The sequence below is a fragment of the Pithys albifrons genome, chromosome 1 (genome assembly GCF_047495875.1).
Source record: "Pithys albifrons albifrons isolate INPA30051 chromosome 1, PitAlb_v1, whole genome shotgun sequence".
NCBI lineage: Eukaryota > Metazoa > Chordata > Aves > Passeriformes > Thamnophilidae > Pithys > Pithys albifrons.
This window is the reverse complement of record NC_092458.1, coordinates 120095867-120354858: the sequence shown is the minus strand read 5'-3', so window position 1 is coordinate 120354858 and position 258992 is coordinate 120095867. Positions and strand designations below refer to the sequence as shown.

General features: G+C 41.4%; 3 protein-coding genes across 19 annotated transcripts in view; 2 read left to right on the top strand and 1 right to left on the bottom strand.

Moving 5' to 3' along the window:
• Positions 1-6598, top strand: part of DIPK2B (divergent protein kinase domain 2B) — a 16997-nt gene extending 10399 nt beyond the window's left edge. The window contains exons 3-5 of one of the 2 annotated variants that reach the window (XM_071565951.1): positions 2376-2549; positions 4288-4576; positions 5652-6598. In XM_071565951.1, the coding sequence (XP_071422052.1) occupies positions 2376-2549; positions 4288-4576; positions 5652-5992 (804 nt within the window). In that variant the 3' untranslated portion in view covers positions 5993-6598. Of the gene's footprint in view, positions 1-2375; positions 2550-4287; positions 4577-5648 lie in introns of both variants that reach the window. The other variant, XM_071565942.1, reaches the window with a different exon arrangement.
• Positions 6599-22980: 16382 nt separating this feature from the next.
• Positions 22981-181370, bottom strand: KDM6A (lysine demethylase 6A). Of its 16 annotated transcripts, XM_071565841.1 has the most exons (32): positions 180716-181370; positions 180429-180492; positions 143805-143913; positions 130777-130826; positions 101572-101630; positions 93821-93941; positions 83620-83674; positions 81003-81037; positions 78749-78814; positions 77531-77624; positions 72264-72390; positions 69587-69685; positions 68882-69101; positions 68187-68321; positions 67589-67744; positions 66861-66956; positions 64849-64953; positions 63888-64283; positions 60271-61046; positions 45397-45526; positions 44015-44120; positions 43107-43312; positions 40653-40717; positions 40476-40550; positions 39013-39161; positions 37958-38072; positions 36060-36247; positions 34489-34630; positions 29074-29200; positions 27830-28000; positions 27489-27567; positions 22981-25579 (listed from the first exon to the last, which is right to left on the bottom strand). In XM_071565841.1, the coding sequence occupies exons 1-31, from the start codon at positions 180871-180873 to the stop codon at positions 27511-27513; spliced, it is 4452 nt and encodes a 1483-aa protein (XP_071421942.1). In that variant the 5' UTR covers positions 180874-181370; the 3' UTR covers positions 22981-25579; positions 27489-27510. The 16 variants fall into 16 exon arrangements, with proteins under 16 accessions (XP_071421942.1, XP_071421934.1, XP_071421951.1 ...); XM_071565833.1 differs by having other exon boundaries at positions 22981-27567; XM_071565850.1 differs by lacking the exon at positions 27489-27567 and having other exon boundaries at positions 180716-181369.
• A 35086-nt stretch (positions 181371-216456) lies between these two features.
• FUNDC1 (FUN14 domain containing 1) lies at positions 216457-232703 on the top strand. Its single transcript, XM_071565804.1, has 5 exons — positions 216457-216523; positions 219165-219321; positions 221769-221844; positions 229121-229249; positions 232061-232703. Exons 1-5 carry the CDS (start codon positions 216493-216495, stop codon positions 232136-232138), a joined length of 471 nt encoding a protein of 156 aa, XP_071421905.1. The 5' UTR covers positions 216457-216492; the 3' UTR covers positions 232139-232703.
• The last annotated feature ends 26289 nt before the right edge of the window (positions 232704-258992 follow it).

The following is a 258992-nucleotide window of genomic DNA, read 5'->3' as shown; positions in this document are numbered from 1 at the left end:
CTGAGTTGCAGGCAGGCTTTGCAGAAACGACTCATTATCAGGTACAAAAGTGTGGGTATTTAATCAAAGTAAATAAGACGTTTTCCACATCAATCACAAACAATACATCAGGCTGTCTGTCAGGTCTTATTCTCTGGGGTGATAAGACACTGCAAAGGACTGAAGATAATCTCAGATAAATCAGTATCTCCAGTGTTTTCTGTATGTGTTCTTCACATTTTTATTCCACTGAGAATTTTTTTCTGCCAGTTTTACAATTCCAGCTCCTTTTCTGCCATAGGAAGGTTTCCATCCATCTGCAGGAAGGGGAGATCTCACTCCACTGAAACCATCAAGCAGGTGCTGAGCTTTACACTGGTGACTATCTATGCCAAAATCAAAAGGTTCCACTGACTAGTTTTTGTGAATCAAGGCTTCATTAAATGGAGAAAGCTGCACCAATGGTTGATACAAAGGTGGCAGCACCCAGCCTTGCTCCTCTGCTCCCACACTGATGCTGGTGTGCCTGAAATGATTCCTTAGGAAACCAGCAGCCATGAGCACCACATGCAGTGTATGTCCACCTCTGTTAGGAGGATGAGCTCTGACCCTGGAGAAATCCTAATTACACCTTTCATGCCTTCTCTGCCGCTGGGATTTCTGTTCCTACTATGTACTCTTCAGGGTCTCAGCTTTAGCATTGCGGACTCCTGGAGGCAGCAAGGCTTTCTAACTTTGGCTGCAAATATTTGCACACATACAGAGCTGTAAGAGACTTCCCCCACCATTTATCTCTTACTTAACACAGTTCTGTTCTGCTCAGTTTTTCTCACTTCTTGTCCAAAAGGGAAGTGACAGAGTCAACCATAACGTTCCTGCAAGTGCTGGAACACAGAAACCCATAACCAACCCACCCACAACCCTTATATGGTTTTAGACAATTAATTGAGAAAATATTTCATTCATAAGACCACACCAGAGGAGAGGAGAGTATGAAGCCTTGGAACTAGAACTGGGGAAAATTATTTTTGAAAAATGATTTATTCTTTTTTTGGGGGGAAAAGGGTTCTTTGGTTGACATGAAACAACATTTCAGTTGGGGTTGTGTTTCTCAGGTAGTTTGTTTCAGCTAATGGCATTCAGGGCTTGTTCTGTGCAACTGATGGCCAAGGAAGGTGTAGTTGAGACCTCACTGAGGCCAGCAGGGATACAGAGGAAGAAACATGGGACATCCAGCCCCCCCTTTCCACCTCAAACTGGGAAAATGTCACACTCTTTCTATCCATTATTCTTTATTCTTTGTTGTGGCTAGATAATAAAGTGTTTTATGCCAAATGAACAGCTCGCACAGGAAGGGCTGAGAGGGACCTACCTCAGAGATACCAAATGACTCCAGGAGATGCTGAGTCAAATCTTTGCTCTCAGCATGAAGAATGGCAGGGAGCAACCTGAGCTCCAGTGCCCTTTCCTCTGAAAAAAATCTCCCAGCCACCAAATCATAAAGAAAACCCAAAAGTGTTTATTTGGCTACTGGGATAATTTTTAATAAAAAGGCTTGAAAAAACCTGATTCCCTTCCCCAGCAGAAGCATGGAAAGGCAGTGCTTTTGTGCTGCTGTGGGCAACTCTCCATACATCCACCCTCCTGGGTCATTAAGGAAGATCAACTGGAAAAAAAAAAGTAATTTTTTACTATGAAAGTACAAATTTCTATGCTACTTATGCCAGCCATTGATTGCTTGTGCAAGTTTACAAGCCAAACCTCCAAATCTGAACAGTGAAATACTCCATTAGTCCAACGGTTCTCTATTTGTTACTATTTGTTACAAAAAATACACACAGGCTATTCAAAATTGGTGTGCTAGTTAATGCATGAGTTTATCAGAGAGAGAATATATCCTGTGCTTGTACTCACACAGTGTTTATTTACTCTTTTAAGGCATGTTTACTGACTTTAGCAAATAGTATTTACAAGAAAGCTGCTCACAGGTTAAGTAAACACTGAGGCGATCTGAAGATTATTTAATGAGGGAAGTGACTCACTGTTTTAACAACAGGAGGGCCTCCCCCAGTGAGCTGGGATGCCAGGGCTGGAAACCCAGGAGGAGGGAGGAGGCCTATGGTGTGGACACACATGGTGCCCTGCAGTGCGGGAGAATATGAGGTTTGGAGAGTCCATGGCTGTCCCCTGAAGACTGGGAGCCATTCTGGAAACCTGAGCTGTGAACAGGCATTTTTGGATGGCATGGATCTTTTCCTAGGCAGGCTTTGCTGTTGAAATCCCCCCGTGTGCCCATTCCCTTTGGAGCTGTGCTGCAGCCCCAGCATGGTCCAAGCACGTTGCAACATCTCAGGTGGGAAAACAGACATCTCTGCCATGTTTTCCCCTCTCTCCAGGGCCTGCCCAGCCCACTGCTGCGCTGCCCATCCCAGCGTCTCCTGGACAGGATAGTGCGGCGCTATGCCGAGGTGCCAGATGCCGGCAGCATCTACATGGACCATCTCACCGACCGGGACAAGCTGCGCCTGCTCTACACCCTGTCTGTGAATCCACACCCCATCTTGTTACAGGTATGTTCCCCTCTGCCCCAGCTTGAAACACCACCCTGCAACCCCCCAAAAGCAAATCTTTCCATGAGATGTGCACTGGCCCCCAGCAGCAGGAGTACCAGCCCCAGCCTTTGGCACATGCCCTGGTCTTCATCAAGCATGTTTCTTCTATGTGTTTGGGTGGTTGAAGCCAGGTAGGCTCCTGCAGTCTTCCTTGCATTAGCCCATGAAGCTGTGGAGAGGTAGGAATGCCCAGATCCTTAACTAAATCAGAGTCCAGGCTGGGTATTGCAGTAGTGACTGAAAGCCAAGGTTTTACACATCCCCAGTGCTTCATAGTGTTAAGTTTGCATTGCTAATGTATTGCTTAAAATGACAGTCTGTTTATGAAAGAGAAGAAGCCTGCTTTAGAGTGGGAGGACCAAAATGCAGCATGGATGTTGAACATGGACTTGGGGAGCACTGATTTCTCATGTTCCATGTGTCAGAGCTGTGTTTTCCATTTGCATGACACAGGGAACTAACTCCGTGACAAAGTACAACTTTGCAAGAAGTGTTTGGTGGAATCCCAAATACAACTGAACTCTGGATTTTAAGACAGTGATCTGGGAGACCTCACCCACCTCCCCTGGTTCCTGGCTGACAAGGCTGGCATGCAGCTTCTGTCTTTCCTTATGTCTCTGAGGAACTATCCTCACCTTTTCCCAAACCAGCACACCTTGCAAGAAACCTTGGTGTTTCTTGCAACCCTTTACAATTCCATGAGGAACAGAGGCAGTGGTGGCAGCATCTATATCTGGCCCCAGGTCATTGCTGCCCTCAACAGTGCGCAGCATCCGGCCCTATCCCAGGGAGAGGGAATGGTGCTCATGCTCCAGAAGGCTCCTGGGGATCATTCAGTCACCCCAGCCATGGCTCACCGTGACATGAGGACATGAGCGCTCTAAAGGTACAGGAATGCAGCTTAAAGAGGCAAGAAAAATATGATGAAATGTCTTGATTGCCCAAAATGCCTTCACAGCAGAGGGGAAAAGCAACCTTAAACATGAAACTGGACAAGTTCACAATGTCTCGGCAGAGTCTGGGCCACTGGGGAGACAGATGAGTTAAAATGTAAACAAGTTATAATGTAAATGACAGAAAGCTTTGTGTTGACATAACTCAGCACTCATATGGTTTAGTTTCCACCTGGGATAACTGCATGAGCCAGCCCAGGTGTCCCCACCATAGCAAACACACAGCATTTCTGTTTCTGAGACTGCAAAGTCTCTCACAAAAAAGCCAGGCAGTTCTCACAAATTAGCAAAAACTTCTTTAGCCCCACCTCACCTCCGAGACGTGACTTCAGCTACACAGTGTTCATGAGGGACCCATCAAAGACACCTAAAATTAGATGTTCTGTGGCTAAAATTTTCATGAATTTGAAACCCATTATTATCTCAGACTTTCCAGTTAGTCTCCCTCATAGAATAAGTCTTGAAATATCAGATTCTTCCTTCCTTACAAAAAAAGGACAAAAAAATTAAGGAAATAAAACCATCATAATTACTGCAAGATGGAGCAGTGCCTTTCCCAGCTGCTGGGGCAGGATGAGGGGAGAAAGGATTACAGGATGATTTGGGAGCCAAAACAACACTGATATTGCTGCTTGAAGCCAGACAGGGCACTCCAAAATCCTCCAGGAGGGAGGTGGGTCCAGGGACAGAGCGCAGTGGCCGGAAGGCAGGAGTAATCCCTTCATTCCTTCTCTCCCTGGCAGATCTTCCCTGATGTGGAGGGATGGCCCTTCCCACGGTACCTGGGCTCCTGTGGGAGGCTGGTGGTCAGCGCCAGCACCCAACCCCTGCGTGACTTCTACAGTGCGGCCCCCGAGGTGGCCGCCGACCTGGCGCTGCAGCTGCTCGCCGTGCTCCGCTCCATGGGCACCAACGACCTCAACTACTTCTTCTACTTCACCCACGTGGATGCTGGCACCTTCGGCGTGTTCAGCAATGGGCATCTGTTCATCCGGGATGCCAGCACGCTGGGCATCATCGACAAGGAGGAAGGTACTCAGCAGGCTCCGCGTCTGTCGCGGGAGGGCTCAGCGCGGCAGGGCAAACAAATCTGTCACCTGCTGTGCTCAACTCTACTGCCTTGTTTGGGTTTTTTTTAATAAACCAAACATGCTAAATTAAATAATGAAAAGTTCACAGAGAGATTTACCAACAGCAGCTCCTGCCATAGTTTGTGCAGTCAGGGATTTGGTGACCAGCCCCCTCCATAGCTTTCAGTGCACACAGTGCTCAACACTTTCATTTGAAGTTTTCCTAAATCACCCCTTTTAAAAGTTTTGCCACACAAATGTCAGCATTTGCAGGTAGAAATTTCATAGTTTCATTTGTTTTAAGTATTGGGTCAAATTGGACCCTTTTTACATGCATTTATCACATTAACTAATAATGGTTATTATTATTATAACAACAAAATCCCCCTTTGTATTTTTACATAAAATCAAGGGTCAATATTCACTGTTCACAGGCTATGTTGGTCTAACCCAGGGAGTAGAGCTAGTCAAAGACAATTCTTCCAATAATTTAATAGTTTAATTTTGAATGTTCAAATTTTCAAAAGGCCCTTCCTCCACTCGCACATTCAGCTGAGTAGGTCTCAAATATTCAGAAGCAGCTGTCAGAAAACTTTCCACTGGGCTTCTTTTTCTTGTCCCAACAGCTATTACTGTTAACTTGACTCCAGCTAAATGAGCTGTTGTTGCGAGTTAATGATTTGGTAACATGGAAAAAATTACAGCTCTGCTTATTTGTGTTAGTTTTTGTAGGAACTCCACATTTAAGGTTTGTACTCCAGTTCTCATTTTTTCTGCATCAGTTTGACTTGACAGACTCCTCTCCAATTCCTCTGTCAGGCAGTTCTGCAGAGCTCTGCCATTCAGAAAAATATACATAATTCAGAAGTGAGAAAACTGGCCCATATATAGCCACAGCACAGAGCAATTTGTGGTGAAAGGTGCCCACATCCTTTAGATAGCAACAAACCCCGTGTTAACACAGGGTTAGAGACATCTGGGATTATCCAAGAGCTCACTGCCGTGTTTCTAACAACTGGTTTAATTGCCCCCAGCAGGGAGCCAGCTGATCGATGGCCAGCAGGAGCACAGAGATATATTTAGCTGTTTGACTGCAGACTGCCAGTCTGCCTTTGTGTCCTGTGACTCCATCAGGGAGAAGCACAGCCTCGTCATGGTGTGTCAAGAGCTTTTGCCTAAGCTCCTGAAGGAGAAGTTCGTGCAACCCGTGCAGGAGAAGATAGACAGCTTCCTCCAGCTCTGTGCCAGTGGCTTTACTGATGACCAGGGTGTCAACGAGGCCATTGCCACGCTGGCAGAGATCCTGAAGCCTCTGCGGTCCTGCGATTCCCGTTTCGCCTACCGCTACCCTGACTGCAAATACAGTGACAAGTACTGATGGAGGAGGAGCCCCTGGGGAGGAGTGGGGCAGTGTCAGCCCCCGGCCAGTGCAGGAAGCAAGAAGGAACCAGAGGAGCTGGAAAGAACTGCACCAAATCTGGGGCTTTCTCCTCCAGATGGAGGAGGAGGGAGCAGAGTGAGCTCGGGATTTATTGTTCATCTCCCAGAGATGCATTTGTTACATGGAATATGAGGCATGATGTACAGTTTATGGATTATTAGCATTATCAAGAGTGACAGGAGCTATGGGATTAATAAATCTCATTCACATTATTTTGGCCTTGGAAGAGTTTTCCATGCCATTTATTGAAAAGAAACCCTCTGAAGGCAGGATGCTCACAACTAGGTAGATAGAGGAGCTCTATTACCAAGAAAGTCTTTCTGACTGGAATGATTTATACATAATGTGGGATGGATGGAAGAATTTAAGACTTTCCCTATGGCTAATTTTAATGTGCTAAAAATCATAGATAAATTGAACCACCAGATCTGTTCTGTACCATCACCCATCACAGATCAGTTTCATAAACTTTTTAAATTTTATTTCTTTTATGGCACACAGAACAGAAAGATGCAATCAACAGCATTAAAAAGCTGAAAGGTCCTCCCTTGTCTCTTGAGACTTAATTTCTCTAAACCCCAATTATAATTACTTCAAGTCTTTCCTAATTTGATGGGATGTAATTGAAGATGAATAAGGTGGTTTGGTTTAAGATCTGAAAAAAAAATCAGCTCTGGGATGTGATTGTTCAGCAGATACTTTCACAATTTTCTCTCCAAAGAAAAGTGGAGGAACCATTTTCATGAAACCATTCCAATGGGAAAATTGCCTTAAGAGGAGAAACAACACAGGCAGAGGATGAGACATTAGTTTACACTGAGTCTGAAAAGACTTGCTGAACACTCAGTACTCCAGTGTGGGTGCTGGGGCACCACCAAGAGCTCAGGAGGTCTAAGTTTTGATCACCAAGTCCAGCCGTCCTCGTTCATTTGCCTTTCAAAGGAGAAACTGGTAAACCAGTCACCAAAGGATGACTGGGGCACTTAAAATTTGGGGTGCTGGACTTCTTTCACAGCTGTGGTCAACCCAGGGCTAGAAATAGAGGCCTCATTTTGTGGTAGTTGCAAAACACAACTTTCTCACCCAGAATCTGTCAGTCCCCCTCATGTGAGCTCCCTGATGTACTTCTATGATGTCTAGGGGTCTGACAGACCTCACCTGGGTTTGGGGCTTTCTCCTGGGATCCTGGCATGCAGGAGTCACCCAGCAAATTTGACTGAGCTGGGTCAGAAACTGGGATTTCTGGACCACCAGTATTTTCATGGTGAAAAGAGTCTTCCTCTAGTTATGGTTTGAGAAAGGAATCAGTGACAGCATAAAGGCAGAAAAAGATGTGAGTCATTTGCATTGCCAGTCCTTGCACTGAGCTGTGTTACACAGAGCTAGAATGCAAATCAAGATTTTGTGTTGACTCTGGAGAGGCTCTGTGTGCCCAAACCATCCAGCCTGGTGTTCAAGTCAGGTGTGGTTGAAGATTGACAAGACAGGTTGGACACCCTAAATGACCAGCACAGGTCTGATACTGGGGAAGTCTGTCCCAGGACATTTATTTTGCCTTTCCTCCTGGCATAAAGTATCAAGTGCACCTTTAACCTCTCAAGATGTAGAAACACTGAAAATAATTTGTAGGTAAATTTAGCTACAGGCCCAGATGGTCAGACAGCAAAAATGTTTAAATATACAGCCTCAGCTACGGCTGCAGCCCTCTTTCTTGGTTCCAGTCTATTTCTGCACCATGGCTCTCTTCCAGAAGGAAAAACATGTCCTTCACTGAGATCCATAAGGCTGTCTAACAATCTGTTTTCATCAGTTGTTCTTGAATCCATCTGCATCTCCAATCTCTTGGTGTGTGGTTTTAACTGAGAGCTGGGTGTTAGCCCTGGACCTTTCTCCTGCAAACAGCATCCTGCACTGTGCTGGGTGCTGGATGCTGGATGTTGGATGCAGACTGGCCCCTGATTCAATGCTCTCAATTGCCCTGGGAGGAGGAGAAGCCCTTTCAACAGGGCACTGCTCTGGCTCCACTGCTCTCCCATGTGCTCTGGGGATCTTTCTTTTCACCACACACATTTTCCTTTTAGAAACGGGCTGTTCAGCTCCTGCATGGCTCTGTGCAAAGTGTCTCCTGGGCAGCAGAGCACCTCTCTGCCATCAAAGCAGCCCAGGGAAACACAGAGGGGATGTGTGTGCTCAGCACCTCCCAGAATGGCAGGAGCAGGCTCAGATCCCTCAGGGTTAGTACAGCACTGGGCAAAAGGACTAAAAGGTGTCTCAAGGGCTTTGTCTGGGCCCTGATAACTTGTGATCCAAAAGAGCTGGGGGTAAGAAACCAGAGAGTGGTGGTTTTACTTTGGAGCTTGGACTCAGTTGGCAAGGCTGCAGCAGAAGCCTTGAGGCACATCGCAACTGTTTTTGTAGGGCTTGATTCAAAGTTGTTAAAGCTGAGAGGAGTCTCCCCACTGCTTTTAATAGATCTTGATATGAATTTAAATTTAAAAAATCCATGATTAAAAATAACAATATCATGAATTTACAAATTATTAAAGCATTGGGAGCTGTGTTCTCCACCAGTTTCTCTTCAGACTGATTGCAAAGGCCAGGCTCATGTAAGACTGTGACTAATAAGCCAGCCATAAAATCAGTCCATGGCTCAGAGAACAATAATTTTCCTAAACTAAAGCTCATTTCCCTGTATTTCCCTGGCCTTTCTATTTTTCTTTTTCCGCATTGCCAATTTTTACTCTTAATATTTTCCTTTTTCTTGGCAGTCAGGCCCTGAAATCAATGCCCACCCTGTCTGCCAGCCCCAGTCAAGCCTTCAAATCCTAGTAGGCCAAGCTCCAAGAGGATGTGAAATTAACTTATAAATGGCAATTATTTAAAACTTAATCCTTCCCAAAAGAACTCTCGAGCAATTTTTTCCTCTCCGCGTTTGAGTTATTTCTGACAGTGGCTTTGTGTGAGGCTCTGCAAACTGTTCCTGGTACAACTTAAGCCATTTCCACAGCAGAGGAAAGGCAGGAGAAGTCTTCCAGCAGTCTCAGTCAGCCTCAGCACCTCCTTTATCTGTGCGTAGTTTGCCTTTATGCCCAACTGTTTATCAGGTTTCTCCTCTTACTGTTTCATATCCCACATATTTTAAAGTTCTCATGTCCAGAGGTTGGTAAAACTGTATTTTCTGCCATACTTTAACACAGTCATTTCTCAGGGAGTGGGGGCGATGTATGGGCAGCCCATGGCAAGTGGCAGTGCCAGTTTCACCCAGCATAGTCCACTGCTCCTCTCAGTCAGCACCTTTGCAGTCTGTGGTGCTCTCACTGCAGCACAACTCCTTGGGAAGGAATGGCAAGCCAATGATTCATCCCTATCCATGGCAGGGGACTGGAACTAGATGTCTTTAAGACCCCTTCCAACCTATGCCTTTCCATGATTCTATGATTTTTCATGCACTCCTCCCACCGAAGAGGGAGAAGCAGCACTGACTGAAACAGGTCCTCATCACAGGAACTGGAAAATTGGTAAACTCTGGTTTCCTTCCATGAGCAATGCACCTGGTGCCTGTTCACTCTGCACCCCCAGTCTTTCCTCAGCCACCAGCTCGCTCAGATGTGGCTGATGCACAGGGGAAAGGGCATCAAGACAGAGCCTCTGAAGTGGCCTCATGCTCTCAAACTTCACAGGAGTGTTTGTGCCCCTTGAATCTGGGTTGTTCTGAGGCCTCCTGGCCCCTCCCAACCACTGCATGTCCAAAGAGACAGGGGTGTGCTCTGTATTGCTGGGAAAACCCACACAGGTATTTGAAGCTGAAGTATCTGGTGACACGCAGAGCACCTCAAAACTCTTTAGCAGAGGGAACTTTCATTACAACCCATCCTGTGGTGTTGGAAATTCAGATTTCCCACTCCATAGCTTTTGTGGGTGCCTCACAAGAGTTCAAGAAGCACTTGGACAATGCTCTCAGGCACAGGGTGTGACTGTTGGGGATGTTCCTGTGCGGGGCTAAGTGTTGGAGTCAAGGATCCTTGTGTGTCCATTCCAGCTCACCATATTCAGTGAATTTGGGATAATTTCTTGCCCCATTTTGCATCCACCCCCACCCCACCTCACCCTACCAGCTCCCTGCTTCCCACAGGGAGCTACCCAGAAAACATTGTGGCATTTTGGAGTACCTGAGATCTGCACTCAACAGCTCCTGACCACAGGAGCAGCCAGTCAAATACATTTCATGCATCTTTCCAGCAAGCTCAGCCAACAACAGTTGTTTGCAGGTGCTTTTTATTTGCCTTCTGGTTTTCTGAGTCTTTAGGATGCACTTGGGTCCCATTTGCCAATTACTCTCTACAGCCAGGTGCTCCTAGATATTTTATTGCTAATTCTTCCTCAGCTTCTCCCGTCATCACATCAGTCTGGAAAGCAGAGCTTTAACAAAAATATTGAATGTCATGAGATGTTAGGAAATCATAACAGCCAGAACCACGGTGTTCTGAAGTGATTCACCAAGGCATATTAATTTGATTAATAGGTGAGCTTAGCTGCTACTGTATCCTCTGTTTCCCTAATTCAGCACTGAAAGGAGCTTGGTAGCCATCCTGAAAGTAAACACAAACAGGTGAAATTCAGGGAAAAGAAAACTAAATGTGAACAGCTACCCGTGGCAAGGTCACTGGGGACTTGGGGGAGTTTCTACCTTACAGATTAGAAAATATGGCCAGAACCACCTGTTTTCCTCCTCAGGGGGATGGTCTCAGACAGAGGGACATTGGTGGGGTTTCAAAGATGACCTAAACAACTGGGAAGAGAATCCCAGGGAAGTATGAGGATGATCCAAAAGTCCATAAAAATGAAGAGAAAAGAGAAGACAGATGGAAAACTAGGGCAGGACATGTGATAAAGATCTTCAAACATTATTAAAACAATCAATTAAAGGATGGGGATAAGGTGGGGTTACCCACCTGTGCATAGGCCACCAGAATGAAGTGAAGCAGCAGCAACAAACTAAGTTTCTCATTGAAAAAAACCAACCCTATGTTTCTGGCATAACTTTATTTGTAGCACTCTACCTTTTTGCTCTTCTGGAGAAGCAACAAGTGTGTCTTTTTCCACAGGTCTCCAGATGGTACTGAAAGAAGCTGCCTGCATGATAAAATAACCCCAGCTGCTGTTGACACTCCTCAGTCCTGACCAAAGTGCCATCAAGACCCACTGAGTTGCTCACCTCTCTCTATCAGAAGGCTGGGATGGGACTATCTACAAGACTCCCAGCCTTCTCCTAATTTTCCAGGGGAAACAGCAGGCAAACATTTCCTCAATGGGAAAAGGGCAATGAGAGATGGTGAGAGCCAGAGCTGCACTTCCTTCACCTCTATGAGCTTCCACCATAGCACTTCTTCCACCCTGAGCCCTTCACTTCCTTAGGCATCAACTGCCTGGGCTTAACATTAAAAGAAACCCCCAAACCCCCAAGATCTATTCCTTGCAATATAAATGATAAATGGCAATAGTTAGTCTAGAACAAACTTTGCAGGTGTTTGAAGAAGAATACACAACCTTTTGCCTGGGGACATGGAGCTTTGAAAGAACAAGCTTGTCAGGTTCTACAATCCTATAGTACTACTCAGCAAGGATGTTTATAGCTCCAGCCCTTGCCTTGCACAGTTCATGTGCTACATTGCATGTAAAGATAGCTCTTTAGACTAACACCCACAGAAATGTCATGCAAGGTTCAGCATACTATGTGCTTTAAAAGGACCTTGTCAGTCACACTGGATATTTTTCCCCCTTTCAAAATTTAAACATTCATTTGAATAAAGCTTTGTCAAATACATTCCTTTAGTGATGCCTTAAGATAGTGGTTTTTCTTGCTTGGAAAAAAATAATCAAGACACTTGGAAATAGTCAGAGACTTTTCACAGGGATTGAAACCTCCCTCTGTTCATATTCTTGGTACAGAAAGAGTAAGAGAGGAGATCACCTCTGGGTTTTCCCTCTGCTCTGGCTGGAGCAGCTGTAAACATTTACTCATTTTTCCCCCATCATCTCAAGATGAAGATGGAGAAAAGAAAGAGCCCTGATGTGTTTGCATTATTTCTACAAGCAAAACAAAGCAGGGATTTGTGTTCAGTTCAGGTACTGCTGAAGGACAAGAGGAGAAAGGTGTTGGAACAATGGTGCTGCTGGGCACAAGTGCTGGGATTAAACATCCCTGTTCCCACCCAGGGCACTTGTCACCCTTTCAGGTGTTCCTGAAGGGAGTTGCTGTATCACTGCTGGTGTTTCAAAATGGAAAACCCTTCAGCAGTTGGACAAGGGATAGGAACAATTATCCAGGTTTTAGGAAATTCATTATTTATGCCCTACCATTTCCACTCATGGCACTGCTTGCTCTGCCTGTCCCTTTCCAGCACAGAGAGGACCCCACAGTGTGTCTCTGCTCTGTAAAGGCTGCACAGGAACAAACCTCCCAGGTGCCAAAGGACCACAGCAACTCCTCATGAGCAAGGCCAAGGGTGATACCCAGTGTCCAAGGGCTTCCCATCTAATGGCTGTGTTGCCTGGGGATGAATCTTTATAGGTGTTTCGCTCTGTGTTTACAAGTCTGTGAAAGAAAAAAAAGCCACGTAGGAAGTGGCTTTGGTGAATTCTGTGAGAAAAATCAAACAAACAGCTACTGACTTGTTTTGTCAATGTGATTAGGGAAAGGCTCTCCAAAGTTAAGCTGTTTGACTTTCATTCCAGCAGCAGTTCTGGGGTTACCACCCATCCAAGTATTTTGCTTAATGAGAGGGAACACTCCTCCAGCTGCAGGGAGAGCAGGGAAGGGCTGGCCAAGAACTGGTGAACTTTATGGTTGCACGTCCCTAGGTAGGAGCCAAGCAGAGCTTTCTAAAAATACAGCTTTTGCATGACTGAAGGACTGCGTGTACAGCAATATAAAGTTACCAGGGAAAGGAGGCAGAAAAGAGGAGCTTCTGAATGGAGGACCATGAGGATGAATATGACCGTGAGTTTCCATCAAAAATATATATATATTTATCAAAAACAAGTCTAATCCCTCAGCACTGGCAGAGCAAAGAGAAATATAAAAGGCTATGAGTCGTGGAATCAACCAGGACTTCTCTAACTGGACCAGAGTCTTCCAAAGATTATTGTTTCCCAGGGATGTCTGTGTTTGTGGGATTTTGTCAGAGGGGTTGTTCATAAATTGGACAGAAACACAGACTGAACAAAAGGACAGAGGACTCTCTGTACTACAGAGGTAAAAATTAAGAATTACTTGAAAAGTTGTGACTACAAATTCCCTCTTTTCCCTGCTGCAGATCCAGATCTGGGAGCACACCCATTCCTGCTCTGAGATGGGCCAACTGCTGGAGCAGGTGGGAGAAAAGGCTCTCAATGCAATCCCTTAAATTGCCTCCTGCTCCTGGACAAGGATGGAGAGATGTTACATGGCAGAGCAGTGAACTCCTCCAGAGGGAAATTTTGGAGGCTGGATTTGCAGGTTGCAGGAACAGTTGTGAGCTGTTCCTTGAGTTTTAAAAGCCATATATGGAGCCCAACAGGAAAGTGGGATCTGCTCCGAGGTCTGCCTAAGCTTTCCTTGAAGAGCCCAACAATAGTGGGATCTGTTTAAAGGCACCACATTAGAGTTCAGAGTAAATGTGTACCCACAATAAATAAAAAATATACACTCCAGGTGGCTAAACAGCAGCACAAGGGAGCAATTCAAACCAAACAGGCACTCTTCAAAAAGTAGAAATCAGATGCAAGAATTAGGCAAATTAGATGCAAGACTACAGTAAGGCAGCCCCAGAAGAGAAATCCAAGAAGTGAGTTGCTAACAGCACCGAGGCTGACAATAAACCCTTTCTCAAACACATCAGAGGTAGAAAGGCTGCCAGAAGAGCTGCTGTGGCCAGCAGGAAAGCTCAGGGCAAGGCAGCCCAGGGAATGAAGAAATCAGTATTTTGCAATGATACTCACAGGCAGTGTCTTGAAGAAGAAATAGGAATGATCACTTAAGACTAAAATCAGGTAAAACTCTCCCCACCCTCCCCATCTGTCAGGGTGGGGAGCACAGGAGGGAGGGTGAGGGTTGTGCAACTCATCTCCACCACGACTCTGATGCTGCTCTGTAGGAAAGTTGGTGAATGATGGGTCTGATGGAAACAGAACCCAGTGGGTGTGAGTGAGGAGCTGCTCAGGGCGTGTGTGGCTCTGCTAATGGCAGATGCTCATCAACCCGGGAGCAGGGAAGGAACTCTGGGGAGTTCATCCTGCCAAGGGAGTCCGGGAAGAGTTGGGGTTTCAGCACAGCAGAGGAAAACAGGACAACCAGACAGGCACAGACGTGGGAGGGTTTTCTCGGGGGAGGTGGTCTTGCAAGATGTCATGAACCTGAAGAGAGGGGACTGTGAAGGAAATCTCCATGTCAGGGATTGTAGGGTAGGGGGAGGGCACAAGAGGAGAAGGATCCAACTTTGTCTTGTTCTTTACATTCCTCCACAAACAGAAAACAGATTTGCACAATGTGCCAGCCCAAGTGAATTTCAAGTGTCTCAAGAATGGCCAGAACAAGGGCTGGGGCTCCCAGGGTGACATCCCTGCTCAGGAGATGCCCACTTCTGATGAGCAAGGAAATGTCTTTCTTAGTGGAAAAGAAGTTTTTTGCTTTGCAATGTCTATGAAATTAAAGATGGGAATAATTTTACAATATTTATGAATAAAGTTATTGCAACACAGCTACTAATGAGTCACTGTCTTCTCAAGGAAACACCCTAATTTCTCACTAATACCTCCTTTTTCAAAAAAAGAAACAAACCCAACAAACAAACCCGACTTGAAGGAAATAAGCTTATCCTGATCCAGAGAAACCATCTTGACATCAGAGTTGTGAGTAGGAGGGAGAGAGCTCTTTGTAATGGCACGTGGGAGCTTTGAGATCCCAGGTCTATTAAAGCCCTGGATTGCCAGATTAGCCACTTTGCACATCTGGAAATGTTCATTCAGAACAAACCTTCATCATAATCAAAAGCAAGTTATCAGGCAAAAAGGCACCTGGTTTAATTTTCGAGGGCAGGTACCCTTGAAAGACTTTTTATTTCAACATCTGAAACAAGTTTCAGTGGCTGTACATGGACTAATACAAGTTACTCTTTTCATAGAGACAAATTGTCCAAAAGAGTTGGTCTGACCTTTGTTTGCTTTTTAGAGTCTGGAAACCTTGGGCTCAGAGAATTTGCTTTCCTTCCAGGTCAAAACTGGTAAAACATGTCCCTCCTCACATCTCCTCATGTGCTTGAGTTTTTTAATAGATTAACTACCATGATGAAGCTCTCTTGATATCTTACCCAAAACAGCTTTGTCTGTGCCTGCAAGGCTGTTTTTCCTTCTAATCATCCTCACTCCCTTTTATTTACTGAAGTTGAGACATTTCTCTCAAAGGACTGAAAAAACCCCAGACTCCTTCCTGAGGGTCAATTACTCCTTCCAGAATGGAGACTGTTGTGTTTTCTGAACTGAGATGAAAGAGGGCTCTGGTGAGCACCCAATGGTGGTTTGGCTGCTGGGAGAGGGGAGAGAAACTATTTCCTGGAAGTCACCACAGCTGGAGAGGCACCAGGGGAAAAACTTCCTCCTGTTACACAGCAGGGAAGATAAAAGTGGATTGCAAAGAGAAGATTTAGGGAAAGGTCTTTATGATCCCAAACCACCACCAGGTCCTCCAATTCCAGCTTAATTAAGAGAACATGGCAGAGGACCCTATGGCACGACATGCTGTGCTTCTGCCTATGCTGCCCCAGGTCACAGGAGATGAATTCTGCTTGGGGGATCCTGCCATCCAAACAGGTACATAAATACATTAAGGAAAACAGAAATTGTGAGGGAGGTTTCACTGAGAAAAATGTAAATGCAGCTTTTCCTAATCTGTTTCTTATTAATTGGGGAAAGATATGGTCCCTGTGGCAGGGAAGCAACGACTCCAGTCAAGGCATTTTAGCATGGCAAGAGGCAAATGTGAAAAAAACAAAGATCCACAAAGTAAATCAAGTTAAACCAACATTTAAACCAACATTTCAGTAATGAGGACTAAGGTGGAGAAGCGTTGGAGGGACATTTCGCCTTCACAGTTTTTAAAACTTTTTAAGTTATTTAATGCTTTCTCAGACAGCCCAAACAAATGAATCACCTTGCAACAAGACAAATAAAAGCCTCCTGTATAAAGATTGTTTTTCTTGTATCTCAGTGGATTTGCCATTATCAGTGACAGGCACAGATCCATGTACAGTGTTGAGCTAATTGCTTTATGATATCCTCTGGTCTGGATGTTTCTCCTGTTGCCAACCTGCTCTTCAAAGCCAAAATCTTCCTCCCCTTTGAGCATTAGATGCATCCAGATAAGGTGATGAGTGTGGGTGAGACACAAGGAGTGTGTCAATACATAGAAAGGCTACACTAAGGATGTTTGGTAGGGACAGCAGAGACATAAATGTTCAGAAAAAGTGAAGGTATTTTGAGAAGGAGAGATGAGCACAAGCACTGAAAAGCACCAAAATGAGCACATAAAGCATACAAGACATTAGAGAAGGGAAGAGATTTGCCAGAATAGAGAGAAAGAGTGTTTCTTCTCTGGCAGATCTCAAGCAAGATAGCTTGCCAAAGTAATTTGAAGAGGAAGGAAGTGCAAGAAAAAAAAGACAGAGCAATGAGCAGCTCTTCCTCCCTAAGTGAGATTTTTTTTCTGTGTTTTCAAGTTTTTGAAAGCAGACCCAACACCCAGCTTCTGGAAGATGAGAAGAAATGCACGTCCCTTCTCCTCAGCTGCAGAAAACCCCACTTTCTTAACTCTATATCCACTGCTGCCCTGCATCCATCCCTGCAGCCAGGAGCTCCCCGGGGGTTTGCTCTAAAGCAGAAATGCCAAATGTGGGGAATCACTGGCAGAGAGGAAAGGAAACACTGAAGCAAGACACTCCACCCCTCTATCCTCTTTCCAGGTACAAAAACCTGCCAGCACAAACCTCCTCATTCTTTCCCAAGGCCCTTTCTCAGCAGAACTTGGAAGGTTGTGAGGGGAAACACCACGTTCCTTGTTTGCCTGGCAGCACCCACCAACCTGGTGAGCAGCAAGGGGAGAAGGTGCTGAGCTGCCCCAGCACCGTCCCTAAGCAGCCTGCACCTCTGCTATGCCTGCCCCTGCTGCCCCCAGCACCCCCAGGGTGAATTTCAGAGGGAGAGAGGCGGGTGGTGGGGAGGGGACCGACCTTCCCGCGAGCTCAGGGACTGGGAACATTTCCAAGCTGAAGGCCAAATGGATTTTTATAGTGCAGTTTCCACATTAATGCACAGCTTAGGACTGTCCAGCATCACACCCCAAACATCCCATGGCTACGACCAGGAGGGAGGGAAGCTACAGGATGTGCTGGCAGGTCCTCAGGCTCTTACCCAGCAGGCGCCAGAGGGACCAGAGGATGAAGAAACTCCAGGCAGGGCTGAAAAAGCCAACTCCTGGCACATACAGGGCAATCAAGGACTTATTCAAACACAGCAGCACTTCAGTCATACGCTGTCTTATGTTCTCCCATCTCATGGATGTGTAAATAAGCCATGGAGAGCATTAGCCATGGTATTCTTCACAACACAGCCATAATTGCTAAAGGCTCCATCGAGCTCTGTAAACAGCATTTTGCACTGATTTTGAAAATTAGAAACTGAAGTTGCACTTATGGTAATTGCCAACTCATTTTGTTCAGTGCTGGAAAACTCATTCCACTCCTGCATTTCACTTTGTAGCTGCTGAAGTGGCTTTTCAAAGGTATCATCAACTACCAACACATGTATTGTTTCTCTGTTAACCAAAACTGAGGGTGGATCACTGAGCTCTCAGTTAAACAATTTTTTGTCTGCTCACACTTTTACCCTGCCAGATTTGCTCCTTTTCTTCATCATTTGCTACCTTTAAAACATTGTACACTTGCACCTTTAAAACACTTCTCTTAAAAACAGTGACTGTCCCCCTGCCACCCCATCTTCTAATTTTTCTTTTACAAGGGGAATATTTTCTACTCTATCTATAACCCTGTAGAACTTCTGACTGGAGCACACAGGTGAAAGCTGAGAGATCATACAATCATCAAATGATTTAGGTTGGAAAAGACCTCCAAAATTGAGTCCAACTTGTGACTGATCACCACCTTGTCAACTAAACCATAGCACTAAATGCTATGTCCAGTCTTGAACAATTCCAGGGATGGTGACTCCACCCCTCCCTGGGCAGCCCATTCCAACAACCCCTTCAGGGAAGAAAGTCTTCCTGAGAATGAAGATGCTGATGTAGGATTTAAATGTGAGGCTGCTTATAATGACATGGTTACAACACACAGTTCAGTGCACACAGACACAGCAACCTCCCTCACCCAAGTTCAGTAATAGCAAAATCTGTTGTTGTATCTGGGTGCAGAGATGGTTAATGATGAAGGAAACCTAATCCATGTGGTAATGAGGTCTTCTTCTCCAATTCTGCTGCAAAACACCTCAGCATCATGCCACACAAGTGCTTGGGACAGCATCTTGTGGGGCACCACTGGGCTGAGCCCACACTGCTATTTCACAGTAACATTATACTCAGCCAAACCATCACTGAAACCAAGTTTTTATTTTTAAATCTCCCAGCCAGGTATCTGGTATCCTTGCCCTTATCTGATACTGCATATCAGCATCCCTGAACTGCCCAGACACTGCTGCCTCCCTGAGCACAATTATGACCACTTGGCCACCTAAAATCACACCTTCCTGGGTGCTCCCACAAGCCTTTCAGGGTTGCACAGACTGGGAAACATTAAGGCAAAAGGCTGGGCAGAGTACTAAGGACCAGCAGCCTTAAATCCCCTCCAACACATTCCCAGCTCCTCTGTCTGCCCAGGTAGATCTATTCCCAGGATATGTGGGTGAGCACACAACCCTGTCCTGGACTCTCCTCCAACAGGACTCAGGGAGAACTTTTTGTGCTATTGTGTTCATACACTCCAGGGGACATGAGCAGCTGCTGTGCCGTGGCAGGGTTGGTGTAATTTGCTCTCCCCTACCGAGCAGAGCCAGCTCCTCCCTGCTCCTCCTTCCTCCTGATACCCAACACAGGAGCTGGCAGAGCCACCCTGTTGGCAATGAATATGTCCCTAAATCATTAGCATTTAATCCAGGACAGCACAGATAACACTGGCACCTCAAGTAAGACAACGTCCTGCACATAAACAGAGCTGTCAGTCTGGCCTGAGCCTGCTTGCAGTTCCTGAGCCCCTGGAATACATTTCCAGATCTTCAGCTATGAAGGTATTTGCCCTTTGAGGAGGCCTTTGAGTACTGGAACTGAACCACAGCAGATGCTCTTATTGCATTGCACTGCACACCCTGTCCAGTGCCATTACCCTCAAAAAAACCTCCACATTACCACCCCAACAAAAAGCTCCAACCCTATGGCAAGTGTGACTGGCTGCTAGTTATTGTCCTTGGATTTTCTTTCCCACATAAATGAGGCTATTCCTGGTGGGTCACTTATCCTCCAGTAGCCAATGTTCACTCCTAAGGTCCACTTTGGTTCTTAAACAGGTAATTTTTGCACCCACCTGAAACTTGCTTGCAGGCTGGTGACCAAACCCAGTTTGTATCCATTGTCCACCTCTCATCCTTCTCCAAGAGCTGGAAAAGTCCCTCCAGTTACTGCTGTAAAGGTCATCCAGCCTGTGGCACAGCCCACTGGCAATGATGTTCTGGGGAGAAAAAAACACCTCAAACCCCTAAATTTTATATATCTTAAAACTGAACAGATTAATGCTCCAGCAGCACCCACGACATGAACTGCACGTTGCACTCAGCACATGGCACTGACAGCTACAGATGACTGACCACTGCCATGAGAAAAAACAGTTTCCTCAAAGGACTATGCAGTTTCTCACTGTTTTGGTGCTGGAAAATGCAGAAGAGGAAAGGGATGAAAATATTCTTTATTCCTGTTCCTCTTTCTCTGTGCTGGAAGGCTGAATAAATGACAGCCCAGCCATGTGTCACTGGACACATCGTACACTACCTCTTCTCTCAGTCTTCTTTGACCCTTCCTGACCCTTCCAATGATTTAAAGTTTTTGCACGTATTTCACAGCCAGCTCTCTCATACAACATGTCAGTGCTCCTATGGACTCTGGCACTGGCTGAGTTTTACACTTCGGCTTCAGGTGTCTCTTTCAAGAATCTCCCAGCTTTGTGAACTAAAGAGTTAGTGCTTTAGCTCATTTGTTTAACCATTAGTCCATTCATTGCCTAGCCCATTCATTGCCTGGGTTTTGCTACTTTTAAATTCATCTCTCCTACAACGATTCTGGCTTCATTTCCCTTTTCCCCAGCTTTAATCCCAAACCATTTGTCACTCCCTGTATCATGGGCAGCAGCAGATATTTAAATCAGACCTGAAAATGCCTTCTGTCAGGAAAGGTCATGTCATTTGAGTGGTGCTCCATCCTGCTAGAAACTGGGGCATGGTGACCTCTGCAAGAGAGGAACCTTCACCCATCAGGAGCTCTGACAGGACAGGAGCGAGGGCAGTGGGCTCTAAAGATAAATCCACTTCCATCCCAGCTCCACATGTGCATTCCAACGGCTGCATATATCCACTGTCCCACTGTTCCCCAGGCAGGGACAGCAGGAATTGCTGTTTTGCATTTTAATGCTCGAACAAGGCCCAGGGCAGCACGGGGTGAGTGAGCTCTGCAAACCCTGACACTGCTGCCCCAGAGGTGGGGATTGAAGCTGAGCACTCCCTGCTTCTGCCACTGCGAGGTGTCTCTTCCTGTATTCCAAACCTTCAGTATGTTTTTACGGCTTTCTGCACTGAATAAGGAAACATGCACCTCACCTCATACGTATCTTTTGAATCTTTTAATGGGTGCTCCCCTTCACAACCCAGCCCTGCTCCCTCATCCCCAGCACTGCTGGTGGAAGCAGTGGGAGAGCCCAGCACCATCCCCAGGCACAGCAGTGGCACTCCAGTTCTTCCCAGCTGTGGTGACAGGGTGACAGCTCCTGTGGGGCTCAGGGACTGTCCATCCTCCCAGTCCAGCCCCCAGGAATGCTGTCCCCACCCCACAGAAACTGTCACCACAGGGGCTCTGCCCAGAGGCTGCTCTCCTTCTCCTTCTCCTCCTCTGGATGTTCCTTCAGCTTTGCATGGCGTTTCTGGCACCAATAAGGAAATGTCATGTTCCACCTACCCCAAATGTCCTGCAGTCCCCTCTTCTTGGAGGAATGCCAGTTTTCCTGGAATGAGGCTGCCCTAAGATCTGGCAGGTCCCATGGGCAGGGACATCTCCCACTAAACCAGGTTGCTCCAAGACCCATCCAACCTGGCCTTGAACACTTTCAGGGATGGGGCAGCCACAACCTCCCTGGCCAACCTGTTCCAGTGTCTCACCACCCTCACAGTGAAGAATTTCTAATATCTAATCTAAATATCCCCTCTTCAATTCTTATCCATTACTCCTTGGCCTGTCACTACAGTTCCTGATGAACAGTCCCTCTCCAGCTGCCTCGCAGACCCCTTCAGATACTGGAAAGGGCTGTGAGGTCTCCACACAACCTTCTCTCCTTCAGGCTGAACAGTCCCAACTTTCTCAGGCTGTCTTCAAAGGCAAGTTGCTCCAGTCCTCTTACCAACTTTGTGGCTGCCTCTGGACCTACTCCAACAGTTCCATGTCCTTCTTATGGACATGAAGCTTTCCTACAACCTTATCTCCTGGCCCCACTGTGGCCCTGGACTATGGATCCAGGTTCTGATCTAGGGAAGGTCAAGCTTAAACACTCTCCTCCTAAACCCCTGCACCAAGTAACATGTTTTACTTGAGTCTCTTCCCAGGATCATGGCAGCAACCAAGGATGGGCAACCTCTTCCCTACTTCAGTTGAATCCTTGCAACTTCCTTCACCTAATCAATAATGTATTTGTGACCAGGTTATCACCAGCTATGGGTTGCCTGAGTCTTGCCCATGACTGATTCAAACTGAGCCAAGCTGTGCTCATTTAAGCAAAGCATCATCATTTTAATATTACTGTGAAAGTCCTTCTTCCAACTAGAGAGGAGCAAATTCATATACTTTGTCTTTAGGATCAACAAGTTGTCTGACACATAAATTCAGAAAGCTTTGAGAATTTTCTCTAAGTAGATTTCACTTTCTAGTGACTTTTATCTGAATACTTCTTATACAGATACCAACACTACTGCTTCTAAACTGTAACCACTGCCAGGACCTCTCAAAAAAAGCAAAGAAGCTCCCAAGTAATGTACCTGAAGGAAAGCTTAAAAGTCAAATGCTCTGTTGAATATATTTATGGAAGAACTTAATTAATCTCAGAGGCACATGATTATTCCTTTTCCACTTTGTTGTCAAGCTCCTCCAGGACAGTTCTCAGATCCACAGTTCTGTAGCAAATGTTCCTATTTATTTCTAATTCCCTCTTATCTTTAATTCAACTTTTTAATATCTTTTTTTAAAACGCCCATTTCTGTCTGGTTTGATCCATCCCCTAATAATATCCTTTTTGTACAAGCCTGTAACCTTTGAAAATTCTTGCAACAAATGCCACAACTTTGGGCATTTTCATCCTTTAACATTTTGATCTTTAATTTGCCTGCTCCTATGATCTGTAGCCACAAGCAATCAGAATCACTTGCAGTTCAGCTCAGCAGTGGAGCTCAAGGGCCCCAGGACTGAGATTCCTTGGAAAAAAGGCCATTCCCTCCATTCAGCCTTGGACTGACCTCCCCCCACCCTGACCAACTCCTAAGGCTTGGAATTGCCCAGAGATCACAATGTTTCACTTGCATCATGAGCTTTGTAACTGAGGAAGCAGAAGCGCTTCTTAATAAGTACAACTGATAAAATATGAACTCGTGCTTTTTTAATAAAACGAAACAAAAGCATTCTAAATCATAGCAGCTTATAGATCCGGACTGTCCACGGCTTGGGAGCATAGTGTGATTAAGAAGTATGAAAACTGCAAAATATTAAAGCCCTGCAGCAATTCAGATTCGTGACACCTTCCGACAGAACGAGTAATAATGCCAATGCTCTGCTGGTTTGGTCTACTTGTCCATTGGCAAAATATGGATTTTCTTCCTTGGTAATGCCAAATCCTCTTTTCCAAAGGGGAGGAAAGGTACAAAGCCCTTTTGATTAGTGCACAGGAGCTCTTTCCCTAATTAGCAATGTTCTTTTACAGCACTGAGAAATGAGAACTTTTTGTTTACCATTAGTTGAGGTAAGTGTATCTTGCTTTTATTTGGGTTTAAGACTACTGTAAAGGAGTAGCTTTTCAGTTGCAGCATGGTTTGTCAAGATTACAATATTTATGACTGCATGAAATACATAAGTAAAAAAAAATATGATTTGTAGAGTTTGTTATCAAGAGCTGAGACTTACATTTTTACAGAACTGCAAATACTGGCTTCCTAACTGCTAGTTGATAATTTCTCTGGCAAGAGCATTGTTAACGCTTTTCTTTAATCTCTACACCCTTTTGTCCAACTGCTGTAAAAGTAGCAAGAAAGTCAGTAAGAACTATGGTTCAACTGTTGTAACAGCATTAGTTGAGCTGTGCTGATTCTTCTTGAAACACCCTTCGTTTGAAGCTACAACATAAGAGGCGATTCTTTTTGTTCAAAAGAAACTACTCGCATGCTCTGTGCCTTGAACACTTCACATTGATTACAAAAAATTTAACAATGCAATCACTAACAGACCCCACTAATGAGAAATTATGAGAAATTGTTCGATGCAGAACCTTCTGCATCAGTCAACTCTGATCGATAAGAAAGCTATCAATTTTGAAATTTAGATTTAATGCATTTCCAAGAAGCTAATGAGAAAGGAGCAACTTAAAATAAATACCATCATTAAAACTGCAAACAGTTACAATGATATATTATAAACTTGTCCTAAATAAACCTAGTGCTTCAAAAATTTACCAGTGAATTCGTATTACAAAATATGTGAAAATACAATAGAATACCACAAAACAACGTCCTTTTTTTGGGGTCAACAATGACACCAAGATGATTCAGTCTTAACTTTTAAAATCGTTAATAGAACATATTGTAATATATAAGTTGCAATTTGGTTGAAATCTAGAGAACATCCCCACCAATTCACCTTCTTCATTCCTCCTCTAAAACTAGTGCCAAACTTCCTGTCAACGCCGGTATTTTCTTGAAGAGCTTTAAAATTTAGCTGTTACTTATTTTCTACTACTACATTTTGGCAGCAACTATTTATTGGTCTGTTATTGCAAAAAGTGCAATTTAACAATAAACCAGTCTGAAGGTCATTCTATGTCTTGAGGATACATACCATATATTTCTTTAAAAATAATCATACTTTTGTAAGCAATACTTTACAGTAGACACCTCAAATCTACCATAGATGTAAAACTTAAAACGAGAAAAATTTAGTCTCTAAATCTTTATACACATATTTATATTCGAGTTTCTATATATATTATATATATACACAAGCACAAGAGTATATATAAAATATATATAATCAGATTCAAAAAAGAACAAAAACTGGGCACTGTACATAAAATCTTTTTAAAACTCAAACAATAGAAAAACTTTAAACATTAAACAATTTTAATAAAAGTTTCTGTACAATGCTAAGCAGTTTTATTTACATATAGAAAATGTAATAGGAGTAGTGTTTGAAATTACAGAACTCCTTAAAATTTCAATGGCAGGTAATCTGGAAAAAATAACAGCATTCCATTCACAAATATTTTCAAGCAATAAATATGTATTTATAAATAGTGTAAATTTACATCAAGATTAGAAACAAAAATCACAAATCTGAAGTTTATTCCTTAGTCTATGTGCAACCCATTTATCTTTGTGACTTGGCTGTTAATTGTTTTAAATTTTATTTAGGAACCAAAAGTGTAACCGTCATGGTTTCAAAACAAGACAGAAAAACATAAAAGCAGTAAAAAATTTTTATCACCTAACTCTTCACATTAAAAAAAAAAAAAGTTGCCCAAAGAAAGACTTAAAATTTCTAACTACCTTACAAAGAAATGACCAGCTAAGCTAGTACTTTTTCCAAGGGAAATTCTGAAGGGGGAAAAATGGATGAAACCAACTCATCAGCCCAGAAACAGAGAAATACAAAAGAGGTGGTCTTCAAGTCAGTAGTCTGTATAATGTTGCCAGTTTTGTCAGATATATACAAAACATGGAATTATTTTTTTGAAGTACAGCTGGATGAGCTTTATTTGTTTTGAGTTCTGGAGTAGGAGGCAGTGCTCTCTCCTGTCCAGTTGGTTGACACTCCGCACTTGGAAGGTTGCATAGACACAGCTTTCAGCCAGCAGCCTTACGGGATAGCTACAAAAATCAGTGGTGCAGAACTGGGTCACTTCCTGAATATCAGAAAAGTTTTCATTTAATGTCCATGAAAAAATGTCAAGATGAGGAGGATGGCAATGGAGGAGCCTGAAAGAGAAAACATTAAATTACCTTTTCTACAAGGGTGCAAAACTCCATGTTTAACCAAGACCTGCACGAACTGTAACCATGAGAATTTAAAGTTACATACACTGCTCTTTTTACACTTCAGGACTCTTTCAAGAGGCTACTGGCATTTTTTTCCAACTTACTCAAATACAATGTGTATTTTACGAATATTTTGGATTAGGATTTTGCCTATACTGCAGACTGGAGTATCCCGTGGGGTATCTGAGTTAACAAGATATGAGCTGCCAAAATGAGTCCCATTGTGGCAGCAAAGAGCTCCACGTGGGCCCCATACAGATATAACTTCATATATTATAAAACAGGGATTCTCAACCTGTTTACAGTGGGGGGGATGGTCCATTTGCGGCTCTCCACATGCCCTGTGGACTTCCATTTTTTCCTGTCCTCCACCTGGCCAATAACCTACACGCCTGTAGTTAGGGGATCTGTGGAAAGGGTTTCAGATTCTATGACATGGGGACAAAGTGCCTCAAGAGTGAAGCCACATGTCTTCTTCCTGCCTGTTTTCAGGAGACAAGCTCTAGAAGATACCTGACTACTCCCCAGGACTGCACTTTGTGGCATTCCATCAAAATACTGGGTCTTTGATGGCTTTTTCTTCTCTCTTCCTGCTCATCAGTGGAATCCCTTCAAGAAGCTCCTCATAGTCTTTAAGGACACACCACAGTACCCACCTATGAAACACTAACTCTGGCTGATCCCCATGTTTGCTTTACCAGCACTTTACCCCAGAGTGTCTCTCTGGCCTATTGCACCTTTGCCCTCTGGGAGTATCTTCATCCCAGGACTTGCAACAAACCTTAACTCTCCTCCTACATCTGAGAGGTGTGACTTTTAGGCCATGACTCTTTCCTATCAAGACTGCAGCTCCTTTAAAAGAAATGAATGTGCACACCAATGTCACATGAGAACAATCACTAATGTCCCCTTTGAGGCCACAGCCTCAAGCTTTGGTGGGAAAGGAGCTACTCACAGGTTGAGAACCCTTGTTCTAGAAACAGTATCACTGCTGTACCTGTATAGTGTTATACACACAGACAACAAAATACTCCTCCCTCCCCCTCTCTTCTCCATACACAAACACTCTTCCCCATTTCCACTCAACTGCATGAAGTATCTGAGAACAGGTGTTTATTTATATGTGTTTCTTTAACAGATCATCACTTTGAAATTGCAGTTATTTCACAAACTACAATGACAGTGACCTCCTAGAAGTATGAATTGAAGTTCAACCACCTCAGGCTGTGCAGGACTAATGAACAGAATTAAATTCAGAGGACATGGTCCCACACTCTCACCAGCCTCTATTGCTGAGCTTTGAGGCCTTAACTCAAAAGGTCACAACTTGGCATGCTGGCAAATACATGAATAACTAAACACACATTTTCTGCAGCACCTGGAAATGAACCAAAAGGCACAGCCCTTTCTGGGCTGTTGTATTAAATTCAACATGAGATTCTCATAACACTTGGTCCAATGTTTGTCTCCTCAGACAGAAAGGCAAGCCTTATAAATACATCCAGCACCGCTTTCCTCGTGGTTACAAAAAAGCCATCTTTGCCTGAAACAATGAAACCTGGGTGAAATGTTAGGACAGTTTTGCTGACACAGTTCAAAGCAGGAGGCTGCCATATATAGCACAAAGCCACAATGGCAAAGAGGCTTTTTGCTTTAAATTGAAATGCAAAGGAGGCCCCAAGCCAAAAGACAGAACTGTTTGAGAGCATCCACTTGCTAAGCAGAAGGACAGAGCCGATTTGGGAGCAGGGATGGGTGGGGAAGGGGGAGAAGGGGTCTGAGTGCATAGGATGCTCTGCTGCTATACTGACTTCATACCACAACCAATGTATTAGAGATGCTCTTGAACCTGGTGCTAGTTTCTCCAAGCTTCACTGTCCTGATTCTTCCCATCTCCATCTGATCCAGTTATGGTCTTCAGGTGATCTCTATTGGATTTTTAAAGCCACAACTTTATGAATTGTAACATGATACTTTTCCTGAAAACTCAGTGGTTACGTTCTGCAGTAAGTTACTGAAGCATTTCACACAATTCTGACTCTTCAGTGTTTTGTTCTGTACATATCACACACAACCCATACCTCCATTTGAGTCAGAAAGTCCACGGTACTCGTACAGTGGAGTACCCAGACAGTCTACAACCGCTTTACAAATAATGTATTTATGCACCCACTTATTAATTTGACTTACTAATGTAAATTGATCATAGACTTGCATCAAGTCCTCCATTTTGTACTGTTCTAGCACCACAAAGTTTTCCAGGTTCGTGCTTATCTTTCGTGCACAGTCTTGGCAATGTACAACATAGGTCTTTCGAGAGTTGCTCTCACTAGTGACAAAAAGCAGATCAAAGACTTCCACCTATTAGACAGGAAACAGAAAGTCAAGCGTTACGATTTCATTTTTTAAAAAGCTACACCATGAAAACTGTATTTTCTTCAAGATTTACAACCTTACCCTGTGTATGCAAAGAGAAAAATTAGATTTGTTCAGGGAAAATCTATTCTCCCAAGGCTGAGGTGGAGAGGTGAAATATTGTAAAACCAATAATATTGCACTTAGGGTGTCTGCATGAACAGTGCTGTGGGAAAGCTTTGGGTCAATATTGACAAAGCAGGATTCATATGCTGAATAGGGCTTACTCAGTAAGGTGGGGATTTATAACAATTATACCTAATTTTCCTTTTTAAAATTTGTCTGCAAAAGAAGTTCGTGATTTATTTCCTTAGTACTGAGTCATGTGCTCAAAAGGCTCAGTCAGAAGATAACCAGAAACTGATTTCCAGAGGGTTCGAAAATTTTATTTTCTTTTAAGCTTCATGGAAACTATTACCCAATATTTTAAAGCAACTATTAATAGACAGTAGAATAAGGTCTTTCAGCAAAAAAAAAGTGAAAAAAGAATGTACTTAAATTCTCTCTGTTCTGGGGGTGTTGTTCACTTCTGAAATTAAGACAGATACACCTTTAAAATGAAGCCCAGCAGATCAAATCACAGACTCACAGACTATTCTGAGTTGGAAGGGACCCACAAGGATCATCGAGTCCAACTCTTAAGTCAAGGGCCCACACAGGGGATTGAACCCATGACCTTGGCATTATTACAACCAAGTTTTAACCAACTGAGCTAATCTCAGGGTCAATCATATGCAGGAAGGGATAACAACATTTTATAGTAACTGAGAATTGAAAATCGACCTAGTGAAAAACAATGTTGTGGAAGTACTGTGGGAGAGACTGCAGCAAAACACAGCCTGTGTCCAGAAAAACTTCTGGATAAGCTCTTCCAGGACAGTTCTGCATCCCATGTATGTGCTCACAGCACGGAGATGCTGCAGCTTAATAGCAAAATTTCAACAGCAACAACAAAAGACAAGGTAAAATTAAGATCAATGTGGCAGTAGTGCCCAAGCCCAACAGGCACTTTCACTGACCTCACAAATGCTACAGTAATGAGCTGGCTCGTCCTTTGCTCGCCCATGCCAGACAATCTCCTTCCCTGCAGCAATCAGAGCTTCCCGCAGGGTCTGACACTGCTTGAGAGTTCTTAACAGGCAGTACCTGCAAACAAAACCAGTTGTGTGTTCAGTTCCACATTCAACTTTATAGCAAGACTCAGGTAGGCTTCAATTTCTTTCCCTGTACATGGAGCTTGTTCTGCCTCTGGGATTTCAGAAGTAGCTGCCTGGGAAGAATCCTTGGACTCACGACTTAGGGAGAAGTCAGGGCATGTGCTGCTGGACCTCTGTGAAGTTTTGTTCCACTTCAGTACTGCCCTTTGCCCTGCAAACAGGCTGTACCTTTCTTTTTTGTACCATTCTTTTCTGATTGAAACACTCGAATGCTCTTCTAAGCACAATAAAACAATGTGTTTTCAAAAGCAATACATACCTTTTATTTTCAGCCATACATTTATCAGCACAAAGTCAGTTTGAACTGCCAAGTTCAACACAACTGTTTACATTTCGTGTGACTACAGCCTAATCCAAAGAACTGTTTTAACATCCTAAACACCTTGTTACTTCCTAAGCACTACTAATTTCAATAATTCCAAATCTGAACCCCCGAGTTCTGCCCAGAATCACTCTGTACACAATGGAAACAGAATCCATCAACATGAATCTTCTTCCATGCAAAAAGAAAAAAGAAAAGACGTGTTGGTATAAAAAAAGTAAGTCCTTTCACAGAAAAAAATCAACATAAAAGAATAATTCTAACACTTCTCTTATGAATGAAGAACACCTTAAATGTCAAACGAAAATCCACAATTCCCTGCCATACTTCTGTAAAAGCTAAAAAAAAAGAAAATGAAAAAGAAAAATAATTTTATTGACACAATTCTCTACAGTTCTCTTCTGTACAAGAAAATGTAACTTGTTTTCTAGCATTTTATGAGCTGCAAATGTTCTCTAAAAAAAAGAGCTGGCAAAATAGGTCACCAGATTTCTAAATTACATTGTTATTTACAGTAATTTTAGCTCTCAGCCATCCTATTTATTTGAGCTGCAGCCTTTGCAGCCTTTAATTTTCTCCTCCACAGGGTGGTTACGTTACATGCTCATTAGATGCAGAACGAAGATAGAAAAATATTAAGGGGAAAAACAAACATTGGACAGAAAACAAAGTGCTCAAGAGTTCTATCAAATGTTTTCAATTTCATCCTCCCATTTTAAAGCCTTAAACATGTAATATATTCATTCTCTGTTTTTTCAAAAGAAGTTTCTTTCATGTGTTTCCAAGTAGTTCATAGAATCTTGGGCTTACTTTTGAGATACCCTCCTCTTGTTTTACACTCATACTGTTCATCTTCAGTAGAAACCAATCCATGGCTTCATTAACACCCTCACTGTAAAAGGGTACCACAAAATGGGAAGTGTGTTTCTCTGTTAAACATCTGATTTTCCATTTGCCAAATTTCAAGAAAATTATACAGCTCATTAAGCTGTAACTCCTTCAACACTTAGGAAGTTTGATGTGAGTGGGGCTTATGGTATTAAGGCCAACCATTCTGTGACAGATGATGTATTAAATCATATTAGCATTGGGCTATCCTGCTCCTGACAAGCTCAGTAACTTTGGAAAAACATTTTTATATAATACAGCCCTATGTCAAACAAACTTAAAAGCTACCATTCTTCTCTTCTCTTATCTGGGAAAGTCTTTGGGGATGCCAAAGAGCAACTGGAAGCACACCTGCACACTTGCCACCATTGCACTCCACTCCTGACTTCCAGGAATTTTCAGAGCGTTATTTTGAAAGAGTTTTCTGGTTTTACTGATGTGAAAAAAGAAGTGCCCAAAATGTAAGGCACTTATAACACCACTGCAATGTTTGCCAATTTGCAACCAAAGCAAAAAACAATAGCTAAAAGATGAATTCCCCTTCCTTGGATAAAATTCAGGTCCTAGTAATGGCACCTGAAAATATAAATGTTAAATTATTTTATGGTATCGAGGGTGGGAGAAAGCATACAAACTATCCCTTTGAAAGTTCTGAAGTTTGGGAAGCCTAAAGAAAAGCCAAGAAGGTGCTCAGCAGAGTCACAATGTGCAAGTTAAATGGGGTCAGCTTTTAGTCCTGTAGACCTGCTTTTATTCTTGTACAGTGAGAATTCAGTTAAGAGAAAATCTGCAACCACCTCTCTCAAATTCTTTACAGGTATGGTATGAAGATAAGAGTAAATCATGTCCAGTCAAATTCAAATATTTAACAGAAGATTTAAAAATGGACATCACCCTGATTAATTTTAGAAGGCCAATGAGATACCTGTTTAATATTTAAATATTCAGTAAAGCTTTTTAAAGCGTGGGCACCATCCCAATGGCAACACAGAACCAACCTCCATGTACCTTTCAGTAATACATCTTCCCTGATACTTAAATGTATTTTGTCTATCTTCATGATTTTGTGCAAAATAATTTCTCCCATGTCATGGTCTTTTATGTTTCTGAAACTATTTTTGCAAAAGAACTTAGTATTTCGGTTACTTTGGAATTAATTTTTTAAGCCCTTATGACTATGTTCGCGCTACCTCTAGAATTCTTCTCTTCCTCAGATGCATTTGTAAAAGTCCTTCTGGCTTCCATCTAAGAGGTCTGCAGTTCATTTTTCTTTCCTTGAGGGTTGTCCTCCCTCAGCCAAGTTTTTAATCATTTTGTCTGCTGTGTTCCTGCTCGTGATTCTACTGTTAAAATCAAATCTTTCAAAAACATCTCATGAGAAAGTTTCAGGTTTTGCTCTTTGCCTTTTATCTATCAAGACAGCACTGAATTGCACATTAACTAAAAATACAGCGAGGTTTCAGATTTCTTCCAAAAGCCAAGTTTCCTTCTATGACTTTTTCCCTTTGCTATTCTGTTCCTTTCCATTGCTAATCTATTTCTCAATATTTATATGTATGCTCCAATTTTAGTTTATTGCCTCTGCGGTGGTTACTCTCACATAATCCACTAAGATATATTTGTATTTATCTTTCAAATCAAATTACAAACTACTTTTTATCACTCTCCAAGAGCTATTCTTTTGTACTATTCTGATACCTAAGAAGCCCCAGAGACAGGAGTCAAAGCTACCTAAACACTGTACGTGATGTGCAATTTTTGCCAGACCTGTGCTTGGCAAAAAGGCAACAGCTGTTGCTGTCACTGATTTTTATTTCCTGATGACAAATGAAGTCAGCAATCCAAGATCATCAACAATCACTATTTTTCACTGTTTTTAAGCACAGGCACACACATTCACATATGTATAACACACATATATCTTGTACATAAGAAAGTCCAGGAGCAGTGGACAAAAGTGATTTGCCAGCTGGTGCTGTTTCCCTGCAGACAAGCAGTTTGTAGGAAAATTAGCCAACTTTTCTCCTATCTTAAGGGAATTCATGGAGGTCTCTGCATTTCCAGTAGGATTACAAAGCCAAGACCAGACACCAGAGTGTGGTGATGCCCATTTCTAGTAACAGCTACACCATCACCACAGGAGTGACCACAAACCACTCCTTGCCCTCTGCACACACAGCATGGAACTTGGGATGTGGCCGAGAGCTCACCTGGATGGAGGGCTCAGTCCAAGCAAAGTGGAAAGGGGTTCAGTGGTCCGGAAAAAGCAAATGCAAGCTCGACCAAAGTTTCTATCTGCTCCTCAGCATCTCTGTTTGTTTGTAATGCACACCTAAAAATTTAGGTCTCTTGCTAGAAAGAGCTGAGGTGCTGTCAGACAAACAGGAAACTACCATTTTGTCCTCTTTCTTCACAACATTTTAAGAGATTCTCTCAGAGAAGGATGCTGAGCACAGCCATGTGTTTCTCCTTTGAAGTCTAAAGTGTGGCAAAACCCACCAAAACTGTGCAAATGCAAAATACAGGTGGCAAAAATATCAAAATCATATTTTGCCAACAATGTTGCAGAACTGCTTTGAGCTTTACAATAGATGCCTGCTGGGCTTGGAAGGATACAGATACATATAAAGATAAAAGTGAAGTAAGCTTGTGGATTTGGTTTTTTTTAATGGACTTTTTAGCTTCCTCCCTCCCACACTCTGCTTCTTTTCCTCCTCTTTCTCATTTCTAACTACTGAATTTTTATCCTCCTGTTTAAGACAGCTGAGAATATGGGCACTAATTGCTAATTAATTGCTAATTGCTTAATTGAAGGGGCAGCACTGTCAGGCCTTCAGCAAATATTTTCTTTACCCTAGATATCAGTTACTTGATTTTAAGCAAGAATTCACACATAAATGCTACCCAATTAATCAAGCTTTGAAGCGACTACAATCCTCCCTGGCTTCAACTTCCAACATTCTGAGTCCTTACAAATTTAACATTTCACCAGTTCCACCATTCTGCAACAGATGTTCAAGCCTAAATTAAATTCCTGCTCTAAAAAGGTGTTTCACCAATAAATCCTACTGGGGGAAAAAATAGAAATTATCTTCCTTTGCCCTTTTTTTGCAAGTTAACTCACCTACTTTTTTTAAAGATCCATTTCAAGACAAATAACGAAAAGGACTTAATGCTTGTGAATCCAGTATGTTGGTAAGACTAAGTGCTCAGAAGTGCTTTGGTACTTCAGCAAAATAGAGAGTGCTCCTACCAGAGGCTTCTCATGATGAGTAATTTGCTTTGGAATTCATCCCCCCACTCCCCTTAGGACAAACCTACGTTATGTGCTGAAAAGTTCATTCATTCCTCAGCCTAGGAATGGTGCTGAAATATGATTTACATTGCTTGAAGTTGCACTCTTCAAAGAAAATCACTAAATATGCTTAAAGCCTGGAAATATTCCTGCATTTTGGAATATGCGTATGAGAAATGTCACTAAACTCAGTTATCATTTTACACATCAATCAATTCATTGTTCAGAAGAAAGAGCAAAGGGAAGGAGGCTTTCAAATTCCTACTTGCCTCTATTTAAAAGATTTTTATTGGATCTTCAAGTGACAGTGTGAGAGCACTAACTACATGATCTAGAAATGTAAAACTAAGTTTAAGTTTGCTGTAAAAAAGAAACAATATTCTAATATTTGGGCTGATGACCTAATTTTTGTATTTCTGATCATATGCACTATCAACAGCTGCCATGATCTAAGGCAAATGTTTCTGTAAATTGCTGAATTCAGTCTATGGCACATTTAACTACAAAGTTACTAAAGCTGTGCCACAGTAACATCACATAAAACATAATAAAATGCAGGATATCTATAAATGGTGTGCTTGAAAAACAGAATCTAAAATAGTTTTGGTTTGGTTCTCAGGAATGGGAAAGTCTTACACAGAATTATTCACAAATCAACTGCTGCTTTATGTATGAAAAGGATACAATAAACATTCAAATAAATAAAACTTACTTTATCATTTCAAAAAGCTTTGGATCTGAGACCTTGATATTTCGAGCCATATTCCATGAAAGATGGACCATGGGCACAATGGACTTCACGCTCTGCAGCTTGTTCCACTCGTACCGTTCCACTGCCAATTTGTACTGACAGGCTGTGCATAAACAACAGGAGACAAGCAATTAGTCAAGCTAAGTAACAATGATCAACCAAGATAATTTGGTTATAATAACAAATTGCACCTTTTATAGCTGAACTGCCATTTGCAATGACCCACTCCTTCCAATCACACATTAATTCTATTAAATGTCTTTCAAAAAGTGTATTTAAGGAACAAACCCCACAGTATCATCAAACACTTATGAAAACAAGCTACTGACCAGTGTTCCTAAGGTGAATAAAAGTGCAGTATGCTAAAAATGGTTAATTAATAAATTTTCATATATTCCAAAATGTAAAAAAAAATAATCTAGACTTGAAACATCTACACCTCCCTCTATTCACTCTTTATCGTAATTTTACACTGCTATGGTATAGAATCTCTCCTTGAAAGATTTTGTTGCAATGAGTCAGACTTTTCATTAAGCAGCCTACTCACCCCACCCTTCTTTTAAAAACTTTTTACAAAATTCACTGTGACTGAACATATGAGCTCTCTGTCAGTCAATCACACAATCCTAGAAATATACTATTATTGCATGATAGAAAGACACGCTTTAAACTACCTAAAAACCCAGAAGTTTTTCTGAAGTACATTCTCTTCAAATGCTTGACAGAATCTCATTTTAAGTGAAATTCCTTTCCATGCTCATATCTAAAAACCTTTCAAGACTACGCTTCAAAACGAAAGACGACCAGGGCAGTAGGCCTAAAAAAGCTAAAGTTCTTTTATGAACAAAATTTTACAACTGTTTGCATTTCCTGATGCTTTCACCAAACTATTATCAGGTAACTACACCAAAGTTTAGAGGAGGAACAGTCCTTAAACTCATATACAAGCTATAGTGGAGTTTGCTGGGTAGAAAAATTTTGGGAGAGAAAGTTAAGATATTGCCTAACAAGACAGTGGATCAATTAATAAAAACATTATATTTTTACAAGCCCATTCAAAGCACAACTGCCAAGACTGCATTCTTGCTGCTTCTTCTTCCTCTCACAATGGAATTATTTAAAGCTTCACAGAATCATAGAATTGATTGGGTTGGAAAAGACCTCTGAGATCATCAAGTCCAACCCTTGGTTCAACTCCAGTCCCTTTACCAGATCATGGCACTCAGTGCCACGGCCAGTCTCAGCTGAAAAACCTCCAGGGATGGTGAATCCACCCCCTCTCTGGGCAGGCCATTCCAATGCCTGATTACTCTCTCTGGAAAGAATTTTTTCCTGACATCCAACTTAAATTTCCCCTGGCAGAGCTTGAGCCTGTGCCCCCCGTCCTACACATCATGTTTTAAAAATGCAGTACATTAATTATTTTTTAATCTACTAAAGCATGATAAATTAGTAAGAAATGGCATTTGTGGGGCACATGCAGTATAATGCCACCTGATTAAGTAGCTGAGCAGGGCTCTGCTCAAACACACCTGTCAGAGGGCCAACGTTCCACGCGATGTTGTTGCACCAGCCGATAGCCTGAACCCAGTGCACAGTGCCAGCATTTATCCACACCAAATCCCCTGGTCTCTGAATGAATCTATAAACTGGGACATTGGCTTCATACAGATCTTCCAAGTTTGGCCACCAAGATCCCATCAGGAAATTCATATTGTTCCTGAAACAACAGGGAAAACAGACTTCAGCACGTACCAACAGACCCATCAGTGGCAGATACTTCAATGAAATTAACTGCAAAAACTCATCATCACCATAAATGCTTTCTGCAGCTAATCAGTGACCCAGGAATACCAGTTAAAAGGGCAAGTTTCATGTATAAAATTCCTGATCATAATTCTACATTTCACATCCTGCAATACATTAGAACACTGAACCATCTAACTGTCCCCATAAACTTGGTTTATGGCTTCTAGTTATGATCTATTTTCCTTTACGTTTCCCAGGATTTCATTAATGCTGAGGCAGAGAAACCCTTGGTCAGATTTAGTGTGACACTGGTGCAGAGTGCTGCTTTTTTTTACCCAGTGCCTGATTTTCCATCCTAGGGGTGTTTGGTTTTGAGTATGTGCTCACACTGTCTGTGTATGAGTGTGAAGCTTGTCCACACAACAAGCAACCTCTTGGCAAAATTACAGCTGTGATCCACAGGTCTGTGCCATATTCATCCAAGGAATGCTGGCCCTCCTCAGAATCACAGAGAAAGACTCCCTATTGATTTCCTACATATGGACTTTTCCACTATGGTTATGCAAAATACAGTAATTTTACTGTGCACCATCAGAGATTCTTTGCAATGCAGTTTCCAAAGACAGTTCAATGACTCTTTCCAGGCACTGTAGACCTTCTGTGAGGTTACCAAGGTCTCAATTTCTCTGTCACCCTCAGAAGGACAGAATAATGAGAGTAAAAGGCATATTGTGTCAGAGACACTGCAACTGCATCAGTGGAATTACATTTTTGAGATGGCCAATCTTTGGAAATGTGGATGAAATAAGAACAGTTGTCAGTAGACAGGCAGAAAATACAGAGACACTGAGATGTATTTGCAGAGCTCTGGAAAAGTTCTGAAGTCAAGAGATTAATCCAGTTTGAACTGGGCAAGAAGAAAAAACGATTCTCCCCTAAAACCAACTTCAGAGGCTACTGCTTGAGTATGACTGTGATTAGGGGGACACAATTGCTGCTTCCCCCACCTTGTTGTTGGTGTGTGCATGAGCAAACATGTATTGTTTTGTTTGTTTTTCACACAACCACCCTGCACAAGGCACCAGATACAAACCTGAACCTCAGAGCTGGCTGAGCAGCTCCCCAGAGCTCAGGATATCTCACTTTTTCCAGTGAGTTACAACAGCAAAAGCAGAGTTCAGCTTTAACATGCAGGACAGTGCCTGGACAAACAGTAGGGTTATGATGGATTTTCTGATGTGGAAACATTACTACTATGAAAACTGGAATGATGCCATATAGTACATAATGGTGGCTGGCAGCCTGTGTTTATACTGAATTTCTGAGCCCCCTTTCTGTGGTATAAATTTGAATCTTAAATCTAGATGAGCATTTGCTACTACCAATCTCTCACTTCTTCTATTTTGTTCGTTCCTACTTTGAAAAAAACAAACAATGGACCTAATACTAATGTCTGAGAGCAAAGCTACCATTGGCAATCCAGGTTTCTGTACATTGTACAAATATCATATTTTGTATAAACTCTAGATTTTGCACTTTGACTTATAAAAGACTTTTCTGACTACATGGAAACCCCATAAAATAACATCCCCATGCAACACCCTTGGCAATTTCCCCACTCAGGTCTCAAAAAGGCACAGAGAATTTGATAAAAATAAGAAAAACAGCATGTCCAGCTTACTTTTCACAGAAGTCATTCATGACACCCCAATAGCTTTCAGGGACAACAAACCATTCACAGTCACCTGGACCAATATTTATATTTACTGAACAGAAGTTGTTATTTTCTTGATGACCTGAGAGAGAAAAATAAACGTATTTTATGTAAGGTTGTTCTATCAAAATCATGCCAAGAAAATGCAAAGATACAGTTACTAAAAAACCTCATACACCATTAGGTGCTTCACACAGTTAAACTACCAGTGACAAGAGAATTCTGCATTGTTAGTTTGTGGAAAATGAAAAGTTGGAACTATCAGTCTTGTGAAGCAGACCAATATTCCAGCAGTTCCCTTCCTGTAGAAATAAATGCTTCAAAAGCTCAGATTTTGTGTTTCATGATATCTCTTGACAGTCCCAGTCAGGTGCAGAACTTTATGACTTCAGGCACTGAATACAGAAGTACTAAGAAATCTTTCTAAAAGAGCTTTCAGAATCAATGTAGAAATGCCAGTATTTTATCTTCTTTTGACAGGTGGAAAAACGAGCCATAATCCCTAATGGAATTTTCTGAAGTTGCACTTTAGAAAAAAGAAATCCTGAAATTTTGTCCTGATTTCTCAAGTCTCAGTCCAGTGTCCTAACACAGCACTGGTCATCATGGGGGCTTTGAGTCCTGTTCTCAGACAAAAAAGAATATAAAAAAGTAAAAATAAACTAATTTCTATGATTGCACATGACCTACTCGGGAAGCCTATAAATACTTTCAAGGTATGCAGAATACAAATACTGTCCAAGTATATAAACCTATCCTATTTTTCTCCTTAAAGAATCCAACACTGCATTCAAGAGGCCAGTGTGGCAACTACCCAGCACTGCAGAAATCCAGAAATTTCCACTGTAAAGCACTTAGTGCTTTGTACACACAGAGTTCAGTTGAACAAGTAATAAAAGGAACACTCAGTATGTCCAATTTTATTATGTTTAGGCACACTGTAAGATACAGAATATCTGCAGGGCAGTTAGATCAGTACCTCAGCAGTAGAACCTGATTTTTCATGCAGAGATTCTACTCACCTGGTGTCCTGCTTCCTGGAACCTTCATGTACAGCTGCACTGTGTTCATGCCCAGGATGGTATGACCAACATGGCTTAGAAGATTTCCTGCTGATACCACACGTACAAAAGCAGGAAGTTTTGTCAGTTCATGGAGTTGCAATTTCCACCTGCAGCAAAATAGCAAAAATCGACAAACTGTGAATCCCTAAAACTCCTCAAAGAGTTTGGGAAACATAAACATTTTCGAAAAATTGTTAGCATAGGTATCCCTGTGTTACACTTTCCATTTTAAAGCATTTCCAAATACAACAACAAATCTGTAAAGCCAGTAGAGGGGAAAGAGAGCTGAGACCACAGATCAGAAGATGTGGCATCTACTGGGATCAACACAAGAACTAGTTAAAGTATCAAACTCCAACTCCCTATGAGCTTCAAGGCTAGTTATGCTTGGGTTAATGTAAAGTCCCTCTGCTTATGGTTTATTAAGTGATAGTTTATTAGCTACTATTTTGAATCTACAGATGGAACTTCCTTCAGAAAAACACAGCATTGACATCTGAAGTTTTATAACAACCTCTAATCACATATGTAGCTACACACACCAACCTTTCAGTGACCATACCACAAAAGTCCCCCTCATCTTAAGCAGCCCTTATTCCCCAAACTTTTCTGCTGTAATGATTTAAGCAGAATTTTCTACTGCAGCTGGCAGGACTGACAGCACAGACTCACTGGATCTTTCATGGGAATATATATTAACTGGAGACTGAACTAAAGAAATAATTATTACTGGACAAAAAACCCAAGTTTCTGAAGTATTTCTAGTATTTTCTGAGGTTTCTCTAAGCTACCTTCATCTACTCACAGAAGGATATATAAAGAATACTCAATTTATTCCTTATTTTTTTTAGGCTCTGGGAGAGGTGTCGTGGCTTATCCACAGGCAAGAGCTGGTCTGGTCTTTACTACATATTTTGATCTTGTTTATGGATAAAGAAGCAAGTTATGAAAAACTGGAAACAGAAAAGATGACAGCATGAATGAAAAGGGAAAAAAACCCCTGAACTATAAAAATTCAGACAAACAAAAAAGAAAAATAGTTTAAACTTACAATTTCTATGCAAAGACTAAAAACTGGTATTGTCAGAAGTAATTAGAAGTTGTAAGTAAACAATTTAAAGCCTCATATGGAAACAAAGGGAATGGATTAGAAAGGAGGACTAGAAAAAAACAGTTTCTGATGGATGTTTAAATTCATTTGTGTCAAAACAAAATTCCTGGAAAGAAAAGTCTGAAGAGATATTTTAGTGTGAGAAGGACTCAGAGCAGATTCAAGATCCATTTCATTGTGGAAATGGGCTGTGCAATTGGAACTGTTTTTATTAACAGACTGACTGATGCCTGAGAAGAATACACTGGATTTCCAGGAGTATCACACTGCAGGATACCACTGTCAGCTGGAGAAACTGTAATCAACTTACTTCTTGTCATCTGACAGGTCAATGTTGGTCCCAAACTTGATTGTTTTAAAAGGTCCTCTTCTCCTCCTCCCAGAGCTACAAATGTATAAAATATAAACAGGTGAATGTGAAAATGGAAATGATGTAAAATAGCACAGAAAACCAACTCCAGAATTAACAGGGTTAAACCACACTTACTTATCAGAAGATGTGGATTCATTATCTGAGTGGTCCTTGTGGTGACTCTTCTTCTCATTTTCCTCCTATGAAATGCAATTTTGAAATGTTTTTATATGTATATACAAAAATACACAAAAAGAACATGTGTAAAATATGTAAGTATAAAGTGATAACAAGTGCATAGATACAACTACATTTGTTTCAAGATGCTGAAACAATCTTTGAAATACCCATATCTAAGATTTTAAGTCAATGTTTCTGTCAAGAAAATAAAAAAAGTTAAGGCAAAAGCCAAAATAATTCTTCATGATTGTAGATTTTGAGACACTCAGGCTAGGACAGGAGAGAATGCCTACACTGTGAACCTTTCTGCTGGCCTGGCCTTCACTCCAACTGCAAATGAGGCTCCTGGTTTGCCTCATTATGCACGTGACTGGAATCCAATTTTAAGGAACACTGTTAATGTTTCCAGACTGGAACATCTACCCTGCTTCAAAGTCAAGCAGGTATCCTGATATGAAACCAGGATGAATAATATTTATAAAACTAATTTTATAAAACCCATTACATAAAATCTTTTGAATTTTTCATAGCCATATGCTATTTTAGCACTGCAGTAGCTGGGGCCATGACTAGTGGAAAAAATCCAACCGATATTAAATGATGCAATTTGATCTTTTTAGCAGAGAACACTCAAACCCCCATTCTAAAGACTTCTATTTTGGCAAGTATATGGACACAGAAGGAAAAAGAAAGAGACAAAAGGAGGAATGAACTGCCTGGAGTCTGTCCAAAGATCTCTGGCTTTGAATGGGATTGTTGTTAAACCTCAAAGTGCCCTATGTACCTGAGAAAGTCTTATTCATCCTTTGAATGAAGGACAAAGAGAAACAAAAAGGAACCTGGTGATGATGGATTTATCAAATACTGCAAGACATGTTAGGAAAGCAATGCAATAGTTGTTAGAGGAACAAAGAAAAAAAAGATCACTTAGGACAAGCCAAGAGGATTGTGGCTGTAGAAAGAAGAAATAAAGCTTTCATTTGAACACTGAAAAGTCACCTAAGGACAGGTCAAAGTAGTGTGAGACAAAGGACACACATACACTGTCTTACTAATTTACAGGCCAAACCAAAATCATTTTATGCATTACATTTTTACAACGAATTTGTGAAAGTGAGAAAAAAGAGTATCAGAAAATCCTGCAGTTCACATCTTGGTGCAGATCTGAAGGTGAGGCTCTCCATGTTATATGACCAAATATGTGTGTTTTTTTAACATGTATATGTATAATGTTCCAGTGATGTAACGTCCTCCAGCCCCTCTGGAATGATGTGCAAGAACACAATGCTGGTGCAACTGCTCGACCAGAAACAGTCAATATCCCACTGACATTTCTTAGCATTGCAGAGGACGGAAAATCCTATCTATGTCCCAAGCTCTTGATGACTTCCATGCCCTCCACTTCCCAATGGTTCCCTCTTTCTTTTCTTCATCCTGGATCAATCTTGCCCAAAACCTTCTGACTAGACACCCTTCTGTTCCCTTCAACTACCAATTAAGTTCTTTGTTTCTAATCCTTTCCTCTAAAGCACAAAGCTTAAATTTAGAATTTCTCTTTCCTTTCTTACTGGAATCATTGCTGTTTCTGTGTAACAGCAGTGAAAATTCCAACAGTCCAATTCCCCAAGTTGGTGTTTTCCCTCTCTTCTAACAAACAACTGGTCAAGAATATCTTCTTGTATTAGTTCCATCTTAAACTAATCTTTGTAACACCAGATAACATAATCCTCTGAGAAGTGCCCACAGTCAATGTCAAGAATGTATTCAATACTTCAGTAAAAATATTAAAAGGTAATACCAATAAAATCACATTTCACAGAGTCACAGAGAAACAGAACAGTCAGAGTTAAAAGGCACCTTTGGAGAGCATCAAGTCCAACCCTCCTGCCAAGGCAGGCAGAAGAAATACTACTTCTACAATTTCACTCTGTCATATAAATCTAAAATCTTCTAAACAGAAACTGCTGTGTTTGGAACCCAACAAAAGGCAAGTATTAGTGCAAACTACTAATAAGTCACATCGAAATTCAGGAGAGTATGAAATCTGATTTCAAATTATGTGTGAAATTAGAAGCAATCCAAATTTCAAAGAAAGTCTTTTAATTTCTAAATATTTTAATAGGAATTTTGACATTACTATATGAAAGCTTAAATTAACAAGCTTTGAAGGTATGCAATAGCTGTGAGTTTTACATTCTGAAACTTAATGTACACTAAGAATTTGGGAGGAACAATACCATGACCCTCTATTCAATACAGATTTTTCAAATTTACCTGTGCTTTTCATGCTTAAGGAAATGTCTCCTTTTGCTCAGCAGCTTCTGTTCACTTTCCATAGCCATTATTAACTGGTTCCAGAGTCAATGTACAGTTTGTGAATTGTAACTTCAGTAATAGCAATGACCTTACCCTTAAAGACTCCTGGAATGAGGAGGCCTGGTACTGTGCATATTTAGCAATTGTTGTGTGAGATCTGCTGCTTTCACACCGCCAGATTTTCTTTGTTCCAGTGGGGTCCCAGTTTTCATCTGCTGGCTGCAGTAGCTGTGTCCTCACTTCTACTATGTGTTCATTATTGGCTTCCACCAATGTCTTAGTAGAGAAGAGTCCCAGATCTAATCAACAGGAGCAAAATTAATAAATGACAGTTAACATAATAAAAAAGCTTCAAGAAAATACCTGCAGTTATCTAAAAGTTTACTCTAAAGCATTTTTCTCCTTCAGCTTTCACAATGCTGCCCACCTGTACATTAATTATTAACATTCAAAAAACTTTTCCCCACACAACAGTAAAAGTTTAGAAAAAACTTGGCAGCTACTCAATGGATCATATTCCAAGAAACACTTTATATGCCTTGGGTAAACAAATCTGTAAACAATGTTTAAATCTATTACTAAGAAAGTATTTTCAGACTGAAGTTTCATGAATGCATTTCCATTGTATAATACATTTTCTACCAGCAGTGATAGTTTATTTGTCTACAGACTCCAAAGTGCTGTACACAGTCAGATTAGAGATCATTAAATCTAAACACAAAGACATGCATCCAGTTTTTACAGGAAAAATGCCTCACTGTAAATTTCCATATCCACAGCTCAGCTCCTCTCTGTGCTCAACAAAATCCACTGGATTCATGGTAGGGATTTTTTGACCTTATCAAGATTGGAAACCACAGCAAACTGAGAAATGACACATTACCCTACTGACTGGGAATAAATAATACAGTAATACTGAAATAAAATATCCAACTGATAGACTTGGCTTTAAAAAAAACGTATTTTTTTCCCCAAAGTAAAAAAATATAAAGTAAATTTACCTAATTTAAGCGCTCCAGCAAGGCCACGTATTACAGTAACAGGGTTGTTTGGATTTGTACAAAATTGATGTAAAGGTGGAAAGAAAGCATCTCGTTTGTTTTCCAACTGCAAAATTATAATGGAATATTAGATGTCAAATCAATTTATTTATATAAGAAAGAATAATAATAAAAAGAGAGAAAAAACAGAAAGAAAACAAGAATTTTCTCCATTTCCCCTCACGGTGGGCAATGAACAGCTCAACAGACACATCATACAGTTCTTTCTATGGTAAATGCTGAGTTCACTCCTCAAACTAATTTGTTGCTGTAATTTGGTTTTTGGCATGAATTATTCCCAGGTTGCTTTGGCTTTCACAACTCAGGTTTCCTGCACTTAATTTCTTCATCTGACAGTAGCCTTGCACATTCCCTTAATCTAGAGAATCCTCTAAAGAGCAAGGCAATACAGTTTCTTTTCAGAAGTTAAACCCCCCTCACTCTACAGATAATGTATAGCAGTAACAGTATAACTGGATGACTACTCTCAGGGTATGCTTTGCATGTCCAGCTTTGGATGGACAAAGCTGTGACAGACTGTTATTAAGGCAGATGAATTCAGGTGCAGCAGCTGGAGAACAGCTGGAAGCACAATCCCATCCAACTCAACCTTGCTCTCAGGCAGGTTCCTTCTCCAGTACCAAACCAGAGCACCAACCTCTGCTGGTCCCCAAACTAAGCTTGCCCAAGTTAACTTGAGCTTTTCACACTGGCTGTATGGACACACTGCAATTTACTCTTCTGTTATCAAGGAAGTGGATAACCTATAATTTATTCTTCCATTACTAAGAAGTTAGCTCAATGAGGCTATTATGAAACTTTATTTTCAGAACAGAAGTTTTAGTGCTTGTCTCAGAAAATACTATCTGATCAAACCCTGCCTTTTGCTACTGGTATTTTGTTCTTAACATCACTTCGACTTTTGTTCATTTTTCTTCACTGTATTTTGGAGCAGACTGTTATGAGAGTTTAGCTGAATTACCTTCTCATTTATACATAAGCTGTCACTTGCAAGAAATTGTACATACATATTTGAAATGCTGTGCATTGTATCCAGTGAACTGTTCTGCTTATTTTGCTAACATTTTGAGTATAAAAAATAAATTTAAAAAAACAACCCAGAAGCATTTTTATCCTTGTTTACTGAAATTCCTAATTTGCAAGTACTTTAAGATTCAAACTAAGTGTCAAGATTTTCTCTAAGGTTAGCATTTTATATACCAGTTTGGAGAGCACTGTAATTAGATGAATAGCACTTCTTTAAAATAATGACATTACATAATTCAGATACTCAAACAATTAAAGACAGGCAGCAAAGTACTTCTGCCACTAGATTTACTTACATAAATACTAGGTGTAGGTGGATTCAGCTTGTCCTTTGGCAAGGGAGGGTATGGTGGAGGCGGTGGTCGTGGAGGTGGGCATTTATCCAATAGAATACTACTGTTAGATAAGCCATTTTTACCCAGATTCCTAAAAGGAAAGAAGAGCTGCCTCTGTCAATGCTTGACAAATAAAATAAATACCTATTAGTGTAATCTCCTATGTAAAATAATGTTGTATAAGGAGAAACTCGAATTTAAGATGCAAATAAATCCCATATATTTTAATCAAGAATTTTCAGCGTATAATTTGCTATTATTCAAAATTATTCCCACTTTAGCTGGCAAATCTACAACATGGTCACCATTAATTACAAATATAGCCATTCTAAATACAGGCAAGTGACAAAATGCAACAGAAAAAGCAGGTTTCAACTAGAAATGGAGAAGGACCTTATCAGGTGGGTGATCATTTCACGGGAGCTGAGCTGGTGCAGTTCGGTGCTGAGCACTGTGGCAGAGCAAAGGTCAGAAAATGACAATGTCTCAGCCAAAACAACCTGCTGAGTCACAAAACCCAACTACAACTACATACAGACACTGAACTGAACCACCACCTACCTCTCCCTGATTTATACATTTTGGGGGCAAGTGGAGCCATCTCTGCATTATCCATTTTTTTGGGCAACAGAGGAAAAGCCCCATCCCGAGGGAGCTGCTGTGTCAAGACCCCTGTGTGTAACTTCAGTGAGAACCTCGCTGCCTGTACCTGCAGCCTTTCCCTGGATGTGTCCAGGTGTGCATAACCCACTGTATGTGTAACTTTTCCTGTAACAGATGACCTGAAAAATCTCATTCTAAGCTCAGCCTACAGTCAACACCCATTTACCATCACCAGCAAAGTATTTATTGATAAAATCACCCCGTACATTTTGTTAAAAATGACTCAACTACTTCAAAATTCTTCCAACTAAACACTACTCAAATCTTTCTTCCAACCTCACTTGATTCACTAACTGTTGTTATAGCTCATAAAATGGGATGTTTCTAATGCATAAATGTGCCTTTATAAAACTCACTGGCTACAAAAAAAAAGTTTTTCTGGTAACAACAGTCTTCAGCAGAAAACACAGCTGACTTCTATTAGAGGAAACTCCCAGCAATAGAGCTTGTCTCTAAAACAGAATCTGTGATGCTGTGGTGTGTGAGAGCTCAAAATTAAGTTACCACAAACCACAAGTAATATGGACTTGGGGCTTGAGATCAGCTCAGACTGATTGTTATGACAAATACTTCAAAGAATGTGAGCAAACATCTTGTGCATCCCAGGCTGCAGCGAAGACAAGTATCCCCAAAAACTGGTGGTCATCCCAACAAACCATTCAGTTCAGAACATGTGCCAGCTTTGTAACTCTGACAGAAGGTCAGAGCAGTACAGAGACATATTTAATAACTCGGAGACATATTTAATAACTCCCCCAAAGCACATCTGCCAAAACACGACACCTCATTCCTTGTGCCAGGTGAGTCAAACACCAGGAGATTGTAACTGCAAAAGGAGTGAAAGAGCAGTGCAGAAGCTTTGATTAGGCACCATCCAACGTGGCAAAAAATCCCTGACCAATGCTGAATGTCTGATGGAGTTATTGCAAAGACCCTTTTGTTCTCACACACACAAATCCTCTCCAAAAACCAAACAAAAAAGAACTCCAAAATAACACAGCAATATAAAATCATCACCACAGAGAAATTTATGGACCACACTTCCAAGAACCTGAGATTCAGACAATCTATACAAAGTGAAACTATAACCCAAATAGTAGGTATTAGGAGTTGTTATAACCTCTGCATTACCACACTGAAAAACAAAACCAAGGAAAGCAAATGCATAGTATTAAAAATAAAGGAGAACTTCGACAAAATTCAGTTTGCATTGATAAACAGTTCACAGGCATTTTCTGAGGCAAGGAAAATGAGAAACACTGAACTTGAAGAAAAAGGAACATTGCTCAGAACTAGTGAGACTGAGGCTACTGAAGTCACAGCAAGGTAATCACCTCAGCAAAAGCTCAAAACGCCAAAGTGGGGTCTTCAGGGAAAGGGGGCAATAGAGAGAGGAGAAATTTTTGTATACTTAGAGAAACTACAGGTCTGAAAAGGCAAAGGAGTAGGAACAATATAGAGGAAAAGATCAGATGAAGAAAGGTATCTCATAAATCCAGCACTTGAAGCTGGTATTATCAATTACATGCTATAATTTCCTACTAAGTTACTAAAACCCTCTGTGGAAATTTTAAGAGAGTAAAGGGGACAAAGAAAAGCAAAGCTGAGATAGCAAAACATTCATAATTCAAATGATACAGGAAACAGATGGGCAGAATATTTAAAGTTGTCTTTAACAGACCAGCTTCACTCTATCACTTTTTTTTCTTAGTATGAATCAGTGTAACTTACTATTAATAACAATGCAAGAGAGCTATTAAAGAATAATTCTGTAATTGATAGTGTGCCAAACAGAGCAATAGAAATTACAAAAAACACTATAGAAGTACTAAAAATATTTGCTAACAGTGTCTGCAATGAAACAGTGTGAGTATCCACTGCCAGCCTTCACCTCTGGAAATACAGAACTATGGCCAGTGCAAGGAAAGTGAAAGACCCTTTCTGACCACAGCAATTGTGATGAAAATCTCACATATCTCAGTTTCAAGAATGCAATTTTTATAAGAGGATTTCTTACTGGCTGGAAGAGGCAACACATGCACTGCTCAAGACAAAACAAGCCTGATTTGTGGACCAAAAAGAAAGTGGATATCCAGTCACCTACATCATCATGATAGAGGAATGAAGAGAAGGACAGGCTTCTTCCATTTAAATTGACTTTCCAGAGGTAACTGGCCTGTCATGGGCTGTGCAGGCAGGAGAACACCCTTCATTCCCACAGTGGGAAGAGAGGGAAGGAGCAGCTGTCAGGCTCAGAAGTACTGCCTGTCTTGAGCCACAGCTGCAGCTCTCAGTCCATGGTGAGTTGCTCGATGGGTGAGATCAACAACTCATGCAAGTGCTTCACCCCAAGGACCTCAACCAAACTGCTGTGCTTCTCAGAAGCAACATGAACCACTATGCATGAAACAGGTACCTTGATTTCACAGAATCAATTAGGCTGGAAAAGACCTCAGAGACTGAGTCCAAGCTCTAATCAAACACCATCAAGTCAACCCAACCATGGCACTGAGAGCCACAGCCAGTCTGTCCCTAAACACCTCCAGAGATGGTGACTCCACCACCTCCCTGGGTAGTCTGATCCAATGTCTCATTGCCCTTTCTGTGAAGAAATTCTTACTAATGTCCAATAAACCTCCCCTGGCACAGCTTAAGACAATGTCCTCTTGTCCTGTTGCTGACTGCTTGGGATTATTTCATGTAATCACGGGATCTCTTGCATAAGCAATTATCACATTCATTAAAACACTCCTCGTTTTCCTATTCTATGGCTTTTTAGGATACATTCTCACACCTAGAAAGACTGAGGCCACACCTTGAGTGTTGTGTTCAGTTCTGGGCCCCTCCGTTCAGGAAAGAAATTGAGGGGCTGGAGTGGATCCAGAGAAGAGCAACAAGGCTGGAGAAGGGATTGGAGCACAAGTGCTGTGGGGAGGGTCTGAGGGAGCTGGGGGTGTTTAGCCTGGAGAAGAGGAGGCTCAGGGGAGACCTTATCACTCTCTACAACTACCTGAAAGGATGTTGTAGCCAGGTGGGGGTTGGTCTCCTCTCTCAGGCAACCAACAGTAGGACAAGAGGGCATGGGCTTAAGCTCTGCCAGGGGAGGTTTAGGCTGTCTATCAGGAAGTTCTTTACAGAGAGAGTGGTCAGGCATTGGAATGGCCTGCCCAGGGAGGTGGTGAATTCTCCGACCCTGAAGGTTTTTAAGGTGAGACTGGACATGGCACTGAGTGCCGTGATCTGGCAATCAATGGGGGGCAGATTAAGCATTGGACTTGATAACCTTGGAGGTCTCTTCCAACCCAACTGATTCTATGATTACAGCCTTCAGCTTCAGAGAAGAACTTCCCTCACACACAGCTGACCAGGAGCACAGGCGTGACACGGCTGGAAGGTGTCTCAGGAAGGTGCTCTCCAGCTCCAGCCTTGGAGACTCCCCTGCTGAAACCCTACATCAACTACTAAAAACTAAATAAAACAAAGACCAAAATCTGATCTCAAAGCAGTACCACTGAAACATTTACAATGACATGAAATTATCAGGCAGTCCCTAAACACTTCTGAGGTGCTCTATTGACTTTGCTTTGTCCCATCTGACTGAAAAATGATACAATGCAAGTTTTAGGCTATTTGTGTTACAAAGCTGAACCACTTTTAATCCTATTTTATTATTAAAACTCTAAAGTATATCAGGAATATTCAAGTTGACATGGTAAAACCTGTTTTCCAAGAACCAAGAATCATTATCACCAATTACCATCCTTAAAATTTATTAATCACCTCATTAGTTTTATTATTTCACTCAAGCCTAATGTCAGACTGAGAAAATTATGTCTGTTTCTCGGAAAGTAATTCCATAGTGCTCTTCATGTCCTCTGGAGCCTTTCCTGTTTTCCAAAAACTATATTAAAAAAAAATCAGTGTGAAGGATAAACAATTCTCTGGCCTGCCCCTTCAAGGCTCATGGATGTATGTTATCTGGACCTACGGCTTAAAAATGCCAAATTTAAGAATAATTACTGTTTAATCTTTTCCTTGAATATTGTGAAAATATGGGAATGTGTTATAGTACACCCTAGGATGTGAACATTGTATCTGTCTTTTTCCCAAGCACTGAACAAAAATATTTACTGAACTCTTTTGCCTCTACTGACAGTTCTAACAGTTCTGTGCAGTCATTAAGATTGGTGGTCTTTGTGTCTCCTCTCTTTTGTTCTTGACTACAGCTTCTCCTCTCCCAAAGGTCATCTCTGTCTTTGCTACAACTCAGCTTCAGTACTTCTGAAAATATTTCCCCTTTTTGTTTTCAATTGGAAGATTATGACTTTCTGATGATAATGACAAGTTCCTAAACAATTTCCAGTTATCCATACATTTGGATTTTAGGTACAATTTACAGGTCAAGACAGAGTAAGTTACAATCATTTGTGCTTAAGCAGTTATTTTTGTTGTGAAGGCAGTCTAAGAGAATGATTATTTGAGGATTAGCTTCATGAGAATTAACAAGGTTTTACTGCTCAAGAGATTATAGTTATTCTGAAGAACAAAATTAATACCCTCTCTTCCCCCAAGAAAAATCACATTTGAAATGAACACAAGGAACTGTGGATTTATTTGATACTTTATCTCAATTCTATCTGAATTAATTAGTCTACAAATAAGAACGAACAAGACATTTTTAAAATGTGTCTGCAGAAGGGATCAGCTGGAGCACTGGAATGCACTGCACTGACTTGACCCAGCCCTGCCTCAAAACAGGAGCACCCACCCTTCATAATTAGGAGATACAATCAGTTGCTTTCACACCATGAGTTATTAAAAAACCACAGAAAAACACCTGTCAATCCCCATCACCCTGGAAGGAGGTGGTTGCACACAACACCCAACTTTGGGCTCTCCAAGGCTCAACCTCCTCAAGCTCCTCCTGCAGCTATGAGAGAGAGGAGCTCTCAAGGGGGAATATAAAGAAGTCAAGTCACATTATGCTTAAATGCAAGTAATGCCAGATAATTAATTACACAACCTGTGTATCATGCAATTCTCCACCCCAGCCTTTCACAACCAGGTACTAAGCTGGCAATACTCCCAGAGATCTTTCATTTTAAACCTACAGAAAACCCTACAATAGAATCGTGGATTTTCTCATTATGCAAATGTATTTCTAATTGTTTTTGAATTCTGTTCTGGTTTTGACCTCAATAGTACAGATTGGCAGTGAATTTCATAGGTTAATTATATGTTATGTAAGAAGTAATGTTCCTTTTTTTCTTTTCTTAATGACTTTTACATCTTTCTATTTCATTTGCTAATCACCTTGCTCTTAGCCTGTAAGACAAACAGAACCACATTAATGAGTTATGTAAGAAAAGCATTATAGCAAGTGGCACCCCAAACATTTTCAAACACCTCCCTTCCCCACTGAACTACAAATATTTCCTATGGTTTTTAACTCTCAGATAATTCTTCTTCCATCTGTAGATTTCTGTATTTGCCTCTTGAACAAAATAGAATCTCTTATTCTAAGCAGGGTTTAGTTTGTGAAAAAACAGTGTTTCAATTTTTTTTCTTAAAATTTTTGCTATGGTACAGTTCACATGCCAGAATTAACACAACTTTAGAACAACTAAGTAATTCTGCCTTGAAAAAATTCTTTGCTTGTAAAGGAAATAAAGGAACTGTTTCCCTTGTTTTTAAGAATAAACCACAATCTTAATCCAGCTCCTTATCCACAAAGTACTTCCCCTCAAAAAGACTTTGGGTCTTTTCCTCTGGACCACAGAGTTCTCAAAACAGTGAGTCCCTGACTGACTTACCAGAGCTTATCTGACCCTTTTAATATACATTAGCATCAAGCCTCCACCTCTCATTTGCCTTCCCCAATTAAGCCAAATTAAAACTTTCAAGTTCCAAAATGCTTCAGAGTTTTCAAATTCCTCTTTCCATGTAACACCATAAAAACAACAGCAGCAACTTCCAGCTGACACGAAGTTGCCCTGCTGGGCTCTCAGAATTGGCTGAGGTTCTCCTTCCTCACAGACTAAAGTCATCAGCAACAAAAGTTCTGTTTGGGGCTTTGCCTGTTCTGTCAAGGACGTGAATGAGCTTTAATAAATAACGTGAAAAAAAGTAAAACAAAGATATTTCTTATGTCTTTTTTAAGAAATGAAACAACTAAACTTGGGAACTTCTCTATACTGACTAAAGAGCAGACTTGGCCTCAGGTTGGTTTTAGAAAGCACAACTGGTAGACCCTCCTCACTGAGCTGGATACTGGACTTTTACCCCTCCTCCAGGATGTTAATTAGATGCACCAGCTGAAACACTGAGCAAGAAATCAGCTGGTTTGACTTCAGCAGAAATAAACAGCTCGAGTATTAAATCTCAAGTCTTGTGATAACGTTTCATTAATTCTCCTTTCAGAAGGACTGCTCACAGGGAAAAGATACTTACATTTCTAGGAGCACAGAAAAGAGCTTTGGTAACAGCCTATTTAAGGAAACCTGATACACAACCAGACAAGGCAGCACATTCTTCTTCTCTTTCCCATGTATTAACAATCAGTTTTTCTAATAACAAACTCGAGCAATTATTCTTAGCATATTTTCTTATTTTAATCCCACTTATGCTCAAAAATTACTTGGGGTTGTGCTGGTTTGTCTTTTGCAATGACATCAACCAGAGATTTTCTCTAGGAATCTCAGGAAGGGTAAATCATTTAATAGTACACCCTTTTATCTGTTAATTTGCTCAGAGGCTTAAAGAAATTTAAGTTCATTATTTAAAAAGTTTACCAAACACAGTAATTTAGTTGTTCTATAACCACATTAAAATTTACTGTTGCAATCAGTTTTATTGGTAGGAAATGGACTGGAGTTGGACCAAGGGTTGGACTTGATGATCTCGGAGGTCTTTTCCAACCCAACTGATTCTATGATTCTATTCTATGAAAGACTAACCAAATTACACTTAACTTCCCAGAATCACCTCCTCAATTCCCCTTCATCCTTACACTCCAGGATTTTAACAAGATGAGCACATTCCCCACCCTACTGTTCTCCAAAACAGCATCATAATGAGATTTGCATATTTGATTCCATAGGTCAGCTCCTGCATTTCTCAATTCCTCGTGGCTTTTCAGTGACATTGTCTGGCCCTCCAAGGGAAGCTGTTTGTAGAAGTATCAATGGCTGTGCCAGCACCCCCTGCCTGACTCTTCTCAGCCTCTGAACAACCTCATTTCACCTCATGAAGAAAATACAGCTCTGTGAAATATTCCCTCAACATTCACACCGAGGAAGATGGATATACAGAAACTTTTCAGCCTCTGCAAATATCTTGCCCTACTTAAGTGCTCACTTTAGTCTTTGGTAAAACAAAACATTTACCAAGTGTGTTTCTACAGACCAGACAATCTATTCACACCTAATAAAGGAAGAATCAAATGGAGTTTTCTATTTGGCACGTGTTTTGCATTTGATCACAGAATCATAGAATTGATTGGGTTGGAAAAGACCTCCAAGATCATCAAGTCCAACCCTTGGTTCAACTCCAGTCCCTTTACCAGATCATGGCACTCAGTGCCACGGCCAATCTCAGTTGAAAAACCTCCAGGGATGGGGAATCCACCCCCTCTCTGGGCAGCCCATTCCAATGCCTGATTACTCTCTCTGCAAACAATTTTTTTCTGATCTCCAATTTCCCCTGGCAGAGCTTGAGCCCATCGTGCCCCCTTGTCCTATTGCTGAGTGCCTGGGAGAAGAGACCAACCCCCACCTGGCCAGAACTTCCCTTCAGGGAGTTCCAGACAGTGCTGAGGTCACCTCTGAGCCTCCTCTTCTCCAGACTAAACACCCCCAGCTCCCTCAGCCTCTCCCCACAGCACTTGTGCTCCAGTCCCTTCTCCAGCCTCGTTGCTCTACTCTGACCTGCTCCAGCCCCTCAAGATCTTTCCTGAACAGAGGGGATGATACAAAGCATCTCCCTTCACCTAATGGCTTCACTTGAGCAGCTTTTATTAAGACAACACTTGTTTACATGAACAAAAAACAGTCCCCAGCATTTCTTTTTGCCCAATTCCGATTTTTATTGCAATGCATGACTTCTGAACCCCTACAAATTGCTTCCACCTTAAAAATCCCCAAACTTCCATATCTCTGATGCTCCTCTGTTCTTAAGCAACACACAAAATCCAAGCACCATTAACAGGTCTGGTTTTGCTGCTTCCCAATAACATCTCTCCTGTGACACCAAGAACTTCACTATTCTGCACTTCACTATTCTGCAGTAGCTCAATTATAGTCAGTCAACTCTTGTGCATTCCTTAATCCCAAACTACTACTAATTCCAGGTCTTTGGTGCTCTAAGGACAAATAAACCTGAAGGGTCTGAAAGATGCAACAAATGCCTTCTCTTAAACAAGACTTTTTTTCAACCAGTAAGCATTTGATGGAGAAGATTATTTAACAAGGAGACTTCTGAGGAATTTCAAGGCGACTTAGTAACATAAACACTCTGGTTTTGAAGTAAGCACATAGTAAACAGAGCCAAATGCAGAATAATAATGAGGAAAATAAAAATGATTAATCTACTGCTCCAGCTATAAAAAAACCAAGTCACATCCACCTGTTCCCACCTGTCAACATGTCTATTTTCCCCAAGAGAATACAACAAGACAACAGGGCAACAGATTGTATCAACTAAGTATTGTCAGACAGCAAAAAGAATATGCCAGAAGATAACAGAATATAATTATCCACATTGGAGATGAAGCCAGAATTAACATATCAAATAAAACAAGGTATGTATGTAACAACTGACATATATGAATATATTTAAGGCAAATGCAGTGCAGCTCCAATATATAAAAACTAATACTACAGGAAAACTTCCTACTACCTGTATATAAAGTTTATTCTAGCACAGGTGTTTGGAATTTTGTCTGGTTTGGGGTTTTTTCCCTTTAAAGAAAAAAAAATCAAATAATTAGGTTCAAGTTTTCTATCACTGATAGCTTTCCTGCATTTTTTACAGTAATTCTAAACATCAACCCTTTTGGTCACAAATTCAGTTTTAAGCCTCAAGATACCACTTACAGAGATAAACCCAAATGTACCCAGTACATTTTCAATTCTTTGCTTTTGCATTACCTTACTCTGTGTTAAAGTAAGGGTTAACATGCTGTATTGAAGTTCATAGTATCTGATATATTAATATATGAACTTCTTCTGTTCTACTATGTATAAATGTTGACTTTCAGCAGGGCTTTCAGCAGATTATCCTTCAATACTCTCTGTCCCAGACATTTTTCCCTGTGTCAATCATGCACACAACACCTGTGACAATTCTGCTGCTCCAGAGCTGTCATGTGCCTGTACATCCTCAAACTACAAATATTAAAACAAAGCAAGGTCTAATCAGCTGCTCAGGACACAGCTGGGACAGCCTTATCCTCAAATTTATGTATATAAACTCTCAGGCATGTAAGAACGGCAGAGGAAAAAACCCACTATTAATAAATTATATAGTGTTTATAGAGTTTATATAGTGTTTACAGACAGAACCTTTTCCCCCACAGGTAACCAGCCCCGGCACAGGTGAGTTACAGGAATGATGAGCACAACTGAATTTTCCTATCTGGGAAACTGGCTGGCTGCCTTTACACTTCAGCCTTACCCTAAAAATTTACCTTGTTGTCAGTTCCCATACAATTTCTAACAGACATACAGAGTTTCCAGAAAGCATCATTTGACCAGGAGAGATCCTGTCTGTAAACCTGCAAAAGTACTCCCAGCCCAGACTATGCACTTTTTGATCTCGGAGTTGCTAAAAAAAAAAAAAAGGTCTCTCTCTCCTCCACTTCTACCACTGCTCATCTTTCCTTATTATGCAGCTTCTCAGTCCTCTGCTTTGCTGAATGAAGGTGCAGACAGGCTGAAGAGGGAGCTCTCAATCTCTGCTCAGGAAGAAAGAAAGGAAAAAAGGCACATCTAACACTTTCTGAGCTGTCTGCAAACTACATGGGGCAAAGTATTATCTTACCCACCTTGAAAAATTACAGTATGTGAGCCTGGAAAAAAATAAGAACTGTACAAACCCAAGTGAAACAGTTCTATGAGCTTTACTTTATCTTGGAAATGAAGTATCACTAGGAATACAACACCTCCATCAATGAGCACAAAAGCAAAGCCTTGTACTAAATGTTGGTTTTAAGATTTTTATAATAAAAATGCTTTGTGTCTTCCCACTTAGCACAAACTGCAGATCTCACCTATAAAAACCCTGAAAACTTGTGTACTAAACCATCAAAATGCAACATTGGAATAGAGGGATACACTTTCCATTACTCTCCCAAGAAAGCCACATGCCAGTTCTGGGGACAAATCAGCTAAACTTCAAGGAAGAACTTAAAAGTCTGTAATAGTTTATTTTATGCCTATTAGAAGTGCACTCATCCTTACATCAGACAGCAAAGCTATTTTTACACTTCTACCATTGAGGAAAAACACATGGTCCCAATTAAAAACAAACAAAAAAAAGCTGTTAAGCTGTTAATTTTTATGAATGTCTACGAGTGTCACTTGGAAATGAACATTGTAATAGGACTTAATATTTGAAAGATGACAAAATAAGCTCCCTATAGACTTTTTCTCTCTGTTAGGCAATTTATCTTTGTAACAGATAGCTACAGAATGCTATACCATGGATCACTATTAGTCATCAAATCCCACAGCATTAGAAACTATTACCTCTCAATCACAGTAACAGATGCAGTGTTTTGGGTAGGAGATAAACATGCTTTTATACCCTTTTTTAACATCAAAAAGAGTAATCCTCAAAACCACCACACTTGCTATATAAAATATAGCAAACATATATACATACATATAAATATACATACACCAAATTAAATATTTTGGGGTAAAATATACTGAGATGATAAAAATTCCAACAAGCATTCCAACATAGAAAAATACAGGTAACACTCCAACTAAAAGAACATTAAACACAGTTTAATATGGAAAACCCAAAACATTCAATAACCACATGCTCATGATTAAAGTGACCTCTGTGAACTTTAAAGGCATCTGAGGTAACATTTTCACAAACACTGACAACTGTAAAACGTGGCTACAGAAACTACAGTGCTCTAAAAGGTCATTTCAATTCCTCAGCTTGTTTGGATTTCAAATAATTTTTTTTTGAGAAAGGGGGTAAATCTCTCCAAAGACTATGTAGAAAATCTACGTTCTTTGAGATGGTTTACACAGAGAAGGCTGTGAGCAGAAAGCACTAAATGTGAATTTGGTAATTTAATTACTATCTCCCAGGCCCCCTGCCAGCACAGGCACCAGAGATGAACACTGGCAGATTTAGCTGCAGCATTTTTAGGTACCACCACCCTCCTCTGCCACAGGCCACTGGCTACTGCAGAGGTGGCTGAATTTAGGCATTTCCATACCACTGTAGCTTACAGAGGAGTCTCTTTGCCACAAGTCATTGCTAAGAAATATTATCTGAACTCCTACAATTATCTGAACTCCTACAACCCAGCCTTCCATGCTCTGTGCCATCCTGCACTTCCAGCAATGCAGACACCTGAGAAAACACTATGGAATGTGCACAACCACTGCCAAGTTGTGTAGTGCCCAGCCCCACAGTTTGCCCTTATCTGTTATGCAGCTGATCTAAAATGATTCAGGGTTACACTGACTGAAGACAAAAGACAACAGCAACGTACCTGCTACTCAACTGAAACATGAGATGGACCAACACTTACACCCCTGAGGAGTCAAAACTATCTGCACTGCCACGTGACAGACTCACAACTTGTGGCAGGACTGGCTGCATTTCCAAAGAGGAATCCACCATACAACGAGCTCCTGTGCTCAAGCTGCAGGTGCTGAAACCATCACTATCAAAAAAGCCATCTCTGGTACAGAATTGAGGGACAAGCTGATGCAGCAGATGGCCTTGTGACCACTCAGAGGGACACCAACAGGCAGGAGAAATGGGCCAGCAGGAATCTCGGGAATTTCAGACAATGGGAAATGCCAAGTTTGGACAATGCTCCGAGGCACATTGTGGGATTCTTGGGGTGTCCTGTGTAGGTCCAGCAGTTGGATTTGATGATCCTGATGGGTCCCTTCCAACTCAGTATATTTTATGATTCCAAGTCCTGCAGCAGGGCAAGGATAACCCCTTGCAGTGGGACACAGGAAAGCAAAGATTTTTTTAACTTGAGGGGTGACCCAATACTTGAACAGCTTGTCCAGGCAGGTTGTGGAGTCTCCATTCTTGAAATTATACAAAACCTGGCTTGACGTGGTCCTGAGCAACCTGCTCCAGCCCTGCTGTGAGATGGAAGCCTGGATGAGATGATCTCCAGACATCCCTTGCTGCATCTTCCACCAAAATGTTCTGTGATTATTTATCAGTATTGCAATGAGAACACTGATCTGTAAGGACAGACTAAATCTGCATGACTTAATTGTACCGAGAAAAAAGATTTTCAAGAGCTTAATACCAGCACTGAATTTGATTGATTATTTTTAACATTCATGATTTTAAACATCTACACTGTTGCTGTTCCTTATCTAAGGAGAATTGTTTGTATTGCACCTTAAACTACATCTACATAATAAGTAAAAGAAAAAAATCCAAACAATGTATTTTTCCTTTTGTATGAGCTGTATCCAAGCTCCTGTACAGAAATTATGCCGTAAATCCCATGAAAAAGCTACATGTTTTGAAGAAATAAATTTATCTGACATTTACTGATATCATGTCCCTATTTCAGAGATCTTCCTTCTGTAAGAAAACATTAGAAGTAATATCATATTGATGTAACCATTAGATGAAATGGTCAAACCTTCTTTTTGTTTAAAATAGACCTTTCAACTATATTCTCTATAGTAGCCAGAGTTTCAGGAAAAAAATCCAAAAGTTTTGAGAGGAAAACTGAACATTGTACAAACTGATGTTATAAAATATTTCAATATTCCACTTATTTTAAAACTCTTCTGCTTTTAGAAGTCTGATACGTTGCACTCCTTTTAACTCAAAAACATTTTTATTTAGAGAGAGAGAGAGAGAGAGAGAGAGAGAGAGAGAGAGAGAGAGAGAGAGAGAGAGAGAGAGATCCTCTGGCCATCTGTACAATAGATTCACATTATCTGGAATAAGATTCCACAACTTTTCCATTCTGTTTTCCCTACACTGAACTATCTTTCCCATAGAAATCTGCATTGACAAGCTTCTCAAATAAAAGTAGACCTGGAATAATTACCATGGAGGAAGGAAACACATCTGTGGGGAAGCAGGTACAAACAGAAAGAAAACACAAGGCCCGAAATAGGGTCATCCAGAAAACATAATTGTGGATACCAAAGCCAGGAGGGACTGGTAATCTAACACGGAGGAAAGGGAGTATTTGGACCAGCCTGACAAGAGGTTACAAGGACTGGCTGCAAGTGCATCACACTCTTCTGATAGGTTCATACCACCTTGCCCTCTAGTTATCCCAGGATCACCCAGAAATCTGTCATCCTAAACAGCAAACAACTTCACTTGAAAATTACCCTGGTTTATGTCAGGCAGCTACTGAACCAACTAGAGAAAAAAGCAGTCCCAGGTCTGTGTTTGAATTTTACCATCAACTCGAGTATGATGAAATACAGAAATTCCATTTAAGAAGAAATGACTGCACATGTCTAGCAAAGTAAATGCTACTACAGCCTTTCAATTAAAAAAGCAATCTCAACAAATGCAATTACAACACAGGTTTTTACAACATTCGAAACCTGAAAGAACACATGTGCCACCTGCACCAGTTACTGCTTTTGTCAACCAGATCCTCAGTAAACTCAAATGCAAAATTAACAGAACTAGTGATTTTTTTTCCTAAACAATATTCTAAAAGATGCTACACTTACCACAGTTCTACACCAAGCTTCCTTAAACCAGCCCAGCTTTATTTAAGGTATGAGCAGCAATGCCAAAGGGCGAGAAGCAAAGTCAGGGTTCAAAAAACACCAAGCTAAACCCAGTGTTTCACCAACAGGACTAGTTACTTGTGATGCAAGAATGAACAGAGCAATTTCAACAAGGCACATGCTCCCTGCACTGGAGGTTATACTGTATAAGCTCCCTGTATGTAAGATTTCCAGCACTTACCGACATGCTTTTAGAACTTCTGCTGAGCTGGGGTATATGGACACCGACATTGATGGTATGAGCTGAGGACTAGGTTTGTGGCTAATTGGAGGAGGATCTGCTTTCATGGGGCTCTGAGAGTCCTCCAACCCCTCTCCGTTAACTGTATGTCCACTGTGAGGGCTGTTAAGGCTGGTAACACTGTTTGTGGTAGTCTGTTCAGTAGATTTTGGAGAAGGTGTTGCTGTGGAAATGGCTGAAGATGGTGAGGAGGCAACAGAATTCTCAGTCTTTGTATGAACAGCTGGATGAATGTTATTGACTTTGTCACAGGTTCCAGTACTCACATTGTTATTGGCTTTTCCCATCAACAAGGCAGAGAGCTGAGGATTGTCTGAACTAAGTAAACCTGGTGACTTAGAATCTCCATGGCTAGGGCTAGAAACAGCATCTGCCGTCACCTGATGGACATGATTAGGAAGTCCCTCTACACTGGCAGTGCTGTTTGGTGTCTCTCCAGAATGCCTGCTTGTTTCAGGCACTGCTGATGTGTTTCCTGAAGGCTTGCTCTCTTTGGTTAAGGTAATGCCTTGTTGTCCACCTGAGGTAGCAGAGTGAGAGGAGAGGTGATTGAGAGCAGCCCCCTGTGTCACTGAATTGCTAGGCGTGGCAGGATGTCCATTCTGATTCTGAATACCAGTGCCAGCTGCCTGGAGATGCTGGGAAGGCCCAGTGGAAGAGAGAGGTCGTTCACCATTAGGACCTGCCAAATGTGAACTCTGACCTTTGTGAAGCCCCTATGAAGGAAGGAAGGAATGAAATTAGAATTTAATATCAACCCAAATGGTTACATACAGTAATTATCTGAATGTTAAAAAAGCCCTCCCTTGGCTTTACAAACCCTCAGACTTGAGCTATGTGGAAAAGCAGACACAGGTAAAGCAAGAGAGATGCAGCAACATTAAAATCCACACCAAAACAGCAACAGAAAACCCCCCACCAGACTTTGCCCCCAAATTCTAGAGAATTATAGCCATTATTCTAATGTGGCAAATGTTACAGGAACAGAGAATTTAAGTAATCACAAGAAATTCTCACCATGAACTCTGCAGTGTGTGATTAAATTACAACACTCAAATTTCACACAGAAAAATTTGCCAGAATACTATGGAAGAGGCCTGTTTAAAGTGTTACACTACCTATACAGTTAATAAAATCTGTACAGAAAGTACTAAAACTGACAATTAATGCAATGTGAATAAAAATTAACATAAGAATTGGCTATATATTAGTTTAAGTCTAACATGTAAAGTTCACGTGAACAAACACCCATTTCTCCATCCTAGAGAAAAAAACTTTTAAAGAGATGACTTTGGATTCTTAAGACATTTAAGAATCATCAAGGCACATCAGTTTTGATTTTAATACAAGTAGGCTCATGCTGCTCTTCCAAACAAGCCTTTCCAACTTTTCCCTTTCTTCTGTCATTTAAATCCAGTGATCTGCACTGTTATGTGCTCAAAAGATTTTATGCAGATTTAAGTAGTTTCTCTTTCAGGAATCAAATTTTAAACTGTTTTCTCACACACTTCTCTTTTGCTATTGAGCAGACAGATGGGCTCAGGTACCTGAGTTGATTTTAATGAAAAAGAACAGAGTATAAATCAAAGTAAGGCAATCAAACCATTCTGACTCCACTGATAACCACCCACTTTCTAAATAAGTAGCAGTCAGTGAATTTCATTCATTTGCAACTTTAGAAATCTATTGATACATAGCAATGAAAATATATAGTTTCTTGCTAGTATCTGACATGGATATTTTAAAGAAATGCTGCTATTGATCATTAACTGGACACAATTGAAATAACACCTCTTAGAAAGCCTAAGCCTTGACATTAACAGCACAAATCAATTGTACCATGCAAAGAGCTGTTTCCTAATAAATAGTATATATCAATGACTGTAAAGCTGATGCTTACATAGCTGATTTCTGGGTAACAACTACTATGTTAAACATTTCATTATAGATTTTCAAACCTACAATTACATTGTTAGATGTTTAAAAGATTCCTTAGCTTTGAGCCAATGTAAAAAACTTGGTGATTATTTGTAACTGAGATTTTTGGAAAGGATCCACTTTGCAGGGTCCCAGCTGTGATGGAAGTTTCCTTCTAGTCTGGTTTTCACTTGTCTTTCAGAAGTGTTGCTACATGTATTATAGGCAAAATGTTTTTGTTAATTACAAACTGCATTATGCATGTCACACCTGTACATGTAATTTCTTAATTCATCTATGTAGCTTAATTACTGATAAACAGTTCTTTTAAATCAAGAGTTCTTCTGGTACCTGTGGAGAATGTTACAGACTCAGAAACTCTGCTGAGACCTTGTTTTCTGAATAAATGCCAAAAAAAGATAAAATGGGTACAGGGAATGGCAGCACAAGCTTTCTCTGCAGCAGGTACCCAGCCTTTCCAACACCTTCATCTCCTGTTGGAAAGTGGCCAACTCCTATTGTGATTTATTGCTTGCCTACTTTCTGGAACAAGCACGACAGACACCCAGCACGAAGCAGATACTTCTCTAGCAACTGCAGAACTTCTTTTATACAGAGTAAACAGAGAGGTGAACTCTCTAATTAAAGCAAGAGGTGGTGAGGTGAACACAGTTCCACATCCCCCTGCCATGTTTATAAATCATGTAAACAGCACTACCTGTATAGTGGAAACTTACAAATCCTAATACTGTTTAGTTTTGAATATCCATGTTTTACATAAGATGTTTTACTTTCTTCTCAACCTTTGCAATGCATGTGCAGTTAAGCATCTGTGTATGTCTGTATCAAAGCCCACTCTCAATTCTTTAGCATTAAAGTAACATGCAATATTAATTGAACAAGACATGCATGAAGTTTTGAGGAAGAAAACAATACTGCATCAACTGTATAACCCATCTGGTAAAAGTGAATTGAACCATTAAAGTATCTTCCTACAGAGTTCCTGAATGTTACATCCATAAGGTGTGTCTTTGAAGAGAGACAATTAGGCTGGAATTTTAAAAAAAAGTTCCATCTTCAGTTCTAACACATGTACACAGAACACCCTCACTCACACAGTTCAATCCCTATGGATTTTAACTGGCATTACAGTATTTTTCTGCAAGTACCTCTATGTTACTGAGTGCTAGATATAATTTTGAAAGATCATATGGGAACAAAATATGGTAATGATTACATCATGGCAACAATGTAATGTCAAAAATAACGACAACATTCAGCTTCCCATGAAATATGCACATTCCTCCTACATGGAAATCAAAGTCATGACATTTCACATTAAAGAAGCAACAAAAAGACATACAAATATTCCTTTTCAGAAACATTTCTGCAAAGGTAGGTAGCTGAGCAGTACATGGAACTGCCCTCTTTGATTTATGATCATCTCCTTTATCCTGAAAGGAGCTGATGGAATACATAGATTTTTAACAATCAAAGTAATGTAAAACCCAGTGTTTTATTTGCATCTAGGTCACCAACTCTAGGGAACAGAAAATGTGAGTTTACAAATGAGTGACTTCAAGCAGTGCCTTGTCCCTGAAGCCTCCATAGTGTCCCCTAGGAGCAAACTGAAGCTGTACCTGAGTGGAGTTAGATAGTTGGTTTTTCCACGGCTCCTCTGCGCTGCTGGTCAGGTTTGTGCGGTTATGAGGTAGAGAGAGTGCGTTTTGCTGCAGGTAAGGCACGTTTCCATTACTTCCACTTTCTGTTATGTGATTATTGCCTATCAAAATAGTGTCTGTACTACCCAGCGTTCTTGCTGTGCTGCAGGGAATGGGGCCTGCTGGGAAGGGTCCATTAGCCAGAGGCTGCCCGGGGCAGGCGGGACGGATTCCACGCTGAGCGACGTTAGGCACTCTGGTCAGAGCAACCTGCGGCTGCTGACCAGAGACAGAGTTTGTAGGCAGTGATGAATCAGCTGTTGGCCCGTTAGGAATTCCAGTAGATCGTACCTGTGCAACTCCTGTTTGTCTCATCTAATGGAACATGAACAAAGCACAAGAACATTGGCTCCAGAACTTAGAAACTAAGGATCACACAATGTTTCTGTACTTCATTGCACCAGTCAATCCCAATTTTATACATCTCACAGCTGCTTTTGAGAACCAGGATGGCTGTTGTGCTCATACAAGTGCTGAGTAAATGTTTAAGGTAAAGCTATGAACACACTTTCCTTCTGGGCCCTTCAGTGTGAGTGTTTTACTGCAGAAGTTGGACACAGAGAGAAATGAACCACGACAGGAAGGAGATGCTGCAATTCTGCTTACTACAAGTATGTATTTTTCAAAACTGCTTTTAGATGTGTCCACTCACTTTAGTTTGAAAGTGTGGCTTGAAAACTTTTACATTACCTGGCAGCCCTATAATAAAACACAGCCAAACCCATTATGTTTCAACCACCAATCCACAATTATCCTTTATACAAAAAGAGATAAATTAACGTAATGCAGCTAAAGGGGTGAGAACTCTGCAAAAAAGAAATTCTTCAGAATTCAAGAAACACAACAGATACCATTGGAGAAAAAATATTTTTGTTCTCACCTGCTGGTGTTGCTGCATCAAGACAAACTGACTCTCCAGCTGTTCCAGCATAAGTTTCTGTGCTGGATTTAGATTATTTCGGTTTGCACGCAGCTGTTCCAAGTGCTAAAAAAACAGCAGTGTGATTCAGAATTGTTAATATTGCATGGGTTTTAAAATAACTTTCTTGCATACAATACTAGAAAGTACCCATGAAGACAACACTTGTAAAGCTGAAATCAACTTGAGGTTTCTGTTGCAGACTCAAACGTCTTTCCATACACTATTCTGCAATCAAACCTTAATAACAGTTACTAAAACTAAAGAGACTCCAAATTATTTGAGAGTATAATTATTACCACACTAAATGTGTTGGTACTGTAAAAGAAAACTACATTCAAGCATGATTATATGGATTTTTATCATAATTATGTGTATTTTAACACCTTTTTGTCCTGTGTTCTTTTTATTAATACTGTTCATCATGAATTAAACCTATAGTCACACATGAAAACTTCTCCAGAAAATATGAAAAACAAACTCAGAAAACTATGTAACTTAATTACAGAGAGCAGTATCCTAAGTGACAATACTGATCTTGTTTGCAGCTGATAAATTTAACTACCTATTACCAAAAATATGATCTCTGTGTTCATTTTAAACTACTCAGCACACCCCATCATTCCACCAGTGAGTCTGCTGCTGTTAAATGGTATGACTTAAAAAGAGGATAAAGATGATCCATGCCAAGCTTGCTGGATTATCAGTAACTTCCATTCTGAAGTCCCTCTGGAGGGGACTGCAATGAATAAGGCTTATATACATGTATGTATATATAACATGTCACATACATCCAGCCTCTGAGCTGCCACTTTTGGAAAAGTGACTTTGAAGATGTAACAAAGGTTTTCTTCACTCTCCTCTTTTATCATGTACTTTTGGTTCTCCTATTCATATATGCTGGAATTTTGTCAAGCTGTTGCCAGCAAGTTCAGTAACTGTACTTAGATAGAGAGGTCTGCTTTGAGGAGGAAGTTGGATCTGGAAAAAGGTGAAAGTAAATAGGGGAAAAAGTAGTAGGATACAAAATAAGCAGAGAGAATTAATGAGAATGCTTGGAGAGAAAGAGATCCAGAGGAATGACTGAGGAAGGACCAAAGCAGTGGGGAGGTGGGAGGAAAAGGGAGGGGAAAATTGTACAGTATAATAAAGCCAATAGTGTTCAGACAGAGAAACAGCTGAAGAACTATATTGGAATTGAGGAGAACACTGCTCAGTCAATCAGAATGTCTTAAGCCTCTGCATTGTGTTCCCTTCTATTTTTCTTTGCATCAAAAGCAGTATCAGCATTACATGGATAAAGGTTTCCAGCTAGGCCTGACTCTCAAAATATGGAATTCCTCCTGAAGCTCACAGCACTCCCTAATGAACTGGAGAGACAACAAAATACCACAACACAATAGACCTGAAATAAGATTTCCAAACTAAAATCTATCATTTCATATAATTGTATTAGATGACATGAAAGACAGAAAAGCAGCACCAGATTCCATTTGAGTAACTGCATTTTGTAGGATGTGCTTGTTTGTTTATGCAGTTTGATATGAGAAGCTACCTCAGAGAAAAAAGGATGGTATTGCAACACTTCTACACCTCTTTCAATATCCCCCACATTCCAGCAACTCACAAAACTCACTTGGCACACAAGTGTGACAATTTGCATATCTGTCTTTAAAACATCAGAGGAAAATAGAGCTTATGTATGTTCTTACTTTATAAATTATGGAATTCATACAATGTAAGTGTTCAGTTTCTGCTAAAGATCATTTATTTTACTACAGAACTAATCTCACCTAGAGAAACCATAAATGTTAAAACAACTTGAACTACATCCTGAGAATTATTTGGGAAGCATTTCACACTCAATTTCAGAAATGTGAAACTGAAACATGTCCTAGATTTATTTTTTTTTACAGGAAGAAGGAAAGGGACACAAGAATATATCAGAGTTTCTGAAGATCTTCCATACCTACCTGTAATTTCTGTGGTGTCAAGCACCAAGAATGAATTTGTTGCTGTACAGGAGGATGTGACACTGTATGGCCACTGCTCCAGACATCTGAAGTATTCTGAGAGAAAACATTACATTAAAATGTGTGACTACCAAAGGGTCACCCTAATTTCTTTTACTATCTAGATTTCATCTTACTTATGAGAGAACCAGTCATTGTTTCAAGGATAACAGTATAAACAAAGCATAAACTAACATACATCAATCTCATTCTACCATTCCCAACAGTATCTGAGGAAAAAGTTAATGATACCCAATATTATAATGAGAAACAAGCAAATCAAATTATGCAATTAGCTTAAATGTATGCTACTTTTATAACTGAATACTTTATCTACTGTAACACTATTACATGATGATGAAACACTTGAATTCTAAATATAAGCAAAGGCAATAGACAGGATGACATGATTGTCTCCCTCTCCATCATCAGACTACAACTGCACTTCTTCACTGACACAGCTATGACTGCAGTGCCCCTGATCTGCACTGCCCTTGGCACTTCCTCTCTGAACTGGAATCTTATTGAACACATCACTGAAAAATGTTTTTTAAAATTTCTAAAAACATTCCCCACCTTGATGCCAAAGGATTAAAATTTACAGGCACGAATTCTGTGCATGCTGCATCATTTGAATACATATTTCCATAAAATTTTGGTAGGGGGCTCCAGTTCATTGGAATATATACCTTTGTTGGACTAGATGTTCTTTTCCTCTTGGCAGGACTGGTCAGGTCATCTACTTGGCTAGAAGGAATCATGTGTAGTGGCAAGGATTGCTGTGAAATTGGTGTTTGAGTGAGGCCTAGTACAGGTTCAGTATTTGGATGATGAGGTTTACAAGCCTAAGAATCACAGAAGGAAGACAAAAATATGGTTCTATATATTCTTAATGCTTTCTTTAAAATTTTATAATTTTAACAGCCCCCATACATTAAAAGGGCCGAGTAGATTTTCTGAAGCTGATCTCAATAACTGAAAAATCAGTTTCCATATGGTCATCAATGGAGGAATGTGTACCTTTCACGGGATTATTAAACCACTGCAGCATTTCTATTTAAGATGAAATCTTTTAAAATCATGAAAATCCACAAAGGTTCTAAATTGGTACCCCCATATTTCTCCCACATTGTAGGGAGCTTCTTGATCTAATATCCCTCTGCAAATAAATCAAAGGCCTCTTTTAAATCAAAGCCAATCCTGTGCTCCATAAAATAAGCTTGACCACTACCGATTGTAAAGAACCCTTAAAGCTGGGCACCTGCAGAACATAACCCAACTTCTCACCTGCTGTGCTGTGTTCATGGCACCCTGCCTGGAGGTAAGCTCTGCGGGGATTGGTAGGCTCCATGCCTCCTCAATACTAGGAAGTAATTTAGTTTTATTCTGTAGACTACCTTGTGGAAGGTTACACAACTGAGCCTAGGAAAAATTATGTAAAAAGCAAATTTAACACAAGCCTACTTTAGTAAGAGCAAGTCCATGAAATCTTCCTAAATGCTGTAGCTAATTATGTCTTAAAGAGAGGATAGATTAAAATTTCGGGTTTTAGAAAGGTGCTAAGTATAGAGGGTAACCAGAATATAAACCTTTGTGAGAATCAGAACAAAGATGAGCTCTGGATTCAGAGGTCTCATAATTCCTTTTTTCTGAAATTGCAAACAAGAGTGAAAGAGAGTGTGTGCGAATTCTCACTGTATGTTATGAGAACTTAAAAATGTAGACAATACAAAGAAAAAAAGCAAAGTGATGTAAAACATTATGCTCTGATTAAATGTGCAAAATAGGGTTTATAAGGAATTAAGTTCCACTTAAAAATGAAGAAATAAAATATTACAGGCTATGATATGCTTACAGTACACATGAAAACAGGTTATTCACACCACAAACAACTGCAAGTTAAACTTGTGTGTCACTTCTCCCCTCCCCTCTGCTGTGTATTTGGAAGAGTATTTCCCCCTTCTTAAAAACATTAGTTTTACCTGTAAATACTTTATCCGTGCTGCAAGTGCAGAGGTATTACTACAATTTTTGCTCCTAGTTGCATTTAAGTAGCATTTAATGGCATCCTGAGGCTGGTTGCAGGACTCATAGAGTGTGCCTAGGTCCATCCAGGCTGCAGCATGGCCATGGTCCAATTGTACAGCACAGATATAGGCCTGTAAAGCATCCATAGGCTGATTTTGCTGTTGGTACAGCACACTGAATAGAAAGATTAGTAAAGTCGAGAATTAATAACATGGTCAAAATACAAACAACTCAAATATACATAAACCATCCCCCCCAACCCAATCCCTTAATAAATTTTGGCAACATATAAACTACAGAAACAACACAGAAAATTTTAACATGCAAAATTTATCTATAGATAAGATATTCAGTATTTTAAAAAACTGGGAAAGCAAAAACAAATTCATGATGTGGCACTGAGTGCCATGATCTGGTAAATGGACTGGAGTTGGACCAAGGGTTGGACTTGATAATCTCTGAGGTCTTTTCCAACCCAATCAAGTCTATGATTCTATGATTATTTAAACTTCAAATCAGACAAGTCTGACAACATGAAGGTATAAATAAAAAAGCTTTACAGTCCCTATGAGTGTACAAAAATGTTAAAAAGCTGATATTCTTTATTTACATATATTAGCATGGAATTATATCACTGTATTACCCTGAATCATTCTTACCCTATAGAACACCATGTATCTGCACTTGCTTCTGATTTATCAATAGATTGCCTATAAGATATAAAGGCATCCTGAACTTTCCCAATACTTGAATAGCACCTGGGAGAAGAAAAAAAAAACTTTGGTAATATTTATAGAAGGTAATCATTGAAGATGGCTTACCAAGACTGATCTGATAAATGTTAAGTCATGCAAACACACACTCATCATTTGCTATTTCTGAATGCCAGACACAAGGAGACAAACATCTTAACATGTACTACTAATTATTTATCTGAGAAGTATACCAAAACTACTTAAACCCTAGATTACTGCATTTTAAAAAACAGTCATATCATATTTGAAAGACTTATATTTGTTTCGTTTTTGATACCTTATCAGTCGTAAGAACAATATTTATCTACAGATATCACTATAAAGAAACAACTAAGTTACCTATTTTATCAAACACATGGTTATAAAACTTAATGTTCTACAGGACAGAATTATTGGGAGATATTGACCAACCCAATCAGGATGGTTCCTGATTGCCTGGGAAGCTTTTTATGTGCATTTCTTGCATCTCAATAACATTCAAGTAATGAACAACAAACCAGTTACTTGTACTGCACATATAGAGCACCAAATTTTTGAAAAAATATGCTAGTCTGAATTTTTTTGTAATTTCTTACTTTAATATTTTTCACATACAAATTCAAAGGTGCCATGGCATTAAAGAGAGCTACAATTAGACCACAGGGAGTAACACCTACTGTTTCAAAATTAAAAGCCTCAAAGAAAGCCAAGATCAATTATCTATGTATACATATTTAATAGTTAAAGGTACAATAGCTGTGCCTTGTACTGTTTGTAACAAGTTTCACTGTTGTAGAAAGAACTGACAACTTTGAAAACACAAATAACAACAGAAAATTTATTTTAGTAAAAATAAAAACCAAGCAGAACAGTACAGGCAAATGTTTGTCAAACACACTACATTATTTCAGGTATTCTTGAGGCACAGTAGGAAAGGAATACAACAAAATATAGTATTGCATTAAGTCTGAATACAATGTTTCTGAAGATCTTTTCAATCACAGTCTAACCCAATTTCCAATAGACATGTTTCACTCTGGTTGTTATCAAATACATAAAGCCTCTCATTGGAACAGCACTAACATTGGGCCCCAACAAAACTCAGGGTCATGGAGTTTTGCCACTGGGACAGAAGGGTAGTGGTGACATGTTTTTGAAAGGTGGGTTCAAACCAACTTACTATCCAGTCTGGACAACCAGCAGGGGAAGGAATAACACAAGGGAATACACGAGGAAGAAAAGAGAGTAAATGCACAACCCCACAACACACTTTCTTTCCTCTTCTCCTGCCAGGGAGAAATGGGGCACAGAAACATTTTCGCTCCAGTCCTCCCTGTAAAGTGTAAGAGATGCTCCAGCTACATTTTCTGCCCCATTTCCTGCGTTTCCACTCCATTTCCTGCCCTTCCCCCCCACCTGCACTGCCCCAGGATTCACTGTGGCCAGTGTAGGCTGGGGCTCTGCAGGAGCTGGGGCTCTCCAGCTGCAGCACAGAGTTCATGGAGCCTCCTCTGTCCTGCTGCCTGAGAACTCAACCAGCTCAAGACATGTGGAATGGAACTACTTAAGAAAAAACAGGGTTTCAGCCCAGTGGAAGATCAGATGAGACAGATGATCCCTGGTGTATTTTCCCTTTTCCCTCCACGTGACCCTTCACACTCAGTGCTGTGTTCCTCCCTCAGCTGCACACTGAAGGGCCCTATCTTACAGAATGGCTGGAAGATTATACTGAGCATGACAAAACCAAGAACAGGTTCCAGTATTATGTGACCAGAATCTCCAAGAATGTCACCTGGAAGATACTGAGCCTAGGATAGTATTTTCATTTTTGCCTCATTCTTTTCTGATGTATTTCTCAACAGAACTGACCTGTTCACATACGGACTTGAATTGTCCTCAAAGCTTTCCCCCAAACCTGATTACAAGAGTAACTGCTGGTTTGTGTGAAGTACTCTATTTTCTTAAAAAGGTGGCCAAGAAAACTCATCAGATTGATACGACTTACATCTGGGAGTAAATTACTTTTCAAGTAAAAAATACTGTCTCAAAGTACATAATTAACAGAACACTTAAATAGAACTATCTTGGCCTAATGTGCAGTTAAAGTGTATGACCTTTATAAACGGATGTATAGCTAGGGAAATATCTGTACTTTAGTGCAAAAACTGACTGAGATTAGGAGGGGGATTCTGAGAAAATAAAAAGAGAAAGAACTGTGAAAAAGGTACAAACAACATTCACAGACCATTTACAAAAAACAGAGAGAATGGAAGATGTGGGAGGAGGAGGAGGAGGAGAAACAGGTAAAACCAGGCAGGGCATATTCAGATTCCTGTAAATGTGCAGACTGAATAGTAACTACAAAAAAATCAGGATCACTTGGGTAACATAATTCATTTCAACTTCTAATCTATATTCATCCCAAGTATGTTAGCACCTTGTCTTTTTATGCACTTCCCAGAAAATTTAAGACTTCAGCACATACATATATCCTTTCCCTTCACTTTTCTTCTGAAAGGATTCGGAGGAAAAACCCACAACAATGAGCATCCTCAAAAAACTTTACAAATCTAGTTACAGTGTTTATAAAGCCTTTTCTCACCTTCCAAGGAAATACCAGGATTGACCAGAATTTGGATCTGCTTCTAGAGATTTCTGGAGATACTGAATAGCATAGCTTTCCTTGGTTGCCTTGTCTCCAAGCTGATCCACGGTGTGATGCATCCAGCCTACAAGAAGAATCCATAAATGGTAGAAGTGCAATTCCCCAAGGACATTTAATATTTTGGCACAGCAGGATATTCATAGCATTAGTGTGTCTTTAAAAATAGGAATATCAAACAATAAAATCACTTACATATAATATTATGAATGAAATTTTTAATTTTAAAGATCTATACTAAAATTACAGGACAAAAAAAGACCTAAAGTTAAAATCACATTCATGTACTTTTAAAGCGTTTTTTTGTTTAAATAATTCCTACGAGATTAGTAGCATAATTATGAACTGCTTAATCTTCTACTACAAAAAAATAAACCTGAAAATGTTAACTCTTTCCTCCTCTGAACACAGACACCTTTCCTGACACTGAGAAATGCCACCCTGTCACACATATCAATTATGTAATAAATACAGCACATGTAACATCTACATATTATGTTGTTTACTCCTTTTCCTCTAAATCCTCCTATTTGCCCCATGTCTACATTTGGACAAAGAATTTTCACATCTCCACTTAAATCTTCCTTGTATTATTGTCATTTCAGCTTCATTACAACATCCTTCCCGTTCCCCTTGACAAATGCCATCACCTCTCATCTACAGAACAAATTCATCCAACCACACATCATGTTCTTTCAAAGGCCTTTTCTTCCTTCATTACATTAGACATCCCCAATCTGAAGGCCTCCTACAATCCATTCTCCCAAATAATATTTTACATGCTATTAAAACACATCTCTGCTTTAGCACTGATGCCTGGCTTGGTTACCAGTTTAAATAAAGTCCCTTCATCATCATCTTCTCAAGCTGCTCCTCATCTGCCTCTGTGCTCAGAGGGAATTCCTTCAAGCAGCCACAAAACCACCTCACTGCTGTCCATGCAGTGAGTACAAACAAGGGAATCCTCTGTGGCAGGCAGCTGCCTTGCTGAAATCACTTCATACCACAGTGCTCAGCAATGTCTTGCTGTTTGCTCAATATCCATGTATTTGTCTCAACAATCCACTGCTTTTCTGCCAGTACTTGTAATATGTAACATGTGACAAAGAACTGTCCCTATGTGTTTACAGTGCTCCACCCATAAATGGCCCATTGTGGAACACTATGATACCAATTTCATAAAATACTCAGGGTTTATATAAAGCTCTTATTACCTACAGAGCTGTAGACACACCTGCACTGTATGTCCATTGAAATCCCCTGTGAGCTAAACTTCAGCACCCTATGCTTATCTGAGCTTTTTGATAAAGTCTAACTACAAGGTAATACCACTCAAATGATCAGATCAGATTCAGATCTCATCTGAAATTCCAAAGTAGGCCAGACTGAGAACTGAACTGGTAAGTATTTGTAGTTTTACTTCACTCTTTGTAATTAGACTATGCCTTAAGTATTTCGTTCTACCTGTTCTATACAGCTTGTTTTTTATTCCCTGGGCTCACAATTGTTTCCAGACACCACAATACTCCTGCAGACTTCCAAGCTTTAATACAGGCAATCTAAAACAAGATCACATCAGCTGAACATCATCTGCCTGAGGTGTTCTAAGAGGAAACTGGTCACAAGCAGAAGTTCGAATATTTCATGGACTGCAAGAAATGTCAGGTTAGAAGTCAAGTGGTTGGAGTACTGAAAAAAAAGTACTTTATTCTGACTGAGATCAATCAAGTCAAAACCCTACCAATCAGGGGGGAAAAAAGGAAGTAAAAGAACACAGGGATTTTTGCAGAGATACAACATACACAGCTTTTTGTCGTGAATTTCATAAACAAGCTATGATTTTGATTCAAATCCCAAGTCTCTGATGTTCTTAAGAATACAGAAAATACTCATGCCCTAAGAAAAAAAGGCTTATGTGAGGTTGGTTGTTGGAATCCACTTGCGTAACTGTTCATTAAGGATATATGTATCAGATGCTGTGCCAGGCAAAGCCTGAGATAAAGATAATAGTTCAGGGATTACAAACAAGGGTAAAAAAAAGACATTAAACAACTTCCCGCATCTTTGAAAATGTTGTGTGCCTATTTTATGTTTCATCAGAACCCTGTTGGATTGAAAGATAACGTATCTTCAGGAGATCTTTACTGAGGTTCACTGATAAAGAGAACAAATCTATTTCTAGGAGATAGAACCAGCAATTCCTATCTGGTTTCACTGCTGAAACGCGTGCTGATTCCCAGTTTTATCTTTCTGTGCAGGGAGGTGAAATAGGCAGAAAGCAAGAGAGGGAGAGCAAACAAAAGTTTGCCACTAGAATAGCACAGGTAAAGGAAACTGCACCTCTTGGTCTTCTGCATAAAGTGAAATATGTACGTAAGGAAGGTGGTGGAAAATTCCTGGCAACCTGTGCAGTTTCCCATGTGAAAGACCTAACTCCCAATTCCTAACCCACATATTGACTGCTCTTGCAGTCTTGGGGCATTTTTAATACAATACACAAAACCAAGGACTTTGCCCATACTTCCCAAATGTTCATGCTCTTTTCCAGGTCTTTACAATCTCATTTGGAACAAATTCCTCTGCTGTGCTCGTGGTAGAGGGGCCTTTTTAGTGCTTATCAATCACTCTTGTGCTGAACTTGTGGCAATAGTTTTTCCCCAGAAAACATCATTGTCTCTGAAGAGAAGAAGCTCTTCCCCATTTCAGCACCTCGTGGTGTCTCATCCAATTACATGGACATCATCTAGGAATGTCCCTAGACAAAAATTATTGGGAGAGCAATCTGGGAATCTCTAAGCAGATGTTTGTGCTGGTTTTACACTCTTCCTTATGCAACAGCTGAGTAAAACTGGAGAAGGAATACCAGGACAAATCTGATCTTCAGTCTCACTAATGTAATGTAATTTTGGGCAAAGCGGTGAAGAGAATTGTTATCTGGAAAGAAATTGTAAAGGCAAAAAAAATGAGAAACAAACTGCTCTTATCCAACTGTAGAGATCTTACTGTTACATCTACCTGAACAAGTCAGCACAAATCAGCTCAAAAGGGATGTGTTTATCTGGGAATCACAGGGCTCTCCTCCAGTCACAGCTTTGGAAACTAGCTACAGGAGCAAAGACACTAATAATTCTCTCACAAGCCATCTGAACTTGCCTAAATTCTGTCTCAATAAACATTAACTAGCTAAGGAAAATAAACAAAGGCTGTTTTGATGCCCAAACTGATTTTTCTGTAAGAGTAATAAAAACCCTAAAAAAATAAATATTTTGACTGGGTTTTGCAAGCAGCATCCTGGCAGATGGCAGGTATTTTCTTCTATTATTTCCTCTAAGCAGCAGTGCACCACCTGGACTGTGCTTCCTGAGGAGGTGTTTTTCTTACCAGCTGCTAAAGACTAAATCTGCAATAAACACCACACTGGTAAATCCCACTGTTAACAGCGAAGAGCGAAAGAAATGGTATTATTCCTTGAATAAGGGCAGCCCCATGGTGTAAAGGAGAGCACTCTGGACTCTGAATCCCAAGGTCCTGAGTTCGAGTCTTAGTAGACACTGTCCCCACGGCAGTTAAAGCCTCCCTGCCATCCCATCCCGTCAGATCTCGGATGCTCAGCAGGGTCAGCTCCAGTTAGTACTGGGTGCTGTGACAGTCCCGAGGACTTCACTGTCACTGTCCAAGCTCGCTCGGCCGTGGCAGATGGACCTCAGGACTTAAACAGTAGGGCCAGTTCTGTACACGCTGTGCCTCACCTAAAACATCCACTGCACAGGCTGGAAGGGCACACCCATGTGGGGAGAGCCCTTCCCAACTCTTCATTCGCAAAGTCTGGCCATACAATACCTGGAATGTTCTGGGTAAGACCACTCTATCCCTTTCCCCACACCACAAAACTGGGTCACCTGTGCTGACTGAATAAAGAGAGTTAATCCAGTTTTCAGACAGCAGCCAATTCTCAGTCACTGCTCTTACTGCTCGCACAGAGACCTGTGGCAGGATTTTATGAACACAGCCATGTGCCTTTGCTTCTATTGTGGCAACACACATCAAACAGAGCTGAAAAAGAAGTGGTCAGCTCTTTTAAGAGGGCTGTCTTCCACTGATCAGATGTACAGCCCTTCTGGATGAAACTGCTGACAATCTGTGCTTGGTCACATAACACCAAGCTAAAAACAATTCAAAGGGCTTACTGAAATATAAGCAACGTCGTCCTGTGATAGCAAAGAGAGCAGCACCCAGAGCCCTGCAGAGAACTCCTCCCACATTTTCATTTATGATTCACACAGAAGACTCAAAATTAGCCCACTAATTCTGACGTTTTGTCACAGCTGACAAATTATCCCACTCCAAATTCATACACAACCTGCATCACAGAGTAAGAAAGCATTGTGGCCATAACTTGGTGCCAGTTACAAATTTGAGTTAAATGACCACTATGTAACGGGGGAAAAAAAATAAAAATGGGCATAAGCAGGCTAAATTAATATTTAGAATAATAAATTAGATGAAGAACATGGAGGAGGTGAATGAAGAAGTTCTGCACTGGGTTGAACAATTTTAACAAAATATTCTGGAAATATTTTATAAGGTATATGGAACACAAGTATTTTATCCTACCCATTAGAAATCCTGGTCTAAAAATTATTTAGCAGCTTTCTATAAATATAGAAAATGACAATTTCTTAAAAATATTTCCTTTTCACTTTTAATGTGTGTTCTTTTTTCGAATCTGATGATAAACCTTTTAGTTAAAGAAATAGGTTTTCATTACATAGTATAACTATAGAGAAAGAAAAGGTGAATTTTTCAGTTGCCAAGTTCTTCCAGTCTGCAACAGAGAAGAGTATTTTGGTTTACTGCATTTTGCCTGGCTTTTCAAGGGATGTTACTGGAGGCAGAACAGAGAACACAGAACTCCAACTGCTGCACTTTCTCTGAAAGACCATCCCCTCATTGCCCAAAACCTGTCACACACGTACTTGCATCAAGTCCAAGAGCTTTTTAATTTTCTAAGTTTAATTAAATTATTTCCCTCCTCTCTTATTTACTTAATTATCTACGGTTACAGATTCTATTTTGGGTGAAAAAATCTCACGTATCATACTCAGTGTGTCTAAGACTCGCTTTGGAAATGGAGCCTTAAAAATCACTGCTGAAGGCAAAGATGGAAAAACGAAACACAGAGGAACATAGAAGTTAATTTTACATACCTAACTGCTGTAAGACAGTTGCTTTTACTTGTGCAGGAAGGTTTTCGATCTGCAAAAGCTGTTCATAAGCTTCCTTTGCAGAGTGATACTTTCTCTGCAAAAGGAAAAAAGTAAATGGATTAATCATAGAGCTTACAACAGATCACCAATAGCAACGATTTCACAGCACTGACAGCACACAAACACATTGACAAAAATTCTAGAATTTTTTTTGCATACAGTGCATATGAAAGCTTTAACGAGTGACGTGTATATATGGTAAGAGAATAACTTCCATAAATATAGTATTTAATATAAATCTGAAAATAATTGAGAGAAATTTGAAAATTATCAAATTTGGTCCACTCCTCATACATGTATTATGCTTCTAACACTAAAATGAATATTTTGGTTTTAAGGGGAATGTGAGTATACATCAGAGAAAACCCTACACAAATTCCTCCCAGGAAATTTGTAACAGGAACGAAAATCATCAGTAATTGGTGGCTGGTATAATCTTGCCTCCTTCCTTCTTTTGGAATATTTGAACTGCCTCTTTCAACATATTTGTTGTCCTGGTAAGGGTCCCACTATATGGAGAATTAAAACGATTATGCTTAGATAATGAAGGTATGTAATCTTATTATCTGCTATATAGTCTTAAAGCCCAGGAACACTCAATTCTTAACTCCCTACACAAACAGGTGTTGCTACAGAAAACACATTTCCAGGTTAGGACTGGGATCTTTATGGACTTCTCTGAACAACAGGAGCTGTTTTGTATGTATTAAAGGTTAAGGCTTTCCGATAGATGAATTATTTGGTAATAATGTCACCATCTACCTTTGCATTCCCTAACGATAATTGTTTAACAGTGAATGTATTTTAAATGTTCAGTTCTTCTGTTCCTCCTCTACTGCAAATATGCTTTCAGATAATTCAAATATGCTTTCAGATAATTCAACATTAGGCTCCATCCAGGCAACCAGATGAAGAGCATATTAAAACAAATGGAGCCACCTCAATGCAAATGATTGTGGCTCAGTTACATTTGTTTTAAGCATGGAGTGTACAGTAATGAGTATTGGTGTTTTAAAAGGGACTCTAAACAATATAAATACCTACTAGAAGTTAAAAATGTAATTAGGTTCTTGAAATCTTAAAATCACAAATAACAACTCAGGTAATTTTAAAACCTTATTCTAGTCAGGAAGAAATATTAAAGCAGCAATTACATACTTTCAAATGGAACAAGGGGAAGTTGGTAGGAAAGATTTTTAATTGGTGTTCATGAAATGCAGACAACTGGTAAGAAAACAAATAATATAAATAAATAAAATATCCATGTCCAGCAAAAAAAAAACAATTAGGAAAAAATCTTAAATTTAGCATTGGGAACAAAATCTGTAGTTTATGACTATGAAGGATAAGCAAATGAACTCTGTAGAGCATGATAGCAGAGGCAGCAATCCAGATGTCAAAGTGGTAAATGTAAGTGCCTAATATTCACATTTTGAAAAAGATGTTCACATGCCTGGGAGGATTCTATTAAAATAGAGCATGTTTTTCAGATCGAGAATATTTCTTACTTTTATTTCATAGAATCAGAATGGTTTTGGGCTGGAAGGGACCTTAAAGATCACATAATTCCAACTCCCCTGCCATGAGCAGGGACACCTTCCACTGTCCCAGGTTGCTCAGGACCTCATCCAACCTGGCCTTGGACAATTCCAGGGATGGGGCAGCTTCTTTGGGCAGCTGTTCCAGTGCCTCACCACCCTCACAGGGAAGAACTTTTCCCTTATACCTATATGTTAATTCCAAAGATCCAAAGTCCTTGATGTTTGGCTGCATTGTGAATGGTCTTTGAAATGAAAAAGGGGAGGAGAACCAAACACATCTGTCTTTAGACAACACATAAGCTTCCTCACTGCCACAGATGAGGTAAAAGAAACTGGCATTAAACATCCACAAAAACTCACTGCTAATCCTTATCAGCACCAGGCTCATCTCTTGCTCATAGGCTGGCAACCCATCACTTAAACTCCAGTACTGGGGTACTTAATTAAGGAATGAATTAACTTTTACATTAGTATTAGAGAGTAGATAATTCCAAATACATGGAGAATTTAAAAAAAACACCTGTTTCATTGTGTTCTGTAAAAGAAACCAAGCAACCAGCCTGTCCCCAAATCCTCTCTTCATTGTGTCAGAGGTAATACCCAGAATGAAGTCAGGGCCCTGGTGGTTCTCAGTTTCTCAAATTCCAGAAAACAAGATACTCTCCCAACAGAAGCAAAACAAATCAAACAGCAGAATCCACCGAAACCTTTTTGCTCTGGCTTGCCATAAAATAAAGTTCCTTCTGTCTGCAGCTGTCAGTCAGAAAGCAGTGTCACACCAACATGTCAGAGGTGCTCCAGTGCCCGGAAAGAAATCTGGATGGTGGCCAAATAAGAACCACAACATTCCAAGAAGTTGCTTAATGGTGCTTTGGGATGGGAGATTTCTGTCCTGTCATACAGCTTTGCACCAAAAGCATTCAAAAGAAAAGTGTTTTGTTTATCAGATCTGTATCTTTTATTAATGTATAGATGCCCAAGGCCATTTTTCACTGTGTCATCAAAAGAGCATTTACATCATCAAGCTACTTTCCAGCTGACTGAAAACAGTTTATGTCTGTCAGCCATTTCAATTGTAACAGGTTGTGTTTTCACATCACATCCCTTCCTCAGTCATGTGATACTTAAAAACGTGACAGAAGGGCACAAAATCTAGATTATACAACCAGTCAGTCAAATTACAAATATACAATAGCTGTTTCAGTAGCTTCTTGGTTTTAATTTACTTGTGTTCTGGAAGCTCAGGAGTGTTCTCTAATTTCCCAAGAGATTCACCTAGAAAACTGCAGGATAGGATTTGATATAGCATTAACAAGCTTTATGTGCCGTTGACCTCAGATCCCAAATGTCACATATCTTCAGTTAACTTTGAAAACTGAAAAATTTTTGAAATTTCACTTGAATTTAAAAATAATCATGTCAAATATGATTAAAGGGCACCTGGGCAACTGTCTGGAATTGACTTTGTGTGTGTGTGTGTGTGTCTGTCCGTGTCTGTGTGTCTGTGTGTGTGATACAATGTGAATGTATATGAATGAAGAAAGTACCTATTTCTGTAGCAATACCTGACTTCTTAAATATAAATATAATGTCATACATTTTCCAGAAAGTTGTATTTTGTGTTTTTGTTTTGTGCACCCAGTTACTCAGAATAGTAACAGTTAAGTTTATTAAAACAGCTGCTCCATTTTATAGCATGACAGTCCACATACAAAGTATTTTTAACGTAGCCACAGCAAATAAAGTTTCTTCAGTGATTCAAGACTTGAGTCTAATTTTACCAAAGCCTCTATAATGTGAATTTCAGAGACTGATTTCATCATACAGTTCAAAACTCAACCACAGTTTATAACTATGAGCTTAAAGCTTACCTGGATTTCATATAAGTGGGCAATGTGGAACTGAACTGTAAGAGTTGGAAAATCAAAATTATTAGTTTTAACGAATAACAACAACTAAAAGATGTTTTTTCAAGTGAGGAATAAACAACATTTCAAATTTGCAAAACAGACAACTCAAATTTTCAAGACACAAAAAGTGTTTGTTTACATTGATGTTTTACACTAAATGTACCAGGGTTGACAGAGGATGAATGTGTGTCCTAACAAAGCAAGAAAATTGTAAACAGATATTGCAGAAAGGCAGCCCATGGATTTTATTTGTATTCTGAAACACAGAGTCCATTAACCTTTCAATAAACTTAGCAATAAAATCTCTTCAAGCAGAAATGCATAATAAAAGAAAGCAGGTAATATTTTCTGTACATAACAGAGTCAGAAATGAAGACTTTAATTCAACTGCAGAGACAGACTAGGTAGGTTACAGAACAGAAGACTGTGTTACACGTTGCCAGCTTAAATTTAGGTGTTTTGTCTTCCATTTTAGGAATTGTCTTCCCCCTGTTAAAGTGAACTTCAAGTGTTAATTACAGATGATATTCTGATTGTTACAGTTAGGCATCTTCAATTCCTCCCAGGAATTGCCCAGAATGCCACAATACAACCAGCAGCTCTTGGAGGCAAGAAAATTGCTGGCTAGGAGAGGAAAAATTCAGGAGTAAAAGCAGAGGGAAAATTATCCTCATGCTGCTCAAATCATTGCAGAAAAGGCTTGAGAACTGCTACCCTGGACCAGGCATGGGCTGGCAGATAGGTAAAGCTAATGGAGATGAATGCAATCCTTATTCTGTTTTCATGAGGAAAGAAAAGTTCCTTTGAGACAGACTTCTGCCCGATGTTCCTGAGGATTACAAGTAAGAAAATACCTGTGTTGGAGCCAAGCTCAATTTATTTCAATTACTCAGATTCCTTTCCCTTGAAGCTACAGAATAGTGTGACACCAAATTACCATACAGGTAATTTGGAGTTTCAGGGTTTCTCTCTGGGTCATAAGGGAGGGGAAAACCTCCCTTTGTGCACTGCTTTGTCCTTCACTATAAAGAAGCCAAGTGCACTTGGGAAAGCAGGTCAGAATGAAATGCATCATCTAAAATTTTAATAAACTTGTTGTGCTCCTTGCTAAAGGGCACACAACACACCCACTATTGTTCACCACATAGTCAAACTTCACTCTGTACCCATGAAAGAAAAAACCCTGCTTTTGTTTCAGGAGTTCATTACCTAAAAAATCTCTCTTTAATTTTTAACCCTGTACCAAAACCCTTTCAGTGTGAAACTCCAAAATGGAGCCAAGCCTTGCAAGGGGAAGAAATTAAAGGTGGCACATTAGACATTACCTAAATAGGAAGAAGACATACTTAATATTCAGACATTTCTGCAAGGAACACACTCAGTGTCACGCTACAATGGGACACTGAAGCCTTTACATGAGCTCATCCCTCTAAACAGACCTGGAGACAGAAGGGCTGTGAGGGAAGGGTTGGGAAAACCTTACACAATTCAGAGATATAGTGAAAAGTGATAAACTCAGTGAGAAAGAATAGAAACAAACATGAAATACAATAACAGAATCACATGCCTGGTAGAAAAACAATAAAAGAATATTGACTTAGGGAGAATTCTGCAACTTTTTACAAAATTATCTGTGCCTGCTCCTGATAAGTGACAAAGCTTTAAAGAAGACCTTGGAGCACAGCTGTCTCCTGGGTACTGACACTGCCAGTGGTTCCACCCCTGTAAACAAACTCCCCATCATCGCCCTTCCTGATAGAATATTCACACTTCCATCCAATTCTTAGAGAAATGCTTTTAAATATTTTATCCAATGATCCCAAAGTGAGACTTCGGAGGTAACTTAAGCTCAACAGCACAAAGGGACCTTAAAAACTGAAGGAGTAATTTTCTTCACAACTCTGTGCCTTTAAATTCTTACAAACCCCGAAATATGTAGGTACATCCACTTATTCTTGCATAAGAATTCCACTAACTATGGATAAATACCCACAGGATGCTCTGTAGCAGTCTACAATCCAATCCATGCTGCACATGATGGATCACACTGCACTAAAGACTAACATGTTCAAGTACAGACTAATAGATGGGTGGCACTGAATAAAACAAAAAATCAAGTAAGTTCACTACTTTTTGTTATTTCTACAGCCTAGGACTGATGTTAAATTTTAGATCTGTAAATTTAAATGGCATGAAAATAATCACTGAAAACTGACAGATTATCAAGACGCCACAACGTTTTAAATAATTACTCTTAAATGTGTGCCATGGCACAAGTACTGCATTTATAAATAGACAAAAAAGCAGTCAAGTAGTGAGTTCCCTCCAGAATTCAAGTCTTCAGAGCAATGAATAAGCTAAGTCTCAATTTTTACCTACTCCATTTAATAAAACAATCCACAATTCTACAGGAACATCTCTACTGATAGATGGAGGCAGGTTCTGTAGTCTCCCTCTCTCAGTACCAATTCTTTTGATTTTGAAGAATTGTTTCATTAAAAATTCATCCAGTTGTGAACATAAGACTTCAAAAAAAAATCCACCACAAAATAAATGGAAATACTTATAGGTTACTTACTTTCAGCGTTAGACAAAGTGCAGGGATTGCAGTCAATCAAAGCTAACTGAAAATGCTGGAAAAAAAATAAGAATTATTTGCTTTTCAAACAAAGTAATACTAGAACTTCAGCAAATTACTCAGAGTAAATCATTTTTGTACTTGAAAATCAATACTGCATTTTACCATGTGTCTTAAAGAAAACAAATTTCAATTTCCGTTCAACTGTTTACTGGAACAAAGTCAATTTTGCTTATTGCAAACACAACAATGTTTGTAGTAATGTAAGATGGCAACAGACATCTTCACAAAACCTTTGGGATAGCACCTGGATGAATGATGGCACCAAAGGAACAGTCAAAATTGGAAGGGTAGGTTTTCCTCTAAATACACAACTGGGACTGCAGATGTACAGCCTCGTGGAGATAAATATCAAAGCTCTCAACTTGTCTATCTAGAAAAACCAGAACACTCTTCCTTCAAATTCAGTGATTTTGAGCCTTTAAAAACTGAACTCTGGTCCAGAAGGACTTAACACAAACACCTTTACATTAAAATACAAGTTTGTAAGAGTTCCTAAGTTCTTACATCTGCTTCTCCAGGTATTAAGTTCAGTTACACATTAAAGACTGTAAAGCTTCCAAGTTCTGAGGCAAATAATTCCCTCTTGTAGGAAGGTCACAACAACAGAGCAATGAAGTCTGTCTGTCTGGATGTGAGCCATCATTTCACAAACATCATGATAATTCACTGATCACTATTCACAGTTTGAAACACAAGTGTGTTAAAACAAATAGAACAGGCACAGAAACTCCAGTGCCTCCCAACTTTTCCACAAAATTCACAGAAAATCCCTACACAGTGTGGAATTTGGATTAACATATTAATAGGATAGAAAACTGCTTGTAATAAACACAGTTATCTACAAAATACAGTTTCAGGTGGCTTTTAATACACAAAACATGACTGATGCTTTAGTATATTTTATTTTACCAGCACAAAAACTGTAATTTAGCTCTGACTCTTCAGATGCCAAACTAGGTGGCATCAGGAGCTTACTGGTGTAGCTGGGAAGGAAAACATAATCCTTATCAAGGGATGTATATACAAATCACTTTCAGTATTATACTCAGAGCTGTCCATCTTTCCTCTAGTGTCAATAACACCTTGTGTAAAGCATGTCTGTATAACAGGTATCTCAAAGATTTACAGGAGTTCAACAGACCATCACATTTCAAAAAAACTCACTAATTTTAATAGGAAAAAATATTAGAAAACACATCTATTATCCATTAAAAAAACAGAAAGCTGAGTCTTTGATGAGCTCTCTGAGGTACACACTGATGCAGCTCAGTCCTCACTGACTTTATCTACATCATTTGTAATATACAATAGGCTTTAAAAAGCAAAACTCAAGTTGAATGATAACACAAATTTATGACTTTTAATGAAGATTTTAGCAATGTCATCCCCGGGACAGAGCACAAAAGCCAGAGAACTCACATATACTTTATCTCTACAGTAACTTTTTAACCTCAAAGCAAGCATTAATTAATAGCTTATAAATATTAAGTATTAGCTGTCTGTTCCTTTTCCTGCTGCTCAGCAGTCAGAGAACTCACAGCCTCCCCTCACTTACATTGCAATGCAGGTTGAGTGCCTCAGAGACATCCTTTAGTCTGTTACCATAGTAATTCTACTAAGCAGGCAACTTAAAAAAAAAAAGGACTAAATAAAAATAAAATGCTCTATTTTAAATTGAATATTGCCTGACAAAAGGAAAAAAAAAGGCTTTGGCCTGTACACTGAGTATTACCAATCTAAAAGGTACAAAATCCTCCTTGTACAGATGTGTCATCTTGCACTGTCACTTGCAATTACTATGAAAAGATAAAGCAGTAAGGAAGAACAGATTTGCTCTCACCTAACAATGCTATTATAAAAAACAAGCAGATCTAAAAAGAAACAATTGACAACTGTTCTGTAGCAGCTTTTCAGAAGGGTTATTGCAGTGAGACTCACTGAGACAAGGCAGGCGACCATGTAAGAAACTGTAACCATTTTAATATACAAATATGTCAATAGTATCAGTAAAAGAAAAAAAGCAGGAATATTCTCAGCAATGCCTCCTAAAAAATATGTTTTCACTGCTACATTTGCCAACTTTTGTATTTTAAAATCCACATCATGAAAACATTCCAAGTGTAGTACATTTCTACCAGCACTGTTCCCTGAGCTACAAACAGCACAGAAACTGATAAACCAAAGCCAGGAACTACAGAAAAACACACCGTCTGCACTCAACAATTAACAGAATTAAAATCCAGACACAGAAACCCCAGAACCTTTCAAACCAAGAACCTCTGAAATGCACATACATGAGCAAACCTACACCTCTTGCCGGATAAATAATACATAGCTCCCCGCTAAGTATTCAAAATCAGACAGAAAAAACCCCAGAACGCCCATTCATGCATTCTAACACATCATCAGCCAAAAGCAGATCTACTAATCAAAATGACCAAAAAATAAAAAAGGGAAAAAAAGAAGGAATAATTTCCAAGTTCCATTTCTGGACCCAACAGCAGCGGCTGGCAAACATCTGCACCTCTCTCAAATATTGCAGCACTGAGGCTGCTGCTGCTGCTGCTGTGAGGAATAGTTGTTATGCAGGAGAGGCCGCTGCAGCTCAGAGACGACACACAATACCTCAAGGCAGACAGCAGTCTATAGAAATTCAAATCCCGAGTAAGAGGATTTACCTAGAAGGCAGTGCTCGGAATGTTAAAAACTAACAGGCTGTCCCTCTTCAAGGGCTTCGGCTCAAGTCACAATCACAGAATGCTTCGGGTCAGACAAGACCTTTTAAGATCATCAAGTCCTAGCTCACCTTGATTTGTAGCCATCTGTGATTGCACAGTTATCTACAGACTATTTAGTCTCCTCTGGAGTCCTTGACTTGCCTCTGACTGGGGAAACAATCCCGAAGGTAACCTTTCCAGGGATCAGAAGTACACTGGATCCCACATAATCAGAACTGATGAAAGCATTAGGTCTGGCAGTAAATCTGACACTGATTCAGGGTATCTTAACATGTTTTCTCTAATAGAATCAGCACAGATTCTTTACAATTTAAGAGGCAAGTACACAGGTTTCTGTTGTTTCTTTAATTAACAAATGACCAACACAAAACGAACCATTCTCAGTGCAAGATTTTCAGCACTATCTCTGTTTACATCCAAACCTGAGACCTCAAAGCAGTGGTTCTACTCCCTCCTCCTCTCCAGGATGACATCAGCAAGTTCAATAGCTCTCGGTTCTGCATTTATTTAGCAAGCAAGGCAAGTCATCATTTGAAACCTGACAATTCTCACCGACTTACCATGAAGCAAAGCTCCATCATGACTCAGTGAAATTCTGTCAGGAGATGGCTTTTGCTGCCTATGTGACCTAGGTGTGCTGCCCGTGTTCCTCAGAGCAGCCTTTGTTCAGATAAGTAGGGCACGGGAAGCCTTGTGTAACCAGCCAGGGCAGCGAGCCAAGGCTCCATTTGCCAGGGATCTCTGGGACCAGAGGAGAGGGTCAGGAGAGGACACGTGTGTGTATGTGCTGCTCCAGCAGCTCATCGTGCTGCTCCCCAGTGCCTTCACAGCACACAACAAATGCAGCTTGTAAGATGAAGGTTTGTGTAGTGTAAACACTCAGTCTACTTTGTCCAACATTCAAAAAAAAAAAAAAAGACTGGGGGGAAACTCTTATACAGGCAGTGCAGAACAAAGCTGCTTGAGAACAGAAGGAACAAAGGCCACACATACAACATACACTGAACAGCACCAGGATGCTCCGAAAAATCTCTTGTTCTGACTAGCTCGAAGAGACAAATTATTTTCAAGCAGAACAATCATACAACAGGCTGTATTTTCACCAGTGAAAAGAGCCTGCATTTGAACTTATCAATCAGTATCTTGCACAGCAATTTTCACAAAGCTATCTCAATGCTCAGCCTTGCTCGCAGGTTTTATACATTAAATTCCTGCAACATCACAATGCAGCTATTCCTGGTTAAGTGCCTGAAACATGCAATAAAGTGCCACAGGGAAAAGGTAAAGTAAACAATAAATAACGGCAGAGGAACTGGACACCACACACAGATCATTGTGATCAAGTGAATGCCCTTTATTTCACACTGCACATGGTTTATATAGGGTTAAAGCTACATTCAATTGGCTAAATTGAACCTCACACCACCTAATTGCAAATCCTCATTGGTTATAAAGCTTATCTCACAAGTCCAATGTTTATATGAACTCATCCTAGATGTTTTCAGGAATATCTCCAGTGTGCTATGAGAAACCTAAGGAGTTCTCATGAGAAACCTCCAGGGAGTTGCTAACTCCTCCCGGGGAGTGATTCCTGTTTACCGGACACCAGCAGCTGTGGCCTTGCTTTTTCTTAGCTGCTTTCAGTCTCACAGGCTCTTACATAGATCAGAATTGCTCACTCTTAATTTTTCTGTACCAACAAAAGGGGATGGCTGTCTGTCTGCTGCCACTGCCATCCCCAGCATCGCCACCCAGCATCGCCACCGAGCTGGGGTCATCCCAGGACTCCCTCCAGCCCCCGCAGCCGCCCAGGCTGCTCGGAAAGCTCAGTCCCTGCCGGGAATCTGTGCCCACACAGTGAGTATCACTGCTCCTGTTTGAGCCTGAATGCCACCCTTGGAGCTACACCCGACAAGCCTGGGCCATCCTGCATCGAGATGCTTCTCACCAGAAGGTCCATGAATGAAGTGCACCAGCAAAAATACCTGAATCAACTGTATCAGAAAAAAATTCTTTCCAGAGAGAGTAATCAGGCATTGGAATGGCCTGCCCAGAGAGGGGGTGGATTCACCATCCCTGGAGGTTTTTAAAGTGAGATTGGCCGTGGCACTGAGTGCCATGATCTGGTAAAGGGACTGGAGTTGGACCAAGGGTTGGACTTGATGATCTCGGAGGTCTTTTCCAACCCAATCCATTCTGTGATTCTATGATTCTATTTATCTTCTCATCTCCCAAATGATCTTAGATGTCACACAGCACATTCATTCAACCTTCACAATTACCCCTCTTTGCAATCATGACATTTTTAAAATACACTTATAATTCTCTTTTAGAGGAAAACTTCAAAATTAGCCAAAACCTCCAGCAAAACTAGGTAAGAAAAAAAGAAAACACTCTGTAGGTCAGACACTGTGGTATCAATACCCAGGCACACTCATAACTCTCCTGCAGGTTCATTAGTGCCACATTGCATTAAAAAACTTGCATGGTTTCACTTCTTGTATAGGTCTCTCCACCACACACACATGCAAACTACAAAGGCTTACAGAGCAATTTCATTCCCAAATGCTGCTTTCCATCCACTTTCATTTTTCTTAAAATAATATTTTGACTCATTTCATCTTGCTTTTCACATGATGTTTTTTATGGGAAACACTTGAAATCATGTATATACACCTTGCAAGAACTGAATCCATTTACTTCATTTTTTATCTAAAAAAGTAGTTGTTTCTTGTAGAATTACAGCCATAAAACAAGACATAAACTAAAACTTCTCATAACTGCATGTATTTGGGCTAGTTAATTCTTAACAGCTAAAAATAAATATATACAATTTCAATTTACAATGTCTAAGCTTAAAAATTACTAAGCACATATGAAAGATAACTAGCTGGAGAAAGAGCACTTGAAGGCTTGAAGTCACAATTTTTCACTTTAATAAATACTTGTTTACTTATTACCCAGAAAAAGAACATAAAAAATGAATGATATGTCTATAACAGCTACGTGTTGGCACACAATAGCTGCAGTAACTAAAAATATCTTTCATAAAGATATATATATACAGGAGAAATAGTTGAATAAGTGATGGGGAAGAGTCTGACTGAGTATAAATAAGGACTTCAAGCTGTTCATCTGTACATCAGTATTTAACTTCTTTATATTTCATGCATATTCATACAATTCATGCACATTTTCCCAATAAATTTTAATTCTTTTGCAGCCTTTTTCTTATCCTAATATAAGCAGCATGTCTTAACATTACTAACAAATGAGAATCTTTAGAAGAATAATTAAAAAATTAAAATTTTATTTAAATTGATTATTTATGGGCAAGATGAAAGCATAAGCCTGAAGCAAACTACTGGAATAACAGTTTTGTGTATAAAAAGCAGGAAAATTTTTGTAAGTGAAAGGCAGAATCAGTATTTGTAGTAAAAGGCAGATAATTGAAAACATGAGAAATTTAGTTCTCATTCTTCTAAGGGTTTTGTTACTGGGTACAGAATGCACCTGTAATATTTAAAAACCAAACAGAATTCCCAAAGAAAAACATTGCTTGGTTTGCCATAAAATGACCTGCTCATGTCCAGCATTCCTACTGACCACCCATTAAAAAAACCCACAAAACAAACAAAAGTAACAGAAAGACCCAAACAATTCACCACCAAAAATCTCCAACTCCCCCACAAACCAAAAACCCTCAGAAAATCTCCCTCCCCTGCACTGCCCTCTCAACGTTATTATTCCAATAAACATGAAAAAATGAAGATTTCTTTATTCTGTTAAGTACCAATTCTACATTCTCCTCTCAGGTTATCAGGGTATCACCACTACAGCCACCACCACTGAACACACACCCCACTATTCCCAGTGCCACTTGTGGGAAATGGTGAACACAAAGGGCCATGTAGCAAACCATGAAAAGGTTGGGACTGTGAGGCAAACCTTAATGGGATGTTGTTGATACAGTAATCAATAAAAAATATCCACGTCCACAAGTCACTGCCAGTTGATTTTGGAATCAATTGTGCTTTTCTGATGAATGGGGCAAATTCAGCTTTGATGCATCTCCTCTGGAGGTAATGCTGCCAACTCTCAGGTTACACAAGGGCTGTTTTCCTTCCAACCAGAAGGGACACTGCTTTTTTAACTTAATGCAAGCCTGAAGGCCAAGTAATTTCCAGCAGCACTGGTGTTCTTGCCAGAGTTTATGGCAATGGGATAACGGAGCAGTCAAGGGTTCTCACAGTAATTTCCAAGTTAACTGCAGCAATGTTAAAAACCTGCAAAAGCAGTAACTGATTTTGAAAAAAACACTGGGAGTTGATTTTATGCTTGTTAAGCAGCACTCTAGTAATTATCTTGATCATCAACATCTTAAAATAGTAGAAATTAATTTTGTGCTTAAATTGCTTACATAAAATACAGATGATTTATGTTAATGCTCCAGAATTGAGAAAAACATGGCATGTATGACCTTCAGACTCCCATCTTCCCCCTTTGTCTGAAGACTCTTACTGACAATGACTCTTACTGACAATGACTCATCTGTTGGCAATGGTTTATTCTTAGCAATTACAGACTTAACATGAATGTTTAAATACCATCAAAAACATTATGATATTTCAAAGTACATTAATGCAACATTGGTACAATCTGTGAAATCCAGAGCAGTCACAAGCGAATATCAGAGGACAAGTTACTTCCTCTTTCCACCTCAGTGTAAACTGGGAGCTCAAACTGGGCAAAGAGACCCAGGAAAGGGTCTGTGCTCCAGGCCAGTCACCAGCAGGCTGGAACCTAAACCCCAAAAATGCCCTCTATAATCCTGGCCCCTTTTAAAAAGTCCACAAAACTAAAAAGCAAAGCACAGGACAACCCAATCTTTTCACTGCTTTCGGTTACTTATCCTTCTTTTGTGAAAAGATGGGACACTCAGAGAAGGAGACATCGTGTGAAAACATCCTTTCACAGTCTCATCAATCATATCCCTCCCTCATTTTATCCTCCTCATGCTCCTGCACAACCACTGCACCAGCACTTTGCTCCTCTCTCTTCACCAAGGAAGCATTTTCTGACTTGCCTCTCAGAGCTCTGGCTCAGGGTGTGTTTTATATATCTCTGTCAGACTGGCTTTTAAAGAAGCAACTGCCCTGCTTGTCCTACTCATAGTCTACTCCTCAACTGACATATTTTGATGACACAGATACATTAACTGATACGTTTCAGTCAGTAACATTCTGATTTCAAAGCAGAGCAGGCTCCACTCTACCTTAAATCCACAGCTGAGCTGAAGTGAGAACAGCAGAAACTGTTCAAACCGAGTAAATTCCTCTCTTTGGTCTTTTCTTTCTTGTTCCTCCCTGTTTTCTCTGCTAAGGATTGCAACCTCCACAGCAAAGGAAGCAAACCAGAAACGGAAGGTCTGACCATACCTCTGCCCCAGGCTAAGCTGGTTTTGCTGCTGCCATTTGTCTTCTTCAGTGACTTAACCACATGCCACATAAAAGCAATGGAATCATGATAATTTTACATTAAAAAAGATCTTTTTTTTTCTGTTTTCAAAATGACACTTTGGTGATTTTTGTATTTGCAGCTGGTGTTTGGAAAATTTGAAGTTTGGTATACTCAAAATCCTTGTAATAGGGGACTGATTTATTTTGCAAAGTTGTGAACGTCAAACACAGTAAATTATTTAGATTGAATTATCATAGAATCTATTTAAATACTTGATTCACTGATAGAATTGCAAATTTTATGGCACAGCAGGAAAAGGTTATCTATTCCTTGATCAATTTCTATAAAAAATTAAAATGCAGAAGTTTCTTCTACTACTTGATTAACACATGAACTACCTTCTTGAAAATTTAATCTTCCTTTGTCCCAACCTCTTCAAAAAATAAAACCAAAAAATGCCTCTGCATTTTCTTTATTTTGTATGTATCATGACATACCAAATCTACTCCAAAGTTTAAGGCAACAGGACCACCCCAACTCGCACATAATCCCTTCCCAACAAAATGATCCACCTCCCCTGACTCTCTTTCACCATTTATGGCATGGAATCTTTCCTATTCCTACACAGTATCATCCTCTCCAGTCATGATTTCCAACTCCACCCATCTCTGCAGGTGAAATCTTGGAGTCTGGAAGCCTGATGAGAGAAGCTGTTCCCACTATCACAAATAATGAAAGGAAAAATTGAGAATAGAATCACAGAATAATAGAATCAATTGGGTTGCAAAAGACCTCCGAGATCATCAAGTCCAACCCTTGGTCCAACTCCAGTCCCTTTACCAGATCATGGCACTCAGTGCCACGGCCAATCTCAGTTGAAAAACCTCCAGGGATGGTGAATCCACCCCCTCTCTGGGCAGCCCATTCCAGTGCCTGATTACTGTCCCTGTAAAGAATTTTTTCTTTTAGTCCTGTGCTCTTTCAAATCTCAGACGATGTGATTGACTTAATGCAACTCCCAGGAAAACAATCTGCCAAGAAGTGGATGCCTCAAGATTCTTGAGAACAAAACATTTAATGTTTTCAATAGTTTTTGGGAAAGATTAATATGCAGAAATATGTTTAGAAATTGCATTTAATTACAAAATTCTCAGCCCTGCAGGTCTATTTCCCAGCACATGCAACTCCATTAAAGAACAATTCCTTTCTCCAAGACACACAAGAGCTAAATTTAGAGGCCAGGAAGGAAAAAAATAGGCAAATTTGTTAAATGGAGGGAAATAAAATGACAAATTACAATTGAGGGGACCAAAACAGAATGTAAGCAGTAAAAAATTTAAAGAAGCACAGAAGAAACAAAGTGCTGTATCACCACGAATAACATCCAACTAATTAGGTAGAAAATGTTGCTTTAGAAGCTGATTCCCAAATCAGGAAACAAAAGAATCATTAGCTGCTAGAAAAGTAGAAATTATATAAAAAATGAGAACATTATTTTGCATAATAACTTTCTGTTTTACTAATTTTAAGAATTTCCATTTGACAATAGGGCAGCTGGGGGGGGGAAGAAACAAAACAAAGAGAAAAAAAAATCAAGTGACCCAAGCTGCTAATTCTTTTATTTTTCCCTTCAACTTTCTGTACATCCTTTGTCTTCCCAGGAAGTTCACTAACTTTAAGAAGCCTACATTAAATTTTTGATCTCCTGGAGTATCAGTGCTCATGTGGAATATTGCTGGAGTTCTCTGAGTATAGAGAGCACCTCACACACCTCAAATCCTGTCCTTGCTCTGCTCAGGCTCAGACACTTCACACTGAAGCACTTCTGTTTCTACAGCAGGTGGTGTTTAACTGCTCTGCCCTTGTGCACTCCTTGCAGTTTTAAGATGCAACACAACTTGTAAGAAATGTTAATTCAATTTGAAAGGACTCACACCTACCTTTAAACTAGACTCATAGTCTGTGTTCACTTTGAACATAAGCCCAAGTCGCAAATGAATTTCCTTGGCTCGACAAAAGCTGGGATCAACATAAAGCGCCTCCTGAAATGCTTTAATTGCCCTGAAAGAAAAACACAGATTGAAAATTATCTTTTACTGAAGCATTACTTTATAATCAATGTTATTTATATGACTAACAGAAAGTGGATCAGAAAGCACCGTTGCAGAAGAACTTATCAAAATAATGGTTTACAAGTAACATTTTTTGATCATGGCTTTTGATTCTTCAAGGATTGGGTAATTTTGTACTCCAGATATCCTGGTGTATTTGAAAGTCTAATCTTTTCCATTAATTTAGAGAAACTAATTTGCTGCATGAAATACAGTAACACATCTGATATTTCAGAAAGGATGACTCATGAATTAGTGCAACTTTAGAACAATGCAGTACAGTGATCCTTCATGCCACTGCCAACAGCCAGGTTGCTTTTGAATCCCATAGTGCAGCAGCAGAAGAACAGAAGGCCTAGGAGAGATCAGCCACATCTCCTCCCACTACACCAACCCGCTCCTTTTCCCACTTTCTCCTCCCTTTCCTGGCACCATTGCCATGCAGGGACTCAACAAATGGCTATTGCTCTGTTACTTTTGAGCCACTCAATTCCTCCCAGGAAAACACAGATACAAAATCCTGCCACTTCCTCCCTCTGTAACTTGCTTTCACATTCCCATGATAGGTGAAGCTGGCTCTGATTCTTTTTCCTGTCTTCAAATCCTCTCTCACATGCCTCTGTTAATGATGGCACTGCACCACATAAACCAAAAATGCTCTCACTACTCTGTCTTGGAGCAGAAACAATGTGATTGTAACCAGGGCTGTGTTGCCTCTCAGGCCAACCGCTTAAAACTGGGACAGCTGAAATGCAACTAAAAGTTAATAGAAATAAAGTCACAGAGGAAGTGAGAAAGAAGCTAAGACTCATTGTTGCCTGAATCCAATGACAGGTTGAAACAAAATACCTTCACACACACCACTGCCCACGAAACAATTCCCACTCAGGGCAGGTTGGAGCTCCAGGTCCAAGGAGCACAGTCCCATCTGCTGTCCCCGGGAAACTCAGAGACCAGGGCCAAGTGGGCAGGTGACAGGAATGTCCCTGGGGAGCACTGTACCCACAGGGACATGGGACAGGAATTAACCACAGTGCCCAAACTCACACACTGCTGAGGCACATTGATTAATTTCTACTCTCCAAGTGCAGTGATATTTGTAAGGAAAAAAGGTTAGCAGCTGCAATGGGAAATTCAATAAATATTTTTCATAGGCTTTTTTATTTACAAAACACATAAAAGATTGTTTTTTGCATCCATCAGCAAAAATGCTTCTGTCTCTAGAATTCTAACAGGCTTTTTTTCATTGATGGCAAACCAAAGGTAGAGAACTTCCTCTCAACAATGCAGCAACAGTTTGCACCTAAAGCATTATTTTACTTCTTTAAATAGAAGTTAAGAGCAGATGGGCTTAAAAAAAGTATTACATTTTTATTGTAGAGCTGATGTTTCCTTTATTATAACCCTTCAGAGAGACTTTCCTTACCCAGTACCCCACTTTTCTGCCTACACAATGAAAATGAGCAAGTGAAGAGCTAAAGGGACAAACCTGCACCAGCTACACAGTCTCTCACATCTCATCATAAACTTCCCTGGAATTGTATGGGTGGTGGTGAATCACACACCTCAGTATCTACACTGAACTCAAACCAAACAGGGCTCCATGTCTTATGACAGTACACTCACCACCACCACCATCATCATCATCATCACCATCATCATCTACAACACTGCTCAAACTGGAAGGCCACAGACTGGACTGACCACTAAGGATCAGCACAGATTTTAAGTCAGGCTTTTGTTACGCCAAATGAAAGATTCTGCATTATGTATTTCCCTTTCTGATCTTAACTCTAATGTGGTACTTGGTATGTTAGCCACTGGTATTTAAAATCCATTATTTTTATCTTGTTCAAAGACAGCATCCTAAGTTCCAAAAAAAAGAAGAAAACCTCTGCCTTATCAAAGTCACAACAAAAACCAAGAATAAAGACATTGCAGTTCTCTAACAGAGACTGTGACCACGCTCATTGACACTTTGGGAACTTCACAGTCTTCATTTCATCCATCTCCCTTGGCCAGAAAACAGTATTTCTGTATTTCCCCTATGTCATTTCTCAGTTGCAAAAATCATAGAAAGGTGGATTTCTAAAAAGACTTAAGAGAATCTGTAAGAGACAAAAATATTCCTGTCGTCTCTTGCTTACAGAACAAGACGTTGAGCAATAGAATTAAACAAAGCCACAAGTATAACAAAAGATTTTTAAGGACAGTTTTGACATTTATTTTGAATGTATGCTTTCATTAAAAAAAAATGTTGCCTAGCCTAATCTTGCAGAAGAACACAGCACTTAAACCACAGTAAATGACCATCAGTGGACAACATGAAAAGACTGCCACAGTTAGCACAGAACCTGCTGGTCCACGCCCCTCCAAGGTTTGTGTAAGGTTTATCTCTGTGCACGTTAAACTAACCAAAAATCAAATTTTATCTTCTAGATAATTCTAGTGCTAATTCTATATTGATTTTACAATTTGTAGTTTTTCCAGGATGAAAAGCATGAACAATAACAAGCAGAAATTACTTCCACTACTTCTGTGAAAAGGGGCATCCTCAAAACTTCACTAAGGAAGCGACATGAAACAGCATTTTCAACAATTCTTACCTAACCCTAATTCTTACCAGTGGTAGGTGCTCATGTCTAATTTGGTAACTATTGCCTCATTTCAAATAGGCAATACAATGTTTTTATGGAATAATCAAACTGTGAAAAGACATTTACTCATTAACTCTTATAGAGAGACAAGCAATTTTACATCATAGTTTAATATTGATGTAATTTCACTCTCAGGAAATATTTAAAGAAAATAGCAATGTGCTCATAAATGCTGGACTACAGTAAAAACCCTGGTTTATTATGGAATGGCACATTTTTCATTGCCATGCCCAGAGCTCCAGACTCAGTCCCTTCATCAGCAGCAGAACTCCTGCAGCACCACTGACATGCACTTCAGTTTAAAGTGGTCGGTAACAATCTCACAGGCAGCAGTGGGGCTTGGTACAGCTTGGTACAAGAAGGATGTGGACACCAGAAGTGAAAAGTAGGAGCAAGTGTTGTGGTAACAAAGGGAACCAGGAGAGAACATGGCCCAGTGTTGGAAACTCCAGTCCTTCCCAGCCCATCTGTTTGACAGAGTTGGGCCTTCCAGATACAGCTGGAGTCACTGCATTCTTGTTTTCCCTGAAACATCACTAATCCCATTTCTGTTCTCTGTCCAAGATTACATCCAGAAAGATACGGGTCTAGAGGATCCAAGGCATCCAAGTAACCCAGATGTTTTCCCTCAAAGCTGGTTTGAACAAAACCAGAAGAGCAGATACAACAGAACAGCTGCATGATCTGTCCCACACAAAGAAGAACTTGGCTCCAGAGTCCTCCTTAGGGGATGATGGCACGGAGCCTTCCTCAAGCAGGTCCTGAGTCTTCACCACTAATTAACTGGCCTTCATTGCAAGGTCATGGGTTTAATCCCATGTATGGGCCACTGACTTAAGAGTTGGACTCGATGATCCTTGCGGGTCCCTTCCAACTCAGAATACTCTGTGATTTTACTCCTTCAGCAGACTAAAGACTAGACCAAAGGAGAAACTATCCAGTGGAGGGCTGGGTGCTCTCATTCTGCAGAAATAAATGACAGTTGTCTGAATTCAGCAAGAGACAACTTTCCTCTTGTTCCCTGATGACACTGAAAACTGTGTGGTAAGAATCAACTTTGGTTGAGTCTACCAGACTTCATTAAAAACAAATAAGGACATTTTCCAAGAATGAGAGCAGTTCTACTAACAGGCAGAAAAGACTTTCTAACACTCAACAAAATGGGAAAGCAGGACTGGAAAACAGACACTCTGGGGGATGAAAACCATCTCTGGACTTTCATTTTACTGCTATAGCAATTCAGGAAAAATAAAAATGACATGAATCTTCATCTCTAAATCAAGACTTCCAAAATCAATACTGCAGCTATCTTCCCACCCACTAATCTATACAACAATGCCTACCATTATGAAAGTGAAGAAACCAGATGAATAATAATTAATAGATGATTATATTAAACATTTAGTGAACTCTCATAAGACTTTTATTGGATGGTTTTGCTTAAACAGACCGTGAATAAAATCAGCTTTGTACTAAGCAATAGAATATAATAAAAGAGCAACTATTTAACTATTCAAAAGTTAACACTTTTGTACATTTCAAACAAAACCCATGAAAATCAGAAAGAGCCAAAAGAACAAAAGAACCTAACATTATTCTAACATTGCTCAATGCAGCTGGAGTGAAACTTTCTTATTCTTAACCTCTTTCAATTTTCTGACCACTTATTCTAAGCCTCGTGTCATTTACTGCAAGTGACGTGAGGCTGTGATGGACAAGACTCAATTTTCACAGCTGATAAGGAAACCTTGGACCAAGGAGCCTCAGGGCAATGAGCCTAATGGGGCAGTGAGGGTGACTGATCTCAGCTTCCTGCAAGGTGTTCCTAAGGAATTCTGTGTCTTTCTCACACACACTGTCCAGTGATTTGCAAGGTGAAAGCACTGCAGGCTGGCCTGGGAGCAAAAGAACAGTTGGTTCACTGGGATCCAGAGGATGCCAAATTCAGCTCCAGGACACAACGGCAGAGCTTGGACTCCATCTTTTCATCTGATGGAAGCCAGAGCAAATCAGCAGAGGACAGATCAGTCAGGCTCAGAATCCTCACTGAGGGAAAGAAAAAACTTGGCATGAAAGCCACTCCACTTGGATGCAGGTATTGCACAATAATGAAGGGTAACCTTGGATTAACTACTGAAATTCTTTATTGCTCAGTGTAAAATACAACTACAGAGGAGATGAAATTATTCAAGTTATGTGAATATCTCAGCCAACCATATTCTGCCTGTTTTCTAAGAGGGAAACAACAGTGAAAATGAGACAACCACTTCACTTACCGCTTGAAGAAAAACGGTGTAAAAGAAGGGGAGTTACCAAAATTTGCAATCTGCAAGACCTATTTTACTATACTCAATTCAACTTATGGAGCTCTTTCCTTATGGCAAATCCTACCGTAATAACTGCATCAAATAGCTTTGGTATGATCACGCTGTTTGAATACACGTTGAAAACTTTGTACTTATACAAACAGCCAAACAAAATGACCAACATAAAATGCTGTATCAGCTGAGATTTGTACTTAAGATAATGCTGTAAAGCTGCTTTAGTATATAAATGAGAGTCCAATATTGAATTACAGTGAACTGCATACGTGTCTTGGATCCAATCCAACACTTCTTTTCATGAAAGCTGGGAAACTTAAAAAATAATGTAAAAAATACGGACAAGAATTCTAAATCTGACCTTATTCCCACCTGTTTTTTTTATTATCCCTGTTTACACAAGACATGAAAAAACCTCAAGCAGTTCCTCACCCTTTCCTTTTAGGAGAACTACGTGCTTGCCTCTCATTAAAATCTCTGAATATCTAAAGTGATGTCAATTAAAAAAAGAAAGTTCATGGATGAAGCATGACAGTTTAAACCACCTTAAACAGTCTGGAGGACTCCTCTACCTGCTTGAAATATAAAGATCCATGTCCTAGGAGCATAAATAGATGGAATAAATGCAGCAGGAAATACAGTTTGACAAGCATTTCACTCTGAAAGAAGGAGGAGTCTCCTTGCAAACTGCAAGGGAGTTCTGTGGAGGATTAAGGTCTACAAAGAAGAACAAATCTACTGTAAATGACTTGTTATCATCTCCATGTTTATTGTGGTTTTGTCACACCTGAACACCCACACATCCCACTCCTCTCACCCCAAAGAAAATGGAGAGGAAAGGCACTCAAAGGGGCTAAAACCCAATACTGCACACAAAGATGTAAGATTTTACCTGTATTAGATGTTCTTCCCCTAAAATTCTAACCAGTACCTTAGTGATACCCAACTTCCTCAGTACCACACGGTATGTAACTCTGTTGTATGAATGAACAGCAAAAATTATGATTCTACACAACCTTAACATAAGCTCTATGTGCAGTTATGTAAGTTAAGGCATCAGCTTATACTCATGTTCTCAACACCTTTGCTTAAAGGCATGGAAGAAAAATCTGAATTAATTTGAGGTTCTAATTTATTACCACTTAGGCCTCCCAATCACCTGACTTTGCTGCTCCATCCACTGTAAGGTGCTAAACATCACAATCTGCTGATGGCAAAAGCCTGTGTTGAGCAGGTGGTTGTATGAAAAACTAACTACTCAAACTGCTTTGTTTTATTTAATTTTATCTTACAGTTTTCTACCATTTTCACGGTGCAAATTGTAACAAGATACACCTGCAAGACCTTGTGCACAAAACCCCTCAGAATGGTAAATGCTGAAGACAAGACTGCATGAGAACTAAAACGTTCTGAAACTTGGTGAAATTTAACCAAGACTGATTACAATCTTTAAATAGTGAATTCTCAGGTTTTCTGAAAACTTTTCAGTTCTTCTCTTGTTAATTAAAATGTAAAAGAATTGCGTATCACATACAATACGCAGCAATCATTTAACCACTACCAATAAAGAAAGCAGGGAAGTTGCAAGATAAAAAAACAATCCAAGTTTTGAGCTCATGATTTGACCAACTTGTTTTAATTTGAGGACTAAAGTTTGTGTACGTTATTCTGAGGAAATCAAAAATCTTTTATGTTATAGATACACAGAAAGAATTTACTGAGGGGTGGAAGGAGAAATCCAACTTCATTGTTCTAAACCATCAGTCGGTGGTCACTTAGTGACTCTGTAACTGCATTTATGAAGTTTAGTAAAACAATGAAACTTTTTAATAATCAATCAAGTAGAACAGTCACACTTACTGTACTAATGGTTTCCATACTGATTGTAAAAAAGCATTGATATAACCACAACATCTTTCTGACTTTTTTCCAATGGCACTGACTCTTATCTCTGCAGGAATAAAGCCCAAACAAAAGTTTGAGGACTTTCCAACAGAACTCCAGTGCCTGAGTCCATTCCATTCATCATTCACCACTCACCACTGATAAAGCAAAACTAAAACCCCAACTGAAAACAGTCAGCAGCCCTGCTCAGTCCCCAAAGCCATGACAGAAGTTACAGCTCTTGAACTCTCAGTTTCTACATCACTTTTAAACACTCCAATTCAAATCTTGAACGTGCTGCTTCTCACATCCAAAACTCTCACCTGATGCAGTTATGTAAAAATTTCTGACTCCCAAGCACAATGAAAACAAGCCCATTTTGCCACTTCTTTTTCCAACAGGAAAGTAAACAGGCTTTCCAAACGTGCATAGGCTGCAGATTATCAATAGTAACAATTCACAAAAGCCTGTTGAGTCCTTCCACTCCAACCCCCTTCCTGAATCCTGTTACAGGGACCTGAAATCCTCCTGTCAGGGCTTTCCTTTGCAAGGAACTGCTGTGGCTGCCCCAAGTCAGAGATGTGACCCAGGAGAGATCCACCTGCAAACATCACATCTATAACAAACCCAAAACTAAACTGTGGCACACTCACACGGAGCTGAAGGTGAGATACTCACACTGATGAAACACACACACTGTAAATTTGTTCCAACTTACCATTGAAAGGCATTGTAATGGAAGTAGACCAAACCAAGGCCATATAAAAAGGCAGCATTCTGTAAAAGAAAGAAACAAGGTTTAAAACCCAGATTACACAACCATATGCTCTGAGATACAGTTTCCAGCATTTTATCCATCCTTTGACACTCTATTTCCATTATAAGATAAGTGTATTTAAAATTCACCTTGAACTGGAAACACCAAAAAGAAGGAATGAAAAGACTGGCAGACATTCAAGAAAAACTGACTTTCCATAATCACAAAAAGGTGTATTTTTTTTGGAAAAGTAACAATAATATTCAAATACTTTTGCATAAGAGAAACTGATGTGCTCTGTTCTACCTGTACAAAAGCAGGAGAGGAAATGATGGAGTGGAAATCCTTGGCTATTTATTATAATACAATAAAAATTTATGACCAAACACCATGTCATAGTCACAGTAATTTATACTCACATAAAAGTAAACAAAGCTACAAACTGTAATTTCAGTGTCTAACATGCAACATTAATAAAATGAATCTGAAAATATGCTGAAGGAAATTTCACTTTTCTGAAGACCAAAAAATACAGACCATCATCTTCAAACCTATGACAATCATATTTCTTCATCATTAATCAAATTTCTATTTCCTATCTCTCTATTTTGCTGAAGGGAAAATCCAAACCAAAACAACAAAAAGCATTTCTCTTCTGGAAACCCATTTTCTTTCCATTTTCTCTTCACAGACACTATGATTTACTTCTGAAGCGAAATTACTAATGACTTTTAATGAATGTTTAACTACCCAGTTCTATAAATAATTCATACATATTTCCTAAATTATGAAAAAACAAACAAATTGCTTTTCCTTTTGCAAAGTTACGCCACAGCACAGTTGTTTTCTATTTAGCAGGGCTGTTCCATTATTCACAGCAGACAACACTCTACATGCTGCCTGTGACACATTTTTAGGCTTTTCTCATACAGAATTCTGAGAGAGGTACAGATCCCAAAGCTCTGACACATGGACAAGAGCTGGAATTTCCATTGTCAAAGATTGCACTTCAAGATAATCCTTCTTCCATTTGCACACACTTCTTCAACAAATCATATTTCTAAACAATCCCAGTTATGCCTCAAACCCAACACAAATATAAAAGTTACAACCAAATTTCTCCTACAAAGTGACTGGTAACCAGAAGACAATTCAAAGAGAATTCACCAGGGCCTAATATGACAATTTCATTATCCATCATTTGCATCTTCTGAATGCAAATGAAAACCAGGGCAAATGCCACAGATCCTTTGCTGAATACAGCTGGATCGTGGCTTCAGCAATGGACAGCTTCCAAGGGAACAGCTTCCAGGGAAGCAGCTTCCAGGGGAGCAGCTTCCAGGGGAGCAGCTTCCAGGGGAACGCCGTGGGATGACCAGATACTACAGGAATCACAGGAGGAGTGGAGGGGAAGTGCACAAACAATAGAACATGACACTTTAATACTACCATAAAACCACATTCCTGTTTAATTGAACAAAAACACAACATAGAGATGATAAAGATAAAAGATCTCCATGCTTTTTCTGCCTTCCAAGTGTGCTCTGGTGAAATAGAAGGCAAGCCCAAAAGCTGAGCAATGTAATGCCTTGATTCAAAAATCACTTTAAATGAGGAAGTAAAATAAAAGCATTTTCACATGTTCAACATGCAAGCCTACAAAATAGAGCATACAGGAACCTTCACTGTCTTTGGGTCAGGCTCATTGGTAGAGCAGGACTTAAAATGATGCAGTATCCCCTCCAATATCCCCCAATCTCACTCAAGTCTAGATCATACAAATTGAGAGTAACAGTGATCACAAAAACCCTTCCACATCCACACTGCAAAATTCAAACAAAAATACACCAGACAACTAAAACCTCTCCTACCTGCAAAGAATTCAACTTCCTCTTAGGAAACCTACTAGAATTCACAGTCCAAGGAAGTTACAGATGCAGAATGATCTCCCTGGTATTCTGATCCTGAGGGTCAGGAATAACCAACTTTCAAGGCACAACCAAGATGTAGGTGGATTTGTCAAAACATAATTTATGTACCAAGTTCACATAAAGCTTTCAGAGGGACCTCACACCACTAAAATACAAATAAACCATCACTGCCCTGTCCTTCATTTTGTGACTGTTTTCCTCTCCTTCTCCTTTAGCCTTAAAAAGCTTTTGGGACTAACTTTAAAAATATGCTAAACTTCTATTGTCTTATCGATAAAAACTAGGGCAGGATTTCAGACTTCTCTTCAAATGCAGAGGTGCAAATTCTGAAATGTCATTGTGAATGGTGAATTTATCTGTTCTGACATGCCATAGCTCTAACCACATGTAATACCATTAGCACTGCTTGTTGATAAAACCAATCTAATAAACCAGGATTAAAAAATAGCTTTTAATCTGTGTTTGAACCTGCAATAGGATTTTCCCAAGAACTGGAGGACATCCCAGTGTTCCAATGTATGGCAGTACCTTTACCACAAGTATTTCAAGGTGAGGTATTTTTGCAGGATACCAAGTTCAACACACAGTTCCCATTGGCAACAGACAACATGAAAGGCTGCAACAGCTTCATGTAGATCAGGATCAAGCAGGATCATTATACAAAATTTTCATTTACAAAATGTCCTTTTTCTTAAAATCCTAAGATTCTGTGACTCTGTTTACCAGGAACACACCCCATCTCAAGCAACCTGTTTTCAGTTGCCTCAGTTACTTTTATTTGACAAGTTTCTCACAAGTAATATCCATTCCATGTGTCCCAGTAAAGATCACTCTTCCAATTTCGTCCCTGCTATAAATAGCTGTTGAGGTAGAATTTAAGCTCATTTTTTCCCCTCCAAACATTTTTCAGTGAGAAGTGGAAAACAAAATTATCTTATTACAATCTTTTGCTTGAACTTCTTAAAAACTCACACAATTTCTGGAGAAACTCATACTTTGGCTGCTAAATTTTAATTAAATTTTTATGTTATCAGGTCTTCCTTTTCACTAAAATCTACAATTTAAAAAAGATACAAGTCAAAATAGACTGTGCTTTGAATCTGAAGTTGAATATTTGGATTTTTTCATTCTACAGCCATGCTACTAAAAGCAGAGAAATTAGAAATGCTATTTCCAAGCCGACATCATTTACATTTTCTATGATCAAAAAATGTTAAAATGTTTCATACCAACCACTAGATGGCTCAAATACCTCTTTCCATTTTCCACACTTATGCAATTGAAGAAAACTGTCAAGCTTACACTGTGCATTCTGCTACTTACATGCACTATTTAATGCTGAGTAGCATTTGAATTCTATTTTATTAAAGTGTAGCACATACATTTGTCAACAGGTACCTCAGAAGGCAAAAATGTATCTGTATGTACCTTTTTATGTAACTGACATGAAAAAGACTTTTTGGTCTTGTTTGTTTTGAGCAATCAAGGAAAAAAAAAATTAACCAGTGAGGGAGACTCCACCCATGTCAGAAGCCTTCTATCTAATAACTGGTTTACAGTCTCTTTGAAGCAGCAGATGGAAACAGATCCCCAACATTCCAGGAGTTCTGTACTCCAGGCATTTCAAGGCCAAGTCCACACAAAGCCTTTTTCTCCATCTTCAAGGGTGCGAGCACATCCAGCAGAGAGGCACAGCCCAGCCCACCAGTGACACTTTATCTGGAAACAGAGGGCCAGAAAAATGCCCCTGTCCCACCTAACAAGTGGCCACCCTCTTGTTCAGATTAGAAACACCCATCTTAGACTGACTGTACAAATGTGTGGCTGCCACATCTGGGCCCAGATGTTCTGCACCAGTAACACACTTACCCGCACATGCAGCTGAGAACCTGTTCCTGACTCCAAATTTGCTTTTCTACAAACACAAGAATTAACTAAATTATGTCAGAGCATTCCCCAGCACTGCCTCTCATTTGTGCTGACTCAAGTATCTTCAGAGTAATGCAGCCAACTGGGCATCATAACTGACACAAGTCACTATTAACCAGATAAAAAGGGTTTTTAACTGGATCAGTTTCCCAGGCAAGTTCATTGGTAGCCCCCATAAACAACGACCTTAGCACAAGTTAGACTGGAGTATAACTAAAAGCTCTTTAAGCTTTTGCTACCACCAAAATGCATTTTAAACCTACAATGACTTTTCAAACACAACTGAAACCTCCTAAGCTATTAAAAATGTTTGACTTGAGAAAAAACAACATCTATGGGTCAGCACAAGATGGATAAAAACATGAAATGCCATCACAGCCTCCTGTCAGCCTTCTTCATGCAGTGAGACATGAAGGCAAATACACCATTTTTTCTATCAATAAAAATTAAATGTCTCCAAGGTGGGTGTCAGAGGATGGTGCCAGGCTCTTTTTGGTGGTGCCCCCATGAGGAGCAACAGCAATAAATTAAAATCAAGAACTTCCACCTCAACATGAGGAAGAACTTCTTTACATTGAGGGTGGCAGAGCACTGGAACAGCTGCCCAGGCAGGGTGTGGAGTCTCCCCCTCTGGAGACATTCCAAAGGCACCTGGATGCATTCCTGTGTCACCTGCTCCAGGTAACCCTGCCCTGGCACAGGGGTTGGACTGGATCTCCAGAAGTCCCTTCCAACCCTGACAGTTCTGTGATTATTTGTGACTCTAACAGGAAGGACCAGATGTAGGTAAAATAACTCACAGAGTAAGATGCCCACATTAAAAAGTTGGTAATACTTACACAGAAATTAGTGTGTATCCCACTGCACTACAAAATAAATAATAGAGGAAAAACAAAGTATCCATGAAGTTGGGCAGTGGAAGTCTGAAGGAAAACTATGAAAAAAATATGGGAGTTCAGCACCCTTATGAGACCTGTGACTGTTTTTCACTTGCTTACTATTGACAGCAATCAAAGTCTTTAATGACATATTAAAATTAATTCCAGCAGGGTCTGACCCCTTCCTGAGCCGCCCCAGATCTCAGTGGAACCAACAGCTCAGCCCACAGCACTGCAGGCTGCACAAGACACACGTGGGCAGGAGGCCACTGCTCCTCAGCAAACCCACCCAGGAAAACAGGGATTTACTGTTCACGTCGCATCCTGCGGTCACAGGGGCTCTCGGCCACCTGTTCGAAGCAAAAGTACAGTTTTTGTGTTCAAATGTGTGAATGTGTTTATTTCTTTACTTAAAAAAAAAAAAAAGATGAAGTTTTGACACTATGGTGCCTAATCCTTCCTCTTGACACTACTCAATACGTAGTAACAGCTCCCTGGAGAGTATGTACAGCATAAAAAAATTCCACTTGGGCTCCTGTGCATAAACAGCTCCCTGCCTTGGGGTTAGAGTAGCACAGAGATTGTAGGGAAGAAGAAGGGAGGGTTCTAATAAAATTTGTTTAGATTTGTACAACATGAAGAAAAGAGCTGCCTATCTCCATGTTCTGCATGTTGCCATCACCTGCAGAAGTACTAGGATCCCTATAAAGGGGAGCATTGCAAATTAATGTTGTTAGTTTTGCCTTCAAGGTCTTCAAGAAATATCATAGTACCTGAAAAACCATTAGGTTTATACAGGATCTCCAAAATACAGCTCTCTCTCCCATGCTTGCATGAGCCTGCTCCTTGAGCAGTAACCACAATAGTCAGAAATCTGCTGCTGGGTGTGTGTCTGCATCCCAGCAGCCATGTGAAAGCAATTAATATAGAAAAGTCATTACTCCCATGACAAACATATTCTGACATATGTAACATCTTGGTAAATAACTACAAAGTAGTTCCACATTGTAATATCTTGGTAAATAACTACAAAGTAATTCCTCATTGTCTTCAAGAAGATCTTTTCAGAGAGTAAGTATGGCCAAAATACACCTACTACTTGTAGAGGAAAACTGGCTAATAGATCTTAATTCATAAAAAACCTTTTATTTCACAGAAAAATTCTTAATAGAAATGAAACAGAAAAAAACCAAGACTAATACAAACCAAATAAAAATCCCACACCATCTACAAAGTTTAATTATTTTTTCTTTTTAAGTGGTAGGTATCTTCTAAATTACTATATTCTCTTCTCTGTCCTGCTCCCTTCTCATCACCTCTTTAGGAAGGACAGTACATTTGTCCATACCCTTTGCCATTCCCCACCAGTGCAGCATTTCCACATCCCCTACAGCTCCCCTCTGAATGCAAACTACTCATTCAGCTTCAAGAGGCACTGCTGTCTCCCCTGCACACTGTACAGCCCCCAAACACACACTGCAAGACATGCCTGGACAACCTGAGGTGAGAGCCTTGATCCAACACTGTCCCTCCAGTGGCTTTCCAGCACTATCTGTATAAACAGCTTCTTTTCACACAGCAAAGGAGGGGGGACATCAAGACAAGACTACAAGAAAATTATCCAAACCCACAAACAGTAATTAACTTGAGACACTAATAATATCAACCCCCCCGAGGAACACACTATGCAACACCCACTTTACAGGGAGAACTTTCATACGAGAGACAAAATGATAGAACATTAAGTAACTCAAATCCTCTTCTTTAATGGTGGAACTTATGCAGTTTTGTAAACTGGGTATTTCCTTATCCATAAGCAAACTTAGGGCCCTTGGTAAAAGGGATTACTGATCAACTAGTGTCCCTCCTCATGTTTGTCACACAAACAGCCAAGCAAATATGTAAATTGTGATCACTGGGTCTGATATGTGCCTTCCACCGAACCTTATAAAACATCACCTGATGTAAACATCTTTGTTATTCACTTGATACAAATACTTCCAATAATTTAATCATTTAAACAGAAAACAGCATTTTTCTCAAACAAATCAAGTGAGCAAAGGTGGTGTGCAACACACCAAGACTAAATTCACTTTGACAGACATTTTATAGCGATGATTCATCTAACCAAATTTAATACTCTACTTACAGATTCCCTGAATGCTGTTAACAATCACAACTTTCTGATTCATTTTATACATGATTTAAAAAAGAGAACAAAATCCCCCAAACAAACAAACAAAAAGCCTCACTCCAAATAGAAAGCCATATTTGAGAATAGACACTTTAGAAGTAACCCAATTTATCCAACATTTGCACAAGAAGACATGATATCTCTGGAGATCTTCTAGTCCAACCTTCTGCCCAAGGAAGGGACAACCAGAGCAGGTTGCCAAGGATGATGGCCAGTTAGGTTTTGACTGTCTCCATGGTCACAGGCCCCACAAGCTCTCAGAGTAACCTTCTCCACTGTTCAATCACCTTCACCATTAAATAAATCAATATATTTTTGTGTGTTTAAAATGAATTTTGTGTTTTGCATTTGTACCTGCTGCCTTTCCTTCTTTCACTAGGCACTACTAAGAAGACTCTGGCTCTATTTGTAGAGCTGGGTAAGATGATTCTGAACCTTCTTTTCTCCAGGCTGAAAAACCTCAGCTCTCTCAGCCTCCACCCCTTGAGTAACAGATGTTCCAAGTCCTTGGTCAGTCTTACAGGCCTATGGACTTGCTCCAGTATTTCCCTGCTCTGTTCCTCAGGAATCCAGCACTGCAGCCAGCACTCCACACACATCCCACCTGGGTTCAGTAGAGAGGAAAGATCACCCCCCTCAACCTGATGGTGATGCTTTGCCTTCTGCAGCCCAGGATGCCACTGGCTTATGGTGAACTCGTGCACCAGGACACCCCAGGCCTTAAGAGGACTCCATGAGGCTCCACTATGCTGTTTACCTCCCTCTGAACAGCAGCACAAATATGTCATCTCTTCCTGGCTTTGAGTTCTCTGCAAACCTGCTGACAGCAAATTCTACCCATAATGCAGGTCATTAACCCAAGATGCTGAAGAGCACTGGCCCCACTTCCAACCCGTGGGGTAAACCACTAGAGGCTGGTCTCCAGCTGGACTTTGTGATGCTGTCCAGGTTCTGGCTGGGATGGAGTTCATTTTCTTCTTAGTGGCTTGGTAAAGCACTGTGCTCTGGGTTTAGGATGAGAATATTGATAACACATGGCTGTTTTAGTTGCTGCTAACCTAAATCAAAACTCTGCAGCTCCCCATGCCCTGCCAGGGAGGAGCTGCACATGGAACCGGGAGGGCGCATGGCCAGGACAACTGATCCAACCTGGCCAAAGGGATAACCCATACCATAGAAAGTCATGTCCAGTATATAAACACAGGGAAACTGTCCAGAATGGGCTGATGGCTGATCAGAGACAGGCTGGGCATTGCCACTGGAGGGTGGGTAACTGTATTGTGTATCACTTGTTTTTCTTGGATTTTAACTCTCTCTCTCCTTTTTATTACAATTACCATTATTATTATAACTAGTAGTATTAGTTGTTATCACTCCCCCTGATTCTCCTCCCCTCCCCACCCCACCAGCAGGAAGCAGGGGAGTCAGAAAGGGGTTGTGTGGTACTGAGCTGCCATCTGGGACCAGACCAGGACAGATGATGATCCTAATCCTCTGAACCCAGATGAGCCAGATATCAACCTACCACTCTGACCACTCATCTAATCTGTATTTCATCAGTTTGTCTATCACCATATTATGTGGAACAGTGAGAAAAGCCTTACTAAACACAAGCAAGATCCATGGCTCTCACCCCCTCACCAAGTTACTCATTGTGTGGCAAATGCCTATAAGGTTCATCAGGCATTATTTCTCCTTCATAAATCCATGGTGACTTCTTCCAGTGACTTGTCTGCCCTCAGTGAGCTTGGAAACAAGTTGTCAAGGATAATTTGCTCTATCACCTTCACAAGGATGGAGGTGAAGCTGACTGGCCCACAGTTCCCTGGGTCCTCCTTCTTGTTGAGTGACATTTGCTTTCTTCCAGGCATCAGGAACCTTCCCCACGACCACGACCTTTCCAGGGTACTTGAAAGTAGACTCACAGTGACACAGATGAGCTCCCTCAGCACTCACTGATGTATCCCATCAGGTCCCATGAACTTGCAGATATCCCATTTGTTTAAATGTTCCCAAAATTCATCCTCCTCTATTGGGAGCAAGTCTTCTGGGTCCAGATTTGCCAACTGGTCTCAAAAGTCTTGGAATCCTGAAGGGGAGTCCTCCCAATAAAGACCAAGGTGAAGGTACTTCAGTGTTTTCCACATCCTTTGCTACCTGCCTCATTCAGCAGCAGAATCACATATTCTTTCACTTTCCTTTTGCTGCTGATACAGTTGTACAAGCTCTTGTTACGCTTCACATCCCTCACTAAACTCCATTGGGCTTTGGCTTTCCTTACGTGACCCCTGAATGCTTGGATAATGTCTCTATATTCCTCCAGAGTCCTCTATCCTCAATTCTTCCTCCTGTGTGCTTCTGTTTTATGCCTGAGTTTTGTCAGAAGCATCGTGTTCATCCATTCACAATTCCTTTCCTTTTTATATAACTTCCTTCAAGCCAGAACAGACTGTTCTTCAGCTCAGAGAAAGTTATTCTTCAAAATTAGAATGCCCTCTCATCAATCCCTCTCTTCTCCGGGGCCAGGTTCAAGGAATTCTTCCAAGCTGATCCCTGAGCAGATCAAGGTCTCTGCTCCTAAGGCTGGAGTTTTTATTCTCCCATTTGCCTTGTTTATTTGTCTCAGGATCATGCACTCCACCATTTCACAGTCCCAGCAGCCAAGACTGCCCTCAACCTTCACTCACAACCAATTCTTTTGTGAGTGCCAACAGGAGATGAGCCAACCATCTCCCCTTACTGGCTCTTCCATCAGCTGTGCTAGGAACTTGTCACCCATACACTTCAGAAACCTCCTGTGTTGCCCTGACAGCAGGTACCAGTATGGCTAAGCCCATTATTAGAACCAGTATCTGTAACTGCAATACTCCTGCCAGCTGTTGGAATAAGGCCTTATCTCCTCTGCCCTGGACCAGGTGTCTGCAGCAGACAACCACCATCCTCACTGATCAGCCATTAATCCCCACCCATAACCTCTCCACTCTCCATAGCAGGGCTCTGCATTCTGGCTGCTCTTTCATCCAGGGCTTCTCCCTTTCCTCACACTCCCAGGCTGTCCCTCCTAAAAAGCCTCCTCCCATCCTTTCCAGGGCTCCTGCTGCCCGAACCATCCCACTGCATGTTTATGATCCCTGTGAGATCACAGCCCTGCAACAGCAGCTGGACTTCTAACGCTTGCTACATTTATGCCCATGCTGCATCCATGTGTCTACAAGCACTTCAAAAAGACACCCATTCCTGCTGAATTCCCAGATTCCCCCATAATTCCCTGCAGTAACTTCTTTTTTTTGCCCATACCCTTCAGGTGGGGCCCAAATATTGCTTTGCACGAGCAACTTTAGCACAGAGCAGCTCTTCTCGAGCTCTGTTTTTCTTTGACAAGTACTGCTCTTATTTCATATTTATTAAAGGATTTGGCTTTCTCTTTTTCCCAGTTAGATATGCTGACCTGACAAAAAATAATAGATATCCTCACAAATGTTTTCAATCAAAGCACAGAAATTAATGTCAGTTCATGTATAAATACAAACATGACTGAAACATCTTTTTTGGAAGATGACATTTGGACAGTTTACTCAAGTGTTTTATTCCCTTTTATATGGCAAATGATCATTATTATTTATACTTATCATCCTCATAACATTTTATGAAGTAGAGTTACTAGCACAGAATTTCTGTCCTTGATTCATCATTTTTCCAACCCTTTCCAGCAAAGATAGGAATCCCACTGAGCTGACAAGTAGCCCCATTATTTCCCTGTCATTTTCTCACTGCTGGAGAATCACCAGAGTTGGAAAAAAGCCTTACTATCATTAATTACACAGCTGTTCTACCTGAGGCACTCCACAGAAAATGGGAGTGGACAAGCTGAATATACCAAGGCATGAATGACTACAGAGAGATTCAAATACACACAAACAAAGCAGTAAAAACAAAGGAACACAACCAGAGAAATTAGGTGGCCAAACTCTCTATGGCCAAATTCTCTGTGCTTTCTCCCCTTGAATTGTGCTGGGCAGTAACAAGAACTCAGCTGAATCTGGAACTCTGATTAATGGAAAAAAGTAAAACTTAATTTTAACCAAGTCCCCTAAGAATGATGTTACTGCTTTTACATTGCTCTTCTCTAGCTCAGTAACTCTTGAACCTAAAAGCTGCCTTCAAATGAATTCCAGAGAAGGCAAGACAGCTCAAAGATAGAAAACCTGAGTGTCTCTGAAAATACCTGATGGACAGAAAAAAGAGCCCCCAAACCAAAGCCCACTTGCAGAAAGCACAGAGCTTAATTACTGTCTTTTTTTGGGAAGAGACATTTAGCCCATTAGCATTGCTTTAAATCAAGCATGTGCTTTTCTTGCTCAGAGATGCCATAGGGAACAAGATGCCATTCAGGATGTTGCACTAGGAAAACCAGAGGAATTTCAGTTTGTGTGTGCTTAAGTGGGAGAAGAAAGGACAGGAGGTGTGAAAGGACAACAGACACCAGCCCGTCATTGCCCAGGCTTGCGTAGCTCCAGCACAAAAACAGTTTGTTCTCTAAACTGCAAACTGAACAAAATCCCACATTTGGAACAAAATTGTGAGTTATCAGCTTGGAAGAAAAAACCCTCACTGATTGCTTTAATTTTTATGTGATTTTTACATCAGTCAGTAGCATCTGGAAATTGAAAATGTTATTAGATAGTGTATTTTAGTGTATATTTTATGTATTCCTACAGATATATAAAAAACTAAATCAAGAATATGTCAATTTTGTAAAGGTTTGTTTTAAGTAGTGAAATCCAAGATCATTGATTAATAGTTGCTAGTTAGGGATCAATCAATTATTATTGAAAATGATTGTCCAATTAAGACTGTAGCTGGTTAAGTAGTGATGACTAATTGGTGTTCTAATTGGTGATTTGCTGTTTTATTTGTCAGAATGTGCAAATACTTCAAATGGGCTGCAAGAGCCAAGGCAGCAGGGCCCACATGACAGGATGGCCCCCAGCCAGGAGCAGAGCAGAGCAGCTGGGCAGCCACCAGCCATCCCCTCTGAGCGCTGCCATCCCAGCAAATCCGCATTTCTGAGCAGGAAGCTGCCTGTGCACCAGTACAGCTTCAGCCCACTTGGTGACTATATATGCTAGGGAGTTAAGGAGCCTTCTACTCCTAAAGGCAATACAAACCCAGAACAAAAATACAAACACACCAAAGGAGAGGGCACTTCTTTCACTGTCTCCACCTCTGCTCATTCTGCACTGCTCTACTTTGCTCTCCCTTCATCTGCTCCAGAGCTCAGCTGGCCTTCCCCTCACTAATCTCTTTTCTTCTTATCATTATATCACTGCTGTTCTACCTGATCTTACTTAATTGCTTCTGTCAACAGTTTAACTTCTCAAAAATTGACTTTGAGAAACTGCAAATGGAAACACCACAACTGTCCTGGATCAGGAACTGAAACATTTTTAAATCCAGTAGTTTCTCTTCAGTTCTATTACCTCATCTTATTAGGAAAGGTAAGAAACCTCTAAAAGTTCTACAAGCTTCTCCTCTGGGGCAGTTTATTCCTAAACTCTGTTACTTGAGCAGTTGGCTGACAGCCTGAAGGACGAGGGCAGAGAGGACAAGGGTGCAAATTAACCACCACCACCACACAGGGATTTTCTCCTCCTCTGTTAATTTGACATCCTTTTGCAACACTCCAGGGGGCTGTGATTTAAAGGTACCTTGCAAAGCTGAGTTCCACAAATTAATTTTAGGTGGTAATTGCTGCTCCTCAGTGTGAGTGGATACCCCTTCCTCTCACAGGACTCAGCAGAATCCCTTCCTAACCATATTCATGGGTAGGTGTTGACTCACCCTCCCTCCTGTCTGTCTCCTCTGCAAACAGCTCTTGGATATGATTTTATCATTTAATCTGAAATCTCATTCTGCTGTTCTGTGTCTGAGAGGAGGATGATTAGATTCTAGCAAAATGTCACATTAAACTACAGTTATCTTTTATATAAGACCATGCTTTTCACTACAGGTTTCTATATTGTTCTTTATTAAACTAAATATTGTCTGGGATTCTAACTTTGTCTTCATATTCTCTGCTTTTTCTGATACATCAGCTTCCTGGACATCATCAGCTATAGATACATAAGATGGTGGATACAATTCATTTCAAATACTACCATTAAAAATCTTAACATGCCATATGAAGTTCCTCTTGCTACTCAATTCTCCAAAGTCGTTCTCTGTACTTCTAAATTTGTACCGTACAACATACAAAATTTATCTTCCATTTTAGAGTATCAATATTCATTTTCACTTCCAATCATTAAAACCACTCAATCATAAAATAATTAACTATTTAATACCAGCCCCCACATTTACAGCTTTTCCATGACACTGCCTAATATACACCAATTTACATTTATTTTCTTAGATCAAAGATTGTGTGGGTTTTTCCCCCCTCGCAATTAACAAACTTTTTATACTTCAGAGAACATTAAAGACTGCCTAAACATATATTCTGTATGCTGCCTCCCATCTCGTCTGAATATGTGGTTCTTCTCCAGTGTAATCTGGATCTCTGTACCTTCTTATTTAAAGTAACATTTTCAAAAGGGACTTCACAGTTTTTTTATACTTTCTTTTAAGGTCCAGTTATCTATTACAAAAGGATTTCAGGATCTTTCTTTAATTGCACATACAAAAGATAAAGTAAATCACATCCACAGAAAGACAAGAGGTAGTTCCAAGGCATGAAATAATGTGGGCAGCTTCATAAACCTGGGATCATCCCCTTGTGATCACCCAGCAGATCTCAAAAGGGGCAGGCACAAACTCCCCACCTTAACATTATCAATACTCTTTGCATATTCTGCTTAACAGAAGAAGAAATGTGTCTCTTAGATGTACATAACAATGAGCACTAGCATGGGAAGATTATGGAAATTAATTAAGAGTACTTGAGTGACTGCTCTGCTAGGAACAACTCTCAACATAAAATATAAAAAAATGAACTCCTTGGGAGACAGACCAAAGCCACAGAAAGCCTGCTCTGACAGAGAGGGAATATGGCAGGCAAGGAGCCTGAGAAGGGCTCTTCGTGATCAGTGCCAGGGAAGAGAATATGAGCTCATCCTCTGGAAGATCTGCTGTGTGCCTCATGTCTTGGAGAAGCATTTCAAATAAGGAGCTTTGTGCAATGCTCGTCTCTCTCTTTTTAACACGTTTTCAACATTACACTTGATCCTGTTCTTAAAATCATCTACTTTGTGCTTTAGGAAGTCCAGGCTACATTTAATTGTTCAGCATGGCAATTAAAGATCTGATTCTGCATCAACTGGTAGATACATTCTACTTCTCACTTTCTCTTACCATTTCACAGAACGCCAGCGATGCCTCTCAAGCATTTTTTAAAACCTGTTTAGTGCCTTCACTGTGTGTCTGGCCTCAAATACTTTTCAGCCCTAAAATTCAGATCCTCTTTTGTAAAACAAAAAGAAAACTCAGGTTAACAACCCATTTCAGCCCTCCCTAAACCCCCTGGAGGAGTCTGCTGACTACACCATGCATGGGGTCAAAGCATAAAATAGAAAATTCTACTTTATTTACTTGCATTTAAGTGAAGTGGGAGTTTGCATATCTAGGATTTGGAGTCACGTGGCTTTATGAGATCCATGACTTTCTTACATATGACATTCACCCTTCATTCTCTTTTTCTAGAAGCAAAGTCTACCAAAATACCTCAGGAGAAGATGAACATTTCTGGATTTAGATGGGTTTGATAGCCCAGACCAATGAGCTGCTTTTCAGCTCACACCTGACTGACACAGCACAGAGACAAATTTTGTTGCACTTATGACAGAGTAATCCTTTATTCACATGGCAGTTCACATCCTTGTCCATAATTACAAACTGTCCACCACCTTCTTTTCACAGCCAGAACAGCTGAGTGGCCATGGAAGTGGAGTAGCACTTCAAGACAACATCCCAACAACACCTTGGTGATTCCCACTGTTCCAGCCACATAAGAAAGCAAAGTCCTACCCCTGGCACTTGCTCTCTGAGCTTTAATCACCAAAACATAAAGAAAAACACCCAGTTTGTATGTCCAGTGTACAGGCTGTAAGACTAAAAATATATAAACAGAATTAAATTTTTTTAAAAAGATAAAAATCAAGGTTTAGAGAGATGAGTTAACAGGGAACACAGAAAGATGCCACATGAACTTGGAGTTAAATGTCTAGCAAAACATTAACTGCAAAACCACTGAATGGTAGCATTTAAAAAAAAACCACCAGAAGTACCAGCTGTGTTCCTTTGGAGCCATTTTTATTTTGTACTATTTTTCCAAACAACACTTGATATTCATTCTCAGTTCAGGACAAGTTGCCTTCCTGTGGCAGCATCATTTGGGTTTGTCTTGTGCTCACAAGCAACATTTGTCATCTGTTTGCTTCAGTTTTCTCTTGATTGAAAGCCCAGGTCAGAAAAAACCCACCAGCAAACAGCACCAACAGGCTCCCCTCCCATAAAATCCAGTATTGCAGCCATCATGAACCAGGAGAGACTCCCCAGGAATCTCTCTGACACAGGTGAAAACACTGAAGAAAGAAAAAGGCTGCCATTCCTCTGAGAGACATCCTGAGTGAAATGGAAGTGCCTTCAAGACAAGCTTTTCTTCAGAAGTTATTCACAGGTTTCAGACAGATAGAGGGCTCTCTTTGCCCAGATTTTGAGACCAGAAACAGAATTTGGACACAGTTATAATGCTCCATTATGAACCAGATGGACGATTTCATTTATGCTGTTGTATCTTTATTGATTTCAGAGGGAGAGAACAGGATAATATACACTGAAATTCTTGAGTTCCTGTATAGCTTCATAGAGCAATTCTGCTCTAGACAACACCCAATGATCGCATTTCATCAGCAAATCATCCTTGCTGTTCCAAAGGTAAAGACTGTCACTAAAAGGGAACACAAGTCCAAGCAGGTGATCCTGGAGGGAGGGGACAGGTTATGGTACAATTCAGAAGTAACAGCGAACTTTTAAAATGCTGCTGTTGAAGTGACATTTAAGTGTAACTTCATTCACTTTTCTTACCATTACTTTAAACCCTCCTCTCCCAAGAACACCCTCCCAAGCTCCAGTAATTTGTGGTTCAGAGGTTTCCAAAGTCAGACAAAATGTCTTCTTGTTTAATTGCTCTTAATGGATTTTCTTCCCTGAATTTGTTCAGCTGCTTTTTGAAACCACTAAAACACTGTGAGTCCTCAGCATTCTGCAAAACTAATGTAACCTTCCATACAGCCAGTGATACAAAACCTTCTGGAGGATGCAGGAAGAATGAATTTCCTGCAGCAGTTGACAGCAGAACAGAAACACGGAAAATATAATTACCAGCACTGGCCTTTATAAAGAAATTCCCCCTTCTCTGTCACCACTACAGGGTTTCATCGCTTAGATATAATGAAGATATTTCAGAATTATAATCCATTTATAATATTTTTTTCCTTTCTAAAACTGTTCATATGACTTAAACCCACCTTCCCTTCCCTTCTACGGTATCTACCAGGAGTGGAATTGGATTTTTCAGCTCTTTTTCAGAAAAAGTTCACAGAGTTCTGATTACATCATTAAGATACCTGGGAATGGCTCTGTGTCGGATCCCAGTAATCAGAGTGACATAGGTAAATACATGAAATGGATCCAAATATTCTTTCTGAAGAGAGAAAAACAATACCTGAAATATTTCTAGTAAACATGTCAGACAGCATCAATGTAGTTGATGTCTGCTAATACAGCTTTATTGCTGTTTTTCTGATGACCTTGAGAATTCCTAAAAAAAAGAAGCTAAAACAATGTTTGGCAATGAGAAAAATAGTAATTAAAACTTAATGCAAGCAATAAGTAAAGCACTACATAAAACCTAATCCAGAAGGAAAGGGTGAGGAAAAAAGGAAAAATATCTGCATTTATTTTGGTTGGCAATACCAGGCAAAATTCAATTGAGAATCTTTTGGTCTTGCAGAACAAAGACTAACCTGGCAACGCAAAAAGCACAGTAAGAGATCCATAACTGATTGTTATTTCTCCCATATCAGAGATGTCATATCTCTCATCAATCCCTTTCCTCTGACAAATGACATGAGAAAAACGCCACAGCAAGAGGAACAGAAATTAGGAATTCTAAGCTATCCCTCAGAAGTTGGAATAGACACCTTGTACAAAACACTGCCACACAGTGACTTAGGAAATAGTACCTAATAATGTGAAATCAGCAGCCCACAGAAGTGGCATGGGGAGAAAAGCTGGTGTCTTCCCATGCTGGTAAATCCCTATCTACCTACCACAAACTTGCTGCACAGGAACAGATGATCAGCTACAGGTTATTGAGGTACCCGAGCAACCACTTAGAAATACTTTTGCTTGAACTATCCGAACTCAAAGGCTTTGTTTGGTTGCTGTTGGTTTTCTTTAGCATTTGAGTGTGCAGTATTTTTGCAGCCTCTCCCCCTTCCCACACGGACAGCACTCGGTGTTTTGGCACCGACCCCGCCTGGAGCAGCCCATAAGGACAAGAAGACACCAGAACCACTTCCTGCTGCACCTTTGCAGGTAAAAATGAGAGGCAGAACTCATCTCTATTTCTCCCCTAAATACTCATCCTCATAGGGCTGCTGCAGAGAGCAGAGCACAACCATGCTCAAAACTAATTAAAAACATGTTAAATTATTTGCCTTTTCTTAAAAGCATGAACTTATTTGCCTCATATAAGACACCTGTCAGCTCTTTAAGAGACTCCAAGTTCTATGTCTTGCCATCATCCCACCTGCTGCCTGCTCCATCTATTTGTACTAGATCCACTCACACTTCCACCACTCCTCCTCCCACACCCACCCCCACCTCAGGAAGAGGCTGGATCTGTATCCCCCAGAAAAGAGGAAATGATGCAGCTCAGTATTTTAATTAGGTGCATGCTTGAAAAGAGTATTTAAAAAACTAGAACTGAAATGCAAGTTGTGGACAGAGCTAAGTCAGAAACTCAAAATTTGCAAAATAAAGCAACTCTTGTTTCTAAAACTCAGGAAATATATCATCTTTTCAAAGAATGAACCTTAAATTGTAGAACATTAATTTCTGAAGTCATTCATTAACAATTCACAGTATCTGCATACAGATCAAACAGGACTCTACAAACATGAAAAATAGGATGGTGTGATTTGTTTTAACCCTTTAAATGCAAGTAATGAGCAATCACATGGGGTATATGAAGTGACTGCACCATTACTGGGGTTTCTGCAAACAACAGGCTACTTTTGCCAAAGGTTTCCATGCATTGCTAATAGAGCTGTTTATATTTAGAAAAAGATTTGGCCATTCAACGCTACCAATATTCAAGGCCACACCTTGAGTGTTGTGTTCAGTTCTGGGCCCCTCAGAACTGGAAAGATATTGAGGGGCTGGAGCGGGGCCAGAGAAGAGCAACAAGGCTGGAGAAGGGACTGGAGCACAAATCCTATGGGGAGAGGCTGAGGGAGCTGGGGGTGTTTAGCCTGGAGAAGAGAAGGCTCAGAGGTGACCTCAGCACTGTCTGGAACTGCCTGAAGGGAAGTTCTGGCCAGGTGGGGGTTGGTCTCTTTTCCCAGACACTCAGCAATAGGACAAGGGGGCACAGGCTCAAGCTCTGACAGGGGAAATTTAACTTGGAGAGCAGAAAAAAATTCTTTGCAGAGAGAGTGCTCAGGCATTGGAATGGGCTGCCCAGAGAGGGGATGGATTCCCCATCCCTGGAGGTTTTTCAACTGAGCTTGGCCGTGGCACTGAGTGCCATGATCTGGTAAAGGGACTGGAGTTGGACCAAGAGTTGGACTTGATGATCTTGGAAGTCTTTTCCAACACAATGCATTCTATGATTCTATGAAATAATATTCCTGCCTACTGAAGATGTGTCCTCCATTTGAGCCAGAACTGTCCTACTCAGCTGAATGTGCCTCCCTCTCCCTCAGCAATGTGAGTTGGTGGTTTCTCCACTGCCACACTCCAGCACATCTCCCATTTCAGCCTCCCGAATCCTCATCCCAGGCACTGAGGGAAGGAAGCTTGCTACTATTCTAAATGCCAGCAGATGAACGATGACAGTTTTTTTATTCTGCACAAAGGAAGCTTCTGCAAAAAACGCTTTTCTGAAGAGACTTTTCCATCAATCCTGATGATACTTATGTTGTTTGCACTCAGAGTATTTGGACTTCTGGACAGAGATCACACATACAGGGGGACAAGAAGAGCTTTCCTGCTGAATTTCCAAGGCAAAGCATCACCATTAGAAAACGTTATGAACATTGTGTGGAAACAAATGCCATGCTCAGGGTGAGGGGGGGTAATGTTTCTGTCTTGTCACCTCCTTGTTCTGACCCCAGCACAATTGTTCCCCAAAGCACATTCCTTCCTCTTTTAACATTAACATTTCAAGTATATTACAGATTTATCAGAGTTCTGAGTTCCTATAAATCCATTGATTAAAAAGACTGAGTGGCTTAATGAATGAATATATATTGAAAAAAATCAGAACTGCAGACATTGAAACAAGATTTTTTTTCTAATTTAGTGCAAATGCAAAATATTTCTAAACAGCAACTCACATGTTACCTGAAAAGCTCTAATGCTGCTTCTGACCCAGAGGTACATGATTTATATGTGCAGAGGGAGATTCATTTGTTTTGTGTGATGACAGTTAATAGAAAGAGACATAAAAAAGAAGCAAATCTATCAAATTGATCATGAGGTCAAAGGCAACATGTCAAAATTTATTAATTAAAATTGCTTGCCTCATTCTTTTTAAGATTTTACACGTACTCTTGATTCCTTTCAAGGGACAGAGTGCACTCTGCTGTCATAATTTCATTAGCTAAATCATCTCATCAGAGTCAGTTATTAGATCCTTGTACAGTTTTGCTCTACACAAAATTGGACATGCTGCATTATTTGTCTGCATTAACAACAGCAAAAAACAGTGTCTGCCTCTTTCCCTGTCATGGGACTGACAATCTCTGTGTTTTCACTGACAGAATTTTAGACACAGACACCCAACCTGCCCTCCCCACAATACACAACACCCAAACAAGTAACTCTTAAGATTTATTGGCCTTAAGAAGTATCTGGATAAATGTATATTCTGTTCTAAACTAGAGATCAATTTTGCTTTACTCTAAATAAACATGAAATAACATTTTCTTCTTAATCTTTCTATTTTGGCATTCATTTAACAACATGTTTTGCAAAAAAAAATTACTTCTTTCAACTTGTCTGCTTTACTGACATATAAGAACTAACATTTATTTTTAGCATCCAATATTACAATATCTTTTTCTGAAACTCAAGTACAGTTATTAACTTGCTCTGGGTTTTGTACATTTATAGATGACCAAATGTTATTGGTAACACAACCGTCATCACCTTTCCAGCATTCCAGAGTTTTCCTTTATTTATTAATAGCTTTCTCTACAATATTTTGGAAACATACACATAATTCTTTCACCCTTAGGAGACTGAATCCCAGTCTTCATAAACAGTTTGCATTTAAAAATCCCAATTTGTTCACATCACAGAGGAATCACACCTGCTGATCACACCTCTGGGATGCTGCAATAACCCCACTCACAGTGTTACCAAAGCTACCAAGCCTTCCAATACAGAAAAGAGATTATGTGGTGCACAATTCCTAAGTTCAGCCCTTCACTTCAGCAGTCTTCATACTCCAAATTTCTCTTGGGTTTTGTTCTTTTAACAACTTCTCTATCTTTTCAAGTATCTTCTCACATGCAATTTCTCTCTGCTGCAACATACTAAAGTAACAAGTTCATGATCCAAACGTATTAAGAACCCTTAAAAGAATCCTTAAATTACCCTTGATGATGCTGTATCTGCATTTTATTTTGCCTACTCTTTGTTTTGCCAGTACATCTCAGGATCAAAGTGAAAAGTTTTCACCAGCAGAATTACTCTTACTCACTGCACCCCCAAAAAACTTATTATGTTAAATGAGCTCTGATGTATCTTTCATCAGCATTCAGTAAAGGACTTTATGCACTTGCTAGATCCTTTGTTACTGTAGTCTCCTTTATTTGCAGACAGAAAATTGTTGTTCTCAGTAGCTGCATAAACATCTACATACATTAAAATTATTTTTGTTGTATTACTGAGAGTGGAATGGGCTCTCCAGCAAGGTGAGGACACAAAATTAATTTTTATTAGTTAATTGCAATTTCCTCCAATCTAAACATCCCAAATTTTTATTATCTACTTATCTTACTCCCCAAGTGACCCTCAGTGCTTTCACACTCTACCTTGTTCTTTCCTCAAAATAGAGGACTATCCAAGTCCTTTGACCAAGAAATGTGCTCCTCATCTGAACAGTTCCTTTCTTCCTTGGAATTATTTTTTTTCATTTTTTTACTCTCTCCACCGTGCTTGGTGAATTTATGACACAGAGGTTGCTGCTGGGGAGAAAGCAGGCAGGAGTCTCAGTTCAGATGCCCCACAATCCACTCTGGTATTATTCTATATATACACCTTCCTTCCTCCCTTCTTCCCATATGCTCTTAGCCTTCAAGTTTGCTTTTACTTGTATTCTTTCCCTTTACATTCAAATTCTCAGCAATTTCCCTTTCCCCACTCCCTGCAATTCTTCCTCTAGCCACATTTTTCTATTCCCCATATTATTTGTTTGCTTTCACTTGGCCTTGCAGTTTTTTCTCTCCTCAGCCTTCCCCCTCCCTTCTTTCCTTTTCCTTGGCCTGAGATCTTCCCATCCTGTATTATCATGCTGTGTCAGACTCAAGACTGTATTTCCAGACTGCCTTCCACAACAGTCTCCTGAAAATGCTTAGCCCATTAAATCCCATAAAAATGCTTTTTATCTCCATTATCACGACCCACTCTCATTAGTATTTAAAAATCAGGACAAACTTATCTCTGTTTTTCATTTGCTGTTCCATAACGCATAATATCATCATGCTTGTCTCCTCCTCTCAGTCTACATCAGGCCTTGAAATTATTACTTTTCAGTTAAATACCCTCTCAGAACATGGCCAGAATGACTTCATCAAAACCCTTCAAGTGAAAGGACTGAAATCCAAAAACTGTTTAGTCACAAGTGAGGGGTGGTGCAGAATTCCATGTGCTTCACTGATGACCACAGTATTGTCAGACAGAAGCAAAGACCAGACTGAAGGTATTATTAGTATCTCCCTTCTCAATGTCTTGCAGATCTGCTGAATCTTTACTTAATTTCTGGCCTTATTTTTCACCTTCTGATTCCCCATTTCCTCCTTCTATTTATTCCATTCCTACCCCATCATTTTGATTTGAAAACATTCCGAACTGCAGGTTTTCCCCTCACCCACCTTGAGGTCACTGCTGGATCTCCCAACTCCTCCTGCAATGCTCTTTGTCTCAGCAAATTCCACCTTCAGTGAGGATTTCTGAAACTTTGCTTTCCTGATCAAGTCTTCTCAGTTTCTCTGATTATGTCTCCTCTGAGCAAAGGGACTGCTCTGTCTTTCTGATTTTCCTGTACAAACCTTCTGTTGCTACGTGGCAATAATTTATATTAAAAGATTTTTTGTGCCATTTTCAAATTCTGTTTTCTGAGGACTCCTAAGAGGGAATTTCTCTCTTTACATGGGATATCCATCCTCTCAAAAATTCTCTTGAATAAAAAGCAGCATTCATAAATCATCCTATTTCCTTCTCCAACTTTTGTTCCAGGAGGGTGTTTGCTCCAGCAACTTGTACTGATCCTACACCACTGCCCTGTTTCAATTAAGCCAAGCATTTATATCTAATTAAAAAAATAATGGAAGTTTTGATGAATTCTGTTTAAAACACTACTTGGCTTTTTGAGTTTACAGCAGAAAATAAAACAGTTGTGAGTCAATGAAGTGGAAAATTGCTGTCTTATAACAGATCCTCTAAGGTGCAAAATGTTCTCTTATTTGCTGTTATCAGTATGTCGAGTAATTGCTTTTTGTCCAACTGTTTATAAAGGGAGAAACAGACTTACAGTCTGGAGGAAAAGAGACAGCAAAACTTAAACAAAATTAAAGCATTAATGTTTTTAAAATTGTTTTCCTATTTTATAGAATTAAGAAAACATACCAAGAAGTAATTTCACCTAACAAAATGGAAAAAACAGAGGGATGAAGAGAAGCTGCATAAAACAAATAAAACCAGCAACAGGACACATATGAAAACTTAAAATTCATGGTCTTTTGTTACTGTAGATCCCTGGGAAAAAAAAGCTTTGCTGCTAATTACAAAAGTGATTTAGCCATGAGCTTGAGAAATTTGTACATAGCTTTAATTACAGAACAGCATTTAAAAAAATTACCTGGCACTCAAATACACTTTAGATGAACATAAAAAGGAGTGTTATAAAATTGCTTTCTGTAACAAACCAACAGCTCAGCACAAAGATCACATCCCTCTTCCATGACTGGCACCCACACACACAACTGTGTATTCCTTTGGTGTTTGGCTTTATCAAGAGAATTTTAGTTGTTTTGTTTGGGAGATTTTTTGGTGTTTTGTTGTTGTTGTTTTGCAGCATCTCTGTGTGGTTTTGGATTCCCCTCTGTTTTTAAAGACTATCTGAGAAAAGCGAAAGGAAATTCTTTTATTTGCATACATACAAGCCAAAATTTAATTTCCAATAATTTATTTAAGAGACAAATATGAAGAAGGTCTGAGGTAAACACCTGAACTCAGGCAGTAATTCCAATGTCCAGTTCACATGGACAGGGAGACCCAAACAGGTACTTTCCATAACTAAATCAATACCTTACCTTGCTGGAAAGCTGTGGGATTTATTTCCCCAGCTAAATCTATCTTTTCTTTTGTTGGTTTTTTTTTTTTAACTAGACCATTCAGTCTCCCACCTAATAGCCTTGCAACTGTAAATTGTTTGCACTGTATTTGCACCCAGATATTCTCAAAACCCACTCAGTAGGTCTTAGGAAATCCTGGGCTTCACTAAACCACTTTGAAGTTTTCACCCTGGCCACATAAATGAAATCTTTATTAAAAAGAAAGGTTATTAGGGCCATTTTCATAACATAAGGAGAACCTGACAGATTTACTTTCCTTCTAGGCATCTTTCCAGCCAAAGACAACAGCTAACAAGAAGTCTATATCTGAATTCATGTTGGAGGATGTAACTCACTAATTAAGTGTTCTTTAAACATTTTAAGAAACATTCAGACTTTGTGACTGATCCACTTCAAGCACTGCTCTATAAGGAGATACTGAAGTTGAGTATAGCTGAGTAAGTTGAGGTTTCTTTTCTTTCTCAGGCATCCTCATCTAAGTTCTTGCATCCTATTCCACACCAAAGTCTTCTTTAATACAGGATTAACTCATTTTCACAGAAATTTCTATCATTTCAAGGTTCACTTAGATGTATTTCTAAATGCTGTGCCTTTGCAATCCTTCATTTTATTCACATATAGACAGACAGAAATGTTTAAGTACCTGTGTATCCTCTGTTGCTCTGATAAAACCAACCTTTTATAAAAACCCCTTGAAGCCACACAGGATGCTGCTCTTTGATGAAACAGCACAGAACAAGGTCCAACAGCAGCCCTGTCCTCATGCTCCTCATCACCTCTCCACAATCCCCTGGATTTAATCCTGTCTGTAAAGCTGCACAATCATTTCCCCAAGCACTGAGATGTCCCTCACAGATGCTCGTGGAAACACTGCAGAGAATCAGCACGTGGGAGCTGCTATTTAATATACTTGTACCAAAAGGTTTTATTTATCAGTTCAGGAAAGATCTTGAGGGGCTGGAGCGGGTCCAGAGAAGAGCAGCAAGGCTGGAGAAGGGACTGGAGCACAAGTGCTGTGGGGAGAGGCTGAGGGAGCTGGGGTTGTTTAGCCTGGAGAAGAGGAGGGTCAGAGGTGACCTCAGCACTGTCTAGAACTACCTGAAGGGAAGTTCTGACCAGGTGGGGGTTGGTCTCTTCTCCCAGGCACTCAGCAATAGGACAAGGGGGCACGATGGGCTCAAGCTCTGCCAAGGGAAATTTAACTTGGAGATCAGAAAAAAATTCTTTGCAGAGAGAGTGCTCAGGCATTGGAATGGGCTGCCCAGAGAGGCGGTGGATTCACCATCCCTGGAGGTTTTTCAACTGAGATTGGCCGTGGCACTGAGTGCCATGATCTGGTAAAGGGACTGGAGTTGGACCAAGGCTTGGACTTGATGATCTCGGAGGCCTTTTCCAACCCAAACAATTCTATGATTCTATTTATTCTGTGCTGCAGCAGCTACAGGTACACAATTGCCGACTGACAGTGTGTGAACACTCATCTACCTGCAAAGGCCACAAATACTCTTGAATCAAGACTATCAAACCACATAAAGGCTCCAGTAGCAGTGCCAAGCCAAGGCAGAGGAGATCTAATCAAAGCACCAGGTAACCAGGGTCTTCTGCACAACCCTCCCAGCATCTCCCCAGTGAGCACTGAAACCTCTGCAGCCCCAAATCTGTCCAACAAAGTTTCCACGTCTGTCCTGCCCTGGACAACCCTGTCAGTGTAACAGACCCAGATGTTTTACACATTTACACACTCTCAATTCACTAAGATTTCTGTTAGGACAGCCCTACCCAAACCCAAGCATTATATAAAAGGGTTCAGTGTGATCAAGTCCATTATAATACAACCATGAGATGATTAAAATAACTTTCTACAGGTGCCAGATATCTGCCATCATGTTCAGATAAAATCAGGAATATCTTACTCCTTGCTGAGCTTCTGCTTCCTCAGAATATGTCAAAACTGATAATAATCATGGCAGACACTTACACTTGATATCTTTATTTTCCCAGGAGCATCAAACCCTACAAACTGCAGTTCTGGTTGTCTCCCTCTCCTGAACTGCCCTTCGTATCTGCTCGTCCCCCACAGTCCTCACCTCCCCAACATGTTGACACGGGAGTTTTAAAAAGACATCAGAATGAAGTACATTGCACATAAGGGAGATTTATTTTAGCATAGGCACATAGGAAGGAGCATTGACAAAACTACTTGAATGCAAGAATGAAAGTTATCTCAGCTTCTACCCAAGTTGAGGTATTTACCTCATCACAGTTCAAAGCCAAGTAACGTTTCAGAATGCAGAGTAGTTAAGGTACCACCACAGTGCCCCTGCAGAAACTCAGTCATTGTGTGTTGATCTGTGGGGGCCCAAGGATAATAGTGCAAAAAGTGGTCAATTTAGGAATATGCAACAAAATGCAATCCAGCTCTTTCAAAACTCTCCATACAGGTATTGCTTCTTTGAAAGGAAATAATATTTCACGAGCACAGAGAGAGTATTGATCTGGTAAATGGCAAAATGCAGCATCTTCCTGACCTCTCACCTTCATTCTCTCACTACAGGATACATCCAGAATATATTTTCTAAAGTGTTTTTTCTTTCTCTTTTTGCTCCATAGGATCAACACAATGCTTACTGTACTCCCAACAAAAACAACCCAGGCACCAAATCCTGACAGAAAACAACCTCGTAACAAATTCAGGCCATCAGAAAAATCTATGGGGGGGAAATAAAAAGAAGATGAATTGTAGATTGAATATCATACAATGAACACTGCATGAAAATAATGCCAACATCATGCAACTTTAGTAGAAGACACTAAAAATACTATAAAAGGAGACTAAACTACACCAAAAGCAAGTTAAAGTCTCTCACAATCCTAAAACTTTTCTCTTTATAAAACGAAGAACCCATAGGACTACTTATTTCAATCACCAAAATTTGCACTGAACAGCAGTACATAATTTCAAATGCCCTGCCCAAGTTCATGAGACTGTTCCTGTCTGATTTAAAACCTGCCTTATGTAATAACCTTCATGTGATTCAGCACTCCCCGATTTCCCAGCTGTCTCACACAGCTCCCCTCACAGATCACAAACACCACCATTCCTTCACACCCTTCTCTTCCTTTCTTTGTCATCACAAATTCCAACAACTTATTACTGATGACAATACTAAAAATCTGACAAAAAAATCCACCAAAGAAGGAAATGTGACTTGTTTGGGGGGTTTTCTGCCATCTGTATCTCTTTATTAAAAAAAAATCACAAAGTGGAATAAAACAGCATAAAAGGTGTGACCAAAAATACATCACAAACTTACTGTTCTTGACTTAATGGTTTCTTACAGACACAAGGCATTAAGGATGACAAGAAACAATAAATCCTCTCAGCTGGGAGGAGGAGGGAAGGATCTTTCTCCAGACCCAGTCCAGGCAGCTTCCCACTGCCAGCTCCAGAATAGCCGCACCATCCATTAACAGGATGAAATATGATTCACCTGTGATTTTCACCAGTTTCAGTAAAAAAAGTTGATAGCTGAAAATTGGTTTGGGGCTCTTTCAGGCTCTTTTTCATGAACATAAAAATCAATAAGATGCCCTAAGATTCTGGGAGGAAAAAAACCACTTTGGGATACACATTTATAAGGAATGAGATCACGCAGGATTCTTTAATGGGGAGGAACAACGGAAGAAAAAGTAATTTTTGGTGGGTTTATTTTGGTTGTTTTATTTTGGTTGGGTTTCTTTTTCATTTGTAGACGTCAAAATGCTGTTTTCTCAGCTGAAAGAAATGCTCTCATGCTTGCAACTGGAATTGTTTGAATAATCTCTGCATGGTAAAATTCTGGAGATGACACAAGAAACAGGTGTGTTCAAGTATCAGCACATTGTACACAAACAGAAATTGCTTTCAAGAAGTCAAGCACAGATCACACATTTTACTGCCATCGATGCTCTTGAAATTAAACTGCAAAACAGTCTTGTATTTATTTTGTATTTATTTTAATTGCAGATAATATTCTGAGCCACACTGAAACACTCTATGCCTATAGAAGCTCATGTAATAATTTACATTACACCTGAAATCTCAAAAAATACAGGGGAAATAATTTACTAATTATCTACCACTTCTAATAATGAGCCAATAGGATAAAAACCAGAAAAAATAAGTCAAACGATTCTGAAATGCTTAACGTCAAAGAGCACAAACAACAGAAACTATTACAATAGATTTTTCATTAATCGATTGATTTTGACACTCATTTACAGGAATCTTTAACTCTCCAAGAGTATGTAAGAAGAACAGAGGAATAATTTTGTTGTTGCAATTTTTAAACTGCAGGGGTTACTTGTGGAAAATCTCTTAAACTCTGAAATGGCTCAGTGCAAAAATGGCACTCTCAGAACTTCAGCTGGAGCAGAGGCTTTACAGGACAATCCCATCGTTTTCCCAGGACCCTCCAAGTGGAAGATCTGCCACAAGACACAGATTTCAGTTCTCTCTTCTCCCCCTCATTATCCTGCCTTTCTCCCTTCCCAACACCCAAGTGGAGGGGCTGCCACAGCGTTCTTGGAATGTTCTGGCATTCTATAAAACGCAAAGAACACACACTGTTGTTTCCCTGATGCCACAGACATGGATGGTACTGATGCACCTCCATCAGCCCTATCTGAAATAAGCATTTCCCACAATTCTAAGGAAAACAGCTGCTCAAGACCACACAACTTTGTCCTGTGTTCTGTGCTTTCCTGCACCTCTGTCTCAACCATGAGCTTCAAATTATTTCACTTCTACCAACACTGACTATTTTTGATAGTATCACTTTAAGAACTTTTTCAATTTTATTCATTCTGAAGTGCTGATACCTCTCCATGAGCTCACAGAGAGGAGTGCCAGACTAACAGGATTTCTTTCTATCTTATATAAGAATGTTATTTAAAATACTCAAACGAACCTCATCAACAATTTGGTGTCTGTGGAAACAAAAAGCAACCTGAGAACATTTTTCCTCGTCCAAGTCCAACACCTGCACAGCATCTTTCAGGTCCTTCTGATGCTCTCAATACTCACACATATCCAAACATCTGTGCTAAATGAAAAACCCTGAGGCAATGGATAATGATGGCAAAAAAAAAAAATCTAAAACTTGTCAACTTAGCTGAGCTGCTGTTTCAACACACAGTGTGAAGATTTATTTCCACTGGGATTTATAAATTGTATGTATAGGTGAACATTTACATTAAGACCAATTAGTACCCAAAGAGTAATTGCAGGTAGATTTTCCAAGCTTATATTGAACAGAATTTACTTTAAAAATTCAAACATTTACAACAATACATAAAAAAACGAAAAAAAAAAGGCAGCATATACAGACCTTCCAGTAGTCAGATTGTAAACTGTAGTACCTCTGGTATGCAGATAATGCTGTAGGAAAAGAAAAATGAATGTTCAATTTGTTTTGCTTCATTTTCTTTGAAGAAAAAAGACAGAAAACCTTAAGAGTCAGAATACACAACACTAAAATGATAAATGGTTTAATAAAAGTAACACTGCCATGATAAGTACACTGTTGTGGGCAATGCATTCCTTAAGATTATAATTTTGTTTTATGAAATGTCAACCCCAAAGTGTATTTATTATTAATCTTACAAATGTAAATCAAGCAATATTTTAAAGAAAACCTATAACAAAGAAATCATTTGAAATTTTGGGATTTTCATCCTGGACAAAGCTGTTGTAAGATTTAAAAATTTAATCATGTAGCTCATTTACCATGCTCCCTGATGCCCTGTAATTTCTGAAGAACTGGTGAGGAGGGACATACAAAGAGAAATCAATTTCCCATGCCCTTTCATTCTGTAACTAGAGAAACAAAACCAAGCTGGGGGAAAAAAGCTTACATTTTATTCAACAGCAAGGGCCAAGACTAGCCTGGAAATCAGTGCTACCAACAGCTCTGCTCAGCAAAGTATTAGCTCTACTTAGCTACCAATTTCTAAAGTCACTATTCCTGCATCCTCTTCCTCACTAAAAATTGTGGTTGATTCATCTTGCCCTTTGGCTAAAGGGCTACATCAGATCAAAACACAGACTGGCTTTGTGTTTTCCTAAAAACATGGCACTAGAATCCATCCAAAACCAAAAGAATTTTAAGTAAAAATTCACTGCAGTTACTCCAAGGTATTGATTTTTCAAGTGTTTGCTGTTTAAGATTTAAGAATGGTTTCCACACAGTATGCATTTTCCAAACATCAGTAAAAGGCAACTCCTGCTTTGCAAAGCTCTAAGCACTAAACAGATTAAGACAATAAGAACATTGTGTACTTTATGTGCAGGTTTCATTTCCTCCAAGTGCCACGGATAAATCACATTCCTCAGTTTTATCACCCCTCAATGCCTGTCCTACAAACTCACTTCTGTAACTTAACAAAAGTCTTTCAGTCAAATAAGAACACCACACACATCAGGCACATAGAAATTCACCTTTGCACTCAGGTGTCTACAGAGACTCACAACCTTTATTTGTAAACTCCTAAATGCTGAACAATGCCCAGGAGTTGCCCCTCACCACTGAAATGCCTGTGAGGCCAATTTCTAGTTTTGATGCTCTGAACTGTGACTCATTTACATGACCAGAGTAGAAAAACAGACTTAGGAGATCCCTCATCATCTGTACATTATCAACATGCCGGATGTTTAAATGTTTACATGCAACTTAGACAAACAAAATCACTTAAAAATCTAATCAATGTCTTTCACAATTTGAGAATGCAATTCCTTCACCTTCCCCCCCCAAAACATTTGGAACAAACCAAACAATGTGATTGTAGTCTAACAATGGAAGTTAAGAACATTAAAACTAAGCACAGTTCAGTAACATTCTGTAATCATGTTATAAAGGACATTCACAGTAACACAAAATATCCTCCTACCCCCAAACAGCCCTTCTACCAGGTATCATTAACAAGTTATCAACAAAGAGGAATAATTGGCTTCTGAACACAGCAATGACTTTTCTTTCCCAAACAGGAAAACACAAAACACACCCTATGAAACAGTTTTGTAATGCACTAAACTTTAAAAAAAAAAGGGAGTATTTTCTTTTTTTTACTCAAGCAGTACCTGCCTCTATTTTAAATGTTAAAGCATATTTCAAATACTAAGGTCAACAACATCATATTATGCAAGATGCAGGAAACTGAGAACTTCTTGTAAACTATCTTTTTTTTTAACAAGTAACTACTGTAGTCAATTAAACAAGGGATATGGATAAAATGATGAAAAGAACATTAACTACAAAGCTAAAGATTTATACTATGAAAATAAAATGGAGAATTTTTTCACTGTAGCTATTAAAATATATAGGGAGCACCCACATGAGCACATCCATTAAGAGAGAAGGAATTGTTTCCCCATAGCAGTCAAGAGTCCTACTAATAAGTTTATAAAATGTCAGTATAAAAATTACATAAATAAACAGAAGAACATAAAAAGAAAATAGGAAAAAAAGAAGAAAGCAAGAAGAAAGAAACTGCTCACAAAGAAACCTGCCCAGACAAGTTCTGGCACCTCCATTTAACACACTGAAAAGTTATGAAAGAAATGAGTCTTTACTCCACGGTATCCTACCAGTTTTCCTTGGGAGTGCTGATGTTTCCCAATGATTTTCCCTCCCATTTGTCAATGAGGTGGAGCAGCTTCCCTAAGGAACAGGGAAGTGACCATTTCCATGTGCCAGGCTCGTGTTACAATTAAGATCAAGACCATGGAGAGCATGGACTGCTGCAGCAAATTTCATGTTCACACAGGAAGATGGTAAAGCCTCTGTTCAAAGGAGGTCACTTCACTCTTCCAGAGGAACAAAGAGGACACGACAATCGTCCTGCAGTGTCCAATCCAACTGCTGGGCTCACCAACTCCAGGTGTCCAGCCTTCCCTTCCAGGCCAAGGTATTCTCCTGCTACTGAACTTGCAGAGGAAATGCTAAAATTCTCAGAGTTGTGCTGAAAATGCTCAAGGATGAACCACGGAGGCTTCTCTCATACAAGAGCCGAATGTCCCTTTCCTCTCTATGAAAGTCAGACAACCACAAACTGCTACTGATGCACAATGTTAGTATTTAACAAGTGCTCATCTTACAGGAAGTTACCTGTGCAACATTATTTCATCCCCCTTTACATATATATTAAATATCTACTACAATAGCAATAAAGCTCTGCTGAAAAGGATTAAAGGAACAAATGATTGAAGAAAATGTTTTGTCGTTTTTTTTTACCAGAGCCCACATGAAACAACTCTAATCAAGGATATTCCGAAAAAGAATATTGCATGTAAGATGTTAGAAATCAAATTATGAAAACAAGATTTTTGAAAAACTAAACCAACCTAGTTTTAAAGCAGAAAATGAACCATAAATGTGAACCCTACCATACTTCCTCATCCCTGAGCAAGTCACCAGTAAGAAGACATTTATCCTTAATTCTATGATGCAGAAATTAGTACCTTACCTAAATAACGTATTGTGGAACTACAAGCAACTTCTCCCTTAAATTAACTTTGTATCTACAGGAAATGAGTGCAAATCCCTTAAAATGAAAACATCAATCTAGAATAAGAAGAAAAAAAGAGCAACTGGATCTGCTCAAGATCAAGTAACAAGAATTTTATGGGAGTGCCCATCGGAATCACAGGGTGTGCTCCGTCAGTGCTGTAATTCTGGCTGTAGATGATATTCTCTAGTCTATTATAAAGTCAAAAAATACAGTCAGTTTTGTCAGGCATCACACTAATAATATTAAACAGAAACAAAAATAAACTAAAAAAAATCCCAGCACTAAATGCTACAGTGGCATTTGCACCTTTGCTGTTCATCCAAGACTGGTCATTCCAAGGTGATATAATTTCCCACAAAACAATTCTATCAGCTACTGCCCAGCTTTCAAAACAGGGTCAACTCTCATTGTTACAGATACAAGTGAATTACCTCATTCCAGTTAAGATGTCTCTTCAAAATACTATTAAATGATTTGAAATCCCTTTTGGGCACAGCAGGATTCTGCAGACAATCTTCTGATTAAGGAACTTATTACTGAGCTTTTCCAATCTACAAGTTTGCCACTGAAATTCTTACACACATGGAACTGTTGAAGGATGTAAGAATTTTTTTTTCCCCATGCAAAACACTCCTGAGCATCCAGAAAATGAAGGTCTGGACTCAGAGGGAAGAGGACTGAGTGCCAACAGCAGGAGAACTACAGCTGTGAAACCATCTAGCCAACCACAGAAAACTCTCTTAAAATCACAAAGCTGACAGACCACATTCAGTCACCTAAAACAGTATTGGACAAGTGACTCAAGAATTCCTAAGAAAAGGGCTCAGTTACCTATTGCAATCCCCCTGGCCAGCTTTTCATAATTTACTGTTCAGTTTACACTCTTGCTCCTAACATCTCTCTCCAAAATTTACATTATTTTCCTGACATCTTTATGATCACATTCTTGAAAGGCATTAAACCTACTGAGTGACAGACACAGAACTTCCCTGAAGAGGCGAGGGGAGGTGCACACCCCAAAAGTCTATGCAGCTTTTCAGATCAATCACCAGCAGCTCCACTGAATAAAAATGCTTACCTAAAATAGCTCTGAAAAGCAAAGCACCGCCTTCCTGAAAGAATTACAACCACGGATCAGTAAGAATCCTGCTCAGCTCAGGTTTGCTCCAGAATCTGTCTTTAATCCTCAGGCACCTAATGCAGAGCTGACCCCCAGTGAGTTCACACAGGGTCTCTGCTGGTTTCCACTTCCCACAGGTCTTTACAGTCACCCAGGACTACCCACTTCACAATGTGTATAGTTCCCTTAACCCTGACAGCCTTTTTTATGTGCCCCAAAAGTTCACCTTCCTCTCCCACCAGGAGATCAAGGGACATGTCAGGATCAGAACACGGATAACACTTGTTTCTCACTTGCCCCTGTTTAAAATTCCTTGGTATCACACAGAGAATACAAAACACATTTGACATAATTACCATGCATGTGGTTTCAGAGTTTTATTTATTTTTAATCTACTTAAATGCATAAGGCATCTGCAAAACTTTATGAAACGCATAGTTCTTTCTTTAGTAAGACAGACAATCTCTCTTCATGCCAGGAGTCTGAATACATAACCTAAACAAACAAGCAAGGTGAAAATGGGGAGCAAAATGTCTAGACTGAATGACACCCACCCACCTGTGATCTTTAGCACATTCCATCACAAACCATGCATCACAGAAGGATGGCTTTCGTGATCTGCTCTAACAAACCTACTTCATGACACCTTAAAATTTAAGTGGCTTTTGGAAGTGATGCAAACGTGGAGCAGTTTGAGTATTTTAGTGCTTGAGTAAGGAAAAAGTGAACTAGATACTAACACCATCTAGTGGCACCTTGCAAGGCTAAATGTGACGAACACAGAGTTCTGGCTTACTAAACTTCAAAAACAGCAAGTATTAATTGGATGTCATACCCCTGAAAATAAAGCAACCAAAAGCTCCATATTCTTCTGTATAAATCAACACACGTTTTCTTAAACAGAGTTATTTTAATTTAATTTTTAAACAAGTACTAGTATTACTTAGTGGTTATCTGATGTGAAAACTAACAGTAAGATAGAAAATCATCTGAAAAACTGCACAAGAGAAGCATGAAAAAGGCTCATCTGTTGCTTTATATCTGATCGCTTCCAGGAAGAATATAAATCTTCCTGGGTCCAGAGAAAGAGCAATGAGGCTGGAGAAGGGACTGGGGCACAAGCCCTATGGAGAGAGGCTGAGGGAGCTGGGGGTGTTTAGCCTGGAGAAGAGGAGGCTCAGAGGTGACCTCAGCACTGTCTAGAACTGCCTGAAGGGAAGTTCTGGCCAGGTGGGGGTTGGTCTCTTTTCCAAGGCACTCAGCAATAGGACAAGGGGGCACGATGGGCTCAAGCTCTGCCAGGGGAAATTTAACTTGGAGAGAAGAAAAATATTCTTTGCAGAGAGAGTGCTCAGGCATTGGAATGGGCTGCCCAGAGAGCGGGTGGATTCCCCATCCCTGGAGGTTTTTCAACTGAGATTGGCCGTGGCACTGAGTGCCATGATCTGGTAAAGGGACTGGGGTTGGACCAAGGGTTGGACTTGATGATCTCAGAGGTCTTTTCCAACCCAATCCATTCTATAATTCTCTGATTCATTCAACATCTTGGAAAAACATGCAGGTTGTGGAAACAGTTTACTACAGAGAGCAGATTTTAGCCCCAAAAGTGTTTTGACCTCACAAAATGAACACTGCTGGGGCATAGAATTATCTCAGACATCAAAAGGTGTGGAAATGCCAAGGCTGGGTCAATGGAATTGTCTTTGCTGGGTTGGATGGCCAAGCCCAGAGAGTGGTGGGGAATGGAACTACATCCAGCTGGGAGCTGGACACCAGCAGGGCTGCTCAGGACTCAGGCTGGGGGTCAGTTCTGTTCAGTATCTTCATCAACAACCTGGACAAGGGTCCAAGGGCCACGGACAGTGGGGTTCAACAAGGCCAAGTGCTGGGTCCTGGCCTTGGGTCACAACACCACCCTGTACTCCAGGATGGGGCAGAGGGGATGGAAAGTTGCTCGGTGGAAAAGGGCCTTGGGGTGCTGATTGACAGCGGCTGAGCAAGAGTCATCAGGGTGCCCAGGTGACCACAAAGGCCACGGACATCCCAGCCTGTGTGGGTGTGACCAGCAGGAGCAGGAGAGGGATCATCCCCCTGCAGTCAGTACTGGTGAAGATGCACTTCCAATTCTGTGTTCAGTTTTGGGTCTCTCACAAGAAATAAATACACTGAGGGGCTGGAGTATGTCCAGAGAAGGGCAACAGAGCTGGGGAAGGGTGTGGAGCACAAGTCTGATGAGGAGGAGTTGAGGGAGCTGGGGGTATTTAGCCAGGAGAAAAAGAGGCTCAGGGGAGACCTTATACACAGGAGGTGGCAGCCAGGTAGGAGGTGGATTCATCTCCGTCCAAGTATCAAGAGAAATGACATGAAGAAAAGGCCTTAAGTTGCACGAGTGGAGATTTTGATTGGACATACAGAAAAGTTTTGCCACCCAAGGGTTTGTAAAGCACTGAAATACCCTGAGATTAGCTCAGTTGGTTAAAACTTGGTTGTAGTAATGCCGAGGTCATGGGTTCAATCCCCTGGTATGGGCCACTGACTTAAGAGCTGGACTCGATGATCCTTGTGGGTCCCTTCCAACTCAGAATAGTCTGTGATTCTGTGAAAGAGGCTGCCCAGGGAAGTGGTGGAGTCACCATCCCAGGAGGTGTCTAAAAGTCATGCAGATGTGTTGCACAGGGACATGTTTAGAGTGGACTTGGCAGTGCTGGGGTAACAACTGGACTGGGTGATCTTAAAGGCCTTTTCCAACCTACATGATTCTACAATTCTATAATAACAAAAAAAATGTTATGGAAGTGAAAGCAGCAAAATGCAGCTCAGGTCCTTTGTTCTAAGGCCTCAGGCAAGAGGTTGCTCCCTGTTTCCTCCAGAGACTGGTGCTGAAAGTACCAAAGAGACAATCAAAGAAGCCTAAAGCATGTCTTCCTTTTAACTCAGAGTGAAGGCAGACACACAAAGGCAACACAAGCACACATCTATGAAGGAAAAATCACCAAACATTCCTCTAAGATATTTTATTAACAACTACACATCCTCATCTGGAAACACAATGCAGCAGCAAAGCAATGGGAAGCCCACAGTCCCATGGAGTAGTAAATGTGTAAGATATACAAGAGCTTGCCAGAAAGTTGACAGATCCTTTAGATCATGGACTCTACTGAAGGGTCTTAAAATATTGAGAATATCAGTGAAGAAGAAACCCAATGGTCAAGCTCAAAAATCCTTCAAAAAGCATATTCCTCAAAAGGAATTTTAACAATTGTTTATTTAGAACACTGCCCAAAATAAAAATTTTCAAAACCCATGGCTCAGGTGTATTTTGTAATAAAACTGTTCACTGCTAAACCCTGCTCCACACACATACAATTTATAAAGAACAGTTTAATGATCTAAGCTTATGATAACATTCTTTCTTCTTTCTATAGGAATCTGACATAATGGCTTGAACCACCTCAAAATGAACCATCTAAAACTTAACTCCATCCTGAAGATGAAATCAAAGCAGTTCTAAATAGAAGCAACTGAAATTCTACCAAGTAATACCAATTACAAACAACAAAATAAAAGACCTTAAACCTAAAATCACACTTCTTTGAAAACACATCCATCTCTTGCTCAGCTCATTCAGGTGCCTTTGCTACTTAACAGTCAATGTGGTTCTTCAGAACTCATCAGTAAGACAGACCAGCCTGGCAGCAGCCAGGACAACCCTATTTATGCTGGGAAGTTGTACCTTGTGTCTTATAAAATGACTCTTCCTTTCCTGTACTTCAGAACACAGCACATGGAAACGCTTCCTAATGACAACACCTTCTGTCAAATTCCTAAAAGACTAAGACATTATTAGCCACCCCAGAGAGATTCTCCACAGAGCTGCAATGGCCTTGCAAGCAAACCAATTTACACACAATCAGAAAGTGGTTAAATTTTGTGTTTAGGCCCCATCTTAAAAATGAGCTGCTCAATAAACATTCTGGATGTTTTATGGGGTATTGATTTAAATTTTAACTTAACAATTGCTAAAACAAAAACATCCCTGGACTAAGAAACACCATCTTACAAATTACTTAAAATATTTTTGTATTAGTGCTTTTGACAATGCAGTCACTGCCTGAAAGCAAAATAAGTATTGCTAAAACTGTTCTGACACAGTACATTTAGAAATGTGAACACTTGAGTACAGCAGTAAGAATTATCTGAGTGAATTATTGTGTGTTGGTAACTGTGGCATGAGTAATTGCATGTTTGTCCCAAATCATTCATTAATTGCATTTTCTACTTCCAGGAATTCTGCTTAGAGAACAGCAATTCAAGGAGGCAAATTATGAAAGCACATCACCATTTGTGCAACTGTCCTGCAAGTCACAGGCTGGAACATGGTCACACATGTGACCCTTCCACAGAATAGATGAAAGGTTCCCTAAGGAAAACACAGATGATGTGAGTCCATGAGCTCATTAAACAGCACTCAAACAGATCCCAAACCTTGAACATCATTATCTACACACTCTGTACTTCTTATGGAAAGCAGTCATGAAATAAAAAATAACCTCCAACTGGAGATGTAACATCAGTTTCCTCCAAGAGTAGAGCAAATAATTTTGGTAAAATCCCAGGCCTCCAAAGGAATGCAGAAGCAAACAATGCTCACAGGTTTCCACCAGGGAGTCCTGGCTGGATTCACAATGCTCCCAGCATCCCAAAGCATCCATGACAACCCATCCACCTCCTCCAGCAAAACCCAAGACTGAGGTTTCACATTCTGGGGCAACTGCACTGCATTTTTCTGCTGGGTTGTTTTTCAGCTGGATCAGTTCCCCACACAGCTGCAGGCTCAGCTGTGCCAGCACAGACATGGGGGTGCCACTATAGGCACACCCAGGGAACAACAGCATTGGGAGCCTCCAAAACAATCCAACAGCTGGGGAATCACTGCCTCATTAACAAGGAAAGGAGGAAGCCATCACATTAGAGTTAAGAAAGTGCTACTGAGGAAATAAAATAATTTCACTCTCTGGGAGGAGCAAACATTCCCATTTTGGGAAATCCTGAAACCAAATTCTGACCACTCACAATGAAGACCAGAAAAGCTGAGCTGGATCCACCGGCCTTGGTCAGAAGTATCTGAACAGAAGTCAGTGGCTCACAGGATTCAGACTCTGCCAAGAGGCTGATCCCTCGCCCAGGACCTTCCCTAACAGCAGCACAGTGTCATTGGAACAAGGTAACTCCACCCCATGACTGCAAAGAAAACCCTTTAGGTGTCAACAGCCATTCAAACAGTGCATTTTGGGAAAACTACAATCTGCAGAGCAGCTTCAGACAGTTTTAAAGGCTGGGAATTACCCTGTGATACTCCAGTCCAAACTCAGATATAATGAGGAGAATCTCATTCAGTAATTTCTGATGTAAACTGTGTTCGTTTAAAAAAAATATCTAGAAAAAGGACTGGAGTTGGACCAAGGGTTGGACTTGATGATCTCGGGGGTCTTTTCGAACCCAATCCATTCTATGATTCTGTGAAACTCAACTTCTGTTGAAGACAAGCATTTCTTTTTATGGGGGAAAAAAAAAAGAAAATCACAATAAATATGGACTTCAATGGCTACAAGTGACAGAAAACAGAATGCATTTCAAAGGAAATTACTGTAACATTTAACAATTCTCATTAAAAATACAAATGTATATGACAAATATACAGAGAGTTCAGCATCAGATGTCAGCTTTCAAAAATCCCCTGTGTAGATGCAGCAAGGGCAGGATTTGCCTGGTTAGCTCCAATAATGTTACTTTTATTCTCCAACCTGTCATGAATATTTCTCAAGGTCCTTCTTTTCCAGGGTATGAATTCTAGTTCTTACAAAGAAATGACTTACAGGGTTTTTTTACTACATTCAGAAGGCATCAGCTATATAAAAACAAGAACACACAACAAATGCACCCACCTGCACAATCCTTGGTTGTCCAAGTATTTGTAAAAAATGAGAGAGAGATCAAAAGATCTCCATCAACCCAGCACTGCTTCATCTTGACCACTGACCCTACTGCTGCTGTCAGCTAACAGTGTTGTTCTGCTTCACACAAACTTTACTGCAAGCATTTTTAAACAAACAACACTATCACTTTTGCTTTATTAAAGAAACATTTTCTACTTTATATACAAAAGGTATTTATTGAAGGTATTTAATTAAATAACAGGCTTCCAAGAAAAAAAAAATTGTGCAGCATTACTCGGGCTATCTTGAGATATTTTATTAATTATATCCAATTTATTAAACTCATCAACCTCTCCATAACTTTGTTCAAGACTAACTTCAGACTACACAGTTTTACAGTTCTGAAGATTGTGCTTCTTCAGCATTTTACACTTCTGGAGCTTCAGGACTTAAAAACTGGATAAAATATACATTACGAAGATCAAAATATTCTGAACTCTCTTTACTTTTCTGTTCCAAATCACTTAAAATTTAACTATAATTGCAACAAGAATGTATAATAATTAAGTAACAGAATCTGCAGCACAGAATAAAATTTATTTTTACTTTAAATTTATAATGCAACACAAGCACTCCACTTTTCAAATAACAGTAATAAATTAATTATAGAACTCCTCTGACTTCTGGCATTGACAATATTTGGTATTGGAGTTCAAAAACTGTTGTGAGTGGGGATGTGTCCCTGATTTAATTAAAAAAAAAAACCCTTTAACTTCCCTTTTCACATCAATTTAAATTCCTCCAGTATTATTTTTCACTTCTACCCTATTTCTTTAAAAATATACACCTTTTTTTTAAATACTCCACAACTAACAAACTTTTTTCTTTTCTTGAGACTCCTTTCATGATTGAGATCTGACTTTAAACAGGCATCTAAGAAATCATTAAGTATTTAAATTTAGGTTTTTAATGCCTAAGTGTTTCTTCCCACATAGTTCTGCTCAAGCTCATTTACAGTTCTGGAGAACTGGTATTTTCAATCATCATTTGGATTTTTTAATGGTTGTTCTTAAAGCCACATGCACAGTACAAAGCAGACTCCCCATCACCAAACCTGCCCCTGATCCACAGCAACACCTGGTCCTGTCACTCTCAACTGTTATCAACTCAAAAGCAGAGTTAATACAGTTCAGCCCATAATCCTGTGCTGGTTTTGCTAAGTAAAATATATCTAGTAAGTCATACTGCACTCACACCACACCTAATTGTATTAGGCTAATCAGGAACAGCAGGGTAAGCTGTTTGCTGAGGGGGTGGCAGAATTTTCTTAAAATAAACCAAAACAAAATAAAAACAACAACATAGGATCAGACTCTTACTTAGTAAATTCCACAGCAAACATATTGCCATGTTCCCTTCAGGTTTTCCCATGTCTCTGGACTTGGAAACACCAGGGGTTATGTGACACTAATTGGGTGGGATGTGGTGTAAGAGATTCCTCCATCACCCAAACCCTTCTGAATTTGCAGACTGAATTTAGGTAACTGCAAGTGCACCTCGAGTAATATCACATCTCCATATCAAATCAAGATCAAAGTGTCACACTTTAAAAATGATGGAAGGGCCCGGGAACCCAAATTCACACTGGTTTGTGTCAGACATGGTGAACCAGAGGACTCAGACACACTGCTATGAGACAACCCACAGCCAGCCTGACTCACTAGGCAGTCCTTCTGAACTATCAGTTGTAATCAATTTCCCTGTTTCTACATCCCAAGGTAACTGCAAACCAGTATTTGTGTGCTTGGGAAAAGGTACAAGGTGGCAGCACACATTTTCAGGGCAAGGGTGTTGTCTGCTTTCCCTTGTACAAAGTCAAACAGAACTGCACTCATACCAGAATTAAAAAGCAAAAACAATGAAAAGGACTCCTTGTAAAATAAATAAATAGAAATTTTGCCCTGTTCTAACTAGCTCTCATCCACACCTTCCACAATCACTGAAAGGCGGGCAGCCATCAGACACTGGGACTGACAGCCAGTATGCCAAGAGGTGCCAAGAGGTGCCATGAGGTGGAAGCAGGACAAGCTGAAGATCTGGCCCTGTACCTCTGTCAGCAACACAGCAGAGCATCTTTGGGAATCCACACCACTACAAAAACAATCCTGCTGACCCAGAAACAACACAGCACAAGTACACAGAAGGTTCTGTGCCCAGTGGCTGCAACGATGGCCAAAACCATTAAAGGAATTTCAAAGACTGATGGAGCAGAGAACTCAAAAAATGCCCACTCCCACCCACCCCCAAGCTCTTACTCCTGTTCTTCTAATCAATATTTAAAACAGAACTTGGAACAAGCTCTATGTGCAGGTTTTTGCTTCCCAATTAACACTCTCAGCCCATCCTTACCTGTTGGGGTTGTGGACATACAATAAGCACCAAGACAGCCCCTTTCATTCTATGCCCATCTGTCTCCCACTTCCCCAGGAATCCTTTGGAGGCCGTGGGGATTCAACTGCTTGTTCAGTCATGGACTAAAGAACCAGCAAAACAAAGCAGGGCCTGTGCTAGAACTGTACACACTGAAGAAACTTCCTATTCATACCTGAGCCAGACAGGAAGAATACAGCTGTTTTTGTAAAGACATCACCAGTCTTGCTTCTTTCACAGGCTTTGAAATACAGTACAAACCAAGAAAGCAGCGAGTTATCCCAACGTTTTTCATTCTGTTGTGTCACCTACACCAAAGAAAAATCCCCCAAAGACATTTATCAGAAGAAATAAAAAGCCTTACCTTTTGGATAATCTTCCAATAAGAGGTTGAAGTGACCTAACTGACAAAAGAAATCAGACTCGACCTTTCCTTCAGCTTTCAAAATTAGCGATTCATAGCAGCGAACAGCCTGGGAAAAAGAAATACAAGGTTCTCAAAATTCTGTGTTTAACTAAAGCAAGTAATACATTTCCTGAGAAATAATAAAGTTTCTTATTAGCCTGCAAGACAAGAAGTCTATGAACACTCTCAATAACATGGTCAGCTTAATTTTCAAAGAAGAAATGTAATATTTAAGATGGAACAGATTTGGAAGCTCATTGATTGCAATGCAAATTGACAACATATGAACAATACAGGTTTTCTCTGGTTTATTTGTGGACATCTGATTTCCCCAAAACAAAACAAACCTCTAACTTACATGATGATTTTTTCATTAAAAAAACAGAAAAAAACCCCAATGAAATTCAAAACAATTGGTTTTATTTATTATTCCCAATCTGCAAGAAACATCTCAATTTATTTTCATTCTTTGTTGTTTTTTCCTTTAAAAATTGATTTCTCCTTCTGTCAGTTATTTCACTCATTTTTGCTAAACTGAAGAACATGCTACATCGACAAGGTTGCTGAGACAATTCATATATCTTCACATGTATTCCCCAAGATCTCACTCTTCACTTGTCTCTATCATGTCATAAAATCCACTTTACTTCCTTCTACTTACTACACAGTTACTGCAGACTTAGTACAGCTAAAGTTAGAAACATAAATCCAATTACAAATTCATTTTACTTTGAGAAAAGTTGCCCCAGAAGCTTTTAAGTGGCACACAGACAATCAAAGGTTGTTCTGTGCTACAACACACCCTTTCAACAGATTGAATTGACACCTTCTGTTCACCACAATGGCCACAATCTTTAACCTGTTACATCCTTACCTCATGATAGTATTTACACTTTGGGAATGAATGAACAAAAAATTTAAAAAATCTGTTTCCCAACGTCCTGAATTTCCAGTTTCTTGGTTTTTGAACGTACTGGCCATTAAATTGAAGCAGTTAAATAAATGGGAGAGAAGGTCCTTTGCAGCCAACTACACACCTCACAAAAGCTTGACACACTTCCAATGAATTCTAATTCTGGCTGATTAATCCGTGACTTTCACCAACTCATGGTCTGACTGTGTTTCAGATTTGGTCCCAATTATGAACTGCTTGATTTTAATATATTACAGTAATCACAGACATTAATACTTAACCTGAAATAAACTGGAAATTCAGAGGGGGGGGAAGGAAATCAAGTCTTTCCCATATTTAAAATTTATTTTGTGCAGACTTGTATTAATCATCAAAACGAGAGATTCCAAAAACTATACGAGGAAATGTTATGAAACAGTTAAAAAAACACACCTGTGGAGAATCCAAATTACTGATCTAATTTGTTATGAGTGGGTCTCAGTTGGCATTCCAAGACCGAGATGTATCACACACTTCCACCTACTTCCAAGTTCAGAAAAGTCTTATTTTATGGCTGTTTTCAAAGTTCTGATGAATAAAAACAAAGCAAAGCTGCTACAGAACTGCGGGTGGATGTGTGGTATTAAAATGATTTAATAAAAACATTTAAATTACGTATTTCCAACTGCAGCTCTTTGGCCATTTTCTGAAGATCTCAAACTGGGATGTGCGTTTGTCTCTGCATCAAAGAACTGCTACAGAACGTTTCCTTCATGCTGCAAGTGTTGCCTCAGCAAACTGCACTGGAAGGACAGTAATTCTGTTCACTGCTGATCAAAACTACCACTCTAATTTTATTCCCATTTCTATCAATACCTCTTGGAGTCAGCCAACTCTCTATCTTAAGTATATGATCTTTGAAATCAGAAGCAAAGTACACGACTAAAGTAAGTTTCTTAAAATCTGTCTGTATTTGTACTCACTCTCAACTTCAGGCTCACCAGCTGAACCTATTCCCATCTGCAAATATGTTAATGCAGAATCTTGGGTTTGCTGCTGTGCTTCCCCTCTCCAACTTTTGGTCTCATCTCTCTCTTTGTACAAATCGTAACAAAATTCTTGATGGTGCCCCTGATGTTACTGTCAGGTTGATTTGCAGACAGTCAAATGTTTCCTGATGATCTGCAGTACCAGCTGCAGCTGCTGAAGAGAATATTCACACTATGACATTTTCTTAAATTAATATTTTGCCTTCTACAATTCAGGTGCTGTTCAGAGCATACAGAAACTGCCACCACAGCAGACAGCTCAGAAAAACTGTACAGAAAGTTCAGGTAGTTTATTTCCTGAATTAGATGGCTGCAGTCATTTAAAGAGAATTTGACTTTATGAACAAATATAACAGGATTTTTCTGTACAGATGTTCAAGGAAGACATAAATCACACTTAAACACCTCAGCATCCAGGGACTTGCATGCTCCCCAGCCCCTTTTTAAGTGAATTCTCAATAAAGGATGTATGACAAGTGTCTGAAGCACAGGATACAGCAGGAATCCAAAAACCTGTGCCCAAGCCTTCTGCACATCTCGGATCAATTCTCAACAAGGCAGATTTTCCCTTGGCCTCAGAATACTCTCTGAAGATACTGCTAAGCCATCTCACTAATGCTGGCACAAGGCACGGCCCAAGACACCAGAACTGCCCCTTTAAGCCACAGTTAACTGTAAGTTAAGAGAAGAGCAACGAGGCTGGAGGAGGGACTGGAGCACAAGTGCTGTGGGGAGAGGCTGAGGGAGCTGGGGGTGTTTAGCCTGGAGAAGAGGAGGCTCAGAGGTGACCTCAGCACTGTCTGGAACTCCCTGAATGGAAGTTCTGGCCAGGTGGGGGTTGGTCTCTTCTCCCAGGCACTCAGCAATAGGACAAGGGGGCACGGGCTCAAGCTCTGCCAGGGGAAATTGAAGTGGACATCAGAAAAAAATTCTTTGCAGAGAGAGTGCTCAGGCATTGGAATGGGCTGCCCAGAGAGGGGGTGGATTCACCATCCCTGGAGGTTTTTAAACTGAGCTTGGCTGTGGCACTGAGTGCCATGATCTGGTACAGAGACTGGAGTTGGACCAAGGGTTGGACTTGATGATCTCGGAGCTCTTTTCCAACCCAATCCATTCTAGGATTCTCTGTTTCTGTAAGAGCAATTAAACTACACCATTAAAGCAAACGCTCTCAGCTGACCTCTAACCTATTGCAACATTATCGGGAAAACACTTGTTTTTATGCAAACTTAACTCATGAATGTTGTTCAAAACAAATTTTTAAAATGCTTTTAGCACACTGTAACAAAACGAAACAGAAACTAAAGCCAAGTTTTACTTCCCCGGCAGGAACACCAAGTCAGCTCTGAGTCTGCAGGGTGAGCAGGTTGGTCACTACGTGGCTCTTGTTCTTCCCTGTACCAGATTTATGGGGCAAAGTGACTTATCCAACTCTGGGTTTGGTCAAGAAACTTTCTTCCCCATCAGATCAGTCCACAAACATCTTAAGAAAATAACAACTATTTTTCTGCACAGGCAAGAATTAGTCTCTGCTGAATGAATGGATGTAAAGAGGGAGGACACAACCACATGTATTTGTATGTGATTCCTCTGAAGGAATAATCAAATGATCTCATTTCAGTGGATCTTTAACTGCCAAGGCCACCTATGGTAGCACTTGTGCAACCCATTAAAATTATCCAGAGACACCAAGAATTCTAAGCAAGTTAAAAACCCCTGAGGTTTTTACATACTGTTATTTCTCCACACAATATTTGGATCTCTGAGTGCATTCAATGGAGGCAGCCTTGAGAATTACCAGTATTGACAAACTACCAAGAAAGACCTTGAAATGAAAAGGGAGATTGCTACACAACATTGTACACTTCCTTCCCTTTGTTCCAAGCTGCATGAAGATAAAAGGCAAACCCGAAGATTTAGGAACTTGGCAAAATAATGGCCTGCAGCTCCTTTGCAGTGTGGCAACCAGGGCAGGATCAGGAAACCAACTCAGGAATGGCTGCAGGAAAAGAAACTGGCTCATAACACACCAAAAAAGCAACAATCTTCATGTTGTTTGCCACTTTCAACTGAAGGAATACATTTTTGCCATAGTAATTCCCTCATGAAATTGGGATTTGTGACTGGGAGCATCCTGATTTCACAAATTCAACCACCAATTATGAATATACCTTTAAATACAATATAGTGAAGAAAAAAGGCTTAGTCTATTTGCCAGTTCAGAAAAAGCCAGCAGAACATTCAGATGTGTTCACAAAAGGAAAAAATAGTTCTACAAATCCCTGTGTGTTCACTACTTATCCTTCCACAGGGAAAGGAATGATTTTTTTTTATTTCTGTTGCAAGATCATTCCCCCCACTCCTCACACTCACAAAAAAAGCCCCAAACCAAACAAAACCAACCCCATAAAGCAAATGTCAGTGCTGGCTATCATTAACATCATGTTATTTCATGAAGAAAATACCCTAGATTTGGGAAAATACCAAAACAAATATGTAAATAAATAAATAAACAAACCCAACCCAAAGCAACCTAACAGATAAAACCAGAATTCTCAATATTGTATACAGGAGTCACTGAAACATTACAGCTCTGCTTTATAAAGGAAAAGAAAGGAAGATGTTATTTCTACTTCCACTAATGTGAAGATAAAAACCTTTACCATTATCACTGGTTGCAAATATTTCTATTTTACAGCATGAATTCAAACTACTGTTAAACAACTGCACTAAGAAAAGGGAAAAAAATCAATACAGCTTATTTCAATTGTTTCTAAAGAAGAAAGTGGAATAATATCCTTTCTCAAGCACGACTGACTATTAAGTAATCAGGGCTAAATGGCCAAACGTGACGAAATGTTAATTCTTTAATATAGTAATCATATTAAAATGGAAGAGTGTACTGAGTCAGCAAATTTTTACTTAAAACACAGGAAAAGCACTGCCAACTACAAAGAACAGAAAAGCCATCAATTTAAACTGTTATCATGGCAACAGCTGGGCAGAAATATACAGTGAAAGAAATTATTTGACTTTTACTGGGTAATAGATGAACAACTCTAGAAAAAGACAGCATTTTAATGCAGACAATATAGTGTAATATGACAAATTCAAAGCTTCAAGATGTTCCTAAAACCTTCAGGTTCACAATAGAACACACTCCTGTATACGTAAACAAGCTGGGGGAAAATGACATAAACACACAGTTGATGCTTCTTTTTTCTTGGTTCTCCAGTGACCCTACTGGGCTTTGCCAGCAGGGAATGAGAGTGGGAAGCATGGAGAGGACATCAGTGGACTCTTCACAACCAAAGTGCACACTACACTAATGGTTAGAAACTGAATGTTTATTAGTTTTTAAGGGACATTTTATCCTTCTGGAAAATAAAGCAACTACGTGGACAGTGCTGGGCACTGAGGTGATGATCACACAAAGTGTGACCCGTCACTCTGAGTGCCTACAGACCAGAAAGGCAGAAGCATCTGTGCCTGTCTGTGTGCCTGTCCGTGTGCCTGTGTGTCTGTCTGTGTGCCTGTGTGTCTGTCTGTGTGCCTGTCCGCGTGCCTGTCCGCGTGCCTGACCGTGTGCCTGTGTGTCTGTCCATTGTGCCTGTGTGTCTGTCCGTGTGCCTGTCCGTGTGCCTGTCCGTGTGCCTGTCCGTGTGCCTGTCCGTGTGCCTGTCCGTGTGCCTGTGTGTCTGTCCATTGTGCCTGACCGTGTGCCTGTGTGTCTGTCTGTGTGCCTGTCCGTGTGCCCGTGTGCCTGTCTGTGTGCCCGTGTGCCTGTCTGTGTGCCTGTCCGTGTGTCTATGTGCCTGTGTGTCTGTCTGTGTGTCTGTCCATGTCTGTCCGTGTGGCTGCCTGTGTACCTGTCCACGTGCCTGTCCATCTTGTGTGTGTGTCTATGGGTCCGTGTGTTTGCCTGTGTGTCCGCGTCCGTCTGTCTGTGTCTGTGCTGGGCTCCTTCTCCCGACCTCACTGCCAACACAGGATGCTCCAAATTGCCTCCCTTCCCACCCCTTCCTCCATGCCACAGTTCACCAAACTGCACATGTGAATTTCTAACACCACCAACAGCCACTGCTCCCAGCACCTCCTGGTGCAGTTCCAGCTCCTGGTCTGCACCAAGACCAGTGTGAACAAAGCAAAGCTCCCTTCAGCTAAGCAACCAGAAAGATAAGCCTGAATTCCTCAGAATTTAAAACAATTGTTTTCCCCATCAATGACTGGCAGGATAAGCATCTCCTCCTGACCTGTAGGTGACTTAAATATCTCATTTACCTCTGCAGAGCAAAGCAAGCCGTTCTTATTTGACTGATGATAACCTGGATTAATTACAGACTATTCTGAGTGGGAAGGGACCCACAAGGATCATCAAGTCCAACTCTCAAGTCAATGGCCCACACAGGGGATTGAACCCATGACGTTGGCATTATTACAACCAAGATTTTTTAACCAACTGAGCTAATCTCAGGGTCATATGCAGCAGATCCTCCACTGAAGTCTCTCATATTATACACTGGCACAATATTTGTAACTTCCCTCACTTTTTCACTCAGTATCAATTCCCACTTCAGCCTTCAAAGCTTCTTTATATGCTCTCGTCTTTGTGATGTTCATTCTGTGTTGTAGAATTTCCCCCTCAGTTTAGCACATTTACTCTCTTTGTATTTCATGTATGGACTGTACTACAGAAAAGCCTCAATGAGTCTGATAAAGTACAACCTGCTGAACACAAATATGATCACACAACAACAGACTCGGGCTCCAGAAGGAAAAACATGCACTAGGCCTCTTCATTAGTTCTGTTCTTGCAGAATTTCTGTGGTATACTGGATAATCATGAATTTATTCTAGTCTGCTAATAATATTTAAGATCAAAGCCCTCATCATACCGGGGCAATGAGCACAGAACAACAGAAATTGATACTCCTCAAACATTTCTCAATAAATGTTTTGGGTAATTTATTTTCTTATGATTACTCCTTCCTGAATCAGGACACCAGAATGACAAGGACAAGCAAGAAAGGAGAAAAGCAGTTGCACACATTGGCTACATGCACAGTTTGATGGCAACAATTTAGATGAATTTTCTTTAAAAGCCTCTACTGTGGTTTAGGACTTTTCCACTTCCAGACTCTACTGAAGATGTCAAATATTTTGTTCAAGTGCTGTCTGTGGCAGATGAGAGATGACACAGCAAACAGCAGAAGGAAGGTCACGTTTACGAGTGACAATTAACATTAAGTCAATTATCACTGAACACGGAGGGATATTGCTGCACAAAAGGCACAGAACTGCAGAACAGAATACATGCAAACCAATGATTCAATGGAGAAAAGTGACATTTTAGCAGAGAGTAAAAAGCCGAACTTGCCTCCACTGAATATAGAACACTTATTATAAGACAGCCTTGACAAGTGCTTTCTGTAAGACACATGTAAACCCAAGAGTTTACACATTAAAAAGAGTTCACATACATAAAATACAGGAATCTCAGTCGTTTGGAGCCGACACTGTCCACAATCAACTGCATTTCATGAAAAATCTGTTGAGTGGAGTTCCCGCAGTGAATCACTCTGCAGTAACTCTGACATCACCTGGAGGATGCAGAACCTCCATTATTGCTTTTAAATACAGTAAAATACACTGTACAGATACCCATGTGTATGAAGGTACAGACACACCTACATAATGCCCACAAATTCTAAATTACCAAACAGAATCCTCTCTATTCTGCCTCTGAAAACATTTCATAATCAGATGACTCAAGAGATTATGACAAATTTTGTAGGGAGTTTCATCATTCCAAATCCTTCATAGAGAATATTACAAAAAAACCACAAAAAAAAACAAAACAAAAAAACCCACAAAAAACTAAACCAAAACAAACAAAAACCCCTCAAAAAAACAAAAAAACAAAAAAAACCAAAACAAAACAAAAAAAACAAAAAACAAAAAACAAAAAACCTTAAAGAAACCCACCAAACCCAAGAAGAAAACACAAACACTTATATAAAAAAGTAGCTTTTCTCACAGGCAACTGAAACAGATTATTTTTATCTGAGACTACAGGAACATCTTTTTGACTATTTTTACCATAATAAGTCTATTTCAAATAGAATTGCAGCACTTCATTAGCAGCTGTTCGAGCTCCTGTATAGCTCAGCACACACTAAAATTTAAGACAACTAAATCTCATTTTATTCCCACAATTCTTACCTACACCAACACAGACCATCACAACTGAGATGCAGGCATATCATTCTTCAGAACATTTAAACAGTTAATTCTGATTTATACATTTACTCTTTAAATGTTACACCAGTTTTAAGTAGGAGTCTACTGAGTTTCACATAGATTTTAAGTAAGATATGATACAACAAACAAATAGCTGGTTTTGTTTTCACTGGGTAAATAACTTTGGAAATACAATTAAAATCAACACAGAAAAAAACCCAAACACAGAAATCCACCCACAATTAAAGCCAGTCTGTATTAACAGTTGCCTGTTTTAACTAAGAAAAACACTCCAAATTTTAAATGTAACTTATTTATGCAAAGATTTCTGCTGGACACAAGTCTTTGGAAATGTAACACTGACTACCAGTCACCAAGTATAAAAATGACAATGAAACAAAGACTAAAAAAGCTTGGGAAAAAAGGTATTAAATAGAGAACAATGTACATACATATGCACAAAACAATTAGAAAGACTGACACAACAATAATATAATTGTGAAAATAAGTTTCAGACTAAACAGAATTATTTTCTGTGCTGTTCTTTGAATGCAAGGCAATATAGAAGGATAACTATTATAAAATATTAAAAATCTGCCACCAATTGCCCTGCTCTGCTAAACCTTCACAGTGTAAAGTTCAGTCCCAGGAGAGTTCAAGCACCAGAGATGGTCTGGTATTCAGAAACATACATTGTTGGTAGCTTAGTCTGAAAATACAAGGAAAAGAAGATTTATTTTAGAAGAATGGAAGTGAAAATGGGTCAGGAGCTGTTATATGAAGAAAGTGTAAAAACTAATGCTAATAGGGTGGGAAGTGTGGAATTTTCAGCACCACAGGAGACATAAAATTGGTAAAGGTACATTAAGACACAAAGGATAAAAAAAGAAAAAATCAAAATGGAAGGAGCCTGGTTTCAAATACTGAAATATTATTATTTCAAGGAGTCTCGGAATATTGGTACTTCTGAAATGAGCACTGCCATTGTTCCAGAAGGGTCCACCCCAATCGTTTTCCATCACATCACCAAAATCCCCTCCACAGGTCCACTCCATGTATCACGATCCTTTTCCACAGCCATTTGTATTTACTCCTCTGTAGCTGCTTAATTAACCTTCCACAATTATGCTCATATATAAAAATGAGAAACACTGGAACATTCTATGGAGAGAGGCTGAGGGAGCTGGGGGTGTTTAGCCTGGAGAAGAGGAGGCTCAGAGGTGACCTCAGCACTGTCTAGAACTACCTGAAGGGAAGTTCTGGCCAGGTGGGGGTAGGTCTCTTCTCCCAGGCACTCAGCAATAGGACAAGGGGGCATGATGGGCTCAAGCTCTGCCAGGGGAAATTGAAGTTGGAGATGAGAAAAAAATTCTTTGCAGAGAGAGTGCTCAGGCATTGGAATGGGCTGCCCAGAGAGGGGGTGGATTCCCCATCCCTGGAGGTTTTTCAACTGAGCTTGGCCGTGGCACTGAGTGCCATGATCTGGTAAAGGGACTGGAGTTGAACCAAGGGTTGGACTTGATGATCTCGGAGGTCTTTTCCAACCCAAACCATTCTATGATTCTGTGATCACTGAATGTGCATGAAAACCAGCCTGTACAGAAAAATGCTCTGGAGAAGAACTTTTTGCCCAATAAACCCTTTGAAAACCACTGCAATAATTCCCACCAGGAGCTGTAACCCTGCTCTGGCAAGGTCAGCAATATCCAGCCTTATCCCTCCCCTTTCCCCCCTCAGTCTGAAAAGAAACTGGAATGAGGAAACAAGAGGAGTGCAGCCCTCTGGATGGAACAGCCCACAGCCAGTGAGCAGCACCACTGGATGGAAGAGCTGGTGAACCTCATTCCAGGAAAAAAAAATAAAAAAGTCTATTTCGGCTATGCAGCAGCAGCAGATGGGGGAGGTCCATTCATACAGATTTCAGATTTTATATTTATGCACTACAAAGCCCAAAGTCCAAATTATTTCAGCTGCTGGTATGGATTTACCTCAAAATGTGCAGTAAACACCACACCAAATAACAATATGCTCCAAAATTGCTCAGTAACTGTTCAGAGTCTTCTGATAAATAAAACTTGGTACCGAATTGTCACAGGCAAAACATCCTAAAGAATCCTGGAGCTGCAGAATTGTCACCACAGGCTGTTTTAATTAACATTCCCCTGGAGCTGGATGTAAGACCTCCTTCTTGAATAATGCTCTCCAAGCCCTATCAAATTTGACATCCAAGATACAGAAATACCAAGTGGAAAAACATTTTTATATGGAGCTAAATGCCAATTCTCCAGGTATCTGTATATCTTTTCGGGGACACTACTTAACCAGAAGTCAGTTTGCTTCAAGGGACACAGCTCCTGTTAATATAGCAGGTCCGAAACCAATACTGTTATTGGGGGAAATGGGATACACAAAAATTCACAAAAACTCCCAAACAATAACATCATCTAACAAGGATATTAATCTAGAAAGAACAAGATTCAGGTACTTGCCTTATTTAAAATAAAGATTTGAGTTGTCCATACTCAGTAAACGCCTCAAGTATCAGATTCCAGAGTCAACCTCACCTTTAAGCCCAAAGTCATCACGATGACTCCCAGCAGGAACAACAGGCACTTAGACTTACCCACCCATCTTACCCACAGCCACAGTATGACCATGTCTAGAAAAGGCGAATTTTTTACTTAAAACAACTGGATAAATAAAAATGCAATCCTTTAGAAGTGGGGACTTGGGAGTTTGGGGCCACGACACCATCTGGCTTGGCTGAGCACCACAGACTAAATTGTGAGCTCTCAATTCTATCACGATGCCATTCCCTCCAACACAGGGATCTGCAGTCTCTTTTCTACCATTTCCACTGGAAAAACTCCAATATCCTCCTCTGTTGGACCCAACTTTTAGTCACCACATACCCTGACTTCCAAAGACTCCAATATTTGTGGACAAGAAGGCACCAATTCAAACCAGTCACACTTAACACCTTTAAATGTAACTCCGCTTATAAAAATCCCCCAATGGTTAAAGCTGTACTAGGACTGGAGTTGGACCAAGGGTTGAACTTGATGATCTCAGAGGTCTTTTCCAACCCAATCCACTCTATGATTCTATGATTACATTTGCCAGTCAATCACGGGAAATAGCTAATGGCCATTTAGTTCTTAAAACTGTCTATTTGTAGACAGAAAATTAAAAATTGCACAAGGGAAGTGGAATTCCACTGTAGGACATCCCAGTCTCTAACCTGGTGTTTATCCTGTGCTGTCTTTCAGGGTGACTAAATGAGTATCACTGAGCATTAAGAACAGTGCCTGCTGCTCACCAAAGAGAAAATTCAAAAATAAAGCAATCGAACTGTTAGAAAGCATTTTATTAACCCAATGAGGTGTGAAATCCATCCCCAGAGATCTGAAATGGGACAAGGTACCCCAAAGAGCAGGTGTGCAGATCTGCATTCAGCACCAGGAAGTCTGAAGGCTCTTGGCACCACCATAAACCAGGATGTCAATGTGACACACACCAAACACCTCTGAAGAGCCCCTTACGATACATTATTGCAGGGTTTGCATTTAAAATCAAATAATGATATAAATAACTGAATTACACACATCACAGACATTTGTTGAGAAGCTTCCATTTCTGCTAAATGTGCTGCATTCCACAGGATTCACTCCAAAGAAGACGAGGTGTTTTCCTAAGTTCTGACTCTCCAACTAAAGCTGTCACAAGTAGCACCTTTAGATGAACGAGAAGTTCTGACATTATTTACAGTGGCAGACATCAATTCAATTACACACTAATGCCAAACCTTAGAATGAGCTTCAGCAGTTTTACAGGCAAAATAGTTTCCAAAATGCAACTAACTTAGTGCTCTAAAAAATGCACCAAACAGTGACCCAGGGTCACTACAAGGTTTTCACTAAAAAGACAGTTCCTTAACACGCCAGAGTTGATTGTCTTCCTTTCTCACGTTGTGGATGAACAGGACACATCCATGTCTCCCAGTTCACTGTCACTAATATAATCTATCTTTGTTTACAGGATAAATTCACCTTCAAAGCACTCAATGATCTGATCACAGATCTTTGAATTGACAGAGAATACCAGCCTGACAACTGCAGTTAACAAGAACACTTCACAATGAAAAAAAAGCTTCTTTCCACAGAAGACTGGGGGTTTGTAAAGTACAGGTCCCAGGGAGGCAAACTAATCATTATTAGAAAAAGTATGTGGAAAGGTGCACACACTTCTACATTTGCCTTCATTATTATACAGAAACACCCCACCACACACTGTAGAAAAATTCCTGTCAAAACACTGTGTCACCATGAACAAGCAATTCCCCTGGTAAAGAAACAAGGAAAACAGCAAAACAAACCAAAAACCTCAGAACGAAGCATGGTAGAGGCAGACATTGAATCAAGTTCTCAGGAGTACAGTGGGCACAAGCACAGAAGTGGCAAATGAAAGCTAGTAAGCAGAGGAGTCAGTGAGAGGGAACACAGGAGACAAAACCTTCATCAGGGGAACAGCAGAGGGAAAGTAGAGATCACAATTTACTCAAGCCCTGAATGACAGTACCTTCTTTGCTGTGTTACAGTTCCATCCCTGCTCCATCTGGCAGCACAACAGCACCAATCCCATCATTACCCACCAAACACACCTTTATTGATGATTTAGATGAGGGGATTGAGTCCATCATCAGCAAATTTGCTGATGACACCAAGCTGGGAGGGAGTGTCAACCTGTGGAAGGCAGGAGGGCTCTGCAGAGGGACCTGGATAGACTGGAGAGATGGGCTGATTCCAATGGGATGAAGTTCAATAAGGACAAGTGCAGGTCCTGCCCTTTGGCCACAACAACCCCCTGCAGCGCTACAGGCTGGGCACAAAGTGGCTGGAGAGCAGCCAGGCAGAGGGACCCGAGGGGACTGAGTGACAGGAAGCTCAACAGGAGCCAACAGTGTGCCCAGGTGGCCAAGAAGGCCAATGGGATCCTGGCCTGTATCAAAAATAGCGTGGCCAGCAGGACCAGGGCAGTGACCCTTCCCCTGTACTCTGCATTGGTGAGGCCACACCTTGAGTGTTGTGTTCAGTTCTGGGCCCCTCAGTTCAGGAAAGAGATTGAGGGGCTGGAGTGGATCCAGAGAGGAGCAACAAGGCTGGTGAAGGGACTGGAGCACAAGTGCTGTGGGGAGAGGCTGAGGGAGCTGGGGATGTTTAGCCTGGAGAAGAGGAGGCTCAGAGGTGACCTCAGCACTGTCTAGAACTACCTGAAGGGAAGTTCTGGCCAGGTGGGGGTTGGTCTCTTCTCCCAGGAACTCAGCAATAGGACAAGGGGGCACGATGGGCTCAAGCTCTGCCAGGGGAAATTGAAGTTGGAGAGCAGAAAAAAATTCTTTGCAGAGAGAGTAATCAGGCATTGCAATGGGCTGCCCAGAGAGGGGGTGGATTCACCATCCTTGGAGGTTTTTCAACTGAGATTGGCCGTGGCACTGAGTGCCATGATCTGGTAAAGGGACTGCAGTTGGACCAAGGGTTGGACTTGATGATCTCGGAGGTCTTTTCCAACCCAATTGATTCTATGATTCGATGGACACACTGCATCGCCATGGAATAATCACCTCAGAAACGCCAGTCACTCAGAGAGCAAGTGATTATCCCCCTCTGCAGGTAATGTTTGGGGAGGATGAAGAAACACAAAGGTGACAGAGTTTAAGAACATTTGAAAATGCATCAAATTTAAAGACATTTTCCAGTAATCATAAAGGGCAAAGGGTAGCATGCAAGTCAGTCCCAAATGTCAATCTTTGTAAGCCTTTTATATTTAAGTGTCAACTGTAGTATAGAAGATTCATTTTTCATAGCCTTGTGCAGTAACAGATTTACTTATATCTAAAAAAAGCACACCCGTCATTCCGGGCCACCTGTGGCCTGTCCTCTGCAAGCAACAGGAGGTGTGTAACCTTTCTGCCAAAGCTTGGAAACAGGAATGACACTTGTATGTGCAAGAGAGATACCCATGTTTTGTTCAGGCCACAGATGGAGAACTGGGATCTCAGAAGGCACGCGTGGCCCACAGGGAAGAACTCCTGACTAGCTGCTCTTCAGTTCATGGAAAGCCTCAACTGCTTCCATCTTTTCCTGGCCAGTTATGGGAATAGCTCTGGGAGAAGCTGCTCCCACAGCCAGCATGGGCAGGGCCAGCAGCACTGACTGGGGCAAGGAGAGCAGCAGCCAGTGGGGCTGCCTCCCGTATTTATCTGCTTATTCATCTGCTGTTCCTTCCTCTCCACACCCCGAGCAGATACAACCGATCCTCAAAAGAGGCCCAGGGCTGCAGAAAAAGTAGAACCAGGAGGCACATAAGCCCAGGAGGTGACAAGAAGTCCTGGGGTCAGAGCAGAGACAAGGGAGAGTATCTGAAGTGTTACAAGTTGTAGGCATAAAATTTAAAAAATAAAAAAAATCTAGTCTTTGTGCAGACTAGTAGGACAAATCAAACAGAACTGACACAAAAAATTACAAGTACATTGAAAATATTTCAAACTTTTTTTGCTGCGAGACAACTTGAAAAAGTCAAAGTTCTTTGTGGAACATTAAAATGAAGTTTGAAGCTCTTGCTGATTTTATTTCCTTGCTTCCCCAGATGTGGATACTTGGCTGCTAATGTTGTGCTGGTCCCTCTCACACCAGGCAGGCCCAAAGGAGCAGAACCTCCACCCATTCTCCTCAGTGCCACAACACCTAATGCAGCTCCATCACACTGCACAATGTGCAGCAGGAGTAAATACATTTGTCAAAATGTATTCCTTCTGTGTAGTAATGGAATGAGATTTGAGACTCTGGTTCAGTTTCATGTACAGTTCAACACACTTTCGGTTTTCAAGCAAGTCAGACCAAGCTCTACCAAAAATCCATTTTCACAGGTATTTAATAGTGTTCAAGTAGCACAAAATTCAACATAAAAGGCGAGTTACACACACTTATTGGTGGTTTCTCATCACCCCATTGTTATCTCAATAATTTGCAGTGATAAGATATCGGCCTTTGGACTGAATTTACAGTATTATTTTAGGGCCATCAACCATAAATGAGGTGACTCCAAACCACACCCATCATCAGCCACAGATGGATTCTAAAAGGCTGTAAAACATTACACAGCCAGGTAAGATCCTGAACTCTGCAACAGGCTTATTAAAACTGCTCAAAAAAGCCTCAAGTACATTAATTATTGGATTATGAGGCAATAAACCAAGATACCAGCACAAGGCAGGTGAAAAAGCCATTCATGATTCTGGAGTTCAACAGGGAATAAATTTCCAGCAAAGTTAAATACAATGCCCATGATAAGTCAGACCAACAGTCAGACCAGCAGCAGCTCTTCATGTTTGCTTCAAGAGCAAATGTACCAAAAGAGCAATAATTTAATATTAGAACAATGGTATTTTTTTCTAATACTTTTCCAGACTACACCAATTTAAGTTCAGGAATTTCCTGGTGGTGCTGTTGTTCTTAACAGCTCCCAAAGGATTTCCCTTCCATTAATTTTCCCCATCACTTTCCAAACCCATGTCCACTCCTTTCACACTGTCAATATTCCACAGCAAGGAGTTCCACAGATTGACTGCAGGGAACCATCCTATTGGAATTTGTTTTCCTGGTAGTTTCAGTTGATACTCCCAAGCTATTGCAGTAGAAGACAGGGAAAAACCTGTTCTAAAAGCAAAAACATTAATACCACCTCAGAAGATTTATCTACAGAATTCTACACAATTTCCCTGCATTCAAAAAACAGAAATTAGATAAATTTAGAAGAGAACTGCAGTGGTAACAGGAAAGAAAAGTCTCTCTTGCAAAAGGAAGTCAAAATAAATTATTTTCCTTGGCAAATCAAAAGCTGGTGTGACTTTACTACAAGTACCAACAGGTCAAAACACCAGGGAATGAGAAGAGCTATTTCAGCCTGACAACGATGCCACACAAACGGGTGTAACTTTAGACAGGAAACTTTAAAGAGTTTGAAGAATCACAAAATTAGGCTCTTGCATAGCATTTACATGGAAACAGTAGAGGCAAAGAGCACTGAAGTACTTGTTGTTATCACTTTTAAGACCACAACTTTCATAAATATAATGCCATTAAATGTACCGGTGTATCTGTGATAGAACCACCTGCAACGGTTTGAGAAACAGCAGGAGACTCTCATGTAAGCCCAAGGACTCCCTTCTGCTCCCTCTCACAGACACAGGACTTCTGAAACAACTGCTATTGAGTGAGAACAGACCAGTATCAATACTTACCATAAAGAGATAAATTGTTAAACAAAGGGCTTATGCCCTTGAGGCACTTCTGAATAGAAGCATTTGAAAAACTTCAGGTAAAATTAACTCCTTGAGATTTTGAACTATCCCTTCCTTACTGTGGAGACAAGAAACAAAAATACTGTCTGTAAGGGGAGAGAATAATGACAAAACCCATGGACAGTATCTGGTAACTGACCAGATTCCATAACATAAATACATCTGGGATTCAGTGCTTGAAGTCTCTCTAGAGAATCTCACATTTAATTTTTAATTAATGAAGGAATGTAATTTTGTAGCAGATATATTTAATTTTTTAAGAACCAAACCCACATATTGTGGTTTCTCAGATTATATTTTGGTTTCAGTTTCAGCATTACTCCAGTAAGACAAGTACTAACACTGTGGCTTGTCAGGGTCACCTAATGAAACAACCAAAGCTTCCCATCTTCACACAAAGTAGCTTTCCTGAACACAAAGGTAAATAATTCTCTCCAAAAATTCAAGGGAAGTTTTAGTTTCACAACTCCCCAAGCAAAAATATAAATCAAAGAGACAAAGAATATTCACAAAAAGTCAGTAGCATTACACATTCTGTGATGTGCTTCCAAAACCTCACACAGAAAATGAAAATGATTTGAAAAAATAAATAATGGTTATTCCTCACTTTATTAAAAATGATTTAAAGAAGCAACAACAAGCAGCGCTCTCCCCCACCAAACACCAACAAAAGTGAGACTGGGTATCACTTGTGAAACATCTTTGGGTGTCTTGTGCTCAACACGCATTGCCACCCACAGCAGGTGCCAAAAGACTGAGCTCTCTGACCTCAAGAGATAACACTGATACAGGAAAACCAGGCCCTCAGTAATCAGGGTGGTTGCACATTTTAAAAAGTTTTATAACACTAAGCCACCCTCTTGAGCTCTCCAAAATCAGTATGTTCCACGGAATGGTTCACAGCATTTTTTTCCCAAAGATGCTCCCCCTACCCACATTCAAATGGGCAGACACACGACTTGCTTTCTGCTGCATCATTTATCTGGTGGGCAGGCTTTGGACTCAGACTTACTCCTTTTTCCAAAATATCATAGAATTTCTTGGGTTGGAAAAGACCTCCAAGACCATCAAGTCCAACCCCTGGTCCAACTCCAGTCCCTTTACCAGATCATGGCACTCAGTGCCATGGCCAATCTCAGTTTCAAAACCTCCAGGGATGGGGAATCCACCCCCTCTCTGGGCAGCCCATTCCAATGCCTGATGACTCTCTCTGCAAAGAATTTTTTTCTCATCTCCAACTTCAATTTCCCCTGGCAGAGCTTGAGCCTGTGCCCCCTTGTCCTATTGCTGAGTGCCTGGGAGAAGAGACCAATCCCCACCTGGCCAGAACTTCCCTTCAGGTAGGTATAAACAGCCATTGCCACCTATTTTTTGAAATGTTCTTAGTTCTCATAAAGCCAATGAATGTCAATCTTTTTCTCCAACCAGAAATAGTATCAACAATATCAAAAGCAAACGACAAAGGCAGCAGCAAATCCAGCAAAATGCAGCATTACAGTTGAAGCCTGCAGTCATTTTTGTTCAGAACTCAAAAATTAAATGGCTGATTTATTATCCATTTTCATCAAACCAAGTCTAAATCTGGCATGGTATTTTAAATTTTGAAAAGTGCTATTTTGAGTATTGCTGTCCTAATGCTGCTATTTGCTTTCACTATCAGAAACCCATCTTTGTCTACAGCCATCACAGTGAAAGCTGCTGATAGTGGTATCACCACCACTATTTTTATAGTTTATCTGAAAATGCAATACACCTTTTAAATAGAAACCACAGCTCCAGGTTGGTGAAACAGGTTTTCAGAGTGACACGCTAAGTGTAAAAATACTAAGTGAAAAGACCTTTGTCAATAAAATTTAACACAGTTTGTTTGCAAGTGGAATCTTGTGAGAGGCCTTCCAGAAGGCTCAGAGCAACTAAATAATGTCCTGAAAACAGGAAACACACAGTTCTGTCCACCAAGATATGACAAGTCATTGGAAAGCAGCTGTTGGTATTCCAGCTGCATCAGTGGTAGCTGCATTCCACAGTCCAGGTATGGAGAAAAGAAGCAGAAATTGTTGTGATACTTTCCCATGAGAAATTTCATGAGCCTGACCTGCTATAACAGGATCACACGAGAGAATATTTCTGTGCCACATGAAATGCACTGGGATTCATTCAGCACTGCCTTCTGCAGGCAGGAGGAGGGCTCAGGGACACCAAAGCCACCACAATCACAGAATAATAGAATCGATTGGGTTGCAAAAGACCTCCGAGATCATCAAGTCCAACCCTTGGTCCAACTCCAGTCCCTTTACCAGATCATGGCACTCAGTGCCACGGCCAATCTCACCTTAAAAACCTCCAGGGATGGGGAATCCACCCCCTCTCTGGGAAGGCCATTCCAATGTCTGATTACTCTCCCTGGAAAGAATTTTTTTCTGATCTCCAATTTCTCCTGGCAGAGCTTGAGCCCATGCCCCCTTGTCCTACTGCTGAGTGCCTGGGAGAAGAGACCAACCCCCACCTGGCTGGAACTTCCCTTCAGGGAGTTACAGACAGTGAGCCGCATAAGAAACGCACGACATACAAGTCTCAGACTTGGTGTTTAGAGGCAGATCATTGGGTATGGGAAAAAAACAAGTTAGGAAAAAAGCAGAGCTGAGTCTTCCTGGAAAGCAGCCAAGGAACTGCACATGGGCAGCTCCACTTCAGGTGCAGACAGTGCACTTTACAGACCTGAAAAAAGAAGGTGTCACTCATGGAAGTCAGAGCTAAACTCATGTCCACGGGCCTCACTCATTCTCTGGTTTTAAAGTCTTGCTAGACCAGTCTGGGAGATCACAAGATACCACAGAACACAGTCCACTGTATAAACCAAAATTCTGTGCTGTTAACAGAGCTCAAGTGAAGGAAAGGACAAATGAAATAATTCTTCTTTTACTACAAGCTCAGTAGTTGCATTCCAGGGAGACTACACGTGGCTAAACTGTCATTAGCTAAAGGATACTGAGCAATTCTCAAACATCGCTCCATACTCTTAAACGCTCTGTTAGAGTTTAAAGGGATTTATGTGTTGTGCACTCAAAACTCCCCCAAAAAAACTAGGCTTTAATCTCCTTCATTTTCCAGGCTCCCTTAAAACCACCAGCACTCACCTACTCCATGACCTCCTGTGCCAAGAGGCAACAAACAGGTCACTTTGTATCTGACCTACAGATCTTCAGGGGAGGCAAATAAAGATACTGCTCTGCCGCAACAGGTTTGCAATTTAGAGCCGCCTCAGAAACAAAACACAACCTCACTACAGGATGTACTTCTTGACCCCAGATTACGCCTTGCAAGGCTTTTCTATTTTAGAGGCCTATATTCAGAATGAGCAAATAATGGAGACATTTATGTCCTGAATATGGGTTACTTCCCAAAATCTTGGGATATGCTCCTTCCATTGGTTATAGTATTTTAAACATGTGAGAAGGTAACTTCCTGATTTACCCAAGCCATCACAGAATCATGGAATTGTTAAGGGTTGGAGAAGACCTTTAAGGTCACCAAATTCAGCTGTCAGTCCAGAACCACCACCACGTTTACCACTTAGCCATGTGCTCCAGTGCCAAATCCACGTTATGGGAAGGCTTCCAGGGATGGTGACTCCACAGCCACCCTGAGCAGCCTGTTCAGCACTTACAACCCTTTCCACGACAAAGTTTTTCTAATATTTGATGAAATCTCCCTTGGTGCAACTTCAGGACCTTTCTTTTTGTCCTATAACTTGTTACTTGGGAGGAGAGACCAAACCCCACCTGGCTACAACCTCCTTTCATGGAGCTGTAGAGAGTGACAAGGTCACCTCTGAACATCCTTTTCCCCAGGCTCAACAATCCTGGTTCCTTCAGCTGCTCCTCATCAGAATTGTGCTCCAGACCCTTCCCCCAGCTCTGCTGCCCTTCTCTGGACACCCTCCAGCACCTCAGCATTTTTCTGGTCATGAGGGGCCCAAAACCAGACACAGGATTCGAGGTGTGGCCTCACCAGTGCCCAGTAAAGGGGGGCAATCACTGCCCTGGTCCTGCTGGCCGCACTGTTGCTGACACAAGCCAGGATGCCACTGGCCTTCTTGGCCACCTGGGCACACAATGGCTCCACATTCAGCACCCCCAGGTCCTTTTCCACCAGACATCTTTCCAGACACTTTCCATGTGCTACTCCAGCTCCAATGCATACCTGGGCTGTCTCTCCCTTGCTGAGGCACCTCCAGAAGCACCATTTGACCACTTGTTCTTTCCTCTGTTATAAATCTTCCCACTACTCACAGTCCACTGTTACCCATCCATCCTTTCTTCCCTCCTCCCATTCCAATCACACACCTTTTGCTATTTTTCATTCCAGAAAGTAAATGCAAAAGTATTGCCAAGGCCTGCACCTGTTTCATACAACAATGTCTCAAGGGACAGTGAAATTCAGCTCAGTGGAGAAAGTTCTGGGTGACCAGACCTACAAACCTCCTATGCCAGCTCAGACAGATGTTACAGCGTATGAGGGCTCAACATCCAAGGGTTGGACTTGATGATCTCGGAGGTCTTTTCCAACCCAATCAATTCTATGATTCTATGATTTCATTTACTGAGAACACAAAACACAGACCACCTTCAAGAGCTGAAAGCTTTCACTCTGCCTGCATAAAGTAGATGACAATAAACTACAGGTATTTCCCCACAGATATTGCAGGCTACAGGCACAGAAGTGGAACACTAAACACTTGCATGACACCGTCCAAGAAAAAGCCACAGAGGTTCATTCTAAATACATAGACATTAAGAAGCACTATTACCACAGTTAATTAGGTTTGTTTTGCATATTTATTCACATGTTGATTGAAAAGCATAGTTGCAGACTTGAGGAAAGGTGGAGAATTCAGCAATACTGAAAATAAACAGTTTGAAACAATTTTTTCAAAAATTAATGAGTGTCTTCCCCTCATCCACATCTTTCCATATCACTGCATGCAAACTTAGGACTGACACCTCACACATCAGGACACTTTATGTGACAGGAGGCCACTTGTACGCAGAAATTGAGACAAGCAGAGCTAAAAATGTTGGGTGTGGAGGGGAAATGACAACATGATGGGGTGCACATGAAAAAATGAATCTATCAACTTGCTGGAGAAGTTGGAGGGCAACATCACACAGGCAGTGGAGCTTCAAGCTTAAACTGTTTCTAACCAACCAAAGACAACTTGCACAAATTTACAGCTTCACACAGACGTGTAGGTGCAACTCATGGGCACTTCTGTACAGCAAGTTCCACTGGCAATGGAAACTTCACCTCCCATTTCAGCTGAATCCCCAACTCCTGTGCCAGTGTCTCCCAAGAGCTGTTGCTTCTCCAAAACTAAGGGAATTGTCCCTTAAGTTCTATGTGCAAAGCAAGAAGTTCAACCAAAGGGATAATCAAATCCAAAGACTGGTTCATGTGCAGAAAGAAAATGAAACATTTCACTTCAAGTGTTCACTTCAAGAAGTAACAGAACCCACCTTTATACTGAGAACCAAAACTACTCAGAAGTAGCAATTAAATTCATTTGATGCCCTTATCTCTCTGCAGAAGGAGAGGCAATATGATAGTACTTCCCCCTACTCATTCAATGTCTGTTCTTTAATTTCTAAGCAGAATGTGAATTTCTTCACTTAAATGAATTACCAATGTAACAAGCACTATGAAGTTACATATATCACAGAATCATAGAAGGGATTGGGTTGGAAAAGACCTCCGAGATCATCAAGTCCAATCCTTGGTCCAACTCCAGTCCCTTTACCAGATCATGGCACTCAGTGCAACGGCCAATCTCAGTTTAAAAACCTCCAGGGATGAGGAATCCACCACCTCTCTGGGCAGCCCATTGCAATGCCTGATTACTCTCTCTGCAAAGAATTTTTTTCTGCTCTCCAACTTAAATTTCCCCTGGCAGAGCTTGAGCCCCCTTGTCCCATTGCTGAGTGCCTGGGAGAAGAGACCAACCCCCACCTGGCCAGAACTTCCCTTCAGGTAGTTCTAGACTGTGATGAGTTATGAACGTACCTGTTGTTTAATAATATTCTTCCGACTGCCACCAAAGTAATACCAGTCATTCCTCTTACACTACATGGCTTATTTCCCACAAGTGCCATCCCAACAGCACCAGGTGCAGACAGCAGTGCTGCTCACACAAATCAGCTCCACCATGTCCAGACACAAGAATAAGAACAAAATCCCACACGCTGGTACCTCCCCCAACTGTGGCAGCAGCACAGAGGTCCAAGGGTTTGATTCTGTCACTGCAGGTACCAGTGCAGTGATGCCAACAGAGGAACTCCTGTCGGAATACACTGTGTGGGATCAGAGGAAATTCCAGCACAGCCACAGCAGCAGAACCTGCTGCCCAACTGAGCTCCAAGTGGGAACACAAACACCAGGAGGTTATCCAAATTTGACAGCACACTCCTCTCTAAACCCAGGTACCAATAGGTACAGTGCTGGTAACTACTACTCCATAGTAATTTTATTCTTTTTATTTAGGAAAAGAAATCACTGGCAATCAAAGTGCTGCATGAAACAGTTAATCTGCTTATGAGAATAAACGAGTTAATTTCAGCCATGACATGACAAAAATCTGGAAAGGGTCTCAAATGCTTCAGAAAAATCATGAAAATGAAGTCACTGGAGCAGGAGTGTGTTCCTTCTCCTTCCCAGATGTCTGGAGCCTCACAGACCTCAAGCTACTCATTAATGAATTGCTTTGAATCATTTTGTTCTATTTTTGAGTTCTGACTGTGGAAGTGAGAAAGCCCTGAGGAGAAAGTTGTGAAATGACCTGTAGTTGAAACTTGTTTTCTTTTTTTCAGTTGGTAAATCTGCATATCTGCTAACCTATCCCCCTGGAAGCACCAGTTTCCTGGTGTTAGAAAATTCCTACCTACCAGTGTTGAAGAAAGTTTAAGTGGGTTCTAATGCACTGGAACCAGGCAGCATTATTATGGAAGCTTCACTCTAATCCCATAGCTTAAAAAAATAATAATCAAGAACAAATTATAATAATCTCAAAACATGAACAGATTTTCTCTACTCGACCCCTGCTGCTTGTCTGGACAATCAAAATTACACCTTAATCACTGAATACAGAAACAGAAGCAGAGCAGTCAGGCAAACCCCCAGTGCTGGGGATGGGGTAGGTGTTGTGTCCCAGCCCCTTCCAGCAGCACAGAAGTCCAGAGCTGCTCCTCAGTTCCACAGGCACCACGAGTTCCCTGAATCCCAAAACCTCCTTGTGCAAACTGACAGCTCTGGGGCATTTTCACCTTCACTAGAAATTGTACTAAAACCCACCCTTTCCATCGTCTCCACAACCAAGTAACAAATACTGGTCTCAAGTGGAAGGCATAAACTATTCCATTCTTTCAAACTACCAAGGACTTGGCTTAATTAGCAATTAAAAGCAAGTAGTACAAAAGGTTCCTTTCTCAGTGCATATAATGGAGTCGTCGTTGTTCTCGGATTTTTGGCGACAATTCGAGCAAGCTCCAAGTTTGCAACTGGCATTGCAGGAAAACACTCTACCATTCAAAAGCAGAAAAAAAGCTGCCACCATGGAAGAAAATCAACTAATAAAGAAAAATACAACTGAAGGTGACAGCATTTTTACTGGGAGGGAACAAATAGACTGCAATATTCCAATTCCATTTTCCTCCCTCATGTAGTTGGAACACATCCACACTCACAGATTGACTGAAGACAATCGTCAAGATTAAGCATCACAGTCCTGCCCAATGATCACACCCCTCCCAACACAAGTACCTAAGGAACCCTTCCACAATTCTTTCAAGTGTCCCAAATCTGCCTCCAATATATTTCTGTACTAAAATCTGGCTTCTTCTGTGCTCTTTCTTAAAGTAACAAATGTCTCCTTTCCAGATTCCATCCATTTATGTTTTTTTCAAATTATTTATGTAAAACTTTTAAAAATTATTTGCATTGAGACTATACATAGAAAAAAGTTCCACCAATTCAGCAGAGAGTGTATAACTGATCTCAAGAAACTGTCAAAACTAATAAATTTTTTAACACATGAACCTGTAAGTTAAGGGAGTAAAGGGAGACCTTTAAAGGCTGGAAATGAGACCCTAATTCTGCTCCTTAGTTAACAAGGACTCTGATGGTCTCTGGGATCTCACCTTACTTAGGCAGCTAAAATGATCTCTGCTATGAACACAAACACCTCCAAACCCTCCCCATATACAGCCAGAAAGGGCAGTACAGTAATTTCAACTTCTGATTTTCTCCATGCAGTAACTACAGTTTAAAAGTCCTCTACCTCAAACCCGTAACTTGATAGTTCAATTCTGTGCTCTCCTGTGCTAAAGGCAGGATGTGGATCCATGTTCAGGCACATGGTGGAATTCTGGGGGTTGTCCCATGCAGGGCCAGGAGTTGGACCTCAATGATCCTTGTGGGTCCCTTCCAGCTCAGGATATTCTTTGACTTCAGGTCTATTTGAGCGTTTTCATAAAGGACCCAGAAGAGGCTGCTCAGACAAACATCTCTCCAGGTCTCCCTAATTCTTCCAGTTTTGTTTTCATGCATAGTGTTTGTTTTTAACTTCCCCACCTCTTAGGCAAGGAGAAGTATGTACTGTTGGGATTCAAAATTAGCTGAACTGTTTCTAACTGTAATTTCTTTTTCATATACAGAGTAAAATCTATACTCACCCTTTCCTCTGAATTAAGAAAGGAACAAATAAACACTATTTTTTTCTTAAAAAGAAGTAAAAAAGAACTGCAAAGAAGCAAAAAATACCCTTAAACTAATTTGTTTATCATTTTAACAGGTAACACTTGAAATCTGATAGTCCTTCAAAGACTTTGTAGTTTCCCATTCTTTGAAAACTTAAAATGTTCAAGTGTTAATGAAATGACACATTCAAAGGCTCTGCCCTTCCAGCCATTAAACCCATGAGAGTAAAAGTACTCAGAAAACAAGAGATTTCTGTGCACCAGAAACACAAAATGAACACCAAGCTTCGAGAACCATGGTGTGCATAAACTACCTTTATTTACTGTTTTTGTAACTTGCTCAGAAGCTCCATTAAAGTTTACCAACCAATGTACTCAGTTTTTGTACTTCTTAATTCTCCTCAGTATCATTCCATCTTTTCTGCCCTACCAGAGATTGCTCATGACTTGCTTTATGATGTTATGTAATGGATGTTCTCTATTTTTCTTATCCTTCCACTTTATCTCACAGTCTTTCGACACTTTGTTGCATTAAACTGCACCACTCTATTCTCCAGATCAGCATCACTCTCCCTTACACAAGCTTTCAATTTACACTCTAAGCTATTTCTTGCCCTTTCAACATACCCCCCTCTATCTTCCACACTTGCTCAGCTTTCTTTATCCTTCAAATCTAAAGGCAGCAAAACATGACATGAGAACAGACACATGAGTGTTCTTGGCCTTCGCTTTCACCTTGAGGAAAGAGGAGAAGTAGCAGATTTCATTACTCTTCCCTTCCTTGAGGGGTAAGGAGGGAAAAGGAAACAGCAGTCAAAGATGAAGACATAGACAACACAGCCAACATCTATCTTCTATTTCAAAAATGGCACAGAGTTCTGTTACATTCTGAACTTAAGGCACGTAACTCCTATGAAGCTTTTTCCACACCCTACACAAACCCCCTGCAGTTTTGTTATCTCTGTTTTGTTCCCCTTTACCTTGTTTTAAAAATTTTTGAGGAAGGCACAAGGTCAAGTGCTTAAATGCTGCTTAAGGCAGCAGTGACACTTGGGTGGCATTCAGGAACAAGATCCAGGTAGCTCCTGGAAAGAGTAAACACACTCTGATTTACAGCCATTCCCCTCACCTTCCCTCTGCCACCATTTGGTCTGCACCCTTAAGCCACACATTTAATTCCTGGTTTCCTGCTCTTCCTCACATCTTCCAGGTACCCTTTTTCAACCTTTCCTCCATCATCAAGTCCAACCCTTGGTCCATCTCCAGTCCCTTTACCAGATCATGGCACACAGTGCCACGATCAATCTCAGTTTAAAACCTTCAGGGATGGGGAATCCACCCCCTCTCTGGGCAGCCCATTCCAATGCCTGAGCACTCTCTCTGCAAAGAATTTTTTTCTCATCTCCAACTTCAATTTCCCCTGGCAGAGCTTGAGCCCGTGCCCCCTTGTCCTATTGCTGAGTGCCTGGGAGAAGAGATCAACCCCCACCTGGCCAGAACTTCCCTTCAGGTAGTTCTGGACAGTGACGGAGAAGGAACCATTTCCCAGCCCGCTTTGGGTGCTGCCCATCACTCATTTCCCACTCAGCACACAGACCCCTCATCTGGAACAAAACACACCAGTTTCTCTAGGAAGTGGCTATGAGATACTGCATGGAAAGCCTTGAGGAAATCCAGGGAGACAAGGTCCACCCCTCATCCTACACCCACCAAGCAGGTTACTTTGTCACAGGAGGTGATCAGGTTTATCAAGCACCATTTGTCCTTGGTGAACCCACACCCAATCATGTGCTTCATTTGACTTGTGACAGTACCCAGAAAGATTTGTTCCATAACTTCCCCAGGGACTGAAGTAAGACCGATGGGCCTGTAATTTCCTTGATCCTCTTTGAAACCCTTCTTGAAGATGGGGTGACTTCAGCCTTCTTCCAGCCTTCCAGGATCTCACAACTGCTCCAAGATTATGGAGCAGCCTCACAACAATGTCAGCCTGCCCTCTTTAACATATTCAGGCAGGTAATTTGTAGGGGTCAAACTCCTGTAACAGTTCACACACCAACAATTCTTTCACCAACAGCAGGTCTGTGTTTGCATCAACCTGGATTTTTGTCCCAAGGCCAGGGGCCCAACAGTGCTGGTGGAGACAGAGGCGAAGGTGCTGAGATCTGACATTTCACCATTATCGGTAACTAATTCACCTCTTGTTTAACAGTGGGCCAGTATTGTCCTTCTGACCCTTTCCTGTGGTTTATGACATCTCTGGCCAAATGCAATTCCAGCTGAGCTTTTACTTTTCCAACTGCATCTCTGCACCCTCTGGCAATGCCCTTGTAGTTCTCAATGGGTACTTGTCCACTTTCCCATTCTTTTTGGTTTGGAGCAGACTGAGGAACTCTAAGTTAAAACAAGGTGGTCTCTTGCTGCATCAACTCCCCCTTCCCTTTAAAGAGGAAGGTTTTGTGCTGTCAGGAAAACATTCCTGAAAAACTCACAGTGCTCACTAGCTCCTTTATCCTTCATGAAAGCTTCCCAGAGAATCCCTCCCAACTCAGCTCCAAGCAAGATGAAGTTTTCTCTTCTAAAATCTAAAATCTCTTAGTACTAACCTTCAGTACTGGTTATTTAAAACTAATGAGTTTTCTATTTTTGCTAGATTATTTTTGAATTGAAATGGTTGTCCAGGCTGGTTCATCACACAGGCCCAAAGACAGTTCCACTGACACATGAAAAGCAACAGAGAGTACTTAAATTCTGTTACCTAGAAGGAAAATACATAAAACTAAAGCTTTCATTATTATAATTTAGATTCTTGTGCAACTAAGTTTTCAAATAATAAAAAAAAAGCTTAAATAAAAAAATTAAAATGGCAACTACAATGAAAGCAACATAATATTACCCCAAAAAGGGAGATCTATTGGCTCTATTTTATCAGTTATTGCACTGGATCTTTTGTCTAATGCTGAAAACTATATCCTGAAATTGTTCAGAATTTTAAATTCTCAAAATGGAACCAGAAATTTAATGAAAAGCACATTGACAATTCAGTCTGCTTTAGAGTTTTATAACCAATCTATACTGAGAATTGAATCATAATCCTCAAATGCCACTGCGAGAAAAGGAAATGACTTGAAGCCATTCTAACAAACAACAATTAATTTAACAACTTACCACAAAGGAAATTCATATGTAGACATACAGTGTTCTGGTTGTAATTCATAACACACTCTCAGTCACTCTCTTTACAAAACTGCAAATGAGCTCTTAATTCTACAACTTAATTAAATAAGCTTTTTCCATGAATGCAACACAGCAAATCCAAGAACCAAAAAGGAAGGTGTTTTGTCAATACAACTCTGATGGTGATCCACGTGTTTGTTGTCTCATACTCCAGAAGTATCCCAGGAAGAATATTCTTTGACTCCCAAGCACACTAAATGGGCTTTTTCTTCGTTAACACAGTGTTTTATGTATGTAAGGAATACTTTCCTGTGATTCTTTAAACACAAAGAATGGTATTCAGTATCAATAATAATACCTGATCCACTGAGAAACAATGAGAGAGTTTCATTTTAAAAATGTGCCATTCAACAAACTTTATTAGGTCCACAGGCAAACTACCAAGTGTTCCACACTACTTGTGATAGTATCAGTAGAACTTGTCTTGAAAACAAGCTTTGACCAAATCAGTATTTAAACAGGCCAGTCTTGGAAAGAGCCTTTCCACAGAGAATTTCACTGCTACAGCTTTTCCTTAGTTTGCCTTTCCACAAAGTGGAAACATACAATAAAATATTTAGTTACTTTCTTTTGCTTTACCTAACTTTCATGGTCCAACAAACTCAGATTAAACTGTGTCAAACACAGTTCCTCTCTTTCCTCACACCAAAAATGTGAGGTCCAAGACTGTCCTCTCAGGTGCTCCTACACAAATCATGGCAGCCTTCACAGGGTTCCTTACAGGACCACCTAGTTCAATTTTGTCTTTCAGAGACTACAAATTAGCACTCTGACAGTAAACAAGATTAACATTGTTAGCATTTGCAACAGAGACAATCAATTGGTGTCATTTGTAACGACACCTCAAGCTTAACAGGCATCACTTCAACATTTAATTGTGAAAATACATCACTCAAACGTTACACTCCAACCACAGCTGGGCAACTCAGTGAGAAGGTTAAAACAAAAAAGTAATCTACATGAGTTGTACAGGCACTCAGCAATAGGACAAGGGGGCACGGGCTTAAGCTCTGCCAGGGGAAATTGAAGTTGGAGATCAGAAAAAACTTCTTTGCAGAGAGAGTGCTCAGGCATTGGAATGGGCTGCCCAGAGAGGGGGTGGATTCCCCATCCCTGGAGGTTTTTCAACTGAGATTGGATGTGGCACTGAGTGCCATGATCTGGTAAAGGGACTGGAGTTGGACCAAGGGTTGGACTTGATGATCTCGTAGGTCTTTTCCAACCCAATCCATTCTACCATTCTGTGAGTTGTACGTGTAAAATACAAGGTAGGTGTGAAACTAAAGCACTGGAAGTTGTATCCATACACCTACACGTGTTCCGTCTGAGCAGAACAGTGGCTCAGCTCCTGGAATTATCCAATCCAACACTGAAACCTGTCACCCAGTTGAGCTCTGCATTCACCTCACCTTCACAGCCCACCTCCCTCATTCATTTCTGAAGAAGCTCAGCTAAGCCCTTTGAGCAGTAACTGGTTCTTACACAACTATTTTTGTCTTCTCAAACTACAAATACACACATTTCCTTCCCTTTCACTCTGTTGAAAATACTGCAAAATGTCTCCTACCACTGCAAACTTTTTTCACTTGAGGACAAAGAAGAACTTTTGTACAGCAGTCAGAGAAAAACCTGAAGTTTAACAGATGAATCTGTAAGGCCAGAAATAAACACTTCACTTCTCCACAGAACATAAGTTTGCCTTATTCTCAGTGGGATGAAGAACAACACTGGGCCATGGCACATAATTCTGGCAGTGGAAAGTCTTGTGACAAATGTTAATCAGTATAAAATCACTTTATAGCCATAAACATTTTCCATGACTCTCTTTAATTTTGTATCATGTAATGAAAACAAATGGTTCTACATGCAGAGAGTTCTCCAAGTATGAAACATCTACTCCTTTCTAAAATGGTGTAACAAACATATGGCGTGGCTTACAGAAGATGCTTCCAACACTTACTTCAGATGGTATCAACATTTGCAGATAGTTTTACCTCTATAATTATCAAGTCCACTCAACCCACTACAGTGAACAAGCAGCTATGCAGGCTGGCAAGAGGCACAGAGCTGTGCTGAAAGCTCATCTGAATAGACAAAAGCTACAGATTCTCTTTTCCTTCCTCACACACCACACCTGAGGTCACCTGTGTAGAAATTACAAAGCCACAGGCCATCAGTATCATGATGCACAAAAGGATCAATGGTTGAATGGAAGGAAAACAGTTGTGTTCTATCCTTGCCACAGTTCATCTTCACACTTTCAGTAATTAAATAATTTATCAGAACCTCTATTCCTCAGCTGTTAAAATACAGCAATATTTCTCTCTCTTCTCCATCCTGAACCTTGGCTGTTTGATGAAGTCAGTAGGGCATGAACTGCCTTACGTTGATGCACATGGACCCCTTGGAGAAATAAATGGGCCACTTCAGCCTCCACACTCAGTGGATTGGCACTCAAAAGCTACAATATGTAACATATTCCATAGGAAATATGAAAAACTAATATAACAAAGAAAAATCTTACATTATATTTCCTACTAAATTTAAGCTGGAGATCAGAAAGAAATTCTTTACAGGGACAGTAATCAGGCATTGGAATGGGCTGCCCAGAGAGGGGGTGGATTCACCATCCCTGGAGGTTTTGAAACAGGGATTGGCCGTGGCACTGAGTGCCATGATCTGGTAAAGGGACTGGAGTTGGACCAAGGCTTGGACTTGATGATCTCAGAGGTCTTTTCCAACCCGATCCCTTCTATGATACCAACAGTCTCCTGACAGAAAACATGAAGCTTGGTGAAATGCAAATACCAACATGCCAAATGTCCTGCCATCCTAATTACACCTTGACAGAAGCGCATTGTTTGTGGACATGAGACACCTCCTTGTTTCTTCATTAACATATTAAAATTACAAGTGTAACATTTCTGACTTCGTCTATTTCCTTGCCTTAAGAAAGCAGAACAAATAATGCACTTCAAACTTAAGGAACAGCCAAAACATTCAGGAAGATGTTTTGAGCAATAAACTCCTCACATTTTAAAGAAATACGCCTCGAATCTAGTTTTGAAAGTATCAAAACATGCTCAGTATTTCACACTTACAGTACTGTGTAACATCCATTGAAAGACAAAGTATTTTTTAAATGCCAGATGAAGTACAAATACTACATACCTCTAACCAAGTCCTGTATTATATAAATATTACATACACTGAAACTGTAATTTCTAAGTATAAACATGGTACAACCATGAACTACAGAACATGCCACTCATTACACCTTAATTGGATCCTAAAAGGCCTGATCTTATTAACACAAAGCCCAAACTGCAAACTAATAAATGCTAATCTTAAAAAAAAAAATGTATGGCTCCTTATAATTATCCAAGATAACCACTTAAAAATAGTGACACCTTCCAAAAAGGCTGGAAAAGCAGTTCCACTCATAACACAATTTAAAAAATTTTAACCAACTTCAACTTTTTCCACAGGACAGACAGTAGATAATAAATAATTAGAAATGCACAATGTATTAAAAAAGAAAAGCACATAAAGGAACAGCTCAGATATGAATTTGCAAGAACTGGCGAGGCTGCCACTTTCTGGAATGCCTTACAAATGTCTCCTGGTACCAATTCCCAGTTTCTCAGTTCCCAGTACTGCCATTATATAAGGCAAACACCATAATTTTTTTTTAAGCATATTTCTTTGTTTTGATGAAAATTAAACCAAAATGTTTCCAAAGCCATTAAGAATAATAATAACTTCACTACACCAAGACCTAAACCTGCTAAAATGTTTTCCTGCATAATTATTTTTCAAGCTGTCTGCCATTAATAAAAATGAAGATATTTAATTACAGATTAGTAGAAAATTAACATTAATATCAACACTGAAGGGACAAAGTCAACATATAGACTCTCCAAAACTATTTTTAAACAAGCAACACCTAGAATTGTAAGAAAAATTAAAGAATACTGTCTCTGTGCATTTATTTTGTAAGCTCATTAAAAGCACAGATAAGCACGTTGTTAATTTTGTCAACACACGTGGCCTTTACACAAAGGAAATACCATTTTTAAATCAGCTGGAAAACAAAAGGGCTGCAAAACCATGAGAGGGAACACAGACTAAAACGTGGCATATTGTGTGGAACTTCATCTCTCTTTAAATCGACTTCAACATCAATACTTCTAAATGGAAACAAGCCTCAGATTTTGTCCACAGGATATGACAAACTGATTAAACTCAATGAATAGGAATTAACAAGCATCTTATACCCAATACATCAGACCAGCTACATCAACCTACATCTGTACAGATGCCAATTACAGCTTATGAAACGATGGTTTGTCACTGCAATAAAGTCAACTTTGGCTAAACACTGGAAGTATAATCCAAAAAAGAAAGAAAGAAAAAGGAAATGCTTTACAATTCACTTCTAATACAATGGATATCTTCGCCCTCCCCCTCCTGTAATCTTTAAGCTTCACCTCCTGCCAGAATGTCTTCCTGGGAGACAGAGACATCAAGATACAGGAAGGGGTTTTGTTTTGGGGGTTTTTCCCTCCACTTCAATGTTCTTGTCAACTACAGACACATAACAGTGAGCACAGTTCTAATACACACGACTGGCTACATCGGATTTCCAGCATTTCAACCCGTTTGAAAGGTGATCTCTCTTTCAAATTCTGCCTCCACTCCCCCAAAACCACACTAGCTGCACACCATGACTTTCAAGCTCCTTTTCTGCAAAATAAACACAAAATTTTTGGCAACAGAAACCTCCATTCCTCTGTCACACGTACTAAGAGCGTGCACACCATTACAGGCAAGTTTGATTTCTTCTGGCTTATCACATATCCAATACACAGAGCAACAATACAATACTCCTGACCTTTAGTCTATACCTTCAATAATTCATAAAATTGTATAGATCTGATGTCTTATCTGTTTTTCTGATTTGCTGTACCCAGCAGCAGGACTCAATTCACAATACTACAACCCATACATGCCACACAGCAAAACTAACAAAAAAAAGGGGCCTGCAGTCCAGACCCAGAGCACGAATAAAACCCACAACTACATCAGAGCTCTAGACATGAAGCTTCTTCCATCCCGGAAAGAGATCCCAGTTTTCATCTTACCAAATTCTGCCAGGGTGTGGCTTCATTAAAACAGAGTCCCCACTGCAAAGGCCTCGTGAAATCTCCCCCATGAGCCTTGAGCCAACACGTGCCTTAGTGAACCCCACCAAAAATGAGGAGTCCCTCCTCACACAGAGGCACCAAATCCAAGCCCACAGGAGCCCTCCTGGAGCACAACTATCCAGGCAGGTAACGGAGCTGTTCCCCGAACACTCTTAACCCAGGACCTCCCTCCCCTCTGCCCAGACAGGCACCCTGCCCCTGCCACCTGAACCACAGGCACCCAGGGAACACTCCAGGCCTCCCAGAACAGACACTGCTCCAGCCTGGCAGCCTTTGGAAAAGGTTCAGTGGCCAGAGTGCTGCTCTCACATCGAGGGGAGCACTGATGAATTTCTGCCTTTGTGAAGGATTCCTCTGGAAAAATGTCTCAATGGTTTTCCTTACCTGCTACACTTGCACATAAATCTCACATTCTGACTTGAAGATTCTTAAATCAGTCAGGATTTCATAATTATGGACTCGAGGGTCTTTGTTAGCTGTTGTTGCTCCGTGCACAAAAGGAAAGATTTTGTTGCTATCACTGTAAAACCTATTAATTAACTGCACATATATACGGCCACATTTTCTACAATAAAAGTAACTGCTACATGGAATTAAAGTGATCTCCTAGATTAACTACTCTCAACCTTCCTGATCAGCATAATTTGCATGAAGCCTCACACCCAGAGAAAAGGAATTAAGTGTCTAACACCCTAAAAATAACAACTTCTTACTTATCGGTAACAGTAACAGAAACACATGCACGTCCCTAGAAGTAAAGAGAACAAACAAAACCGAAACTGGTTCAAGCCCAGAAATCCCTCTCGAACATCCTCGCACTGAGCAGTAACGGTTTAATCCTTCCACTTCCTTAACAATCCGCCTTTCTCAGAGACAAGTTTTACAAAGAATGTGCTCTGTGAGTTGCTGTGCAATTCATAAATGTCCAAAACACCACCTGAAAACTGAGGTGAAACAGCAAAATATTGGCTTGCTTGGGGTTTCTTTTAGTATTTGCTGCATGGATTCATACATTAATACTATAGAAAAACATGCAATGATATTACTAGGAATGTATTTCAAAACTATCAAAATGCCCCAGAACTTCAGTCATTTCAAACAGACTGTACATACTAAACTACAATTGCTTGGCATAAAAAATAATGCATTACACGTAAGAAAGGACTCAAAACTCAACTAATACACCAAAGTGCTGCCTGCATTACTTAATTTTACAGCACACAAAATAAAATTTAACCCAGGGATGTTATGTGACAGATGAGCTAACTACGTATTTTATTTGCTATCTGGCATCCATCCCATACGGAATTCTGTCTAATATTTCCGACAGCCTCGGCAGCATCCACAGAGCAGACACGAATTCTGGCCCACTAACAGTTAACGTACATTATTTAACTGGTCTGACATGTCACTCCCCTACCTTTTTGATTTATGGGAAAGAGTGCTCTTATAAATAACTCTGAAAATCGAAAGGAAACCACGAGATTTTTTTTAAATACAAGCACAAAGAAGAGTGTACTTGCTTTTCCTTCCATCCTTTCCCCCCTCCCCCAACGTCCTGACATTGAGCTTTTCCAATCCTGCCAGAAATAAACACCCAAACACAAGGAAAGGCCTGGGGGATCCAATTCAACACGGTTCGGAGCAAGATCTTCAGATCAACCAAAACCAACAACATGGAAAAAAAGAAAAAAATTCTCCACGACACAGCCCGGGCACAACAATGGGATGAACAGTGTCAAACGCGAGGCCACTGACAGGAACGAGCCAGGAAGCAGGAACCGGAGCAGCACCGTCTCCTCGCTCCAGCCATGTGGCATTTCAAAAACAGTCCCACTTGTGCTGTTACCCAGAGGTTTCGCTGGCTTTCGGTGCTGGAGCTCAGCTGGCAGACACTCGGCCCGCACAGCCTTTGTCAGGGCTCACGGATGGGCAGCAGAACGTGCTACAGGTTGATAAGGAGGGCACCGGCGCCGCGAAGCAGCAGGAAAAGCGCCCAGAAACAACTTGGGATGCGCAGGAGAGTTTCCCGTGGGCGCTCGCCGGGGGCTCCGCGCTCCCCACACTCGCTCCCGCTGTTTGTTTCGTGTTTACCTCCCCCCCCTTCCCTTTCTCCTCCCTGTCCGGCCATCTTGGGGCCGACAGGAGCAGCCATTACTTAACTAAATGACAGGGCCAACAACTTTCCACAGCGGCAGCAGCGCTGCCAGCGCCGGGGCCGGGCCGCTCTGTCAGCCCGGGCCGGCGGGGGCACACGGGGCTCGGCGGGGCCGGGCAGAGGCGACGGGGCCGGAGAGTAAACAACTCCCTCGGCCGGGCCCTGGGGCCGCTCCGCGCCGCGCCCGCCCCGGCCGGGACCCCGCAGGTCCCCGCGGGCTCCGCGCCCGGCCCCGCTCCGGGCGAAAATCACGAGGGAGGGTCCGGGCAGCGGCAACGTCAGCAGCGCCGAGCGCGCCCTCCCTCCCTCCTTCCATCGCTCTCCCCCCGCTGCCGCCGCCGCCTCCTCGCCCTCCGCCTCCCCCGCCGCCCCCGCGCCCCCTCCCCGGCCCGGCCCGGCCCGGCCTGGCCGCCCCCGGCCCGCGGCTCCGCCGCTCGGCCATGCCGGGCCCGGACGGGCACCCGCGTGGCGGCTCGTCCCGCTCGGGGACAGCGACAGGGGGGCCGGGAAAGGGGCAGAGGCGGCGGCGCCGGACCCCGCGGAGGTGGCGGTGCCCCCCGCGCCGGGCGGGCCCCGGGGAAGGGGCAGCGGGGCGGCCGCGCTGCCCATCCATCCATGCCCCGCTGCCCACCCGGCACACACCGCCTCCCTCCCCCCGCGCCATCCCCGCTCCACATCCACCCTCGCGCTTACCTTTAACAGCAAGGCCTTCGTTCTGGCGCCATCTTCATGAAGCCTCAGAAATCCGAAGAGCCGGCTGCGAGGAGGGGAGCGGGCGGGAGGGAGGGGAGGGAGGGAGAGAGAGAGAGAGAGGCACCGGCGTTAGCGGGAGCAGCTCGGCGGGCGGGCGAGGGCAGAGCGCGGGGCCCGGAGCGGCGGCGGCGCTGGGGGAGCCCGGGCCGGGCAGCGCGGGGGGCGCGGAGGGGGCGCGGGCCGAGCCGGGACACGGAGGCGGCCGGGGCGGAGTGGGGAGCGGGTACCTGTCGAGGCCGGATAGGGCTTCTCTCTCCTGGGCTGTCAAGCTGGCGAAGTCCTCCTCGCTCTGGCCGCTCGCTTTCCCCGCCGCCATTTTCTTTTCCTCATCACCGAAAGGAGCAGCAGAGGCGGCGGCGGCGAGCGACACTCCGCACGATTTCATGGAAACGCAGCGTAATTAACTCGCGGATCGCACCCCCCCCTCCCTGCGCGCCCCCAACACCCCCCAGCGCCGGGCGGGGCGGGGTGCCCGACACACACACACACCACAACTTTTATTACAACAACAACAGCCGGCAGGGAGGGGGAGGGAGGGAGGGAGGGAGGGGAGAGGGAGGGAGGGAGGCGGGGGGAAGCCCCGCTGCTCGGAGGAGGAGGAGGAGGAGGAGGAAGAGGACGGAGGGAGGGAGGGAGGGGGAGGGAGCCCCAGCGCTGGAGAGTCGGGGGAGGAGGCGGCGGCTGCGGATGGCGGCGGAGCGGTGTTTACATCGCCGCTCAGCCCCGAGGCGGCGGGAAGGGGTGTCGGGGAGCACGGGGGAGGGAGGGGACACCCTTCCCCGCCCGCCCCGCGGCCCGGGGCGTGTTTTGCTGCCCCAACAAACTTTTCGCCGGAGCCGCGGCCCAAAGTTGTTGTAATTGTGTCACCCCGCGGACCCCGCGCGCGCCGCCGCGGCCCCCCCCGGCCCCGCCCCGCCCCGCCCGCGCGCGCCGCCCCCCCGGCCAATCCGCGCCGCCGCCGCGACACACGTGACCTTTGTTGACTTACGTCAGTCACAGCGCTCCGCCGCCGCCGCGCGCCGCCCGCCCTCCCGCGGGTTCATCCCATTGGCTGGCGGCTCGGCGAGGGGGCGGGGTTTCACGGATCTGCGGGTTGTGATAGGTCGAGAGGGCTGTCGGTCAGACGAGCTTTGCGATTAGGGAGCGCCATCAGGTTGCGGTGCGCCTTTAAAAGCGGGCGGCGGGGCTGGGAGGGGCAGTGCCGGGAGTGGCGGGCGGGGCGCGGGGGGAGTTGCGTAACGGGGGCTCCGCTCTGGGGGAGTGGACGGCGCTGAGGAAGGGCCCATGCCCCACCGGGGGGGTGGGGGCACGCCGCGCTCCGCCCCGCCTTGCCATGGGCGCTGCGCTCTTGGCTCAAGCGGGAAATAATAGATTCGGGGAGCGCGGACGGTACCGGGCGGGGGGCGCTGGGGCGGCGGCGCTCGGTGTGGAAGGGAAGGGGCCGCCCCCGGCGCTTGGTTTGGTCCGTCCCGCCCCCCCCCCCCCAGCCCGTGACAGGTGGAGCGGCCCCCGCGCCCCCCCCCTTTCCCCCGCGGCTGTCACGTGGCGCCGCGCGCGAGACTCGCGTGCGCGGCGTTGGTCTCGCGATGCCTCGGTGGTCCCGGGGCGTGAGGGCGGGGAGGGTCCGGCCCGGAGCGGCGGGAAGGGCGGGAGGGAGCAAAGGCCGGGAATCCGGGAACCGGGGACCGTGTGAGTGAAGGATCCGGGATGCTGGGCACGCCCCGCGTGTGAGCAACGCTCTGGGCTCTCATTGCACGCCGGAGGGAAAGGGGATTTGCTTCACATACAGCTGAATGTGCCGAAGCGTTACCTGTGGGCGTCATGGAGCGGCCTGCGATGGGAGGGACTCACAGACTATTCTGAGTTGGAAGGGATCCACAGGGACCATCGAGTCCAACTCTTAATTCAATGGCCCCCATGGGGGATTGAACCCATGACCTTGGCATTATTACAACTAAGTGACCTTAAGGATTATCTCGTTTCAATGCCCTTCCCTGGGCAGGGACACCTTACACTGTCCCAAGTTGCTCAGGGCCCCATCCAACCTGGCCTTGAACACTCCAGGGATGGGGCAGCCACAGCTTCTCTGGGCCTCAGCACCATCGTTGGGTTCCTTGGTTCCTCGACCCTTCCCAGCTCACCTGGCAACCTCTGAGGGACCAGCTTTCTCTTTACAGTGGCACACAGCCAGGAGGCTTTATGGTTTGTTGGTTTGTTTTTGATGTGAGGTGTTTGTAACTCACTCCCTGATGGCTCTGCTGTGGTGCACTCTAGGAGGTGAGTCTGCTGTGGGGTGTGGGGGGCACAGCTCATTCCCTGCTGCTGGAAACGGATCAGAACACCCTCTGGAACAGCACTGTGATGCTTCTCCACTGTCGGGCTGAAGCCCCGTGGCTGGGCAGGCATTTCCCATTTGAATTTCCTGTTCTATGATTGCCAGGCACTCTAAAGCAAAAGTGAGGCCATTGTCTGCATTTGGGATTTAGGCAGACAAGGTCAGTGCCAAACTACAACTCTGTTCAGCCACAATGCTGCTGCTTGTGGGTTCTCCTTTAGTTGCCACCCTCAAACCATGTGCTCATTATATTGAAGCACATTTCTGCCTCTCTTGCTCTAAGTTAACATTTATGCATCAGTGGTGTTTTCCAGGTGGATCCCCAAGATTTGTTCTGCTCCTGATGATGCAGACACTGGCAGGAGTGGAGACTTGATCAAGGCAAAGTCTTGAATAATGCAAACAGAGAAGCAGATCAGTATGTCCTGCCTCCTTTTAAAAGCAGACTCTTGTCATGTAGCTCTGCCTTTGGATGGAAGTGCAGGTAGGACAAAAAAGCACTTGGGTTTGCTGAGGTTGCATTTCTTTATAAACAAGCAGCCAGTTTGAGTGTTGGTATGAGACAGGCATTTGTGTTCTGAGTTTGAAGTCCAGACAAAACCCAAGTTATTTTTGGTTCTGGGAATGGGCCATACTCTGCTAATACTGACAGCAGAGCAGTGATCAAACATCAGCCTTCATTCATTGCACAGAATCACAGACTATTCTGAGTTGGAAGGGACCCACAAGGATCATCAAGTCCAACTCTTAAGTCAGTGGCCCACACAGCGGATGGAACCCATGACCTTGGCATTATTACAACCAAGTTTTAACCAGCTGTATTGTCCGTTGCTTCTCTGTCATGTATTTTCTCAGCAGAGCTTCCTCAGGTACAAAACTCAGCAGCAAGAACTTTCCTGGTTGGAAATGTGCCAAAAATAAGTTATTTCAACATAGACTGTTTTGTGAGGATCTTGACTCTGACGTGTCAAGGTTCCACTTTGCAGTATCCCAAATAGATCAACAGAAAGAAGACAACAATTTTTCAGTAGGAGGAAGGGCTCTGCTAAACTACAAAGCAAATCAGAAGACTCTGTAAAAGCAAAGAAGAATTTTAATTTAGCTGAAAGGATAATGAGAAACATGAAGTCACAACACCTGAGTTACTTCTCTGGTGCAGTCAGCGCCACTCTAAACCCCCCACATGCCTGTATTGCTGCTATTGGAGTTCCAGATGCCTTTTCTTATTTATTTATGTGATCTGCTTGGATGACCTGGGAGGTCCCACAAAGGCCTCTGTATTGTTTTAGCTCTTCAAGAGGTATCCAGAGCTCAGAGTCTGTAGTAATAATAACAGAAGATTGAACATGGATCCTGAAACTGATACCCCTGTGCTTGCAAACAGTCACATTGACAGTTTTGGGGGCTGATATTGATACAGAAATGATGTGTATGGAAGGAGTGTGTGTGATGGTGGCCTCCAGTGCCAGGATATGCCCCAGAACTGACTTCAGAAGTGTCTTTAAATTAAGGAGGAGGAAGGAAACTGCAGTGTTGTTCTGTATCTGTCAAGTAAGGACCACCAAGATGACTGTAAGGATGGAGCACCATTCCTGTGAGGAAAGGCTGAGAGAATTGGGATTGTTCAGCTTGGAAAAGAGATTTGGGCTGACCTGACTGCAGCCTTACAGTGCCTGAAAGGAGCCCACAGGAATGATGGAGGGAGATTATTCACAAGAGCCAGGAATGACAGGACAAGGAGGAATAGATTCAAACTGAAAGGGAGTAGGTTTGTATTAGATATTAGGAAGAAATTCTTTACTGTGAGAGTGGTGGGGCCCTGGCACAGGTTGTGTAGAGAAGTTGTGGATGTCCCGTTCCTGGAAGTGTTCAAGGCCAGGTTGGATGGAGCTCCAGAGCAACCTGGTCCAGTTAGTGGGAAGTGTCCATGCCCACGGCAGGGAGTTGGAATGAGATGATCTTTAAGGACCTTTCCAACTCAAACCATTCTGTGATTCTGTGCAGTATTAGCTAACTCATTACATTTTAGCTTAGTTTAAATTTGGAGGTTGCCTGGGAGTCTCCAGAACCACTTTGTTACCTCCTGTGTGGACTGATAAACCTCTCGGACTGAACACTCTTTGGATCCCCTTTTCCCGCGTTCATTTCCCCTGCAGTTTCTTTGTGTACTCCCACACACTGCTGAACTTTGCCCTGTCACACTGCAAGACCTGCCCAGTCTCTGAGACTGAATGTTGTTGGTTCGTGCCAGGAGACCTCAGTGTCTCTGGGCAGTCTCTGCAGCTTGAAATTGAGATGCAAAGTTAATGTGCCGCCTCTTGAGAGTAGAAGCAGCAGAAGTTCATTCTGTATTTCTCCTTGTAAGTAAATACACATCACCTGGTAATCAGGCATTGGAATGGGCTGCCCAGAGAGGGGGTGGATTCCCCATCCCTGGAGGTTTTGAAACTGAGCTTGGCCGTGGCACTGAGTGCCATGATCTGGTAAAAGGACAGCCCATTCCAATGCCTGATTACTCTCCCTGTAAAGAATTTTTTTCTGCTCTCCAATTTCCCCTGGCAGAGCTTGAGCCTGTGCCCCCTTGTCCTATTGCTGAGTGCCTGGGAGAAGAGACCAACCCCCACCTGGCCAGAACTTCCCTTCATGCTCATACTGGCTCAGAGCACCTCAGACCATAAAGCAAATCCTTTTGCAGTAGCTGAGAAATGTGACAAGTCAACAATTTTGGATATGTGTGACAAGGTGCCCAGACTGAAAAACAGTGAAGAAAAAAGCAGGCAAACCAACAGAACCCATGAGGTGCCATTCTGTGTCTTACAAAACAAACCTAATGCTTGCATTTTTGCCATCTTGCCAAATTTTAGTCGAGCTGCCCCAAATATTTGACTGTTGGGCATATAAGGGAAAGCAGCATAAAGTAATACTGCCTGACAATATGTTAGGGGAAAAGCAGCCCCTTTGTTTAACCTCCCATTTTCATTAACATGAGGTTTGTTTCTACATCTGTTTTTCTTACTGCTCTTTTCCTCATTTACTCCAAGGTAAAAGCAGAAAATCTTGAATTACGAAGCTGTTTTGTTCTTGAAATTCAGAACAAAAAAGCCCACAGTTCTTCACTTTTGTATTTTAGCGGTAGCTCCTGCTTTGCCCAGGAGTTCACAATAAAATGTTCCTCATGTGACATGTGCCCTGTACTACCCTCATTAATGTTCTGATGGGTGTTGTGTGATGATCTCTGTTATATTTTCACAGTGTGTGGTGGTCAAGAAAGTGACAGGAACTGATATAAAACCCAAGGTGTTTGTTTTGGGTTTTTTTTTCTCCAAAATGCATAAAAAAGGCAAATGCTTTTGCTGGCAATGAGAAAAATCAATGCATTTAGAGAAGCATTATTGAAAATCAAAACTGTTGGGGAAAAAAGCCCTTCTGAAAGGGTTTATCCTTACACTGACGAAAAAAATTGCTCTTCAATCTCAGAAACACCTTAATAACTTTGTGTAGTGAAGGGAGTGAAATTGAGCTGATCAAGGAAATGTGTTATAAAGAAAAAATGGTATTTTTCTTTCAAAAAGTATTAAAAAACTAGTTATTACTTAATGCTTTACTAATAGACCTTAATTAGTGTTGTTGCTTGAATCATATAGTGATTTTTGTGTATTGCCCTCTCCTCCCCTTGGTTAACATGACTTTAAAACCTGAATTGTCCCTGAAAGACTCCATGCTGGAATTCATTTGGAATTTTAGGGATAACTCATGGTCCTGAGGAGTGCACACAGTTACCAGGTGAGCAGGAATGTCCATCACTGCAGCAACATCTCAGCAATCACCCTAAATACAGAAAACCTTGAATTTGTGTAAGTGACCTGTATTTTGAGCTGTTCCATTAAATTCAGAAATCAGGGGTTTAGATACTCTGTAGGTTTGTGGTGTGAGGGGCCAGTTCTCTGCATGTCAGCAAGAACCCACTGACCTGTTTGCTGGAGTTTGACCAGCAGAAGAAGGAACTTGTAGAAGAGCTTCCACACTATCATGTTTTTTGCAGAGTTGGACAAATAAATAATACAAAAAAAAAATTACACTTGTCTGGGAAGTGGTTTATTTGTGCTGCTTCTGTTAGTAGATTTTAATTTTTTTTTGTCAATTGTGCCCGTGCCTCCTGCCCTTGGCAGCTTTGACTGTGTCCATTGGTGTGTATTCCAAACGTGGGAATTATTTAATTTGTGGTAACAGTTTTGGAAGGTAACTGGGTAAGTGTTGCTCTTCTCCAGGAAGGATGTGTCAGCTTAGGACTTGCCACCTTCCAAGAAGTCACCTGTTGAACAGAAGAGGATCACAAACAAGGATCTCTGCCCTTCCAAAAGAGTGCAGTAAAAATCGAGTTTCTTGCATTTGTTACTGTGCAGGAATTTAATGTATCTCTTGAGAAGCCAAAAATAAAATTCTGTGTTTGTATTAACTTGTCTTCAGACTGACAATGGCAACTTTATAGAACTTGGGCAATGCTGTCAAGGAGGGGAAAAACTTATCATGACTTAACATGACCTGGGCTGATACCTTTGTAACCAACTGGTTTTCTGGCTAGTAAGTAAAACCAAGTAAATCACATTTCTGAAGCAGCTCTGAGCAAAGGATTTTTGTGTAAGCATTTGAAAAGAGCTGTTTGTGATGCTCAGCAAACTGGGTGAATGGGTATCTTGTTAACTTCTGTAAATCCTGGGACAGTATTATCCAAAATACATTATTATCTGATATTTTTGGTTTTCTCCTAGAGCAGAGTGTGCCATGTTCTCTTACTGGATTTAATTTGGTAGTGTCAGAAAAAATCTTTTCAGGAAAATAACAGAATTATTTATTTTAAAGGCCTCAGCTGTTGTATATGTTGCCTTTTGTTAACACTCTTGTGGATGTCTAAAAGGGTAAAATCTTAAATAACCAATCTGAGAAACTATTCTCTCCTGTCCATTTCCTACAACACCTGCCTGTGCAGCTGCTTTTAAAATCGGGTACTTTGCTCAAGTAATGGTGGGTATTAAGTCTTGTAATTGTGCACAGATGAGAGTTTTAAAGCTGCAAGTGCAGGAGCAGCTTTGGGACATGAGGTTTGTCAAAGTTACAGCAGTGGCTCGAGAAGCTCCATCACTAAACACAGACAAGGACAGTTCTCCATCCTCCAAACACAGTTCAGGAGTCCCTTAGAGCAGTGGGTGAGTCGGGGGGCATTTCAAATAAAATAAAACATGATGCTTAAATCATGGACATGCAACTCACCCTTTTGGAATGTTCCCAAAATGAGGTGGTATCTGTTAATTCAATGCTTAGGACACAATAAATACAGGACAGGGTTGTACCCAAAGCATGTAAATGTGTTCATTGTATGTGACTGAAGATAAACAAAACACCAAACTGAAATTTGGTGGGGGGGGGTTGTCTTGTTTGGGTTTGGGGTTTTTGGTTGTGTTTTGGGGTTTTTTTCCATTAAATTGCTATTATCAAGAGGTTCATTATGTTCAGATCTTCTCTAGTGGTTTGTGCTCTTCTGTGTCTCCAACATGTCAATAAGAGCTGGGTCACAGAGCTGAGAACATCAGGATGTTGTGAGGAAGACAAGTGTTTTCTAGCATCAGCTTGTCATTAGAAAACCAAAATCCAATCCTGCCCTTAAGTACACATTTTCCCTTGCCTCCTCCACCCATCAGCTGCACTGCACTTGGGAACCTGCAAAACAGGAAGTCCCTGGGAATTGTTGGGAGAATTGTCCATCTTAACATTTGTCAAGGTAAGGTTTGGTTTCTGTTTGAATGTTTGCAGTTGTGTGTTTATATAATTATACTCAGTACTACTGAAGTCAGTTTGTGAGCTGGTCTATAGTGGTGGTTTGGGTTGGGTTTTTTAACAAGCCCTGTGGTGGTTTACTCTTGTGAGGAAAATTAAAACACTGTTTCTCTCCATGGATATAATCCCAAACAAAGCCAAGTGAGAGGAAGGAAATTGCCATTGGTCTCAATGGGACAAGGTGCTCTTGGGAGGAGGGGTAGCAAAGGGAAGCTTCCCTGAGAATGGGCAAGGTTTTCTAGAGCCCTGGTATGCTTAAATTGGTGCTTTTTCTGCCAGCAGTGAATACACAAAATTTGACTAAGTTTTGGCTTTAAATCTTCATGAAACAAAATGCTTGTCCAGTGGTTTCATAGTATCAATGACAACAAAGTCCCTCTGATATTCCTTCCTCTCAATCAAAAAAATCCACAACCCCTGTTGAATTCACAGGCCTACACATAGGAATCCAAGTTACTGGAGAAACCATGAAACTACCAATGCAAGTGGCTCTACTTTAGAGACATCAAAAGTTTTGAAAGTACTTGGATACATTTCTTCTTCCCAAGGGTGGCTTTATACAAAAATGGCTGAGGCATAATCTTGAGAAGTTTACATTGGTCCTGCTCAGGTTATAGCTGTTCCCTGTACAAAAAAGAGGACAAATGTGTTATTTTAAAATTTAAATACTGCAGTCAATCATATTGGGGTTTTTGTTTGGTTGTTTTTTTCAGTAGGTGATCAGGTTTGTTTTTATTATGTATCCCCTCAGTGCAGGCACATTTCTAATGAGTTACCCACCATGCCAAGGACCCAAACCTGCAGGTTCTGAAATACCGTCTGAAGAAACTTTCTGCTCAGTAAAGATCAAGTCCAACTTTATAATGGATCATTTCAGATAAGTTTGGAAAGTTTGAATGATTATCAGAACTTCATTCAGGGAATTGGACAATACACAGGTTTTCATGCAAATTCAATGTTCTTCCTGTTTTCTGTACATCAACCCGTTTCAATGGAGACATCCTGCACTCTTTCCACTTCTGTCTGAAAACACACCCAAATACAATATGTATCCTCAGAGAAGTACAACTCTTACATAGCTACTGTTAAGCCTCTTATGAATCAATTGTGTTTTTCAAGTCTATTCAGGGTTATTAATCTTGCAGTGTAAGTGCTGTGTGTCACTGGTCTGCAAAACATGCGTGGGACACAGAAGCAAAAGGATTGGAGTTTGTCTCCCAGGGGGAGGGGTTTGGTTTCAAACCCTGCCCTGGGTGGGTGGTTTGAGTAAGAAACAAGAGATCCTGTCAGCAGCTGGTGGTGCCAGAGGCAACGGGAAGAAACTGATGCCCAGGAAGTTCCACCTGAATGTCATGAAGAACTTTCCTGTGACTGAGGGGTTGCCCAGAGAGTGTGTGGAGTCTCCGTCAGTGGAGATATTCCAGAGCCATCTGGATACAATCCTGTGCACTGAGATGTCCCTGCTGGATCAGGGAGATGGGACAGACAACCCATTGTGGTCCCTTCCAGCCTGACCCATCCTGTGATTCAGGGAACAATGAGATGAGGAGAGGAGAAGCCAAGGCTGGAGGTGGATTTGGCCTCTGGCTGGACAACCTTTTCTGTAGCTGAATTCCTGACCTGTCACTCCAGCTCTTCTTTCTGTCACAGTCGTAGTTTTCCGTGCATTGTGTAGAACATGAATGTTCTGTTAAAATGACAAAGTGTCTGGCAAAAAGCAGAAATGATCACATGGTTTTGGAGTTTTTCCCTCAGTCTTAACCAAACAAATGATTGTGTCAGCACTTTGTCAAAAATTAGGCCGCTGGGTAACCAAGATGAGGGTTGCCTCAGAAAGGGGTTACGTGCAACCCCTGCTTCTGACAGTCCCTTCCCAGCCACTGTCACCAACACTGTGCCATCCCTCAGCAATGCTCATTAACTGTTACAATGCCAAGATGAAACTGAGCCAAAGTCATTGAAATAATCCTGGATAAAAACAAAAACACCAGCCCCCTGGAAAAAATAAACAACAACAAAACCCCCCAAAACAAAAAAACCAACAAAACAAAACAATCCATAACAAATGAATCCCCACAAACCTCCAGATAGGAGCCAAGAGCCACTTCCAGACAACTTCTGTGGTCATTATTCCCATGCAATATTGTGTGGCATACTGAAAAATACTTAAGGATAACATCATTTTAATATGAAATTAAATGCCAGAATGGATGATACAGTGGTTGTATTATTGAGTAGCATATGGAATTCAATAGAATTTGTCATGCTAATAAATTTTGCATCACTGCTGACAGCTGCTGTGAAGAGTCCTGAGATTGTTCTGTAAGGCTGTGCAGTCCATTCCTAGCAGTGCCTCAGAGCTGGTGGACTCCTGCCCAGCACAGTGAGATGATTGCATCTTGTGAGGTTGATTGCAGATTGCTATCACAGTAATAAAGACCAAGTTGAAAATTACAAAACCCTGGAACCTACAGAAGCTTATGAGCCATAGAAATGACCTGCTCATAACTCTTTAGTGCCTCTGAGAAATTGTTAATTTGGTTGCCAGTTACTCAGATTTAAGTTGGTAGCGTTGGACAAATTGCTGTTGGTCTTTATCACAATGTCCCTTTTTGTGTTCCTCCCGTCCTGATGGGCAAGGAGAAATAACACTTGCTGTGTTACCTGGGTACACATTTTTTTTCTATTGGAGCATAGTCAAAAAGGAGCAAGTTCTGCACAGCTGGCAAGACTAAAAAAGCAACAGCATCATCTACCAAATGGTAAAATTGGTAGATTATATAGGAAAATATTCCACACACTTTTATTCTAAAGCGAACTTGTAGCAGGTTTTTTCTTTCATTTTTGTGTACTGTGTTTTACAAATCATGTTATTATTTGCAGAAACTTTTAGGAAAGAACTTGTGTCTTACAGATTAATTCTTAACTTTAGAAGTACAAAAATTATCTTCCTGAACTAACCACTCCTTCTCAAGCCCAGCTTTTAAATGTTTCCATTATGCTTATTCAGATGTGTAGGAATCATAGATGTCATTTCAGGAAAGTGTTTAAAGTAATGATAAATAAACAATAAAGACCATGAGGATTAAAGGTAAAAAATTAAACTTTTAACTAGTATCTCCTTGCTTTGCAGCCTCAATACATGCACCAGGATTCCTGCTGTGCATTAACATTCAGAAAGTTTTTCCCCATGAACATGTAATTGTTTGTATTAGAATCTTTACTGTTGTACTAGAAATTAGAATCATGCCTGTGGGTATTTAAAATGGAAGAATAATACGAGCTAATGACTTCAGTGTAACTCGTGAAATTACATCAGGGAGAGTATTTCAGATTCTGCAGATTGGCCAAATATATATTGATGGGGAACACATAAGATTTAGCTCAGTAAAATTTAATGAAACCAAGGATGTATTGAGGAAATGAAAGTGCACAGGCTTATTTGTTGCAATGTGTGGAAATTGGTTAACTTTTTATTTCAGAGATAAATGAAGTCCTGCTTTATGGAAATTTCTGATTATTTTTCTAAACCACTGTTATTTCTTTTGATGTAAACAGTTACATGGTCTTGCAGATAGGTTTCTTTAGTAAATTGAATTGATTGAACTTGTTTCTTCTCAGGCAAACATATTTCTTCACTGAGTCCACAGAGCCATATTCCTGTGCAGAAAGAGCTGAGCTGGTTTGAAATACAGAAGAAAACCAGAGGAGTTTCTGTTCAGAGTTTGAAATGTTTTCTAGAAAAATGCTCCATGGATTTACTGCCTGTTTTCAACTTTGTAACATCTTTTTCTGCTCAAAGATACACAAACCTTGTCTAAAGAACAAGCAGCTCATTACCTTGGGTCATATCAGTGTTCAGGTCCTGTCAAAATCCATCACCTGGCTTGCCATGTGAGCTCGGATGTGTGGAGGGTTCTGTTTTGATTCCTCCAGGAAGTACAACTCCTTCTCACTTTTATCCTCAGAAATTGGTGTAACTGCATCCCCCAATTTCATCTGTTTTGCTTAATCTAAACCACCAGGTTCTATAAATAACAATTTGCTGTGAAAGGTACAAGAGATACCGTTTTGGATCTTGATATTAACTGCAAAGAACCGAGAAGTTCAAGGTGAGAATATGGTCTGTCTTTTGGACTTCCTAGTGAAGATACAGAACCTGAAAAGATTAGAATATATTCGTTAATTAGCTCATCTAATTAATTATTTATTTGTTTGTTAATCGAATTTGTTGGACAACTTGCAGTAAAATTCTGGATGCTTTAAAAGTGTTACCAAAAAAGGGAGATGCAAATTCAAATACACCAATGCTTTAACGAACCAGGTACTTTCAAGCAATCAGTGGATGCACAGGTGCTGAAATAGAATAACATAAATCTCATTTTTAAAGTTTGGCTGTTTATATAGTGAGTGAATCAAATTAAAAGCCTGTGTGTGATGTCCCACTGGCTTAGAAATACTGTAGTGAATGAACAAAAAGGTAAGCCTAATAATGTTATCCATGGAACATCTGAAAGGAAGCAGAACAGAACAACGTGTCTTAACCAAACAGCTCACAAAGGAGTCCTCTGATGTATCAGAGCTAATTAGGACAGCATCCAACAATTACAAAAGATATTTAGTCATAAAGAGATACCCAGCAATGTTTTGTCTTATCTCTTAAGCAGATCATTAAAGACTTCCTGTAATATTTTTTCCTGACTTCTTTTCAGGAAAATCCATTACTCTTTCCTCAGGAGGAGATTGAGAACTAGCAGAGCACTTTGTTTGGCCCCCTCCCAGCCACCCCATGGCCTGTGATCCAGCCAGGGAATAACAATCACCTGCATGAGTAGTTCTCACAACAGCAGTGTGCTCTGAGCGTTGCCTTTCCTGGTTGTCCTCATCACGCCACACAACGTGTGTTCACAGTTCTCATCCAGCTGAATCTGTGGAACATGAGCAGACAAGGCTCTGAAGTACCAGGGGAGTCATCCCAGCACAGAGGTGACTTATGCCATAGCAGCACGTTTGGGTACTGCTGACGTGGCATAGTCCCAAATCCCTGAGGAAAAGATAGCAATTGCCTGTAGGTTAATGCAGGGAGAAGCAGGGCAGGTACCTTCCGAGAAGTTTCTCAAAGTCTTTCTGCCAATGCCACCTTCTGCTTTCATGTGATTTTGTGTGTGATAGTCTGGGGCACAATCCTTTAACAAAACAACTCTTTTTACCTTTAAAGAAAGTCTGGGTAGAGTTGTCCTCCAGCAGGTTATTGGGGCAGATTTTCATTCCTGTACATATGAGAAACAGGTGGGAGCAGAGGTGATCAGCAGCCTCTATCCCAGACTGATGCCTGAAGGTTCCATTGTGTATTTTTTCACATCAATAAATATTGTAAAAATAACTTTTCAGCTAAACCTATTTACACACTCCCAGTTGACTTTTGTTCTTTTTATCCCTACTTGGCCATCCTCCACAACCTTGTAATGGAAATCACTGCACAGTTCTCTGCTCAGCCTTTAGACTTCTAATTCAAATGTGTTGCTCGTTTCAGGGTAAATGTGTGTGCTCCACAAGTATGTTTTTTCCAGGCTTCTTGTCACACTGTAGAGCTGATGCAAAGCACGTTCTGCCATTTTTCTAAGCAGAGGGAAAACTTGTGTAATCCCTCACAACAGATATTTCTTTGCCACTTGACCTGTCCATACCCACTGTTCAGTCTATCCATAGGTAACCTCACTTTTTAATGGAAACTTTCAGTTTAGAAAAAGGCAGATAATGTCAATGTTTTTCATGTGGGTTTTTGCCCTCACTTGATTTCAGTCTATATTTCAATAACAGAGCAGCTGAATATAATATGTAAAAATCCGTTTGTTTTCTGAAATTATGTGAACTTCATCCAAGCTCAAAATCCTGACAGTCACTTTTAACATTTGCAAGTACACACTGAAAAAAATATTTTGACATCTAGGCTGTCAGATAATCTGTCAGCAACATATATATCATTCAGGGAGAGAACTGTTAATTTCCCAAGTAATTTATTGGGAAAAATATGCATTTACTGCAGTGAAATGTCCTACTGGCTGCTAGAAAACTGCTTAGCATTTTTGCAGGCAGAGTAGTTGGCTTCAGAGCATGGGTTATCCTCTTGTGACAAAAACACAGGAAAAGAAGCACTTGCCAGAAATCATCAGTGAGGAGCACATACCTGCAAAGAGCAGGATGGTCACAGGCCTTCAGGAAGCATTAGGAGCTCTATGCAGAGGGATGTAATGCATGGAGAAAAGAGGAGCAGTGCTCAGGGTCACGCTCCTTACAGAACAGGCTCAGGGGGGGCAAAGGATCATACACCAAATGCTTTACTTGGAATAGTCTCTAAAAGCCAGGGAACTTCTCGGCACTGTGTGACTGTGCCTGGGACAACAGCACTGTCTTTGGGCAGAGGTGTTTGCTGGCACGATGCAGTCAGTGTTCTGCAGAGCTTTCACAGCAGTTGGTTTTACATCTTCCAATTCTACTTCAATTTTCTTTGTTAAAAATTGTTCATGTTTCTGTAGGGCAATGCTGGAGCACTGTGTGTAATGATGGTGCTGATCCTCCCCAAGGGGCTCAGATCTTGTCTGCTTCTGCTGTTGGGTGGTGTCAGTCCGAGGCTGCACCATGTGTATGTCTTTCATCTGGCATAATTTGTGTCCAATACTGATTTACACATAAAATTTAAGTTTTAACTGTGATTTCTTGAAAAGAAAATAAGCCATTTCTTCATGCTTTTTTTTGGTGTAATTTAAAAATAGTAAATTTTTTATCCTGCTTATTGCTGTTGGCAATGATGACAGTAAAAGCCATGATTTTGCAGGAACAAGCAAGACCAGGTCATGGAGGAAGATTGGCAGCTTTAAAGATGATTCAGCACTTAAAGAAATGTGTTTGCAACATGGGCAATCTCAGCTTTCCAGTTTTTCTTAATGCTGTCCCTGTCTAATTACTCAGCCAAGTCTCACTGGCACTCACCTTTCCCTGGTGGTTCATGCCACTCTCAGGGCTCTGTCAGGCTGCTGCCTCCAGAGGCCTTTTTCCTGTGCTCCCCCTGATGCAGGAGATGTTTTCCCTTTTCAGACAGACTAAGCCATTAGATTCAGCTGAGGAATTTCACTCTGAGTTTCGTGTGTTCTGAGTCACTTCTAGAAATTGCAAGGTAAAATATATAAGACACTGTCTTAAAGTTGTTAGACCTTAACCTCATCTACATCAACCTTTTACTCTGCTGCCATTTTTAGTGGCAGAACAACCTAACAAACAATTGTGGGAACTTCTGTGTTTTGTCATTTTCATTTCTCTTCAACGAAACTAAAAAATGATCAACTCTTTCCATATTCATCTTTGTTTATTCCCATTTGTTTTTCTGCATTCTTTTCTTTCTGAAGCAAATCAAAAGAGGGGGAAAGAAAAGGCTGAGAGTGAAAGGAGGAAAGAGTAAAACAAGAGCAAAACAAAGAGGAAAAAAAAACTTTTGATACTTCTTCTTGAAACTTTTTCATTTGAGAAAATATCCTACTTAAAAGGTTTAAGTTATTCCATACAGAATAACAGAAGTTTTGTCTTTCTTAAAAATTCTCTGCCATTTCTAATGTAAATTATCATAGCTCTACAAGGGCAGTTGAGGACAAGTTGCCCAAACTTTGGCCACTATATTAGCCCATGTTTAATTTATTTTAAAATACTTCATCCCAGCTGACAAGATGCACATATGATTTCTGAGTTATGGATTGAAGGGCTGTAGCTTTTAGCCTTCCTTTCTCTCCTCACTGTCATATTTCACTCACAATGTTACTGCATCAGGCTTGGATTATCAGCCTTTTTTTGTCAATAGAGCATCCAGCATATTAAAATATAGTGCATAAATTAGTATCATAAGAAATTTGAGTGCAATTCAACTAAAAAATCTAATACTTTTGCAAAATTACAGCATAAGCTGTCTAAGCTTTTCAGAATGTCTCGTGGATGTTGTTGTGATTTATGTGCTGTCAGTTATTTTTGTACATATTGGAAAAACCTGACAAGTTTCTATCTCACATTTCATCCATCAGGTTTTTCTGTATACAAAGCACGTGTCAGAAATCAGTCTCCAAACAACATGCCAGTTGGCTTCTCCATGTGGCAGCTTGTAAACAAAAATATTTGGGGACTGCGCATTTGGGACATGACATGTAAGGCAATGTATGAACACCAGTCATTGGGAAATAGCCTGTTCCTCTACACTGCTAATGAAGTGATAAATCATGTTTGCACTTCTCCGGCACAGTCAGCAGGCAGAGCTTCCCATGTTCAGGTAGTACTGTTGTTTTTCTCAAATAGGGTGTACTGAGAGGTTAAATGTTTTATTAGTGACCTTAGTGGCCTATCTGTGCATCAGAAGGATGTGTCAAAACTGACAAGGTGTTTTGTGCATTTAAGTTATTTGGAATTTTTTCCCCCCACATTAATTATGTTTTGGTCAGAGACAAATTCTGGTTATACTCAAATCATAGAATCATAGAATGGATTGGGTTGGAAAAGACCTCCGAGATCATCAAGTCCAACCCTTGGTCCAACCCCAGTCCCTTTACCAGATCATGGCACTCAGTGCCACGGCCAATCTCAGTTGAAAAACCTCCAGGGATGGGGAATCCACCACCTCTCTGGGTAGGCCATTCCAATGCCTGATTACTCTCTCTGAAAAGAATTTTTTTCTGATCTCCAACTTCAATTTCCCCTGGCAGAGCTTGAGCCCATCGTGCCCCCTTGTCCTATTGCTGAGTGCCTGGGAGAAGAGACCAACCCCCACCTGGCTGGAACTTCCCTTCAGGTAGTTCTAGACAGAGCTGAGGTCACCTCTGAACCTCCTCTTCTCCAGGCTAATCAGTGAAGGATTTTCCACCAGCTTCAGTGGGATCAGGAATGAGCTGTCAGAGGACAGAGGAGTTACCAGGGCAAGCTGTGTCATCTGCTCACATAGTGCAGGTCCCAAGGTGTGAATCAGCATCCGTGAGATTCAAACTCAGCGTGATGAGAACACAAAATGCACTGCTGGTAAAATATTCTATTCCATGAAAGCCCAAACAGGACAAGTCTTGTGGAGAAGATGTGAAGACACATTATTAAATCTTCCCAATACAAATGCAGCTGGAAAAGGCTAAAGCAAATTGTGTTTAAGGAATAAAAGGCTGAGAAGGATATAGGAAAACTAGAATGAACTAGAAGTAGTTGTTACCTGAGTGGATGCTCTTTAAATGAGCATTGCAGCACAGAGGGTTCAAGCAGGGCTGAAGATTCAACAGACCTAATAGTACAAAGTGCAGGACATGAAAATAATTTAAAACCCCCAAGCACTTCTATTATTAGTCAATGATGCAGATTCTTTTATCATTTTATCATTTTTTTGTTTGCTGTCAAACCTGCAAACACACATTCATAGGATCCTCTATAAAATTATTTGAGATTAGCTCAGTTGGTTAAAACTTGGTTGTAATAATGCCAAGGTCATGGGTTCAATCCCCTGTGTGGGCCATGGCTTAAGAGTTGAACTCGATGATCCTTGTGGGTCCCTTCCAACTCAGAGTAGTCTGTGATTCTGTGATATTTCTTGTTGTTCTTTTGCTGCTACATCCAGTAAAATATCTGGCATTTCTGTTCATGTGTCATGTTACTTTTTATGCCGCATTCATTTTTGCAAAATCAAATACCAAATAAAAGAAAACAATTAATGAACTGTACAATAGGTAAGTGGCTTCCTGGTGGTGTGACCAGGGGGGAAAACACTGGTTTTATTCCCATAAATCAAAGTAATCATGCAAATATATGAACTTTATAACCTTAATTTGTTTTCATAGGCTTCAAAATTTCCCTGTTACTTTCAGCCAAACATAAATTAATAATGGTTCTAAATGCCTGTGGATTATTTAATTAAAACAGAGTAAATTCATTCTTCATTCTCAGCTAAGTGATACAAAACAGACTTTGCAGAGTGAAGATCAGACTCAGGATTCTGATGCTCCTGAACCTTCTTTATCTCAAGAATTTTAATAAAGTCTTTATTGTTTTCATCTGTTTTTATTAACACACTGTGGTGTTTTACAGCAGGTGTCTGTAATCCCAAATTATATTTCTGTCCAAGGTTTGTGGGGTTTTTTTGGTAGTTGAAATGTTCTTCTGCTGTTTTGTTGTTGGTGGGTTTTTTTAAGTCTGTCTTCCTGCACACTTTCTGTGAACTTTTGTAGTTCAGACTCATTTGTTTAATTGATAAATAGTTTTGCATAGAATATTGTCTTTCCAGCCGTGTGCCCTTTGCCCAGCTGGTTTTGTAATTATTTCAAAAGGGGGAAACTGATAAGTCATTTAGAAAAAAGGAAGGAAGCTGATTATTATCAATTAACATGAATTCTGACATGCAAACACCAGAGAGGACTGAAATAATGCAAAAGCAGACTGAAAACAACAAATTGCAATCCTCCTGGCCAACTTCTGCGATCACATTTGAAATACCGATTTCAGTTTCATCTTGTTAACAGAAAAATAACCAGGGAATTTACAAAAGAACGGAAAACTGGCAGGGAGATTAAAAGTTACGAGTTAAACAGCATGATGTTAAAAAAACACACCCAAACATGAAATTGTTGCTGATTATCCTAATTAGCAATCTCTCAAGGAATGGGGTGGAGTCAGTGAGCTCCCTAAGGTTTGAATCCCAAGGTTTGGCATTATGTCTTTACAGTTTCAGAGGCTAAAATTATTAGCAAAAAAAAGGAATATTGACAGTGTTTATTGTGCTTCCTGGTTGTCCCATTCCCAAAATTTGCCACATGCTTGTGTGTACTTCTAAATCAGGTTTAAAATATTCAGGATTGATATACAATGGAACTACATAAGCTGAGGGAGCCCTGCAGCATCTGGAAGGGAACTAAAGTGCAACTCATTAAATAAAATGAAAGAAAATAGATGAAATTTTAAAAATACAAGACTCTGGCTAATTATTAGCAAACATTTAGCTACTGATGTTGACATGGCAGCATTAATCATTCCTTTGAACATTTAAACCAGATAGGAAAAGACATGGAAAAATGGGTGAATAATTCTGTATTGGTTGGATGTATTAGGATGACTAATAGAATATGTTTTTAATATCTAAGATCTGTACTGCATCCCTCTGAAACTGCATATACATGCATGCAAGGGATACAGGAATTTGACCCTATAATTGGTAAAATCCAATGACTTCAATTTGGCAAGACAACCCCAAAGTGCTCTGTGCTGCATGAGAATGAAGACTATAAATAAGTAATGTATTTATTTTTAAGTAAATGGGAACAAGTAAATTTTCCCATATCCCTAAATGCTCATAAATCATTGTGATTTACTGTGTCAGTCTTATTTTTCAGTTCTGCCATCTATTTCAGTTCTCCTTAAAGGCTGTACATATGGAGAGATTGACTACAAGATTTTCAGTCTGGAAATCCAATTCTGCCAGAAAAAAACGTGTCTGGAGGCCAAGATTATCCCTTTACCTACAGGAAGAAGTGGCAGCACTTTTAATTAGGCATTGTTCCAACCAGAACTGCCTTCTGTTTGTTACCTCAGGGGCTCTGGGATACAGCCCTACCTCTGTATAAAGATTTGTGTGGAGGATTTACTGGAAGGAAAACAAATAACAGGGCTCATGAGGAACATCTGACCAGCTTTTGGTGCTGTGGAGATGGGCAGCACAGTTGGAGGTGTTGTAAGAAGGGCCCAAGCAGCACATCAGCTTGGTCATGGGTCAGTGTTCCTGCTGAGCAGAGTGGTGGGAGGGAATGGGGAGAGCAGAGCTGAACATGAGCCAGCGTGTGCCCAGGGGGCCAGGAAGGCCAGTGACACCCTGGCCTGTGTTGGTGTGGCCAGCAGGACCTGGCACTGACTGTCCCCCTGTGCTGGGCACTGGTGAGGCCACACCTCCAGTGTTGTGTCCATTTCTGGGCCCCTCAATTCAGGAAGGACATGGAGGTGCTGGAGCAAGTCCAGAGAAGGGCAATGGAGCTGGGGAAGGGTGTGGAGCACAAATCCTGTGAGGAGCAGCTGAGGGAGCTGGGGTTGTTCAGCCTGGAGAAAAGGAGACTCAGGGGAGATCTTATTGCTCCTCCACAAGTCCCTGAAAGAGGTTGTAGCCAGGTGGGTTCAGCCTCTTCTCCCAGGCAACCAGTGACAGGACAAGAGGACATGGTCTTAAAGTGTGCCAGGGGAGGTTTAGATTGGACATCAGGAAGAATTTCTTTGCAGAAAGGGTGATTAGACATTGGAATGCGCTGCCCAGAGAGTGGTGGAGTCACCGTCCCTGGAGGTGTTTATGGCAGACTGGCCATGGGTCTCAGTGGCATGATCTGGTTGACATGGTGATGTTGGGTCACAGGTTGGACTCGATGATCTCAGAAGTCTTTTCCAACCTAACTGATTCTGATATTCAGCTTTACAGAGTGTGTTCTATAAAAAGCTCCTTTTGATGTCTCTCTCAGTTTCACTCTGCTCATTTTTTGTTTGAAAACTAAAACTTTCTCTCCCTGCAATTCCTCTGTTTCACATCAGTTTGCAGCACAGTGAATTAACTCTTCCAAACCAGGAGTCGATAACGTCTTGCTTCAGGAGGTGCCTAATCACTGTGATGAATTTTCCTAAAAAAAACGAGAGACCTTTACAGATGACATTTTCATTTGCAGTGAGTTGAAGATGGGTTTAGCAAACAGCTGCTTTCCACAAAAGCCAGGATTACTCATCTTACTCTTACATCAAGCATAAAGTAGTTATTTTATATGGAGAATTATGAAAGAGTCAAATAATTCTGTATTATTGATCTGCTTGTCTGCTGGGAGGCTGTGAGTGAAAAATCTTTTGCTCTGTTGTTCTTAATTCAGATGTCATTAGTGTAGAGGTTACTCTGGGCTCACTATGAAAGAAATTGATATAATGCCCACAGTGCTCCAAAATATGTTTATTTCCCAAATAAAAATAAATGGAAGTTAACAGGAAAAAAATGTGATATTTGGTAACTTAGAAACCAGAATGTTTTACAGTAGCAAGATCAATCAAAAGCTGTGGTAAAAGAGGACTTAAGACCTTGTAGAATTGTGTTTGATACTTCAGACATAACCAGCCTAAATACAGTGTAATCAGTAATTATTACCCCTGTCTTCTAAAGGATCTATTTGCACTTTCTTTGAATATCATCATAAAAATGCTCAGTTTTATGTGTGGTATAAATAAACTTTTTTCTGATTTCACAGTAATTGCCTGTGGTTGTTTAATTGGTTGCTGTGATTGAGACCTTTCCTCATTTACACTTCCAAAGTCCTATCGGCTCTCTGGAACAGTAACATGTTGTGTAACTGTGAAAATCAGTGCAGGGAATGATGCTGTAAACTAAAAAGTGCAGCACTACTTGCCCTTGTTTATACCCAAGTAATTGAGAGTGCTTTGTAGTAATTTCTACTGTACATTTTCTATATTTAGAAAACCAACTGTGTATCTTCTGCAATAATGAATAAGAAGCTGCAGAAATCTTCCAGCTCAGAGCAGGTGCTCACAGGTCCTTGCTTCTCTTCTGGTTTACATGGTGCCAGTTTGCATAATGGACCATTCCAAAGTGCCCAGCTGAACCCCTTGGATGCACCTGCCTCCCTGGATCACATCACGCTCCTGTTACATCACCTTTCCTGTTCCTCTAACTCTTCTTTGCTGCCTGATTTAATTCTTTTCACCTGAAGAGCAGAAACATTTTGGCTTTCTAATTTTACTACTTTCTTAAAGAATTCCTCCTGTTTCTCTTTATGGTTGAGTAGTTCTCAATGTCCATGTGACCCCAGGCCAGAAGGTGTTTTGTCCTGATCAGAGGGGCTGGTGGTGGGATCCATTCCAATGGAGCACTCCCATTCCATGTTTCAATATTGTTATTGCTTGGGCAACTTTGATCATAGCTGAGTGCTGGACACAGAGCTCAGCACTGGCCAGGAATCTCAGTGTGAGTTCAGAATGTAAAGAGATTTTAAGAAATGTTATTCAAATTCTTCTGATGTCAGCATAAATTAATATGCAGAAGTGAGAAGGATGAATTTATGTGTTAAACTGTGTTTGTATAAGGTGGCCCTTTAGAATCATAGAATTGCTTGGGTTGGAAAAGACCTCCGAGATCATCAAGTCCACCCCTTGGTCCAACTCCAGTCCCTTTACCAGATCATGGCACTCAGTGCCACGGCCAATCTCAGTTGAAAACCTCCAGGGATGGGGAATCCACCCTTCTCTGGGCAGCCCATTCCAATGCCTGAGCACTCTCTCTGCAAAGAATTTTTTTTCTGATCTCCAACTTCAATTTCCCCTGGCAGAGCTTGAGCCCATCGTGCGCCCTTGTCCTGTTGCTGAGTGCCTGGGAGAAGAGACCAACACCCACCTGACTGGAACTTCCCTTCAGGCAGCAAACAGTTACTCAGAGAAGATTGTGGCTGTGTCTGAAGTTCCAAAGGACTTTTTTATGGACTTTGTTGGAAAGAAAAAAGCTCTTTATATAATTTTTTCTTTATTCTGTGGAAGGTGAAATTTATTTTGTAAACAGAAAGCAGTTGTTTGCAGCACTAGACATAAAACTAGGAACTCTGTCTTAACTAAGAGCCTTTAATAAATTCACCATGTCAGTGCTAATGAACAAGTTGATTTTAATATGCATCACATTTCACTGTAGAAACCTCCTTATATTTTGTCTATTTTAATTTTATCCTCACTTGACATTCCCAATAGGCAAGGCCCAAAGCAAACTGGGATATGCAGTATAAGTGATAGAGATTGATGAAAAAGAAAGGGAACACTGGTGTAAATCTGCAGCAGCTGAGAGGACAGAGCTGCCTGACCCCCAAGCAAGACTCTCCAGCAGGTGAGGATGAAGCACAGCATCACCTACACCACCCCAAAAGTACAGCAGAGTGGGCAAGATGGGGACTTGCTGAAAACAAGCACAGTGAATTTCAGGCTGAGCAAAGGAGATGTGGGAGTGAAAAACAAGTAGGATCAGGTTTTCATCAGGTTGTCTGGATCCCTTGCATTTGCCAGTCCTCCTCCTGGTCAGGAAGGGAAGTCTCCCATTCACTGAGGGACAAATTTACAGAATCACAGACTATTCTGAGTTGGAAGGGACCCACAAGGATCACCGAGTCCAACTCTTAAGTCAATGGCCCACATGGGGGATTGAACCCATGACCTTGGCATTATTACAACCAAGTTTTAACCAGCTGAGCTAATCTCATTCTTTGGTTTTAGCATTATAATTTCACATTTTCCAGGTAATTAAAAACATACAAACATGCATGCACACTTTAAAAAACAGCAATGTATTTGTAATTGAGCTGTGACTAATTCCTCACATTTCATTACAAACTAATCAAAAGCTATTAAAGGGCAATGAATGGATCCTGCTAGGGGCATGTCCCTTTCCCCTCCAGTCTGTGTAACCTTTAGCTCCCAAAGCATGGGCTGACAGGGCAATTTGGCAGGATTTCCTACCTGCCTTGCCCATGTGAAGGCAACAGTGCAAGCTGTGAGGACTCTGAGCATCAGAACACCACAGACCTTTCAAGTTGTGTGTACACTCTGCCTCCGTGGAGGAGAATGGCATTTCTCCTGTTCCCAAGACAAAGAGGAACTTGCTTTGCATAGAATCATAGAAGCACAGAATCATAGAATCAGTTGGGTTGGAAAAGACCTCCAAGATCGTCAAGTCCACCCCTTGGTCCAACTCCAGTCCCTTTGCCAGATCATGGCACTCAGTGCCACATCCAATCTCACTTTAAAAACCTCCAGGGATGGGGAATCCACCCCCTCTCTGGGCAGGCCATTCCAATGCCTGAGCACTCTCTCTGCAAAGAATTTTTTTCTGCTCTCCAACTTAAATTTCCCCTGGCAGAGTTTCAGCCTGTGCCCCCTTGTCCTGTTGCTGAGTGCCTGGGAGAAGAGACCAACCCCCACCTGGCTAGAATTTCCTTTCCCTCCTTTTCCTTCCAAACAGAGACTGTAGGGACACAGGGATATTATCTTCTTGCTAGTGGCATGAAGGCAGGATCTCAGATATGGATTCCCTCTGAATTATCCCTCTTGACAAATAGGCTGTGAAACCAGAGCTTGGTTTCTTGGCAGGTCCCCACCCTGCCTTTGCCCAGGGAACCTGGGGCAGCTGCTGCCTCCTCTGTGCCACTGACACAGGCACACCTTTCCCTTTGCTACCCTGTGCATTCCAGGGGTTTTAATCCACCTGGGGCTTGGAATGGAACTGCACAGAGCAGGCACACTCAGAGGGCTCCATCTGTCACATGTTCAGTGAGCTGGGTTAAACACAGCAGCACCTGCCAGCTCTTCCACCAGAGCCACAGCTCTGCATGGAGCTCTAGCTCAGGACTTCTGAAATACCCTCTTTTTGCTAAACATACTGATTCCCTCATGGCTTCTTGCACCACTTGCTCCTGCCCCCAGATCTGTGAAACAGTATCATCCAGTTTTGCTGCTCTAACATTTGGGGAGGCAGGGAAAGGCACAACGAGGGAGTAAAAAAATGTATTTTTAGTTCCTTTTATTACCTTTCAGCATGATAGCTTTCTGGTTTCAAAGGAAGTGTAACTGAAATCCAATGTGGTTTTCAAGTAAGGAAAATGTTAGATAAAAATTAGCATTTAAAATCAGGGAAATGATTTGTGAATTAAAATACTTGCTTCTTGTGTCTTTGCAGAACCACCTTCCTTTTGCCTTTAGGGCAGCCAGAACAATTTTCAGGCCAAACCAATATTTGAATTCTTGTTCTTCCCAAAGAAAACTGGTGGGTGCGTTTTTGTCTAGGAGCTAAACCAGCAATTTGCCCTAGGGATTGGCTGCAGTTCAGCTTTGGGAAGACCACCATCCCATCTGTCCTGCCAACTTCCACCAGTAACAGGAACATGGAGCCAGGATGCAGACACAGGGATAGTGTTACACCAAAGTTGCTGCAATACCTGCTGTCCCACTGGTCATGGCAGAAAGAGAGTCTACAGCAAATAGATAAGAGCATTTTCCTTTATGAAAATACTCCATTTCCCCAAAGGAGTGATCCACTGCTTTACACTGACAATGCTCAGCAGTATCCTCAGTTGGCTGTTCTGCTACTACAGCCCCAAAGGAAACACAGGGAATATTCAACAAAAATATTCTGCAAAGGGCTTAACATTATGTTTGGGTTTTTTTTCTTTTTATTGTTGTTTTTGCTATGGCACAGCCATCTAAGGGAGAAGTTTCTGCTTGTTGGTTTGTTTAACAAATATGAACAACACCATTATAATGAGCAGCTGGAGTTAGGAATCAAGTCCATCATACCAAGCTAAGCAAGGAATGGCTGTAAGATATGGCTGGTGGTGAAAAAAAAAAAAAGAGAGATGAAAATCTGCTTCTCAGCCTTCCCCTGAAGCCCCTACTCTGCCTGTCCATGTGTTTGTAACCTACAGCCTTCATAGGGTAGGGAACAATGGCATATGTTCCCATAAATTCAGGATAAGTTTGAGCGACTCCATTATTCTTTGAACTCTAGGGAAGGGATGTATTTTCAGCATAATTTCCAAAGCAGAAAAATATTTTGGGGTAGTTTTGAACTGTGAACCAGGGAAGATATGCTGGAAGAGTCCAGGCTGCAGCCCACACGTAGGTCTGTCCTTGCTCCTCTGCCCTGGCACCGGCTGAGGGGTCTGGGAAACTCTCAGAATCTGCAAAGCTAAGGCACAGGAATGGGCCTGTGTCCTTTCCTGATGTGTTTCCCTGCACTACACCTGGTTTTGGGACAGAATGACCTGTGATGCTGATCCTTCCTGTGACCCGCTGGCAGTGTGGCAATGCCAGTGTCAGTGCTGGGATGAGGAGGGGCTGGGAAGCTCCAGCAAAATGGTGGGAGCAAGCAGCTGCTCCAGGGGTTCAGGCACCATACAGCATAGGCACCCCTGACAGGCTGGATCCCAGGTTCCCAACTTCATCCCCTGGGAGCACAGAGACCTGTGACTGTCCTCTGGAGGCAGAGGTTTCCCATTAGATGTCTGCAGTGCCCTGCAGAGATGGTGTGAGAACACCCCAGCCTGGCCTGGCTCATTATGTAAAATCCATTTGCATTTTACCATAATGAACCTGGACCAAAACCAAAGCAAAACTGGGACTACAACTTTGCATTCTTGAGTCAGCAACTGTGACAGAGCTCTTCATTCACACCACCTTTCAGCCCCCAGGATCTCCTGATCATGATATCCTAGAAGTCAATGATCAGTAAAAGATATTTTTGCAGGCCAGAAAACATGGAGCAGGGATTTCCATAAAGGAATCCTTCAGAATAATATTACCCATTATTATTTTCATAAAACCATATAATTATTTGGGGGTGAAACAGACCTTAAAGATCAACCAGTTCTAAATACCTTGCCATTTTGTTCATTGAAGGCATCCAGCTAGCCCTTTTCATCACAGATTTGAGTTTTTAATTCTTTAAATTATTTATCCTCTTAAATTCTTTGTGAGATATATTGCAGATAAGGCTTAGAGGCCCCACCTAACACAGTGGAGGAGATCTGAGACAAAATAACCACAAATCCCAGGCTGTGTCTTTGACCACTGGACCAACTTCTACAATCTTGCTGGATTATGGAAAAAAATACACAGTTTCTTTCACCCATAATCTAATAATATGGATTTTGCATTATGTATGTACTTTATATACAGACAGAGAGACAAAAGGTAGAAATGCATGCACAGTTATTTTAGGTAGTATTTAGTCTAATGGCATCTATGTAACATATGCATCGTTTATGTAACATCTACATTACATGGACATGCATATGTTTTTGAAACATTATTATTCATCATTATGACGTTTAGCATGGCATGTTGTCTCTCACTGCAAAAATAGTATTTTCTACTTTCTCCCCCCCAAACTTTCATTTTTTATTGTAACCCACAGGAAAGCAGGTTCATCAGTACCTGATTTTGGCTGCTGTGCACCTGTAAATGTGTAGCGTTCATTTGTCACGTTGCTGCTCTCCAAACGTTGCCACACGATTGCACTCCTGTTCTCTAAATGGCTCTCTGCGAGGGCTGTGTGGGAGCCTTTGCAGCAGGGAGGTTGGAAATTGTTTTTCTGAAAATCGTATGGAAAAGTCTGTCATTTTCAAGGTCTTGGCCTGCCACACAGCTATTTTCCTCTTTTCATTTTCTTTACTCCTGAAGCACTGAATAATAGTCCTTACCTAATATTTTATATATAAAATATGTAGTTGAATCTCTACCATATAGTCCCCTCTTTAGCAGCTTTTCCAGGGCACTGAGGCACTTTCAGGGGTTCTGCTTTTGCCAGTCAGTGCCTCTCAGACCAGTCAATTTAGGGACCAGTTTTACCATCATTACACTCATTGAGCATTCCATATATCACAGAATCGTAGAATGGTTTGGGTTGGAAAAGACCTCCGAGATCATCAAGTCCAACCCTTGGTCCAACTCCAGTCCCTTTACCAGATCATGGCACTCAGTGCCACAGCCAATCTCAGTTGAAAACCTCCAGGGATGGGGAATCCACCCCCTCTCTGGGCAGCCCATTCCAATCCCTGATTACTCTCTCTGCAAAGAATTTTTTTCTCATCTCCAACTTCAATTTCCCCTGGCAGAGCTTGAGCCTGTGCCCCCTTGTCCTATTGCTGAGTGCCTGGGAGAAGAGACCAACCCCCACCTGGCCAGAACTTCCCTTCAGGTAGTTCTGGACAGTGCTGAGGTCACCTCTGAGCCTCCTCTTCTCCAGGCTAAACACCCCCAGCTCCCTCAGCCTCTCCCCATAGGACTTGTGCTCCAGTCCCTTCACCAGCCTTGTGGTTCTTCTCTGGAAGGATGTAATTCCATGCAGTACCCCAGATGCAGGACCCTCATATTTATTGATACCACCTTATGTCAAAACCTTGTCTTGCTCACCTCTGACACCAAACACCCTGAGAAGCTGTTTCCAGAACACTGACCAGCCAGCATTAACACAGGTGCCAGTTTCCCCCAGAAAATTCCTTCTAGTTTTGATCACAGCCATGGAAAGGACAACCAAACCCTTCAGCACCATTAGTCTGTGTGGGGTCTTACACTCAGCTCATGTCAGCAGAGAAAAAGCACTGGACATCAACTTACAGCCAACCTGTTCCAGCAAACAGTGGGATGTAGGAGTTCACCAGGTCAGCAGCCAGGAGTTTGGTCCCAATGAAGAGGAGCCAAATGACCCTCAAGTGAAAATCCTCATCTCCTTCAAACTATACAGGGTCCCTTATTCAAGAAGGTCATGAGTATCCGACAAGAAAAAGGGATGGTCCTTTGCAGGGCTAAAGGTTGGACTTAATGATCCTTGTGGCTCCCTTCCAACTCAGCATATTCTGTGATTCTGTGACATATACATGAAAAACTGGATACTTTCCCTTGCTCCAGGGACTGTGATCCATAAAGAACTTCCAGAAATACAACTTTATTAATATGTTAAAAAGTTCAGACTGTGGAAAGAAGACATTTCTGAGAAACAGATTTTAGTCTTTGAAATAATTAGACTGAGCTGAACAGATTTTTGGCATTATTTGTAAGCCAGTCATTGTTCAGCCTTTGTACTTAGAAGAGCAATTATGACTCCTTTGGAAACATCCTTAGTTGAACTCTTAAAATAATAAAAACACTCCCCCATAAGACCACATCAACATATGGTTTTCGTAAGGACAGCACAAACAAATCACCCACTCATCAAACATTTAGGAAGAAGACAGGAAGAAATAGAACAAACAAATTTTCTAAAGATTACTTACTGGTCCTGATCAATCAGAAGGAAAAGGAAAAAAAAGCTGAATTGAATTTAGGAGCTGCCTATGGGATATAGAATGCACATAAAATATAAATAAGCAAAAATATAAACACTGTAAAGCAAAGTTTATAGACAATGTGCTGTGAAGTTGTATTTCAGAAATATTGAGCTGCTAATGCCCAGCTTTATGATCCCCTCACGATCACCTCACTAGTTTACTTTTTAACTTTGGTGGTATGTCTGTCGTGAATAAACAAGAAAGAGATAAAGTACATCTACACTAGGGGTCATCATCAGAACATCCTGCCTGGTTTCACCTCCTTGTTTTTAACTCCAGGGTGAGGACCCCATGGAACAAAAGCTGGTGGCTGATGTGCATCCCTGCTGCAGTTCCCTCTGGAGGATGCTGCTGTGTGGTGACTACACGGGTGTGAACTATTCTGAGAGTCACAGACACCTGTCCCCTTTCTCAGGCTCCAGCCAGCCGGGTGTATCTCTGTGGTGCACGCTGACGAGTCCCAGAGCACATCTATCCAGGCCTCTGGAGCTTAGTGCTGACACAGAAAACACCCTCACAACACAAACATCCATGCTTGGGACAGTCCTGAAAACACCCATGTCTTTAGAATCAGCAGAGTTGAGGTAAATAGACACACAAATGATTTGAACTATAAGTCACTTGTGATCTTACCTCATGTAACAATACAGAAACGAACATGCACACACACACAGGAGACCTACACCTCTTCATATCTCGTTTGCTCCCCACTTGTGGTAGTTTTAGCTAGGCCTCAAATTAGCAGGCTCAGAGAATCTACGTAGATGAGGAGAGACAGGTATGACCTGAATAAGTAACCAAAGAAATATTTCCTACCAGATGACGCAAACCTGAGATATGAATACAGGAGTGGGAGGTGTTCACTCAGTTCCATCACGGGCAAAGTAGAGGCAAGACATGCAGCTGTCTCGCTGGAGTCAGCCCTGCTGCTGCTGCTGCTGCTACTTGCATTTTGTTTGAGTTTCAGGGAAGTAGGAACATTTTGTCATTATACTTTCTGTTTCTTGCTAGGTGTCTTTTGGCGTGCTTATAGATGTAGAGTGATGGAATCTGTTTTCTGTGGGAGGTAGAAAATTGTTGTTATATCTAACTTGTGTGTGTATTATATTGTAGTTTACGTTTAATTTTCTCTTTTCTGTATAAATATATATAGTTACTTTTAAGTTTAAACAAGTTTCTAGGTTTTTCCCCTCCTCCCTTTTCTCAGCCAGAGGGAGGGAGGCTGACTCTGTGTTGGGCAGTTGGCATTTTGCCAGCTCAATCCAAGACACCACTTCTGAGCAGTTCTCCTGTGTGACCTCTGTCTGTGCAGCTCACATGTGGCTTCCTGGGTCTGAGAACCAAGAAAGACCTTGGCTGCCAGCAGCCACCAGAGCCACCTCCACACAACTCTCTGGAAAACTTCATCCAAACCTTGGTGTTCAGTAAAAATGAGCAAACAAACTCCACATTCAAAATAGGGTTTGCTATAGAATCATAGAATTGTTTGGGTTGGAAGGGATCTTAATGATCATCCACTTCCAACCCCTTGCCATAGGGAGGGACACCTTCCACTAGGCCAGGTTGCTCATAGCTCCATCTAACATGTCCTTGAACACTTCCAGGGATGGGACATCCACAATATCTCTGGGCAACCTGTGCCAGTGCCTCACCACCCTCACAGTAAAGAACTTCTGTGTATCAAACCTAAATTTCCCCTCTTTCATTCTGAACCCATAATTCCTTGTCCTGTCACTACAGTTCCTGATGTTCCATCTGACAAATACCCAGAGAGAGTCCTCTGTAAAAAATTGAATTTAAAAAATGAACATAGGCAGGTTCCTCCCAGAAGTGATCCTGCCTACTTGTAGGTCTGTTGGTTCTCCTTGCCCTCTTAAGACTACAGGAACAGACTAGAGAACTCTACATGCTAGTTTAGATTCCAGTTGGACACTGGACCAAGAAAATCTCCCACACTTCTCCTCCTCCCGCAAGGAACTCTAGACAACACTCAGTGAGGACAACAATCACTGATGGCTGGACTGGAGTCTCTGCTCCCTTGCTCTCACTGTTGCTGCACCCTGTAGGACTGGGCAGATGGTATCAGTGTCAGGAAATAAAATGGAGCAAAAACTTCTCAGATGGAGCCAGAATGTCTTACTCATTGTCAATGCAATGCGTTAATGACGGGAAGAGAAACTATGTTTCCTTCTCTAATCCCTATCCATGCCATTTTAAAGTCCAATCAGACTCAGGATTTCTGCTGCTGCTACAGATGTTTATCTCAGGATCATGTCCCAGACAGCTTCAGCAGATGGCACTGCCTCTGTCCTCCATGTGCTGAAAGTTCTGCAGAGCTGTGCTTGGTCTTCTTTAGCACAGATGTCACTCTGCAAAAATCATTATGAAGCTCTTGGAGAGACCAAAAGTGCTGAAGATGGTCCGTGGTGATGAATTATGGTGGGTAGAATACATCTACAGAAAGAAATATTAATGAAAACCAGGAGGAAAATGTAAACATTTTCTGTCTTTGAACAGTTCTACCAGAGGCAATGGTTACTTTCAATTTTTGTCAGGCTGCATTAGTATTTTATCAGAAATCAAGATCTGAGTAGTTAAAAGCCGGAAAAAATTAATAGTGCTACTGGAAACGATGTTGTGATATAGTTATTTTATTATTATTGAGCTTTGAAAGGTAACTAAATGACAGCCTGATCCTTTGGGCAATCTCTCAAGACTTAATCTTTGTTATGACAAAATCATTTAAATTTTATTTCCCGCTGCCTTTGTAAAGTTAGGGAAAGTCTTAGTGAAAGTACAGTTACTCTGCACTTGTACAATCAGGAACACCTCTCTAGCTCATCAGTCTGTCTCTCCAGTTGCCAGGGGCCTCAATCTTTGCAGAAAAATTACCCTTGAAAAACAAATCTAGTTCTCCTGATCTCAGAGTCACTAAGCAGGCTAATTGTTTGGCCAGAGAAATGTTATTTTGAGATCTGCATCTAGGAAGGGGATCCAGTCGTGGGGAATGGGGCAGTTGGCGGCAGCCCTGTACTGTGGGAGTCTCATGTTTGACTGCATTGGCAAGTGTTCAGTTTTCTGAGGGAAATGTATTTAGCTTTATTCCAGCCAAAACCAGGCAGCACGGGAGAAGAAACTGTAGGAGGGCTCTTCATAAGCTTGAGGTGAGCTGAGAGCACCCAGGTGTTTCAGTGAATGTTACCTGTGACTGGCACAGCAGCATCTGATCAAAAGTTTTCCTTGCCTGCAGTGCTGACTCACATGAATTATATTTTATTTTTGTATACTGTCTAGTGTTTACTCATTACAGTCTGTATTGGGTTTTGTTTTTTGCAAGAAAGCAAAAAACATTATCACCACATTTTCCTTCAGTTTAGGAGTTTTAACCTTTTTTTTGGTACAGGACTTCATGGACAGAAAAGTCTGAAATTCTCTGGGCTCTTCACCTCTCAGATGGAATTTCTGGAAGGTCTTCAACTTTTTCAGTTTTGATTTTTTCTAAAGCTGCCCAGCTCAGTTATTACCCTGTTAGTGTTAGCTTTGTAAAAAGCCATGCAAAGGAGTTTTGCTTTTCTCTTAATTGTTTATGTGCAGTTATGCTGCAGAAACTTATAGGAACACCTGTTAATTGTGGAAGTTGTGTGTATCATTGATTCCTCATCGCAGCTTCTCTAAGAAGTGATTCCCTACCTTTGTTTTGCAAGTAGGATTGCCAGCCTGTCAGTCTCTGTTCTCATTCTCTCCTTTGGTTTGTCCCAGTACTCAACTGACAGTAGCAAGGAATTCCAGAATACCTACAAGATTTAACAAGGGAATCAAGTATTTGTCTCTGAAGGACAATTTAAAATGTATCACTATACTCTTCATCACAGCTAAGAGCTGTTTGAAGAGTTTCTCTAAAATAATACAGCACTGCAGTCAGTGCCTTTTCCTGAAATGTTATAATATGAATATACAGAAAATACTTTTTTTTATTTACAAGAAAAGAACAAATTAAGAACACAAACTTTGCAGAACACAAATTTTGCAGAACTCTTTCATTAAAAAGTCCCTTTGTGTATATATGAGAAAAGTTTTTAACGTGAATATGACCAAAGCTGCATCTCAATGAGATCTATATCACATTGAAGACAACCTTCCAGTGGCTTGCAAGATGTTCTGCTCTTCTAAGGTTCAGTTCCCCTCACTACCCTTTATTTGCCCTGGTAATCACAGAAAACCTCAAATTTAGCTCAACACCACAGTTTTTATTAAGCATTTTGACTGTGCAAGATAAATCTTCACAAGCATGTAGCGCTACAGGCTGGGCACAGAGTGGCTGGAGAGCACCAGGCAGAGGGACCTGGGGGGACTGATTGACAGGAAGCTCAACATGAGCCAACAGTGTGCCCAGGTGGCCAAGAAAGCCAATGGGATCCTGGCCTGGATCAAAACTAGCGTGGCCAGCAGACTCAGGGCAGTGACCCTTCCCCTGGACTCTGCCTTGGGGAGGCCACACCTTGAGTGTTGTGTTCGGTTCTGGGCCCCTCAGTTCAGGAAAGAGATTGAGGGGCTGGAGTGGGTCCAGAGAAGAGAAATGAGGCTGGTGAAGGGAGTGGAGCACAAGTGCTGTGGGGAGAGGCTGAGGGAGCTGGGGGTGTTTAGCCTGGAGAAGAGGAGGCTCAGAGGTGACCTTATCACTCCCTACAACTACCCGAAAGGATGTTGTAGCCACGTGGGGATTGCTCTCTTCTCTCAGGCAACCAACAGCAGGACAAGGGGACATGGGCTTAAGCTCTGCCAGGGGAGGTTTAGGTTGGATATCAGGAAGAAGTTCTTTACAGAGAGAGTGGTCAGGCATTGGAATGGCCTGCCCAGAGAGATGGTGGATTCTCTGACCCTGGAGGTTTTTAAGGTGAGACTGGACATGGCACTGAGTGCCATGATCTGGTAATCAAAGTGAGGTTGGATTAAGGGTTGGACTTGATGATCTTGGAGGTCTCTTCCAACCCAAGTGAGTCTATGATTCTATGACTCAGAACACCTTCCCTGTTCCCCTGGCCAGGAAACCACCTGCCACAGCAACCAGCATCTGGCAGGATACCCAGACTGACCCAAAATACCTAAATACCTCCATAATGGGAACCTTTTTCAGAGATACCATGGGTGAGTTAGCTGGGCTGCCTTTTCTCTAGTCTTGGCACTGGGAAGGAAACCAGGAAAGCAGCCTTTTCCCCCAGACTCTTCTTTTTTTTTTTTTTTTTTTTTTTTTGGCTGCTAGTGTGAGAATAAAGATTGTAATTCATTTAGCAATGAAAGTCAACGAGCTTTTTGTTACTGACTGGGAAGTGAATCCTAAACCCATTAATTTTATGCTTAAATGTGAAAACTCTGAATATGTTCAGTGCTTGTCAAAACAAACCATGAGACACATTTGTGTTCCATACAGAAATATAATTATTGTAAACCTTAACAAATGCAGTATATTACCTTGTTCTTTCTGGCATGGTGTCACCTGCTCATCACAGTGGCAAATGATTGTAATAAAAATGGGTTAATATGCACACGACCACTTTGTACCCTAACTTCAAATTTTATATGCTACAGAAGTACCTTCTTGTCGAAGATGTGTTTCTTCTTTTTTTTGGCATGTCTGGTAAGGCTGGTGTAATTAAGGGGTTTAATTAAAATCTTAAATGCTTACTCCATAAAAATAGCTGTACGACATGGGGAAAAGCAGATTTTTTCCTTTATAATTGCTTGTCTTGTGCATTGGCAGCATAAGATTCCAAGCGTGTGGCTGTGAACACTTTTAAATAACCTGTTTCCAATTTTATTATTTATAAATGATGTCCATAGATGCTTTCTTGCCACAATGCACTGAAGCTGCACTTGGTGTGTCAGCCACCTCCACGCTATGCCTGGACACAATAAAAAAGTAAATAAAAGCAATAAAACACAATTATGGGGGTTTAGCCTGTTGAAACCCCAACAGTGCATTGAAGGAGGGAGCACAATAGGGTCAGGCGAGCCCAATTTTTTTTTTTTTAATATTTCACAGCTCGGCATCGGCTTTAACCTTTGTTCTTTGAGGGGCCTCGTTTTCTTTTGTGGTTGTTAATTTTTATGGGGCACACAGAGACAGAGTTATTCCGATGGGTCAGCACACCGGCTTGAATGCTGTGTGCAGTTTTGGGCACCACAGAATGAAAAAGACATTATTAAGCTGTTAGAGAACACTCTAAAGGTGAGGAGGATCATAGAATCATAGAATCAGTTGGGTTGGAAGAGACTCTGAGATCATCAAGTCCAACCCTTAATCCAACCCCACTTTGATTTCCTCAGTTCAGGAAAGATATTGAGGGGCTGGAGCAGGTCCGGAGAAGAGCAACAAGGCTGGAGAAGGGACTGGAGCACAAGTGCTGTGGGGAGAGGCTGAGGGAGCTGGGGGTGTTTAGCCTGGAGAAGAGGAGGCTCAGAGGTGACCTCAGCAATGTCTGGAACTGCCTGAAGGGAAGTTCTGGCCAGGTGGGGTTTGGTCTCTTCTCCCAGGCACTCAGCAATAGGACAAGGGGGCACGGGCTCAAGCTCTGCCAGGGGAAACTGAAGTTGGAGATCAGAAAAAATTCTTTGTAGAGAGAGTGGTCTGGCATTGGAATGGGCTGCCCAGAGAGGGGGTGGATTCCCCATCCCTGGAGGTTTTTAAGGTGAGATTGGACGTGGCACTGAGTGCCATGATCTAGCAGTCAGAGTGGGGTTGGATTAAGGAATGGACTTAATGATCTCGGAGGTCTCTTCCAACCCAACTGACTCTATGATTCTATGATTCCACATTCCATGTCCCGGCACATCCCATGGCCCCTCAGCGTTCCCTCAGGGGACACCCCCTGCGCGGGGAGGGGCGCGGGCTGCGCATGCGCGCGGGAGCTGCGCGGGGGCGGCCGCTGGGGGCGGAGCTCGGGCCAAGATGGCGGCGCGGCGGCCGCGCTCCGCCTCAGGTCAGTGCGGGCTCCTTCCCTCGCTTCCCCTCCTTCCTTCCCCTTGGGAGTGCCGGCCAGCCCGCTCTCTGCTGCCCGCGCCGCCTCCCGGGGCCGGAGGAGGGATGGCGCGGGCTCTGCGCCTCCCTCATCCGTGTGTGTGGGTGGCTGTGGGTCCCTCAGCCGCAGCGCCTCGGCCGCGGCACCCCCGTTATTCCTGGGATAAGACACTTTCCCGGGATTTAACCACTCAGCCCCCTCCTAGGCGGGCTCGGGGGGAAGCGGCGGGCCCTGGCACAGGCCGGACCTGCCGGGGCGGAGGGATGTGCGGCCTGGGGGCTGCGGGACAGGCCCGGAGCATCCTGCGGCGAGCGCGGCTCTGCGGGCAGCGCTGTGGCCTCCTGGCCCTGGCACTGCTGGATGTGCCTGGAGAATGGCCATAACACCGGGCCGCATGCAGGGGGTGTGTTTGATCGGCACAAATTGCGCTGGCGGTGTTGTTTTCCACGGAGCTTGTTTTATTTGTGTGAGTTTTGATTTGAATGGTATTAATTTACGGGCGGGATTGATGTAACTCTCCGTCTGTGGAAGTGTTTTGTTCTTCTCCATTTTGAGAAGTTAAACAGATTGTCCTCAATACCTCAAAGAAAGGCCATTAAATAACAACTTTTTAGCATTATGAGTCTTGCCATTTACCTTTCAGTACTCAAGAACTCTTGGATGGTAATAAAGGGAAATAGTGTAAACTTTCATGTGTATTTCTTGCACTCTGTGAACTTTTAATCCGTGCTTGTAGTACCAGTTTAAAAAGCTACCGAAATTCTTTATAAGATGCTTATATCTACAGTCTTACTTAATAATTCTAGGTAGTTATTTAACTGCTCTTCCTCTCAGGAGTGTCCCACCATTATTGCTGAACTTACATTTCTCCTTGAATATATTTAGTCAAAGGACTCCAATTCATGTATGTATTTCCACAGAACATGATATGCTTTTAAAATATTTCCCTTTAAAAACCTAAACCCATCTGTTCCCTCTGATGTTCAAATACACAAGATGTTTGGGATCTCTAATTTGAAGTTGTAGGATGCCTATTTTGAAAACATTGACAGAATTGTCCTGCAAACCTGGAACTTATTTTTTAAGTTTCAATCTCACCTGCTTTACCTGTTTTGAAAAAGGAACAGAAGTGTCTGTTCTTGGGTTTATTGGCATGTAGTGATGTTTGGCCCTCTGAGGAGGGCATTGAACTATAGGTTCTCAATCTTTCAGAGTTTTGATCTATCTGGAGGAGGAGTGTGTGCTTTCTCCTAAGTTAGAGATGCTTCATGTTGATTATGATCCTAAAAGCAGTTGTAGTAGGTTAGATGAAAGCCCAGCAGGCTGTGCCTGAGAGGGATCAGTGCAGGGTGAGCTCAGACAGACTGAACAGGGTAAGCAGGTCCTGGTGCCTTCTCAGAATGTTTGGAATGATTTTCAGGCCAGCTCATTAACCATGGGTGATGTCTTTGTGTCTGACAGACCTTGGTGTATTTTTATTCTGGTTTTGAGTTTTTTTTATTCCATTTAGATTGTTCTGTTGTTATTTGGAGTCCACATCAGCTTTGGGTCTGTACAGCATCCTGCAGTGAGCTGTTCCACCAGAACTCCTGGCAGGCAGAGGGTGAGGGAGAGGAAAGGAATAGCCTTTTTTTCCTTTGTCTGTGTTGAACAGGCCAATGGGTAATTTCATGGGATGCCTCTTTGTTCTTCTACTTGAACAAGTAGGATATTCCCCTTTTCAGTGCCAGTCATGGATTTTATAGATTATACCTTCCCTATAGCCTTGTCTTGGGTTGAGCTGGCCAACTGTCTAAGACAGAGAGAAAGGAGTCCTCCTCCCCCCAACCAGCCAAGGGAAAAGGAAGAGGGAGAGGGGAAAAAACCCCTCCAAACCAGGTTTATGCTGAAACTAACTATATGTATTTATACAGAAAAAACTAAGAGAAAACTACAATATAACGCACACTTACACAAGTTTTATATATATATATATATATATATATATAACAGGAAATAACTTCCCACTCCCCAGTTAATACAAAGCAAAGTCTATTACACTAGATCTGTAAGTACTCTAAGAGACACATAGCAAGAAACAGAAAGAGTAACAACAAAATGTTTCTACTTCCCTGAATTCACACAAAACGCAAGCAGCAGGAGCAGGGCCTACTCTAGCAAGACAGGAGTTGCACTACATCCTGTCTGTACCTCAGCTGTGGTGGAACTGACCAAGCCACTCCCACACACTGGATTTTACACCTTTTGAGATGATGTAGTATGGTATGGAATACAATATTATTGGCTAGAAGTCAGCTGTTAGCTAGCTCAGCCCAGCTCGAGTCAGCTGACAACTTCAGGCCCAGTCTGAACTTTAAAACCTAAATTTAGGCCCACCTGGCTAAACCCATAACAAGCCTTCTCCTCTTACCTCAAAGATTATGGCACATAATCCCAAAATCCCTTGTTCTGTGAGCTGCTGGACCATGGACACCCTGAGTGGTGCAAATCAAACCATTTGATTGGTCAGTTAACGCCCAAACTGGTTTTCAGGTTCTTACAGACATTGTTAATTTACTATATAGCAAAGAAAATAACTTTTTTCTTCCTTTTTCTTTTGAAGAGCATGACAGTGACGACGATTCCTACGAAGTGCTGGATCTGACGGAATACGCGCGGCGTCACCACTGGTGGAATCGCGTGTTCGGGCGCAGCTCTGGGCCAGTCGTGGAAAAATACTCGGTGGCCACTCAGATCGTGATGGGCGGCGTGACTGGCTGGTGAGGAGCTTCCCTTCCCATGGTGTCGTGGTTTGAGCTGGCAAAATGCCAACTGCCTAGTACAGAGTCAAAGGGTCCACTCCCAGAGAAGAGGAGTGAGGGAAAAAACCCAGAAACAAAGCTTTGAAATGGTGTGGGGTTTATATTTACACAGAAAAGAAGAACACTTAAAGCAGAGTGTGATATAACATGTATTGGAAAGAAATAACAACACCTCCACCCAAATTGCTCAGCTAATAACCCAGATTACAAACCACCCAAATCCCAGAAAACCTCCCAAAAACTCTTCTGAGAAACCTCTCAGCAAGAGAGAGAGAAATTAACAGGAAAATGTTCACCTCCCTAGATAAACAACAGCGTGGAATGGCCTAATCTCAGGAGCCAGGGCAGCAGGATCCTCTCCTGGTCAGGAGCAGGGACAGAAAAGAGACAGAAACTCCTCCTCCCTCTCTCATTATACCCCTTGACACTTCTTGATGATGTCAGATGATATGAAGTACCTCTTCGGCTGCTTAAGTCAGGTGATGTCTGTTCCCTCCAATTGATGTCACATCCTTTGAGGCCTGCTAAAAACTGAGGCCTAAATGGGACCTATACTGAAACTAAAGCCAAAACTACCACACATGGCTGCCCTAGACCTTTTAGTGAGTTAAAACATCCCTTCCCAAGGGTATTTCTAGCAGATAAATGTATCTTCTCTAGCGGGATTTCCTTTAGCATGGATCACGATTATTCATGAGTGAACAATTCTTAGCTCATTATTCTGACTCATCATTCTGAAGTGTTTTTTAATCACTGGTAAAAACACCCATTATCCAAGGGAACTCCTCCTAGTTACTGTGGAAAGGATTTGGGGAAACGTCAGAGCTCTAAGGAATAAATGGAAAATTACGGCTTACAGCTTGTATTTGTATGGAAAAGCTTATTTTCTTGCTGATCTGGATTTAGAAACCTAGTTATGTCATGGCTAAGATATGTCACAGGTAAAAGAGATGAAGGGAAAAAAAAAAGGTGGCAGAATATACTTTGAATTCAGAGCCCCATTTCACAGAGACAGTTTTTTCCTCTAAATTCAGCTGGAGCCCTTTTGAACAAATTCAGAGCCTGCTCTGATGTTCACTGAAGGGAGACACCACAGCATTCAGTTACACTAAAATAATTAATGGTGAAAGCCAGACAGTAAAGATGAGAACTTAAATGGAAAATGTGGCCACAGCCTGAGCAGCTATGTCAAGTTATTTGTTATTTCTCAGAGGTATTTTAATGGTAACTGTCTGTTCCAGTATTCTTAAAAAAATATAAATGCAGTGAAAAGCACCATTGTGAAAAGCACAGTGACTTTTAAATGGCATTATACAAGGGTTGGAAGATGAAATAGACTAAAAATGAAATTGTATCCAGGCTCGGTCCAGCTTTGACCTGTGGAGGTTTAGCTTTCAGTCTGACTTTGTTATTTGCTTCTGTAGCCTTAAAATTATTTTTAAAGGTTTGATGTGTACATGTAAACTTGGAGGCTTCTAGGGGATAGTTCATCTGGCATCCATAAAAAATGGCTTATTGAATGATCTGGGAAGTGGATATTTCAGTATCTGTAGATATCTCTGTGTGTGGACTGATCTATGTAAATATGAATTCCCTATTCACATGAAGGGGAAAAAAAATCCCCTCTGGTGTGGGCCACTGTTCAGACCCCAGCAGAGTTGCCCAGGGAAGTTGTGGAACCATCAGCCCTGGCAAAATCCCAGGCTTACCTGAGTCAGGGCCCTGGGCAGCCTGGCTGGGCTTGGAGGTTGGATTGGACTCTGCAGCTGGCCCAGTTTTGGGAGGGTGACTGGCCCAGGTGACCTCCAGGGACCCCTTCCTGCTCTGTCACCACTCTGTGATCTCACTGTCTGTCTGTTCTCTGTTTAATGTGGGAGGGTTTGGAGACTGAGAACAAGATAACTAATTTTCTGGTTGCCTTGATCCATTAAAAATAGACCAAGGCCATGTCCCAGTAGAGGGACCTCACTGAGTTTAACTCTCATGGTAGGGATGTATCTTCTTTTTACCATAATATTTAAGTTATGAACTGTGTAGTTAATATAAATGATGCCATGATATATTTACTTTCCATTTCGGAGCAGCCACAGGGGCACTGTTACATTATTACTTTTTGCTTTATTAACATGCTACATTCAACAGCAGCAAGATCTGGAGATCTCAAGTTTACTTTGAAGGGGCCACCAGACAGCCATGAACTGACAACCATTGCTCATGGTGACCTTTTTTAGGCCTTGTTAATTAAATATTGCTTGTACTAAATAGTCTGAATTTTAAATTTAAAAATGTGAAATGATGCATTTGCTTTGTTAAATAAAGGAATAGTAATAGTTGTAGTCAGGAATTGTTCATCAGACAACTTCATTGGACTGGGTTCTTTGTTTGTTTTGTTTTGTTCCCCTAAGGTGTGCGGGATTTTTGTTCCAGAAAGTCGGAAAGCTTGCAGCAACTGCAGTAGGTGGTGGCTTTCTTCTCCTTCAAGTATGTAGCATTTCATGCTTTATAAGTTGGCAAATGTTATTTACTAAACAATAGGAAAAACACAGCTGTGGTTGGGGTAACATTTAATTAGGAAGGCTTTTTATCTACTTCATCTTTTCAGTCTTATCAGTCAAAACTTTACATTTCAGCTGGAATATTGTGTACAAATGAGGCATTTCTGAGAATCAGTGGTATGTCACAATCTACTCTGTCCTGTAAAATAGTCTGTAGTAAGAAAAGAGAAACTGAGCTCCTGTATGTGATTCAGTGTGCCAGATGTGAGGAACTGCCTGTAAGCCCATGGTTAGGGAGAATTTAATCCATGTTTATTTAAATAGGTCTGGGAATTTTATCAGAGCTCCGGAAGAAGTGGCTGCTTTGCCAGTTGCTTGGAAGGCTTGCTCTGGTCCCAGTATGAGCTATGCTTTTCTCTTTTCTCCCTGTGCCATGTTATATCTGTTGAACGTCTGAAGCCTGGCTGGTGCCTGACAGACTCATTGCATCCCTCTCTCTGCTGGCTTTCAGCTTTTAAACTTCTAATGATGTTTTCTGGCATGACCATTTGCATTTTTCATCAGATACTGTGGTTGGGGGAGGACATAGTTTACCAAAACCTTTAAATTAGGTAAAAAAACTTTAATTGAAGGAGAATTTCACATGTCCTTCTGTACAATGCCAGGTTTTTACTGGCATTTTTCATGTCTTAATACCTGTGAGCTTCTCCTTTTTCCTCAAATTGTTCTAGAAGAGTTGGACCAGTACCTACTTAGGGTCAATAATATACCTTTTTTTGAGAATATATAGAGATGGATGGATGGATGGATGGATGGATGGATGGATGGATGGATGGATGGATGGATGGATGGATGGATGGATAGACGGATGGGCGGACGGATGGACAGATAGATAGATGGATGGATGGATGGATGGATGGATGGATAGACGGATGGGCGGACGGATGGACAGATAGATAGATGGATGGATGGATGGATGGATGGATGGATGGATGGATGGATGGATGGATGGATAGATGGATAGACGGATGGGCGGACGGATGGACAGATAGATAGATGGATAGATGGATGGATGGATAGATGGATAGATAGACAGACGGATAGATAGATAGATAGATAGATAGATAGATAGATAGATAGATAGATAGATAGATAGATAGATTCTTTCCAGCATCACCCTGGAGAGTTTCTGAAAGGCATATCCCACTTTTATTTCTTCTTTTGTTTTAATAGCTGATGCAGTCAAGCATTGATCCAGAAGGGTGGGGTAATACAGTTCTATGCTGATTTGGGGGTTAGTTTTGTTTGGTTTTTTTGTTTTAAATGCCAGGCTAAACATCTAAATGAACTGCAGAGAGTGTATGCTGTCTAAACTGTTTGGTCTAAGTTATTTTCAACAAATGTATAGTGTGTTTTATTTGAATTACTCAGAAGCAAACATCAACAACAGCAAAAAGTCAAAGAGGAATAGTTTTGATTTGAAACTTTATAGTGATGGTGTTTGTTCCACTTCACCATTGTGCACTGATGGCCTTTTGTAATCTCTTTGAATCACAGAATCATAGAATTGATTGGGTTGGAAAAGACCTCTGAGGTCATCAAGTCCAACCCTTGGTCCAACCCCAGTCCCTTTACTAGATCATGGCACTCAGTGCCATGGCCAATCTCAGTTGAAAAACCTCCAGGGATGGGGAATCCACCCCCTCTCTGGGCAGCCCATTCCAATGCCTGAGCACTCTCTCTGAAAAGAATTTGTTTCTCATCTCCAGCTTAAATTTCCCCTGGCAGACCTTGAGCCTGTGCCCCCTTGTCCTATTGCTGTTGGAACCACTGGTCATTGTACCGAAACACAGGGATGAATTTTACAACGGTGTTGAATCTGAAAAGGTTTAGAATTGTCCAGATGCAAGTTTTTTTGAAAAATGCATTATACCTGCAAATGGATCAATTATTATGGACTTCTTTAGCCCATAATGTGTGTTTCTGGATCATGAGGGAAGAATTAAGTCTGCAGTGGTTCTTGAAGTACTCATCATGCTTTCCATGTTGTTGACTTAAAGATGTGAGTCTCTCTTCCCATGGTTTAGGAGAGGCTGAGGGAGCTGGGGGTGTTTAGCCTGGAGAAGAGGAGACTCAGAGGTGACCTCATCACTGTCTAGAACTCCCTGAAGGGAAGTTCTGGCCAGGTGGGGGTTGGTCTCTTCTCCCAGACACTCAGCAATAGGACAAGGGGGCACGATGGGCTCAAGCTCTGTCAGGGGAAATTGAAGTTGGAGATCAGAAAAAAATTCTTTGCAGAGAGAGTAATAAGGCATTGGAATGGGCTGCCCAGAGAGGGGGTGGATTCCCCATCCCTAGAGATTTTTAAACTGAGCTTGGCCGTGGCACTGAGTGCCATGATCTGGTAAAGGGGCTGGAGTTGGACCAAGGGTTGGACTTGATGATCTCGGAGGTCTTTTCCAACCCAACTGATTCTATGATAATTCTTCTCTAAATATGAATTGCTGCTGGAGCAGAGATCTGGCACCCAGACCTTGCTGCCTTCCTTGGTACTTCTGAGCACAGGAAGCTGAAAAGTTGAAACACTCCTGCAGACACAGGAGAATAGAAATTGCTTAAAACACATTCCTTGTGCAAGATTTTTGCTTGTTGAGCTGTGAATTTTGGGGAGCTTTCCTGGACGTGCAGTAGGTTTGCCATGTGGTTGAGTGTCTGATTTCTTGGTTGATTCTCTGTTACTCTGTATTGGAGAAGGAGCATTATCCGAGAGGAAATATGAGTTGCATGTTTTAATTGAGTTGTCTGTATCTTAAGTAAGATCAGTTTTTGTTGGAAGGAAATGAAGTAAATGCTTTGGTCTCTCTTTTAATTCAAAACATTCTGCATTTTAAAGCTGAGTCATAAATTCTATGGTGTAATTATGTTTCTGTAGTCTTTAATTTTTTCATTTAAAGATCGCACGTTGTGATTCTATGAGTTTGTGTTCAGTGCTTCCCCTGAGTGGGCAGGGGAGCATTTCAGCACATTACTAGAACGTTCTTTTTTTATCTGTAGACTTCTCTGAAGTTGCAGATCTCATTTCAACTGCTGATTGCAATATTGACACTGTAATTCATGCTAACACAAGAATAATGACTACAGAAGGCAAGATTCTTGGCTGAAATCCATTCAGTGAAACATTTCAGTCTTAAAATTAAAAAAAAATAATTTTTTTTCTTCAGTGTGTGATGATTTCATCTCAAGAAATCCATCAGGAAACAGAAAGCAATAGATTTTTGAGTGTCAGTTTGTACAAGAAGCAGAAAAGGTTTTTCAGGTTTTTGTAGGTGATCTAGAACCTAATACAGGTTAAATGAAGAGGAAGAAAATAGAAAGGACATTAAGATATTTATAGCTTTTCAAAATTAAGATCTGTTATCACAGCCTTGTGGTGGATATTTCAGCAGCTTCATTTGATCAATTAACTATCCTTTCTATTGGAATAGGCTTAGTTCTTCAAATATGCTGGTAAAGGATCAATATTCATGTACTATATTAAAGAAAATATAATCCATTTCTCATAACAAAGGATTTTTATTAATAACTTCCAGTGTATAGAGCACAGCCTAGTGAAATTCTGAAGAGTAGGGAAGTGTGAACTCATGTGGTTCAGGTATAATAAATTAGTTAAAAACAATTGTTCTTAATGATCACCTAATATCTCTATTTCTTAAGCCCCATATCCTGAATGACAGTTTCATTGCTTTTTGCTCACCAGTCAGCATACCAATTACAGGTTTATCTATTGTGTGTTGACTATTATTTAATAATAAAATTGTATTTTTATTCAGTTATTTCACTGGTATATTTTGTCCCAGCCCATTAACAGGCCATTGATGAATTCTGCTCAATTCTTTATTTTCTGACTTGGGAAAAGCAAATCTTTGACAATGACACAAGAAACAAAATAAACCCTGAGATGCCTTTGGCTCTGTCTTGTACAGGAGTTCACTGATACCTTCCCATGGTGATGCTGATGGAGTCATGGAATGGTTTGGGTTGGAAGGGACCTTAAAGACCGTTGAGTTCCAACTCAGTGTGGCATCTTGGCAAGGTGGGGAGGGCACAATCTGCTTCTGGGGCTGGGGACGTGGTAAGGAGGAGTTTTACTCAGTTTTGTGTTGAATATCCCACTTATTAAAACTTGGTTGTAATAATGCCAAGGTCATGGGTTCAATTCCCTGTGTGGGCCATTGACTTGAGTTGGACTCGATGATCCTTGTGGGTCCCTTCCAGCTCAGAATAGTCTGGGATTCTGTGAAATGATTCCCTGACAGCGTGAGGGGGTTGTTGCCTTCCAAAACAGCAGAAAATACCTCAAAGTGTCCGTGGCTTCAGCTGAGCATGGGAGGTCCCCTGAGCCTTCTGGCCTTGCTTGGGCTGCTTCAGTGGGAGACATTTTGCCTTGAGGAAGTTAAAACTCTTTTGTCCCATCTAGCCATGTAAAGGTTTTGCTTCTCTGATATCACCCCCAAAGTGAGGTCTGACCTTGGAGATTCTCATTTGTCCTTGATTAGTGTACCAAAAGATGCACTTATTTTCTGTGCTCCTGCATTGATGCAATTCTTCAATTGACTTCTTGAAAAAATTCTGTTGTTTTTTTCAACAATTCTGTGAGGTCTTGAACAGAAGTAATTTTACTAATGAGCTATAAGATATATATATATATATATATATGTGTGTGTAATATGTATTATTCTATTATCACATAAAGAGATATTTCTGCATGCCCAGAAATCTACACCCCTCTATGTCTCTCTAATACAATTAATATGTACAGATCTATACAACTCTTTAATATATCTAAGTATGGAACTAATAATGGAATACTGGTTTTCTGGTTTGTTACTGCAGGGCCTGGGTTTAAAAATACTGGTGAACTTGTAAGAATAAATATACATATTTAAAATATAAATTTAATATATAAATTTACAGTGTTAAGCAAATAGTTTTTAAATTTTTATTAGACTCTTAAAATTGAAGTGTGTCTCCCCAGCACTGGAGTTCAGTGGGATAATTTCTGCCCTTACAAATGAAGTCACACAATTAACAGGGTTGCAGCCAAAGCAGATACAACACAGACTCTGACTATCACTGCTAAAGGGTTTTTTTTTTGTTCTCAGTTATTAAACTTATATTCAAAACGTTTTCCTCTGCTGCTTGTTTTATAGATGGATATAAACACTCGAAAGTAGAATTTGGGATTCCTGCTACTGAGTTCAGGAAGAAAAGTAGTGCAGTTTTTATGGTTTAAATTAGAGTTTTGATGCAAATGTGAGTTTGCTCTGCAGTAGTTACAAACAGAACTTAATTAAAAACTTCTGCCTCATCTTTGTGCTGTCTGGATAACTGAGCTAATTAAACTAGTCTTAATGAAATGTTTCTTTTAAAGTCCATTTGTGTTTTACAAGCAAGCAAACAAAACACATCAGCATTTCTGACATTGTGTTAGATGGGTAGATCAGCCCACATTGAATTTTGAGTTGTACAAGTGAGAAGGCACCAATTCAATGTTTGGGCCTTTTTTCAAATTCTTGATAATGTTAAATTCATGAAATAATAATTCCCCCAATGTGCAGCTTTATATTTTTTCCTTGGTATGTGATCCAGTGACTGGATGTGCCACCAGCACAACTTCCAAGCTGGTTTCATGTTTTCATCCTGTCCAGTCCTTAATGAGCTGTCCCTGCCCAGCTCCAGTGCCCATGTGAATAAATGGTTTTACAGCCAACAGGAAAAGTCATTTAATTGGGGACATTTTGAGGTGTGAAGTAACAGAGAGTTTAAAATATGGAAAGTTCATTTTGCTTTGTCCAGTTAATTGTTTTTTTGAAACTTACACAGAGATGGAATCTGAAATTTTACTTTCTTACATAGATGGTCTTTTAGGAGGTTTGTTTTGAATTCAGGCAAAATTTGTCTGGCACTTTTTTCTTTTTCTTTTCTCCTGGATCATAAAATTTTTAATTTGGGGTGGAATATATTGCTTAATTGTTGTGGCTGTTGTAATACAAGCTGGATGGTCTCATTTTGATTTCTTGGTAGAAAGAGCTGTGCAAGTCAAGCTTCAGTGCCTGTAAGTGATGGGAAACATTTCTTTTTAGGTTAAACCCAGTAAACTGTGCATTTAAATATCTGTTCCACAAAAGTTCATGATCTGTGACTTTGATTTACCAGTTGTACAGTTCTCACAGAATATTGTTAGATAATTTAGGTGATTTCCCCAACATGACCTCAAGGAAGACCTGAGAAATCTCTTTACAAAGAGTTTTTTATATAACAGTCATTTACCTGTAAATTTAGTGTTTTATATCTATTTGTCCTAACAGTTAAAATGAGCAGTAATCCTTAGTTTTGATTCTTTTATCTTTTTTTTCCTAATAATAATCTGTTTAACTGTTCTCTAGAGCATGCAACAGTTTCTTAATTGTTTGGGGTTTTTTTAAGCTGTGAGCTTATAAACATTTAAATATGTATTTATTTTGTGAATTGTCATAAGGAAATTGATGAGACTGTCATGGTTGGCCAAGTAACAGAACATTTTACTTTTTTCTAAGATCAAACCTTAGTAAGAGAAATAAGAAAAAGGGTTGGGATGATGGTTAAACATGCTAAAAATTTTGGGAGTTTGAGTGTAAATTGCTCCCCAAACTTACCCATTTTGCTGATGTTACAGAGCTTGTGCTGTACCCAGGACATTATTTTTCTACTTATTTGCTGTGTTTTGTAGAAACCATGAAAATTCCCTTGTATCAAATACTTTTTATTGGACAGTTTAAATCACGTAGGATAAAATAACAGCTTTTAGTATTTCTAATGATGATTTTATTTGCCCCAGATATTCTGTCACAAATCAGAATCCCACTATCCCGAAAGAAGCTGAAATGAAATTTTTTTCATTGTTGTCCTATAAACCCACTTTTCTTACAAGTTACAGTAAATGCTGAGGGGAAAACTTTGTAAAGCTTTTGTAACTAAAGAACAGAGAAAATTAACATTATTATTCTACTGAACTTTGCCATTGCTTGTTCTAATTTGAACTGCTGTTACTGGGGACAGTGTCAGTGTTTGAAGCAGAGTAACTGCTGAATTTGGAACAATGGGGTTTTTTTCCTGTACCTGTAATTAAAATAGAAAAAGAAAACTTTCTAGGCACTAAGATACTGTATTTTGCCTCAAGAAATGTGAACTTCAGCTGTACTAACTGCCCTTTGTTTCCCTAGATTGCTAGTCATAGTGGATATGTGCAAGTTGACTGGAAGAGAGTTGAAAAAGATGTAAACAAAGCAAAAAAGCAGTTAAAAAAGCGTGCAAATAAGGCAGCTCCTGAAATCAACACTTTAATTGAAGAGGTAAGTCTGAGGTGATAAACTGATCCTCACCAGCCAGTTTTTCTTACCTTTTCCTGCAGGTGAGGATGAGCTGAAAATGCAGCTGCAAAACTGGAAGGCACCAGAAACAGCCTGGCTGTGTATTTTATTAAAAGTTATCAGATTGTGCTCTTTTATTCATTTAGCTTTCTGTTTTGGTCACATAAAGATGACACACAAAGTCCAAAGTTCTGCATTTCTGTGGCTTGGGGGCTGCCTTTGGCTTTGCCCCTTGGTCTGTGCAGGTTCTTGGCGAGTGGCAAAGCCAGCCAGGTCACAGCATGGTAAGAATTCAGGTGTGGTTAAAGTATGGTAACCAGAAAGAAAAAATTGTAACAAAATTACTTGGCTGGACAAGAATGGCCTTTCTGGAGAAAAGCTGTAACTACTTTGTAACTAGAGTTGTGATTTTATCTCATTTTTCTACAGTTTGAAGAATATCTGTCTGCAGAATCTGTCAGTTATAGACTGTGTTGGAAAGAGGTGGCTGTGATACTGCTCAGTGCCACTGGGGCTGTGTCATCCTGCCATGTGAAGACTTTAATTTCATTGATTTTGTGCTGTGTTTTATTTTGTTTTGTTTTAAATCCTGTTTTCACATGTATTCACTTTCCATATGTTTAGGTTTAACCCGGACTGCTTTCTTCTTTCTTTCTTCTCTTCTCAGACAAGGAAAAAAACTGAAAAGAAAGCAAGAACTTAACAGAAACTGAATCAAATCAGAATATTTTCTAACATTTACAACTATGTATACAATTTGTACACACTATTGGGGGCCCCAGGGGAAAAGGGAAGAGGGAACAGGAAATAAGGAGGGACAAAAACAAACACAGAACAGACAAATACAATCAAAAACTAAAAAAGGAGAGAAACTGGCAAAAATACAATCTCACCAACAACTCTAAGAGAAAACTAGTTTGCTTTTTCTTTCTCTCTTTCTTTCTCTCTTTCTTTCTCTCTTTCTTTCTCTCTTTCTTTCTCTCTTTCTTTCTCTCTTTCTCTCTCTCTTTCTCTCTCTCTTTCTCTCTTTCTTTCTCTCTTTCTTTCTCTCTTTCTTTCTCTCTTTCTTTCTCTCTTTCTTTCTCTCTTTCTTTCTCTCTTTCTTTCTCTCTTTCTTTCTCTCTTTCTTTCTCTCTTTCTCTCTCTCTTTCTTTCTCTCTTTCTTTCTTTCTCTCTTTCTTTCTCTCTTTCTTCTCTCTCTTTCTTTCTCTCTTTCTCTCTCTCTCTCTCTCTCTCTCTCTCTCTCTCTCTCGCTGACTCTGGTGAGGGACCGACACTTGGGTTCCTTCTCCCCTAAGCCTCGCTAGAAGAAGAAAAAAAACCAACTTCCTATTTTTCTCTCAGTCCATCTTCCTTTGTTACATGGAAAACACGTGTGGAATACTTATGTAATGCCCATTTCCCGAGTTACAACTGGTTACTAAGGAAGCCTGGGTCAAACTCGTCACACCACACATCGCAATAGCTGAGTCCTCACTGGGAATGTGCTGCAGACATGAAACAGCAGCCACACTAGTGCTCTGTAATTAATGAGTTTTGACATCTCAGGTTTAACCTGTAAGGAGTTGCACATAATGGTTTTTAAAAATTACCTTAAATTTTAGCGTGAATAGGAGCTGAAAGTACAAGACAGGTGGTTTTCTACCTTCTTCTGTACCCCAGATAGCTTGACATGTCCTTCTCCCTTGCCCTGCAGAAATGGGTGGGACAAGATGGGGATTTTGGTTTTCCTTTGTGTTTTTCTCTCAGATTATATTGCCTTCTTCTAACTGTGTATTGGTAGCCAATCTCAAGTATTTAATGTGGGGGAGTTAGGAAGGAGCATATTTTGCACAACGTGTTATACTCTGGGCTGTTACTTCATGAAATATTTACTCCAGTGTGATCATACAGGGTTTTTTTTCAGGGATTAAGTTGTTAGAAAACTGGCTCAGTGGACTGAAGTGTATTTCTTTTCCAATGATCAAGCCTTCCAAAAACCAGTATCTTTTTTTAAACATTTTTCATGTGATTGCAACTGAAGTCATGGTGGTTCTCATGCTTTTTTGCCAGGGGAATTCATAATACATGTCGTTTTTATCAAAGCAAGAGAGTGGTGTTGGCATGAAATCGCAGTAATGATTCCTCTGTATTTTGACTTTTTAAAGTCTTACTGTATTTTAAATATGTTGGTTGATAAAAGCATCTCAGAGTCAGCTTGCCCTTCATTGATGCCACTTAGTTTTATAAGATTTTAAACATTTTGCTCCCCCTGCACCCCCTCCATAATTTTAATGTTCTTGTTTCCAGGTAGTTGTGATAAGTGTTAAATCCTACAGTCAGACACAATTAACTTAGACTCATAGAATCATAGAATGGATTGGGTTGGAAAAGACCTGCGAGATCATCAAGTCCAACCCTTGGTCCAACTTCAGTCCCTTTACCAGATCATGACACTCAGTGCCACGGCCAATCTCACTTTAAAAACCTCCTGGGAAGGTGAATCCACCCCCTCTCTGGGCAGCCCATTCCAATGCCTGATTACTCTCTCTGTAAAGAATTTTTTTCTGATCTCCAACTTCAATTTCCCCTGGCAGAGCTTGAGCCCATCGTGCCCCCTTGTCCTATTGCTGAGTGCCTGGGAGAAGAGACCAGCTCCCACCTGGCCAGAACTTCCCTTCAGGCAGTTCCAGACATTGCTGAGGTCACCTCTGAGCCTCCTCTTCTCCAGGCTAAACACCCCCAGCTCCCTCAGCCTCTCCCCACAGGACTTATGCTCCCTTGGTCCCTTATGAATATTCTTCTTCTTCTCAGTCCACAGAATTTATCAAGCAGAATATTGTGGTGTCCAGTGGGTTTGTTGGAGGCTTTTTGTTGGGCCTGGCATCGTAAGGAGCTGAACCGTCTCTTCCTGATGGGATCCACGTCGGCAAAGAACAGTTGTGGTGACAGCACTGAAGGCAGTGTGGGTCACTGGGCCTGCAGAGCAAGACAAGTGGACTAGGTAGACAACTTGGAAGCTTTCACATTTCAGGCTTTTGCCTCCTGAAGCTTGGCAAAAAAACTAGGATTTGCTGAAAAACTGTGCAGTGTGCTCATTATAGCAATTTCTGGGCAAAACTGGTTCATCTTCATCATGACTGTTTTTATCTATGGCCTTTCAAGATCTAGCATTTTTTAAAATGTTATTCTTGGAATATAGCTATGTAACCATACTGTAAGAATGAAAGCTCCATTTCTATGTTTTCAGTTAAATGTTTATTTAAAAAATACTTTTTTTCATGCTGTAGTAGGTAGTATCAATGACTACATACTGTATATGATATTGTAGTTTCAGCCTCATGGCTGTCCATCTTCTTTAGAAGTCACTGCAATAATTACCAATCTGTAATACCTTTTTTCAGAGTACATGATAACAAAGAATCATGAGCTTATTAAAGGTGAAAATTAACTTTGACTCTGGCCTTTGTGTACATAGAAATTAAGAAAGCCTCTCAGTTACAGCTGGCAGGCACCTGGTGCCACTGTTTGCAGAGACAGGTTTTTAAGGTGGTTTTAGTAATTTGTTGCTAAGTAATTCTAATTTTTCTGCATTTCAAACTCATGATCCTTTCACAAATTCCAACCCAAGGAGGAGTTTGCTCTACCATGATTTGTCTGGTTTTTACTGGTTGATGTGAACTTGAGTCTCTTTTTTGGGGGTTCTGTTGGGTTCTTATTCACATGGCTGAACAGCAATGATTCATTAGCGATGGATGGATGGATGGATGGATGGATGGATGGATGGATGGATGGATGGATGGATGGATGGATGGATGGATGGATGGTGGGTGTGTGGGTGTGTGGATGGATGGGTGTGTGGGTGTGTGGATGGATGGGTGTGTGGGTGTGTGGATGGATGGGTGGGTGGATGAATGGATGGATGGATGGGTGGGTGTGTGGATGGATGTGAACTTGGGATGCACAGGACATGAGATGTTTGACATAATCTACTAAATATTTAGATTTGTACATCTCTGGGCTTCAGAGGCTTGTGTTACGTGTTGGCCTCATCTGTGTGTGCTTGTGGGTAAGGTTAATAAGGTGTTAAAGCATGTCATCCACATCTCTGAGGTTTAAGGGTTTAATTAAGCCTGTTTATATGTCCTGAACCCCCTGCCCCAAACCAAAGTACATAAATGGCCATAAATAACACATTAGTATCCTAAGTATTTTGTATCAAGATGAATATCTAAAGCCATGTCAACCCCATTGTTGCAGTTTATTGGAAGTGGGAAGCCCGAGGAGGAATAATGTGCCTGTTGGGTTATCTGAGATTTAGAGAAAATCTAAGAAAGATGAAAATGTTAAAATGTGCCAATCTGTGCCTTGGTGTTCAGCCCAAAGGATAATGGGAAACCAGTCAGGTTTTTTCTGCTGATGAGGCTCTTGGACTTTTGGCATGACCAAAGAGTTACTGAAGCCAAGTGACGTGAGTCACCCACCCGCCCATCCTAAAGGGTATTGGGAGTGAAATGACCACCTCAGGAGTGTGAACCTGTAAATATGCATTTTTAGGCTTGGCTTCTCTGTGAAAGGATTCTGAAGGATCATCTTTTGTTTGCTGGCTAAAAAGGCTGCTCTTGTGACCAAGCAATATACTTCATCTTTAAAGTATATAGTAGCAGTATCCAAGACTGATCTCTGCAGAGGAAGGTTGTTCTGCTGTACTGTTGACATTGGCTGAGATTCTTAGGCAATGAATTAAGAACTGATTGAAATACATTTGAGGGTTTTATTGCTTTATTTTATGAATTAAATTTTTTGAGGATCTATTTTATTTATTTTAAGGCTTTGGACTAAGAGACATAATGCTGTACAAGTAAAACTGTCCCAAGGGCCAAAAAAAGGCAAAGAAAAATGGTATTGAAAAGGTGAACAGTGGTGGTTTGTATTGGGATTGGCTTTACATCCTTCACTTAGGACTGGAGAAGAATGATCCTGCTGGCACAGCAGCACTTGCTGATGCAGTTCCTTAGGCTGGTGAAGCAGAGGAGAGGCTGCCAGAGCTTCAGGTACAGCTGGCAGGGTGAGGAGATGATGGAGTGGCAGGTTTGGTAAAGTACCAAGGCAAATAAATGCAGCTTTTCTTGCAAATACCTGTGATTTGGTGCGTGTCAGCTCAGGCAGAGTCTCACCCAGCACTGAATGCTCTGTAAAGGTACAGTGGGACAAAGGGATGTGGATGGGGTTACTCAGAATGGAATGCAGCATAATGCTGGGAATGGAATGGAATACGGAGTTTCTGGTGGTACAATCGTCTCTGGAATTCTTTGAAAGTTACTGTTGTCCTCTCTGAGAAAAACTAATGCAGGCTAAGGAGTTTCAGAGAAGGGCAAAGGGTGGTGAGGCCCTGGCACAGGCTGCTCAGAGAAGTTGTGGATGCCCCATCTCTAGAAGTGTCCAAGGTCAGGGTAGATGTGGCTCTGGGCAACCTGGTCCAGTGGAAGGTGTCCTTGCCCTTGACAGGGGATTGGAATTGCACGACTTTTAAAGTCCCTTCCAACCTAAACCATGCTATGATTGCATGATTCTAAAATACAGACTGAATAAAACTTATTTGAAGATAACTTTCTGTGAAGAAAAAAAGGCACCTCATCAATTTTGAAAAGCAGATGATTAAGAAGGAAAGTGTTAAAAATATGTAAATTAATGAAAGGCTGGGCCATCATTTCTATGTTTTTTATTGTACAGCTGATGAATTTGACTGAAAGGTGGAAAATGGACGTAGCACAGGGAAACAGCTTTCCATAATGCCCACTGGATCTGTGGAACTCATCTCCACTCCTGTTACTGAGACCAAGGAACAGGCTCACTTCGGGAAAAGGTGGGGCAACATCAGAGGAGTCTCAGTTAAAGGTGGAAGAAAAACAACTTTAGCTTTCTCTGGCCATAGCTAATACAGCTTGGTGAAGTTCATGATAAAATTATTCCAGTGAGCAGATGATTCTACCTTTGCCTTCTACAGGCGTGTGTAAATGTTTTTGCCCACAAATAGTTGTAAGAAGCCACTTTTCAAAGTCAAATGCTGTGCTAAATGATTGAGGAAAGCATGGCATAAATCCCTCTGCAGTGAACAGCTCTTGAAAGCTTATTAACTAGTGAGTTTTGGGAGAGGTTGCTAACAAATCATCTAATTGTTTTCTATTATTTTAATGGGATAATCCATTTTCTGAAATGATTTTGTTTTAGTTCAAGCAGCATTGGGCAGTAACTTTTAATTTAAAATGAGATGTCTGGTGGATCAAAACCAGTGTGATCTAGTACTGAATTTTAAAGTCCAGAATTTAGCAGCCAGGCTGCAAATGAAAATTTTGTAGTTAAAATTAGAGCTGTCCCTCACATTCAAGTGCATTTGTCATGAGGGATGCAGGGTGAAATGCAGGAGTCAGGACTGTTATTCAGTAATTCTGCCTGTGCAGATTTCATAAATTACAGGGCATACAGAAATGTGAAGAAGAGTCAGTAATACCTCCCCCTAACCTTTTGTAAACTCCTGGAGGTGTCAGAGAATTACTTGAAAAATCAAACTTTTATAGGATGCAGGTGCTTGTTGTGGGGTCTGTAGATGATAGTGGAAAAAGAATGTTCACCCAAACAGCACAACTAGAATGATGTGACATTTTGGAAGGGAGATGGAGCATTAAAAAAAAAGCAAAACAAAACAAAAAAAAAAACAAACCAAAAATACCAAAAAACCCCGTGAGTTTTGGTCACCCAGGACTCTGCATGGGGCAGGTGGGTGGTGGGGGAAAAGGAGAGTCAATTCTTCCAAGGGGGAAGAGATGCCATCCTCGCTTGTCTTATGTTCAAAAATTAGACAGGAATGATGATCTTAGAGAACTGTTTTTTCCTTTTGTCAGGTTGGGAAGCAGGTCTGATGCAGTGTGGTAATGTCCAGTACTGGGACATATGGAAGACCTGGCCTTTGTTATTTTGGGGCAATTTGGGAAGTGAGCTGACATTGATCAGGACCTGTAAGGCTGGAAGTTAATTTTAATTAAGATAATTGTGGGGTAAGTGTGCACAAAACATCTGGTGCTGATGCAGCGCAGCCCTGAAACCTTGATTATATTTAGTCCCACTCTCCAGCTAAGGCACATCCAATCTTGGGGTGCTGAGGGATGTGGAGCAGACCTGGAATGTGGGCTGGACACAGCACAGCCACCTCCAGCACAGGTGGGGCGAGGCTTTAACTAGGAAATCTTGCTGGCCCCAATTTATAGCTTGGGGAAACCAATGGAGTGGCACAAATTTGCCAAGTTCATGGATTACGCACGTCGAGCTCTTCTGCCTGCCTCACCCTCTGCTCTTGTCCCCAGTTCCTCAGGGCACTCCCTGTTCCCACCTCCCTGCTTTATTTTTGCCTGCCTCCTCTTATCACAGCTCCCTGGGACAGACCAACACAGCACACAATGAGTTGTGCAAAAGAAGAAATGCAGCGCTCCCAAATGGAGTGAAATTGGGGAAATAAATCCCACATCTCAACTCGGCTGGGGGATTTCCCATTAGCTAATTAATGCCTCTGGGTTAGAGAGCTCAGGGAAACTGGAGACCACATTCCATTCCTCTTCCAGGGACACCTCTCCTGCTTCCTAGAGCAGTACCTGACCTTCCAAACCATAAGGTATTTTGGCATGAGACATCCTTGGTCTCTCCTGCTGATGCTCTTTGTTATGTGGATGTGTCTCAGCATTCACGGGAGCACAGACAAGGAACTTGAGTCTCAACTCCTCAAAGTTTCCCTGAAGTCACTGCTAAATAGTTAAAATATGCTGCTTGAGGTGAAAATGCTCTAACAGGAAGAAAGGAAGGCAGGTGACACACAGGATATTTTTTTACTTGTTTGGTAGGATGCTTACCTGAGAACTGGAATATATTATTATACATCCAGTCCTTGATACAAGGGCTTTTTGGCTTCACTGATGCCGTGAGTGACCCTCCCCCAAAGCAGGACACCAAGCCACTTCAGTGTAGGGTAAGATAAAAACTAAAGGTCCTTTAATATCACAGGGCCTACAGCCCACAGGAATACAGGATGACATGCATGTGTCCCAATTCTTGTTTCCATGGCTTTTATAATAAGATCCCTCCAATCATTGCTTTACACATTTCTCAGTCCAGCCCCAGTTCCGCCCCTGGTCCAACCCTTGTTCCAACCCCTGGAATTGGGTCTGGGGTAGTCAAGACCCTCTGTCTTCATCAGCTCTTCTTCCTCGGGCACACAAAGGTCTCTTGGAGTTCATCCAGTTTTGACTTCTGGGTCACTCTGACCTGTGTTTATGTTTCGTTTTGTAGACCTTCTGATATCCTTCAGCTCTACCTTGGAAAGGAGTCTAAACAAGATTAATTAACTAAAGGAATTTGAGCTCCCTGTTCTGGGACAGGGGTAGTGACAGAAAGGCATTAAACTGTTAGAAATATTAACACTCTAAAATCTACAAACTACTGTGTTCCTAAAATCTACAAAATGTGAAAATCAGAACAAAAACCCCTTTGGCATCATCACCATCAAACCCCCACAAAATAATTCCTCGTAGCCCTAAACTGTTAAAATTTTTTTTGCATATGTGGACTGTATATTTTAAAAAATACTTAATAGAAAATATTAATCCACCAAAAGAATAGAGTACTGAACCATCTGATTCCCATTTAATATAAATAATTCAGACTTTGGTTGCAACAAGAGACTGCCTACATACACTTGCCATACCCACTCATGTGGCCTGGAGAATGAAGAACCAATATATCTACCATGATTTGTAAAGAAATGTCTTACTTTCTTGAAGCATTAATGGTGAAGTAAAAGTTATCCTGTTTTCTCATGTGTTTAACAGACACTCAGCTCACACTGCAACCAAATTGCAGGTTTAATTTACAGATTTCAAATCCTCTCCATTGAGACAGTCAAAATGCCTTAATAGCCTAGATGTTGCTGAGACAGAAATCTAAGCCAAAATACATCTCAGTGAATCTGTAAAGGTAAGAAAACCCTATAGATGCATGAAAGAAATGTTTGAAAATCAAGTGTTGCCAAATATTGTTTCAAAATTCACTTGGGACAATAAAGAGGAGGAATGAAATTAACAGCATTTGGGGAATCTATATTCTTAATGCTCCTATATCAGTGTATGATTGTTAAGTTAAAAAATATTGAGAAATTGCCTTTCTACCACATTAATAGTATGCTTTTCTATTTACATGGCATCAAATATGATATTTAGTTTCCAGACTCAAAAGCTAAATTGTGTGGTGGCTTCTGTAGGAGCTTCGTTTTGAGGTAGATTGTGGAAGTAAAGCCTCCATATGCTTCAGTGTCTCACTGCTTTGTCCATGAAAGCAAAGGCAGAACAAACATTGGAAGGGATACACACATTTTCCCTCTTTTCATGATGTTCCAGAAATCTCTAGTTAGGCTTTGAGACCCTCAGGTTGTCTGCACAGAATCATAAGACCAGGGACCCCTCACTGTGTGGGAGTGAAGAAGTGGAATTTGCCTGAACACAGGTGTTGAGCTGGGTACCCTGTAGCCTGCTTTTGTTGATGTTCTGTGGCAAATTTACCTTCCTATAAACCATGGAATCACAGGATTATAGAATGGCTGGTGCTGGAAGGTCATCCAGTTCCAACCCTCTGCCATGCAAAGGGACACCTCCCACTAGACCAGGTTGCTCCAAGCCCCATCCAACCTGGCCTTGAGCACTTCAAGGGGTGGGGCAGCCATAATTTGTCTGGGGAGCCTGTCCCAGTGCCTCATCATCCTCACAGACATTCCAGTGGCTTGGGTGGATCTGGCCTAGAAGGACACAGTTTTCCCTGTTGTTTTAACGGCAGCCTGATCCATGAGTTGCTCACCTGCAGGTGCTGAGGGTTGGATGAGACAAATTCCATGAAGCACGTTGAACTGCCATGGGCATGAAGGATGACAAGGTGATTTACCAAGGGCAAGTCATGCTTAACCAGGCTGTTCTCTGATGAAATGACTGGCTCTTTAGACAGGGAGCTCTTAGCCAGGCCCTGCCAGCCCCGAGTGCAGTGATCGATGCCTTGGTGTCCAGCTGGAAGTGGTGGCAGGCAGAGTCCATCAGGGACTGCTGCCACACAAATATTGCTCAGTACCTTCATCAGAGATGTGTGTGATGGGCCAGAATGCAGCCCATTAACAGATGGTGGATGACACCAAATCAGGAGAGGTGTTTGGCAGATTAAACTGTAGAGCTTCAGTCCAAAGGCAAAGCTGAGAAGTTGAGCATTGCACAAAGAGCAACCTCAAAGAATCCAAGTGGCTTAAGTTGGAAGGGACCTTAAAGATTATTTAGTTCCAGCCTCCTGCCATGGGTAGGGGCACCTTCCACTAGAGAAGGTTTCTCCAAGCCCCATCCAATCTGGCCTTGAACACTTCCAAGAATGGGGCATCCAAAACCTCTCTAGGCAACCTGTTGCAGTGGCTTTCCACCCTCACAGAAAAGAATTTACTCCATATATCTGATCTAAATCTGATGTATTTTAGTTTTTAGCCACTCCTCTTTGTCCTGTCAACTCCATGCTCTTGTCAATAGTCCCTCCACCTTTTCCGTAGGCTTCCTTCAGGTGCTGGAAGGCTGTTGTACTAGAGCCTTCTCTTTTCCAGGCTCAATCCCACTTATCCCAGCCTTTTGAACTCCCTAGGCAGCCACTGCAGCAGTAGCAGCCAGACTGGGGAAGGCATGGAGGTTATGGGGGCTCTCAAATTGAATTTCTGTGAACCCTCAACACTTGCTGCAGAAACCACATGCTGAGGTGCTCGAGGAGGAGCATGACTGTCAATTATTACAAATCTGTGATCTGCCTGTCTGTACTCAGCCCTCATGAGACCACACCTGTAATCCCATCACTGTTTTAGGGCCCTCCAGTTGCAGGAAGATGTGGAGAAATAAGAAAAGTTCCAGAGAAAAACACCCAAGCTGATGAGGTGTGTGAAGCATTGGAGCTACAAGGGGAGCTGAGGTTGTTCAGCCTGGGAAAGAGGAGTCTGAGGGTCAGTCTAAGGCAGCCTATACAAAGATGATGGAGCCAGACCCTCCCTAACAAGGGGTAGCAGCCACAGGCTGTGGCTTGGGAGAGTCCTGCTGGACATTAGGAAAAGGTCTTCCACCAGGAGGGTGGTGCAGCAAGGGGGCAGGTCACCCAAGGCAGGTGTGGGGTTCTCCCTCCTCAGGGGTTTTATAGGATCTACCTGAACAAAGTGGCAGCTGATCTGACCCAGCCTGATTGGTGACCAACCATCCTCCTGTGAGCAAAGACTCCAGTGGTCCTCTCCACTATGAAAGTCAGGGTTTATCCCACTTAGCCCCTCTGTCCTCCCCCTCGGTTTAGCCTTGTGTTTCCTCACACCTGAACATACAACATAAATCCTTTTTATGGCTGGTCTCTTCATAATGTTGACACTGAGCAGGAAAAATAGACTCTGAGAGTGTGTGGTACTGCAATTAATCCTGTGTTTTCACTTAAAAAATCAAAAGAAATAAAGCAAATGTATTTGTTATATCAGCATTGAAAGGTTAGAGATCTGCCTTCTTTTTTTTTCATATTAGATTTTGCTTTTCAGAAATTAAGATCCTCTGGTAGGTGACATACAGGAGTTTGTGTATGTGGTTTGCTTGGAGCTGTTGCAGCAAATTCTTAATTATGGAACAGCCAGAAAAATGCATTTTTATCTGTTTTTTTTTCAGTAGGCACTCCTACATTAATTTAAAAATAGCAAACTGGGGCAAGGTAAGTATCACAGAGCCTAATGTGAAAAAGTACATTGATAGAAAATAAGGAATAGAGTATGTGATGAAGATTGACACCACAAGTTTAAAGAAAGGAAAAAAATACACAGAATAACAGGAGATACAAAGTGATGAGAGAGATGGGAAGGGAAAGTTGGTGACAGATGAGGCTGATAAGGCAAAGGGCCTAAAGGAATTCCTCGCCCCAGTAATCACAGAGGCAGCAGAAGGCAATATCCCAGGAACTGGGATTTGTTTTCCTCAGGGAAGGAAGGAAAATGTCAAAAGGTTTTACTCTCACACTGCAGTGGATAATAAGGCAATTAGTACTATTAAAATGTTCTCAGAGCACCCAGACTGGAGTAATAAATCACATCCTAGGATTGCAAAGAGAGAGGGAGATGCTTGAAAGCTTTTGAGGGACAATTATGATAACTTACTGGAAAGGGAATTACTGAGGACTGGTGAGTGTTTAATGAAGTTTTGGCATTTACAGATCTGTAAGCTTGACTACCCTCGACTTCAGGAGAGACCAGACACTGGTGAGTCATGACTTTGTAGATTTATATGTGTCAACATGAACTTACTATTAAAAATACATTATTTTAACATACACGCCACAAGAGAAGTATAAATAATACAAACAATTTGGAGCCTGCTGCACAAAAGATTTATGAAAATAACCTCCATTAATAGAATTTCTCATTGCAAATCCTTTCTTATTGATAAGAGAAGAGGTCTTGGCAATGTTACACTCATGAATTACTTTTCCAAAGGGTTTCTGACATTTTTACAATTTCAAATGTTTTTTCCTACATTAATATATATTATAGAAGAGGTAACTGCTAACCTTTTGCAAAGCTCTGTAAATACGTGCACTGTGCAGTTTCTCATCCACAGGTTGAATAAGAAAGGAGAGGAATACAAATTCTTCATATGCTATACCTGCATACACCTTCCCTCATCTGGTCTCCACACTGTTTTATTGCTTGATGTATTTTAGAAAGAAACATGATTCCTTTATAAAATAGTTTAACTGATGCCATAAAACCAAAATAAAAACAGGTAAACTACTCCACTTGGTATTGTGGGCTGGTTGAATCCTGTGTTGCCCAGGGGAGTCAGGTCCCATTGCCCCCATCCAGTCCCATTATCCCCATCCATCCCCAGGGGCTGGGGCTGAGGGGGCTGCCCCTGGCAGGGGTGACAGGCTGTGGTCTGGCAGCCCAGACATATCCCACCCCCAGCATGGAGCAGCTGGAGATGAAGAGGGGCTGAAGGAGTGAGACCAAGCAGGAGGAAGGTCACAAGCTGCAGAGGGTGTTTCATTTATCTTCTCCTAGAGCTGCATTTAGTGCTTTCCTCAGGGAGCACCACAGAGACCTCCCCACTTCCGAGGGCAAAAAAGGAGATAAGGAAATGGGATGGAAAAATCAACCTCTCAAGAGGAGCAACTTCCACAGGAAGTGGTTGAGTAAACCAGTTCCTCTCCAGCTGGCAGAAGGAATCATCTGCCAGAAGATGCCATCTGAAGAGTGGAAAAGATGCCTTCCAGAGTGCTTCCACAGTGCCCAGCACCAGCAGCACAGCTCTGACTGGGCTGGCCAGAGAAAACCAGTGGGAGCACCAGCCTGTATGAGAACAATGACCACTGTGGAAATGAGAGGAATGTTCAGGGACACAAAGCATCATTCAGGTCCTCCCCCTCCACAGCAGCCACTCTGCCCAGTACAGTGCCATGAGGGACTTCTCCAGGGCTTGTGCAGGCCCAAACCCTGAACAGAGTCAGCAGGGCATGTTAATCCCTGCAGGGTGGCCGACAGACCCTCACAGATCCTGCAATTCTTGTGTGGTTCCCAAGGCTGGGAGGTTTGACAGGACCACCATGTAGCTGCACTGCAGAGGCAAAAGAGCTGCCAAGGCCAGCCCCGACAGGATGCCTGGAGACATGGCCACCCAGAGCTGGGACCTTGGGCAGACCTCTGTCCTGCTCCCATCTAAGGAGAAACTCCCCTCCTCCTCAGATCCCCATGGACACCAACTCATCTTCCAGCACAGCCCTCTGCTCTGCTTGGCAGCTGCTGTCTGTTTTGGATGTCCAAACTCATCCTTGGCTGAATTTCAGCACTTGGGAAAAGTAAAGGCACAACTGAGTCCAGCTGGAATTATCCTGCCAGAAAATCTGCTGGTGGCCCAGTGAGTGGCTGTGTGTCTGTGCAGGCACACACCATCCTCCTGGGGTTTGTGCACTGGTCCAGCAAGCATGGCCCACCTGAGTCCTTGCTTCACCTCGAGGTGTCAAAGTTAATTCCTGCTTTTCCACACTGTGCAATATGGACAGGACACAGCCATAGTGCTGGTGGTTTGCAGCAACATCTCTCCCTGTGTGGAACAGAATCCCCAGGGCTGGCAGGGACATCAGGGGCTCAGAGCACCACATGGACCTTTACCTTGAGGGATGACAGTAACCTCAGAAAAGCTGGTTATTCCTGTGCAGTGGGAGGTAATATCAAGGACACGACCCGAACATCACCTAATTTCTGATCAACCCTCAAACAGCCTTGATTTTTTTGGTTGGTTTTGTTGTTTTAAAGAATTCAATATGTTTCCTTGAAGTGGTTTTTTGCTCCTGGATTCTTGAGCTCTACAGCAAGCCTGTCTGGACATCCCTACCTCTGACTGTAATTGTACCTCCCTTATCTGTGTGCTGACTTTCTCAGGGCTTTCTCAGCAGCCTGACTCAAGGTTACACAGCTGTGCTGTGTCACAGCTGGGCCTTGGGCCCTACAAACACAGGCAGCAGAGCTCCCTGGGGGAGGCCACAGAGGCAGGGGAGAACAGCACTGCCCTGCCCTGCCCTGCCTATTACAGTGTGGGTATTTTGGGAAAGACAAACGAGCCTACAAAACTGTGCTGTGCTCCTCAGGTCACGAAATGGAGGGGCATTGCTTGAGTTCCTGTTGACTTGGAGGTAACAAGGCAGTGCCCTCTGCTGTCCCCCATCATTTTTGTTCCTCCTGTTATCATGTCACACCACCAAGGAGACATAACACACAGTGTTTGCTGAGTGAAATCTGAGCACAACTAATTCTACAGATTGCTAAAAGTGAAACCATTCCTGTGCAATATGTATGTGCCGGGTCCTGCCCTTTGGCCAAAACAACCCCCTGCAGCGCTCCAGGTTGGGCACAGAGTGGCTGGAGAGCACCAGGCAGAAAGGGACCTGGAGGTACCTATTGACAGGAAGCTCAACATGAGCCAGCAGTGTGCCCAGGTGGCCAAGAAGGCCAATGGGATCCTGGCCTGGATCAAAAATAGAGTGGCCAGCAGGCCCAGAGCAGTGACCCTTCCCCTGTACTCTACACTGGGGAGGCCACACCTTGAGTGTTGTGTTCAGTTCTGGGCCCCTCAGTTCAGAAAGGATATTGAGGTGCTGGAGGGGGTCCAGAGAAGAGCAACAAGGCTGGTGAAGGGACTGGAGCACAAGTGCTGTGGGGAGAGGCTGAGGGAGCTGGGGGTGTTTAGCCTGGAGAAGAGGAGGCTCAGAGGTGACCTCAGCACTGTCTAGAACTACCCGAAGGGAAGTTCTGGCCAGGTGGGGGTTGGTCTCTTCTCCCAGGCACTCAGCAATAGGACAAGGGGGCACAGGCTTAAGCTCTGCCAGGGGAAATTGAAGTTGGGGATGAGAAAAAAATTCTTTTCAGAGAGAGTGCTCAGGCATTGGAATGGGCTGCCCAGAGAGGGGGTAGATTCCCCATCCCTGGAGATTTTTAAATGCAGATTGGACATGACACTAAGTGCCATGATCTGGTAAAGGGACTGGAGTTGGACCAAGGGTTGGACTTGATGATCTCGGAGGTCTTTTCCAACCCAATCCATTCGATGATTCTATGATTCTCAGTTTTGGGTTTGAGTTTCTTCCAGCCTGCTCAGCATCAGGAGAGACAGAGTCTTGTTTGCTCATTGCTTTTTCCTCACATTGATCCCCTTCAAGACAACGAGCAGGGATGGACTTGATCTCCCCAGCTCCATAATCTGAACTGCAATGGTGGTGTGAGGAACCCACAGTTCCTTTTCAAAGGCTGCCAGTACTTTTCATGGATGAGCAGCAGCAATGCCAACTGATTGTGGATTTTAGAGAGGGTTCCTGTTCCTTTCCACTTTTCAGAGAGAGTAAATCAATTTTCATGCAAGAAGATGTTTTCTGAAGTGAGGAGGAGATGTGGACACGTGTAACACAAAGTTGACACCCGGAGCCACATGTGCAGCTGAAGTGGCATCACTGGTCCTACATGGATGAGAAAGAGCTCCTGAGTGACTCCTAAAATGATTGTATTTGGGGTTTGTTGATTATCTGCACTGCTTTTCCTAATCTCCAGAAGAAGCAGGAAGCCTATTGTGTTACTACCCAGGTTACCTAATGTTCCTTTCCTTGGCTCAGCAACTTGTGACTTGAGCCACTGCAAGTTCGATACAAAATCAGGACCAGCCAGATAAAGTCTTCAAACATTTTTATTGCAACAAAATTGTAAACCTTTATCTCACTAAAAGAATTTACAGATTGAACATGACACTGTTAAATAACAGTATCAATTCAATGTCTGTCAGGTCTCCTCTCAGAGGACTAAAACCTGTTTGCAGAAGGATAGAGATGGTTATCAAATGATCATTCCTGTCTCTTTCTTTTATGAAAACTGCCTGTTTTTCGGCCAAGTGGCATGAAAGTAAAATAATTTGGGAGAGTTATTTTAAAGCCAAAATCAGGTTCTCAGAAAATTTGTCTCCTGGTGTTTCAGTAGTTACAAGGTTGTTATAAAGAGGATTATCATCAACTGCTCATCATGTCCATCAAAAGAAGAACAAAAGGAAATCTGTTTAAACTGAAGAAGATTTAAGCCTGGGAATAGAGAAAAACTTCCTAGTGATGTTAATCATGCAACACTGGCAGATGTAACCCAGAGATGTTCTGTTCAACTTTTCAAAGAGAATATTATGGAACCATCCAGCACCGATGGTTCAGAAATGCTCAGCCCTGTATCAGTGCATGAGGCAGCAAGGATTGGGAGGCTGTCCCTTCCAGCAGAGAATTCCTGTGGCTTTGAAATGTGCTAATCTAGTGCAGTGGGAGGCTTTTCAGGCAGCTTTTCCCTGCTGAGGAGTTCACAGAGGCACAGCAAAGTCTTTCAGTTTTTTTGTCCTGCTAAGCATCCAGAAGTTCACTTGATGGACCAGTGCCATCCCTGCAGGCAAACAATTTCTTGACCAAGATTTTATAGCTTTGGGTGCCACCTCATCTCTGGTAGGGCACCAGAGGGGCAAGACTCATGTGCCTGAACCGAGGGGTGCAGCATTTGGATACCTCTGGGTAGCTGAGCCATTCATATGGGGGTCTGTGTCATCTCTACCAGCTACAGATGGATGACTTGGACACTGAAGGGTGTTTCACATAGGGCAGGATATCTCAGTTTAAACAACCAAATCACAGCCCTAAGACCCAGCTTGTCTCTGCAGCAGTGTCTCACCTCAGCCTCTATACAGACCATGTTTGAAAACATACAAACAACTCCCAACAAATCTTCTTCCCAAACATGAAACTGCTGAGCCTGGGGCTGAGTTATTTTTCCAAATATCATCACAATTACTCAAACCTCCTGTAAACTGCCTGCAGCAAAGCACAGCAAACATTGCACCCCAAAGAATGCCTCAGCTGAGAGAAGTGTAGTGGCCAGAATGACCACACTCTATATGGAATGATGGCCTTTTCCTTTCCCAGGACCTCAAGTTGATGTGATAGGAAAGGCAGACATGTTCTATGCTCAGCTCTTGCTGGTAGCTTGGTCCTGTAAAAATCTTGGTGCTTTAAATTACCATAACAATCCTCACCACAGCTGACCAAGCACCAGAAACATGGAAAACTGTGGTCAGCCACAGCAAAGAACAGAACACAGCCCCTTTCTCTTGGGACTGGTCTGACATCATGCTCTATGTGTCTTGTCACTTGATGTGCAGACTAAAGTTGTGATTATACTTCCCCTCACCTTCATGTTCTGACCTAAGAGAGAAACTTGACCAAAAAAACAAAAAAAAAAAAAAAGAGGAAAATGTGATTTCAAAGCTGTATAAATCAACAGAGGGATCCCAGGATCTGTTAGTTCCTGAATTTATTTAAATTTTTTTAATGCCTAATTTCAGTTTGATAGGTCCCTTTGAGAACTAAGCAGGTCATGTTGCTAAACTAAGCAAGAGCTTGTCTTTGTCAACTGCTTCTGAGTCGTGTTTGTGCTCAAAGGGAACAGTGTCATGCATTAATTGAGTCTCACTGGTTTAATTTCCAATTGACAAGTAAATAGATCTTGTTTTTAAAAAATTGTACAACAGAAAAACCTCCCAGTAATACTCTGGTGACTGTCTTCTCAGGTACACTTTTTTCCCTCTCCAGATCAGCACAAACTGCAAATGCAGTTGATATTGCATCATTCAGTTTCAATGAATGTGTTATAGTTCATTGTATTAATCTGGTTATATTGAATTTTGGCACTTATTTACAATTAAATTAAGTTTACTTCTTTAATAATGCTGCATGTTTAACATTTAATAAAGTTTCTAACCATTTCAGGGAGTCTGATTTTGTCCCAAAGCAAAATTCATTGAATCTGCCAAACATCTGGGTGAGGAATCCAGGAAAAACAAAAGCAGAATAGACACAGCTGAAGGCTCAGCCTTTCCCAGCTGCTTACAGATGCAGAAGTGAATTTAGGCCTGGTGATCTCCCCCCAGGGAAGAAGAAAGTTGGGATGCTTACCTTCCTGGTTATAGAAATTACAGAGGAACCAGCTTCTCCTTTTTCCAGTTCTGAGAGGGTTCTAGCATGAAGCAATACTGGTGGGGGAAGACAGGAGGTAAAAGGGGATTGTGGCTGGGACCTCCTATGGATTCTCTGTGTAGATGCCAACCCATCACCATGGCTGGGCAGTACAAACCACCCCAGGCCACTTTTGCCCTATTTACATACTTGCTTCTTGTCAGGAGACTCACAGCAATCACCTGAGCACTGAGTGTTTCCTGTGTGAAGCAAAATACTTCACAAATGTACAGTGTCTTAGGAATGGATTCTTGGGGTTTTTTTTATCATCTGCTGGTCAAGGAAAACAAGGTGTGAAAACACAGTCAATTTGAGATTAATGTTGTGTATTTCAAACTGGTGTTAGGGCTCTACCATTGCACCTGTAAAGCAAATTAATAATGTCACTAATCAAAGTTATTTTTTTCAATAATCAGTTCTATTATTTTGTCAAAAGCAGTTCCACTATACACTCAGTAGTGCAAATGCACTGACATGAGGGAATTACCTCCACAGATGACCTGCAAAATGTGCCCCACAATGTGGTCCATAACACAGGAGGAGCATATTTTTGTGTCTCACAAAATGAGGAAATCACAGTGTTGAGTTTACAAGGTTCAAATGTCTCCTGACATGGTTTCCCACTTTCACAGCTTGTCCCATGTCTTGTTCTAGTTGAGTTACTGCTCACCTGGAACCTACAGACAGTCTTGCAACAGGTGACACAACACTAAGTTCCCTTGGCCAGAGCATAATTTGTTTTTCTCTGAGGGAAGGAATGGCTGCAGAGAGGGGTGTTGAGAAGCAGAGCTGCAGTCAAGTTGAATCCACCTGTAGGAGATTCACTTCCAACAATCAGTGTTAAAGCAATCCTGGAACAGAGAATAGGGGATGAAAGGGACTTGGGGGCCTCAGATAGAGATGAGCTCTGGCATCAAACCATGTTGCTCCCAGTTTGAGAAAGACAGGGCTTGGAAACCTTCAAGATGAAGCCTGCACAGCTTCCCTGGGGAACCTGCTCCACTTGAGGCTTGTGATTGTGGGGAACAAGTTCCTCTTGTGTCCAGTCTGAGTCTCTTGTTTCAATGTGTGCCTGTTTTCCCTCTCCACTCTGCCACGCAGCCCTGAAGAGCCCATCTGCCTCACCTCAGTGCCCTCCCTGTAGGTGTGGGAAGGTGGGTTCTAGATCCCTTCACCAGCTGTCCCAAGCTGGACGGACAAATGTCAAGAAGCCACTGACACTTTCCATTTTATTTAAACAATTTGGACTCGTATTGATAGGAGTCAGTGAAATTCCTATCCCATGGATATAAATAAATTCATTATTAACTAAGCAGTCTTTTTTCTAGATGCAATGTTGTATTGAATTAAAGCAATGGCTTCTCTCCCCTCTTCTTCATAAAACAGAAAAAACAAGGTTTAGGAGAGAATCTTTCTCTGCATCTCAAAGTCCCTTTTATTGTCTGTGCAGCCAGCACAGATCAGAAATGGTGCTGCATTTCCTCTGTGCCCATGTAATGACAGTCCATTTACCCAGGGGCTGCACCCTTGGTATGAAAACAATCCATCTAGTCTGGAATCTACATTGCCTCCTAAACCAGAAGGGATGCTCTAAATAATTCTGTATAGCCAGGACTAAAACCTGTAGTGCTGTACAGAGGGACTTAGATCATAACTGCATAGGAACCCTTATTCCTGGCAGCTCCTATCTTTGTAACCAGAATATTTTCTCAGTCTTCTTTTTTAAGATTCTGATTAATATTAATATGCTGATGAGTTGCATAACACAGTGACATTTGCAGTATCTCTTCGTGATCTGCAAAGGAGGTGGGGGAGCAACACTTGAAGGTGACATGAAGTTATCCAGGTTAGGCTGAGCCAATGGAGAGAAAAAGATTCTCAGAAGTTTTGTCCAGTCTGAGTGTGTGGGCAGTTGGACAATAAAGCTCTGTTGGTGCTCATTAATGCAAAATCATGTCCAGTGGGTAGACTGACCTAGAGCCCCCTGAACAGTGCTTGGTCCCAAATCATAGCCAGCAAAGTCAGGGGAAAACTGAGACACTCACCTGGAAGTTCAGTGTAAACAATGGTCAAATCACAAACAGCGTTCGGAATTAAGTGGAAAATAGACTCAGTATTATGACATTTCAGTGCCAGAAAGGTTTAGGGATTCCCCTGGAACGCTGGATCTAGTTGTGGTCAACCTAATGCTCTGCAGACACCTGCTCAGAAGAGCTAATTTAGCTTAAGGAGCTTACTCAAACCTGTCTGCAGACAAGAACAAGCTCTGGCTCTCTCCTGGGAGATATTTCAAGGATCTCACAAGAAGTTACTCTTCTCCACAATCCTTCAGAATAACCTGGCTTTCTCCATTAAAAAAGAGGCAAATGTTCACCCTTTCTCTGTCAAGACACAGAAATGTGAGGCATGATTAATGAAAATTGTTGGGGAAGTTGGGAAAAATGAAACCAGATGAAGACTAAGGAAGCTATTGAATTACACAGGGAGCAATCAGAACCCTACAAGCCAAGACAGTCAAGAGCAGGCAGACCTGGCACTCCTGACATTTTCATAGTAAGATAACAAAAGCCATCAGTGACACAGAAAGGCAGGGGATGAGAAGAGAGGAAGGCTGTTCCACAGAATGAAGGGATGAATTTTCACTGCCTTGACAGCCTTGCAGAAATAAAGAAAATGTCATCCACTGCACAACTGCCAGCAGATACAATAGAGGGGCTGAAACACAAGCAGCCCCAGGGCTTGGGTAGTTGCACTTCAGATTATGACTTAAACCACTTCATGTAGGAGCTGGATTCTCTTATTTGCCATTCTTCCTTCACCAAGGAGCAGTTTTTTCACTGGTTACCCACTCACACACCTTCTGTGCTTCTTTCTGAGGTGTCGGGCCCAGCTACCCCCAGAGACAAAATATTGCACCTGCTGGATGGGTCCTTGTGACCTCCTCAGCCACTTCTGGGGGAGAATACAGTCACCAGCTGTGCAGGAGGAAAAGAGACCACAGGGACAGGCCTGAATGTGCACCTGGGAGCAGTTGGTGAGCCAGATTGTTGGGAGTGAAAGGCCACCCATCCCCTCACCTTTCAAGGGGGGTTCCTGCCAGGCCATTCCTGCAGAGACACACCATAATCCTGGGTGAAACACAGTGCTGAAAGAAGACAATTCACACACTCATTTACAACATCCTACTGAACCTGGGGTGGATCAGCTGTACCTGAGCCGTGCCTGGCAGAAATCTGTCTAACCTGTTGATATAAGCACTGGGAGATGAAGATGTGTGTGTGATGCTCTTCTTCACCATCCTCACTTCCTGAACATGTCTCTGGTGTAACCGGATTATCCACTGTGGCCAACAAACATAGGTAAAGAATTTCCCCACATTTTCTGATCTCCTTAAGGCATTGGCACAACTATGTGGGATACAGAACCACATCAAGGTGCTGTAAGTACTGTGAAGGTTGTCCCTGACTTATCTGCAAGGTTTTTGGGTCTTCTCCTTGGCCACACCTTTTCCTGCTGTTTGTCTCGGAAGCACAGGATGCTCAAAGCTACTCAGCAAACAGCCACACCAGCCCACATCCTGCTCCCTACATCCTTCTCTTCTCACTGCACATCCTCTTTAAAAAGGGCCACAACTGCTCCCAGCTGCAAGAGCACAACCTACCACTCACCTCTCCCTCCCAGCTCTCTTCAGCTGAGGTACTCCCTGCATTTTACAGCCATTATAGACCCCACAGTCTCCAGTGTAGACACCTGGATAAGTACTGGCAGAGGGAACCAGAGGGGATCTCCCATTTCACCTATTTGAAAGCTGTATTTGTGGTAGGTCTGTCCAGCCCCTCCCTTGGCCCTCAGAACACACACACTTGTGTGTGGCACATATGATTTCTCTTGTACCTACAGCACCTGTTTCCTTGTCATAAAAGGAAACCTGGTGGATTTGCAAAAAGGTAAATCATATCAAGCCTCATCTCATTGAAAAACTCCATGGAATTATAAACCACCTGATTGGTTGTATCAGTCTTTTCTTAGGAATCACAGGCACAGTGATTGTTTCTAATTCCCTGGATCCACAATTACCTGCCCCTACTTTTAACAATAGTACTATGTTTGTCCTCTTCTAGTCTTCTTTTACAAAGAAGCTTTATGAGCCTCTCAGCATTACCTACCAATTTCCCTACCCAGAGAGTAATTCTTCCCTTGGTTTCTTTTCTTGTTGTTATCAAAAATGCCCTTAAAATTATTATTAGTATAAGAAAAGATTAGGAGAAGTATTTTATTTTGTGCTTTAGACTTTCTGCTTTTGTCTTTGTACACTCACGCTGAGGGTTTTTTAACATTCATTTTTAGATATTTGACCTAGTTTCTATATTCTGTACACTCCCTTCTTGCACTTGAGATCATTGAAGAGCTTGTGATTTCACAGATGTCTCCTGCTGCATTTTCTATTCTCTCTACATACTGGGATGTTTTGTGATTCTGCTGCTACTGTCTTTTGTTTATTCTTTTTTTAAATTTAATGAACCATCAGCTCTTTCTGGAACTCTTTCCTTCCACAGATTTGATTCCCAGAGGAATTTACCTGCCAATATGCTCTATGTTCATTAAAGTCTGCTGCCTTCAAGTCCTGTGCTTTCAGGTTGATGTTATCCTTCCTTTCCTCTCTGAGGCTTACAAATCCTGTAACTCTCTCACCGACATTGTTCTCCACCTTCATGCTCCCCAGCTGTTCCTCTTCCATGGCAGGAACTCCAGGACTCCAGGATCACCACCTGGGAGCCGCTTTCTGTGCTGCTGTATGACAAAATGCCAGTGACACTTGCTGAGCAAGCCGTGCCCTGGTTTATCATGTTCTTTAGAATTATGGGAGTAATTAAAGTCCCCCCCACAAGCCAATCGACCCTGTTTTTGTTTAAATTATTCTGCTATCTGCTCAAGAAAGACCCTCATCTATCTGAGTTACTTGGTTAGCGGAAAGAAGAATGCAATGGACATGAGTTTTTTACTGCATTGTTTCCTGCTGCTATTTAGAGATCAGGTTTAACACGCTGTACACTCTTTGTCTGAGAAGAAATGTGTGTATCTGCTTTTCCCTCTCCAGTTCATGTTTCTCCAGTTCAGTGCTTTCCATTTCTTCCTCCTCTCCACAGCCTCCTGCAGACTCTGCAGAGCATCCTGGTGGGAGAGGAGGGCAGAGCTCTGGCAGTCGCTGAACCTCCCCTGCCTGTGAGACATGAGAGTTGCACGGAGAAGGCAAGACCTCTAAGGGAGATTACTTCACCTTTCCAAAAAGTCACATAAATTAGGCAGTAAGACTTTGCCCAAACCAGCAGCCATGACTTGACTATCAGGATCACTTAATTTCTCATTTCTTTAATAGGCAGCTTTTCTTCTTGAACACAGACAGCTTAAAATTTGATGCTGAGACCATGCTGGATCATTCAGTTCAGTCTGATTTGATCTTGTCATCTTCACTATGAACTGTCCCTACAATTTGAAACAGAAACATCATAGCTACATTAAATACCAATAAAATTATGTGCAAATACAAAGATTAACTCATTCTAACTTGATTTTTCACAGCATGATCCCGTCCTCCTCATCCACATAAAAATTATTCAGCCGCAAAAAGCCCTTGAGCATAACCTGACATTTACAGCATCTCTGACTATTTCTTGTTTTTTTCTCATAAATTTCCTTTGGTAATAACTTAGTCACTCAACAACACTGTGCTGCATACACATAGGTTACATGATTATCTCATATTTTATACAACACACGTTAAAGTAATTAATTTTCCCTGGCAAATGTCATACCATTTAGTTCACCGTTAGGAGCCAAATATTTGTGCAACCGCTTGTTACAAATATATGCACAACCACAGAACACTTCAGCTCCCTGGTATTTATTAAGTGTAATTTAAAGGGACGCTGTCAAGGTTGTTACAGCCTCAACTTTCACTGTAGTTTTTGTACCACTTGAAATCCCCTTAAGTACTGGACCTCAACTCATTTATTTATTTGTCAACTAACCTTGCTACAGCATAAGATAAATATGGTGTGGAACGTGCTAGTGATGAGCTATGTTGTGCCCTGGCATTTCAGAAGGGTTTCATCTCTCACTCAAACCTTCTTTATCCTTTAATTGACAAGATCTGGAGTTTGCCCCATCTTTAAAGTAGAAACATAGTAAAATAGGTACCTCCTTCATAGAAAGAATTGATTTTAATCACAAGTTCAAGATTAACTTCAGGTGAAGCCATTTCTTTCTGTGCTAACACAGGTTGCTTCCAAAGAAAGAGGAAAAACCCCACCAGGACAACAGCTCTAATTCCAAAGGATGGAAGGCAATATAGCCATGGAGCATCAGGAGCAGTTGCCTTGAAAAATACATTTTAAGGGCATGAAAACACCTCTGATAGATAGTGAAGTCTGCTTCTCCCATCCCCTAAATTAGGTCTTACCCATACTCCTCACACACTGGTACAAAAGCTCTTCAAAGTACATTTAGAGAGAGGAAAAGCGAAGTGGAGCCGTGCAGGGAGAAATTGTGCTCAGAAACTTGACAGGCTGAACCAGACGGCTCCATTCAAGTTAACAGCCCAATAAATCCTATTCCCCACAGATCACTTATTCTTCAGCATGTTCAATCAACAGGTTTGGAAAGGAGGACCCGGCACTTTTCTCACTTATTTTGGCCTTCAATGAGAAAAGCATCAGTGAAGAAAGGAAGCAGAACTGAAGCAGTACAAGTGGAAATGAGAGGAGGCAGGAGGAAGCACAAACCTGAGAAAGCAGAAAAACAGGAGAAAGAAATATTGAGAAGACATGGCAGAGTGACAGCAGAGATGAGAGTGATGGGAACAGTGCAGCACCATGGTGAGAGAGAGTTCTTTCAGGCTATTGTGCATAGATACCTTTATTCAAGGAAGACACATTCAGGCTGGAGCAAGCAGAGAGAAAATCAGAGATGGGAGTTCAGAAGGAAGAGGAACTATCACATAAGCAGTGTGCCAAAACGTCTGGTTTGCTAAACTTGGCCAAAAGCTGAAAAGAGATGTGATTGCTATCTGCATTTACGTAAGGAGGAGGCTTCGAACAGCAAAAAGACACGTTATTCAAAAGACAGTGCCAAAACAAGGATCAAAAGGATCTGTTTCCCATGAATGCCTTTAGGCTGGAAGTCAGAATAAATCCTAATCAGCAAAGGGACTAGGTTTGGGGTAAAGCTCAATTCCTAACTTATGTGTAATTGACCGATTTCAGTCAGTTTTCAGAAGCTGGTATTGACCAAGACTTTTGATCCATACAGATGACCTAACTATCATGAGGACAGAGCTTGATTAAGAAACAATTTCTGATGTGGTGCCTGCAATTGCCCGTGTCTTGGTCTCTGTGATGGAAAGGATTGCTGCTCTGTTATTCTGGCAGGCTTCACCAATTTTGAGACCACTGCTTAGAAAACCCAAAATGCACTTGCTGCTTTGATATCTAATACTGCCTTAATTTTCTCCTATGGACAATGAGCTATCGTATATTGAAGCAGAAGGGATGAATTCTCAAAGCAGCTTTGATCTGTCCTAGATCCTCAAAGCAGCCTGCAAGAATAGCTTGAAAGCTTTTTATTTAAAGTAAGTGGCATTTCCTCCCCTCTCATTTTAATTGAAATACATGCTGAATGCAGGGGAAATTGTATTGTAAGCTTGATTGTAGACAGCAAGTATACTTCTAAACCTGCCTTGATCAATAGTAGTTTCTGGTAATTTACTGTAATCTCTCTATCTATTTATTGTCATGGGAATTTTAAAAATTGTTGGGTTTTTTTGTTGTTGTTTGATCCATCAGCTGAAAAGATTAAGCTTGAAAATGGAGGATGGGAGAGAGGGAGGGATTGATCAGTCATGCAGCCTCATGGCGTATCCTCAAGGCAACATGCAAGACTTGGAGAAACGCCGCCAAAATTTTCCTAGGCACGAGGAAGAAGACTGGTAAGTCTGGCTGAACAGAGCCAGGGCTGGGCTTTTTTAGTGCCATGGGGTGCCTTGTTGGCTGCATGGGAGAGCTTTGACAATGGGCATGGAGAGTCAGGCCATTGGCAAATTACACCACTGCTGGAAAGGAGGAAAGGTGTATTGACACTTCTGTTGAACCAAACCCCTCATCTTTGTCAGAAAGGCAGTGTGAGAGGAAGATCAGGATGGATTCAGTCCCATTCACCTCAAACAAATCAGGACCGAAGGAAGGGAAATTAAATACAGTCAGGAGTGTAGTATCTGCCTCCCTTCTTCATTGTGCCCAGGGGTGCCACTCCCCATTGCCCAGTGCTTGGCATGGTCACCAGGGGTCTGGGCGCTGCAGCTGAAGGGACAGCAGCACTTCCCTGACTTTCATGGGGCTGTGTGGGGGCGGCTGCCCTGTCAGGCTGTGGGACAGTCACTGTGCCTCCCTGCCACGGGGACTTTGTGCTCCCAAGCAATTTGTCTTCACCCTGAGCGAGCTGTTAACTGGAGGGAGGGAGGCGCAGGTGATGGCACAGCTCGGGGGGCTCAGCTGCACTTGGACGTGTGGTTACAGCACTGCTGCCGCTGAGCGCCGTGTTCCTACTTTCATATTACTTTCCTGTTCCTACTTCCCAGCCATCACTGCATTCCGTATTAAATGCGTGTCTATAGTTTAATTGAAAAAAAATCTGCATTACGCTTCTGAATTAAATTAGAGGCTCTTCTGTCAGGTTCCTTTCAGTAGCGTGCCTGCATCTCAAATCAGCCCACATAAGGAGGGTGGAGAGGAACAGAACAGCTACTCTGTAGTGCAGATCTCACTGAATATATGCAGCAGGGGCTACTCAAAGGTATCTACCAGGCCCAGAATATTTCTTTTTCCATGCACTTTCAGAAGTGTGGGGGACTTAGGAAAGCAGCCCCTCATATTCTCCTCAATTTCAATGACAGGGAAGTCGGGCTGATTGCAAATATCCCTGTGAAGCTCACACCTTATGTAAAAGAGTTGGGTATCAGATGAGTAGGAACTTCAAAACACTTCAAACGGGCACAGCAAAGTGAAACATGCCCAATGAGCTTGTTCTGTGAGGCAGCAAACTTCTCCCATTAAGTTTCCAGATGAGTTTGTGATGGTGTGATGGGCTGGGGACAGAAGGGGAGGAAAAGCAGCCTCCAGTACAGCCCCCAGCACACAGGCTGTGCCAGGGAGGAGCAACAACGGGGTACTGCAGCTCCCACCCTCACCCCTGACCAATGCCTCACTTCCCCAAAGGCCATGGCACATCTGAGCAAGGTCACTGATTTGCAAACATGCCTTATTAGGACAGGATAAACTGGAGCCATTGGCTGTGGAAAGGTCATTCCAGCTAAGAAAACCCTCCAGTGAGACCCAACTGGACCTAACAACTTTTATGTTCTCCTATCCCCCATGACATCACCAGGAAAAAAATGTCACTGGCCATGAGCTGCAGAAATTCACATTTTTCCTTCCTGGGCCAGTGGGCAGCTGCAGCAATTCTGCACCAAGCATCTGTGTGGTACATGGCCAGCACAGACCTGCAGCTGCAGAAGTGCCTGATTTCCCCGTGTGTGTGTTGTCTGGAGCACCCCACAGTGCAGCCAAGTGCTGTGATCTCAGCATTGTTTTCTGGCCATTGAAAGAGTGTTTTTATAGGCTACATGTTCAATGACCAGTGAAATCAAAATGAATGAGGTAATAAAAGACATGGACACCATAAGGAATTGATATTTTTAAGGGCTGTTCTGATTTTGGACAGCCCAGACTTAACATAGCCTGTGAAACCAGTCCCAGGAAGAGGATGAAGTGACATGTATGACAGAAACAGAGACATGTCTTCACAGACAAGTGACACTAAATCATGCTGATTTTAGCCAAACTTTCCTGGTCTCCTTTCTAAATTTCCCTATCCTAAACTGACACAACTTGGAAGTGGAAGACTTGGTGTTCGACTCAGACAAATGGACTAACAAGCCTGGAGACAACAGCATTCAGTCAGAGAAAATAAACAGTATTTTTTAAAAAAATTAAGCCTCTTTAGAAAGTTTGGGGTTGTTCAGTTTAGAATTTTAACCCCCCTACTCATTTCGTTTGCTAGTAAAACTCAATCCCAATACAAAAAGACCAGAATCTCTGTCTTTTTTGCCACACAACCAGTATTTTCCATGTATTTCCCAGCTTTAGCTTCCCTCCTGCTTTCTTCCTCCTTTGAACTGTACAACTAATGCAGTCCTCTGTACATCCACCACTATCATCTGCAGAGCAGTCAGAAGACACAGTTAATTTCATGCTGCCAACTGCTTGCTGTTGTTGTCATTAACAATCTTCATTTAATAAAAAGCTTTTATCAAAATTGGTTTTCCTGGAGTACTTTTATTTTTCCCAGAAAAGGCATTAAAATTAATTTGTTTTCACTTGGTCTGTGCTGTTGGGTGAATACAGCAAGGAACAAAAAAGATAAACATGTGAGAGAAACCCCAAAGAGAAGGTAATGTAGAAAGAAGCAATTCTGTTCTAAAGTAGATTATATTCTTTTTTTTCCCCTTTGCTTTGGAAAGGAAAAAAACTATTGAAGACTGGTAGAAAACATCAAATTGTAGCAGTGCTTTGGTGCACAAGGAAAATGTTCCCATTCTCCACAGCTCCCTGTGGCTCCTTCTCTGAGTGAGGCAGAGGTAATCCTGTGCAGACAGATTTGACCTGAAGGTGAGGGACAATTCATAGGATTTTCTGTTGGAAATGCACTGGACTTTACTGATGCTTTGCGTTTCACTGACCTTCCTCCAGCAGAAGGGTATTAAGACATTTCAACCACCCTGCTATGAAATGAGTGACAAAAACTTAACAGGAGATACTAGTTCTGGAGGAAAAATGAAGTGAAAAGAGGCACCAGCTCCTCACTGCTGTGTTTTGATGATGGTTAGTTACTGACCCAAATGAGAAGCTGTGCCATTAGTTGTAAGAGGCCGATGGGGATTCTGCATAAAGCTGCAGCAAGGCTGGTTCGTTCATCTCAGAGAGATTTTCCTTTTTCTTTTCCTTTCCCTTTCCCTTTCCCCTTCTCTTTCCCTTTCCCC

Excerpts from the sequence above, each read along its gene's own strand:
- KDM6A (XM_071565818.1), bottom strand. The coding sequence starts at position 180,873 with ATGAAATCGTGCGGAGTGTCGCTCGCCGCCGCCGCCTCTGCTGCTCCT. Across the intron at positions 130,827-143,804 it reads ATTGGAAGATTATCCAAAAG|CATTATCTGCATACCAGAGG; the intron begins GTAAGGCTTTTT and ends CTTTTCCTACAG. Across the intron at positions 83,675-93,820 it reads ACTATGAGTCTAGTTTAAAG|CATTTTCAGTTAGCTTTGAT; the intron begins GTAGGTGTGAGT and ends TTTTTTTTCCAG.
- FUNDC1 (XM_071565804.1), top strand. The coding sequence starts at position 216,493 with ATGGCGGCGCGGCGGCCGCGCTCCGCCTCAG. Across the intron at positions 219,322-221,768 it reads ATGGGCGGCGTGACTGGCTG|GTGTGCGGGATTTTTGTTCC; the intron begins GTGAGGAGCTTC and ends TGTTCCCCTAAG. Across the intron at positions 221,845-229,120 it reads GTGGCTTTCTTCTCCTTCAA|ATTGCTAGTCATAGTGGATA; the intron begins GTATGTAGCATT and ends TTGTTTCCCTAG.